This window comes from Phyllopteryx taeniolatus, chromosome 13, assembly GCF_024500385.1.
Source record: "Phyllopteryx taeniolatus isolate TA_2022b chromosome 13, UOR_Ptae_1.2, whole genome shotgun sequence".
Classification (NCBI taxonomy): domain Eukaryota; kingdom Metazoa; phylum Chordata; class Actinopteri; order Syngnathiformes; family Syngnathidae; genus Phyllopteryx; species Phyllopteryx taeniolatus.
In genome coordinates this window covers 20,793,630-21,081,987 of record NC_084514.1, presented here as the reverse complement: position 1 = coordinate 21,081,987, position 288,358 = coordinate 20,793,630, and the positions used below count along the sequence as shown (strand labels likewise).

The 288,358-nt window shown below is 42.5% G+C and overlaps 1 protein-coding gene across 3 annotated transcripts; it reads right to left on the bottom strand.

Annotated features, from left to right (window-relative positions):
* Positions 1-98,633: 98,633 nt before the first annotated feature.
* On the bottom strand, positions 98,634-244,008 carry lrfn5a (leucine rich repeat and fibronectin type III domain containing 5a). 3 transcript variants are annotated; one of them, XM_061795650.1, is made up of 10 exons: positions 243,884-244,008; positions 243,101-243,449; positions 134,188-134,410; positions 127,886-128,014; positions 127,614-127,794; positions 125,831-125,986; positions 125,382-125,641; positions 121,198-121,665; positions 101,044-101,317; positions 98,634-99,854 (listed from the first exon to the last, which is right to left on the bottom strand). In XM_061795650.1, exons 3-10 carry the CDS (start codon positions 134,382-134,384, stop codon positions 98,982-98,984), a joined length of 2,538 nt encoding a protein of 845 aa, XP_061651634.1. In that variant the 5' UTR covers positions 134,385-134,410; positions 243,101-243,449; positions 243,884-244,008; the 3' UTR covers positions 98,634-98,981. The 3 variants fall into 3 exon arrangements, with proteins under 3 accessions (XP_061651634.1, XP_061651633.1, XP_061651636.1); XM_061795649.1 differs by adding an exon at positions 179,437-179,536 and having other exon boundaries at positions 243,101-243,979; XM_061795652.1 differs by adding an exon at positions 179,437-179,536 and having other exon boundaries at positions 134,310-134,410; positions 243,101-243,979.
* Positions 244,009-288,358: the final 44,350 nt, after the last annotated feature.

Sequence of the window (288,358 nt, the reverse complement as noted above, 5' to 3'; positions counted from 1 at the left end):
TGACAGCTGGGATAGGCTCCAGCACGCCCGCGACCCTAGTGAGGAGAAGCGGCTCAGAAAATGGATGGATGGATACTGGTTAGGGCGGCACGGTGGCCGACTGGTTAGAGCGTCAGCCTCACAGTTCTGGGTTCCCGGGTTCAATCCCCGGCCCCGCCTGTGTGGAGTTTGCATCTTCTCCCCGTGCCTGCGTGGGTTTTCTCCGGGCACTCCGGTTTCCTCCCACATCCCAAAAACATGCATGAATTGGAGACTCTAAATTGCCCGTAGGCATGACTGTGAGTGCGAATGGTTGTTTGTTCCTATGTGCCCTGCGTTTGGCTGGCAACCAGTTCAGGGTGTACCCCGCCTCCTGCCCGATGACAGCTGGGATAGGCTCCAGCACGCCCGCGACCCTAGTGAGGAAAAGCGGCTCAGAAAATGGATGGATGGATAATACTGGTTAGCATATTCTCCATGTTTATACACGGGTTTTCTTCTGGTAATCTGGTTTTCCTCCCACATTCCAAAAACTTAATTAATTGAAGACTCAAAATTGTCCTTAGGTGTGAATGTGAGTGTGCATCATTGTTTGTCTATTTGTGCCCTGTGATTGGCTGGGGACCAGTTCAGGGTGTACCCTGCCTCTCCTCCAAAGTCAGCTGGTATAGGCACCAGCACACCTGTGACCCTAATGAGCATAAGCATTACATAGAATTGATGGATGGGTAGAATACCACATCAGTGAAGCTTGTGGTGGTGTGGGCATGTATGGCTGACAATGAAACTGGTTCCTTTGTATTTATTGATGATGTGACTGCTGACAAAACCAGTAGGCTGAATTCTGAAGTGTTTTGGGCAGTGTGATCTGCTCATATTCAGCCAAATGCTTCAGAACTCATTGGACAGCACTTCACAGTTCAACTGGACAATGACTCGAAGCGTACGGTGAAGGCAGCCAAAGGATTTTTTCAAGGCAAAGAAATGGAATGTTATGCAATGGCCAGGTCAATCACATTACCTTAATCCAATTGAGGATGCATTTCAGTTGCTGATGAGAAGGTTTTGTTGTTGTAAAAGCCTGGTAGAGCATAACTACAGATGAAATCCAGCATCTGGTGATGTCGATGGTACCATCTTGTTCATTTCATTTCATGTTTTGCCTCTTCGTTTAGCTTTTCTGACATTTTGCCAGTAACTTCTTATGAAAAATTAGAGGAGTTTCAATATTAAAGAGAAAAAATAATGTCACAATTTAATTTCACTTTCACATTTTGCAGGCTCAGAAAAGTACACCTACCTGAGTTCTTTTTAGAGTAATATATGGGATCTACCGGTATGTCTCTTATTGTACCATCAGAAAATGATGTTTATGTTCAAGAGGAAAGAGGCTTGTATATACATATTTGGGTGTTTGGCGCTTCTGCTCACCCATCAGGTGTGAATTTTATAAAGTAATTTTATATCAGCTGCATTTGCAGTGGTGCTCCTTGAAAAAATAGCTCTTAGGCCCCCATCACTTGTGTTCATCAAACAATACAAACCCTAAAAAATGGAACACTAGGGTGTGCCACAGTAATACCTACATTTCTACAGAAAAAGAAAACTTATTAATAAGAATACTAATCTGATTTAATTGGAAAAACTAATTAGGAGGGGATCTCCAATAACATTTATTTCAAATAAATATATCAATGGATAGAAAGTCATGGGTGAGCATTATACATTGGAAGAAGGGTTTTCCTGATTTTTTATTTTTTTTTGGGAGGTGGGAAAATATCTTTGTAAAGCTGCAGTGTTAAAACTAAACACTAGGGTGTGCCACAGAAATACATACATTTCTAAAGCACAAGAAAATCGTATTAATAATGATTATGATCAGACTTAATTAGAAAAGCTAATTAGGAGGGGATCTCCAATTACATTTATTTAAAAATATATATATCAATGAATAGAAAGTCATGGGTGCGCATTATACATAGGAAGAAGGGTATTCCTGATTTTTGGATTACATTTTGGGGGTGCGCATTATACTGGAGAGCGTATTATACATGAGAAATTACTGTATATGTTGTGGGGTATGTTTACATTTTGAAAGTTAGCTATGAATAATTTGCGTCGCACTGCATATCTCGTGTATGTTACGCTTTCAATTTATGTTTTTAAGGAGAGCTGATAAGCAAAATATTTTTTGGTGATTATTAATTAATGCCAATAACTGTCCATACACATTTTCTAAATCAGGGGCCACTAACATTGCGCCCACGGGCACCAGGTCGTATTAATGTACCACGTGTAGCCTGTGGGCCTGTTCTAAATATAGCTCACTCGTGATGGTACATTGTGATTTCCTAGGAATGGTGTAAAAGTGATCATTTGAAAATGTCAATACTGAGATTTATAGAAATGAAGTGTTACCTGTTTCCTGCCTTGTTAAATCACTGTTGACAATGTATACAGCAAATTACATGGCAAGAGGGATGAATGAACTAATGCGGCGATGTGCGTAACTACAAACTATTTATGAACCTGTATAAGTTCATCCAATACGCATTGGTTCAACACAACAAAATGAGTCTCGCTTCAAAGATGACTTCAATATGATCTTGAGGATTGACATCAAAGCCATTTTAGCGAGAATATGGAGGCTGATGTCAGATTAGCGTAGAGTAGGTGAAGGCAGGCACAGTTCCCGATTATGAAATAGCTCGTATTAAGACGCTTTAGGAAAAGGCTGAATGATTACTTCTATTCATCGTTTTTAATTCAAGACTGACTGGAATGTAGAGAAAATGAACTTTTTGTTGTTTACCAATGTAACCATAGTATAGATACTTATTTTCTTGCAGCATTTGGAATTGAAAATGTGAGAGGAGACAGGCTGTGAAACTCTCAGATCCATCACTATAAATGCCCCATTTTACTCTTCTTTCACTGGATGTGAAAAGGGTTAGAGAGCTTTCTAGAGCTTTGTTTTTCATTTATTGGACACCAATATGAAAGGTAAATAAACACTCGCTTCGATGACAGCTCCATCTCTGGCTGTTTTAGTAAACTGTCGAAACTTGCAAACAATCCAGTTCACATAAGTTTGTTCACACCATATGTTGTAACTTATGTCATGTTTCTTGCAAAAATGCGGGCAAGCACTGTAAGGCGGTGGACGAGCCAAGCACCACAGCGTGTCACCCATCCACACCGGCCTCCTCCAACATACTGTATGCTCCTGGAGGAATGGGCAAAAATTCCCATAAACTCACTCCTAAACCCTGTTGAAAGCCTTCCCACAAGAGTTTATGTAATTGTTGCAAAGGGTAGACGAACATCATATTAAACCATATTGATTTAGAATAGGATATCACTTAAAAACATATGAGAGTCAAGGCAGGTGAGCAGTGTATTTATATATTGTACAGTATGTATATTCCACTCCAAAAGTATTGGAACGTGGAATGTGAATTCCTTCGTTTTTGTTGGATAAGACATTTGAGTTTCAGATCAAAAGATGAATTTGAGAAAAAAAGACTTCAGACTTCAGCAGATGAAAATAACATGAAATAAAAGATGCAGCACTCTTTGCTCACCTCTTTTACTCTGAATCTCTCCTGCCATGCCTGCATGCATCTGGTTTCCGTGTTTCCATTCCTTCACACAGTAAATGACCGATGGCACTATTACGCTTAGTCCATTCCATGTAAATCGCTCACTATCCTATACCGTTTCAACAGAGAGAGAGAGAGAGAGAGAGAGAGAGAGAGAGAAAGAGTTTAAATGCCACCAGCACAATCTAGACCAACTGCCAAACATCTAAATTGACCTTTTCACCCTCATTATCCTGTCTATCTAACTAAAGACACCCCATTTTCTGTGTCACACCCAGAGCAGTTGAATGGCTTCTGCGACACTTAACCTGGAGGTAAATACACTCCACCTTAAGTAGTAGGTGTCTAGTGTCTGCACTATAGTTCAGTTCACCAGTTTAATTCAACTTTATGTCACGATAAACTAGCGACTCTCAGGATATGATACTCTCAAAATATAATCACCAAGGTGTGTTGTTTCTTGATGCAGATTTACAATGTGAAGATGATAACTTAAAAAACGAGTTGACAGAAAGTTGACTAAGAAATTTGTTTGGAAAAGAGGTAGGCAATACCAGTGCTCCGATAAGGACTGAACATAAATGAGCTTAAAGTTTATGGGAAAAGAACAGGCAAAGGTTCAATTACTAATCTATAAAAAGATTAGGAATCACCATATATCATTTCTATTACTCTACATATTCTGTACTGTAGTATTTTGCAGAAAAGGACCAACATCCATCCATCCATCCATTCTCTGTACCGCTTATCCTCACGAGGGTCGCAGGTGTGCTGGAGCCTATCCCAGCTGACTTTGGGCAAGAGGCGGGATACACCCTGAACTGGTCGCCAGCCATTCACAGAAGGACCAATATGTGAAGGCTAAAGGTATATGCTTTTTTTAATTGCAACAATCGTTGTACAATGGCAAACCTTTAATTTAACAAAGCTCTATTGTAGGTATAACTACATATGACAATGAAATTTACAGTCAACTTTTACTGACCAAAATGTTTTACTGTGGCCTAAATGCCACTAACCAAAGTTTATCATGTTAAAAGGCAAATCATCCTGAAAACCTATGTAAGAGTTTAAGTAACAATCTACACAACTCTTTTTCAAACTCCAATGTGACGTTTGGAGATTTTTAAAAGGGTCATAATAATTCATGCCGATGTTTAACTCATAAACATGTTTATAACAAACAAGCACAATGAGAAAAGTCTTGTCTTTTTGGCTGACTTTGAGCGAGAGCAGGAGAAGACCACAGACTGCTTGCCAACTAATCGTACAGCACATAGACAAAGAATCATTCACACCTTTGGGTTATTAAGATTCATTAATCTAATAAACATGCATGTTCTTAGAATGTGGGAGAAAGCCAAAGTTCCCAGAAAAAAAACCCACACAATGATGGGGAGAACATGCAATCTCCAGACAGTAAGGCTATGGCCGAGGTGCTAACCATGACACCACCGTGCTGCCCAGCGTTGGATCAGAAAAAGATGATTAGGTCAAAACTGTGCCTTTCATTTTATATATTTTTTTTAATTTACGACTACAATTAACCAATGGAAAGAAGACATTGTAATTAGCTTTTGTTATGTATTATATCCAGTATACTGGAATTAAGTTTTACATTTTTGGTCAACCTATATACTGTACTGCAGTATACAAACAGCCCTGTACCATCAAATACTTTCTTTAGTTTAAATTGTTCATCCCATACAACTTCTAGACAACCAGAAGCAACAGTAGAAACTTGAAATACATGGACAAAAGAAATACAATTTATGCATTAAAAATTAAATTGTTTTTCTTGTCATTGAAACATTAATTACATGACTATACACAGTTGCATTACATATAGATTTACATCTTTAGCTGTGCTGTCTGCATAACAGCATATTGAGTTCTATGCTTATACTATATTAAAACATCCATCCATCCACCCATTTTCTTCCACTTATCCAAGGTCGAATCGTGGGGGCAGTAGCTTCAGCAGGGAATCCCAGCCTCTGCACAGCCACTCCCTCCAGCTCTTCCGAGGGGATCCCGAGGCGTTCCCAGGCAAGCCGAGAGACGTAGTCTCTCCAGCGTATCCTGGGTCGTCCCCGAGGTTGTCACGTGTGGGAAGTAGCTGGACCCAAGAGCAGGCGGAGGCTGATGTAAAATGATGAGCAGTTTATTGAGCAAAGGTTATGGAGGTGATCCTGGATGTGTTGGCTGGCGGCGGCCTGGACAGGTGGCAGGCAGTGGACAGAACAACCGCAACCCGCGCAATGACGTGGGTCAGGAACACTGGGAACGAGGAGACACAAGAGAACAAGGGACCGAGGAGTTGAGTAGCTTACTTCAGTACAGTGGACCGTGGTACCGCTAGGAGAGGCTACAATACTTTGGCGAGGATTTCCTGGAACAGGCAGGCTTAAATACCGGTGGTGATGAGGCTGATTGAAGAGGCACAGGTGGAGACGGGCTTAAGCAACGAGAGGTCAAATGTGGGAAGAATCTTTAGGGACTGTGGCAGTTTTAACTGGACGGAAGTGAGATTAATGATTTTGGTGATGGGAAAAGGACCAATGAAGCGTGGAGTGAGTTTACGGGACTCTGTTTGCAGGGGAAGGTCATGGAAAGAGAGCCAGACGGACTGACCCACCTTGTATTCGGACGTCGGCGAGCTGCTTGTTGCATGCCGTGGACCGGTTCAGCGCTGCCCAGACGTCCTTCCAAACTGCCTGGGCTCTCTGAAGGTGGTAGGCGTTACGGATGTCCAATTTGGTAAAGATGTGGGCTTCGCAGAGGGGTTCAAAGGACGGGTCGATCAGGGGTAGTGGTGACTTATTTTTAATTGTAATGTCATTGAGTCCTCGGTAGTTGATGCATGGGCGGAGAGGCGTGTCTTTTTTCTCTACGAAAAAAAATCCAGCAGCCAAGGAGTCCCGGATGTAATCCTCCATAGCCTTTTTTTCGGGACGGGAGAGATTGTAGAGTCAGCTGGTGGGAATTGGAGCTCCCGGCAAGAGGTCTATGGCGCAATCATACGGGCGGAGGGGGGATTGAGAGATATCCAAGTCCTTGCTGAATATTGGGGAGAGGTCATGATATTCTTCTGGAATTTGGGAGAGGTCCACTGGGGCGGCAGAGGGTGGTGGGTCTTCTGAGGGTGGAATGGCAGAGAGCAGACAGTGGGAATGGCAATGAGAATTCCATCCAGTGATGGATAAACGAGTCCAGTCTATGACGGCGTTGTGGAGTTGGAGCCAGGTAATACCAAGAACTAAGGGGGTCTCATGGGAAGGAATGACAAAAAGGGAAATGTTTTTGCGGTGATTGCCTGAAATAAGGAGTGTGATGGGCCCTGTTTGATGAGTGACCAGGGAAATTACTCGGCCATCCAGGGCTGTGACTTTTTTCGAGGATGGAAGTGGTTGGAGAGGGATTTGGAGCTGGTGAATTATTTCTTCGTGAATAAAATTATCATCGGCACCGGAATCAATAAGGGCAGCGATGCGGGTGTTATGAGCAGAAATTATATTGCAAGCGGGAACGGTCATGCGCGAGGGAGCACTTGAGGGAGCGGAGGTTTGGCTCCTGGTCTATCTGGTCGGAAGGGGCACGAGAAAATAATGTGACCGGATTGACCGCAGTAGATGCACAGCCTCTGGATGACACGACGCTGACGTTCTTGTGGATCTAAACATTTTTGACCAATTTGTATAGATTCATCGGATGCAACGGGGAGTGACGAAAATGCGGAAGATGGTGCAGAAGGCGGGTGAGAAGCTGACTGCGTGGTGCTCAGACTGGGAGAGTGTCTACGCGAGCATAGCCCTTTCTCACGGGCTCTCTCTCGCAGTCTGTTATCCAGACGGATGGAGAGGCCAATTAGAGCCTCGAGAGAAGAGGGCTCGTCTTTGTTCGGAGGGACCGTTTGAAAAGATTCCCTTTAGGGCTGCGTTATCCCACCCGCATTCACCAGCAAGGATTCGGAAGTTGATGGAATATTTCACGACGGACTTAGCGCCCTGAGTGAGTGTGAGGAGACGACGGGTGGCTTCTTTGCCCTGAACGGGGTGAATGAAAACTTTACAGAGTTCGGTGGACCGGGGAGGAGTTGTGCCATAATGAAGTGGACCATTTTGCTGCTTTGCCGCAGAGGAGGTTAGTGACATATGCTACTTTGGAATGTTCGGTGGGATAACTGTACCGTTGGAGATTGAATACGAGTGAGCAATTAAGAATAAACTGGCTACATGCACCTAGGTCCCGGAGTAGGGCTTGGGCGGACGGAGATGAGGTTCTTTATACGGGCAGCGTGGTGGCTCGGAGGCTGCGGGCTCGGGAGGAGTACTTACAGGGGGTTGAATGGATTGCATCTGTTGGGAAAAGATGGAGACCTGTCGTGAAAGGGAGTGGAGCGTTTCGGTGATTTCTTGCAGTATTTTGTCCTGTCTTCCAATGTGGGTGCCTTGGAGGGTTAGTGGATTCTTCAGTGCCTCCGGAGTTGCTGGTTCCATAGTGGCCAAAGTATTCTGTCACGTGTGGGAACTAGCTGGACCCAAGAGCAGGCGGAGGCTGATGTAAAATGATGAACAGTATATTGAGCAAAGGTTATGGAGGTGGTCCTGGATGTGTTGGCAGGTGGCAGCGTGGACAGGTGGCAGACAGTGGAGAGAACAGGTGGCTGGCAGGAATGACGTGGGTCAGGAACACTAGGAACGAGGAGTTGACCAGCTTACTTGAGTACGGTGGGCCGTGGTACCGCTAGGAGAGGCTGCAATACTTTGGCGAGGATTTCCTGGAACAGGCAGGCTTAAATACTGGTGGTGATGAGGCTGATTGGAGACAGGTGCTGAAAACAGAGAGGGGAGGGGGAGAGAGAGGACACAAAGAGCCCTCCAGGCTACTATAATGGAACTGCAGGGCAGTATATGACAGAGGTCTCCTCCTGGTGGAGGGAGGCGTCCTGGAGGCATCCTAAACAGATGCCCTAGCCACCTCATCTGCCTCCTCTCAATGCGGAGGTGCAGCTGCTCTACTCTGAGCAGCGGCTCTACTCAAAAAATAAGAAAAATAGAATCAGTCTATCCACTTTTCAGAGAGGTAAACAGGAGGGAGGCCTAAATGCTCCCAACTTTAAACACTATTATTTAGCTAACCAATTACAATACCTCATCAAATGGTTGAACCACAGTGAGGAGTGTGATTCTTGGCTAGAATTGGAACAAATAGACTCCAACAACATCAAACTCCCATTTATTTCTACTAGTCTCAAACGCCATAAATGCTTCAAGAATCCAATAATCGCATCCATCTTAACGGCTTGGTGGCAAAGTTTAGAATCGACAGGATCTCAATTAGCTCCCAGTATGCGCTCCCCAATCTGTCAAAATCCAGATTTTGAAAATTAATGATATACCCCTTCATTTTACTACATGGAATTAACCACTTACAACAACTATTTAACAATAATGTTTTCAAGACATGTGATGAACTGTTCCAAGAATTGCAAATAATGGCCGGAAACTTTCTTCAAACTTTCCAATAAATTAAAAGCAGCAATAAAAAAAGAATACCAACACTCCAGAGCACCCTTGAACTGCCCGAGTTTGTCAAGCAAATAGTGACGCTTCTCCCGCAAAGTAAAAATAATCTCTCAAAAGTTTATAAATTAAGTTCATGTACTGAATCAATGTATTTACCAATCACCAAATGGGAAGAAGACCTTTCCATGTCAGCTGACCGTAGCTACTGGATACAGATTTGTAACAATGAGAATGACAAAAAACAGAAATCTACAGTTTATACAACATAAAGTGCTCCATAGAACACACTTTACTCAGTACACTATGCATAAAATGCCTGCCACACTCGGGTAGTGGGGTGCAGGCAGGAATGTGGGAGGTGGGGTCCCGGGGTCGGTGCTGCGGGTCTGGATGGGGTAGCCCTCTTTGTCGGTGGTTGTCCGGCCTAATGGGCCTGACCTGCACGAGGCATGCCTCTTAATCACTCACTTAGCACACACTCACACCACTCACTGTATACATTTTGTATACATTGGGTGTTCCTCCCAATCACGCGGAACGTCACATCGGATCCCGAGCTGGTTTGTGAGGTTGAGAAGTTCCGACTAGATATAGTCGGGCTCGCCTCCACACACGGCTTTGGCTCTGGCACCACTCCTCTTGAGAGGGGTTTTACTTTTTTCCACTCTGGGGTTGCCCATGGTGAGAGGCGCCAAGCAGGTGTGGGTATACTTATTGCCCCCCGGCTCGGTGCCTGTACGTTGGGGTTCACCCTGGTAGACGTGAGGGTAGCCTCCCTCCGCCTTCAGGTGGGGCGACGGGTCTTGACTGTTGTTTGTTCCTATGCACCAAACACCAGTTCAGAGTACCCACTCTTTTTTGAGTCCTTGGAGAGGGTGGTGGAGAGCGCTCCCGCTGGGAACTCCATCATTCTGCTGGGAGACTTCAATGCTCACGGGGGCAATTACAATGAGACCTGGAAGGGCGTGATAGTAAACCATTTAATTTAATTTGTAACTAAAGTATAATGTATGAGTTTCAATTAGTATTTTGTAGTTTATATTCATCCACAATTTTACGCTGGTCTATTTAATATTTTGTGACTGTTACCTCTGTTCCTTTTCTTCTCTAGCAGTCTCCTTTCTGTACCATTGCCTCAGCATATCTCGCTTGGAATGCCACTGTCTCTCTGTAATTGGCTGTCATTGTCAAATCATGGTGGAGCATGACTGTGATTGTAAATGAATTTGTGGGAATATGGTCACTGCAGTTGTACCTGTCACAGTGGGTGCTCCTCATTCAGCAAAATGCAGATACTGGAGCTACATATCCAATTAATTTGGAAGCTATATATATTTATGCAGGGACAACCAATGTTGAATGTTTTATGTAAAATTTTATTGCAATACCATGTGCAAGATCAAAGAGGAATTCCAAGTCACGGCATGTCAAAACGGTTGAAGTCTGATTCAAAATGTGTGTCTTGCATGTTGTTAATAACAGCAAAAGAGCAATTACAAATGTTTAAAATCATGTAATGTGCAAAATCTAGTCTTGCATTCATGGCAGTAGCATACATTTTATTTGGCTTTGGTGAACCGCTTGTCGTTGATCCTTCAAGTCACTGGTTGTTTATTTCTATAGGACATGGGGATTGGCAAAATAATAAATTAAATGATCATTAAGGGATTAGTTGGTTGTGGTGAAATTCGTTGATTAATATTATCAAAGCAATTGAGGCAATACTGAGTGAAGAACTTGGGTGCAGTCAGGAGAGAGCTATTTACTGAGTCTCAACTAGTTTACAGCAGGGGCGAATCTCATATCAGAGGTTTAGGGGTGCTGAGCTCCTGGCCAGGCAAGATTAATGTCACTATTTTGAACATTTTAACTTCTCTTATTCCAGTTCAAACAGAGGACAGTGGTACTGTCTGACTTCCTAAATTGTTTTCCAGCTAGAAAAATAGTCAGGCAGCACCAACCTAAGTACAGAGACAGTGAGCTACGATTAAATGCAGCAAGAATGAGGACTGACAGTTATATTAGTGTGTTGGTATAGAGTGGTTGAATTTAAGAAATGTGCCACATATCCTGGTTTACGTCTGGTACTTACACCATATCACTGAAAGGGAGCTCATTGCTCTGTGCAGACATCCCCCAATCCCATTCATAAAATATAAAAAATACATAATTAATTAATAGATTGCACATTTTTAGCTCTTCTTTGAAACATAGTCACTGTGCAAACTTTGTATGACAACTGCATTTTGGAGTCTCCAAGGGAGACACTGCTGGGAAAAAAAACAAAAAAAACGTGTTTTAATCTGAAAGCTGAAAATGGTACTTGGTGACATAGGAAGACCATGATAAGTGTTCATTCCAGGCAGATGATAGTGTGTCACTCTCAAACCAATGGCCCACCATAGCACAGTTTTTGTGTCCGTGCATATGACGTTTCCCCAGAAAAGTGTAGGTTTGCTGTATTGCTACTGTGACCATAAATTACATACATCCAATTAAAAACTTACTAATATGCAAGTGAAGCAGCCGGTGTGCGCACGTCTCAACTCGTGTCCAGCAAGTGGAAAACTGAAAATAATATTTTGTTGATTATCCAACAAGTCTTCCAAGCTTTGACTAAATTGTTCAACAGGGACTGGAATATATGATGAATTTTATCATAAAAAGATGATTCTATAATGGTACTGAAGAAAATAACAAGGGTCCTTAGTGAGTTTAATATTTAGCTGTGGGCAACACCTACTTTCCATGTCGTGGGCTCGTCCCACATGGAAGTGTAGGGCAAGGTCCTCCGTCCTCATTAAGCCTACACAGCAACTCCGTACACCAGTGACCACTCACATACAGTATATGCGAGGATGTTGATTCAAGCATTTTTCCACATGCCTGTGGGATTTAGTCGCTTGGTTCGGGGGTCACTCTATAACTGCTACACATAGTCCTCATGACCCCTTTATCTTCCTGGACTGTCCTCTCTTTTATTTATTCCACTCAAAGTATTGTATGCAGTTGATTGGCACCTCATAGCCACTCCAACTGCCCACTGTAGCACTGCCTGTCATAGTGTGCCAGTCCTGTCCTATTTTCTACTCAGTACATCCCTTCCTCTTCGGGCAGAGCTGGGCAATTATTTTCAACCGGGGTGTCATGAGCCGCCCTGCAGTACTATGGTTGGAGCCTGGGTGGCCCTCTCTGCCCCCCCCCCCTCTCTCTCTCACTCTTTCCAGCACCTTCCTCGGCCGCGCACCTGTCACCAATCAGCCCACATTACCATCTGCCTGATCCCGGAAACCCTCACCGGAGTATTGAACCTTCCCCAGGGGTACAATGGCTCCCGAGTCTCCACGTAAGCCACACAAATCCTTGTCATTGTTCTGACCTCTGTATTTTTCCTTGTTCTCAGTGTTTCCTCCGTGTCCCTCGCCAAGTGGATTACTGCCCCCATGTCGCCAAGCCAGCCGACTGTCCTCGTCACTGCCTGCCACGCATTCTCTGCCTCAACAACCGCCAGCGCATCTCTAGGACCATCTACATTTCCCTTTTCAATAAACTGTTCATCGCAACCTCTCAGCCTCCACCTGCTCTTTGGTCCAGTCTCTATCCATTCGTGACACGAGGTTCACATGAAAAATATGAACTGTGATGGAGGGCCAGACCAACATTATCTAGGACCTTTTCATTCTTAATATTAATTTAAACAGTAGGGGAGAATGGGGTAAGTTGGGCCACTTTTTCAGGATCACTACAGGAAGGTAGTTAAATTTTTTTGGAGCAAAATAATATATGAATGTATATTTCAGGATGTTGCACTCTCCCTACAAACAAGCAGATTCAATGTGAACATAACAGTTTTGGTGATGTAGCCTGTCCAAAAAAAGGTTCTCTTGTGCATGGGGTAAGTTGGTCACAGGACTGTTGCAAGTTGAGCCATCTCCTTTTTTTCCCTCCCTACTTCAACCAGGCTTCCATCTCTCCTTCTCCCCTTAGAAGACTCACCCATCCACACTCACCTCTACCCTCCTTCCACCTCTCCCTTCCTCCCCTCCCTTCCTGGCTTAAGCTATTCCATACTAATGCATGCCTGTACCAAATTAAATCAGGCATTTCCTCAAATACTTACAGTATGTATTCATTTATTAAACAATTCAAAAGGCCTACAGTATACTACTACCCTCTTCCATCCTTTTTCTTCCTTCCTCGATCCTCCATACTCCTTCCTTTCATCTATTCATCCCTTCTCTCCAACCATTTACCCCTCTCCCCTCACTTACTCTACAATCCATTTGTCCAGGTTACAGGAGAATACAAACTGTTAAGACCTCTTTGCTGTGCCCCCAACTGTGTGAGGTTTGGGAAGTCTGGCAATGACATCAGTTATGGAAAAGAAGGCTTCACCTTTTTCTTTGAAAGTAAAGCCTGGCTGCCTATATCCAGCTTTGTCTTTTCTCAAAGACTTGGCCTCTAGATCGTCACCATCCAGCTTCTGCGGCTGGCCAATGTAATTGTAACTTCTGGATTTGGTCTTGAAGTTCACTAATACAAAGTCCTCCACTGTGGGCTCGGTGAGCTTCAACACTTGACAAAACAGAGCTCTCATGGTCTGTCTCCAGTGGAACCATGGTGTTTTTATCAGAGCTGCTTTCCACAATTAGATTTTTTTCCTCACCTTTCTCCTCCTCTGTCGCTTCTCTTTCGCTTTGTGACTGGCCTCAACAACTTCTTGGTTGTTGCAGTTACGATACGTGTCTTTACATTTTTTTTTCCTTTTAGGCTTTGCTCCCTTTAATTTGGGGAATTGAGCTTGCATCAGTTACGTTGCCAAACACAGAAACTGATCGGGGACTGATCAGTATGATAATGATGCTAATCATTTTTCATTAATTCCAAAGTTAAATTAGAGAATACTGCAAACAAAACATGCCAAGAAAAATAAATTGAGACCCGAGAATGAGCAAACACTGCACAAGTTAAAATAGAATCAGAATCAGAATCATCTTTATTTGTCAAGTATGTCCAAAACACACAAGGAATTTGTCTCCGGTAGTTGGAGCCGCTCTAGTACAACAGACAGTACAACAGATAGTAATGGATAAAAAAATAGAACAGCAAAGAGGCAATTGTAATTGATAGAATTAATGAAATAAATGCTGGAAGCAAAGCAAAATATACAAGCCATGCCGCTAGGAGTGATGTCTGGGTTTTTTGTCATTTGTCAACTAAATTTCGGGTAATGTTGTTTGAGATTTTTGCCATGCATATGTACTTGATCGATACGAAAACTCTGAAGCCTTGGATTCATGCGAGCAGCGATCAGACCGTGAATTTACGCAATTGGCTCGTTGCATATGTACGTACATACAGCACTTACAAGCACTTGTACAGATCGAGGGTAAAAGCGATGAAAAGTGTCCTTTTCATGGTTATTTAGAACATTAGGTTCTAAAGTTGTTCGCATAGTACGCATGTTAAACTATGAAAATATTATATTTTTTATATCATTAAAAATGAATCACAGAATCACATGAAATGTGCATACCCATTCAAGCACAAATTCTGTCTCTCTGTCACAACACCCTTTGGGCGCCTCTCGTCAACATTCCTTCATGATTGATACAATTTGGGGAAAAAAAATACAATTTCTTTCCAAAAATACCAAATCACAACAGTGCTGTTACAACACGCATTGCGTTGCATGACATCTCTCTTCGGTGTGGTCTGAAAATATGCCTATGATTTAATCAACCATGGAATATACACATTATGGCCAACTGAAAGTAAAGACTGTAGGCAGTCTAATAATTAGGGCACACTGTCCATTCATATCCTCCAAAGGCCTGCAGGCCCCATGCTTCTGCGTTTCATGCAGATGGCGTGGATTCAATTCCCAGTCAGTGCCCCAGTACCGGCCATTGCCGATCCTAAACTTGAATTAAAAATAAAAATGGGTGGTTTTCATAAGGAAGGGCTGTTATGTACGGCTAAAGCGTGAATGCACATTCCAAAAAGCAGACTCTGATCAAATGATTAAACAGAGTTTATTAAACAAAAACATCATAGAATGTTTACAAAACAAAAGCACTCCAACCCGTGTGTGTGTGGGTGGGGATGAAGGAGCAAACAGCAACGAGACAAAAGGTCGGTGTTAAATGGTAGCAAGTGCATGAATAAATTAGGATGGGTAGTCGAAGCCACAGCATAAAATCACCGAGACGAAAGGGAAGTACAAAAAGTTAAACAACATGGGACCAAGATTGCTGTTGCACTACTGCTACTTGAGGCACTGAAACACAAAACACCAACTGAAAAAACTGAAATTTGACAAGGGCGTCCGGAGTACAATCTGTGCCGAACAAATCATGCGAGTGCGTTGCTGTGGGGACTTTTAACGGGACAAGCTGAAAGTTTCACCATAAGCAAACAAGTGTATGTACATATTACATGTGGTACAATACACAAAAAAACAGATGAAATGAGCAAAGAGACAGTGAAAGTTAGCAGTATACAATGGGGATGTGAGATTGCAGGCAGAGGAATTATTAATTTAATGAAGGATCGAGCAGGAATAATATTCGACAAGTGAATGGAAGCTCATTTCACTTGACACTTCTCATTAAATTACTAAATATTGCCTATTTAAGTACAGAAAATATCACTTCGCTAAGAAATAATATTGTATCCGGATATGATTGTGTATTTAAAAAGACAAACTTTCCCCAGGTGCATCTCTGTTACCGCAAATGTTTTATTTTCATAACACTTTGTATTTACAGTAAATACAAGTAAATTAAGAACATAAAGTGCAAATTGGCTGCGTTTGGTCTATGTGAATCGACTCAACTCATGAGCACAACTAGTTTTAGCACGCGACACATTCATTCAAATTAATGGCATTTGCAATGATTTTGGGTCTTACTGTTCACAGCATTTCTTTTTAATCTTATTTGACAGACAAGACATGCGAGGTGACTTTCCTTCTAAACAGTAAGCCTCCCTCTTCATTTCACCGACAAGTCGTACCCAACCACAGGCGCAAAGCAACAAGCGCTGATATGCTCCGCAAAGGAATGTCACAGCCAAAAACGCTGACAATAGTCCACAATGGATTTATATGATGCACAATGAACCTTAATTGACAAAATAAGGGTGAAAAAGTACAAAATAATCAGAAAATTAGCGGCGTTGGTTGAACAGAGTAGCACATGCATTTATTGTATTTTATTAACTTTGCTATGGTCTGTTAGATTGACAACACATCTTTGTGTTTTATGCCACTCTGTCAGGGAAACAGAATGAAAAGAAATACAGTAGATATAGCATTGTTTTTGATCGTGATACCAAGCGGTATCCGGCTGTTTTATCAAACTGCAGTTTGATATTTCAATAGAAGATAAACTAATTGTGAGCTAAACATGTGCTGTTAGAATAGTAGTAATACAGAAGGTTTGGAAACTTGTACTTAGTAAGCTATTGCAATTGCAAGAAAATGGCATACTGACAGTGTATTTGATAATTGAATTGTAAACAATGTAGCTATAGCGTATATGTTCCTTAATTATTCCCTTATTTTATGTATGCCTATTATATACAAATTAAGCATTATCTGCAACCACAAAATGACATGCGGTCTCATCCGAGCCACCCCTGAGTATTCTCTGGCTTCGCCACTGGATGGTTCGGTTGTCTGAGCAGAGATGACACCATATGATAGGTTGGTAAAATGAGGAACGCTATAACAGCTGTTGAATGAGAGTGGCTCCTGTATTATTTATCAGCTATAGTTAGAGAAGCAGATTCAGAGTGACAAGTACAATTTTACCACAGACAGAGGACACGCACAGGTTGCACAATGATAAATTATTGATGTGTCACTTCTCTCCTGCATTAGCCTGCAACGTGAGACCATCAATCTCCTTTTGATTATTTATTTATTTTATTTTTTTGCAAACATGCTATTTGTGTACAATCGGACATAAACTGTGTGAATTAAGACCATTTCAAGAGAGACCGAGTAAGCCAATTCACTTTTGAATCACAGATGATATGAAGTCTTGCCTGTTATTACTTGTCATGCTGTGTCCAGGCCACAGAGAGATACGACTGTCAGTCAAAAATGTGGTCAATGTTGAGCTGCACCAAGTGAATGAATAGAATGCACAAATCACAGAATGCATTGGTGTGCTGGCGATCTTGTAATATATGGCAGAACTGGACAAAGAAAATAATTACATGGATTACCTCTTTTATAAATAATGGATGGTCTTACGAATGCTGCATCTCCACCTCTGCATTGTCTTTAGATCTTTACAATAATGTATTTTTCAGGACAATCAAATATCACTTACATTCTGGAAACTACAAGTATTTTGCTATAAAAGGAAGCGACATCAATCAGACTTTGATGTAAAATCCAAAACATTAGTGTGTGATTGCACAAGGAGTGTAGTGTAAATGCGGGTAAACTACTGGAGGATTAGGCTACCCTATTATTTTATTATATTAATCAATATTTATTTGGAAGCCTCTAAGACTAAATGTATTTACCCACGTCATGTCTCTGTGTAAGTTCCCCTGCAGCAGCCCTTCCAATGCACTTTGCAGTTGTAAATATGAACATTGAATCCCCTGGCTTAAAATAGAGCTTGATGATCAGGTTATTACACCAAAATTGAGTTTTTCACAAGTTTGATGAAGTTCAAAATGAATCATTATCGTTATCATCAATTTACAAGATTTTCTCCTGAGTTTTTCTTTTTTGTGCTGTCAGTGTTTCAGGGGGTTATTTTTGTCACAAGCCAATTAAATTCCACTGTAGGTGTTATGAATTTTGCTGCAATGCATCACATTCTACATACTACAAACGACACAGAGGAACATCAACACATCTCAACAATGAATTGTCACAACAGCGTTTCAGTTTAAGACAAAGGCGTTGCACGGCGGCATGGTGACCGACTGGTTAGCATATCTGCCTCACAGTTCTGAGGATCCGTGTTCAAATCTGGCCTCGCCTGTGTGGAGTTTGCATGTTCTCCCTGTACCTGCGTGGGTTTTCTCCGGGTACTCCGATTTCCTCCCACATCCCAAAATCATGCATGGTAGGTTAATTGAAGACTCTAAATTGCCCGTAGGTGTGAATGTGAGTGCGAATGGTTGTTTGTTTATATGATTGACTGGCGACCAGTTCAGGGTGTACCCCGCCCCTTGCCCAGAGTCAGCTTGGATAGGCTCCAGCACGCCCACGACACTAATGAGGATAAACAGTATGGAAAATGAATGAAAAAACATCCACCTTTACGACAATAATGGGACTCAAGTTGACTTACATTACATTTGTCCTCTGTGTGGTTTTAAGTATCATGGGTAGCAGTACAGTAGTTGTATTTTTTATTCAGTCTTTTAGAAAGCTATCATTTGAAGTCTACAGTAGCTCTGACTATAGATTACATCCTCACATACTGTAGGTGATAGGCTTTAAAAAGGAGCCTGCTTCACAACCAAACTCAAGGGCCTGTTAACACTTAGCATACAGTACAACCTCAAAACTTGAACACAATCCTTTCTGCAAAATCAATTTTCTCGCTGAGGTCCAATACATTAGAAATAAACTGTCAGCTGGGACAAGCTCCAGCACACCCCTGACCCTAATGAGGATAAGTAGTAGGCTATAGAAGATGGTTAGATGTACATGAATTTTCAGTGACATTTTTGTCAAGGTTCATAGTGTGAAGGCAGAGGACAGTGGAACTAATGTAGGTGACTAATTAACTTATCTTGAACTCAGAAGTATATTGAGATATCACTTGCCATATAGCTTGTTCTGCTTCTTTTGTTTTTGACTTAATAAAGGACTTATAGAGATTTTTTTTATTTTTACAAGCATTAATTATTCCTTTTGTCAGCCAAGGCGTTTTTATATTCACATTTTTTTTATGTACAGTGAAATTAACGTCTTAGAGAAAGTTATAGGCATAGTCAACAGATGGTTCTCTGCAGATTATACTCCAATCCTGGTGCGCTAGACTGCTGTTGAGGGCATCGATTCTTCTTCGCTTCTTTTTCGTTTTAGTCATATTTCTTATATCGTCTTTTCTTTTTTTAAATCACAGGGATAAAGATTAAAAACAGGTAAGTGGTCAGTGATGTCACAGATAAACAGTCCACTGGTGATTTGATTTCCTGTAGATTCAAGATTGAATAAGCTTTATTGTACTACATGCAGTGTAGTGTAGGTAAAATGGGACAACAATTCTCTGGGACTCAAACAACATTTCAAGACACGCGCACCCACACAACCCCCCATGCCCCATACAAACAACCATTCACACATACCTTCCTGAGATGTGTGTAACAACAAATAGACAATCTAAAAATTAATAAATAATTTCCAACTTGAGGTGTTTGTGCTGCCACAACTCTTTACTGTTTTCCCACAACCATTACAAACCATGTCTTGGCTGTTGGGGGCTGAAATACTGTAGATCCACACATGAACATGACTCCTCCTTATGCTCTGCCATGACACCACTGTATGGAGTAAGAGTGACTAACTGAACAGCACGGTGTGCCGCTACACATAACGCATTACGCACTTACTCAAGCGGAAGAAAAAGAAAGCCACTAACCGCGTATCGTTTAGACACAATCTCAATAGAGATAGAGAGAGAGATAGGTGATAATTTAGCTGAAGTTTTTTTTTAAACCTCCCTACCTTCCTAGTTTACAATACGTGACAACAACAACGAATAGTCCTTCGGTGAACGTGTTGAGTGAACGTGAACCTCAGGGATGAATCATTAACTGAATGAGGAACCACTTGATTGATTTTGTGAAAAACAACTGTAGGATTCAGTGAACGAATCTTTTTAAACAACTGATTCGAATGATTCAGTGCACTCAAAAGGACTGCAGTGCCCATCACTAAATTGCAGACACACAGTTCACTCTCATGTGATTTAACTGCCAGCAACTGTATTCTTCATTTGTTTCGATATAAATGATTGATTGTTTATGTTTGTGAGCATGTCAGTCATTTGCATCTAATGTGGGTGATGGTTTTAAAATGGCTCATGATCTGTCTGTTGCATAAGGTATAAAACATCCATCCATTTTCTATACTGTTTCTCCTCATTAGGGTCTTCATGGCGCCTAACCGTGTGGTCACCTCAGTAACGAACTCTTCTAGTTCTAGTGTTTTTGTGTTTTTCATTCGTCTTTGGAGACATGATGTGACTTAGTTACACAAGAGAAGACGCTAAACATAAGGGAGTCTACTCCGGACTTTCTTTCAGCAACTTTTACAAAAAACATTTCTTGGAGTTACTAACCGTTGGATTGGCTGTGATCTACGTTGCATGGAGGCGACACCAGAGGGGGAAGCGAGCCGGAGTGCAGGAAATGCTCCTGAAGAGAGGCTCCCATCAATTCACCAAGCAAATCTACCCTCTCTATCCAATAAAATGGACGAGCTTCATCTTCTCACAAAGACCAGTAAAGACTTCAGACGTTCCGCCGCCGTGTGCTTCATGGAGACACATCCCCGATGGTGCCATAATGCTTTCAGGCTTCTAACTACACCGATCGGACCGCGTCACTGAGCTATCAGGGAAAACAAAAGGCGGTGGAATATTCCTCTATAATCAACGAAAAATGGTGTACCGACATCTCGGAGCACAACACACACTGTAGCCTGAACTTGAAGTTGCTGTTTTTTAACTATAAGCCATTCTACTCACCATGTGAGTTCGCCCCTTTTATCCTTGAGGGTGTCTATATTCCTTCCCAGGCTGACACGAACGCTGCACTCCTAACACTTGCTGAACAAATAAACGAACTTGAAAAAAAGCACCCAGATTCACCCCTCATTATTCTTGTGGACTTTAAGAAGAAGAAGAAGAATCACCTTTATTGTCATGGACTTGCATTCATGCACACGAAATTTGTTCTCTGCATTTTACCCATCAGAGTGAACTACCACACTTTTTAGTGGAACACACTGGAGTGGGGGGCAGCTGAAGCACCCAGGGAGCAGATTGGGGTATCGGTGTTTTGCTCAAGGACACCATAGCCGTGAGTCCGGGGGATGTTAGTGGATGGTCTGGTCGGGGTCTTGAACCTCAGTCCCCCACGGTGGCAGCACATCGATTGTCCTACCAGGGAAAACAGCATCTGGCGAGGATTAAAATCGCTAACCAACTACAAGCGACCATCCCACCAAGCGGAGAACAAAAGAGGACTAGCTGACGACTTGAACACCTTCTGCTGCAGATTTGAAAAGGACACTTTCAAACCCCACATCCACCCTGCTGCACCACCGACCACCATCACACCTCTGACTTCTGCGTTGACCATTCACGAACAGGATGTGAGACACATCTTCAAACTACAAAAGATCAAGAAAGCGGCGGGCCCAGACCTTGTGTCTCCATCCTGCCTCAAAGTCTACGAGGACGAGCTCGCTCCAGTCTTCACACAGATCTTCAATCGATCTCTGGAACTATGTGAAGTCCCATCCTGTTTTAAATGCTGCACCATCAGCCCAGTCCCGGAGAAACCTGCAATTTTGCGTCTGAATGACTACAGGCCTGTCAGCCTGACATCTGTGGTCATGGAGTCATTTGAATGCATTGTGCTGGACCACCTCAAGAGACTTCAGCTATGCGTTCAACATCATCATCCCCAAATTACTCTCCTCCAAGCTTCTCCAGCTCAGCGTCTCGCCTGCCATCTGCCAATGGATTTACAGCTTCCTGACGGGCAGGACTCAGCAGGTGAGGCATGAGGACACCACCTCATCCACACGCACTATTAGCACCAGGGTGCCCCAAGGATGTGTCCTGCTTTTCTCTCTCTACACGAACGACTGCACCTTAACGCACCTGGCTGACAAACTCCTGAAGTTTGCAGACGACACCACATACATCGGGCTCATCAGAGACGGTGAAGAGTCTGCGTATAGACAGGAAGTGGAGCGGCTAGAGCTTTGGTGCAGCCGACACAACCTGGACCTGAACACGCTCAAGAGAGATGATTATGGATTTCAGGAAACCTTCACCACAGCTGCCCCTCGGGCTGTCCAACTGCCCTGTATCAACCGTCCAGACCTCCAAGTTCCTGGTAATTACAGTCTCTCAGGACCTGAAGTGGGAGACCAACGTCAACTCCATCCTAAAAAACGCCCAGCATAGGATGTACTTCCTGCGGCTTCTGAGGAAGCACGGCCTGCCACAGGAGCTGTTTAAGTCCTCCTTTGCTACCTGTATACCTCCCCATATTTCAACCCCTCCTCTCATTGTAATGTTATCTCATTTTGCTTACTCATTCTCCATCAAACCTCCCTTCTGCTCTTCCTCGCTCCAGCTACATCCTCACACACGAACACTCCCCCACCTTCCGCTTACTGCTTTTTTGCTCCCTCCCCTCATCTCTCTCTGCATTGCAGTATCTGTGTCAGCCATCGGCAAGAATAGCTGTCTGCTCGTGTCTGTGTGTGTGTTTTGTCTGAGTGTGGGTGTGTGCGCGATGCTGCAGTCCCTCCTCAGCAGCTGGACTAGAACTGTTATGTTGTTTTTTCTTTTCAACTTTTTTCTTTCATCTATCTGTTTGCAATTTTCAGCTATTTTTGTCTCATTTGTATTTCCTTTTTATCCCATTTCTAGAAAGACTTTTATTGTGTCTTCATTTATTACACAGTATACAACACTGTTTCTTTCAAGTTGGCTAAAAAAAAAAAAAAAAAAAAAAAAAAGGGCCATCATCATTTTAGACTACCAGATCATTTTGATCATTCACTCAAATGACCAGTACATGTACCAGACCACCCACATTCCACAATGCTGTTTTATTTTTCTACATCCTTAACAGACACAGCTCTCCAGCTGAAAATTGACTTCTGGCACAAACATTCTGCCTCCAGCTCATACTCTTTTGGCCAGCAGTCACCCCCAATAACTAAGCGACTAAGCTGACCTTAATTTTCCTGCTGTGCTCAATATTCTGCCTCAAGGCAGACTAACCTCTTCTTCCTTTGCTTGTAATTCTTTGGTGGTAAAATGTTTATTTATTTTAATTATTTTTTATTATTTTTTATTTTTTTACACAGGCTGAAAAAGCAGCATTTTACAACAGAGCATCACACCTGGGTGGTGAACATTGTTAAAAGGCAAATTGCCAGTGTGCTTACTTTGAGAATGCCACATATTTTGGATTTGCATTGCATGGTTCACTGATAATTGTATTGATAAGCAGAACAGTGCAAAATTGCATACAATCAGATCTGAATAAGGCCCCAATCATATGTTGTTACAAATCTGATTTGAATTGGACATAGTATTCCAGATAACTGCTAACTATCAGGTCCCTCCTTTGTAATTGTATTTTTCTTCTTTGTCAGACTGTAGTAGTATGTCTGCATGTATGTGAGTGTAGAGACAGATATTAGATGTAATGTGACTGTACACACACACACACACACACACACACACACTTTCAAGTCCGTGCCAGGACAACAATACTTGGGAGTGTGAAGGGGGCCCACGCCGCTCTCGCGCGCCGGCCCAGAGTGCCTTCTGCTCAGCCTACGGCTGTATCAATCCTCCCACTGGCACTTCCAGGCTGTAGGTGGGACTTCCAGGCTGGAGCTGGGAATTCCAGGCTGGAGCTAGCTCTTCCAGGCCGGAGCTGGCTCTTCCAGGCTGGAGCTGTGACTTCCCGGCCGGAGCTGGCACTACCAGGCTGGAGCCTGGAAAAATGGGTCATTCTAAAGTATTCACGTTTGTTGAATCTTTTTAGGATTGTTGTTCTAATTTTATAGTATTGAAGGAAGTTACCACCAATAATTCTTGGAATAAGCTTTCACGTGACATGAATGCATTGTTTTTTAATAGGTGATGTAGGCGGTCAATTCCACTTTGTTCCCATGTGCTGCAGTAAAGGGGTATTTTGATAACCTCAAAATCGGAATTGGGCCAGATTGGGGAGGAATGATACGGTGCTAACTGAGATTGCGTGGTTTCTAGACTTTTCCACCAAGCCGATAAAGTGGCAGCAATAATCGGATTCTTAAAACAATTGTGACGTTTGAGACTTGTGCTGATAAATGGGAGGTCTGAAAGTTTGGTGCTATTGCAGCCTATCTGTTCTAGTTCCAGCCAAGATTGTTGTTCAACATTTGGATGTAACCATTTAATGATAGTGTTTGAAGTTGGGCGCGTCAAGTCCCCGTTGTTTTACCTTTCTGAGGGGTAGCTAGGCTGATTCTATTTTTCGTATTTTTAGGAAAAAAATTTAAAATGGCTGGCACGGTGGGGCCAACTGGTTAGAGCGTCTGCCTCGCAGTTCTGAGGACTGGGGTTCAATCCCCGGCCCCGCCTGTGTGGAGTTTGCATGTTCTCCCCGTGCCTACGTGGGTTTTCTCCGGGCACTCCGGTTTCCTCCCACATTCCAAAAACATGCATGAATTGGAGACTCTGAATTGCCCGTAGGTGTGAATGTGAGTGCGTATGGTTGTTTGTTTGTATGTGCCCTGTGATTGACCAAACCAGTGAATCATAATCAATTGTACATTTTCTGCACTGTCAATGTAAGATCATGTCCTGTTTTTTAATATATGGATGGAAATGTAAAAAAATGCTTTTTGAATCCCATTCATTATTAATCAAAAAAAGAATGCAGAGATTATTTGATTGAAATAAGCATTAGTTGCAGCTCAGATATATATACAGCATATCTTCTCACAACTATCTCTAAGGGAGAGCCCAGACACCATGCGAAGGAAACTCATTTCGGTCGACCCACAGCTCGTGACCATAGGTGAGGGTAGGAACGTAGATTGATCGGTAAATTTAGAGTAAATCGAACAACCAGCTCAGCTCCTTCTTCACCACACCAGACCTATACAGAGTCTGCATCACTGCAGATGCTGCACCGATCTGTCTGCCGAGCTCCCGCTCCATTCTTTGCTCACTTGTAAACAAGACCCCGAGATACTTGAGCTCCTCCACTTGGGGGAGGATCTCCTCCTCGAGGGCACTCCACCCTTTTCTGACTGAGGACCATGGTCTCAGATTTGGAGGTGCTGATTTTCATCCCAGCCGCTTCACACTTGGCTGTGAACCGCACCAGCGAGAGTTGAAGATCATGGTTTGCTGAAGCCATCATATGCAAAAAGCAGAGACGTAATACTAACATTACCAAACTGGATCCCCTCAACGCCTTGGCTGCGTCTAGATATTCTGTCCATGAAGGTAATGAACAGAATCGGTGTCAAAGGGCAGCCTTGGTGCAGTCTATCTCCCACTGGAAACATATTCCACTTACTGCCGGAAAAGCGGACCAAACTCTGACACCGATCTACAGGGACTGAATTTCCCTTGTCATGGGGTCCGGTACCCCAACCTTCAGGAGCACTCCCCACAGGACACCTTATGGCCACAGCTCAACAATGGAGACGCGGGCCATGGTCCACTCAGACTCAATATTCTCTACCTCCCCCTGGACGTGCTCGAAATTCTGCCAGAGGTGGGAGTTGAAACTCCTTCTGACAAGGGACTCTGCCAGACTTCTCAACAAACCCTCACAATACGCATGGGTCTGCAAGGTTGGTTGCAAGGTTGTGTGTGTGTTGTTTTGTCACCCATGTTCAAAACCTTTACTGCACCTTTTCCACTTCTGAAATAAATAAAAATTACTAAATACAGTATAATAATAATAATAATAATAATAGGCGGCACGGTGGACGACTGGTTAGCACGTCTGCCTCACAGTTCTGAGGACCCGGGCTCAAATCCGGCCTCTCCTGTGTGGAGTTTGCATGTTCTCCCTGTGCCACGCTGCCTGCACCAACGTCAGGCGAATGCAAAACTGCAACATCAGTGACCTGTCTACATCAAAGCAAAAGAGCTGAATGGTATTGTCGGAGGAATGTTATTTAACAAAATAAAAGGACTCAAAACTTTGAGGAAGAATGGGGCATCGGCGAAGGAATTTATTTTAATTTGGATATGTAGTAGCTATCTCAGTGGAAAGGTAGTGGGTTAAGGAGTTTATCTTCCTTTATTAACATTAAAGGGCCCAACTACATGAGAATTGTAGCACTCAAGATACACAATTTGGTAAATAGTCAATAACAATTTTTTTTTACAGAGGTCTGAGATGTACAACGTAGTAGCCATTCTTGTTTTTGTGGGTGCATTTGACTGTTGTATTCTTACTCCGTGTATTCTTGATCGTCCACTGCAGTGTGTAGATACAGTTTAAATGGAAGTTAAAAGGTAATTAAATATTACTTAAAAGGAAACTTGAAAAGGTGGGTCTTGAGCCTATTCTTAAACACATGAACGTTCTCTGCAGCCCTTAGTGCTCCTGCAGGCTACCCCACAGACTAGGGCCATAAAACTGGAACGATGCCTCACTGTGAGTGTGTATCTTGACTTTGGGCACAACTAAAAGGCCCGAGCTCGAGGATTTCAGGGCACTTACTTGAATGTTCAGTGGAGTTGTTGATCCGGTGGTGGTGGGGTGCTGCAACAGAAGAAGAAGAAGAAGAATCACCTTTATTGTCATGAACATGCATGCATTCACACAAAATTTATTCTCTGCATTTTACCCATCACAGTGAACACATACACATTAGTGGAACACACTGGAGCAGGGGGCAGTTGAAGCGCCCCGGGAGCATTTCGGGGTATCAGTGTCTTGCTCAAGGACACCACAGCTGTGAGTCCGGGGAATGTTAGCGTTTGGGCCAGTCGGGGTCTTGAATCTAGGTCCCTCATGGTGGCAGGCTCTTAACCATTGGGCCACGGCTCAGACAGTGAATGCAGGAGTTGTCACATAATTTTGCATTCTAAAATATTAAGCCTTATTTTTGTCAATATAGGAAAATATACATTTTTAAATGTGGCATCCATCTAGTCCTGAAGGAGAAAAACTGAAGATGATTGCTGCTACATTGAAGGTCAGAGGACAAAGATGTTAAACATTTTCTTAAAAACCCCTTTACAGACCACATCTGCCATTTCGTAGTGATTTTTGAGCAGATATAAAGCTCAAAATATGATTCAGAATGTGCCTTCTGCTTTTTGCATCTAGCGCATTTCGGTCTTCGGCTCTATCCGGCGCTGTGATGTAACACTAGCCAAACAGCCTGTTCATTTGGCATTGTGTGATATTGTTCCATGCTGTCTTGTATATTTGTTTTATGTTTTAGCGATTTCACGATGGTTTATTGTGTGGCATTTGGTTGTACAAATGGTTCAGGGAGTGGCAAGAGTTTCTTTGGCTTTCCAAATGAAAAAGGAATACGTGACCAGTGGCTTGGGAAAGTCAATCGACATGGGAAGAAACGTGGTCATCTATGGGTGCCTAGCAAGGATTCCAAACTCTGTACTGATCACCGGTGTTTTTTGAGAAAGATTTAGCAGAAAGCATTGGATACACATGTGTAGTTACGCAGAGGCTGAAATCAGTTGCGGTGCCAACTATTTTTCCTAAGGCCATCGAGACCTCAACCACCAGCAAGAAAACTAAATCTCGCAGCCGCCATGGTGCTGAAGCGGCCCAGACAAGAGGTGAGGATTTCGTTGTATATACCTACCACTCTATTATGGTTATGACGCCCTGAGCACTGAAACATATATGAATATATAATACGTATAGTCATGCTAAAAATTATTGGCACCCCTGGGGTGCCATTATTTCTAGCCATGACTGTATAAAAAGACATGCTTTTGACCTGTATTGTCACATCGACCCAGTGGCCACTCTCTTTTTCTGTTATACAGCTGCTACTGGGCTGCTTGTCGTCGTCACTGTCAGGTTCCGACCTCCTGATCGGCTCAAACACGTACGGTTTGACAATGCCAAGTTCAGTTGCGTGCTCCTGTACGTCAAAAATCGTCCTCCTCATATTCCAACACCTTGCTCGCCATTGCGTACAGAGTGTAGCGCGCTGTGTTTGGCAATTGCAACGTCATTTCCGGTAACCTTTGCGGTGGAGAGAGTAAAAGCTGTCTTAAGCTTCGGGTATGTTCGGGGATTGCTCAATTTGTGCAATAAAAACCTATTTTTTAGCTGCATGTATTATATAACATATAAACAATGCAAATATGAATTTTAACTGACCCCATAACATCTTTGTCCATTGACCTTTAAGTACTGTACATTGGGCACATTAAGCTGAATCGTGTTTGTATCGATTCCCAAGTATGAAATTGTCCCGCTGGAGGATGAGGGGTCAATAGGCAAGTGACAGGGCTTCACTTTGGAGTCACTTCTTGTATAACAATGGCCTCCAGTCAGCTGTGCATCTTATGCTTTTGTAAAACAGTTTTACAGGAATGCTGACACAAAGAAAATGAGGAGTAAGCAGGAGAGGATGGTTTATACATATGCGAAGCACACAGGAGCAGCTTGTCATCACTTCGAGTTCAAAACAGGTAATCATCTTAATTGTCTTTGTTCCTGCTCCCCTTTCCTGCCTGATTTCTCACACTTTATCTGCTAAGGTTATTGGGGAATAAGAATATGATTTCTTTGTGCGAGTTATTTTTTTGTTTCAATGAAGTTGGGACACTGTGTTAAAAATAAATAAAAACAGAATACAATGATTTGCAAATCATGTTCAACCTAGGCGGCACGGTGAACTACTGGTTAGAGTGTCTGCCTCACAGTTCTGAGGACCGGGGTTCAATCCCCAGCCCTGCCTGTGTCGAGTTTGCATGTTCTCCTCGTGCCTGCGTGGGTTTTCTCCGGGCACTCGGGTTTCCTCCCACCTCCCAAAAACATGCGTTGTAGGGTAATTGACAAATTGTCTGTAGGTGTGAATGTGAGTGCGAATGGTTGTTTGTTTGTACATGCCCTGCGATTGGCTGGCAACCAGTTCAGGGTGTACCCCGCCTCCTGCCCGATGATAGCTGGGATAGGCTCCAGCACGCCCACGACCCTAGTGAGGAGAAGCGGCTCAGAAAATGGATGGATGGATGTTCAACCTAGGTGGAATTTTTTCCCATTATTGCTTGATTTACAGCTTCAGCTGTTCAACAATCCGGAGTCTCCGTTGTTGTATTTTACGCTTCATAATGCGAAATCCAAGGATTTTGCTTGGATGGCAGCATATGTTTCTCCAAAACCTGTATGTACCTTTCAGCATTAATGGTGCCTTCACAGATGTGTAACTTATCCATGCCATTGGCACTAACACAGCCCCATACCATCACAGATGCAGGCTTTTGAACTTTGCCTCCATAACAGTCCGGATGGTTCTTTTCCACTTTGGGCCGGAGGACACGACGTCCACAATTTCCAAAAACAATTTGAAATGTGGACTCGTCGGACCACAGAACCCTTTTGCACTTTGCATCAGTCCATCTTAGATGAGCTTGGGCCCAGAGAAGCCGGTGGCGTTTCTGGGTGTTGTTGATAAATGGCTTTTGCTTTGCATAGTAGAGTTTAAAGTTGCACTTACGGATGTAGCGCCGAACTGTATTTACTGACATTGGTTTTCTGAAGTGTTCCTGAGCCCATGTGGTGATATCCTTTACACATTGATGTCGTTTTTTGATGCAGTGAGGGATCGGGCATTCAATGTTGGTTTTTGGCCTTGCCGCTTACATGCAGTGATTTCTCCAGATTCTCTGAACCTTTTGATTATATTATGGACCGTAGATGATGAAATCCCTAAATTCTTTGCAATTGTACGTTGAGGAACATTGTCCTTAAACTGTTCAACTATTTTCCCACGCACTTGTTCACAAAGAGGTGAACCTCGCCCCATCTCTGCTTGTGAATGACTGAGCAATTCAGGGAAGCTCCTTTTATACCCAATCATGGCACCCACCTGTTCCCTATTACCCTGTTCACCTATGGGATGTTCCAAACATGTCTTTGATGAGCATTCTTCAACTTTCTCAGTCTTTTTTGCCACCTGTCCCAGCTTTTTTGGAACATGTTGTCATAAAATTTTAAGTTAATGATTATTTGTTAAAAACAATAACGTTTATCAGTTTGCACATTAAATATCTTGTCTTTGTAGTGTATTCAATTAAATATAGGTTGAACATGATTTGCAAATCATTGTATTCTGTTTTTATTTATGTTTATCACAACGTCCCAACTAGAAAGCAAGAAGAATAATCCATGTCTGATTTTATTGAGTGAAACACACCATCTCTCTGTCTGATGTTCATTTAACAAGGTTTTTATGCTATGTGAGCCATACAGGTTTGAAGGTTCAGCCCAGTCACATTCCCTCCAACACACTTTGTCTCACTCTGTCACTTCCGTCTACATAATTCAGAGCAGTGGGCCTGTTGCAAGAGAATGAGTGTATGATTGAAAGGGTCACCTGCTCAAATGTGCTGCCTCAAAGAGAAAAGCACCCAAGTGATGAGTGTCAGAGGTTAACACTTACTGCCAAGAGCAGCATACCTAGGATGGGAGTAGTGATGAATAGCAATGTGGTGTAATTCTGTCCAAATTTAAAAGGATGATATCGTCTTGCTCATATACAGCTTCTCTGCAATATTGTGGCCCAAATTATTTTCCATTTTTCATTTTTCAGATGTAATCTTGAATGAGAAATGGCATGTGGTCCAATTATTCACATACAGTATGTGAACATGTCCATCCATCCATCCAGCCATCCATTTTCCGTACCATTTATCCTCACTAGGGTCGCGGGCGTGCTGGTGCCTATCTCAACTATCTGGCCAAGAGGAGAAGTACACGCCGAACTAGTCGTCAGCCAATTGCAGGGCACATGTAGGCAAACAATCATTCACATTCACACTTACTGGCAATTTAGAGTCATCAATTAATTTACCATGCATGTTTTTGGAATGTGGGAGGGGACCGGAGTACCCGGCGAAAACCCACGCAGGCACGGGAAGAACATGCCAACTCCACAAAGGCGAGTAAACAGTAAATGTTTAAACACTATTTGAAGCTTCTCGTTACCTTATTCTTGAAAGATAAGGCTGTCGTAGGACTTTATTCAAATAATTCTAAAGAACTTAATCCCATTCTATAATTAAATCAAGGACTGAACATTTTTTAAACCTTTGGGGCAACCATTCAGCAATTCCTGTTTTCCTCATCACACTAACTTGCATTATTATTTTTTTAACCACTGGTTAACAGGAAAGCTCAGTGATTCACCAATACACACACACTTATAGTATTGTAAAAGAGACTTCTTGAGATCTATCAAATGTATTCAAACTGCCACTGACACAAAGGTTTTTTCATTTTTTTTGTGCAGCAAAACAAGACAATGTGCTTACTCTGTCATGTGTGTGTGTGTTCCGGGTTTTGTCTTCCCCCCTGTTTCACACACACCTGCTCCTGTGAGCATCTTCACCACCTGTGCCTCGTTCACCCTAATTACCTATTGTATTTAACCTCGTGTCTCATTCCCTCTCGTTGCCAGTTCGTTGTACCTTGTCCATTTGTTTTGGAGTCGTGCATTTTTGGGTCCTATCCTCTGTTCCGTTCATGACATACTCAACCCTCTTCCTTGGAAACTCGTTAAAGAGCTGTTTGTAATCTTAGGACATTCAAGCTTAAATGTTATAAATTTATCACTCTGGCACTGTACCTGCAGCTTTCAAGGCAGCCGTTATTCGACCTTCACTCAAAAGACCCAACCTCAATCCTGAGAGTCTTTGCAATTATAGACCCGTGTAAAATCTCCCATTTATTTAGAAAATTCCTGAAAAAATTGTAGCACAACATCTTATTGCTCACATGGCCTCGAGCGCAAATTTTCAGTCCGGATTCAGGGTAGACCACTCTACTGAAACCCTTGCAAAATCTTTTACCAGCTCTCGAATGCGACACCTCATTTTGTTTGTTTATATGTGCCCTGTGATTGGCTGGCAACCAGTTCAGGGTGATAGCTGGGATAGGCTCCAGCACGCCCGCGACCCTAGTGAGGAGAAGCGGCTCAGAAAATGGATGGATGGATGGATTCTGAACAGGAAATACATCGTTTGAAAGAGGAGTCAGGCCATCTCCATGTAAGTGGAAAGACCATCGCTTAATAGAGGAGGGGGCCTACAACATCACGTATCTCCCACTTACAATGCCATCCCATAGATAATTTTGCACTTGAGACTATGTGAGTCCTGTGATGCAAATGTCATGGAAACTGATAACTGAATAATGACTCCCTGCAATTTATTATTACAGTATACAGACACAGTAATCCTCCGCTATATCACGGTTCTTCCTTCGCGGTCCCTCTATATTGCAGATTTTTATAGCAGTTCTTCCTCTCTTCCATACTATTTGTACTACATTTTTGTTATCCATCGGTCTTGCTATCTCTCTGGATATTATTTGTGTTTAGGTCTGCCACGATAGCAGATTTTTTAAAACAATATATTTTCCCAAAAACATTCACGATTATAATAATATATATATATATATATTTTAATGCCACTGATATAATGATATTAAGAGCATAATAAAGAATTGTACACATCTTACAAATTCTGCACTGGTAACCAAACATATGAGCACAACTATGTAATGTTCTCTCATTTACTAAATACAAGTAGGGCTGCATTTCACAATCTATCCATCCATTTTCATTACCGCTTATCGTCACTAGGGTTTCGGCATTTCACAAAAAGAGCAAATCAATAAAAATAAAGCTACACATGTTCATGTGCTTCACTTAAGAAAAATAAAGTTTAAAATAAACTTTTTTACATTTTAATTTAACAAATCTTGACAACTGAACCATCTAGAGGTTATCTTTGTTCAAAACCTTTATTTTGGTTCATAATGGTTTGGTTCACATGTATCACTTTTAATAAATGCTCCCAGTGGGAACTTCCAACTGATCAGTTCAAACAAAAATGACAGGGCTCATTCCATTTTTAATGCAGTTTGTTCCAAATGTTCTCTTGCTTTATCGGTCATTTTCTGATCTTTCTCCATCTTTTACTAAACCTCTTTTTGGGCCATGGTGTGGGTTCATATGGGACTGTTTCTGGGTCAGGACGCGGACGGCAGTCCACCAGGTCGTGTCCTGTTTTAAACGATCTCGCCACGATCGAGCGAGCCAGAACGAGCTGTTTAGCTCTTTAGCTCGCTAGCTAGTTAGCTCCCAGGTTGGTGAACGTAATAAATAACCTAACCTAAAGTGTCCCAGTTGTGTGCATGTATGGATCCAAAGCCGTTTTTCCAGCGGCTTGCTGCTTCGTGAGCAGCGCGCCGTGTGTTACCACAACAATGAAAATTTATCGAGTCTGGAAAAAAGTCTCTGTTGTATTTTTGAAATGATAACCCATCCTCCTCTGGCTCTGATTGGCTAGCACCAAGACATGACACATACTCTTAGTGGATAATTATTCGCTGAAGTACTTCAGCAACACACAGCACTCACACACACACACGCACACACACACACACACACACAGCACTCACATACTCACCTACACTCACACACACGCAGACACACACACACACACACACATACGCACACACCTAGGTAAGCAGTGCTGTGCATCAATGGATGCAAATTGATCATGTTTTATGCGTCCCTGCTCATTTTTGTGCATCTCAGACGTGGGACGCACATCAAAAAATTCCCTGCTATCCTTTCATTCATTCAGAAATAACTCAATAATTCTGCCTCCAACAAATAGCATGACCACCTGACTGTTAAGGCAGCTCCACTACCACTTTACAACTGAATGGATATAATTGAGGGCGTTTCCTCCAAACGACTCTTGTGGACAGACAATGGCCTCTCTGCCAGGTCACTTAATTTTTTATTTCAATCCAAAACAATGATACCATATGTACTTTAGGACTTGCCTCCAACTTGAAACATCTATAGTTATTTTTTCCACACCTATCCAAGCTAGTGAGTTCTAACTACTATAAGTCTTTTTGCATAAACTGATGAGAGGCGAAACATCTTCGAAGATTACCACAACAGTCAGGTTGTGATTGATTCAATGTCCCGAGAATGAAATGACCTTGATGAATGAAAATATTAACAGGCATGTATGTACCTTTCCACCATTACAGACATCTTCACACCAGATGCAGAAAAAAAGGGGTCTCTGGATCATCAAGGACCCAACCCACCCAGCACAGCCTCTTTTTCTCTTCCTCTTCCTCTCCCTCGGGCAGGAGGCTACGGAGCATCCAGTGCAGGACCACCAGACTGAGGCAGCTTCCTTCCAGAAGCTGTTAGACTGTTAAACAGTACTCTGTAGCCCAGACATGAGGCCCCACCATGCCCATTCATCCCTGCACGATGAACACTTTGTCAACCTGGGACTCTGCCTTGTTTTGGCTGGTCACCGAGGCTCGTCCTCCAAGTGCGCGGTGACGCATTCTTCCACCAATCTCCGTCTAGCTCGTGATCCAAAAGCCTTTTGTCGATCTTCACGGCGAGAGTGATGAGAGTGTCCAAGTCGGACGGCAGGTCTAGTAGGACCAAATGATCCTTGACGGCGAGGGATAGCCCTTGAAAAAATGTATCGAGTAGTGCCCTGTTGTTCCACTGACTCTCAGGTGCTAGAATGCGAAACTCAATCGCGTAATCTGACACCATGCGCTTTCCTTGTTGTAAGATGACAAGGGAGCGAGCTGCCTCACGATCTGGTGTGGAATATTGAAAAATTTGCTCAATCTTTGCCCCCTCGGTGGGGAAGGCAGCTGCCTGCAGCTCAAAGTGGAGTTCGCACTGAGTGATAAATGGCTTAATGTTCCCAGAATCTCCAGAGAACCTCTCCGGTCGATAGAGCTGTGGGCAGACAGCAACGGAGGTGGCAGGTGGCTGCATGGAGACACATGGAAACGGTGGTACAGTGACAGCATTGGGTGCTGTGCCAGCCGGTTCTTTCTTCTGAACCATATTTATTAGAACTTCAAACCGTGAGGCCACCTGTCTCATCATAGTGTCCTGATGCTCCGACAGTCCCTTTAGATGAGGTGGAGGGCAGCAAGCTCCTCATCCTGCTTCGAGATGTGTTGACCCTGCGCTTGAAGGACTTTGCGCACCGGGTCTGAGTCTGCTGGGTCCATGTTATGGCCAGTTCGTTCTGTCATGAACGGAACAGAGGACACGACCCAAAATGCACGACTCCAACACAGATGGACAGTATCCAAAAAACGTGAGGCAAAGAGGCAAGGTCAAAAATCAGAACAGCGTCTAGTCTTACTATGAGTCAGTGACGTGGAAGCAAGGAATGCTGGAACGTGACAACAAGGTACAACAAACTTGCGACCAGAAAGAATGAGACAGGAGGTTAAATGCAAGTGGTAATTAGGGTAAACGAGGCACAGGTGGGGAAGATGCTCTCAGGAGCAGGTGTGTACGCGACAGGGGGAAAACAACAACCAAAACACACCCATGACATATACAGTACATAAAAATTTAAATATAAATCTTAAAACTAAATATTATATCTATATCTTAAATCTATATCTATATCTTTAATCTATATCTAAATATAAAAACTAAATTTAAATGTTAAATATAAATCAAAATCTACGTATTACAAATAAATGTTAAATGCTAAATATAAATGTTTTGGGTTCAAATAACTATTTAGATAATATGCAAATCCAAACTGCCAAAGTACCAAAATAAAAGCTGTATGTTTGTATGGTCAAATACCAACATAATTATTTAGGGAAATTGACCCTATATATATATATATTATCACTCCCTGAAATAACAAACCAAGTGATATATTTACACTCCCTGAAATAACTAAGTACTTTGAGTGTTTATAGTCACTTTTATGAAGAAGTGTCACTTGGAAGTTGTGGGGCGGAAGCCGGGGAAGCAGGGGGAAGAAAAGAGAACCAGCCAGAGTCCGGTTCTTCCCACTGGCCTGCCCGCCTCAGAGTGTTTGCTCGCCGGCCACAAGAGAGCGGACATCAGCCCTTGCGGTGGATTTGGAAAAACAAGTGGTAAGGGGGGTGAGGGGAGAAAAAAAGAACTTTTTCTGCTGCTGTGGTTCTTTCGTTTCACCTGGGCATTTCAGCAAGAAGCGCACCGCCCCCTTCCCTCCTTGCGCTCCCGGCTCCCACGACATCTACACGAATGGTTCTGCTTCTGTTGTCCAGCGCTGAAGGTGGATGGCGGCCAATGGCAGAGGCACTGAGGCCGGTGGCTGTGTTAGCTAGCTAGCTTCCTTGGTTGAGAAAGGAGGCTGAGGTCCCAGCCAGTGAGGATTTCCGGAGGGAGAAGCAGCCTCTTCTAGCTCCACCCAGCCATAACCCATTGCAGACCTGTGGAGAAGCGGCACTTCTTAATAAAAGTGACACTAAACACACAAAGTACTTGTCAAATAAAGTTTCCCTAACTGGTTTGTTATTTCAGGTAGTAACCATCTATGTTCAAGGGTCCATGACCCTGCATAAGATGGGTCATGGACACTTGTTTTTTGACACTACAAACACACAGCTTTTATTTTGGTACTTTTGTTTCTTGGCAGTGTGGATTTGCATATTAGCTAAATATTTTGTTCGACTTGAAATCTTTATATTTAACATTTATATTTAATGTTTATATTTAAATGTAACATTTATATTTATTTATAGATTTAAGATTTATATATAGATTTAACATTTAGTTATAGATTTAAGATATAGATATAATATTTAGTTTTAAGAGTTATATTTAAATTTATATGTACAATTATATCCATTTTATATATATTTTGTAACATTTAGTTTTAAGTTTTTATATTCAAGATTAAGATTTTGATATATATTTAACTTAGACATTGAGCATTTAGATTAGACATTTAGGTGTAACATTTAATATTTGGATTTAACTGCAAAGTTGACAAACATTGCTTTAAATGTGCAGAAAAGCACCTTTGGAAGTTTTTTTAAACACTATTTGAAGCTAAATGTAACAAAATGTTGCAGTTATTTTCAGTGTGAGCCACTTTACAAACGGCACCCCATAATCTTTTAGGAAATTGTGTGTGAATGCTGAAATGCTGAATTAAATCATGGAACAATGTTGAATGATGTGGAATGATTTTGAATGATACATAATGATATGGAATAGTATTGAATGCTATGGAATGATGTGAAATGAATTGAACCTTTAGAAGTAGGAATAAATGATAAAAAAAATATTGTAGTACACTTATAGCACTTTTCTCTCAAAGACACTTTACAATTTCATGCAGTCCCACCCTGGTGGTGGACAGCTACTTGTGCAGCAACAGCTGCCCTGGGGCAGTCTGACAGAAGCGTGGCTGCAATTCTGCGCCCACAGCCCCTCCGATCAACATCAAACATCCAACCACATTCATTGTTAGGCAATGTGGGTTAAGTGTCTTGCCCAGAGACATATCGATGATATGTCATCGTACGGGAATTTCATGGGTCAAAAAGGGAGAAAATTGGGTGAAAAAGGTGACATTTTGGGTGTGGGAGTTTGTGGAATGTGAAAACTATTTTATAGTTGGAATGGTTTGAATAATGCGGCACGGTGGGCGACTGGTTAGAGCGTCAGCCTCACAGTTCTGAGGACCCGGGTTCAATCCCCGGTCCCGCCCGTGTGGAGTTTGCATGTTCTCCCCGTTTTCTCCGGGCACTCCGGTTTCCTCCCACATCCCAAAAACATGCATTAAATGGAGACTCTAAATTGCCCGTAGGTGTGAATGTGAGTGTGAATGTTGTTTGTTTGTATGTGCCCTGCGATTGGCTGGCAACCAGTTCAGGGTGTACCCCGCCTCCTGCCCGATGACAGCTGGGAGAGGCTCCAGCACGCCCGCGACCCTAGTGAGGAGAAGTGGCTCAGAAAATGGATGGATGAGGGTTTGAATAATGTAGAATTTGTCTTAATGTGGGGGAAATCTGTGTATTCCAGTCTTGTTCTTTTCCTATCGGCTTGTCCCGTTAGGGTTCACCACAGCGTGTCATACTTTTCCATGTAAGCTTATTTCCTGCATCCTCCTCTCGAACACCAACTGCCCTCATGTCTTCCCTCACAACATCCATCAACCTTCTCTTTGGTCTTCCTCTAGCTCCCTTGCCTGGCAGCTCCATCCTCATCATCCTTCTACCAATATACTCACTATTTCTCCTCTGGACGTGTCCAAACCATCGAAGTCTGCTCTCTCTAACTTAGTCTCCAAAACATCTAACCTTGGCTGTCCCTCTGATGAGCTCATTTCTAATTTTATCCAACCTGGTCACTCCCAGAGAGAACGTCAACATCTTAATTTCTGCCACCTCCAGCTCTGCTACCTGTTGTCTCTTCAGTGGCACTGTCTCTAATCTGTACATCATAAATGGCCTCACCACTGTCTTATAAACTTTGCCCTTCATCCTAGCAGAGACTCTTCTATCACATAACACACCTGAAACCTTCCTCCACCCATTCCAACCTGTTTGGACCCGTTTCTTCACTTCCTGACCACACTCACCATTGCTGTGGACGGTTGACCCCAAGTATTTAAAGTCCTCCACCCGTGCTATCTCTTCTCCCTGTAGCCTCACTCTTCCCCCACCACCCGTCTCATTCATATATTCTGTTTTACTTTGGCTAATCTTCATTCCTCTCCTTTCCAGTGCATGCCTCCATCTTTCTAACTGTTCCTCCACCCGCTCCCTGCCAATCCGGTATGGAATTCTTTAGATGAACGCTCATATTTGTTTGGCAAGGTTTTAAGCTGGATGCCCTTCCTGACGCAACCCTCTGCATTTGAATACATGAGAATCAGAATATGTGGCATTTCCATTACGCTCCCTGTGCTTGCATGTGTTTTAGATTTGTGTGTGTGTGTGTGTGTACATTATATTCTATTGACTCTAACATAAGACTGTAAATTGCATGCTGTGAAAACCGACAAAAAAACAGTGTCCTCAGACTTTATTGTACAGCAGTAGTGTCCTAACACTTTTTTGTACAGTAATGTGTACCTTACCATGTTGATCAACTGTGCCTTGTTATTTAGTGTTGGTCAATTGTATGATCTGTCAGCAACTGGGTTTGGCCCCTATTTATTCCATCAGCTTCCTATGTCATGGCATTATTTCAATTGCAATTTTAGTTTTATTAGTATCAAACTCATGTGTATCTACTGCATAAGATTTTTTTTAAACCCGTGAAATCAATGCAGCACATTGTTGTTCTCACTCGGGTGTCCTCTTGTCACCCATAGTCTCTTACTTCCGTGGTTGCTCCTTGTTAAGATTCCAAGCAGGTGCTGGTAAGTGTCAGGAAATGAGGAGTCACAAAATGAACAGCCAGATTGTTAATGTTCCTCTGGGAGCAGACGGTGCAGGGGTTGAAGTCAAATTCTTTTTTAGTATCACTTGTATTAGTTCCTTGACTACATCAGGCTTTTCTTTCTTTCCATCATTGGATTGTTTCCTTTTAATGTGGTTGTCTTTCTGCTCTAGCAGTGCTGTTTTCGTCTGGGCGAATGAAGCTAAAAATACAAGCAGACACATTGTGAATGAATAATATATTGCCTATTAATAAATTCAGGAGTTTGTTAGAAGCCAGGGAAGTAGCTGATAAAGAGTTTATTGGAGAAAAATAAGTCCTGAAATCTATTCAGATTTTAAGTTTCTGTACGTTTTTCAGTTTGCTTAAAAGGGCAATTGTTTTTCTGTATGGGATACAGTATATACATTACAATTGCAAAAAAATATTCAAAAGCAGTTAATACTCAACTTCAGTAAACAACATTTTGTTGAGTGAAAATGCCTTTTCTTGCAGTAATACACCAACGAAAACTATCCAAATATTTACTTGAGTAAGAGTAAGAAGGTACTCAATGAAAAAACTAATCAAGTAATGAGTAACTTGTGAGTAACTTCACTTTTTACCCCCCCCCCCCCCCATGTCCCTTTAGGGGCTCCGTAAAAAAAATTAAATAAAAATAAAAATAAAAAAATAATGAAATATGGGAGTCACCATGCCACCATTTCAATTTTTAACTGCCCAAAAAACCAACAACACATACATTGGGCCCTACAGAAACACTATTTGCTTTATTCACTTAAATGACTTCATGAAGAAGCTGTTGGATTAACAGATTTATTGATTGTGTGTGCGACACCATAGGGATAGTGCTAATTTTTCCATATCCACTGCCAAAACAACAATAGAAACATATGCAACTTACCGCAAGGTGTTTTCTCAAGTTAGAAGTGGGCTGAAATGTCAAAGTTTGGGCAGTCACAATTTAAGAGCTGCACAATAAAGCTGTTGTTTTTGGGAGTCTGTAAAATAAACACAGTCGCACGGCTGTTCCCCCTCCCCCCACAAAATGAGTCATTTTGATTGGCTCGCGAAGGTTACGTGGTCGGTCATGTGATTGCATTGTGTCATCTGATTGGTGAATTGGAGTCAAATGACATTAGTGAGCCCGTTTGATTGGCGCAACGGGCGCCCTCGTATGCGGAAGTCGAAGATTGAGTAAAAAAAAATAGACACGCACAAGCAAGAATGAATAAATAAAAGTAGCAAACGGCATGTCGATCATCGTAACGGAGTAAAAGTGTCGATCCTTTGTCACATAAATACTCAAGTAAAAGTAAAAAGTACGGTGCATTTAAAGTCCTCTGCCAAGTACAGTTTATGAAAAATGTTAGTAGAGTAAATGTAACGGAGTAAATGTAGCTCGTTACTACCCACCTCTCTTAATTCCATTCATGGAGAAATGGTACTGAAATTTTACTTTTTGGCAATATTAGTGTCAAATAAAGACAGAGCGAAAGATATGGGAAGTGGCTGTACAGGCTTTCTGCTTCAGATCCATGAAGAAGGAGTAAACATCTTGGTGTACTGTAGGTCTGCTTAACGTGATGGGTAACTTTTCCCCGCATTACTTTGTACAGAATCGAATGTCGTCATTGTACCTGGCAAATCTTTGTTCGAAATTTCGAGTTAATTTTTAGTTCCTGGATCTTTGTCTTTAACGAAGCTATTTATCCTTATAATGTTTTCATGCACCGCGATGTCCAGGAAAGCAGCTTCTAGTACAGAGCAATACACATAATCATGAGTGGGTTCAACATCCCCAGAAAATCCATTGTAGTTTTCAACGCAGTTGAATTTGGATGACAATGTGTACATCAGACCATAACAACGTTCATGGTATTGTTTGTGTTATTATTATAATTTTTTTTTTTTGGGGGGGTGTTAAATATATCTTTTTTAAGGCTCATACGTGGCTGTTTACTTGATGATATGAATATTTGGCTATGTTTAGCTAAAACGGAAAAGCGTAAACCGTATTATAAGCAATTGACACAGCGCTATGAGAGTGCAGAGAGCCTATTCCTTTAGTTTTGCTATTGATTGAAAATGGCAGGAGGCGGGGTACACCCTGAACTGGTTGCCAGCCAATCGCAGGGCACATAGAAACAAACACCCATTCGCACTCACAGTCATGCCTACGGGGAATTTAGAGTCTCCAATTAATGCATGTTTTTGGGATGTGGGAGGAAACTGGAGTGCCCGGAGAAAACCCATGCAGGCACGGGGAGAACATGCAAACTCCACACAGGCGGGGACGGGGATTGAACCCCGCACCTCAGAACTGTGAGGCTGATGCTCTAACCAGTCGGCCACCGTGCCGATCTGGTATGGAATTCTTTAGATGAACGCTCATATTTGTTTGGCAAAGTTTTAAGCCAGATGCCCTTCCTGATGCAACCCTTTGCATTTATCCGGGCTTGGTACCGGCCTACAATTTGCACTGGCTTGTGCCCCCCATAGGACTGCATTCTTTTATTTTCATAATAACATTATTAATAATCATAATCATAATAATAATCAGCATCATAATCATTAATAATATTTTTCACTTCTATAGCGCTTCTCAAAACACTCAAAGATGCGTTCCACTAATCAGATGACAATAATAGTAAGGTGAGTGAGCACGAAGCCCGGCTGGCGGGTGCTGGTGTCAGCGCAGTGTCCACCGCGGTGGAATGCAGAAGTCACGCCGGCCGGTGAGAGCCTAGCTGGACGTAAGGGGATGTTCGGTAGCTGAGCTCGTGGCACGCATGTACACAAGTCGCAACCGAAGCGGGTGTTCGAGAGGTTGCTGAGATAGAGATAGGTAGGTGATAATTTTGTTTTGTTAGTTTTTTTTGTTTTTGGGTTTTTCCCAATCTCCCGCCTTTCCTAGTTTACAATATGTGACAACAACAACAACCCTTCGGTGAATGTGTTGAGTGAACGTGAACCTCAGGGATGGGTCGTTAACTGAATGAGGAAGCACTTGAATTATTTTGTGAAAAAGAACTGAACAATTCAGTGGCCAAATCTTTTGAACGAATATTTTTAAAGAACTAATTTGAATGATTCAGTAGACTCAAAAGAACTGCCGTGCCCATCATTACCAAGTACTGATTTGTAGCTGGTGACTTAGAAAACCTGCAGTCCAGCCATTCAGGATTGACTCACTGAAGGACTCACAATACTTATCTTAAATAATATTTACAGAGAAAAGTGAGACGTTTCAACTTCGTCTGTAGTCCGGACTGTAAACTGGTTTAACACACTGCATGGCTGACGTCACGTAAGTGCTCACCCCCCACCCCCCCACCTCCACCCAGAGCTTTGCTCGTTAAACAGTTCGCATCTTTTCTCACTCTATGCATCAAAATTAGGATGGTGGGACAAATGGTTTGTGTGTGTGTGGGGGATGGGGGGGGTGGGGGGGGGGGGGGTTGTATGCCCCCAATATCAAACCAGCACTCGCTTTTTACATTTACATACACGCACACACACACGCACACACATCTACACACATACACACACACATACATTATACGTTTCCATTGTCCATCTCTATGTGTGCCACCAGTGGATTTTTTTTCCTTTTCCCTACTTAAATTAAATCGCCCAGCTCAAGCTTTGGCTGATAGGCCTATTATCAACTGTTAAATCTTGGATTGTCGACCCCCGTGCCCCTCCCAGTTGGATTAGTGAGTCTGTCAATTACTCTTTGGCTCTAATCCAGATCAAAGTCACATGGGCCTCAGACAGTCAGTGACAGAGGTCTACAAGTCTGTTCATAAGCAATAAAAACTCACGTTGCCATCTACACTGGAGCACTAATATTCAACTAGTTTCTCTGCAGCACCCTGCTGGCTGCCTGTTCTGTGTTTATCTATCATCTCTGTACAACACATTAGTCCTCCCTTCTGTTATAAATCAGTTTTACACCGTTTCAATAGATTTTTTTTTAAGATGCAATCGTCAATTATTCCACCAGGAGGTAGACAAATACCAAACGAAAAACTGATGCACAACCGGTATTTGGCTGAATAGATCTAGAGGGCAGATTATAGTGTGAGTAACGCCAGCAATACACTTTTTGCCTTCATAAAACACAATTTGAAATAGACAACAAGGCTTATATCACTCTACTATCTCGATAAATGATGTGACGTTTTCAAACGTCAAATGATATTACGTTGCTTTTCATTAATTTATTCACTTTATTCACCCGAATTTCAAAATCCAGTTAACACGTTTTTGAAGAGATCTAGCCATATGCAGTACATATTCACTCGAAGACAAACTATAATCGAAGTAATCATTGCTATGCAAACATACAAGTCTTAGCCCAACAGTTTCAGAAGGGGGATTGAATCTTAACAAAGCGGCAATTCTTGGTGTCCCTGCAAATTGGTCAAAATCTAATTTATACATTTTATTTGACAGTTTAATTCAGTAGGTGAAGAGTCTATGTCAACACTAACTCGGTACTTAAAGTAAAAATAGTCAGTCAAGACAGAGTGTTGGACATTTAATTACCACCTTGTATTATAATGTTCCCTCCAGATGAATAATGATTATCCCAATTAAGGTTAGGGTTAGGGTTAGGGTTAGGGTTAGGGTTTAGGGTTAGGTTAGGGTTAGGGTTAGGGTTAGGGTTAGTTGAGGTTAGGGTTAGGGTTAGGGTTAGGTTAGGATTTGGATTTAGAACCTGAAGCCATGTGTTGCTGAAGGTTTTGCACTAGCACTGACAGGTATTTGGAACTGCTCATAATTTCCCCTCCCACATTGACTAAGGCCCCATTTGCAGGTGTTAAAAAACAGCCCCAGTGCATGATGTTGCCACCACCATGCTACACTCTTCTTTTGATCATGCACAGTATTGTGTTTGTGCCAAACATACCTTTTGGAATGGACAAAAAATTCAACCTTGGTTTCATCATACACATTGTCTCACATGTGTTTGGGAGATTGTGGGTTTTTTTTCTTTGTAAGATAAGGCTTCCATCTTGCCACCATAACCCATGACACATTGAATCCTAAATGCAGATTACAAAATATGAGCTTCAAATATAGCCACTATGTTTCGATAAAATAAAAACTTTTCTTTTTTATATTCTCTTCTTGCAAGAAATATAATTGTCACATTTTGATAAAACTCCACTTTTTGCTGCATCACAATCATGTACACTGGCTTCCCAGAAGTATTCGCTCACTTGCTTTGACTCACATATGATCTGAAGTGACATCCCCTTCTTAATCAATGGGGTTTTAAATGACATCAGTCCACATTTTACTACTATAACAGCTTTAACACTTCTGAAAAGGCTTTCCACAAGGTTCAGGAGTGTGTGAAGGGAACTTTTGACCATTCTTCCAGAAGCGCATTTGTAAGGTCACACACGCTCTCAGTCTCCACTTTCAGAAGAATTAACGCTATTATAGCTACAAAGGGTGGACTGATGTCATACTGAACCCTTAAGTTGATTTGTGAGTCAAGGCAGGTTAGAGAATACTTTTGGCAATATAGTGTAAGAAAAAGACAGGAGATTGTTGTCACATGAACAAAATAGCCAATCCTTGCCAGAAATTCCTGCAGCCCCTTTAATGTTGCTGTCAGCTTCTTAGTAGCCTCCAAGTCCAGTTTTCTTCTCATCTTTTCAACAATTTTGGAGGGACGTCCAGTTCTTGGCAATGTAACTGGGTGCCATATTTTCTCCACTTGATGATGACTGTCTTCACTATCTGACCCCTATTGGACATGAGTTTGAATGTGATTTGTGCATTTTTGAACACAGCCACATTCCCAGTTATAAGGGGGTGTGCATGGTTGTGCAACCACATTGTTTCTAGTTGTTTATTTTTACTTCCACACTGTCAGAGATTTAAAAAAAATACATAAATAAATTGAGTTGTAAAGGTTATGGTTCACATACAGTAAATGGTGGAAAACATTTTGAAATGATTTATCTTGGTCTCCTTTTTTATATAAAAAATCTTAGCATTTGAACAGGGCTGTGTAGACTTTTTATATCCACCGTATCTGTAAAAATACATATCAGAATCTGTTTTCTTTACAACAGTGACATGAATTCCACTGTGACCAGAAACGTTAAACCAAGCATGTGATTGGAAAATGTTAAGAGAGCCTGTCAAATGTACTTTCCGATGGTACTGACAGAACAGAACATTGACGTTCAAGGAAGAATTTTGGACCATTGCTGTTTACAAAACTGCTTCAATCTCCACAGATAGCATTGTGTGTTCCTGCCAAACAACTCAACTTTCATCTGTACACAGAATACATTGCCAGTAGCGCTGTGAAATATTCAGGTGCTCTTTTGCAAACTTCAACCAGTAGCAATTTTATAATTTTGAAGCATACTGTTTGTTTATTGTCCATGACTTAGATGAAAATCAAATCACACATTGTATGAGCAATTTATTCAGGAATACATACATAAACAATGGCTGAAATAAGTATTTAACACGTCACTATTTTTCTCACTAAATATATTTCCAAATGTCCTATTAACATGAAATGTTCACCAGTTGTTGGGAACAACCCAAGTAACCCATACATACAAAGAAAGTAGAACAAATATGATCAGGAATTAAGTTGTGTGTAATAATGTGAAATGACACAGGGGAAACGTATCGAACACATAAAGAAAGGGAGGTGCAAAAAGGCATGGAAAGCCAAGACAACACCTAAAATCTATCAATAATCAAACAGAAATCCAGCCCCTTATCAGTCCAAATGAATATCAGCTGGCCTCCAAAAAGGTCTCATTGCCAAGGTGTGAGTCAAGACACATCTCATGGTGGGTAAGAGCAAAGAGCTGTCTATAGACAATCGCAAAGTAATTGTTGCAAAACATAATGATGGCATTGGTTACAGGCGCATATCTAAGCTTCTGAATGTTTCAGTGAGCACGGTTGGGGCCATAATACGTAAGTGGAAAGCAAATCATACCACCATAAATTTGCCATGATCAAGTGCTTCTTGCAAGATTTCTGACAGAGGAATGAAAAGAATAATCAGATGACTTGTCCAAGAGCCAAGGACCACCTGTGGAGAGCTTCTAAAAGACCTGGAATTAGCAGGTGCTGTTGTCACAAGGAAAACAGTGAGAAATGTACTCCGCCGCCATGGCCTGTATGCACGCTCATCACGCAAGACACCATTGCTGAAAAAAATAATAATAAAAAATAAAAAAAGCATCTCAAAGCTCGTTTAAAGTTTCCTGAACAACATTTGGACAAGCCAGTTAAATACTGGGAGAATAAACTGTACCTGTAGTCTGGTCTGATGAGAGCAAAAGTGAACTCTTAGATGCAATAATGCACACCACGTTTGGAGGAGAAATGGCACTCCACGTCATCACACCAACAGTGAAGTTCGAATGTGGGAACATGATGGTGTAAGACCGCTTTTCAGCAAATGATACTGGTAAACTTCACATTATTGAGGGAAGGATGAATGGGAAAATGTACCAAGTCATTCTTGACAAAAATCTGCTGCCATCTACGAGGATGATGTAAATGAAACGAGGGTGGACATTTCAGCAGGATAATGATCCAAGACATACTGCCAAGGAAACTCTCATTTGGTTTCAAACAAAAAGAATAAAGCTTCTCGAGTGGCCCAGCCAATCACTTGACTTGAATCCAATCGACAATTTATGGAAAGAACTGAAACTCAAGGTCAATAAAAGAAGCCCACAGAACCTTCAAGATTTGAAGACTGCTTGTGTGGCGAAATTAGCCAAAATCATACCAGAGCAATGCATGTGACTAGTCTCTCCATAGAGGAGGGGTCTTTGGGACTGGTCAGGAGTTTCGGTTGGGCTCGGGACCTCCCTGGGTCCTGGGGGTTCGGTGGCGTCCCCCTGGTGTGGTCCCCTGCTAGACAGGCTCGCTGGCTTGGACCCCCCTTGTGGGTGGAGGGGGCCGGGCCCACCACCCTTCTGCAACTCCGTACACCAGTTGACGAACATGCATGTGATATGGTGTTCATTCACTATTAAGTTTGATAGACACGCTATAGGCTTTAATTGCTTGTGCTGGACCACTAATAACAACACAGGTTATACTAACATATCAACTCACAGGTTCTTACAGGTTTTTCGACACTAAAAAAAGAATCCCACCCCATCACTTGTCAGCGAGCCTAGCTCATTTCCCACATCCTCTCCTGGCCTTTTCTGTCCTCTCTCATCTTGTTCTCTTGGCTAGTTATTGCATGTCCTCACCAAACTTCGCTCTTGCACAGCAAAACTGTTCCAGCACAAAGGCAGACAGAGCCACCATTCTGGAAGGCCATGCAGCTGAACAGGACAGGTTAAACAAAATAATATATATATCCATCCATCCATCCATTTTCTGAGCCGCTTCTCCTCACTAGGGTCGCGGGCTAATATATATATATATATATATTGAAGGGAATATAGAATACTTTATATTCTAATATGTAATTCTAACTAGTTTGGAAGAGAATGAGTATTGGAGTATAGGAGTATATTGCAGGAAGGCCCCCATCGGGGGGTATTTGGCCCCCATCGGGGGGTATTTGGAGACAGATGTCAAGGAAGAAAGGAACTGCGGGGAGCCGCTATAAACATTGAATGCAGGAATCTGCAGGCGACACCTGGAGGAGAAGTCTGGAGCCAGATCAGATGGTCCGCAGAACAACGTCAGATTACGGACCAATCAGACGACAGCGATTCCATACTGGCCATTTGAAACATTGTATAAAGTCTGGGGTAGAGTCAGATAGTTTTAGTTCGACTACTTTATCTGCTAAGGATAAGATGGGGTAGTTACGAACCCAGAGCTCTGCAAATGTATTGACTCCTCTGCCAGGAATAAATTGGTTGCTTTTTATACATTGTTGTGAACGAAGTTCTTTCACGAAAACGAGCACGCTGGGAACCACGGGAGTTAGGAGATTTTAAAACACAGGTTCTGTCATGAACGGAACAGAGGATAGGACCCAAAAATGCACGACTCCAAAACAAATTGACAGTTTCCAAAAAGAGAGGTTTAATAGACGGGCATAGGTCGGTAAACAGGCAGGCAATCCAAGAGAGGCAACAGTATCCAAAAACATGAGGCAAAGAGACAAGGTCGATAATCGGAACAGGGTCAAGTCTTACTGTGAATCTATGACGTGGAAACAAGGAATGCTGGAACGCGACGACAAGGTACAACGAACTGGCAACGAGAGGAAATGAGACACGAGGTTATATACAAGGGGTAATTAGGGTGAACGAGGCACAGGTGATGAAGATGCTCACATGAGCAGGTGTGTGTGAAACAGGGGGGGAAGACAAAACCCGGAACACACACACATATGACAGTACCCCCCCCCTTAACGGCCGGCCCCAGACGGCCCTGGGGCCCCTGGATGCGCAACGTGGAAGTCCCGAATGAGCGAATCATCCACGATAAACGCAGACGGTACCCAGGAACGCTCCTCAGGCCCATAGCCCTCCCAGTCCACCAGATATTGAAACCCCCTGCCCCTCCGACGAGATGACAACAGCCGCTTCACAGAGAAGACAGGGCCCACATCCACAAACCGGGGGGGAGGAGGGGGCCTGGAAGGCGGGACCAGAGGGGACTCCCGGGCTGGCTTGAGTAGGCTGACGTGAAAAGTAGGGTGGACCCGCATAGACCTTGGGAGCCTCAGCTTCACGGTGACAGGGTTGATGATTTTTGTGATGGGGAAGGGCCCAACGAACCTGGGAGCGAGCTTCTTGGACTCCACCCGGAGTGGAATATGTTTGGTCGAAAGCCAAACTCGCTGACCCACTTTGTAGTTCGGGGCCGGTGTCCTCCGACGGTCAGCAGCGGCTTTGTAGGACCGTCCCTGGCGCAGCAGCATCTGGCGGGCTCGCTCCCAGGTCCTCCTGCAGCGTCTCACCAAGGTTAATGCCGCTGGAACTGTGGATTCTGGGGCTATGGCAGGAAACAGAGATGGTTGGTAACCATGCACAACGTGAAAAGGCGATAGACCAGTGGATGCAGAGGGGAGGGAATTGTGGGAGAATTCGACCCAAACCAGTTTCTGAGACCAGGATCGCGGCTCCTGTGAAGCGAGACATCGGAGCCCCGTCTCCAGGTCCTGGTTCAGCCTCTCGGTTTGGCCGTTGGTTTCAGGATGAAACCCGGATGACAGACTGACGGTAGCACCTATGAGTTTACAAAACTCCTTCCAAAATTGCGAAATGAATTGGGGACCCCTATCAGACACCACATTCTTGGGGAAACCATGGAACTTAAAAACCTGATTAATCATTAGCTCGGCAGTGTCTTTAGCTGAGGGGAGTTTTGGAAGTGCAATGAAGTGCGCCATCTTAGAGAACCTGTCAACAACTGTAAGAATGGTGGTATTGCCTTTAGAGGCCGGTAATCCTGTAACAAAGTCTACGGAAATGTCTGACCAAGGACGTTGTGGTATTGGCAGGGGTCGCAACTCCCCAGAAGGACGTTGATGAGAGGCCTTGTTAGCAGCACATACCTGGCAAGCATTGACGTAATCGCTAACATCCCTCCTAACATTAGGCCACCAAAAGCGCTGTTCGACCACCGATAGCGTCTTGGCAATGCCTGGGTGACATACCGTTCGGTTCGTGTGAGCCCAGTGGATGACTTTTCCCCTTAAGGTCGGAACCACATAAAGCCTGTTCTCGGGGCAATCTTCAGGGCTAGGAGTGTCTTTCAGAGCCCCTTCAACCGCAGTCTCAATGTCCCAAACAAAAGCGGAAATGAAGCATGACTTAGGCAAAATAGTCTTAGGGTCGGACAAAGAACTCTCCTCGGAGAAAATGCGTGACAAAGCATCTGGCTTACCATTTTTAGAACCCGGTCGGTATGATAACGTAAAATTAAATCTAGAGAAGAAAAGAGCCCATCTAGCCTGCCTCGCATTTAATCTTTTGGCAGTTTTAATATATTCAAGGTTCTTGTGATCTGTCCATACTAAAAACGGAGTATGTGCCCCCTCTAGCCAGTGCCTCCACTCCAGCCACCTTGACTGCCAACAGTTCACGGTCGCCAATGTCATAATTTTTTTCAGCTGGGGTCAATTTTTTGGAGAGAAACGCACAAGGATGTAACTTCTCATCCTTGAGAGACTTCTGGGAGAGCACTGTTCCTATTCCGGCATCAGACGCATCGACTTCTACCACAAACTGCTGTTTGAGATCTGGCAAAGTAAGGATGGGAGCGGAGGTAAAGCTCGACTTAAGTTTTTGAAAAGCTGCATGACAAAGCGGGTTCCATACAAAAGGTTTGTGTGGCGAGGTAAGATCATGCAAAGGAGAGGCTATAGAACTGAAATTCCTGATGAATTTCCTGTAGAAGTTTGCGAACCCTAAGAACCTTTGTACATCTTTGCGTGACGTGGGAGTAGGCCAATTAATAACGGCATTGACTTTGCAAGGGTCCATCTTGACTTCACCTTGAGCCAGGACGAAACCCAGAAAAGAAACGGACGCCTGGTGGAACTCACATTTCTCAGCCTTGACATAGAGTTGATTCTGCAGTAACTGCTGCAAAACAGAGCGGACATGAATAATGTGAGTCTCCTCATCCGGGGAGAATATCAGAATATCATCTAAATAAACAAAAACATAAACATTCAACATGTCGCGCAGGACATCGTTGACAAGGTTCTGGAAAACAGCTGGAGCGTTAGTAAGCCCAAAAGGCATTAGCAAATATTCATAATGTCCCGTTGGTGTGTTGAATGCTGTTTTCCATTCATCCCCCTCCCTTATCCTGACTAGATGATATGCATTTCTTAAGTCCAGTTTTGTGAAAATCTTGGCTCCCTCCAGGAACTCAAAGGTGGTGGAGATGAGAGGAAGAGGGTACCTGTTTTTTACCGTGATCTCATTGAGACCCCGGTAATCGATACAGGGTCGCAGGGTCTTGTCTTTCTTGTCCACGAAGAAAAATCCTGCTCCCGCAGGGGATGAAGATGGGCGAATGATCCCGGCTGCCAGTGATTCTTCTACGTATTCCTTCATGGCCTTGTGTTCCGGCCCTGAAAGAGAGAACAACCTCCCTCGTGGGGGTGTGGTTCCAGGCAGCAAGTCAATAGCACAGTCATAAGGTCTGTGGGGTGGAAGGTATTTGGCCTTGGACTTGGAAAAAACATCTTTAATATCCTGATAACAGGTGGGCACTTGAGATAAATCAGGATCCGCAGATGGGGTCTGTGGAGTGTCCTTAGAAACATGACCCTGAACATCACGTGGCGGCTTGAAACAGTTCCGGGCGCAATTGCTGCCCCATGACATAACCTGCCCAGAGGACCAGTCAATGTGGGGGTTATGTAATTTCAACCATGGGTTCCCTAAGATAACGTCATGATTTATGGCGTCAAAAACATGAAAACTAATACGTTCCGAGTGAGAATCAGGGAATGTCAATGTGAGTGTTTGGGTGCGGTGAGTGATCTTGCCCATAAAACTGCCGTCTGCAGCGTAGGTGTTGCGGTGGCGTTTTATTCCAAAGGTTCTAAGGTGCATACGTCTAACAAGGATGGAGTTGAGTAAGTTTGCATCAGAACCAGAGTCAATTAAAACAGGTGTATGAATTTCTTAATCAGGAGAGCATAGTGTCACTTTAGGAAGAACCCGTGTAGGGTCTTCCTTAATGAAATTCAGACTCACCTCTCCCGTGCCCTGGCTACCGGCACCGGCAACTTTGACGTGACAGTTGCTCACGGAATGACCCAACTGACCGCAGTAGAAGCACCGCCCTTCCCTCAGCCGGCGTTGACGTTCCTCAGGGGAGAGACGGAACCTGCCCAGTTGCATGGGCTCATCCGTGGTGACGCTAGCCAGTGGATTGAGACTGGCAGCAGGGAATCTGCCTTGGTTTGGCTTGTCACCGAGGCTCGTCCTCCAAGTGCGCGGTGATGCATCCCTCCGCCGATCTCCATCCAGCTCGCGATCCAAAAGCCTTCTGTCGATCTTGAGGGCGAGAGCGATGAGAGTGTCCAAGTCGGTTGGCAGGTCTAGCGGGACTAAATGATCCTTGACGGCGGGGGATAGTCCTTGAAAAAAGGCATCGAGTAGCGCCCGATTATTCCAATGAGTCTCAGCTGCTAGAATGCGAAACTCAATCGCGTAATCTGACACCCTGCGCTTGCCTTGTTGTAAGGTGACAAGGGAGCGAGCTGCCTCACGATCAGGAGTGGAAAATTGAAAAATTTGCTCCATAGTCTTGACGAAAAAAGCCCATGAATGACACGCGGCGGAATTGCGGCTCCATTCAGCAGTAGCCCACGCCTCCGGACGACCAGTCAGGTGGGAAATGACGAATGCGATCTTTGCCCGCTCGGTGGGGAAGGCGGCTGCCTGCAGTTCAAAGTGGAGTTCGCACTGCGTGATGAACGGCTTAATGTTCCCAGATTCTCCAGAGAACCTCTCCGGTCGAGAGAGCTGTGGGCAGACAGCAGCAGCGGAGGTGGCAGGTGGCTGCATGGTGACTACTTCACACGGAAATACCGTGGCAGTACTGGGTGTGGTGCCAACTGGTTCCTTCTCTTGAAAAAATTTCAAAAGAAGTTCAAACTGCAAGGCCACCTGCCTCATCATATTGTCCTGATTCCTTGACAGTCCCTCTAGATGAAGGTGGAGGGCGGCAATCTGCTCATCCTGCTTCACGAGGCGTAGACCCTGCGCTTGAAGGGCTTTGCGCACCGGGTCTGAGTCTGCTGGGTCCATGTTCTGGCCAGTTCGTTCTGTCAAGAACGGAACAGAGGATAGGACCCAAAAATGCACGACTCCAAAACAAATTGACAGTTTCCAAAAAGAGAGGTTTAATAGACGGGCATAGGTCGGTACACAGGCAGGCAATCCAAGAGAGGAAACAGCATCCAAAAACATGAGGCAAAGAGACAAGGTCGATAATCGGAACAGGGTCAAGTCTTACTGTGAATCTATGACGTGGAAACAAGGAATGCTGGAACGTGACGACAAGGTACAACGAACTGGCAACGAGAGGAAATGAGACACGAGGTTATATACAAGGGGTAATTAGGGTGAACGAGGCACAGGTGATGAAGATGCTCACATGAGCAGGTGTGTGTGAAACAGGGGGGGAAGACAAAACCCGGAACACACACACATATGACAGGTTCCTTCAAATGGTGAGCCCGACGTGATCCTGAAAGAACATTAGATAAAAAGACAGAGGAGCGGACAGGAATTCAGTTGGACTGCAAATCTCCCCGGTGCACCGAAATAAAAAAGGTGAGCAGAAGCCTGTTTGATAATATCACGAATTCTGCACATTGGAAATTGCGAAATTTGGGAGACTTGTGGTACAGTTGTTTTGTTGTCAATAGTTAATAAGACATTGTGTTGTTAAAATTGCATAATTAGAAGTCAGGGTAATGGAGGACCTGACGTAGGGTAACAAGGTACCTGACAGACCAGGATCAGAGAAAATCCTGGAAGTAGGGTAACGAGGGACCTACTTGTCCCGTCGTAGACTGACTTGAAATCGGACGCGGTTTCAAATTGTAACGTTTCGGTAGACGTTGGGGATTTTGGGTCCCCCAAAAACTGATTTAGAATAAGATGAGTGTGCCACCAAAACTCGGGGTTGTGAATTGGACAGTCGAGTGTCGAGGTAATGAATGTGATATGTGTCGGATTTGTGGAGTGAAATAGAAAGGCAGAAAAAGAAACAAACAGGATTTAGAAGTGTGTGGGCAAAGTGGAAAAGAAAAAGGAATGTAAGTTGTTTCACGTAACAGAGAGGTTATTCTGAAAGGGAAAAAAAGAGGAAGGAAAAGTTGGATGCTGCAGGGTGGAGAGAGAAAATAGATTTAAATAAGAAAATAGAAGAGAATGAAAAATTGAGTAGAAAAATTTATAAGATTTGTCTGGTGTGCCCTGCCATGGCAGCTGTTACAGCTGTTCAGAAAAAAAGAGCGACAAATTCCCCCGCTAAATACAATTTACGGACCTTTCCGAAAACCGCCCCAGTGAAGTCACTATAACCGGCATTGCCGGTCAAGGGGGCGGCTCAAATGGCAGACCATTTTTAGAGGGGAAATAAAACTCCTATCAATTCCGCACGAGCCCGCATTCAAAAAGGTGGGTAAATATACAAAAATTGTCTTTAAAAAATGTTGAGTTTTACAGAAACGGCTGCCCGGACTGGCTGCTGTTGGTGCTGGAAAAGTTGACGGACAACATGAGCCTGGCGTGTGGTGACATAGTGAGATTGATACGCGCCTGTTGCATTTCGGTTCACCAATCGGATGATATTTTGACACGGTCGGGTCTGAATAATGTCGAACCTGAAATTTTATTTGCCCCTTTTGCTCCTATAGTGTTTGCAGTCATCCGCGATATGTTCCCGTCCTCTTCCCCAACTCTGCCGAAGCTTCCGGACTTCAAACCTCTCATGGATCCCAGTTCTCACTTCGAAAATTGCATAAGTATTTGGACAGATGAGACCAGGTCACATCCCTCCCGTTTAAGGGAGGCAAATGTTATTTATAGAATAGCTGTACTTGACACCTTGCCGGTTGAAGTTAGGACTGAACTTTTTAAAGACCCTGACCTCATTAAAGGGAGAGATAGCTTCTTTAATTGTCATGTGCCACACCATTTGAAACTTTTGTCGACAGAAAACACAAATCATCAGATGAGGTAAAGGACATGCAGGAACAACTTTTGAAGCTACAATTGGCCCAGGCCCGTAAAGTGGGCATTAAAAAAAAAAAAAAAAAAAAAAAATGGAAGCAGAAAAACAGATGTGGATGGCGCAGGGGTCAACGAGGAGACGAGGCGGGAGTCATGACAGAGTACACCAACGAAGGCAGGGGAAGCCCTTGCCGACCTCCAACGGACCAAGCGTGCTTCAATGGTGGTCAGTATGGACACTGACGATCGCCGATGTACTGTTTACCCAATGATTCAACAACGACCTCCAGTGGAACCCGGAGAGGCCACACCTCAAAGAGGAGGCTACAAAGCTTCACGAGGGAGAGGTGGGCATGGCCCGGCAACAGCATCCGCAGCAGGCTCCACAGCAACAAGAGCCATCTCGCCAATACTACTGCGATGAGGACTGGTCCGAATGCCCAATGAGCCCGGAGCCAGGGGATGGAGGAAAGACAGACCCTCTGAACCCCGCTAAGGGAAGACAACCACCTGAATGAGCTGTGTAGGGGTGCCCATGAGGCTGCCGATTACGACACCATTAAAGACTGAAATTGCTGGACAGAGACATGAACATCAGTTTGTCCTCATGAAAAGAGGGGCTCCAGTGAACCTGATGGGCAGAGATCTGCTTATCAAGACCAGGGCTACCATCCTTTGTAGCCCGGATGGACTGACGATACGGTTCCCTGATGGGACCATGATGAACTGTGGACAGAAGTTGGAACATGATACAACATGAACTTCCGGAAGCAACTGCTGACATATATTGGGCCCGACTAAAACCTGAAACAAAGGAGGGAGGCGGAGTTTACTCGGCCTTCCTGCGGTGGAAGTCCTGGATCGACTCTCTTGCCCCCTATCGTCCTCCAATTGATCCTCTCCATCTCACACTGTTTTATGATAAAAATGATGATTTGGTTTATAGGGAAGCTTTTGAGTCGATACAGGAAGAAAATTGGAGGTTAAATAGTACAGGAATTTACATAGGAAAACAAGGGGTGGCGGCTGCGTCCACCTTGGCGCCAGAGCAGAGTGAGAGGTTTATGATGAACTTGACATCTTTTCCACACATATCGCTTGCACTAACATTAGGTCATGAAGCCAGAGAACTGGGACCCATGGTGAGAAAATGCCATTTGGCAAATGATTGGCAACAAGATAAAATACCCAATGTGTTGTACTCTCCCAGTACTGAATGTTTTTGTATTCAAGGTACCATAGTGGACGGAGGGGTGTTGGAGCATGTGACTTTAGCGCGATTCCATGCCAGAGAAATCTTGGACCATGAGGACGCCGCATAGCTGTTGAGCTCGCTGCCAGACTCACTGTGGTCCGAGGGGTCTGTGTACATCCGTGACTCCGGTAAAATTCGAGGTAAACCCAACTGCTTTTGTTAACGTGCCGTAGTATCCTTGTAAACAAGAGGCCATAGAAGATATCGCGGAAACCCAAATTCTGAAATCCCAACGCTTTGGCCCATAAATAATGTTACGAAACCCTCCGCTCAAGCTGCAGAACTGCTGGCCAGGTGCAGGGCACTAGAGTTATCTGAAGGTCAGAGTGTTACTATTTATTAATGGTGCTCAAAAAAGTAGCAGGCTAATAATTGGATGCTGAAGGAAAATATGTTGTTAAACGGGATCAGTTAATTGACTTTCTCCCTGCAGTAGCAGTTGATGTGGTGCGCGACCTCCAGGAGGCGGCGCCGAAGGAAGACAAGCGTAAGTGGCAAGAGACAGATGCTGAGTATGATGACAAGGAGAAGCTGTGGTTTGGCCAGAAAAGAGGACCTAGGAGACTGATGTTACCTGCAGGAAAGTTATGTGTCAATGCTGAACAAGCTGCACTTTTGGTGGCACCCTGATCTGCGTAAGGTAAAAGATTTTTGTGTTTTTTGTGAAATATGTCAGTGTTTGCCCTACAACGAAGAGGGAATTGCAACACACTGAGATGGCCGAGGCCCAAATTTATGTGGTGGTAATGGACCGAACCGACAATGGTGGTCCCAGTCCAAAGCATAAGGTACTTATTAATAATTGTCGGCACTTTTTCTGGATGGCCCAAAGGCTATCCTTGTGCAAAAGAAAACGTGCCATCTGTCGACAAAGCGCTGGTTAACCATTATATTCCGACGTATGAGTTTCCACGAGTAATCAGATCGGACAAGTGATTCTTCTTGTCCCAAACATGTCCTGCGCAGGCCTCTATTGTAAAAAAAAAAACGTGGACTAAGTGTGAATGGTATAAATATTTGGTGTGATACGTTTTATAAATTGTGTACACAATATAAAGTAAACCTTAGAACTTCGATGAATACAATTATATGACTATATATGTAAAAAGTTATAAAGCGCTTCAAAGGGTACCCATTATATTTATTAACTAAATAAATAAGGCATACATATTGTATGTATAAATAGGTATGCATATGATATTCTGGAAGAAAATTTAAATAATAGATAAATTAAGACGGGCGGATGTGATCAAGCAAGAGTGGCATCGTGACTTTCTATTTCCGGGTCAGCAGAGCGGACCAGAGCGGCTCTGTGTGCCTGGAATAAAAGCCGAAAAACAGTACGGGAGGTTTTTGGTGTAAGAAAACGCTTCGGAGTTTGAATAAATGACGTGCAAGTTGCTATCTGAGCTGGTGAATGGGATTTGATATATATTGCTTAGAGAGTGGCGGCACGGTGTATGACTGGTTAGAGCGTCTGCCTCACAGTTCTGAGGACCGGAGTTCAATCACCTGTGTGGAGTTTGCATGTTCTCCCCGTGCCTGCGTGGGTTTTCTCCGGGCACTCCGGTTTCCTCCCACATCCCAATAACATGCATGGTAGATTAATTGGAGACTCTAAATTGCCCGTAAGCGTGAATGTGAGTGTGAATGGTTGTTTGTTTGTATGTGCCCTGCGATTGGCTAGCAACCAGTTCAGGGTGTACCCCGCCTCCTGCCCGATGACAGCTGGGATAGGCTCCAGCACGCCTGCGACCCGCGTGAGGAGAAGCGGCTCAGAAAATGGATGAGTGCTTAAAAGAGCACTTGAAGTGAAGGTGCACCCAATGGTTTATGACAGGACACAGGCGTCCTCAGCTGGGGGGGGCCAGCTTTACGATGGGCGTGTGTGAGTTTTACGAGTTTATGGTATTGCAAGGGCCAGGGAGATTTACAATAGGATCGTTTAATTAATGCAATGGATAGAAGCCTGGTCTGTAGTGGTTTAGGTGTTATGGTTCAACCAATAAGTGTGCTGTGTTCAGTTTTGTCTGTGTGGTGTATGTGAGAGGACATTCACTCCTGGGTCCAGGTTAATGTTATTGTCTGTGAAGTCTTGCTTGTCATGTCATGTTAAATGTTTATGTTTTGTGTTTAATGTTTGTGTTGTCTTAATTAAAAGCAGAAATGGAGCACTACTGAGCTGGCTGACAGGAGTAGTGAAGGATGTGATCATGTGAAAGAGACTATAGACCTTTAGTTACCAAGGACAGTGTGACTGACGAGAGAATACGGTCTACAGACTGTTGAATGACTGATTTGTTGAAATAACATTATTTTCCAGGACACCCAGGAGGATGTAGCTTGATAGTGTATTGCATGATGTTGGTGTGCTGACTTAATGCTGATTTTATGTGATTCTTGGTTTATTGACATTAACACTTTTGTGAGACAAATTAACAATTGGTTGGGGAATAATATCAATGTTGGGTGACAATTGCCGACTTGTCCCTTCTCTGGAGTATGTATACAGGAATTATGTAGTCCATCCCTTTGGCACGGGTATCTTTTGTAGAGTTGTGATTAATTTATATAAGTGTTTGTTTGCAGGTCTGGTCAGGGGCCTCTCCGATGGAAGGAGACGACAATCTATTTTGGAATGCCTTCAATACAAGGAGAAAGAGTAACAAAGAGGGCCGTGAAGCCAACAGGGGCCCTAGAATTGAACTACACATTGGGGGAAAAGACGTTATACCAATTTGAATTGTGTAAGGTGGTAAATTGTGCACGCTGGGGCGACCCGGCGGGATACGATATTTACTTGTGCGCTTTGAGTACAGGACATGGGGGAGCTGGCCGGTATCCGGTGAACCATAGGTTCAAAACGAACCAGCAGGTGGATTTGTGTTACAGTTGCAAGCAGGTGAGTATCCACTCGAAACCGGGATACTGGGAGCCGACGAAGATATGCGTAACTCCGAATAAAAATGTTGATTTCATAAATTACCATCATTACCAAATTCAAAGATTGGTGAATTTCACCTCCCAACTAACGGAGGGCATCCATGAGCAACTATCAGCTACATCTCTCATGGCATTCCAAAATAGGCTGGTCCTTGATAGTATGTTAGCGGAAGAAGGAGGTGCCTGCTCTCGAATAAATGGTCATCGCTGTACAATTATCCCCAATAATACGACGCCGAACGGAAAGATCACCAGAGCCATGAAAGGTTTGCAAGCCATGTCTGTTAAACTTAAATCAATGTCTGGAGTGGAGGACAACCCATTCTATAGCCTGCTTAATAGGATGTTTGGTAAATGGAGAGGTCTCATACTGACTTTGGCAACTACCATCATAATTGTCATGGCTGTGCTTGCTATTTGTGGATGTTGTATTATCCCTTGTCTCAGGAACCTGGTTCTCAGAATTGTCCTCAAGGCCTTTGTGGGTAAGGACCCCTACGGCCAGCTGCTGTCCCTGGACGAGGACAGGGTGGCCATGGAATCGCTCGCTCCATTGAACGATACCGATGTATCCACTCTTTAAATTTTTAAAATTTTAAGTTTTGTTTTGCTGTGCTTAGATTAGGTTTATTGAGTATTGGAGTGAAAAAGGTAGTAGGTATAGGGTTTGTTGATCTTCTGATTATCAGAAGATCAATTTGGGGGATTGAAGGGAATATAGAATACTTTATATTCTAATATGTAATTCTAACTAGTTTGGAAGAGAATGTGTATTGGAGTATAGGAGTATATTGCAGGAAGGCCCCCATCGGGGGGTATTTGGCCCCCATCGGGGGGTATTTGGAGACAGATGTCAAGGAAGAAAGGAACTGCGGGGAGCCACTATAAGCATTGAATGCAGGAATCTGCATGCGACATCTGCAGGCGACACCTGGAGGAGAAGTCTGGAGCCAGATCAGATGGTCCGCAGAACAACGATGACGTCAGATTACGGACCAATCAGACGACAGCGATTCCATACTGGCCGTTTGAAACATTGTATAAAGTCTGGGGTAGAGTCAGATAGTTTTAGTTCGACTACTTTATCTGCTAAGGATAAGAAGGGGTAGTTACGAACCCAGAGCTCTGCAAATCTATAGACTCCTCTGTCAGGAATAAATTGGTTGGTTTTTATACATAGTTGTGAACGAACTTCTTTCACGAAAACGAGCACGCTGGGAACCACGGGAGTTAGGAGATTTTAAAACACAGGTTCCTTCAATATATATATATGAACAATTGTCGAATCGGAAAAAAAGGCGGTGGTATTGCTGTAGTTTTCTCCGGACACTCCGGTTTCCTCCCACATGCCAAAAACTTGCATGGTAGGTTAATTGAAGTCTCTAAATTGCCCCTAGGTGTGAATGTGAGTGCTAATGGTTGTTTGTTTATGTGTGCCCTGTGATTGGCTGGCAACCGGTTCAGGGTGTACCCCGCCTCCTGCCCGATGATCGCTGGGATAGGCTCCAGCACTCCCGCGACCCTTGTGTGGATAAGCAGCTCAGAAAATGGATGGATGGTATTGCTGTATTTTTCAATCATTATTTCAGTGTAAAAACATTATACTGGGTTATTTTAGCCCTTTTGAATAGCTCTGTTTTTGTTTCGTTAAGGTGACCAAAATGTTATTCTTTTAATAATTTTGTAGCGTATATTTGCGTTTGGATAAAACGTAATTTACTTAAGAAATAAATTTGTCGAAGGTGAACGTCTGCGTTCACCTCCGACTTAGTCCGATTTACATTTTAACGTTAAAATCAAACTAATGTTGTGTTGTAAAGGGCACCACGTCACTTTTTATATGCATAAGATTTAGAGAACCGAGAAACCTTTTTATCAGTCTCATAATCTGAAGGTTGCTACATTTTATGAAATACTTCATTATAAACTAAAAAAAAAAAAAAACACAAAACACACATGAAAGAGTGCAATTTTACAGAATATTTAATTAAATCAACAAGGGGTATATGGGGAAACACACAACGGGGTCTAACTACAGAATGAAAATAACACTAATAATGGTGAAAGAAAGAAAAATAGGGGTACGAAAAGGGAAATAGAACATCGTGTGTTGTTGGACTAAAGTTGAAAATGTGAGCTCTCCAAAAGAGAGAGAAAAAAAGCGAGAGCGATAGAGAGAGAGAAAGAGAGCAAAATTGGGATTTTGTGTGAAGCTATTAATTTCCCCAAAATTATTAGGCACTAATATTGTACATTCTAGCAACGTTTGTTGTGCTGTACTCACGACTGCCGATCAGTTGGTCGGTGGGGATGGTCTTTCTACGGACATCGCAGGAGGGAGAAGGAAGCTTCAGATGAGGAAAAAGGGTGGGTAAAAGAAAACCAAAAAGATGCAAAACTAAAAATGTTTGTCCCGCTGGGGTGAGTTCGTAACTTTCCTGCCGGTTGAACTGGTGGCGGGCCAGGCTCTTGAACTCAGCCATGCGTGTGACCGGTACGGGATGCCGGTAGTTGCTTGCTGAGGCTCCGCCGACCAATCGTGTCCAGGAAAAGCAATCGAAGCCGCATGGCCGGCTTCTTTCATCGAAAATGCCGCCGGCTTGGTTGCAGCGGGTGCTTGCGCACGTGGTGACCGGAGGACCCCGGTGGCTGGAGAAATTAGCCAGCAGGAAAAGCAGGACACAAGGGGGCAAGACACAAGAGAGATAAAAGGTTAAATACCCAAAAGGTTAAATACCCAGGAGGCGTATCCAAGAGGACAGAGGAAATCGAAGAAGACCACAACCATCAGCTTGAATCTAGTCTACAATTTTGACCCGTAAAATGGGTTTAAAAATCATATATTAATCTAAAACACTCCCAACTTTGTATTCTTACTCATAGATCAAGCATGTAGAATGATTATTTAACTTTAGTCTTGGCAAATCAACTGCTTATGATTCAATGCAAAACTTGGGCAGCATCTTCATGCTGTTGGGCTTCAAATCAAGACAAACAGTTATCAAAGTCTCGCAGCTGTACCTGTAAAGTTGACACACTGACACAGACATCAAGGCATAGATTTGGAATATTTCTGCAGAGTTTGTAAAATATCAAAATAGACATTTTATCTTCAGTTAAAAAAAAAACCTGAATGGAAGTCCACATTGCCGTCAGTAACTCTCAAACGCCAGTGGGTGGTGCCCGTGTCCCAGCAATTGTTCCTATTAGGAGTTCGGCGGCAGTTTTCATATTAAGCAAATACTTCATTGCTGTATTTGCGTTCCATTGTCGATCTGTCCCAGCTTGGTCTTCTTGGAGAGAGGTTACCCCAATCTTTTGGTTGTGATCTTCAAAAGAAGGGAAGGAGTCTTTTGAAGATGGGAATCAAGATTTGACGGGAAGCTGCTAATTAGGTTAAGGTCCAGCAGGCGTCTTTTTGTGTCTGTCTCGCACAGCAGGGCCGCAGGGAGGAATGCAGTTTCTCAAGTTGTTGGTGGAGGGGGTGGGGGGTTGGCAAATGGGGTCAGAGTCACTGTAATTTATAGACCTCCAAGATACAATGGAACATTTGTAGAGGATTTTTCAGAACTGTTGTCAGTTATTTGTACTGACTACAACTATTTTGTCATAACGGGAGACTTTAACATTCAACATGGAAAAAAAATCGAAAGAACTCTCTGCCATACTGGACAAATTCTCAACCACTCTCAACATATTAAGAGTCCAACCCACACTCAAGGTCACATATTTGACCTGGTCATCTCGAAGGATGTTGAAATTCTATCAGTTGCCATAAAGGATATGGGTATTTCTGACCATTTTTGTGTATTCTTTGAATTCTCCCAAAGGTTCAGACAACGTGGGTAGGACTAAATGGAACAGTCCTTCAATGTTTCAGGTCCTACATGGAGGAAAGGAGTTATTTTGTAACCACTGGAAGTGTTCAACCTCATCAAATGGCAATGACCTATGGGGTCCCTCAAGGATCAGTTCTTGGACCCCTCCTTTTCAGCCTGTATATGCTACCCTTGGGTCAAACTTTCAACAGTCATATCAAATCAATTACTAAAACTGCCTTTTACCATCTGAAGAACATATCCAGAGTGAAGGCTTGCATGTTCCAAGCAGACCAGGAGAAGCTCATCCATGCTTTTATCTAAAGTAGACTTAACTATTGTAATATTCTTCTGACTGGACTCCCCCAAAAGAGCATGAAACAGCTGCAGCTCATTCAGAATGCTGCAGCTTGGGTTCTGACCAGAACAAAGAGATCAGAGCATATTACTCCAATTCTAAAGTCTCTATACTGGCTCACAGTCAGCTTTAGAATATATTTTAAACTTCTGCTACTGGTATATAAATCACTAAATGGTTTAGGTCCTGAATACATGAAAGAAATGCTCATGGAATATAAACCCAGTCGGGCTCTGAGATCTACAGACTCAGGTCAAATAGTGGAGCACAGAGGCCAAAGCAAGCAGCATTTAGCTATTATGCTGCACACAAATGGAATAAGTTGCCAACAGAAGTGACGCCAGCCCAAAGTGTGAATGCTTTTAATGCCAAGTTAAAAATTCTTCTTTTTTTTCTCACGCTTTTTAGAGTATTTCCACTTTTAAATATTTCTTGCATGGTACGCTGTTTTAATTGTACTTTTATTTTTCTCTTTGTTTTAAATGTTTATAAGCTGTTTTTTCTTTGTTTTTAAATGCTTTTAATCATGTAAAGCACATTGTGTATGAAATGCGCTATATAAATAAATTTGGCTTGCCTTTTCTTGCCTAGGATATTCTAATATAATCCATGAATCTTCTCATTTACCCTTTTACACACAAAAAAAACATACTAAAGCGCATTGTTGTTTTTTGATTATTTTTCCCCCCAGTCAAAATAATAAGATGTCAAGAGCTTACTAGAATTGAAAGAGTGAGCCATCACAATTTATGATGTGCATGAATTACTTTTATTCATTAGATGTGATGTGATCACTCATATTGCTCCTACCTTGTGAGAGCAAATACGCCCAGTGTCTAATGTTATTTTAGAAATATGCTGCGGGCCAATAACAATCAAGCTGCCAGCCTGATATGGCCCTCTGGCTTTACTTTAGCCATCCCTGGTCAAATTCTCTGGCGTCCACCATAACCCAAAGAATTAGATCATTAAATGTACTGTCTACACAAAATGTGGAAGTCATCTTTATATTTTCTGCACTTTTGATTGCATACCTTATTTGTTCTCATCCAAGTTTCCACCTGCCATCTCTTTTATCAAGAGTTCTTTGTTAGGTCAAATGATGCAGGACTTGTCAAGTTGTCAAGTTTTCTTTGTAATTTATCAACTCGCCTTATCTTGTCTTTTCACAATTCTTTCTCTTAAATATCTAACATACCTGAATAATTAAATGTCTTCTTTTTACCTCTCCTCTTTTGTACAGTTTCTAAAACTCTTTTTTTCTGTTCTCTCAGGCACATAATGTAATTGTACTAATGACACACACAAAGCATACCCCCTGCAGGTCTTTTTTGTGGGCTCAATATTTGTTTATATTGTAACTTGTTGTAATTTTATGTAACACAGTTAATTTTTGGGGTTGGTTACACTGAAGTCAGGAACAATTGAGATCAATTTAGATCTTCCGAAACACAATCAACACTTACGTATCCTCGTATGCATTAAAAAGTATGAAACATTTAAAAAATAAGTATAATGCTATTTTGAGAAGTGTAAATACAGCCATCAATCTATCTTCTTTCACTCATCTAGGGTCAAGTCACAGAAGCAGAGAGGTCCAGACATTCCTCTCATTTGTCCAGCTCTCCCAGGGGACTCCTGGCCCAAGTAAATTATAGAGAAATCATAGAGACATGGTTACAATCAGTGGCAGCCGGTCAATGGAGGGCATTAAGGTGCACGGTAGTCATCACATTACCTTCCTTAAACACAAAAATGTTAATAAAAATATTAATAATAAAAATATATTGAAAGATAGCCTGGAACCCTTTTTAACGTGTGTGACCCTTACCAGGGTCGTTCTGACACAAAAACCTCCTCTGTTATAGCGTTACCGCTCAAGGAATGGCAATATAATTACGTGTGTTGGAAGGCCACTAGTAATTCATGGGTTCAAATAATCTTTTAACAAGTATTTTATTTTCCATACATTGCAAATGTGACAGAAGACTCTCTGCAAGGATGAAGGTCAAAGGTTACAGGACATTGGTGAGGCCAGCCATAATTTACAGATTAGGGACAATGGCACTAAGACAATAGGATCATGATGTGTCTGATATACTTCTGTTGGTGTTCCAACCCCGCTAAAATAATGTCATGTTCACTGCCCCGTTTCCCCTGAAACCTTTTCTGGAGAACTTTGCGTCACGTGTCAAAGCTGAATAATTTCTTACCTATGAATTTTTAATGTCCGTGAAATTCTTCTCCTGATACAAAATGGCTCTGAGTGACTCTTTCTGGTTGTTGATGTTTTTTTCGTTCAAGGGAATTGGATTATTGCCTGTTGCCATACAAATGGTTAGACTGTAAAATCAGTTGTCGATGGTCTCCCAGCAAAATTTGCAGTGTCTCTTCTTCAGGCTTAGGGACTAATGGTATGCATGTAAGGCGTGATGTAATTAGGATAAAATTGACCATCTACAACAACTATTAAAGATAATGTTTTTGGGACACGTGATGAACTGTTCCAAGAATTCAAAATAACAGGCGGAAACTTTCTTAAATACAATAAATTAAAAGTAGCAATAAAAAAAGAATACCAACACTCCAGAGCACACTCGAACTGCCGGAGTTTGTCAAGCAAATAGTGAAGCTTTTTCCGCAAAGTAAAATAAATCTCTCAAAGGTTTATAAATTAATTTCATTCACTAAATCAATGCACTTACCAATCAGAAGAGGACCTTTTTATGTCCACTGACCGTAACAACTAGATATAAATATGTAACAATACGTTTAGAATGACAAAACTCACACATTTAGATCTTATACAATATAAAGTGCTACATAGAGCACACTTTACTCAGTACACTCTGCAGAAAATGGGCTTCTCTCCATCTAATATATGCGTGCAATCCACCAAAAATACCCCAAACACCTATTTTCCTGCTATATGGGAATGTCCACCAATTCAATGCTTTTGTTCTTCGGTTACACAAAAACTCTCTTATATTTTGAATTTCAGGATTCCACTTTCACCAACTTTCCATAATCGACCTCCCAAATAAATATTCACAATCATTACTCGTCGCCTTAGCTACCGCTAAGAAATCAATTCTATTAAACTGGAAAAACAAACAAACTATTAACATCAATCACTGGCTAAATTTCATCATAGAATATATTGCGTTAGAAAAAATATCAGCAGAACGAAAAAAATCAATGACATATATTCGTAGATAGCTGGTCACCCTTCCTCAACATGCTAAATCTCGACTATTGATTCCTTTGCCTGGGTAGTGTGCCATCTGACAATAACAAGACTATTTTGTAAAAGTAAAATTTTGACTTCTGTAATCCTTGTTGTTGATGTTGTTGTTGTTGTTTTATCCATCCATCCATTTTCTGAGCCGCTTCTCCTCACTAGGGTCGCGGGCGTGCTGGAGTCTAACCCAGCTATCATCAGACAGGAGGCAGGCTACACCCTGAACTGGTTGCCAGCCAATCGGAGTGCACATACAAACAAACAAACATTCACACTCACATTCAAACCTACGGCCAATTTAGAGTTGTCAATTAACCTACCATGCATGTTTTTGGGATGTGGGAGGAAACCGGAGTGCCTGGAGAAAACCTACGCAGGCACGGGGAGAACATGCAAACTCAGAATCAGAATTCCTAGAATCATTTTTATTTGCCAAGTATGTCCAAAAAACACACAAGGAATTTGTCTACGGTAATTGGAGACGCTCGAGTACGACAACAGGCAGTCAATTGACAGAGAACACTTTTGAGACATAAAGACATTGAGAAAAACAGTCAATAAAGGGTTGCTGGTCATCTGGTAATGCCGGCACAAATTATAATTATTATTTTTTTTTTGACAATTGTGCAAAAAGCTGTAGAGTCCTCTAGCACAGTTCGAATGACTAATCTCGCAATAGTCCGGTGCAATGACCATTGTGCAAAGGCTGCCGAGACTTCAAGGAATGTATGCAGTTTAAAGTGACAAGTAGTGCGATAATCTGGGACAATGTTGATTGTGCAAATGTTGCAGATACTCCTCAGTCAGTGTGCAAATGGGGCAGATGCTACTCTGGCATGAGTGGCCAGTATTGGTCAACAACAGATATGCAAATAGTGCAGCGTGGCGAGACGACTACAGTGAGTGCACGAGTATAATCCACACAGGCGGGGCCGGGGATTGAACCCCGGTCCTCAGAACTGTGAGGCAGGCGCTCTAACCAGTCGTGTGGGGTTGGGGGGTCCTGGGGTCGGTGTTGCGGGGCTTGGTGGAGCGGCCCTCTTCGTCGGTGGTTGTCCTGCCTGATGGGCCCGACCTGCAGGAGCCATTGCTCTTAATGACTCACTTAGCACAGATTCACACCACTCACTGTACAACCCCAATTCCAATGAAGTTGGGATGTTGTGTTAAACATGAATAAAAACAGAATACAAGGATTTGCAAATCACGTTCAACCTATATTTAATTGAATACACTACAAAGAGAATATATTTAATGTTCAAACTGATAAACTTTATTGTTTTTTACCAAATAATCATGAACTTAGAATTTTATGGCTGCAACACGTGCACAAAAGCTGGGACAGGTGGCAAAAAAGACTGAGAAAGTTGAGAAATGGTCATCAAACACCTATTTGGAACATCCCACAGGTGAACAGGCTAATTGGGAACAGGTGGGTGCCATGATTGGGTATAAAAGGAGCTTCCCTGAATTGCTCAGTCATTCACAAGCAAAGATGGGGCGAGGTTCACCTCTTTGTGAACAAGTGAGTGAGAAAATAGTCGAACAGTTTAAGGACAATATTCCTCAACGTACAATTGTAAGGAATTTAGGGATTTCATCATCTAGGGTCCATAATATCATCAAAAGGTTCAGAGAATCTAGAGAAATCACTGCATCTCAGGGGCATTTTGTATTCTCCTTGAGCCGTCACCTTGTCGTGGTGGAGGGGTTTGTGTGTCCCAGTGATCCTAGGAGCTAAGTTGTCTGGGGCTTTATGCCCCTGGCAGGGTCACCCATGACAAACAGGTCCTAGGTGAGGGACCAGACAAAGCACGGCTCAAAGACCCCTAATGATGACGACAAACAATGGACTTCGTTTTCCCTTGCCCGGACGCGGGCCACCGGGGCCCCCCACTGGAGCCAGGCCTGGTGGTGGGGCTCGAAGGCGAGCGCCTGGTGGCCGGCCCTGCACCCATGGGGCCCGGCCGGGCACAGCCCGAAAGGGTAACGTGGGTCCCCCTTCCCATGGGCTCACCACCTGTGGGAGGGGCCATAGGGGTCGGGTGCAGTGTGAGCTGGGCGGTGGCCGAAGGCGGGGACCTTGGCGATCCGATCCCCGGCTACAGAAGCTGGCTCTAGGGACGTGGAATGTCACCTCTCTGGCAGGGAAGGAGCCCGAGCTGGTGTGTGAGGTCGAGAAGTTCCGACATCGAGTCCGAGTGGACCATGTTCCGCGCCTCCATTGCTGAGGCGGCCGACCGGAGCTGTGGCCGTAAGCTGGTCGGTGCCTGTCGTGGCGGCAATCCCCGAACCCGTTGGTGGACACCAACGGTGAGGGATGCCGTCAAGCTGAAGAAGGAGTCCTATCGGGCCTTTTTGGCCTGTGGGACTCCTGAGGCAGCTGATGGGTACCGGCTGGCCAAGCGGAATGCAGCTCTGGTGGTCGCTGAAGCAAAAACCCGGGCATGGGAGGAGTTCGGTGAGGCCATGGAGAAAGACTTCCGGACGGCTTCGAGGAAATTCTGGTCCACCATCCGACGTCTCAGGAGAGGAAAGCAGTGCACCACCATCACTGTGTATAGTGGGGATGGGGCGCTGCTGACCTCGACTCAGGACGTTGTGAGTCGGTGGGGAGAATACTTCGAAGACCTCCTCAATTCCACCGACACGCCTTCCCATGGGGAAGCAGAGTGTGGGTTCTCCTATCTCTGGGTTTGAGGTCACCGAGGTAGTTAAAAAGCTCCTCGGTGGCAGGGCCCCAGGGGTGGATGAGGTTCGCCCGGAGTTCCTAAAGGCTCTGGATGTTGTGGGGCTGTCCTGGTTGACACGCCTCTGCAACATCGCGTGGACATCGGGGACAGTGCCTCTGGATTGGCAGACTGGGGTGGTGCTCCCCCTTTTAAGAAGGGGGACCGGAGGGTGTGTTCCAACTACAGGGGGATTACACTGCTCAGCCTCTCTGGTAAGGTCGATTCAGGGGTGCTGGAGAGGAGGGTCCGTCGGGAAGTCGAATCTCAGATTCAGGAGGAGCAGTGTGGTTTTTGTCCTGGCCTTGGAACAGTGGACCAGCTCTACACCCTCGGCAGGGTCCTCGAGGGTGCATGGGAGTTCGCCTAACCAGTCTACATGTGTTTTGTGGACTTGGAGAAGGCATTCGACCGTGTCCCTCGGGGAGTCCTGTGGAGAGTGATTCGGGAGTATGTGAAGCCGAGTGTGAAGCGGCTGGGATGAGAATCAGCACCTCCAAATCTGAGACCATGGTCCTCAGTCGGAAAAGGGTGGCATGCCATCTCCAGGTCGGGGATGAGATCCTGCCCCAAGTGGAGGAATTCAAGTATCTTGGGGTCTGCAGTGATGCGGACTTTGTATCGGTCCGTTGTGGTAAAGAAAGAGCTAAGCCGAAAGGTGAAGCTCTCAATTTACCGGTCGATCTTCGTTCCTACCCTCACCTATGGTCATGAGCTGTGGGTCGTGACTGAAAGAACAAGATTCCGGATACAAGCGGCCGAAATGAGTTTCCTCCGCAGGGGGTCCGGGCTCTCCCTTAGAGATAGGCTGAGAAGCTCGGTCATCCGGGAGGATCTCAGAGTAGAGCCGCTGCTCCTCCGCATTGAGAGGAGCCAGATGAGGTGGCTGGGGCATCTGATTCGGATGCCTCCCAGACGCCTCCCTGGTGAGGTGTTCCGGGCATGTCCCACCGGGAGGAGACCCCGGGGACGACCCAGGACACGCTGGAGAGACTACATCCTTCGGCTGGCCTGGGAACGCCTCGGGATCCCCCCGGAAGAGCTGGATGAAGTGGCGGGGGAGAGGGAAGTCTGGGCGTCCCTGCTGAAGCTACTGCCCCCGCGACCCGACCCGGATAAGCAGTAGAGAATGGATGGATGGATGTATTCTGTTTGTATTCTGATTTAACACAACGTCCCAACTTCATTGGAATTGGCGTTGTATATATTTTTCTCACTAGTCACATCTGGTCACATATACATATCCAGGGGTTCCTGGGGGACTGGTATGGGGTCGGGAGGTGTGGGTGTCAGACTGGGTTGCAGCACGTCTGTGCTGTTTCCCGGTCCGGGCGCCTTGCCTGCCCCCCTGGATTTTAATGCATCACACATACTCGTCCCCATATTTTAATGCACCACATACACCCATCTCTGGGAGAAGGTGAATCTTGGGTGGGGGGGGATTAGGCTGTTAGGCAGCAGTGCCTGGCTGTCATGCCAGTCGGGGACCTGGCAGTCATAGTAACAGGGGGGGAGGTGGGTTCATGGCGGTGCTTCTGAGGCTGGGCCCCCCGGGCTGTATGACTGCTTGGCGTTTACTTTTCTCATCCTGATTACAATTGGTGCTTTGTCTTTTGTCTTCATTCCTCTCTCCCCTCTAGAAATGTTGTTCTGTTCAACTGATTGACTCTGATGCTCAATAAACATCAATTATAATTCTAAGAAACCACAGAGGCATCTTAAAAACTCCACTGTGATACAGTAAAACTGTTCCAGCATAAAAGGGATACAGATCCTCAATTCTTCTTGACCTAACAGCCGAACAGGACAAAATGAAGAAACAAAATATTTTCTCTTTTTTTTCAGTTTATTTATTGTTTGTTTGTTTGTTTGTTTAGATTGCGATTTGGACCCAGAGTCCTTTTGAGACACAAGCCCATTATTCTATTATTTTTTTAAGCCTAGTCATTTAATAAGTGAAACGTAGTTCTTCATCTATTGGAGAATAAACATGGAAAATTTGAAAACAATCATCTGTGTCTGATAACTGTGACCAATACAAAGTATCTCGTGAAGAGAAAGGGGAAATGAAGAAAAAACTTTTAAACAACCAAGCGTGTATTTGCAATAAAGGTTGCAGTATAGTGCGAGTGTTCACATCAACATGGAAACACGGATGGATAATGATACAATCAGCATTAGTTTTTCCGTGTTCTTCGCCATGCAGTCATTCTCAAAGTGGTACGTGGGTTTTTCTTTCTATTGGTATGCACCAGAATCAATGCCTACGTACATTTCAGCTGTATTTAACTTTACATACATTTGCATTTGTTATTTTCCCACTATATTTAAACTTAGTGTTAATGTTCAAACTGTGCATCATGTTACAGTGTCTTATAATGATATTAAATGTACTTTTAAGGAATAAGACCTTTTCCTCATTTGTGATGAACACTTAGGTCGACTACGCTACTTTGTGTATGGTCATGGTGGTGGTACTTGGAGGGCTATAAAGTTTTTTAAGAAGTACTTGGTGTCAAAAGTTTCAGAACCACTGTGCATAGATAAGATATGTAAGGAGAAAGCAAGGAATGCTTAAAGATATACATCTGATTGGACGGAGAATAACTGACAAAAAAGAGGGAACTGAAAAGAGGAGAGGAAACAAATTGCCATCAAGAAGGCCAAAAACAAACTCGCGTGGAGCAATTCCATGTTTGTAATGCACATCTGTTCTATCTAGAGATGGAGAGTTTTGTTCCGCCTCAGTGAACACAGCACATGGAAAGAGAGCTGTGTCCAGAGGTGGGTAGAGTAGTCAAAAATTATACACAGATATGACCACTGTTACTTTAGGATAATACTGCTCAAGTAAAAGTAAAAAGTAGGCCTCCAAATAATTTATTTTGTAAGAGTTAATGAATATTTTGTGAAAAAACTACTTAAGTACTGAGTAACTGAAATATTTTTTTTTTAGATCATGCATGAATATTACATAGAAAAGTTCTGAGCCTCCCAGACAGACAAAGAGAGAGTCGGGGTTGGTCCAGATTGTAATGGACATGTTGGTGAAGGAAACAGGGGTGATGAAGAAGTGATGGATAAGTTTGGCATCCAGGAAAGGAACTTGGAGGGACAGATGGTGGTAGACTTTGCAAAAAGGATGCAAATGGCTGTAGTGAACACTTTCTTCCAGAAGAGGGAGGAATATAGGGTGATCTACAAAGCGTACGTAGAAGTACGAAGGTGGATTAAATATTGTGCAGACGATGAAGGAAGTTGACTGTAAGGTAGAAGTAGGGAAGAATGTGGCTAGACAGCATAGGATGGTGGTGGATAAGAGCTTCCAGAAGACTGGACCACTACAGCCAAGGTGATCAGAGAAACAGGCAGTACTTGGTGTATCTTCTGTTAGGAAAGGGGAGAAGGAGACTTGGTCGTGGAAGAAGAAGTGGGTCACTGAGAGGACTGAGGAGAGGAGAAAGGAATACATGGAGATGCGATGTGGGCGAAAGTAGAGGTGGCAAAGGCTAAACAAGAGGCATATAATGACATGTATGCCAGGTTGGGGTGATTAAGTCAAATGTGTTGACTGGTGCCTGTAGTGTGCTGGATAGATGGAAAGAATACTTTGAGGAGTTGATGAATGAGGAAAATGAGAGAGAAGGAAGAGTAGAAGAGGCAAGTGTGGTGGACCAGGAAGTAGCAATAATTAGTCAGGGGGAAGTTAGAAAGGCACGAAAGAGGATGAAAAATGGAAAGGCAGTTGGTTCTGATGACATACGTGTGGAGGTATGGAAGCATTTAGGAGAGGTGGCTGTGGAGTTTTTGACCAGCTTGTTCAACAGAATTCTAACAAGTGAGAAGATGTCTGAGGAACGGAGAAAAAGTATGCTGGTGCGCATTTTTAAGAACAACACTGATGTGCAGACCTGTGGGAACTATTGAGGAATAAGGTTGATGAGCCACACAATGAAGTTCTGGGAAAGAGTAATGGAGACTAGACTCAAGTATTTGTGAGCTACAGTTTGGTTTATGCATAGAAAGAGTACCAGAGATGCATTATTTCCCTTGAGGATGTTGATGGAGAAGTACAGAGAAGGTCAGAAGCAGCTACAGTGAGTCTTTGTAGATCGAGAGAAGGCCTATGACAGATTACCTAAAGAGGAATTGTGGTACTGCATGCAGAAGTCTGGAGTGGCAGAAGTATGTTAGAATAGTACGGGTGTATGAGGGCAGCAGAACAGTGGTGAGGTGGGCTGTAGGTGTGACAGAGGAGTTTAGTGGTGGTGGAGGTGGGACTGTATCAGGGATCAGCCCTGAGTCCCTTCCTGTTTGCAGTGGTGATGGATAGGCTAACAGGTGAAGTTAGACTGGAACCCAGTGGACCATGATTTTCACAGATGACATTGTGATCTGCAGTGAACGCAGGGAACAGGTGGAGGAACAGTTAGAAAGGTGGAAGATTGAGGCTACAGGGAGAAGATATAGCGAGGATGGAGGACTTTAAATACTTGGGGTCAACAGTCCAGAGCAAGGGTGAGTGTGGTCAGGAAGTGAAGAAACGGGTCCAAGCAGGTTGGAACGGGTGGAGGAAGGTGTCAGGTGTGTTATGTGACAGAAGAGTTTCTGCTAGGCTGAAGGGCAAAGTTTATAAGACAGTGGTTAGGTCAGCCAGGATGTACGGATTAGAGACAGTGGCACTGAAGAGACAACAGGAAGGAGAGCTGGAGGTGGCAGAAATGAAGATGTTGAGGTTCTCTCTCGGGGTGACCAGATTGGATAGGATTAGAAATGAGCGTATCAGAGGGACAGCCAAGGTTCGATGTTTTGGAGACAAAGTTAGAGAGAGCAGACTTCAATGGTTTGGACACGTCCAGATGAGAGAGAGTGAGTATATTGGTACAAGGATGATGAGGATGGAGCTCCTAGGCAAGAGAGCTAGAGGAAGACCAAAGAGAAGATTGATGGATGTAGTGAGGGAAGACATGAGAACAGCTGGTGTTTCAGAGGAGGATATAGGCGATAGGCTTACATGGAAAAGGATGACACGCTGTGGCGACCCTTAACGGGACAAGACGAAGGGGAGAGAAGAATGGTCTTAAATTAACTTTCTTTTTTTAAACGTGAAACAGCATAATAGGCCCCTCCTTGAGCTGTCATTTTATCATGGTGGAGGGGATTTTGTGTCCCAATGATGCTAGGGGCTAAGTTGTGTTGGGCTTTATGCCCCTGGCAGGGTCACCCATGACAAACAGGTCCTACGTAAGGGACCAGACAGACCCTGGCTCAAAGATCCTCTATGATGAGTACAAACAATAGCAGACATTTTCCCTCACCCGGACGCGGGTCAACGGGGCCACACTCTGGAGCCAGGCCCGGGAGATAGGGGTCGATGAGGAGCACCTGGTGGCCGGGCCTGCACCCATGGGGGCCGATCGGGCACAGCCCAACGAGGCAACGTGGTTCCCCTTTCCCGTGCGCTCACTACCTGTCGGAGGGGCCAAGGGGTTCAGATGCAGTCTGAGCTGGGCGGCGGCTGAAGGACAGGACCTTGGCTGTCCAATCCTCTTCTTCAGAAACTGGCTCTAGTCACGCGGAATGTCACCTCTCTGGCAGGGAAAGAGCCTGAGCTGGAGGTCAAGAAATTCTGACTACATATCGTCACGCTCACCTCAACAGACAGCTTGCACTCCGGTACCAGTCTTCTTGAGATGATGACGCTCTTCCACTCTGGAGTTGCTCACGTTGAGAGGCACCAAGCAGGTGTGGACATACTTATTGCCCAACTGCTTGGTGCCTGGATGTTGGGGTTCACCCCAAGAGACGAGAGGTTAGTCATAATTTGCCTTCGGGTGGGGGAAGGGGTCCTGACTGGAGTCCTTGGAGGGTGTGCTGGAGAGCGCCCCTGCTCGCGAGTCCCTCATTCTGCTCGGGGACTTCAATGCTCAATGGTGCTTTGTTATTGGACTTCTGAGCTCGGCACAGACTGTCCATAATGAACACCATTTTCAAACATAAGGATCTCCATAAGCGCACTTGGCACCAGGACACTAGGCTGCAGTTTGATGATCGACTTTGTGGTCGCATGTTTTGTACACTTCGTGAAGAGAGGGGCGTCGCTTTCAACCGATCACCACCTGGTTGTGTGTTGGCTTTGATAGTGAGGGAAGATGCCGGTCCAACATGGCAGACCCAAACGTATTGTGAATCCCATGTCAGAAAGAGCTAAAACTCCCACTTCTGGCAGAACTTTGTGAGGCAGGGGTCATCGATTCTGAGTCGGCCATGTTATGTACCGCCATTGTTGAGGTGGCCGACCGGAGCTGTGGCCATAAGGTGGTAGGTTCCTGTTGTGGCGGTAATCCGCGAACCCGTTGGTGGACACCAGCGCTGAGGGATGTCGTCGAGCTGAAGAAGGAGTCCTATCATGACTTTTTGGCATGTGGGATTCCGGAGGCAGTTGATGGGTACCGATAGGTCATGCAGCTTTGTTGGTCACTGGGGCAAAAACTCAGGCATGGGAGGAGTACAGTGAGGCCATGGAGAATGACTTGGACGGCTTCGCGGAAATTGTAGTCCACTATCCGGCGTCTCAAAAGAAGGAACCATTGCACCATCAACACTTTGTATAGTGGAGACGGGGTGCTGTTGACCTCAACATGGGAAGTTGTTATAAATACTCACTATGACCTCTTCAATTCCACTGACACACCTTCCTATGATGAAGCCAAGTCTAGGGACTCTGAGGCAGGCTCTGCTATTTCTGGGGTTGAGGTCACCAAGGTGGTTAAAAAGTTTTATGTAAGGGCCCCGGGGTGGATGAGGTCCACCCGGAGTTCCTAAAGGCTCTGAATGTTGCTGAGCTGTCCTGGCTGACAAGCTTCTGCAACATCACATGGACATCGGGGACAACACCTCTGGATTGGAAGACCGGGGTAGTGGTCCCCATTTTTAAGAAAGAGAACCGGATGGTGTGTTCAAACTACAGGGGGATCACTCTCCTCAGTCTCCCTGATAAGGTCTATTCAGGGCTTCTGAAGAGGAGGGTCTGTTTTGAAGTTGAATCTCAGATTCAGAGAGAAGAGAGTGGTTTTCATCATGGCCGTGGAACAGTGGACCAGCTCCACACGCTCAGCAGGGTCCTCAAGGGTACAGGGGAGTTCGCCCGACCAATTTACCAATTTGCTCTGTGGACCTGGAGAAGGCTTTTGACCGTGTTCCGCAGGGGGTCCTGTGGAGGGTGATCCACTCCCGGTATGGGGTATCGGACTCCTTAATAAGGGCCTGTACAAACGGTGTCAGAGTTTGGTCTTCATTTTACATTACATTTATGGGTCCGGTTGGGTGACCTCAGCACTGCAGCTCTGCTTTTTGCCGATGATGTGATTCTGCTCATTGGCTTCATCAAGCCGTGATCTTCAGCTCTCACTGGAGCGCTTTACAGCTGAGTGTGAAGGAGTTGGAATAAGAATCAGCACCTCCAAATCTGAGTCCATGGTCCTCATTTGCAAAAGGTTCTAGTGCTCTCTCCAAATCGAGGAATAGATCCTGCCCCAACTGGAGGAGTTGAAGTATTTTGGTGTCTTGTTCACAAGTGAGGGAAGAATGGAGCGGGAGATAACAGACAGATCATTTCAGCATGTGCAGTGATGTGGACTCTGTATCGAGCTATCGTGGGGGAAGAACGAGCTGAACCAAAAGGCAAAGCTCTCGATTTCCCGGTCGATCTATGTTCCTACCTTCACCTATGGTCACGAGCTGTGGATTGTGACTGAAAGAACAAGAGGCTCCCCCTTAGAAATAGGGTGAGAAGCTCAGTCATCCAGGAGGGGGCTTAGAGTCGAGCCGCTGCTCTTCCCCATTGAGAGGATGGGGTGGCTCGGACATCTGGTTAGAATGCCCCCTGGACGCTTCCCTGATGAGGTGTTTCAGGCACATTCCACTGGGATGAGGCGCTGGAGAGACTCTGTCTCCTGGCTGGCCAGGGAATGCCATGGGATCCCACCGGAAAAGCTAGACAAAGTGGCTGGGGAGAGGAAAGGCTGGGCTTCCCTGCTTATGATACCCCCCTAGTGACCGATAAGCAGGAGAGATGGACCAAATATTTTGTTCATTTGTATGTTAGTTTCTAAATTATACTATAAGTTGCTTGCTCTTACTAGCTGAGCTATGCCAGAAAATGTTTGTCAAATAGTTTCAAGGAGATAAGGATTGCAACAGGTGAAGTCGAGGGAATAGAACGTGCAGCATCAGATGAATGAGAAATAGATCAATCTGTCTCAAGTCAAAGAAAAGTCTTAGCTCAACAAAAGATGTTATGTGTGCAACATAACAATCACCCTGACACATTCATACACCCTCGCACTGAAGCTGATTTGTTATTGCCACCTCTCCAGGGTCACTGCTTGTGTTTGATTGGCCGCGGCATTATAATTTTGACAAAGGGGAATGTTGCCATGCCAACACTAGTCAAGGCCAGACTAATAGAGGAGGAAAAAGAGTGATGTATGATTAATATAGATTTTTGTGTGTTTGATATTTGTGCCCTTAAGGTTTCTGATTAAGTTGATGGTGATGAAACATTGAACACAGTTTGAAATAATTAAGAGTAGTTAATGGATCTGCATGAAGAGAAAAACAAGCACCAGACTCTCTACACATTACAATGTGCCAATGCCTCTATTATAGTAAATGGCAACAAAAACATAAACCTGGTTCAAATTGAAAGCAAGAAGGTTTTACATAATCCACTGTAATCCACATAATATTCAGCATTACTATAATCTCTCATTTAAAATCCCATTGTAAATATATTTGTCTTTCTATGATTATTTCTCCTCTACAATGAGGGGGGAAAAAACGTGAGCTGATCCCGAAATATGCAGTGGAATAATTTGGATCAACCATTTTTTCCTCCCACATCTTGTTGTCAAAACATGTACTGTATAGTCATTTAAATGGTGTTCAGAATGCAAATGCATTAAGTTCACTACTTTACTGCACAAATATTAATTGCATGACTTCAGTTGAAATGATCATGATCACTGAGGTGTAATAAGGAAAAGGGTTTTTTAATATTCGTAGTGCTTGTTTTGTGTAATGCACATGTAGACAAAATTGTTGGTACCCTTCAGTTAAAGAAAGTAAACCCCACAATGGTCACTGACATCACTTGAAACAGATGTGACTGGAATATGCCAAAATGCATTTTGACAACCCTCAAAGGTTCTGGGATAATATCCTTTTGACAGATGAGACGAGACAGTATCTTTTTGACAAGTCACATCAGCTCTGTTTATAGTTGTAAAAATGATACAATCAAAGAAAAGAACATTGTACCAATTGCAGGCTCGGTTGTGTCCTGGAGCTGGTTTGCTGTTTGTATGTAAATAAATGTATGGGAAATATTATGTTAATGCTCAAACGTGACATAATTTACTGCCAGTGAGCCAGAATTCAACAAGCTAACTTTCTAAAAAAGCAAACAAGGTTTATTCATTGCAGGCACTTTTTGAAAAAAGAGCCCAACAATATTTTTATCTATGAAAAGTTATTTCCGGCGGCACGGTGGCCGACTGGTTAGAGCTTCAACCTCACAGTTCTGAGGACCCGGGTTCAATCTCCCGCCTGTGTGGAGTTTGCATGTTCTCCCCGTGCCTGCGTGGGTTTTCTCCGGGCACTCCGGTTTCCTCCCACATCCCAAAAACATGCATTAATTGGAGACTCTAAATTTCCCGTAGGCATGACTGTGAGTGAATGGTTGTTTGTTTCTATGTGCCCTACGATTGGCTGGCAACCAGTTCAGGGTGTACCCCGCCTCCTGCCCGATGACAGCTGGGATAGGCTCCAGTACGCCCGCGACCCTAGTGATGAGAAGCGGCTCAGAAAATGGATGGATGAAAAGTTATTTCCAGTTCTGAGGTCCCCTGTTGTGACTGGGCGACGTGTGTGCAACCATACACAGTACAATGTGCAGGCATCCTTGTTATGTTTAATTCCAGTTTTTCGGCGTTGTGCTTTTTACGCCTCGTTTTGTTAACTTTAGCTTTTGAAACAATCTCATTTTTAAAATGTAAGGAGTAGAAAGTTCTGAAACTTGTGTATAAAAAGTAAGGGGTAAAAGTAAGAAGTCGCCAGAAAAATAAATACTTAAATAAAGCACAGATACCTGAAAAATCTACTTAAGTAAAGTAACGAAGTAGAAATACTTATATCCCATCTCTGATACTGTTGAAGCACAATATAAACCAATTCCTGTTTTTCATCCGTTAATGTTCAGTAAATTTGTATGTATTATTAATTCTGTCAGTAATAAGTTATTTCTGTCTTGTAAAACAATCAAGCAAATTCTTGAGATAATTTAACATTCACATTCGGCTAAGATAGAAGGCAGAGAGAGATTGTTTGCCTGTCATAGGGTCATGTAGTTCAATAACCAAACAGAATGCAATTCATCGTTATTGTACCAATGTGTGCATTGCCATTTTAGTAAGGTTACCTCTTCAGTCTGAGCTGAACACCAACCACTTTTAGGTTGTGTGAATGTTACTGACTGTTGAGCCCCTGAGGGAGGATTTTGCCCTCTTCTTTGGTCTTTTTTCTCCTCTTCTCCACCACATCGCTAATGAGAAGTTTTCATCAGGTTAAAAAAAATATACTGTACTTATCTTCCTCTTCTAATGTTTCTCTGCCATTCATGGATCCCACTGTAACTTCTCTACAATAAATAAAATGTTTTCATGCATCTTTTTACCCTTTAATCCCTTTGCCTGTCAATCAAACAACACACGCTCCTTCCTTATGTGCCCTCTTAATTATTGAAACCTCCTTTGTATACTAACCATTCATCCATATGCAGAGTGGGAGCTGTAACCATTCATCCATATGCAGAGTGGGAGCTGTGTCACAAGGGAATTAGGTAGTGTTGTAAAATTTGAGACCGGTCTTGGTCTCGAGAACAGTCTCAAGACCACATTTTAAAGCTCTTTGTCTTGTCTCTGACTCAGCTCCCAAAAGTCTTGGTCTTGTCGCGGACTGACCGAATTTGGGATTTTCCATTGAGACTGGTGGAGACCAGCACTGATCTGCTATTCTTCAACGTCATTAATGTGATAATAAGGAGAAGCACTTGGTAAAACAACAAATACTTTCAATTAGGGTGTTATCAACACCCCACCACTCCGTAATGACTGCAACCTTTGCGGTGCTGTGACTGAGTGAACGGGTCAGCAAGTCAACAATGGAAAAGCAGAGGCTTTTTTATATTAATTCCTTCATCACTGTCAGAATCAGATCAGAATCAGAATCATCTTTATTTGACAAGTATGTCCAAAAAACACACAAGGAATTTGTCTCTGGTAATAGAGCCGCTCTAGTACGACAACAGACAGTCAATTGACAGAGAACACTTTGGAGACATAAAGACATTGACAAAAAACAGTCACTGAGCAATAAAGGGTTGCTAGTTATCTGGTAATGCCGGTACAAATTATTATTATTTTTTGACAATTGTGCAAAAAGATGCTAGAGTCCTCTAGCACTTCGAGCAGTTCGAATGACTAATATTGCAATAGTCCGCTGCAATGCAGCCCTATGGGGGGCAAATGCAGCCCTATGGGGGGCACAAGTCAGTGCAAACTGTAGGCCGGTCCCAAGCCCGGATAAATGCAGAGGGTTGCGTCAGGAAGGGCATCCGGCTTAAAACCTTGCCAAACAAATATGAGCGTTCATCCAAAGAATTCCATACCGGATCAGTCGTGGCCCGGGTTAACAACGTCCGCCACCGGCGCCGTCAACCTGCAGGCCGCTGTTGGAAATTCAGCTACTGTGGGTCGAAGTCGAAGTCAAAGAAGAAGAAGAAGAAGAGGTGGAAAGCGGGTTCTTCGGCAGAAAGAGAAGAGGAAAACACAGAGCCAAGAACTGAATGTGGGAACTTTGAATGTTGGGACTATGACAGGAAAATCTTGGGAGTTGGTTGACATGATGATTAGGAGAAAGGTTGATATATTGTGTGTCCAGGAGACCAGGTGGAAAGGCAGTAAGGCTAGAAGTTTAGGGGCAGGGTTTAAATTATTTTACCATGGTGTAGATTGGAAGAGAAATGGAGTCGGGGTTATTTTAAAAGAAGAGTTGGCTAAGAATGTCTTGGAGGTGAAAAGAGTATCAGATCGAGTGATGAGGCTGAAATTTGAAATTGAGGGTGTTATGTGTAATGTGATTAGTGGCTATGCCCCACAGGTAGGATGTGACCTAGAGGTGAAAGAGAAATTCTGGAAGGAGCTAGATGATGTAGTTCTGAGCATCCCAGACAGAGAGAGAGTCGTAATTGGTGCAGATTGTAATGGACATGTTGGTGAAGGTAATAAGGGTGACGAAGAAGTGATGGGTAAGTACGGTATCCAGGAAAGGAACTTGGAGGGACAGATGGTGGTAGACTTTGCAACAAGGATGCAAATGGCTGTAGTGAACACTTTTTTCCAGAAGAGGCACGAACATAGGGTGACCTACAAGAGCGGAGGTAGAAGCACACAGGTGGATTACATCTTGTGCAGACGATGTAATCTGAAGGAGGTTACCAACTGTAAGGTAGTGGTAGGGGAGAGTGTGGCTAGACAGCATAGGATGGTGGTGTGTAAGATGACTCTGGTGGTGGGGAGGAAAATTAGGAAGACAAAGGCAGAGAAGAGAACCATGTGGTGGAAGCTGAGACAGGACGAGTGTTGTGCAGCTTTTCGGGAAGAGGTGATACAGGCTCTCGGTGGACGGGAAGAGCTTCCAGAAGACTGGACTACTGCAGCCAAGGTGATCAGAGAAGCAGGCAGGAGAGTACTTGGTGTATCTTCTGGCAGGAAAGGAGAGAAGGAGACTTGGTGGTGGAACCTCACAGTACAGGAAATCATACAAGGAAAACGGTTAGCTAAGAAGAAGTGGGACACTGAGAGGACCGAGGAGAGGCGAAAGGGATACATTGAGATGCGACACAGGGCAAAGGTAGAGGTGGCAAAGGCAAAACAAGAGGCATATGATGACATGTATGGCAGGTTGGACACTAAAGAAGGAGAAAAGGATCTATACAGGCTGGCCAAACAGAGGATAGAGATGGGAAGGATGTGCAGCAGGTTAGGGTGATTAAGGATAGAGATGGAAATATGTTGACTGGTGCCAGCAGTGTGCTAGGTAGATGGAAAGAATACTTCGAGGAGTTGATGAATGAGGAAAATGATAGAGAAGGGAGAGTAGAAGAGGCAAGTGTGGTGGACCAGGAAGTGGCAATGATTAGTAAGGGGGAAGTTAGAAAGGCATTAAAGAGAATGAAAAATGGAAAGGCAGTTGGTCCTGATGACATTCCTGTGGAGGTATGGAAGCATCTAGGAGAGGTGCCTGTGGAGTTTTTGACCAGCTTGTTCAATAGAATTCTAGTGCGTGAGAAGATGCCTGAGGAATGGAGGAAAAGTGTACTGGTGCCCATTTTTTAGAACAAAGGTGATGTGCAGAGCTGTGGCAACTATAGAGGAATAAAGTTGATGAGCCACACAATGAAGTTATGGGAAAGAGTAGTGGAGGCTAGACTCAGGACAGAAGTGAGTATTTGCGAGCAACAGTATGGTTTCATGCCTAGAAAGAGTACCACAGATGCATTATTTGCCTTGAGGATGTTGATGGAAAAGTACAGAGAAGGTCAGAAGGAGCTACATTGTGTCTTTGTAGATCTAGAGAAAGCCTATGACAGAGTACCCAGAGAGGAACTGTGGTACTGCATGCGGAAGTCTGGAGTGGCAGAGAAGTATGTTAGAATAATACAGGACATGTACGAGGGCAGCAGAACAGCGGTGAGGTGTGCTGTCGGTGTGACAGAAGAATTTAAGGTGGACGTGGGACTGCATCAGGGATCAGCCCTGAGCCCCTTCCTTTTTGCAGTGGTGATGGATAGGCTGACAGATGAGGTTAGACTGGAATCCCCGTGGACCATGATGTTTGCAGATGACATTGTGATCTGCAGTGAAAGCAGGGAGCAGCTGGAGGAACAGTTAGAAAGATGGAGGCATGCACTGGAAAGAAGAGGAATGAAGATTAGCCGAAGTAAAACAGAATATATGTGCATGAATGAGAGGGGTGGTGGGGGAAGAATGAGGCTGCAGGGAGAAGAGATGGCAAGGGTAGAGGACTTTAAATACTTGGGGTCAACCGTCCAGAGCAATGGTGAGTGTGGTCAGGAAGTGAAGAAACGGGTCCAAGCAGGTTGGAACGGGTGGAGGAAGGTGTCAGGTGTGTTATGTGACAGAAAAGTCTCTGCTAGGATGAAGGGCAAAGTTTATAAAACAGTGGTGAGGCCAGCCATGATGTATGGATTAGAGACAGTGGCACTGAAGAGAAAACAGGAAGCAGAGCTGGAGGTGGCGGAAATGAAGATGTTGAGGTTCGCTCTCGGAGTGACCAGGTTGGATAAAATTAGAAATGAGCTCATCAGAGGGACAGCCAAGGTTCGATGTTTTGGAGACAAAGTTAGAGAGAGCAGACTTCAATGGTTTGGACACGTCCAGAGGAGAGAGAGTGAGTATATTGGTAGAAGGATGATGACGATGGAGCTGCCAGGCAAGAGAGCTAGAGGAAGACCAAAGAGAAGGTTGATGGATGTCGTGAGGGAAGACATTATGGCAGTTGGTGTTCGAGAGGAGGATGCAGGAGATAGGCTCTCATGGGAAAGGATGACGCGCTGTGGCGACCCCTAACGGGACAAGCCGAAAGGAAAAGAAGAAGAATGACCATTGTGCAAGAGGCGCCGAGACTTCAAGCGAATAGTGCGATAATCTGCGACAATGTCAATTGTGCAAATGTTGCAGATACTCCTCAGTCAGTGTGCAAATGGAGCAGATGCTACTCTGGCATGAGTGGCCAGTATTTGTCAACAACAGATACAGTGAGTGCACGAGTAATGTATAATTGGCCCCACAGAAATGTGACAACAAACTCAAGACAAAAAAATTGCCAGCATGTTGCAATGGAATCAGAATCAGAATCAGAATCATCTTTATTTGCCAAGTATGTCCAAAAACACACAAGGAATTTGTCTCCGGTAGTTGGAGCCGCTCTAGTACGACAACAGACAGTCAATTTACAGAACACTTTGGAGACAGAAAAGGGTTGCTATTTATCTGGTAACGCCGGTACATTTATTCATTTATTTATTTTTGACAATTGTGCAAAAAGATGCAGAGTCCTCTAGCACTTAGAGCAGTTCGAATGACTAATATTGCAATAGTCCGGTGCAATGACCATTGTGCAAAGGGCGCCGAGACTTCAAGGAGTGTATGCGGTTTAAAGTGACGAGTAGTGCGATAATCTGGGACAATGTTGGTTGTGCAAATGTTACAGATACTCCTCAATCAGTGTGCAAATGGAGCAGATGCTACTCTGGCATGAGTGGCCAGTATTGGTCAACAACAGATATGCCAATAGTGCAGCATGGCGAGACAAGTAATACATAATTGCACGAGTAATACATAATTGGCCCCACAGAAATGTGACAACGAACTCAAGTCAAAAAATTGCCAGCATGTTGTAATGAAATTGTAGATTAGGTGTTTAAAAAGTTGATCGCAAGAGGGAAGAAGCTGTTGGAATGTCTACTAGTTCTAGTTTGCATTGATCGGTAGCGTCTACCTGAGGGAAGGAGCTGGAAGCGCTGGTGACCGGGGTGCGGAGGGTCTGAGAGGATTTTGCACGCCCTTGTTTTAGTTCTGGCAGCGTGCAAGTCCTCAATGGTGGGTAGGGGAGTACCGACAATCCTTTCAGCAGTTTTGATTGTCCGTTGCAGTCGGAGTTTGTCCTTTTATGTAGCAGCACCAAACCAGACTGTGATGGAAGAACACAGAACTGATTCAATGACCGCTGTGTAGAACTGTCTCAGCAGCTCCGGTGGCAGGTCGTGCTTTCTCAGAAGCCGCAGGAAGTACATCCTCTGCTGGGCCTTTTTGAGGACGGAGTTGATGTTGGTCGCCCACTTCAGGTCCTGAGAGCCTGTAATTCCCAGGAACTTGAAGGTCTTGACGGTTGACACAAGGCAGCTGGACAACGTGAGGGGCAGCTGTCAAGCCATTGTTTTCTCCCCTCTGCCAAGATGTATTGCACTTGGTTCAATTCCTTTATTTTTTCTAACTCATTCTTTATCCATCAACTTCACTTCTCTAGAGATCATGTTGAATGTAAAATGTTAAGAAATGTTCCAATCTTCAATAATTTACCTCATAATTGTCTTGTTTTAGGCCACTCAAAGGAAGAAGTACAGCATCGCCAACAGGAAAGGGAGAGAAAATGCACAGTATCAGTATTCAGTTACAGAAAAACGTCTGCTGCAGTTAAGTTTCCTAACAGCACAGTGGCCTCCATTATCCTTAAATGGAAGACGTTTTATGGACATAATTTCTAGGCGCAGCCGAGGCGTAGAGGGGGTCCGGTTTGGTGGCCTCAGTATTGCATCTCTGCTTTTTGCAGATGATGTGGTTCTGTTGGCTTCATCAAGCCGTGACCTCCAACTCTCATTGGAGCAGTTCACAGCCGAGTGTGAAGCGGCTGGGATGAGAATCAGCACCTCCAAATCTGAGACCATGGTCCTCAGTCGGAAAAGGGTGGCTTGCCCTCTCCAGGTCGGGGATGAGATGCTGCCCCAAGTGGAGGATTTAAAGTATCTTGGGGTCTTGTTCACAAGTGAGGGAAGAATGGAACGGGAGATCGACAGGCGGATCGGTGCAGCGTCTGCAGTGATGCGGACTTTGTATCGATCCGTTGTGGTAAAGAAGGAGCTAAGCCGAAAGGCGAAGCTCTCGATTTACCGGTCGATCTACGTTCCTACCCTCACCTATGGTCACGAGCTGTGGGTCGTGACCGAAAGAACGAGATCCCGGATACAAGCGGCCGAAATGAGTTTCCTCCGCAGGGTGTCCGGGCTCTCCCTTAGAGATAGGGTGAGAAGCTCGGTTATCCGGGAGGATCTCAGAGTAGAGCCGTTGCTCCTTCACATCGAGAGGAGCCAGATGAGGTGGCTGGGGCATCTGATTCGGATGCCTCCCGGACGCCTCCCCGGTGAGGTGTTCCAGGCACGTCCCACCGGGAGGAGACCGCGGGGACGACCCAGGACACGCTGGAGAGACTACGTCTCTCGGCTGGCCTGGGAACGCCTCGGGATCCCCCCGGAAGAGATGGATGAAGTGGCTGGGGAAAGGGAAGATAACAAAAACTAGTGCAATTTCAACGATATTATGAATCAATGTTTTCATTTACACATGCAACTTACAGATCACAGTTGATCTATAAACTGTATTTTATATGTATATATTTTATAAAATAACTTGTTTAGAAGTTATTTTAAATTTACATACCAATTTCACATCCCTCTGGAAATCTTGAAAGGCTCAACTCACACCATACCAACTGAAGTGGGAACTTTTAAGCATGAAAGTGCAGTTATCCCCCTGCCTTGTAAATGTACAAGTATACAGGCAGATTGACAGAGTGAAACTAAATTTTTTTAAAAAGAAGACAGTTAATTTATTTGCTACATATATTAAAGACATACATATCCACAGTAAGTGCAAAATAGAAACTTAAATTAGCTGCTTATTTAATAGTCACCCAGTAGCTCGCCATAAACACTGAAAACACTGAGGTGAGCATTAGTCATAACGACAAACAATTAGTAACCCGTCTCCAACTATTAGCATGCATCAATCTAGCTTGTAGCCTACATCTCACTAAAGAAGTGACTTTCAGCTTTTTCCTGTCAGGGGTCGTCGCCACAGCGAGTCATTCGCATGATTTGTTTGTCCGATTTAACCCAACCATTTTTATCCGGGCTTTAATAAACCCATGTCCCAATGAACGTCACACACTCATTTTTAATTGTACATGTACATATTTACACATGAAATTACTTAAGAAACAATACATGATATGATACATATATAGGGATTGCTTCACACAATCTTCACATATCCAGTCCTCAGACAAAGCTGAAGGCCAGGAACAGTTGAAATAGTGAGTCACGACGTGGCCTGGACAGCACACTCCCCCGGCATGTGGCCCTTCAACCAGAGAGGATGGTGATGACCTTCCCCTCCGCCAGACTTTTTAGTGGGGGGGTGGAGGTGGTGGTACAGAGACTGGTCCTCTGTTGTCTCCTGTTGAACCTGGCGTAGAAGGTGTTCAGCTGCTCCCTAAAAGAGGTAGATTCTAGGTATTAGATCACATCTCCTCTCTGTACTCTGCCCATCATGATCTTGAGTCTCTGCCATATCTCCTTCGCATTTCCAGTGCCATATCTCCTTTGCATTTACAATGCACGCACGCAAGTACGCACGCATACAAGCGCACGCACACACACACATGCACACACACACACACACACACGCATAAACTGATAAAAAAAAGGGGAACTTATTTTTTGAAAAATATATTGCATTATAAACAAATTAGAATACATCAACAGCAAATCATTATTAGAGTTAAGTCACCAAACAGAATAAAAGATGCAAATAAAAATACTTTTGATCATCTTTCCGATACGAGAATTTATAAAGAATAGGGTTAACTAAGATCAAATCCTCTTTCTGTGTATATCTCAAAGGAAACACTCAACAATTTGATTGAAATGCATGTCCCTTTGAGTGATTTAAACAATCAATCAATCAATATGATCAAATTTAAAAAGGAGGGGGAAAACCGGGTGTTGGTTATTCTGCAGACGAGTGCAAGCCAGCGTATTTTAAAGGGGGACGTTTGCGCCGCTGTGGAAGTGAACACCAATTTCCATCATGTCCAAACAAATCGAGTCCTCTCAATCCCTTTAATGTGCAGCAATGGCAGTCTCACATGGAGACATGTTTGTGCGGAAGAGGATGATACATAATTGCAGCAATCCATGCGTAAGTGGAGCATTGTCACTGCTCCTGGCCGGTGTGGCAACGGACAATGTGAGTGAGTTCCCTTATTAAATTAAAGATGCTGATAACCGCTGGCGACTTAAATATGATCGCGGACCTCATGTACAGGTATCTATACCCACCCCCAATCTTTGGTGTCTCCCCCACCCTCCTAGCTGTCGACCCATGTGATTTATAATATATGATAGTAATAACAATAATATAATAATAATAATAATAACGATAATAATAATAATGTTTGCAATGAATTCATTTCTACAATGATTCAGAGGGCTTGATGCCTGTTGTTCGCATATTTATTAATAGAATACATCTGACATACACCACACAGGACCGCGGACCTCAGAATCTGTTTACCTGTGTCCCCTGTGTCCTGTGTCATCAAAATCCCATCATACCAGCTCCGCCAGGACTTAGACGTGGTCTCAACAGGCATACATTTTGACCAATTTTCTGCCACCGAATTTTCACTCCACGGGGCGCATGTCCAAGGAAACACCCTTGCTGCACCGGAATGCCCAGCTTGGCAAAGATGCGTAGCGAGCCTTGCAGTGCACAAACATCAGGATACCTCAGCATTTGAGGCCTGCCGTAGATCCGCCATCAACGAAAATAGAGCCCATAGCATTAAAATATTTTTCAGCATTTCAGTTGTCTGGATTTTTCATTAGTCCACCCACCCCCTACTACATAAGTACTGAGTGCCTTCATTCCATCAGCTATATCGGCTATATGGCGCAATTACAAGTTACTTAGTTTTTGTTACAAGGCCCATTTCTACCACTTAAGCTGGCCCTTAGCTAGCAAACTACGTATGCCTAAATCCCCCCCAAAAAATGCATCTTCCCTGGATGAACAGAATAACAGAACAGCTCAGCATTATGGAATTAACCGTGTTATTTAGTTTGGTTTATTTGGGCTACCATAGTAAGTTGAAACACAAAGCATTGTGGGGTTTGTACTGTAACTAGCAGTCTCTGTCTCTGTTAGGTCGACCCACACACAGCACCAAGCGAGGCGGTAACATATTGGATGATACCGTCGTCAGACCAGAAGCATGTTAGCCTGTGAGGCATAGTGGCTAGCACCGAGTCACTGCAGGGTTTTTTCATACCGCGAAGACATGCCGTGGGATATACTGTATTCCAGGCACTGAAAGCTTTGAGCGGATATATTCACGCAGCTCAAGCATATACAGATGTGTAAGAATATGCAAGCTGAGCTCACCCCGAGGGAACGGAAGCGGGCACAACTCGCCCGTTCCGAATGTCTTGTGACATTCCCCTGCCTGGGAACTTTTTTTTGGCTCCTTTTTTTTCTTCTTTTCCACCAAATCCGCCTGTTCCTGGTGCAGACCAGGCCGGCCGAACACTCGGAAGCTTGACCTGCCTGCCTCAAATGACTTCAAGACACGTAAGTCCAACATTGCGGTCTACTAAAAGTGCAGATTAGTGCATACAGGAAGTCCTCGAGTTACGACGTACTCGACCTACAACGTTTCGACTTTACGACGCCCGTGCCTCATCCGCCATTTTGTCCCAGCACCATAGTGTTTCTGCTTAGCTAGCGCATAGTGCGTGTCTGTGTTTGTGCGCCGGGAGTATCTTTGCCTTTTTTCACACTCTCAGCGACGGCTGTGCACAATGCTGTATATTTTATTTATTTATTTTGTTTTTAGTGCTGCATAATTCTGCATTGTCTTGTTTTACCTAACTCACTTGAATGTACTGTAGGTCAACCCACTGGACTCATGAGTCAGTGAGCACATCACCATGTGACCTTTAATGTCAGAATTGTCTAGTTTCTTTTAACATTTATTTGAAACTATTCTGGATCATGTAGTTAACTCTTGGGTCTGCACTCATCTGTCCTGTCATGTTTTCTCATCTTGTTTGTTCAAGCTCGTCTTAGGATATATTAAAAAAAAAAAATTCTTACCTCAGGTTTCCATTGAATGTGTGCCTTGGCCTAATCCGATGGTTACTTCTAGCGCTCCCTGGAAGGTCCTAATCCCCAGTCATGAATCTTGCAAAGCTCTCAGTCCATGGTAAAATTTTGATAAAACAATCATCAGCTGACATTGCAAAATGTGATCCAGAATGAAAAAATCAGTCTTTCATTAATATGAGCAACTGATTGGTAAAATGTGAGAGATTAAACAAGGCCTGAAAGTGAGAGATGAGGTGCTTCTGCAAAGCCTCTTACCATTGAGCATTTACAGCTAAAGGAAGGCATGGGAAGGTCAGGTATGTGTGTGCGTGCGTGTGTTTATGTGCGCATGCACGTGTCTGTAGTCTTCCTGCTGTGGAGACAGAGAGGATGGCTGTATAGCCCAAGCCATTGAAATGTAACACAAATTAAGGAATGGGAACATCGTCAAGGCAATTTGTTTTCCCTGTCATTTAATGCCACTCTCGAATGACTCAGGTTGCGCTTTCAACATTCTCTTGATGTCTGTTGGCACCATCAACTGATGGAATTTGAAACCTGGGAGAGAAGAAAGGTAATAGGTGATGATATTTAAGGCAATTGTGGTTCTAATCTCAGAGGGGTCTGTATTGTAATGCTGCCTGCACGATTGAACTAAATTTTCTTTGATTGGGATAAAAGAACTCTGAATTGGACCATTGACTGAGTGTTCAACCATTGTGAAATAAGATAGTACTCTGGATTTATACTGCAATTCTCATTCATTGCTTACAATATATTAGATTTTACTCTATTTACACATAACGTTTTGGTCTTGTTCTCAAAGGAGCACCTGAGGTTGTTGCTTGGTGCTCATTTTTCCCAGACTGATCCATCTCATTGGATGAATGACGATTGGCCAGTAGCCCTCACTCCAATAGTCATGAAGTGCTTTGAGAAGCTGATCATGGCACAGATAAAAAAAAACTCCATCGACGTCACTGTGGACCCTCAACAGTACTCATACAGGAAGAACCATTCCACTGATGATGCCGTCTCCTGTTCACACTACTGACCGATGACTGCTCAGCAAGTTTTCCGAGCTGTCATATAGTGACGTTTGTGGACGACACAGCAATAGTGGGACGCATCACCAAAAATGATGAGTCCAATTACAGAGTGGAGGTAGAACATCTGGTGGACTGGTGCAAAGGTAAAAATATTTGCATCAATGTGAAGAAGACCAAGGAGATGGTGGTGGACTTCAGCAGGGACAGACGCAAGTTGTATTAAGATATCAACTCACAGGTTCATACAGGTGTTTAGAGACTATATCAGCATCCCACCGCACCACTCATCGGTAGCACTGTCTTGCTCATCTCCCACATCCTGTCCTACCCTGCCCTTTTCTATCCTCTCTCATCTTGTCCTACTGGTTAGTTGTTGCATGTCCTCACTGGGTGTGATTTGGTACAGTTCTCCAGGGCAGCAGTCCGCAACCTTTTTTGCACCAAGGACCAGTTTGACTTAAGGACATATTTTGACAGACTAGCGTAGAAGAAACAAATAAAAACAAACAATCGTCGCCCCACGAGTTACGCTGTTTAAGGGGTAGTTTGTGTGGCACAGGCTCACGCTGAGCTCCAGTGAACTAAAAAACAAACAAATTCGTTCATGAAGTGCTTCTATTCAGTACATTCACTCAAAAGATGTGTTCGTTTGGATGAGTCATTGGCAAACGACACAACACTATTCAAACCTCATCTCTCGCTCAACTCCATCCATCCATCCATTTTTAACACCGCTTATCCTGGTTAGGGTTGCGGGGTGCTGGAGCCTATCCCAGCCGACTTCGGGCGAAAGGCGGACGACACCCTGAACTGGTCGGCAGTCAGTCGGAGGGCACCTATAGACACGGACAACCATTCGCACTCACATTCACACCGTCACTGAGTGGGAACTGAACCCACGCTGCCCGCACCAAAGTCAGGCGAGTGTACCACTACACCATCAGTGACTCTCGCTCAACTCCCAAAATAAAAAACATTAAAAAACCCTGTCTGGGGTGTGGATGATGCATAGAATATGCACAAGAAAATTCCCAATATCCACGATTTGATGCATTTTTGGGAATGACCCAGTTGCAAACTTCTACATTGACACAAATCATTGCATGCCGTAAACCCCAAGCATCAAACAGTTGCTTGTCTATCCACTATGTCGTGTGCTGTGCAATTCAGCCCGGGATTAATTAACCCAACGAAATATAAAATAAAATATGAGCTCTATTTCCTTGGCTTAAAGCAGGAGAGTGGCACTCTGTGTCACCTCTTACGTATGTGCATCACTATCTGTTTACAATTACCGTGTTACACTGAAGTACCAACCTAAACACGGCAAAACAGTGCCTCCTAATCCGAAGCAAACAACCCATCCAGCCAGACAACCATGGAGGGAGGGGACTGTTGTACCTAGCCCCACACTGTCAAGACACTCCAACACCAACCAGAGTTGCCACCTAACACTCATCCTGGTGCGTGGTAAGCAGATATACACCCAAAGAGGGTGGTGCCGAGTCCCATAGCAGGCCCAGAGGCTAATGGGGAACCCCACATCCACCTGAGGGATGTAGGGTTCCCAATGATTGCAACACAGGAACCGCAACCCCTGGGAGGAGGAATGACCCCACCCCCCAGAGGCCCAAACAGCAAGTTCAGGGTCAAGAAGAGAGGAAGGTTGATCTCCATGAGATACAAGTGACCCTTCAGCATAAACAAGAGTCTAGAATGAGTGATGAATTGTGATGTGATCCTATTAGTGGTACAGTAAAGCGTTGCTTTGGGGCAGTCATATATTTTCATTATTTTGCTTATCCTCATTAAGTGTCGTGGGTGTGCTGAAGCATATCCTAGCTGTCTTCGAGCTAGAGGCATGATGATGCAGACAGTCCTCTTGATGAAGATGTCTGTAGTGGTGGAAAGGCTGTTTCCCACAATCTTCTGGGCACCCTTTACTGTCCTTTGCAGTGCCTTCCTCTCTGCAGCTGAGCAGCTTCTGTACCACACCGTGATGCTGGTACTGAGGACGCTCTTTACCGAACATCTGTAGAAGCTCCTCAAGATACAGCTCCCCAGCACACACGTCACAGCTTCCGGAGGAAGTACAGACGTTGGTGTGCCTTCTTGAGCAGACAGGAAGTGTTTCGGCTCCAGGTGAAGTCCTCAGAAAGATGGACCCCAAAGTACTTATAGCTGGAGATCACTTCCAGTGCTCGTCCTCAGATGTGCAGGGGAGGAAGGGGGCGTCTGTCCCACCACATTGGTGCAAAAATCTTTGCACCAGACCACCAAAATGTTCTACTTACTCTCTGTTTGGACTCATTGTTTGTTCGTGATGTTTTCCACTACTGCAGACGGCAGTCTGTAAACTTTTACTATATGACAGCTCGGGAATCTTGCTGAGCAGTCATGGGCCAGTAGTGTTAACAGGAGGGGGCTCAGCACGCAACGCCAGGGGAACCAGTGCTGAAGGTGATGGAGGAGGATATGGTGTGTGGATCCTGACAGTCTGTGGACCCAGATTCCCAGTGATGGACTCATCCCTAAAATGTTCAGCTTTTGCATCAAGGTCTGTGGGATGAGGGCATTGAAAGCAGAGATGAAATCGAAGAAGAGCAAGGGGACGTGAGAGTTCTTTCTTTCCAGATGGGTGAGAGTTGTGTGGACCACTGAGGAGATGGTATCATCAGTGGAATGTAGGCGTACTGGTGATGGTTCACAGTGACGTCGATGTAGTTTTTAATGTGTGCCATGATCAGCTTCTCAAAGCACTTCATGACTAGGCTATAGTAAATAGGCATTCAGACTTGTCACTGTGGAGCGCTTGGATACGGGGATGGTGGAGGTAGTCTTTAGGCAGGTTGGGAGAGATGTTCGTTGGAGCAGGCACTGTAATTTGTATTCCTGGGGCCAGAGCACCCGACATTGAAGCTAGCCTTAGAGAGCTGAACTGCATTAGGCCTAGACACCAGCGTGGGGCTAACAACACTAGCTACTCTGATACAGTGATACATGTCAGCTCCAATGATACAAAGATGAGGCAAACAGAGATTACAAAGAGGAACATAGCCAGGACTTGCAATCTCGCCAGAAAGATGTGTCAGCATCGAGTTATTGTCTCTGGCCACTTGCGTGAAAGAAGCAATGATGAGAGGTTTAACAGATTATTCTCTTCTCACTTAACCGGTGGCTGGCTAGCTTCTGTAACGAACAGGGACTACAGTTTGTAGATAACTGGCCTTCGTTCTGGATGACGCCCTGGCTTGATGAGGGCGGACTGCCTTCATCCTAATGGGGTAGGCGCCATCACTCTTTCTAGAAACATAGATTACTTTCCATGACAGTTAACACGGTGGAACGGTGGGCGACTGGTTAGAGCAACATGCATGCTAGGTTGATTGAAGACTCTAAATTGCCCGTAGGTGTGAATGTGACTGAATGGTTGTTTGTTTATGTGTGCCCTGCGATTGGCTGGCAACCAGTTCAGGATGTACCCCGCCTCCTGCCCGAAGATACCTGGGATAGGCTCCAGCACGCCCGCGACCCAAGTGAGGATAAACGGCTTAGAAAATGGATGGATGGACTGTTAACACTAGAGCATGCCGGGACACAGGTGATGAGTGAGCCTTTTAGAACGGGTGTGTGGTTTGTAAGGTTAAGGCTTACTAGCGCTATTCTGGACTCTAACAACACACACATTTATGTTTTCTACTGAGGTAGTGTTGTGTGATGAGTTTAAGCACTCTTCCCCGATTCATTCTCCTGATGACATGTCAAGAAATAACTTCTAGATTCCTGCAGTATTAATCTCTCGCCCCGTCCACAGCTACTCAAAACATAATACAGGTTCTAGACGACGCAATCTTATTAATATTACTACAATGAATACTCTCGGGGCAAATAGCACAGGTCTACCCACTTGAATGAAAATCGGTTTTATGAACATTAGATCACTTTCCCCAAAAGCTTTGCTAGGCAACGAACTTATCAGAGACCATAATCTTATTGGTCTTTGCGAGACTTGGTTAAAACCAAATGAGTTCTCACCACCTAATGAGGCGTCTCTCCCAATCTTTTTGAGTTCACGTTACATGTCCTATTAAGAAGGAAGGAGGTGTCGCCCTAATCTCCGAATCCGTTTTCAACCTTAGGACTAGCTTGAACATTTACTTTAAAACATTTAAGGCTCTTGTTATGCGATCTACAACACCATTGCCGTTTATCTTGCGGTTATCTAACACCCACCCTGGCCCTGGCGCTTTTAAGATAAATTCTCAGAAATTATTGCTGACTTGGTGACCCACACAGACAATATATTAATCATGGGTGACTTTAATATTCATATGAATTCCCCGTCGGAACCTCTTAGTACAGCGTTTCAGAAAATAATTGATACTTTTGGTTTTGTCCAATTAATACTGTACATGAACCGACCCAAAATAACTGTAATACTTTAGATTTGGTTTTAACCCGGGGCATTGGGACCTCCAATGTAATGGAACTTTCCTATACCACTGCTATGTCCGACTATTACCTCATCAAATTTTAAGTCTTGGCTCACAAATGGTGGTACAGAAAATGGATGAATGGATGGATCCTGACGGAAGACCTGCACTCAAGCTTCCGGCTTGTTTTATTTCTCTGGTTTCATCTATGAACCAACGAATACATTTCTTAGGACGTGTTTTAGGTCTTAATGGCTCTACAGTGTCTAGAGCCTTATACAGAGCCACATTAAAATCATTTGTGAGATTATCAATAGGACTCACATAAGAAGGAAATGAAGTAATTGCTGAGGGTAATAGCTAAGCAATTTCAGTAGTAGTTAAAGAACTAATATTACGGCTGCTATAGCTTTGGTTGTGGTCAGGTCCTAAGGCAGAACCACCAAAGGCATCTCCCCTGTGGCACCTTTTTCTCTTTAAATGGACTCTTACGCCATCTTTATGAACATTGTACAGCATCTTGCCATCGTAATGAATATTGCACAGTACCAGACAATGTGATAAATGTTGCCCACTAGACATCCATTGCAGCCTGTTCATCCTGGAAGGGGGATCCCCCCAGTCTGTGGTCCCTTCTCAAGGTTTCTTTTTTCCCCAAATGGGGTTTTGAGGTTTTCCTTGCCCAATTGGGGCGTTCAGCTTATAGGATGTCGTCAATCATTGCCAAATGTGGCCCTGTGAAAGCCCTTTGAGACTGTTTTATGATTAAAGGCTATACAAATAAACTTGACACATTGTTTAGTCCCGATGGTCTGTTTAATTCAATATCTGTTGTCTCGGGGTCCGTTTTATCGAGTTTCCACTGTATATGCTCTTAGAAATACAATAATGGTCAGTTTAACAATTTTGGAGCTTCTGAAAGATCTATGGGTTAGCATGGAGCCAGTGACAAGAAGGAGTAGTGCCATATCACCTATGACAAAACTCCTTTCAAGTGGCATTTCCATGCATCTGTGTCATTTCAGCACACTGTTACAAATGGTGCTGACACTTCCCAGAGCAGTTTTCTGGATGTAGTATCTCAAGTTTTAAATACAATGCAACAAAGGGCACATACCCAAAAATGCAATTACCACACACTCAAAGTGAATTACATCAAACCATGGCTTTAATGTGTTTCCGTTTTATCGAAGTTTCACTGTATTTGCTCTTAGAAATACAATAATGGTCAGTTTTACAATTTTGGAGCTTCTGAAAGATCTATGGGTTAGCATGGTACCAGTGACAAGAAGGAGTAGTGCCATATCACCTATGAGAAAACTCCTTTCAAGTTGGCATTTCCCTGCATCTGTGTCATTTCAGCATACTGTGACACATGGCACTGACACTTCCCAGAGCAGTTTTCTGGATGTACTATCTCAAGTTTTAAATACAATGCAACAAAGGGCACATACCCAGAAATGCAATTGCCACACACTAAAAGTGAATTACATCAAACCATGGCTTTAATGTGATTGCTGGCTTCCTCAAAATTATCAGCACAATTGGTTCATTTTCTGTAGCTCAGTAATGTTTGTTTGCCTCTTCCACTAACACTTCCATTTCCATCACTTCAAACACAGAGACGAAGAGCCAGTGCATGCAAGAGCAGGGGTCACCAACATTGTGCCCGTGGGCACCAGGTAGCCCCAAGGACTGCCTGTGGGCCTATTCGGATGTAGCTTGCCAGTAATGGGAGATTGAGTGTGATTTCCTAGGAATGTTGTAGAAGTGATCATTTGAAAATTTAAACACTTGCAGAGAGGTATAGAAATAAATTGCTACATATTGATAATTATCCGTTTACTACCTTACTAAATCGTTGTTGATCATTACCATAATCAGTGTTTTCACATTGATGAATATCATTCATTATTAATAACATATAGTTAAAGGTAATTTGAGTCCATTTGTTATTTCAGAAATGTATATAAAACTGGTAGCCCTTTACGTTAATCAGTACCCAAGAAGTAGCTCTCAGTTTCAAAAAGGTTAATGACAGAGTGAGTGAAAAGGGACTTTAGTGCCCGCTATATGGGATCTTAGTAAAAGATTACAATCTTGATCAATCATGTGCAACACGCCCACCAACACCATGCACGATCTGTCAAGAGGGAACACGCAATTTAGTCCGCACTATTTGGGATCTTAGTAAATCAGCCCCGAAGTGTCAAGAGTGCCCAAACGCAGTACAACTGCTGAGTAGGTGTGTCCTGAAAGTCTTTAGTGGAACAAGAAATAATACTGCATTTTAATTCATGATGACTTTGCTCCAACCATGACACCTGTAGTTTTCAATTCAACCCTTTTTTTATTTTACACAACATAACAACACAGTACATGTTGTTTTTTTCTGTACATAAGCTTTCCAGGAGCATGTGACCAACCCAGGTAGAAGGATTCCAATGTCAGCGAAAAGCCTTTATTTTTTTATATTTTTTTTGTATTCTTCCCTTTAAAAAATATCAATTTCATAAGGGGTCCATGAAGTCTCCATCTGGTATTTAGTCTATTTGCCAAGAAAAAAACAGCTATCCTATTACTCAGTAGATAAGAAAGACTGCGTAAAATCTTCCTCTGTCTGCTCTTTGCTAAGCCCTAGTTAGTGGAGCTTGATGGAGCGCTACTTCCGGTAAGAGTATCTTTGTGCAAAAGAAGGCACCGACCGCTATCTCTTGCCACTGTGTGGTCAAACACCTGCTGTCGGGTAAGACTCTAGAATGGTGGACAGTGAAGTTGGACATTTTTTTGATTCTCTTTTTTTCCCAGTGATAATTCCCTTTTTTTGTTATTTGTAGATTAAGTGAAAACTATGTGGTGAACCCATTGTCTTGTATTATTTTGTGTTTATGAAGTGGAACCAACAGGACAAATCGAGGACGCAACAAGACAAGGCAAGATATCCACTTGCTGAATGACAGATTTTCAAACAGATACAAAACTGTCAAAGTAGAAACAAAAATTATCTGACAACAAAACTCTTTGAAACAGTGACAACAAATAAATGCTTGAAAAATAAGACGTCTTGTCCCTTTGTCACCCAGAAATGCACTCGTCCTTGTCCATGCTCACGCACAAAATTTAACATAAATAGTCACACCCTCAAAAGAAACTGCATTGTTTCATGTCACAGCCTCACTTTACACTTCACTCACACAGACAAACAAAACTCAGACATACAATATAACAATCCCCCCCAAAAAACAACAATAGATAATGTATATTTTGTTGTCTTGTTTAAATTTAAACCGTGCTTTCCAAGATCCAGTCAGAATCACAGCGTCCTCGATCAGAGTCTCCCTCGCTTTCTTTGGAGAAAACCATTCCACTCATTGATTGACTCCTTTTGTCCTGCACTATACGTCCTAATTTTGGTGCTCCTGCGCTCTCTCGATGGGATGAGAGAGTCTTTGAGCCTCCTTCACTGAGGGAGGATCTTCTCCTCGGCCTGCTCTTCCCTCCCTCCTCCACAGGGAGAGTCTGGTACTTGGCAGTGGAGGAGGTGTGGGCGCGAGGAACCCGGCGCAGAATGGGTGTTTCTCGATATCGGATGGAGTGAAGTGGACTAGGGGTGGCAATGGGAGGAGGCTGGGCTTGATTTAGTGAGGTGGAATTGTTGCGGTTGGTGTTGAGGGTATCTAGAGGAGGGAGAGTGGAGGAGGTGGTAGAGGCAGAAGAGGAAGGAAGGTGAGGGAGATTCTCCAGGGCAGCTGAGATGTTAGAGCAAGCCGAGCCAGGTTTACTCGGAGCGGTCTTACGCTTTGGCCTGGAAAGTGAGCTGGTGGCAGCGGGTGAGGAGACACTGGTTCGAGCTCTATCCTGACCGACTTTCTCCTGTTCCTCAGCTCCAACTATTGTCCACTGCTGGCTGAGAACAGAGGTGGCTGTGGAGCAGTCTGGCAGGGATGAGTTGGATGAAAGAGTTGTCACATCATTGCCTCCTCCTGCTCCACTCCTCTTCTTTGAACCTCCTGAGAGGTCCTCTAATCCAATTGAGCCATGCTTGGAGGTGCTGGGAGTCACACTGCACCTTTGCGAGTGCTGCCCGTTTGCCTGAGAGTGAACGTTGGTCAGCGACAGTGACATGCCTTTAACACCGTCTCCTGGGTTACACACCTGTGGAGCATACAACACAGAAATATAGTTGATTATTTTTCATAAATATACGCTCATTGGACAGTTGATTATATACACCTGACATCCTTTCCAAGAGTGACCAAAAATTGTTGGCTTTACAAAAGAATCATTAAATCTTGAGTGACACTTTTGTAGAACTGCATTATACTCCATACAGTCAACTTTCCTCAAATTAAAATTTCATAAGATAACTTTGTTTTAAAATAAATAATCTCAAGCACTTCACAGTACTCCTTCCAAATTTTAACATTTTCAAGTCTAGTAGGCATCCATGGAAAGTCACCAACTGATTTTAATATTTGCGTAGGTAAAAAAGTTAACAAAGAAGAAGCACCTCTCACCACTCAACCACCATACAATATATCTGTATACTGTATACCTGTATATTAAATTATTACCTTCTGACAGTGTCAATAAAACATTATTATTACCTCTGCCAATCATGAAAGGCGAGAAGTTCTGATTTGATCCATTTTGGTTGTTTTTTTTAGCTTGATACTACATACCTTGAAGTAGGGTGGTGCACGTACCAAGGAAGAACCATTAAATTTTGGTGCTGTTCTGACCCCTACCCATTTTCACTATAACAGTCCATCCATCCATTCTGAATTGGTCACCTGCCAATTGCAGGGCAAACAAACAACCATTCACACTCACATTCATACCCACGGACAATTTAGACTCTTCAATTAACCTACCGTGCAAGTTTTTGGCATGTGGGAGGAAAACCGGCGAACCTGGAGAAAACCCACGCAGGCACAGGGAGAACATGTAAACTGCACACAGGCGAGGCCGGATTTCAACCCGGGTCTTCAGAACTGTGAGCCGGATGTGCTAACCAGTCATCCACTGTTCCGTGACAGTCCACACACACATACTAAATTGTTTTTGATCTTATTAGACTCTGAAGTAGTTGTGAGTCAAGGCAGGTGAGCAAATACCTTTGGCAATATAGTGTATTTGTACTTTGGGATTGTATTTTTATCGCGTTGTGAATTTTAAAATCAAGAAAATAAAAAAATTTGAACTTTTTCACCTGATGCCGATCATCTGAAAATTTCATGATCGGCCCTCATTTCTGTTCATGTAAGGAGATCAGGACAACTCTAATTAATGTGAATCTTTTCAAATTCTAGACAAACAGATGGTGACAGACAGATAGACCCACCTTGTACCGTATCATCAAGATAATGATGAAAACGAGCACAGAAGCCACTATAATCCCTCCGATGATGATGATCATAGTCCCACCGAGGAACTGGGACTGCATAAAATGGCACCTCATATACTCTGACTCAGTGGTGAACTGCACACATCCCACCATGCGAGTTGCTGTCAGGGAGGTCATGACGTCATCATAGATGGCGAGCACACACAGATCGTACTGGCTTCCTGCTGCTAGGTTGTTGACAAGGAAGCTCTTGCTTGATGGAGGGATCATTCTGTGTTACAATAGAAAGGAAAGAATCACATACTGTAATCTCAATTGACATCTCCTAAAACAATATCTCTGACCCATATGGTTTTAAAAGGGCACACAGTCCCGATCACTACAATTGTAAAGTATTTAGCTTTGTTTCCTATTCCAGCCTCCTGCCCATAAAGTATGCTGTGTACGGTCATGGGAATCAAACCTGGGGTCATATTAACATTTCATCCAGGCTAGCTTGGAGTCTACCTTTCGAGCATGTATTTGCTGGTTAACAAATGTGCAAATCTCTAATAAAAATACAAATAATGTATTTTCTGGAAATGACAAACAATCAGACGCTCCACCCTTGAGAGGCATACATGAATACGATTCACATTTAACAGCTCAAAAGTCAGCAGTAATCTTTGTTTACTGATGCATTTTTAACTGTACATGTAGGTGTTAAGAAAGTACTGTAGTTAATTGTTGTGTTTCTGAGGAAACACGAGAGAAAGCTTCCACCTTCACATTAATCAGTTCACATACTGTATTGGGTACTTTGCCAGCAATTTAAGTTGACTACTGGAGACTTGTTAATGTGGGAATTTGCCCTTTCGTTCTTCAGTTTCTTGGCTTGTCAGCTTTCCCGGATTTCCTCATTAAAATGCTAATGAAATTCTTCATTAAAACTAGTCAGGGCCAGTTCACAGTTCTTGGCCTTTGATGCACTGAGCAGAGCAAAAAGCTGTATTGGTCAGTTTCAGTATATGCTTTGGAGTTAAAGTGAAAGTTAGATGGGATGTTAAGGTTTAGTGGTTAGTATTAAGGCATAGGGAATGTACCCATAGGTCATGAGAGTGCCCTCTGTGGAATAACACTGCATGGCTATAGGAGTGTGTGTGTGCCTCTCTGTGACCATCTTTGTGAGCGCATGAATACTAAAAGGGCCATGTTAAAACTGAGCTGACCATGGCTGCTCCCCTCTATGCTTCTCTTGATGGTTTCATCTCTCACATGCGCTTGCTGCAGTTAATTTGCAGCAGCGAATGCCCTACGCTCTTACAAACTCACATACACGCAGCTTGCACACAGATACTGTTGATATATTAATTCCCATGTAATTACAGTGGCATCGGCTTTTCTTTGTAAATGAGCTGTTGTGTCTGTCTCACTGGGCTTATGCACTGTCATACCCACCAACAGAGATCTCTATTTACTAATTAATTAACTAACAGTTCATGGCATATGCCTGTGCAAGTAAACACACAAAGTACTCCAGTGAAGAAAACTCTGAAGCCATTGCCTTCTCACTCAGTGATAGTATCGGCTCAATGCCGACAGACAAAAGTTGAGATACTGTACATGCTGTCCATGAAATGAATGCAAGAGATTGTTGGAAATAGATTAATGCAATTTTATGTACGATGTAAATGCAGGTCAGTGCTTTTGATAAGGGTTAGGCCATCTGAGAAGGCTTTGAAGGTCCGCACTGCAAGCTCTATTGTAATTTATTAAGTCCTCACAGTCACAGTCGTCTTTGTGCGTGCTTGTAAATTGGGCATACGCACACACACACATACACACACACACACACATACACACACACACACACACACACACACACACACAAACCATTGCACCCACCATCGTAATTTTGATGCGAAGAGGGAGAAAAGATGACAAGATTACACAACTGTTTAACTAGCAAAACTGTGGGTGACTAATGAGGGGAGAAGCACTCAGCCGTGCAGCGCGTCAAACGTGCTCACAGTCCGGACTACAGACAACTTTGAAAGTTCTCACTTTTCATTGTAAATATTATTTAAGATAGATATTGTAAGTCCTTATTGCATGACAATTTATGACTGTGCATTTCGGTGTGAATAATTAACCCACAATGCATTGCGCGCTTAACACGACAGTATAACTGTATTCTTAATGTTTAAATACAAAAGTAACAACAATCAAATACACTTTTTAAGAAGGAAAATAACAAAAATAGTGTGGCCAAAGTGAAACCGTGGATTTCTTTGCACTTTTATGGCACTGTGCATTGTTGCGTAAACCATCACCTCCCAATTGCTTTTGGAAATTAGCGGTCTCCGTGAATGGCTAAATCCTGTTGAGTAGCTGTATTGCTTTTTGTTCGAATCACCAGCCAACACATTAGTGCTTGGTGAGAGGTATTGAAGACTGAAAAATAACGATTGATGGTTTGAAGAAGTAACTGTAGTCTAATTACTTTCTTGGGAAAAGTAACGTGTTACTTTGCTCGTTACTCAAAATCGCGGCATTTTGGAGTACCGGCATCACTGGTCTTACATACCATGGACCCTTGTCTACAATTGATAGAATGGCAACTTCATCTAAACGGACTGAGTCATTGTGACTAATTTCTTTGTGCCGGAGTTGAATACTGCTGCCAACATTTGACGGTCTGCAGTGGGCAGATGATTGCCTTGGCCAAGGCTATTACACTAATCTCTGCCAAGCCCTGAGACTAGGGTGCCTGTGTGTGAAACATGTTAGTGTGTACTGAGGTTTCATTACATTCAGCATATGAGCGAGAGTTCATGCTGCTATTTGAGAATGCATTTTTCCATGATGCCTATATAAATCTCCAATAAATATGTGTATTTAAATGTGTGGGAGCGCCATTATTAATATAATTTCCGCATCTCATGGCAACAACTCTTTTCCACTGAATGGCCATTTTTTTTTTCAACATTCATCACTGATACACACCTGGACCCTTTCCTGTATGGCTTAGTGTGTGTGTGTGTGTGTGTGTGTGTGTGTGTGCGTGTGTGTGTGTGTGTGTGTGTGTGTGTGTGTGTGTGTGCATGCGTGTTTATCACTTTGCTTCCCTCACTTCAGCCTGGACAAAGCCACGACGGCAGTGTAATCTCCATTAGTCACTTTCATCTTTTGGTCTCAAGACGAATGCCTTCATCCATGCACAGATTGGTGAACTATGATACCAGATTGCTTTGTTTCAGACCATTTCAGATGATTAATTATTGGACACAGCCTTCAGCCCACAGCCATGCAAGATTCTTTTCGCATTCATGACAATGATTCAACAGACGAGACAAGGGGCTCTGGGCTGTGATGAAGGAATAAGGGGCAGAAGCTGTAATTTACTCAGCTGTAGTTTTCACTCAGTAGAGCCAGGCCAGACCATATGTAACACATTGGCTGACATTTCTGGGTTTTTATGTGTAAAATGGACTGCTTTGGGCTAGCTCATTAGTAATTTTATGTGGCTGCAAATTGATTTGTTTCGTCGCATCTCACAAAGGAATAGAACTGAGTTTTGTGAGTGAAAAGAATTTCCAAATGTCTTCATGTTTTTGTCATGGTTTGTGTTTTGGTTTGGGTTGTGTTTAGTTTTGTTCCATGTTTTCCTGTGTTCCATGTTTCTCGTGTGCTCATTTAGTTATTATGTCCACCTGTTGTCGTCAACCTTCTACCTTGTGCCGACCAATCAGCTCCCTCCAGCCACTCGTGTCTTGTCCAGGTGTTCCTCACTGTCTCGTCAATCTGTTGATATTTAGTTCTTTCAGTTCTTGTCGGTTCATTGTCATTGCAGTATGTCATTGTAGTATGTCATTGTCAGGTGTCATTGTCTCTGTCTGTGCCACGTCTTAGTTACCAGTCATGTCTTGTTTCCAGTTTTAGGTTTGTTCAAGTGTTTCTTTGTTACTTTGATTATCAGTTTTGGACTTAGTTTAGTTTGCTTTTTCCATGACCCTTGTTTACGTTTGATTTGGAAATTAAACATTTTTGGGACTTCTACCTTGCCTCCCTGCTTCCCTGCACTTGGGTCCTCCACGTGCCTTCCTCTCCTTCGACAACCAATCGTGACAGTTTTTGTCTTTTGCTAGGAAAAAGGAGCTATATTCTTCTTGTTCTGTGATTTTTATACAGTAAGGGGCAAAGGGAGACCATACAGTACTTAGCTTTCCATCTCTGGTACTGCATCTTAGTTAGCGACACTTTAATATTGCTGCAATTTCAGGACAAAAGTATACAAAATAATAAGTAATTCACACAGATTAGGATAGATTCAGGAGTAAGGAGTAGCATGGGTTTCAGTGTCTTACTAAAGGACTCCTGAGAAAGCACTAAGTGTTTAACCGTCAACTGTGGAACCTGAGGCATGTTCCTTACATCACAGTACCTGAGAACATCTAATCAAGAGTTAGGTCTGGTGTTACTTGGGACAGCCATAACTTGTAAAATAAAATACATTATTCATTTGTAAACACAGATATTAGCGACTCAAAAAGTTTTCATTAAGAAACTCATTAAATAGAAATGTTTAAATTGAATGGATTTCTTTTTAATATTGGGAGGCAAAGCAACGCTGCCTCACTGCAGGAAGGTTATGAGTTTGAATGTTTGCTTCTATGTAGAGTTTGCACTTTATCCCTCAGCTTGCATTGGTCCAGACTCCAGAGTGTACGCTGCCTGTCGCCCAAAGTGGGCTAGGATATGCTTTAGCCCTGTGACCTGGTGACCTGTTGATGGTTTCAATGTTAAATACAAACAAAACCAGCACAATTCCATAACAACCTAGCCAAATACAATGTATTACTACATTAAAAAAGCAGTTTTGAGCTCAATTTGAATATAATTAATGGTAGTTCAATTACGACCACATTCCTGTTGATCTCAAAGCCAATGTGTATTACCTAACAGATGGCACAATGCCACACTAATAGAGTTTAAGTCTCACAGGGAAACGACAAACACCTCCGAGCCTTGCCTCTTATCTCGGTTTCACCATGCATCATGCCCCAAATGACAGAATTAATGTTTAACAAGCACCCACACAGCTTGTAGTCAGAGGTGGAACAAGAATCTTGAGCCTAAGCCAGGTGGGCTTGGTTAATACCCCCCCCCCCCCAATAATTTCTATTCATGTAATGTACCTTATTCAAAAGTCAAACTGAATAGAACATATTTGCACACTGAGTTTTGGCAATATTTATAGCTTATATTAAAGGTCATTTAAGGGTTTAAACATTACTACACTAACAATTGTGTTGGATTCTGATCTGTATATCGGAATCTGTTTTACTGGCCTTATAAACATACACATGGCGGTTGTTATCACTTTTCCACACACCAAATATTAGAAACATTACCAATATGATGCAGCGCATAGACTGGATTCAAGAGAAATTGAGAGAAAAATGTTGGAAACTGTAGAAATTCCTGGGAGCGATGATCACCCAAGACGGAGCAAAACATCCAGTGTGAGTATGGGTACCGTACGCTACAGTGCAGTCTTGTCATTTATACATTTATTATGAAAGCTGCATCTGGGGCTGTTGATAAACTATAAGACTTTAGCAACAACAAAAAAAGACAGCAGCAGGAAAAAAACTAAATCTGCACTAAAGATAAGGTTTTTGGTTGCTGACAGGCACACTTCCCATCAAGTTCCTTTCTGTGTTGTGTGGTGACACAGTCTACCTGCACAAGGGTAAATGATGCCCCCCAGCACTCAGCTGCTAGTTGTGAATATTTCATAATGTTAGACTTGTGGACAGCGTGCATTTTTCATCAATGGCGAGCTCACTGAGGAAATCTTGGTTTTGGCTGACCACAATGGGATAACCTTCCCAAGTTATGAGGTTTTGAGGCAGCTTGGAATGTCCTTGCCTAAGAAAGTTTTGCAAGCACAGACTCTCGAGCTTTCTCCAGGTTCATCAGCTCTGAAAAAGCTTTGGAGTGATATATCTCAAACTTGCTTTATTGTTTCAAACTTCATGAAAATATGTTGTCAACAGGAAGAAAAGAGGGTCTAGCGGTCACATCTTTTGACTCAAAGTGCCAATGGGTGCAAGTCTAAAAATGCAGACTAGGGTTACCTTGCTGTTTATCTCGATACAAACAAGCACAATAGAGTGCAACAAAGTGTAATGTAATAAAAGCTGTGCCACTTGAAGGGATGGTGTTTCAGTTCTATACTGCACGGTAGATCTGCTAAGATCAGCTTCATTCTTCAAGTTAAGCTGAGTCATCCGCATCCCTCTTTAATGCTGTGGTTTGCTCAGAACATAATTCCCTTCTCTGCATTGCGCTTTCATGGATGTCAGTCCTTTGCATATCAATTCTGCTCAGTCCTTATTCTTCTAACCTTTTGCTACTGACTTGATTCTTCTGGGTCGGTTTGGTTACATTTCTGATAATTTGGTGTAGAATGGATGAAAATATTTGAGTGAATTGTCTGGTTGTCTGGTGTGAATTATAAGTATACATAATGCTTTGGTGTTTAATATAACCATACACACAGTTCATGTGCGTGCAAGCACACACAAAAGCCCAATTAATTTTTTCTTGAACAGTTTTCATGTTTGATTCAACATTATTTTTAAATGACCTTTTGGATTAGACTAGTTACCACTACACTACATTATCACACGTATGTACAGAAGTTATTAAGGTTTTTTTCATTAGTTCATTTACAACCCCAATTCCAATGAAGTTGGGACGTTGTGTTAAACATAAAAAAAAAAAAAACAGAATACAATGATTTGCAAATTTTGTTCAACCCATATTTAATTGAATGCACAGATTTTAAGGTTTGTATTTATTTCTCCTACTCGGCCCGTCACAGTACCAATGTGAAGGTGTTTGTATCTAATAGTTATGGAAAATAATCTCAACTGTTGTTAGCTATATTTACTAACTGAATTAAACTGACTTGTATGTATATACATCATACATACTCAGCCAACTGAATTCCGACACATAAATAATGGTAACAGATGATACATGCGTCTTAACATGAAGATCCTTGGTGCAGTCTTACTGGTAAAGAAAGCATGGTGTTGCCATTTAGAGTGGCATAGGTAATACAATGTAATGTAACATAATACATTTATGGGAAGCATCATGCCAACATTTCTAGCAGGATTCAGACGCAAATTACAATTTTAAATCTGATGGTGATGTGCAGTCAGAAACACTGGGTCAACACGATTCTATAGGTTCCTCTAAACAGACTAGGCTAATACCATTTAACCTTTTTTTGTGGGGGTAGTATATTGTGTTTGCATACATATTTCATATAAGGCTGTGTACTGTAATATAAGGCTGTGGCAAAGACACAATCATATCAAGTAAAGGGATATTGCGCTCTAAATAATGCATGGTGCTTGAGAAAGGTTCTGCATATCATTGGAACAAGAGTCCCGATATTGAAATCACAATTATCACCAGTATTGCAAAGAGCTACATAAAGCCAAAATGCATAACGTGTTACCTGATCAAAGCTAGTTAGCATTTTGCTGCTTGGAGTCTGGATGGATGGATGGATGGAGATTGGATTTGATATAGTCCATATACTTTATGCACAGGTTTATCCCCATATGTTTTAGTTTTTCACCAAACAAGCAAACTATTGAGTCAGATGTATTGAAATGTCTAAAAATATTCCTGAAAAGCAAATAAGTCTGTTTGTAATAGGCTTTGCTGCAGTAATCAACTGTTAATTTTGTATGCCCATCTCTAATTGCTACTTTTAATTGCCCACAGTACACTTTTAGTAACATACCTGCACTGTGATTCTTTCCCACCTTCCTGTCTTCAATTCAGCAGAATCACCAATACCCCTGTGCACTCAGCACAATTTACATATTAAAAGAACAATTTACTATGGATAGTCAAACCCCTGTTTTGTTAGGATAACAATAACAGTGCTATAATTTATATAATTTTGTCCTTGTGTGGACTGAAGTTAATGTGTATTTGTGCCTTCAGCTGAGCTGGGTATTACACTGCAGGAGCGACTGATTAAGATTAAGTACCTCTACAGGGGAAAGTGGGGATGAGGTAGGGACACAATGTCTTTTAACAACATCCATACACCTCACCCCTCATTGTGTTTATCTGAAAAAGCTTGCTGTATAATTGGAATGGCTGAGAGGTAATAATGTTCTTGAGGTACTTACATGCGTTTCTATCCTTAATTATGTTCATTTATATGTTTTATATGACAGTCTTGTATTGTCTACTACTTGCATTGTATTTTCTCCTCAGTTATCAGGGCCCTTAATCCTTGGACCTCAGCCCTGACTTCAGCAACTTTGTAGAGATGAATGTTCTTTACTACCCATTCATTCTTGTCATTTAAGTGGTCTATCGCCCTACCACCTCAGAATCTCTACCCACAATATGTGAGCCAATTGTGTTCGATGCAGTCTTTCAAATAAAATTGTTAGATCAATGATTACAGCACTGTAATAGTTTGCTGTCTTACTTGTTACCCCAATTTTAATGAACATGGATAAAATTGTGATGACTGGTGATTCTATTAAGTATAAACTGGACCCTTGACAGTGGATGCCTTTGAAGTTAAAATAATTGGAATGCAACCAAACATTTGATGTAAAATATGTTGCACAAAACTGTCATTCCTGATGCCAGGCGTATTACTAGATGTTAGACCTCAGAACTCACCTGATAATGACAAGTGCATGTTTTTTCTTTTTCTTTGGCCATTTGTGGCTTTTTTGTATCACTTTTTTTCAAAGATGGCTACTGTTTTGCATATTGTTCTTATGTGTCACCGTGGTTACTTTTTTATGTGACAAGTGCCCCTCCACCCACAAGGGGGGAGCCAAGCCACCAGCCGCCACCAGCCACCACCAGAAATATTATACATATAATGGGAACTTTCTTATTGTGTAGTTGGTAATATGAAGTTCTGTTTAGAGGTATTACGTATTGAGGTATTGAACATATCGTATATGAGTTCAGCATAGCCAAAACATGTAAATGGAAGACAAGGAAATATATCACGTGAGTTATACATACAAACACAAATAGCATGCAAATACATATGTGTACGGTGGGGGCGGGGAGAGGCGATTGAGTATTCGGTAAGTGAGGAGGGGCGGGGGGTGGGGGGGGGGGGGGGGTTCTTAAAGAAGGGAAAAGGAAGTACCAAAGAGAAAGATAAGTAAAAAGAAAACAAGGGCAATGATCCATGTCACTGAGTGGAGGTTGCAATAGATCGTGCGTGATTCCTTTTTTGTTTTCCCCAAACACATTATTACACGGTTTTGTACACAAAATACCAAAAATTAGAGCAAACGTAGAAGGAACACTCATCTATTAAAAGAGCCAAGGCGTGACTTTGGGATCGTGAAACAGTTGACCGTCAATGTATAATTTGTCAATAACCAGTGAGGCGTGTTTCCAGTAGTTATTAGAGGGTAAAGGACTTCGCTGTGTTGCTCGTTTATTTTGCATGGAAACTGGTCATTCATCCCAAACTGTGTTCCCTTCAGCTCCTGTCTTTTCGACCTAAAGAAGAAGACTTTCTGCTGGAAACTTTTGAGTTTTGTGATGATTGGACGGGGATGATTCCCTGCTCGCGGTCCTCCTAGTCTGTGAACTCGGTGGAAGGTAATCTTGGTGAGTGTCTCCTTTGGGATTTTCAGCGCTGTTGACATGAAGTTTTTTACTTGAGCCTCTGGATTATCAGGTTTTTGTTTTCTTTCTTGAGAACTTCTACCTCAGTTGTCATCGCTTTCATGGCTGAATGAAGTTCGGCATTGTCTTCCTTTCGCTCTTTGACTTGGAGGTGCGTGAACTCCAAGCTGGTTTTGAGCTCCTTTATCTCTTGGTGGAATAGATAGAGAAGTGATAGCTTCTTGTCAGTGCAGGAGAGGGCTGAGCTGGGTAGTAGATCTTCAGAGCTAGCGGACAAGTACGACTTCCGTGTTTTCAGAGGGTTGCAACAGTCGTCATGGTGGAATCTGCTAGTTTGCATGACAAAGCGATCGAAGGTTCCGTAAACTAAATCTTCAAGTGGCTCCACGATGGTATTTTGCCGTCAGCGGGGATTGGAACAAAGTAATCAATAATAATCACCTCTGCCAAAAGAGGAAAAAAGTGGATACCCCGAGTGGATAGTCTCGGGGTTGCTAATCTGATCTCGCAGTGTTGCCGCCAAATTTCGTCTGGGAAATCTCGCAGTCTTTTGCGGTGTCATAGCATGTCGGACCCCTGCTTCTGACCCATTTTACTCTTAAATCCTCTCTTACCACCTTTACCATTTTTTTCCACGTAAATGACTCAAAATGTAGCCACATAAAGGTCAGATGGTTGCACACTGGCCATATGTCACATAGCGCCTGATCAAAACCGACAAGCACCCTGTGTGAAGTAACATTATGGTTGCTATGGTTGCGTTATACTGTACTTTGAAGTTATCACCATCGTAATAAACAAGCCAGAAATTTGACGTTAGTCATACTTAACAGAGACTAGCCCTCAGCAGGGCTAATGTTATGATTGTAAGGTACATTAACATTAATCTCACTGATTTGTGCAACGTTTAATTGACCTTATTTTGGCTCGTGCGTGGCTTCACCACTGGGCATGTTTGGCATAATGCGCATTTTCTTCCCCCCAAAATTGTCAAAAGTCAATAGTGCACATTATACATGTGTATGGGGGGAAATGAAAGACTTTCCCATTTTATAAATGTATGCCGCCATCTAGAGGTAATGAAAAAGCAGTATACTTTCATTACAATATGCCACCTATAGGTTATGAAAAGTTGTACACTTTCATCCTGGTGTGACACCGCCACCTAGAGGTTATGCAAAAGGTGTAGCTTACACTTTCATACCAATATGACAGGTGTACATATGACTGCATATATGTACAATAGTGCTCATAAGTTTACATACCCAGGCAGAATTTGTGAAATATTGTTTTATATATATATAAAAATATGACTGATGTCTCAAAAACAACCATCATTAATTTATTTATGGCTATGTTTTGTTTAATAATGCTTTTCTGAAATGCTAAATTTGAATCCCATTAAAATAAAATTAAATGTGTTTCGCCTGGGCGGCACGGTGAGCGACTGGTTAGAGCGTCAGCCTCACAGTTCTGAGGACCGGGGTTCAATCCCCGGCCCCGCCTGTGTGGAGTTTGCATGTTCTCCCCGTGCCTGCGTGAGTTTTCTCCGGGCACTCCGGTTTTCTCCCACATCCCAAAAACATGCATGAATTGGAGACTCTAAATTGCCCGTAGGTGTGAATGTGAGTGTGAATGGTTGTTTGTTTGTATGTGCCCTGGGATTGGCTGGCAACCAGTTTGGGGTGTACCCCGCCTCCTGCCCGATGATAGCTGGGATAGGCTCCAGCACGCCCGCGACCCTAGTGAGGAGAAGTGGCTCAGGAAATGGATGGATGTATGGTGTTTCGCCTGGTCCTTCATGTTTTCTTTAAAGAATTGTATACGTCTTACAAATTCTGCCTGGGTAATCAAACATCTGAGCACAACTGTGTGTTTTCTCAATTAGTAAATGAAAGTAGGGCTGTGAATTTCAAAATAAGAGCAAGTAAATAAAAAGAAAGTATTATGTGTGCTTAACTTCAGAAAAATTAGTGCTTAACTTCAGAAAAATTAGTTTAAAAAAATAACAAAATTCAGATAATACTTTGTGTTTTGATCATATGGGTAGGAGCAAAATCATGCATTGTAAAATGCATTATACATACGTTGCAGGGTTTGCTGGAATTTTGAATTCAACTTTGGGGGTGCGTATTATACATGGGTGCGCATTGTACATGAGAAATCGCGATAAATGTGGAAGACAAAGTCAACACCGCCAATGGACCAAACATATGCACAAATCCCTTCCCATGACAATGTCTTTGGTTTCCTCTACTTGGCTCAAATGTTTCAATCAATCCTCAGGCTTTGATATCAGTGTTTTCCTTTTTTTTCCTCTGTTCTCCCTCACAGCCTGCTACACAACTATGGGAAACACAATATATACTTGAACTCACCATGGTTGAGTGGCAAGTAGCAGATAGAAATCATGTTGAGATGAAGAGGAGTTGCATCTATCCCGATCGGCCTAAGCTATTTCATGTTCCCAGAAATAGGCTACGACTCAATTCTTGGTCACATTTGGTTTGTGCTGTGATGTGTTTTACCTGAGATGACACATGACTTTGCTCTTTATCAAATAATCATTTGAGATTTGTTAATCAAATCTGCCATTGTATCATCTGTTGCATTTATGGTTTATTCAATATCATTTTTTTTCACAAATCCCATACCACACTTAATGATCTCACAATGGAAATCATCTGGCTATGTAGCATTGCGTCATGCAAGCTATTCAGTAACTCTTATACAGCTGATCAACAGATAAGATCCTCCTGTGCAAGATCCAGTTTTTATGCAATCTATCATCATCTATCATCACTTGGCTCACAACACAGGCCTTTTTCACTTCTTTTCAGTGGCATTCAGGTTATTTGCATACACACTTTCCATCCCATCCAATGTATCTAAAGGATGTAAAAAAACAACAACTTTGAATTGCATCTTTCCTTGCTCTTGTGTTTGTGTAACAATCATCCTTCCTAAAAAAATAAAATAATCACAAAGTTCTATAAATGTGACTTTTAGGGGTGCTCCTGTCTTATCCAAGCATTTTTTTCTCTTTATTTATGGGCCTGCAATAAGAGGTTAACAGCAAAAGCTTGGGTACAGGCTATTTGATTCAAATCCAATATGGGACAAATAAATCAGAATGAAATTTTGTTCAAACAAGCGGCTCGGCAACGGTGAGCCTTGGGGATGGAGGCTCCCTGGCCTCCGTGGATCCCAGCTGCTAAACTGAGCTACCAGATATGCTCCTAGCCAAACATGGCTTCTCTGAACTTGCGAGCGGATCCTGGAAACAGGCTGGGCGAGAAACGGTCATATTCTCCCAATGAGGCGTGACTAACAACATTTTTTCTTCTTCTGCCTCTTTTGTTTTTGTTTTATGTTTCTGCCTCTTTTTTTTTCTTTTTCAACCAAACCTGGTTCATTTTCCTCCTGAGATGTCCAGAGAACGACCACCCCCACCGACCAGCTGCTCTACGGTCGTGAGTACCACAACAAGCGTTGCTAGGATGTACAATATTAGGGCCTATTAATTTTGGGGGAAATTACTAGCTTCACACAAAATCCCAATTTTGCCCTCCTTTTGACTCAACGCATTAAACGCTCACAATTTTCAACTTTAGCCCCACAACACACGATGTTTGATTTCCCTTTTTGTGCGCTTATCTCTTTCTTTCACTCGTATTGTTATTTTCTTCCTGTAGTTAGCCTCTTTGTGTTTCCCTATAGATCCCTCATAGATTAAATTAAATATTCTATAAAATGCCAGTCTTTGTTGTGTTTTGTGTGTGTTTTGAGTTTATTCAGGAGAAATCTGTCAGGAAGGACTCATATTTCATAAAATGTAGCAACCTTTTGATTATGAGACTGTTAACAGGTTTGTTGTCGCTTTTCGTTTTACACATACAAAAAGTCACGTGGTGCCCTATACAAGACAAAAGTAGCTTGATTTATAACGTTAAGCGTCAAAACACGCTAAACTGGAAGCAACGGAGGCATCGCTGCTTTGACAAATGTATTTCTCAAATAAATTACGTTTTATCCAAACGCCAATATACTCTACACACACAAACACATTCAGATAGATAGTTATATAGATTGATAGATAGATATGTAGTGCCCCCCGGGAGAAAACTCCACCAGCTGCCACTGCTGTTACTTCATTTCCTTTCTAGACAATCCTCCCTATCTCTTCAGTTGTTTTCCTGCATCTTAACCCCTCTTTTCTCTTTCCAATCTTTTCCCTCCATGCTCTGTGTTTAATGAAAATGCAGAATCGATGCCATTGACTCTTGGTTTTGCCAAGCGAGGTGTGAAAATCAATCTGCTTTCTGAAGAAAAGAGAGTAAAATAACAGAGATACACAAATAACTTCAGTGTTTCATGTTGAGAAGGGCCATCAGAGAGAAAAGGGGGTGTAAAAGACAGTCATTCACTGACATGCCTCTACAGGAAGGAACTAAGAAGGTCATGCTCATCAGATTTTTCACGTCAGAAATGTGGTTTGCCGCAATGGTCTTGCACAGTAGAAGCAGAGTTAAAACGCTTAACACCTAAACTTCTTCCTTCATTGTGTATGCTCAAAGTGGATATCTACTGTACATCCCAGCGATGCACCAGTACCACTTTTTTTTTCGATCAAGTACAAGTAATTACATTTCACAACTCGCCGATACAGAGTACGGACACATTATAATTCATTCATTGGCATAGAATTGTAAAGCGTAACCATAATAAAATTTATTGGAATATTAATAGACAATACATTATGCTGGAAACCACACATCAATCATATCAAAGTAAACATATCCACTACAAAAAAAAAAAAAAAAAAACGAGAGAAATTCTTAATCCTAGTTTCCCTTACACATTGTACTGATCCTTCATACTTCCATGTATGATCTACTGTGTGGAGCTATGTGGGTAAACATATAAAACAAATACTCATCCTATTATCATCCTACAGAAAAGAGCAATAAGAATTATACACAAGACTATATTTAAAAGACTCAACAAATAGAGTAATAGTCAAAACAAAAGCTCTAAAATGTCAAGACTTGGTTGACTATAAAAGTATCTAAATTATCGTTTTCGAGCAGCCTTATACATTCCTTCCAGTACCCTGAATGTTTTTCAATTGAGAGGACCTAACTATACACTGAGAGGAACCATAATACTGAAAAATAAATAAATAAAACATCAATAAGAACCAATGCTAAACTCCACTACATTTACATTTAAAGGTGTTAGTCTGGACTAATGGTTCGAAAGAACTAAAAATGTGTCAGCCTTTAGTGAACAAATTTAAACTTAAACTTAAATTCCAAATACTGAACGGCTAAAAGAAAAAAAACATGATCCTCTGCTTTATTGCTCTATTCTTGTTTACTGACATATGGATATATTTTCTGTGTTTTGTAAGATTAGCTTTCTTTCTTGGATATATAGACGCCCTGAAACAGCTAGCATGTATAGGCTTTTGATGCTGCATAAACACTACGTTGGACTTTATCACGTTTATTAAATCGGAATAAATGAATACTTAAGGAAATAGCGGGTTGCTAAAGTGAGAGGATTTGTGTGAGAATAGTGAATAGAATAGTGTGAATATTTTAAAAGAGGCCCACTCGCTCCCATTCACTTCAATGTAGCCGTGGTACATACTGCTCGCATCCTGTACCTTTTGGCAACAAGCTTTGCTATTTCATCAACAGGAACATTATATATTTTTATTGGCTAAATTTTGTGACGTTGTGACGCTGTGGAAAGATGATAATTTTTTTTATTGCGTCAAAACCAGTGGCCGACTGATGGGTTGCTTATGAAAGTTGTTGCGGAACCCTGCATACTGCGCAAAGAGTTGAGTCGGGTCGGCCACATCGCTCCGTGCGCATTTTAGTATCCCCACATGACTGACATGGCTCCTACCCAGAAGCCATATATCAGGTTGGTGAATTACTAGTATAGGAGCATTTTTTTTACTACTACCGATACTAAAAAAAACACCCAGATTCCCCCCTCATTATGCTTGGGAACTTTAACAAAGCTAAACTCAACCACAAACGCCCTAAATACAAGCAGTACATTGACTGTCCCACCAGGGAAAACAACATTCTACACTACAGGTGTCAAACTCAAGGCCCAGGGGCCAGATCCGGCACGCCACATAATTCTATGTGGCCCGCCAAAGCAAATCACGTGTCACCTTCCATGATTCTTGCTAAAATCTGCATCCACATTTCTAAATTGTCATATGGTATGAATGTTGAGCTACTGCGAAAGCATTTTTTTTTTTGTTACCAAACTCCTTTTTACAGTAACTCGAATAGCTGAATGAATGACTGAATTATCAATGACTTCTGATTTCAAAAAGTTTTCTATGTACATATAATAATATGATGGGCCCATCAAGCTTTCATATGGTTTCAGTCATAACGGTCCTCTGAGGGAAATCATAACTACAATGTGGCCCGTGACAAAAATGAGCTTGACACCCCTGCTCAACACCATTGGTATAACATGCTAAATTACACATGGCGTGCTATCCCCCGTGCAGCTCTGGCTCGTCTGATCACTGCTTAATTCACTTAATACCAACAAACAGGCAAACATTTTGATGTGCAAAGCCTGTGGTGAAAAAGTGAAGAAGTGGACCAATGAAGCAAAATTGGACTGGAGTGTCTTTGAAACTTCAACAGGCAGCCTATATGAATAGAGCCCTGTATAATTGCACTAGAAACGAGCTGACTAAAAAATAAATTATCAAAAAGAGAAACTTTGCCCAAAAGTTCCAGCATAGTAAACAGTTTACTGCTAACGACTCTAAGTCAGTCTGGCGTGGATTACAATTGCTAACTAACTACAAGCGACCATCCCCACAAGCAAAGAACAATAAAGTACTTGAACACCATCTACTGCAGATTTGAAAAGGATAGTTCAGAATCAGAATCAGAATCATCTTTATTTGCCAAGTATGTCCAAAACACACAAGGAATTTGTCTCCGGTAGTTGGAGCCGCTCTACTACAACAGACAGTCAATTTACAGAACACTTTGGAGACATAAAGACATTGACAAAAAACAACAACAAACAACAATTGTGCAAAAAGATGCAGAGTCCACTTAGAGCAGTTCGAATGGTTAATATCGCAATAGTCCGGTGCAATGACCATTGTGCAAAGGGCACTGAGACTTCAAGGAGTGTATGCAGTTTAAAGTGACGAGTAGTGCGATAATCTGGGACAATGGTTGTGCAAATGTTACAGATACTCCTCAATCAGTGTGCAAATGGAGCAGATGCTACTCTGGCATGAGTGGCCACTATATGCAAATAGTGCAGCACGGCGAGACAACTACAGTGAGTGCACGAGTAATACATAATTGGCCCCACAGAAATGTGACAACGAACTCAAGTCAAAAAATTGCCAGGTTGTTTCACACCTCAGACCCACCCAGCCGCACCACTGACCACCATCACACCTCTGACTCCCCCTTCTGCGTTGACCTTCTACGAACAGGATGTGAGGCGTATCTTCAAGCAACAAAAGATCAACAAAGCGGTGGGCCCAGACCTCATGTCCCCACCCTGCCTCAAAGTCTGTGCGGACCACTTCGCTCTAGTCTTCACAGATCAATCTTCAATAGATCTCTGGAGCTGTGTGAAGTACCATCCTCTTTCAAATGCTCCACCATCATCCCAGTCCCCAAGAAACCTGCAATCTCGACTGCTCCTCAACGCACCCGGCTCTCAAAGTCCTGAAGTTTGCAGACTACACCACAGTCATCAGCCTGATCAAAGACGGTGACGAATCTGCGTATCGACAGGAAGGGGAGCAGCTGGAGCTTTGGTGCGGCCGACTCAACCTGGAGCTGAACACGCTCAAGACTCGAGAGATGATCGTGGATTTCGGGAAAAATCCTTCACCAAAGCTGCCCCTCATGCTGTCCAACTGCCCTGTGTCAACCGTCGAACCTTCAAGTTCCTGGGAATTACAGTCTCAGCAGCTGAAGTGGGAGACCAACATCAACTCCACCCTCAAAAAGGCCCAGCAGAGGATGTACTTCCTGCGGCTTCTGAGGAAGCACAGCCTGCCACAGGAGCTGTTGAGGCAGTTCTACACAGCAGTCATCGAATCAGTCCTGTGTTCATCCATCACAGTCTGGTTTGGTGCCAGAACTAAGACAAGAACATGCAAAAGCCTCTTGAACCCACCACATCCTGGTCACCACCTCTTCCAGCAGCTTCCCTCAGGACACGCTATTGAACAATGCAAATTAAAACTCGCAGACATTCCAACAGCTTTTCTTGCCATTAACCTCTTAAACAGTTAACTTACAATTTAATTGTAACATGCTGCTAATCTTGTCTTGAAATTGTTGTCACATTTCTGTCGGGCCGATTATACATTATTCGTGCACTCACTGTAGTAGTCTCTTCAGTCTGCACTACTGTTGTTGACCAATACTGGCCACTCATGTGCTTGAGAAGTATCTGCACCATTTTCGTAGTATCGGCATTACCACATTACCGGTAACTTTTCATTGCTTAGTGACTATCCGTACAGTGTTTTTTCTGTCATGATCTGTGTTTTAGTTTAGATTATGTTTAGTTTTGTTTAATGTTTTCCTCTGTCCCATGTTGTTCATGTCTTGTGCTCATTAAGTTATTGTGTCCACCTGTTCTCGTCAACCCTCTACCTTGTGTCAGCCAATCAGCTCCCTCCAGCCACTCATGTCTTGCCCAGGTGTTCCTCATTGTCTCGTTAATTTATTTTGTATTTAGTTTCCTGGTTTCTTTCAGTCCTGGTGGGTCAGTTTTCATATGTTGTATGTCAGATGTCAGCAGTTGGCATAGCCCATGCTTCCTTATCCCATCATGTTTCTTAGTGGTCAGTAGTTTCTTTGTTACCTTTTATTTAGATGTTTGGACTTTTGTTAATTTAGCGTAACCCCTTTAATCCTTGTTTGCCTTTTTTGGAAATTGAAATATTTTTTTGATTTTCCTGCACTCCTGCCTTGCCTCCCTGCTTCCCTGCACTTGGGTCCTCCACATTTTGCCTTGCCTCCAACACCAAGAAAACCCGAACATCATTTATATTTTTATGTTTTATATTTCTGTCAAATGGTTGTCTGTTGTCGTACTAGAGCGGTTCCAACTACCGGAGACAAATTCCTTGAGTGTTTTTGACATACTTGGCAAATGAAGATGATTCTGATACAGATACGCTATATGTTAGGAATTGTGTAATGCTTATTTGCACTGGTGCCTTTTTTGATAGTTTTGGGCACAGTTCAAGTCACAAATAGCATTGTTTTATCGTTAGCATTTCAAACCCCACAGACTGCAGGAACATCTTGATTTGTTTTGACATTTGTCAAGAGTTTGAAACACACGCTACTAACAAATTTAGGACTTAAATGGAATAGCACTGACCTGAACATACATTATAACCATTCCATGAGTCAGACGAATCTTATCAATTTTTATATTTAACTTTCCGTCAAATATATACCTGCCATAATAGACTCAGCATACGGTACATACAAAAATACACACATATATTGCTGTTATTGTGAAAATACTTACGCTATATAAATAACATTGAAATTCTCACTGATATCAGTAGACCCTTAACATTCACTCTCAATGCTCTCCTATTTCATGGTGATGATAATGTGCACAGATTGAGTAAGTATTGGGATTAGTGTTGATATAAAAGGCAGATAATACTGGCCCAACGCCCAACAAACATTTCTGTACAATAATTTAATCATAACATTTCACAAGAGTAAACATTTAGCTCAAATAACAATAATTCCCGGCAGGCTTGATTTAATGTCTGTACTCTGAAAAAACAACAACACATGCCATAAAAGAGCAGCTTCCTTGTCAAAGGTTATCTCAGGGTGTTCATATTGAGGTCACTGACTGGGTGAGTTTGTGGATGTTTGTCAAAACCAAAACTCTGACTGTCGACTGAAAAGTTAGATGAGGTTGATATAGTATTTGCATGGCCATTTTGACAATGGAGAGCAAGAAAAATAGTTCTGAACACACCAGTTCAGTTTTTGTAACATTCTTATGAACCTTCCTACAGTACTGTATATTGTATCGATTTGCCTGCCAACAGTACTTACCTACCTATCCTGATTATTGTAATTCTTAAAGTGTTCATAATTGCAGCATATTTCATTGTTTCCGATGTTTGTTGTTACCCTTTTCATTATTAGTTAGGTATCCACCATATAACTGTGATGCCCTTGTAAACCTCTTCTAGCAAAGTTATCAGTTCTTGTATTGCCATATTCCAAATCAGATCCAATATCATCCTTTTCCCCCATGGTCATTAAACTTTCATGTAATTCAATGTAATGCAATCTATATCATTAGCCAGTATTCAGTTGCCATTGTATAATCTGTCTAACGTCATTGTGTTGTATTCAGAATTAGTGATTCTGGCAGACTTACCGATACACAAGTGAGTCATCCTGGCTCCCATTATACTGTATCTGGAACATCCGAATGCCTGGAATATTCCTCTGGAAGTTAAACTTGATCAATGCGGTTGATGATGTAGCTTCAGCAGTCACCACCCTCTTTTCTACCCCACCCTTTACATCGCCAGTCACATTGCTTCCATTGTTTCCACTTCGGGTGGATGTGGAAATGTCAGAGGATCCTGGGTCAGGCTCTTGGATGTTGTTGGTGTTGTTGGAGATATGTGGGAGTTTAATGACAACCAAGTCTACAGTCTGGTGGGCTTCACCAGCAGGGTTGGAGGAGATGCAGGTGAAGGAGCCTGTGTCTTTTACAGTACTAATGAGGATGTCCAGACTTCCATTGGTGTAGACCAGTGTTCTTGATGAGTTTGAAACTAGTTTGCCATCAGGAGATATCCAGTGTATTGCTGGCTCTGGATCACCTCTGGCCTTACATCTATTGAGGAGTGGAAATGTCATCAGTCAGAACACAAAATGCACTCGTCTGATTGTTGATAGTTGAAAGTAAATAAGCTGTTTACTACTAAAGAGATATTTAAACAAAATCCCTGGACAGACCTTATGAGTATAGAAGTAGTATCAGTGTATGAGTATGTTATTTGTCACCACGTCAATTAAACAATGTTCACTAAAACTGTATGTGTACTTTTGATCAATTAATATTGTTCATATATGTATAATAATTGGCAATGAATATAAATATGCACTTTGTCTTGGGTATATAGGATTTTTCCATTAAAATAAAATGAAAAATAAAATTAATTATAGATTGATTGTATAATATTGATACATTTGATTGAATTTTTAAAGTAAAAATAAAAAGTAAAATGATTAGAACAAATGACATTTTCATTTATGAAAGAAATGCACAGACTTTAAGGTTTGTCACAGTACCAATGTGAAGGTGTTTGTACAACCCCAATTCCAATGAAGTTGGGATATTGTCCATCCATCCATCCATCCATCCATCCATTTTCTGAGCCACTTCTCCTCATTAGGGTTGCGGGCGTGCTGGAGCCTATCCCAGCTAACATCAGGCAGGAGGCAGGGTACACCCTGAACTGGTTGCCAGCCAATCGCAGGGCACATACAAACAAACAACCAATCGCACTCACATTCACACCTACGGGCAATTTAGAGTCTTCAATTCATGCATGTTTTTGGGATGTGGGAGGAAACCGGAGTGCCCGGAGAAAACCCACGCAGGCACGGGGAGAACATGCAAACTCCACACAGGCGGGGCCGTGGATTGAAACCCGCTCCTCAGAACTGTGAGGCTGACGCTCTAACCAGTCGTCCACCGTGCCGCCGTTGGGATATTGTGTTCAACATAAATAAAAACAGCATACAATGATTTTCAAATCATGTTCAACCTATATTTAATTGAATATACTACAAAGACAAGCTATTTAATGTTCAAACTGATTAACTTGATTTTTTTTTAGCAAATAATCATAATTAACTTTTATGGCTGCAACACGTTCCAAAAAAGCTGGGACAGGGTCATGTTTACCACTGTGATACATAACCTTTGCTCCTAATTAAGCTATTGTTGATACGATCAAGCTGCAATAACCATGAATGCCATCTGACAAATTAAAGAAAAAGGCACATGTAAGAGTCTTTTCTACTTATGTTAATTTTGTGCTATGGGCTATGAAAATTACCTCGTAAAAATTGTTACATAAATCATCAGTGGGATATAATTTCACAGGCGACTAGGATCTCAACACAAATTATATCTATTTTGCATGTAGAAAAATCAATCAATCGCAATATATTTTTTTAAAAGGAAAGACATTTATTGTAGAACCCAAACCTCTCTCAGAAGTACTTAGTAAAGCAGAAGCTAATCACTAACAAATAGATGAAACGTGACAACAATATGGATTTTATGACTTGTGTGTCCACTAATAATGAACAAACCCCAATTCAAGTTGGGACATTGTGTAAAATGTAAATAAAAACAGAATACAATGATTTGCAAATCATTTTCAACCAATATTCAATTGAATATATGATGAAGACAGGCTATTTAATGTTCAAACTGATAAACTTTGCTTTTGTTTCAAATATTCAGTCATTTTGAATTTGATGCCTGCAACACGTTCCCAAAAAGCTGCCACAGGGGCATGTTTACCATTATGTTGCATCACCCTTCCTTTTAACAACATTCAATAAGTGTTCGGCAACTGAGCACACTAATTGCTGAAGCTTTGTAGATGGAACTCTTTCCCTTTCTTACTTGATGTGAAACTTAATTTGCTCAACAGTCCGGGGTCACCGTTGCCATCCATGTTGTTTGGATGGCAGAGTATGTTGTTCCAAAACCTGTATGTACCTTTCAGCATTAATGGTGCCTTCACAGATTTTCAAATTACCAATGTCATGGACACTAACACACACATCATTGATGGTGGCTTTTGAACTTTGCGCTGATAACAATCTGATGGTCCTTTTCCGCTTTGGCCTGAAGGAAACGACATTCATGATTTCCAAAAACAATTTGAAATATGGAGTTGTAGGACCACAGCACACTTTTCCACTTTGCCTCAGTCCATCTCAGATGATCGCGGGCCCAGAGAACCCGGCAGCATTTCTGGGTGTTGTTGATATACTGTATGGCTTTTGCTTTGGATGGTAGAGTTTTAACTTGCATTTGAATATGTATCGACATACTGACAATCCCATTGACTTAACTGACAATGGTTTTCTTCAGTGTTCGGGAGCCCACGTGGCAATATCTTTTACACAATGAAGCCGGTTTTTAATGCAGTACCACCTGAGGGATCGAAAGTCACGGGCACTCAATGTTGGTTTTCATCTTTGCTGCTTGCGTGCAGAGATTTCTCCATATTATCTGAATCTTTTGATGATATTATGGACGGTAGATGATGAAATCCATAAATTAGGTACAGTATATTGTTCTTAAACTGTTAGTTTATTTGCTCACGCAGTTGTTCACAAAGTGGTGAACGTCCCCCCATCCTTGCTTGTGAACAACTGAGTCTTGCGGGGATGCTCCTTTTAAACCCAATCGTGACACTCATCTGTTTCCAATTAACCCAAACGTGTTTTTTGAGCATTCCTCAACATTCCCAGTCTTTTGTTGCCCCAGTCCCAGCTTTTTTGGAACATGTTGTAGGCATCAAATTAAAAATGAATGAATATTTGCAAAAAAACAAACAAACAAACAAAACAAAACAACAATAACGTTCATCAGTTTGAAGATTAAATATCTTGTCTTTGTATTATATTCTATTGAATGTAGTCGGAAAGGGATTTGCAAATTATTGTATTCTGTTTTTATTTACGTTTTACACAACATCCAAACTCCACTGGGATTAGGGTTTGTACATAGAATAAGTCCAGGTCAAGACTTAATGAAGGTGTAAAAATATTAGAACAATGTTAATGTCCTTTTACTCTCAGTCTTATCATGTTTTCACATTACTACAAAACACATCTATCATGACTGGAACTGTGTGACCAATATTCACAACTGACACAAATTTAAGAGTATTTTGCTTTTGGTGAAATTTCATGATGAACCTAAAATGCATTTTAACCTTCACAAGTTAACTTAAATTGACCTTCTCTTAACTCTTGAAAGGAAATGTTCAACCACCGTTCAATCTTTTAGTACTCTTTGGAAAATGTGTTGTTCTTTAACAAGGTAACAAGAAGTCAACAGGGAGCTGCAAGGTGACATTCACAACAGGTGTTTGAGCCATGTATCCACCAATACATTTCCAAGGATGTGTACTTCTATGCCTTTCTGTGATTCTTCCTGTCTCTCCATATCTCTATTGCAACCTCTTGATGATACTGTTTAAATCTTTATTCAAATCGAACTAGGAAATGTATTGGTCGATTCATGGTCAATTCAAACACCTGTTGTGAATATTGCCATTCAGCTCCCTGTGAGAGAACAGCATATTGTGTAAAAGTACTGAAACAGCTAGATGTGTCCATTCAAAAGTTTAGATGAGGTAAAATGAAGTTCATCTGAAAAGGCCCAAAGCTAAAAAGCCCTAACTTTTTTTGAGTAGCGTGTATACAAATTAGGTAATCATCGCTAGCATCTTGATTTAGAGTCACCGATAGGACAATGAGGATTGTGTTTTTAACTCTTTTCATGTACATAGATACCTGAGTGACATTCTCTGCCCTTCGAGGACCCTCATCTCTTGGGAGTATCTGGTTATGAGCGGGGGTTCACACAGGAACTCTTCCTCAGGAATGGACCAAAAGTATCGTCCAGAGAGGTGCTGAGGTGAGGCACATGTCTCTAAGTCATCCTCTCGGTTAAGCCTTCGCAGCCAAAGTAGCTCACAGTTGCAATGCAGCGGGTTTCCGCCAAATGACAGTGCAAAGGTTGAGGAGCTCAGCATCCCAGACGTGGCCAGAACCTACAATGGAGTTTGAAAATGTTTTTAAGCTTCTAAAAAACAATATCGCAATCAAGCAACACTTCCATTTGGGACTCAATGTGTTTCATTTAAATTGTGTTACATATGAGTAAACATGTTTGAAGTGATACATTTGTGTTTTTTCTATGTTTCTGATTATATTAATGCAGAAGACATTTATTAACTTACTTGTGCTCGCTGAAAGAGAGGGTCCGGAGGGAGCTTTTGGAGTTTATTTGAGGTGACATCGAGCCGGTTGAGTTTCTGTAGCAATGAAAATGTTCCCTCTGGAATATAGTCTAACATGTTGTGGTCCAAACTCAATGTATGGAGGCTTGTCATTTTCTGTTGGAGGGACAAATGCAAACTTTAAAAAAATAATACTTTTAAAATTGTATTTAGTTCTTGAAAAAATATATATTGAGGACCTTCTCTCTTTTTTACGAAGAGTATACATTGAAAAAAAGCAAGAGGAAAACGGGTTATTGAAGTACATTATAAATAACTACAGAGTAAAACACATTAACATTACATACCATAATTTCTCGTGTATAATGCGCACCCATGATTGATACGAACCCCCAAAGTTGACTTCAAAATTCTGGAAAACCCTTCTACCTATGTATAATGCATTTTTACAATGTATGATTTTGCTTCTACCCATATGATCAAAACATGAAGTAGTATCTGTATTGTGTTAGTTTTTTTTCAAATAATTATTCTGAAGTTAAGCACTTTATTTGAACATTTAATATTTTCTTATGGCGACACGGTGGGGACTGGTTCGCACATCTGCCTCATAGTTCTGAAGACCGGGGTTCAAATCCCGGCCCTGTCTGTGTGGGGTTTGCATGTTCTCACCGTGCCTGCGTGGGTTTTCTCCGGGTACTCCGGTTTCCTCCCATATCCCAAAAACATCCATGGTAGGTTAATTGAAGACTCTAAATTGCCCATCGGTGTGAATGTGCGAATGGCTGTTTGTTTATATGTGCCCTGCGATTGGCTGGCGACCAGTTCAGGGTGTACCTCACCTCTTGCCCGATGATAGCTGGGATAGGCTCCAGCACGCCCGCGACCCTCGTGAGGATAAGTAGTACAGAAAATGGATGGATGGATACTTTCTTTTTATTTACTTGCTCTTATTTTGAAATCCACAGCCCTACTTTTATTTACTAAATGAGAAAACACAGTTGTGCTCATATGTTTGATTACCCAGTCAGAATTTGTAAGAACAGTACAATTCTTAAAAGAAACCATGAAGGACCAGGTGAAACACATTTAATTTTATTTTAATGGAATAAATATATATTATATAATAAAATTAAACTGTCAAGCATTTCAGAAAAGCATTATCATTAAACAAAACATAACCATAAAGAAATTAATGATAGTTGTTGTTCAGTCATCAGTCGTATTAAAAAATTTTTTTTTTTAAATCACAAATTCTGCCTGGGTATGTAAAGTTATGAGCACAGCTGTACATATATGCAGTCATATGTACTCCGATCATATTTGAATGAAAGGGTTGGCTACACCTTTTTCATAACCTCTAGGTGGCGTTGGTATACGAGAACGAAAGTGTACACCTTTTTCATAAGCTTTAGGGGGCGGTGGCATATTGGAATGAAAGTGTACAGCTTTTTCATAACCTCGACATGGCGGCATACATTTATAAAATGTGAAAGTTTTTTTAAAATTTATTTTCCCCTATAGCTATGTATAATGTGCACTATTGACTTTTGAGGGGGGAAATGCGCATTATACACAAGAAATGACGGTACCAAAAAATGTGACTTGTTTTTTTGCTGCACTACTAAAAGCCAAAACATTCAGGTACAGTATAAGCGTATTTTGCATATTTCAAATGTTAAGATAGTAATTCAGGTTTTCAGAATGTTCGGCATTTCTCATTTCACATACAGTATTCAACAAAAATCTTTCAATGGAAATTGTACTTAGCTAAGACTCTTACCTGGATGGCCTCCCAAGGAATGGAATCTAGGTTATTATAACTGAGATCCAGTTCTTCCAGTGCCAGCAGGTCATTGAATGCTCCCTGGTGGATCAGTACCAGCTGGTTGTTGTTCAGAATTAGGTGGTGGAGCTTGGACATCCCACTGAACGTGTCATTGCCTATCCTTGTCAGCCGATTACTGTAATATATTCACAGGGAGCCAACCGTTAGCAACTTTCCAGCCTGCAGCTTCCAGGTAACAATATAATTGGTATAATTCTAGGCTTTACCTGTTGAGATGCAGGGCTCTGAGGTTCTCAAGATCGGTAAAGGCATGAGGTGTGATGAAGGAGATGGTATTTCTGGATAACGTTAGGTCCACAAGCCGTGTCATGTTTGCAAAGTCTTTCCTCTTCACACTAAGACAGAAATATGCAGTGTTAAATGACATCACAACTACAACATTATTTATGGCAAGATTTTTGCCCCACTTTTCCAAGCTTATTGGCAAAATGGAAGCCTTAACTTCAAATATTTGGAAGTGAATCTATATTATTATTAAAGAAACAGTGTACATATGTTGTAGCCATTCTACTTGTAGACTTCAATAATAAGGATCTTCTGTTTATTTATTTTACCGTGTATGTTTTATTTAGTCTGTATGACCATTAATGGCTCTGCAAAATCTAAAAAGGTCTGGATTAAACTATGGTGTCAAAACAAAATAACAGATCTTCTGTAATGTATACATAAATATATTTACACTGGGGTTGTAAGCATTTTGCTTGAACAGACTTAAAACAGATGCTGAAACGATGATGCCCTGTCTGTAAAAATAGTGTAAGTTTGGCTGGATGTATACTGCAGATGTGCATTTTCGACTATATGTACTTTCAAGGAACAAATTATCCAGTATCCAGTGTGTTTATATTTAGTGAATTCCTGTAACAACGTGCATGCATGACCAAAATGCACACACACAAATACATGAGTATCATCATTGGGCAGTGAGAACAAGTATAATTCCTAAATATTTTTTTTATTTTAGCTTGTGTGGACTATCTTTGGGCTTGTCTATTAATTTGTTTCATAGAAGTAGGATACAGGATATTTTCTTACTATAACAGTTCAGTCTAGACTTGTTTTTTTTTCCAAGGAATTAAATGTGGTTCATCATTAGATTTTATCTTTGCTTTGCCTTGCTTTTACTCTAAAGACTCCTATTTTTCAAAAATTTTCCTCCTCATCTTTTGCAAGATTAATTATTTCACCTGCTCTAATTAGCCTTATGTTTAGGTCCACTTGTCCCCAGAATACTGTGACAGTGACTTAAATACTACGTTAGGTAAAAAACATATAAAATACATATTAAAATCAAAATCAAAAACTGAATAGCCTGTGGATGCGTACGTACAAGCCCAATTCCAATGAAGTTGGGATGTTGTGTTAAACATAATTAAAAACAGAATACAATGATTTGCAAATCATCTTCAACCTATATTTAATTGAATACACTACGAAGACAAGCTATTTAATGCTCAAACTGATAAACTTTATTGTTTTTAGCAAATAATCATTAACTTAAATTTTATGGCTGCAACTTCTTCTTCTTCTTCTTCTTTTCCTTTCGGCTTGTCCCGTTAGGGGTCGCCACAGCGCGTCATCCTTTTCCATGAGAGCCTATCTCCTGCATCCTCCTCTCGAACTGCCATCATGTCTTCCCTCACGACATCCATCAACCTTCTCTTTGGTCTTCCTCTAGCTCTCTTGCCTGGCAGCTCCATCCTCATCATCCTTCTACCAATATACTCACTCTCTCTCCTCTGGACGTGTCCAAACCATTGAAGTCTGCTCTCTCTAACTTTGTCTCCAAAACATCGAACCTTGGCTGTCCCTCTGATGAGCTCATTTCTAATTTTATCCAACCTGGTCACTCCGAGAGCGAACCTCAACATCTTCATTTCCGCCACCTCCAGCTCTGCTTCCTGTTTTCTCTTCAGTGCCACTGTCTCTAATCCATACATCATGGCTGGCCTCACCACTGTTTTATAAACTTTGCCCTTCATCCTAGCAGAAACACTTCTGTCACATAACACACCTGACACCTTCCTCCACCCGTTCCAACCTGCTTGGACCCGTTTCTTCACTTCCTGACCACACTCACCATTGCTCTGGACGGTTGACCTCAAGTATTTAAAGTCCTCTACCCTTGCCATCTCTTCTCCCTGTAGCTTCATTCTTCCCCCACCACCCCTCTCATTCATGCACATATATTCTGTTTTACTTCGGCTAATCTTCATTCCTCTTCTTTCCAGTGCATGCCTCCATCTTTCTAACTGTTCCTCCAGCTGCTCCCTGCTTTCACTGCAGATCACAATGTCATCTGCAAACATCATGGTCCACGGGGATTCCAGTCTAACCTCATCTGTCAGCCTATCCATCACCACTGTAAAAAGGAAGGGGCTCAGGGCTGATCCCTGATGCAGTCCCACGTCCACCTTAAATTCTTCTGTCACACCGACAGCACACCTCACCGCTGTTCTGCTGCCCTCGTACATGTCCTGTATTATTCTAACATACTTCTCTGCCACTCCAGACTTCTGCATGCAGTACCACAGTTCCTCTCTGGGTACTCTGTCATAGGCTTTCTCTAGATCTACAAAGACACAATGTAGCTCCTTCTGACCTTCTCTGTACTTTTCCATCAACATCCTCAAGGCAAATAATGCATCTGTGGTACTCTTTCTAGGCATGAAACCATACTGTTGCTCGCAAATACTCACTTCTGTCCTGAGTCTAGCCTCCACTACTCTTTCCCATAACTTCATTGTGTGGCTCATCAACTTTATTCCTCTATAGTTGCCACAGCTCTGCACATCACCTTTGTTCTTAAAAATGGGCACCAGTACACTTTTCCTCCATTCCTCAGGCATCTTCTCACGCACTAGAATTCTATTGAACAAGCTGGTCAAAAACTCCACAGCCACCTCTCCTAGATGCTTCCATACCTCCACAGGAATGTCATCAGGACCAACTGCCTTTCCATTTTTCATTCTCTTTAATGCCTTTCTAACTTCCCCCTTACTAATCATTGCCACTTCCTGGTCCACCACACTTGCCTCTTCTACTCTCCCTTCTCTATCATTTTCCTCATTCATCAACTCCTCGAAGTATTCTTTCCATCTACCTAGCACACTGCTGGCACCAGTCAACATATTTACATCTCTATCCTTAATCACCCTAACCTGCTCCACATCCTTCCCATCTCTATCCCTCTGTCTGGCCAGCCTGTATAGATCATTTTCTCCTTCTTTAGTGTCCAACCTGCCATACATGTCATCATATGCCTCTTGTTTTGCCTTTGCCACCTCTACCTTTGCCCTGTGTCGCATCTCAATGTATTCCTTTTGCCTCTCCTCGGTCCTCTCAGTGTCCCACTTCTTCTTAGCTAACCGTTTTCCTTGTATGATTTCCTGTACTGTGAGGTTCCACCACCAAGTCTCCTTCTCTCCTTTCCTGCCAGAAGATACACCAAGTACTCTCCTGCCTGCTTCTCTGATCACCTTGGCTGCAGTGGTCCAGTCTTCTGGAAGCTCTTCCCGTCCACCGAGAGCCTATATCACCTCTTCCACAACACTCGTCCTGTCTCAGCTTCCACCACATGGTTCTCTTCTCTGCCTTTGTCTTCCTAATTTTCCTCCCCACCACCAGAGTCATCTTACACACCACCATCCTATGCTGTCTAGCCACACTCTCCCCTACCACTACCTTACAGTTGGTAACCTCCTTCAGATTACATCGTCTGCACAAGATGTAATCCACCTGTGTGCTTCTACCTCCGCTCTTGTAGGTCACCCTATGTTCGTGCCTCTTCTGGAAAAAAGTGTTCACTACAGCCATTTGCATCCTTGTTGCAAAGTCTACCACCATCTGTCCCTCCAAGTTCCTTTCCTGGATACCGTACTTACCCATCACTTCTTCATCACCCTTATTACCTTCACCAACATGTCCATTACAATCTGCACCAATTACGACTCTCTCTCTGTCTGGGATGCTCAGAACTACATCATCTAGCTCCTTCCAGAATTTCTCTTTCACCTCTAGGTCACATCCTACCTGTGGGGCATAGCCACTAATCACATTACACATAACACCCTCAATTTCAAATTTCAGCCTCATCACTCGATCTGATACTCTTTTCACCTCCAAGACATTCTTAGCCAACTCTTCTTTTAAAATAACCCCGACTCCATTTCTCTTCCCATCTACACCATGGTAAAATAATTTAAACCCTCCCCCTAAACTTCTAGCCTTACTGCCTTTCCACCTGGTCTCCTGGACACACAATATATCAACCTTTCTCCTAATCATCATGTCAACCAACTCCCGAGATTTTCCTGTCATAGTCCCAACATTCAAAGTCCCCACATTCAGTTCTAGGCTCTGTGTTTTCCTCTTCTCTTTCTGCCGAAGAACCCGCTTTCCACCTCTTCTTCTTCTTCTTCTTCTTTGACTTCGACTTCGACCCACAGTAGCTGAATTTCCAACAGCGCCCTGCAGGTTGACGGCGCCGGTGGCGGACGTTGTTAACCCGGGCCACGACCGATCCGGTATGGAATTCTTTGGATGAACGCTCATATTTGTTTGGCAAGGTTTTAAGCCGGATGCCCTTCCTGACGCAACCCTCTGCATTTATCCGGGCTTGGGACCGGCCTACAGTTTGACTGACTTGTGCCCCCCATAGGGCTGCATTAAATTTTATGGCTGCAACACATTCCACAAAAGCAGGGACAGGGTCATGTTTACCACTGTGTTACATCACCTTTTCTTTTAACAACATTCAATAAACGTTTGGGAACTGAGGACACAAAATGTTGAAGCCTTGTAGGTGGAATTCTTTCCCATTCTTGGTTGATGTAGAGCTTCAGCTGTTCAACAGTCCGGGGTATACGTTGTCGTATTTTACGCTTAATAATGCGCCACACATTTTCAATGGGAGACAGGTATGGACTGAAGGCAGGGCAGTCTAGTACCTGCACTCTTTTACTACGAAGCCACGCTGTTGTAACACGTGCAGAATGTGGTTTGGCATTGTCTTGCTGAAATAAGCAGGGGCGTCCATGAAAAAGACGTTGCTTGGATGGCAGCATATTTTTCTCCAAAACCTGTATGTACTTTTCAGCATTAATGGTGCCCTCACAGATGTGTAAGTTACCCATGCCATTGGCACGAACACAGCCCCATTCCATCACAGATGCTGGCTTTTGAACTTTGCGTCCATAACAGTCCGGATGGTTCTTTTCCTCTTTGGCCCGGAGGACACGACGTCCACAATTTCCAACAACAATTTGAAATGTGGACTCGTCGGACCACAGAACACTTTTCCACTTTGCATCAGTCCATCTTAGATGAGCTCAGGCCCAGAGAAGCCGGTGGTGTTTCTGGGTATTGTTGATAAATGGCTTTTGCTTTGCATAGTAGAGTTTCAGGTTGCACTTACGGATGTAGCGCCGAACTGTATTTACTGACATTGGTTTTCTGAAGCGTTCCTGAGCCCATGTGGTGATATCCTTTACACATTGATATTGGTTTTTGATGCAGTGTCGCCTGAGGGATCGAAGGTCACGGGCATTCAATGTTGGTTTTCGGGCCTTGGCGCTTACATGCAGTGATTTCTCCAGATTATCTGAAACTTTTGATGATAATATGGACCAGAGATGATGAAATCCCTAAATTCCTTGCAATTGTACATTGAGGAACATTGTCCTTAAACTGTTCGACTATTTTCTCACGAACTTGTACACAAAGAGGTGAACCTCGCCCCATCTTTAATAATAAAGTTTGTCAGTTTGAACATTTAATATCTTATCCTTGTAGTGTATTCAATTAAATATAGGTTGAACATGATTTTCAAATAATTGTATTCTGTTTTTATTTATGTTTAACACAGCGTCCCAACTTCATTGGAATTGGGGTTGTATACAGATGCTTTGCTAAGACACTTCACATTTAACTTCTATATATTTTCCTTGATCATTTGAACATATTGTTTCAAGTCTAAATATAAATGCAAAATATTTTATTTTGCTCCCATTTTTCACGAGCTAAACTCAAAGATCTAAAACTTTTTCTGGATACAAAAGGCCCATTTCTCTCAAGTATTGTTTACCAATCTGTCTAAATCTGTGTTAGTGAACATTTGCTGAGATAATCTATCCACCTCACAGGTGTGGCTAATCAAGATGCCAATTAAACTGTACGAATTTTGCACAGGTGTAAAAAACAAAAGGCCACTCTAAAATGAACAGTTTGACTGTATGGGGGTTCAGAAAACCAGTCAGGATCTGGTGTGACCACAGTTTTCCTAATGCAGTGCAACTCTAATATAATGTGTACTTTTTTGTGCTTTGGATCTGAAATAAATAAATATGATCAAGGAAGTAAAAGTAACAAATGTTAATTGATGGTCTGAGATCACTGCTTTTGTTTATCATGTATTGCTGCCAGCAAATCATAATGCAACCTTTTTGGTGTCAATATCTACAGACATAGTGGTCAGGTTCAAAGGAATTCAATGTCCTGTGACATTTACCTCGTGACAAAGTTGTCAGCCAGCCTCAGTTCTACTGTATGCCTGTCAATGTTTGGTGGAACAAATAGTAGACCTTTCTTGGCACAGAGTGTTGCCAGGTTGGGTGAGAGGATCTGACATACGCAGCGCTTTGGGCAGATCTGTGCGCGAACTGCCATGGCAACTGCCACCATCACACACAGCAACAGTCTCTCCATGGTTACCGCCCGTCTGAACTGGTCACCTAAAGAGTAAAATGGACAGAGAGAGAGACATTTATGATCTGTGGCTTATCTCTGATAATTAAATAAACATTCAAATACAACCCCAATTTCAATGAAGTTGGGATGTTGTGTTAAACATCAATAAAAACAGAACACAACGATTTGCAAATCATGTTCAACCTATATTTAATTGAATACACTACAAAGACAAGATATTTAATGTTCAAACTGATAAACGTTATTGTTTTTAATAAATAATCATAAACTGAGAATTTTATGGCTGCAACACGTTCCAAAAAAGCTGGGACAGGTGGCAAAAAAGACTGAGAAAGTTGAGGAATGCTCATCAAACACCTGTTTAGAACATCCCACAGGTAAACAGGCTAATTGGAAACAGGTGGGTGCCATGATTGGGTATTAAAGGAGCTTCCCTGAATTGCTCAGTCATTCACAAGCACATATGGGGAGAGGTTAACCTCTTTGTGAACAAGTGCGTGAGAAAACAGTTTAAGGACAATGTTCCTCAACATAGAATTGCAAGGAATTTAGGGATTTTATCATCTACGGTCTATAATATCATCAAAAGGTTCAGAGAATCTGGAGAAATCACTGCATGTAAGCGGCAAGGCTGAAAACCAACATTGAACGCCTGTGACCTACAATCCCTCAGGCGGCACTGCATCAAAAACCGACATCAATGTGTAAAGGATATCACCACATGGGCTCAGGAACACTTCAGAAAACCAATGTCAGTAAACACAGTTCAGCGCTACATCCGTGAGTGCAACTTGAAACTCGACTATGCAAAGCAAAAGCCATTTATCAACAACACCCAGTAATGCCGCCGGCTTCTCTGGGCCCGAGCTCATCCAAGATGGACTGATGCAAAGTGGAAAAGTCTTCTGTGGTCCGACGAGTCCACATTTCAAATTGTTTTTGGAAATTGTGGACGTCGTGTCCTCCGGGCCAAAGAGGAAAAGAACCATCCGGACTGTTTTGGATGCAAAGTTCAAAAGCCAGCATCTGTGATGGTATGGGGCTGTGTTAGTGCCAATGGCATGGGTAACTTACATCTGTGAAGGCACCATTAATGCTGAAAGGTACATACAGGTTTTGGAGAAACATATGCTGCCATCCAAGCAACGTTTTTTTCATGAACACGCCTCCTTATTTCAGCAAGACAATGCCAAACCACATTCTGCACGTGTTACAACAGTGTGGCTTGGTAGTAAAAGAGTGCGAGTACTAGACTGGCCTGCCTGCAGTCCAGACCTGTCTCCCATTGAAAAAAAGCGTAAAATACGACAACGGAGACCCCGTACTGTTGAACAGCTGAAGCTGTACATCAAGCAAGAATGGGAAAGAATTCCACCTACAAAGCTTCAACAATTAGTGTCCTCAGTTCCCAAACGTTTATTGAATGTTGTTAAAAGAAAAGGTGATCTAACACAGTGGTAAACATGAACCTGTCCAAGCTTTTTTGGAACGTGTTGCAGCCATAAAATTCAAAGTTAATGATTATTTGCTAAAAACAATAAAGTTTATCAGTTTGAACATTAAATATCTTGTCTTTGTAGTGTATTCAATTAAATATAGGTTGAACAGGATTTGCAAATCATTGTATTCTGTTTTTATTTATGTTTAACACAACTTCCCAACTTGATTGGAATTGGGGTTGTATAACTACTGCCACACAAGGTATTTTCGTCAGTTATCAGAAAGATACTTGATGTAAATTTGTGTCTTGCAGCAATATGACTGCTTCTACAACTAAATGAGATCCAATACGAGGGCTGTGTAAAAAAAGGCCTTGACAGAGATAATAATGCTCAGTTTTAGTATGCTAAAAAGTTATGGTCATGGGTCATTTTGTAAAAATTTGGGCTTTTGATCGAGAGGGTGCAGACAAAAAAAAAAAAAAAAAACGAAGACAACTAGATCTTGAGGAGACCTCGCCTTCTTCTCTGTTTGGTGTGCAACAAAACGTGCAGCAGAGTGTAAATAAAATTTCCCTCCAGAGATCATAATTAGCATAAAATTTTGATGTTGGTCTCCCACTTCAGGTCCTGAGAGACTGTAATTCCCAGGAGCTTGAAGGTCTCTACGGTTGACATGGGGCAGTTGGACAGTCTGAGGGGCAGCTGTGGCGAAGGATGCCTCCTGAAGTCCACGATCATCTCTACAGTCCTGAGCGTGTTCAGCTCCATGTTGTGTTGGCCGCACCAAAGCTCCAGCTGCTCCACTTCCTGTCGTCCTTCCTTCTCGTCACCATCTTTGATGAGGCCAATGACTGTGGTGTTGTCTGCAAACTTCAGGAGTTTGACTGCCTGGTGCATTGCGGTGCAGTCGTTCATGTAGAGAGAGAGAGAAGAGCAGTGCAGAGAGGACACATCCTTGGGGCGCTCTGGTGCTGATGGTGTGTGTGGATGATGTGCTGTCTCCCAGCCTCAACTGCTCTATACTGCCCATCAGGAAGCTGTAAATCCACCGGCAGATGGCAGGCGAGACACTGAGCTGGTGAAGCCTGGAGGAGAGGAGTTTGGGCATGATGGTGTTGAACGTAGCGCTGAAGTCCACAAACAGGGTCCCTGTGTATGTCCCCGCGCCGTCGAGGTGCTCTACGATGAAGTGCAGTCCCATGTTGACTGCGTCATCCACAGACCTGTTTGCTCAGTAGGCAAACTAATTAAATTAAGCTTTTGATACTATTCTAATTTATTGAAATGTACTGACAGTATATATTGTATCCACAGCAAATACACAGTCACAGGCTAGCTATAGTGTTACTGTTACTGTTTTGTGTGCGAGAATACAAGAGCATCAATGAGGGCTGGCTGAAGGTGATGGTATTTCCAACCTGAAACAAAGTCCTCTTGCTCAGTGTCAGGGACATAGCAACAGATTCAAGATTCAACTGTACACAGTCACCGCTAGAAATAAATTAATTTTTTTACAATTTTTATAGCAGCTTATAAGCATATTCGAACAACCCAGATCAAAAATAAATACCTCATCAAATGATTGCACCACAATGAGGAGTGTGATTATTGGCTAGAATTGGAACAAACAGACTGCAACATCAGAATCATCTTTATTTGCCAAGTATGTCGAATAAACAGTGAAAGGCTAAGATTGCGCATACCTGTGTGGTTGCCTCGGTTACGCGCTCTCTAGTATTGTTTTTGTGTTTGTGTTTTTCGTTCGTCTTTGGAGACATTACACGACTCACTTAGACAAGCGGAGAATTGATAACCATCAAGGAGTCTACTCCGGACTTTCTTTCACCAACTTTCGCAAATCCGCTCAGTTTTTTCCCTGAGTTACTCATCGGAGCAGCGACTGCGGTCTTTGGCGCATGGAGGCGGAGGCGGCGCCGCCACAGAGGGAAGCGAGCCGGCATCCAGGTGAAACACCGCAAGAGAGGATACAGACTGGCGTTTCCGTCCATCCACCTCACAAATCTACGCTCCCTACCCAACAAAATGGAAGAGCTTCATCTCCTGATAAATGACCAGTAAAGACTTCGGACTTTCCGCCGCCATGTGCTTTACGGAGACTTGGCCTTGTGACGCTGTACCCGATGGCACCGTCATGCTTCCCGGCTTCCATCTTCACCGGGCAGACCGCGACATGGAATCATCGGGGAAAACAAAAGGCGGGGGGATATGCTTCTATATTAACGAAAACTGTTGTACGGACGTCACGGAGCTCAGCACACACTGCAGCCCGCATTTGGAGTCGCTGTTTTTGAACTGTAAGCCATTCTACTCGCCGCGTGAGTTTGCATCATTCATTCTCGCTGGTGTATACATTCCGCCTCAAGCTAACACGAACACCGCACTGCTAATGCTCGCAGGACAAGTCAACGAAATTGAAAAAAAAAACACCCAGACTCATCCCTCATTATTCTTGGGGACTTTAACAAAGCTAAACTCAACCACAAACTCCCTTAATACAAGCAGCACATCAACTGTCCTACCAGGGAAAATAAAATTTTGGACCACTGCTATACTACGCTAAACAACACACACCGTGCCAAACCTCGTGCAACATTGGGCTCGTCTGATCAATGCTTAATTCACTTAATAACGACATACAGGCAAGAACTTAAATGCCTGAAGCCTACAGTGAAAACAGTGAAAAAGTGGACCAATGAAGCAAAGATGGAACTTCAAAGCTGTTTAGACTGCACAGACTGGAGTGTCTTTGATAATTTAGCTGGCAGCCTGGATGAATATTCGTACACTGTCACATCCTATATCATTTTCCGTGAAGAGGTTTGTGTACCAACAAAGTCATTTCGCACTTTCAACCACAACAAGCCATGGTTCACTGCCAAACATAAGCAACTTCGCCAAGATAAGGAGGACGCATATCAAAGCGGGGACAGGGCCCTGTATAATCGAGCTAGAAACCAGCTTACGAACCGGGCTGGATGACTGCTTGGTGTTGGGGCTGACCTCTCATGGCCCGCGGCTGCTCCTTGGGTTCCTCCCCTTATCGTTCCCTTGTCGGGTGCCCCTATCCGCCCTCCTTTCCAACAAACAAGGGACACTCTCCCGCCCTCGGGCTTGGCGGGGACTGGCTGCGTTGCGGGCCCTGCGGGTTGGGGGGGGCGTCTCAGTGTGGGACGTGTCCCATCCACCGGGCTGCTCTCGGCTGGAACCCTGGGCCCGATGCCGCCCCTCGATTGATTGGGTGGGGTCCTCAGCCGCCGCGGTGCACCCATAGCAATTACAGGACACTTCTGTCAGTCTTTGTGGATGTAAAATGGTATCAATTCACTTGCATGTATCCGCAGGCACACACCCCTAGGACTCTTTCACTGGTTGTGGGCTCACGCACTTACTGCGACAAATAACTCAGGAATATGCAAATCGCTTGTGTATCCCCTCACTTATACTCTCGTCCTGTAGACTTTTATAATTCACATAATTAATGCCACCACACTTCAATTGGACAGTCGGGTTCACGACCCTTGTCCTTCATGCTTCTTCTCCTGTCCTTGTCCTGTTCTATCTTGTACTTCCCTCACAGGGTGGAGCACTACAGCCCCATGCAACACTCATATTTAATGTTTTATTGTTGTAGATAATGTAATGACTTACTTCTCTCATCCTGTTTACAATTAGTGCTTTGTCTTTTTTCCTCTCTCCCTTCTAGAAACTTTGTTCTGTTCGACTGATCAAGTCTGATTCTCAATAAACCTCAATTATAATACCACAGCGGAAGCTTAAAAACTGTGACACAGTAAAAGTGTTCCTGCATAAAAGGGATACAGATTTTACATTCTGGTTGACCTAACAGCCAAACAGAACAAAAAAAAAAAAAAAAAAAAAAGGGACATAGCACCAGAATCTGGGCCCCCCAACATACAGTGGGTACGGAAAATATTCAGAACCCCTTGAATTTTTCATTCTTTGTTATACTGCAGCAATTTGCAAGTTCTTCCCCCCCTCCTCATTAACGTACACACAGCACCCCATATTGACAGAAAAAAAACAGAATTGAAATTTTTGCAGATTTATTAAAAAAGAAAAACTGAAATATCACACAGCCATAAGTATTCAGACCCTTTGCTGTGACACTTTTTTTTACTCAGGTGCTGTCCATTTCATCTGATCATCCTTGAGATGGTTTTACACCTTCATTGGAGTCCAGCTGTGTGTGATTATACTGATTGGACTTGATTAGGAAAGCCACACACCTGTCTATATAAGACCTTACAGCTCATAGTGCATGTCAGAGCAAATGAGAATCATGAGGTCAAAGGAACTGCCAGAAGAGCTCAGAGACAGAATTGTGGCAAGGCAAAGATCTGGCCAAGGTTACAAAAAAATTCTGCTGCACTTAAGGTTCCTAAGAGCACAGTGGCCTCCATAATCTTTAAATGGAAGACGTTTGGGATGACCAGAAGCCTTCTTAGAGCTGGCCGTCTGGCCAAACTGAGCAATTGGGGGAGAAAAGCCTTGGTGAGAGAGGTAAAGTAGAACCCAAAGATCACTGTGGCTGAGCTCCAGAAATGCAATCAGGAGATGGGAGAAAGTTCTAGAAAGTCAACCATCACTGCAGCTTTATGGCAGAGTGGCCCGACGGAAGTCTCTCCTCAGTGAAAGACACATGAAGGCCCGCATTGAGTTGGCTAAAAAACACCTGAAGGACTCGGTGAGAAATAAGATTTTCTGGTCCGATGAGACCGAGCCAGAACTTTTTGGCCTTAATTCTACGCGGTATGTGTGGAGAAAACCAGGCACCGCTCATCACCTCTCCAATACAGTCCCAACAGTGAAGCATGGTGGTGGCAGCTTCATGCTGTGGGTGTGTTTTTCAGCTGCAGGGACAGGACGGCTTTGTTGCAATCGAAGGAAAGATGAATGCAGCCAAGTAGAGGGATATTCTGGACGAAAACCTTCTCCAGAGTTCTCAGGACCTCAGACTGGGCCGAAGGTTCACCTTCCAACAAGACAATCAGAATCAGAATCATCTTTATTTGCCAAGTATGTCCAAAAAACACACAAGGAATTTGTGGGACCCTAAGCACATAGCTAAAAAGTGGCTTCAGAACAACTCTGTGACTGTTCTTGAATGGCCCAGCCAGAGCCCTGACTTAAACCCGATTGAGAGAGACCTGAAAATAGCTGTCCACCAACCTTGACCATCCAACCTGACAGAACTAGAGAGGATCTGCAAGGAGGAATGGCAGAGGATCCCCAAATCCAGGTGTGTAAAACTTGTGTCATTCCCAAAAAGACTCATGGCTGTATAAGCTCACAAGGATGTCTCTACTAAATACTGAGCAAAGGGTCTGAATACTTATGGCTGTGTGATATGTCAGTTTTTCTTTTTTTAATAAATCTGCAAAAATTTCAACAATTCCGTTTTTTTCTGTCAAAAATTAACTTAAATGATTTTAGCAAATGGGTGCAATATAACAAAGAGTGAAAAATTTAAGGGGGTCTAAATACTTTCAGTACCCACTGTAAACCTTGTGAAGGGTTGGGGGTTGGACCTGGTGGTCCCTGTTTCCTAAGTCTCTTCCCAAATGTTCCCCCATTTCGACGCCCATGCCCAGTGTGCTTGTCACTGGGGTAGCCACGTAACATTTGTACAACTTGGCCAAACGGGGTAACCTGTTATTTTTCTGGGCTTTGCACTGCACCGGGTTCTGCTTGGTGGAAATTTGTAAATAATAAGGCACCTCTTCGTGTCCTTTTACTGGTTCTCCCTTCCTCCCTCCACAAAGCTGCATGTTCAGTAATACAAGACAATCAATTTAAACTAATTAAGGTTACCATGTTGTTAATGTCAAAAACGTGATTAGCCACTAATCGACGTTAAACTGTAATTATGGAGTAAAGTCGACAAATCGTCTGGTAGACTAGTCTTTACAACCTGAAGTCTAGTTCTTTCTATGTGGTTCACGGGTCAAAATACATATGTCAGTGTGACAAAATGCAGTTCTTCACCAATTTAAAGTAAAACCACAATAATAAACCTATTCTGATACCCGTCAATCAAATTTGAACTTATCATCTTTTTAAAGGTGTATTGTCAGTGTTGTATAAATGTAGCTCTCATACCATCCACCAAGTTGTCATAATGTAGCAGCTGGTGTGTGTGTGTGTGTATCTGTGTGTGTGAGAGCAACAGAGACAGAGACAGAGAACGAACTGAAGCCACGATGCAATATGTTTGTTATGAATAACATTTATGCGTCCACATCCATGTACATAAATATAATTCCATCCCTACATCTTCGATTTACATCTGCCATTGGGAGTAAGCAAGTTTGTCGTTCATCAGCAAAGGCTAACAGAGAGAGAGAGAGAGAGAGAGGGAGAGGGAGAGCGGGGCTAGCGAGAGCCAATGAAAAACAATTTATTAATGACAACCTTGATCGGGGTTTGAAGGACGTGGCAGAACTAGGATTAAAGGGATCACAGTCCAAAGGCACATGTCAGAATAAAGCCTCACATAGGCATTCAATTATGTCTGAATCTGACAACAAGGCCACATCATCAGTTGAACTCTTTTAAGTATGGACTTTTTTTTTTTTTTTAGTGTCTGTATTCATTTATTCAGGTATTACATTCGGCCTTTAGATTATCAATTCACTTGCAGCTTATCAGATTCCATAAAGTGTCAAGAAATAAAAGTTTAAAGAAAAGATGAGATGGTAAATTAGCTGTGGACCTGGTGAATGCCATACTCACATAAGCCAACTGCTTAACTAAGTGACTGTTAGTGTTAGATAAAAAGAGGATGATAAGAGTACATTTGTACAGAAACGAACCTTCTAAATTTCTCGTCATGTGTGTCAAAGAGCGATTGTATATTGGAGCAGAAAATTTATTTTTGAATGGGAGCTTGAATAGACATAGACAGCTGTAATATGAGCAAACATCTGAAATGGTAAAAGCGGAAACGTTAGGAGCGATCCCTGATTTTTTTAAAAAATTTCTCTTTCTACTTGAAAGAGAAAAAGGGGCCAAATTGAGTGCCTTCAAACTCACATGGCCTACACAGAGAATGAGAGGAGGCTCATGACCCTTATGACACAAAAGCAGATATGAGCTCATTAATTACCCTGAGCAACGGCTTTAATGAGAGCGAACAAGTAAGTGAGAAAGAGAAATGGAAAGTAAACTAGGGAGAATTAGCAGCAAGAGGAAAAAGAGAGATCAGACAGCCCGCTAATTAAAATGAGCGCTGAGGTGTGTATAGAGAGGGAAGAATTACATGAAGAGGAAACCAGGTAGCGTTAGTGATGCGCCTATTGCACAGTTCTGCTAACTTGTAAGGCACAAACTATAATACATAGGACAGGCAGCATAGGTGAAATATCATTAAAACAAATGGCTCATGAGAAGAGCTCAGTTTCACTCTGTGACACATCACCCAAAATACACTTTACTGTCTTCAGCAAGTGGTGACATGCAGCGTGACTCGAATTCAAACAGAATTGTGAATTAACCGAAGGGATTATTTATATGGAAGAAAATTTATGGGATGTTTGTAGTGGTGTAGTGTCACATATGTACCCGGCAGCCTTAGCCACTTCTTTGAAACCCTTTCAGTGACAGCCCTGTTCTCTGGGGGTCTACCATCGAGCCACTTTTACTCATGGCTTGTCTACTGATGGCAGCACAAATGGATTCTCCACACACTTCATGGACTGAAACTGATCTTAGTCTACATTCAAATCTCATTGGGGGAAAAAAATAAAAAAATCTCATTGCGATAACCAGCAGAGAGACTTGGCAGCTAGAAATGGCAGTTTGGAAGTACCCGTGCAATCCAAATCTTTTGAAGCTCTCTTTAAACCGGTAACCAGAGATTTCTGTAGACTTTATAAGATCCGTGCAGCTTTTCCACACTTAATGCTTATCTCGTCTTTCATAGTGGCAACAATTGCAATGGATTGCATTTGAAATCCTGCGTCAAACACCAAACTCTAAACAAACCACATTACAAGTAAATGCTGGTTGTTTGAAATCAGAACAAATGTTCATGTTTAGTACTTTACCTATTACAGCTCAGCAGTGTTTGAACGGAGTAATCATAATGGCAATTCCCCATTTGTTTGTCATCCTCCATGAACATGCACTGTATGAATGCTCCAAACTAATGGACATATGTACAAAAAAACATAAATACCATGTGTCATGAACTATTTTCCCTTTTGCTTATTTGCTAATATATAGGCATGATACCGTTGCTACAACAATTAATCACTTAGATTTGACTTCTGCACAGTACAGTTGCACAGTTGATTTCAAGCATTTTTTTTTTCATTCAGTCATTCAAATTACACAACCGTTAAATGAGGTTTACTCTCAGTGAAACGAAATTTGAGCGGATAGGTTTGTGTGATTTACTTTCTATAGTAACAGTAACTATGAAATTGAAAATCCTATTCAAAATGTTGGGCACTAAAGTGATACAGCACTGTAAAACACATAGCCCAACTTGTTTAAAAAGCAATGTGTATAAATGGTACATTTTTCAATCATGCTATTTAAGTATTTCAAATTAGAAAGAGGTTGTTTGAGGCGTTGAGGACACAACAAAAAAGAAGAAATTCGGTCATTTAAAATTAAATGTATTAATGATTAAATTGTGTGATAATGTTTAGTTTGTTTGAATTAAATCAATTACTGCAATTAGGTCATGTTAAAGATGTATCGTGGGGAAATGAAGGTGACTGCATTTCAAGTTGGCAACATCAAGTTTGATCCAACAGCTTCCCGAACACTGTATGCAATGCCAGCTACTTGTGCGAAAGTGGATCGAGAGATGTCAGAGTTGGGAAAACACTTAATATATCAAAGTGTTCTCAAACAGGAGCAGAGTGCCATGCTTGCTTTGGAGGCTAGCATTGTGCATTTAACGTTTTAGTTACGTAAACCACTTGCATCAACAACGTCAACTGATCTGAACTCAAAATAAGCATTACATGCATGAATATTGTGTCAACTGACAAAGACGGTTACTTAACAGGAAATATGCTAGTCAACAAAACTTGTCCATGTTGTAATATAAACCGAGGAAGTTAGTGCAAATAGTATCATTAACACAACATGAGAGGTTCCCATGCTGGCCTACTATTATATTAACGTAGTAGGTGAGATACAGTTGTGGAGCTGTGATCTTTAGGTAATTTTACTACAAATGAGTTCTTGACATAGCATATTGACACAGGTCACTTAACCAACACCCTTCCTTCCTGTGCTCCCTCCCCCCCCCCACAACCACTCACTGGCTTTGTTTTCTTGTGTCTGCTAGAATACACCTTATGGTGACGCTAATGGCTTTACCCATTTGAACCGCAGGGGTCAGCAGCTGCTTAAATGCATCACAATTACTCTTTATTTAATTACTGTGCTTGCATGAGCAAGCCTACCACACAAACACACAATCAGCTACCAGTGCCCAAACACATGAAAAAAAATACCAAGACATTGAATACATTCTAGTTTGTCATTCTTCTGTGACATTCTCCTTGTACATCAATGTTAAGTTAAACAATGTAGCTGTTATTACATATACTGTCATGAGAGGCATCAGTTTCAATGTTTCACGCCTTGATTATTTAAGATTATTTCATTATTGCAGAATGTATTTCGTTATTACAATATTCACACATCCATTTTTTTGTACATAACTGACTACCATGTTGTTTTCAGAAAATATTATCTGTATTTTTTGATTAATTAGGATTTTTTATTTTTTTTTACTAGTGCGTAAACTGAGATGTACTGTATGAGATGATATCTATCACGGACAATCGGAAAGAAATGTAATGAGAAAAAATGGATATTCTTGTGCTTCTCCAGTCAAATGCAAATTCATATAATATAGTAGAAGGACATTGGATACCAACGTATAAGGACTGCTCAAATATTGATTTTCAATCCCCCCTCAACACACTTAAAAGTATGCATTTTATTTAAATGGATTAGAAATCGACCCAATAAAACAGGAAACAGGAAAAATGCTTGTAATTGTATACTGTACTTACTGTATATTGGCTGGGATGTGATACTTTAAGTGGTGGAGTTGTGTAATATCTGGCTTTCAATGTGGTTTTCACACCATGACATCCAAACTTTTTTTTGTTTGTTTTAATTAAATCTCGCTGGAGTGTAAAACTTATTTTTAATTATGTGTTCAAGACATTCAATGCAAAATATTCTAACTACCCGTTTTTCTAAACGCATGTGACAGTGTAACAACGATGAAGAGGACCTTGTGATGAATGGTGTTGCACTGATTATATGGACAAATGTTACTGTCTTAGCTGCCGTGAAGGCAAAAGGGAGACGGTGGACTTGGTGCATCAGCCCCGTGTGGCGCTTTTCGATCTGCAAGTTAATATCCGGTTAGCTTCCTGCTCCGTTCCCAATAGCTGGAGTATAGACTAACACACGCACACACACAAACACACAACAACAAGCTAAGTAAACTACCAAAAAAGTTGGTAAATTTAATATGAGGGATACTTTTAAGTTCCAGAATACAGTGGGTGGCTTGAATGATTATTGCTGTGTATAGTGAAATCCACTCTTTGCACATAACGCCGCGAGGCCCTATAAAATGACAGCCATGAAATCAATTGGAGCCTCGCAGTGTAAACAGCTGACTATGAACCTTAAAAAACTGTTTTGTTTTCCCAAAGAAACTTCCCCCCCCCCCCCCCCCCCCCAAATGCAACACAAATAATACCATGATCATTGTTATGTTCCAATATACACATTGTCATCCATATTCTGACTAGTGATTATTTGTTCTAATAAGTTCGGTGTCACCACACATGCTGAGGAATAGAAACTTCAGTTGGACTCAAACAGAAAGCACAATGTGCATACATTGTGGCCATAACGGTAAAAGGTTTTGTCAGTAATAATCATTTCATCCTTTTCGGAAAGAATTCTGTTGCACAGTGCCCAAAAATGTGAACACAAGAGCATCGAAACAATGTCATGAGTCGTAAAATGATGTCATATTGTAAAAATGTTCATGATTAAATCAGACAAACATTTCTTATTCTTCATAAAAAATAAATCAATAAATAAACAAATGGACTCATCATCTCATTGAGAGATATTTTGGCATGTAAATCCTAAAGTAGAAATGATCGCACCTCTGCCTTATTAATTCCCCTGAATATCTTTGAGCGGAGTCTCTGAACAAAGAAATCCTCCTCTGGTCAAACAAAGAAGTGGCATCATACATATTACTGGGCAATCCATGGTAGCTTAGAATGCTATTGAATTTCAAAAACAATAAATACATGAATAGGTAAAAAGCTGCATTAAAGCCTAACCGTATTACCCACAAAGGATAGGACCTCTTGGCGTTAGGTGCAAAGAGCCGATTTCACTATTATAGTGACTCAATCCAGTGCAAAGTGTCACATAGCAATGCTCATTTGAATGACCCACCGTTTTCTCAAACTTAAAAGTATCACTAAGATTACACAGTATTTACTCATTTTTCTGGCAGCTGAAGAACTCATATTTATTTTACAAAGAGGCATGTACAGGTCGAGTGAACACACTCGCCTCGAGGAAAAAAAAAACTGTTCAGGGTGTGCCCTACCTCTTACCTGGCGTCGGAAAAAAGAGTTACTTTTTCTCAAATCATTCTCCACATTTGCAAAATAGTATTCATTTTCTATTGAAAGAAAATGGATGGATGGATGGATAGATATACCATTCTTATGATAAATGCTGGTTTGGAAGTTGAATTCACTTAAAAGCACCCTTTATGGTCACAGCTACACACTCACCAGAAGTAACTGCAGACTTTGAGGCTTATACAATGAAATAAATTGTAAAATGCACGTATGGGCAAAATGATATTTAGTGGATTGGAAACTTAGGTGTTTCAAGCACCATGCCTATAATTCTTTCTGTGTGTGTGTGTGTGTGTGGTTTTCTAAGAGAAAAAGAAAATGAAACCACTGACTGGGAAGTAAACCCAGACATAGGATAAAAAACAATTTCAAATGAATGCACTTACAAATGATAACAAGCACTGTTAAGTGAGCAGCCCTTACACAGTTAACATAGCACATTCTGTAGCTTCCAGTAGTGGAGGTAGCTAACTTAGTGATCAATACATGGTAATTAACATCACATGAAACACTAACAATGCTCAATGCTGGTGCAACAAGTAATGGCTATTGCGAACGAGGCACTTACAGTATACATGTGTGTCGCCACGTAATTTGCCATGGAGACATACAGCTGAACTAAATCTCTATTTTGGTACACACGTTACCGACTGAGTCGCAAGACTTTCAGCCAGTCACCGTGACGTCACTGCCCGTCTGGTGCCCTTGTTTAACAAATATACTAATGAACAAAAGTAATATAAGCTGAAGGCACCTAAATGTTAGAGATGAACATATTTTCCAGAACAATGAAAACTTGGGGTTCTTCTGTGTTTGGGTATATCTGTGTATTGTTTGCATGGAGACGAGTGTACTGTACGTCATAAAAACAAACATCTGCGCCATTACAGGAGCATGCTAATTGGCACTTGGTGCCACTGCGGTGTTCAAACAGAGATGAGATGAAATCAGAATTTTAAATCAAACATTTGAATGTCTTTTATACAAGTAGCCGTTTTTCTAGCTGCAGCCCACCCATCGTGTGAAATTAAACAACCAAATCAATCTGCCGATTACTGAAACAGCTGTTCTGCACCTCAGCTCCACTGTTACATATCAGTTGGTCTAATTACCTTAATAACCACTCCCACACTGTGTTTCTCAGCCAATGACTTGGCAGCCAGGCTGGATGGCGTTCCAGAGTGAAAGAGCAACTTTGAAGCGGCACCTAAAGCACAATCACGTGAAAGCCAAGAGGTGCTGCATTGTTGGTACAAATTTGCGTTACACAGTTTTCCGAGCAATAACTTGTGAAAATAATGTTACAATATTTTGAAGATGTGGGAGTGGGGGTATTTGTGTATGTAGCGGACATGCCAAAAGATGCCACCCGGCACCCCAGCCTCGCACTACCGCCACTCCCCACCGAGGTAGACGAGAGAGGATGGCGAAACGCAACGTCACACGCAGACTTTAAACGAATCAACGCCATAAACCATCAAAAACAGGACACAGACATTTGCTTTGCCATGCCGACGCTATGTGAATCACGGCTCCCTGGCGCTTCAAAGTGGAGACCCAAGGATGCCAAGTTCGCCCCTGGATGCTTAGTTAATTAACTCCCCGCCAGTCGAAGGAGCGCACCAACAAAGGCGCCTCCACTCTGTTGAGTACCACCACTTGGAAGTTGGAACAGGCAACAGCGACACCCACGGGCGACGAAACCACACTACAGACATGGGTTCATAAGACAGTGGGACTCGACTGGGAGTTAATATTTTAAGAACTTTACATGAACGCCATTAGTGACAGTATTGCTGCAAACTTGAATGTCTAACGTCGTATATGTTGTTAACTGAACCAGATGTAATGTTCTCCACACCACGCAACATTTGAAACATTCATTATGAAAGAGGATGAGTGTGGAACAATGCAGGGTGAGGAAATGGTCTCGTTATCTTAAATCCAATAATGAATATTTTAGTCCACTGGTTTTAAACCACAAAATAATCCTAAAATAACGCCAAAAGGCAGTCAAGCCCTCGGTGTTCGTGAAGGTGGTAGAAAAGGAGGGGGTAAACCCCCCCTTTTTGTCCCGCTCCAGCCCTAAAAGGGGCCAGAGCTGGGACCAGTTGAGAAGTTTTTGGGAGTTTTGGTGCACAGGTTTTTCCTTTGGTCTCACCCCGACCAACTCGCCGACGACTGGGCACGTACTGTACAATCTGACAAAACTGAAAATTATATATATATATATATATATATATATATGTGTGTCTGTGTGTGTGTGTGTGTGCGTGTGTGTGTGTATGCGAAATGCTTGAACTTAAAAACAAGAAAATGACATGCAGAATGTTGATTTTCATAATGGGGTGAAAAGAGAAACTCATGTGAATTGGGCGGGTGCTATGAATATTTAATTTAAGTCTTCGGAATTGGGTCACAGATTTCTATGTTAAAATACATAAAACAGTGAGTGGCAATAATGGACTGCATCACCGTAGTAGAAAAGCAAGCCCTCGTAAGACTGACAAATGCAAGCAAGTCAAATTAGAACACATTTAAGTTGGGGCGACAGTAGCTCAGGCTGTAAAGGGCCTATCTCATTGGCCGAGACTGATCAGTCACGGTGACTCCGGGACCCGGGAGGTCGCTGATACAGTATATATATTACACTGCGACTGCCTGGCGACCCGACTAGTCACAAGGAGAATCCCAGAGACATTGCGGAGACTCCATTCGCCATCAGGTCGCCAACTAGTCTCCAGGCCACTGAGACAGGGGTCTTAGGCCGCCTGTTTGATCAAAGGGTTAAATAGCAGCGCTATTTTCACCACACATGGTCAAGTCTAATACAGTGTACATTAAGATGTGTTCTCATTTAAAGATTTGTCTCTCCCCTATCAAACTTTGTTCTGTCCAATTGCAATGTTTCAATAATTATCCATCATAATACAAAGGCAGTATATAAAACTCCTCAGTTTAACAGAAAAACTGCTCCGGCATAAAAAGGTTAACAGATCCTCCATTCTGCATAACCAAGCAGCCGAGCAGGAAAGAAAATAAAAAATACAAATAATTAAATCAATAAATAAAAATAAAAAGCGGCACGGGGGGAGACTGGTTAGAGCATCAGCCTCACAGTTCTGAGGAACCGTGTTCAATCCCCGGCCCGGCCTGTGTGGAGTTTGCATGTTCTCCCCGTGCCTGCGTGGGTTTTCTCCGGGCACTCCGGTTTCCTCCCACATCCCAAAAACATGCATTAATTGAAGACTCTAAATTGTCCGTAGGTGTGACTGTGTGTGCGAATGTTTGTTTGTTTGTATGTGCCCTGCGATTGACTGGCAACCAGTTCAGGGTGTACCCCGCCTCCTGCCCGATGATAGCTGGGATAGGCTCCAGCACGCCCGCGACCCGAGCGAGGAGAAGCGGCTCAGAAAATGGATGGATGGATAAAAATAAAAATGAAAAAATAAATGTATATTTTTTTATTTCTCAACATTGGTAATCCAAAAATTTTATTTCTTGAGCTGTTCGGCTTGTACTTAGTCCAAATTAATATATAGTATTTCTTGGGAAAGTGCTCTATGAGTAAGGGCCACTATACAGGTGTATATGTATATGTGTATAGGCTTTGTGAGCATATATGCAATTAGAGCTCAAACACAGCATGCTGTACGAAGATGTATGTTTGCATGTATGTAAAGGATCACACTTACACAATCCCACTTATTTACATATAAACTTGCTCTCCTCCACTTATTCTCAGAATGTCTATCAGTCGTTGCAGAGAGACTGCTAACTCTCTTTTTTTGCCATGCTATCGCTGTTGGCGGGTTTAACATGCTGAAGGTTGTGACAATGCTGCAGAAGCATATGTAGGGTGCCCACCAGTTTTAGACAGAATTTGCCTTTTGTACAGTTAAATGGTGGAAAGAGAGGAGGAGAAGGACATGGAGAGGTGGGAGTATGACAAACTGTTTCCATCATCCACCTCGAGGCATGAGGCCACATGCCTACATAAGAACGCACGCACAAAGCCCAGTGCACGCACGCGCACGCGCACACACACACACACACACACACATACACAAAGACTTTGATTGCTGCAGAGCGGTAAATTGAATTGACCTATGCAAGTTTATGGAAAAACATATTATGACATTATCTTGTAATTACACATTCCTTACACGTGTTTGAGAATTCGGTCAGGATGTATTTTGTTTGAAGATGCAATAGGAAGCGTGGGAGCATTCATCTCTGCTTCTAAAGTCTATCCACAATCTCATTTTCTACTGTACTGCACGGATGCCTCTGACAGCCGACAGTGAAAGTGTGTGAGAAGGAAACAGATTGGTATCGTTCCTCTTCTCAACAATTAAACAGACAGACAAGTGAAAAAAATACTGTATTTCCAACAGGAGGAAGATTTAGGCATATTTCCTCATCCCAATGCTCGCCACTCAAATCCTGTACCATTATGTCTTTCTTGGAGAAGCAGTAACTAGACAGCCTTTGCGTTCTTTTCCAAGGCAATTACACTTAAAATAATTTCAGGGAATGTGGCAGTTGTTTTGCAATGCCCCTGAAGAATGAATGGTTGTTTCTCAATATCAGAGCACACACTGAAGGAATTATGTTTTTCCAAACTGTCACAGATGATTCCATTTAGCCAGTTATGGTCCCTGATGTTTTGTCTTTATCACTTATCCTTCTCCCCGAAAGACACACACAGTGCAAGCAGCAAAACAAAAACAAAAAAAAGAAAGAGAGAAAAGAAAAAAGGCAGTGGGTGGCAGGAAAATTCATTGAAAGTACAATGATCTTTCAAATCATTCTGTAATTCCAGTTGATAGGGGACAATCTGGGACTGGTATTCATATGGTGTCTTCATTCTACGACAGGTAGACCTCATGTCTTACTTCTTAAGTGGCAGTTCAAAATGGTCAACACATGCCTACTATGAGGCACCAGAACAGTGTGGTTTGAATTACTCAACTGCAAATCAGGTAACTTAGGTTATGAGAAAATATGTTGTTATAATTTTTTATAATTGTAATTAAATACCATGCAAATACTACAGAAAGTCAAAAATGTTGCATTGTCTTGAAATGAGTGTTGTCATGGTCTGTGTTTTGGTTTGGGTTGTGTTTAGTTTTGTTCCATGTTTTCCTGTGTTCCATGTTTGTCGTGTGCTCATTAGGTTGTTGTGTCCACCTGTTCTCGTCTATTTTGTGTCGACCAATCAGCTCTCTCCAGCCACTCGTGTCTTGTCCAGGTGTTCCTCATTGTCTCGTCAATTTGTTTGTATTTAGTTCCCTGGGTTCTTTCAGTCCTTGTCGGTTCATTGTCGTTGTCACATGTCTTGCCATGTCATAATCGCCAGTTGTTTTTGTCATAGTCGCCAGTTGTTTTATCATTGTGATTAAATATTATTATTTTGAGTTTCCCGCACTCCTGCCTTGCCTCCCTGCTTCCCTGCAATTGGGTCCACCATGTTCTTGCCTTGCGTTCCTCGCCGTCGCCCTAACCATGTTCATGACAGAATGAACCGACCAGAACAGGACCCAGCGGGAAGAACATGGCGTCACCCTGGACGCCACCAAACTGCCTCCCACCGTCCTCAGCCTGCCATCCATACCTACCCTCCTCCAGTAAGCCCTATCATTCAGTCTTTTCTGTCCTTTTCCTCGGGTCCCCCCACTTGTCCTAGTTATTCACCATGCCCTACTATTGTACATCCACGTTTCTTTAGATTCAGATTTTTCTGATTGTGAAGATGGCCCTGATTTAGTTAACCTCCTGTCGGATTCTGACTCTGACACAGATTTAGATTTTTCTGGTTCCTTCCCTAGTTTATCCCGTCCTCGTCAGTTTTTGTCACGTTTCCACGTTTCCAACCCCAGTGAGTCCAAATCCTTTCCCTCGGACCTTTTCTTGGGCACCCGTTTGGCCATCTACCCGGGACCGCCGCGTGGTGGCCAACGGAGGCGCCCAAGTAAAGGTCAAATTTTGCCCCCTCGTTTTTTCCCCCCTGTTCACAAATCACTTGATTTTTCACCTGTTCCCACACGTTGTTCCACGGCTCCAATTAAGTCACGTCTAGTCAAACCTGCCCCCAAGCCATGTTCAGTACCAGCCATTTTTCCTAGTTCACCTTCCCGAGACCTTGTGCACTCTTCCACCCCCGTACCCTCTACTCCCACACCTCAATGGCGGCAGGCTGAGGAAGCGACTGCAGCTCCCGTTCCGGCTAATCGGCAGCTGCGCCAGGCTCCCGTTCCGGCTCCTCGGCAGCTGCGCCAGGCTCCCGCACCGGCGGCGCTCGTCCAGCGGCCGCCACCCATCCTTGCTCCGGCGGCGCTCGTCCAGCGGCCGCCACCCGTCCTTGCTCCGGCGGCGCTCGTCCAGCGGCCGCCACCCGTCCTTGCTCCGGCGGCGCTCGTCCAGCGGCCGCCACCCGACCACGCTGCGGCGGCGCTCGTCCAGCGGCCGCCACCCAAACCTATTGCCTGGCCCCTGCATTACCATTGGGTTCGGCACCGTGGCCGTCCGCCTGAATGGCCCTGTAAAGACCCTGGTGCTTGGCGTCCTGGACGACCTCCTGAACCGCTCAGCCAAGCACCTCACCTCGGGTGGCCTGGATGGCCACCAGACTGACCTGAGGGGCGGACTCTGTATACATTCATTATACATATTTTAAAGGTATATTAACCTCCCCAGACAGTTATTTATCCTCCTAGCACTCGTATTAACCATTATCATAGTCTTCTAAACATTTTCTATTGTCTCAAACACCTATTAAACATATAGTAGTGCTGTGCACTATGTACATTTTATTCCTTGTCATAAGTGTTTTAATGAATTTTTCTTGCTATTTCTTTTTATACAGTTTTAATATTTTTTTAAAACTCTTTCAGTCTCTTTGGATCTCTGTTACAACCTGCTGATGACACTAAGTACCCACTTCCCTTTGAGAAAATGTAGTTTTAAACACCACAATAATATGGTACTGCTGATCAATTGTTTAGTGTCATCTTGGTCTCAGGATGACAAAATCTGTTTAAATACCAATTCTAACTGAACCACAAAATGCAGTGGTGGAGTCTTGGATCAAACATCTGTGGGGCATTTTTCTGTTTAGCTCAATTAAAGAACAGCTTGCATAACAGTTTGTGTTATTTAACTGAAAACCTGTGATATGACAACCTCGAGCAACAGAGGACAAGACTATCTTAAAATATAGATGAACATTTTGAGGGACCTAGAGAGCTTCCTCCATTGCATGTGCTTTTTGTGCATTCTGCCCTGTTGTTATCAATGTATAAATAAAGAGCTTTCTTATTCTCCCCTATGAGCTCAGCTGCAGGGTGTACTTCAGCTACAGTCATCTTTTGAAACAGATGATGCCAAGTGTTGGTCCAGAGGCAGCTGAGGGAGATGTCAACTGCCTCAAAAAAAAAATTTTAACCTTGTAATATTTATTGCAAAAAAAACTCAATAAAAAATGAGATGCAGAGTATAACAGAAGCTGAAAGACCAAAAGAAACCGACAGGTAAAATTGTAGCACGCAAACAGTGTGTCATGGGGAGAGTGGATATGTGAGTGTGGTCTTGTTTGAATAATATAGAATAACACACGAGCTAACACATGCCAAATTTTGTGGTGTCTGTAGTCAGAAAAAGTTAATCAGAATCCAATCGACCAAATTTCTGTGACTTATCATGTTCAAAGTCACCTTTATGCCAGCTGATTCAAGGCAAAAGCTGAACTACACTTTGTTTTGGTCGCCGAACAATCACAGTGCAATTGTGAACAGTGTATTGAGAGGGAATCGATCCCCCAGCTTGACAAAAACTAAACGAAGTCCACGAATAAGATATCCCTCAATGTTTTTTGATGATGATGCGATATACATCAAAATATATAGTATTTTTTAAAAAGGTTGTCAACTTCTCTATATATATAAAACATGGGGCGGAAATTTAGAACCGCCTGCTAACAGACACATTTTCAGAAATAGGCAGGCCACAAAATATTTACTTGGTTGATTAATTTGAAACTTGATGATTGGACAGGTACTTGAGGGAACTTCAAACTATCCATCCATCGATCCATCCATTTCCTGTACCGCTTTAGCCTCACAAGGGTCGCGGGCGTGCTGGAGCCTATCCCAGCTGACTCCGGGCGAGAGGCGGGGTACACCCTGAACTGGTCGCCAGCCAATCGCAGGGCACATAAACAAACAACCATTCACGCAAACATTCACACCTAAGGGCAATTTAGAGTCTTCAAGTCAACCTACCATGCCTGTTTTTGGGATGTGGGAGGAAACTGGAGTGCCCGGAGAAAACCCACGCAGGGACGGTGAGAACATGCAAACTCCACACAGGTGGGGCTGGGATTTGAACCCCAGTCCTCAGAACTTTGAGGCAGATGTGCTATCGCCCACCGTGCCGCCACCTCCAAACTAATGTATAGTAATTATCGTGACAGGCCTAGTTACTGTATGAATAAATAAATAAAATAAATAAATATTTACTGTGATAGTCAAAAATATTATAGGACTCCCAAAAACATAGTGTGATGAATATAGCATTACAGCATCATCCTGGCAGTATTAAAGTGACACTAAGCAGGCCCAAACAATGTCATGTAAATTCGACCGATCACAGAGAAGAGTAATGTTAACAAGCCTGCCAAATTTGAATGAATAGAAAAACATTGCAAGTATATTAAATCAGGTTTCAAAACTTGAATAATAAGGGACACTTCTCAGCTCTCAGACGCTGTGGGCGTGTCGAATGGATGCGTCAAAAGGAATCATACTGAGGGGGTGATAGCTTATACGATGTAAAGTCACGTTAGGAGGCTCAACTTCAAAATTGAATAGTTATTTTGGACTATAATCATAAAAATAAGCACACAAGTCAACTTAGCCTCATTGTTGGTGACATAATGTCACAGCCGAACACGGCACCAGACGACAACAGGACAGTAGGAGGAAGCCCAGTTAGTTAGACAGTCGGCACTGCCCCATTCACTAGTATCGCCCATGAAGCCATGGTGTCTCTGGTGAAAGTTTCCAAAACTACCCATCGTAAAATGCATGCTGCAGAGTCGCATTGATGTTCAGCTTGTCATCCACATGTCTTCAAAAAGTCAATCCATCGCTTTTTTTATTCACTATTACAAGTTACCCACAAAGCCATGTTTTCTCTGGTGAAAGTTTACAAAACTATCCATCGTAAAATGAGCACTGCTGTGTCGTGTTGATGTTCAGCTCGCCATCCGCGTGTCTTTAAAATGTCAATCCATTGCTTTTTTTATTTCCTCATTTTTTGGGAGTTAAAAAAACGTGACCGCGCTGTTCTGTAAATTGAGGCATCCAGCGAAGACGCATTTTCGGGGTGTAGCCATTGTTAGCTTGCTAACTGCCCACTGGAGTGGTAAATGGGGCTTGTGTCACGATACGATTGTATCAATTTTGACTGGACCCAGAAACAGGCGGAGGCAAGTTTGTGGAGAATGGTTTATTGAGAAGGGATTCAGAGTTGGACCTCTGACGCATAATGGCGGACCGTCGAGACAGGAGACGTGTTGGGGGCGGTGGTGTGATCAGGTGGAAGGGCTTGACGCCGTGGTTGGAGGGATCAGCAAGGTGGGGAGCAACGAAGGCGCACTGAGGACGAGGAAGAACCTGGAGGTCAGAATAATTGCGAGAACTGGTGTAGCTTATGTGCGAGTTGAGAGCCGGTGTACCACAGGTGGACATTAATACTCTGGCAGTGGAGTCCTGGATCTGGCAGGCTTAAATGCAGGTGATGATAAAGGCTGACAGATGCGCGGCCGAGGTGGTGCTGATTACTGGGAAGAGAGAGAGAGAGAGAGAGAGAGAGAGAGAGAGAGAGAGAGAGAGAGAGAGAGAGAGAGAGGGTGAGAGGGGCGCAAAGCGCCACCCAAGCTCCAACAAAGGAACTGCAGGGCATAGCTCATGAAAGTACCCTCCTCTCAACGTACGCCTCGTGTCGTCCTGCCCGGCTTCCCAGGGTGAGCCGTGTGGAAGTCCCTAATCAGGGAGTCATGAAGAATAAGCTTACAGGAGATCCAGGAGCGTTCCTCCGGACCATACCCCTCCCAGTCCACCAGGAACTGGTAACCCCTGCCCCTGGGCCTCACATCTAGGATGTGCGAAACTGTGAAGGCCGGATGGTTGTCGATAACGCAGAGGGTGGAGGGGGTACGGCCGGAGGATTAAGAGTGCAGGTGGAGACAGTCTTGAGGAGTGACACATGGAACGTCGGATGAATCTTGAGGGATAGTGCAAATTTTAGTTGAACTGATGTGGGATTGATGATTTTAGTGATCAATAAAGCGCGGAGTGAGTTTACAGGATTCAGTCTGGAGTGGGAGGTCATGGGGGGAAAGCCAAACCGTCTGACTCGCCTTGTAATCAGGCGTCGGGGAGCGACGAAGGTCCGCGAGCAATTTATTCCTCTCAGGAGACTGAGTTAAACCCACCCTGACGTCCTTCCAAATGGATTGGGCCCTTCGCAGGTCATCCCTCACCACAGGAAACGCCACTGTATGCTCCTGTTCCCTAAACAATGGAGGTTATAAACTGTAACAGGCCATGAAAGGAGACATAGCAGTGGCAGCTCTGGTGAGGGAGTTGTGGGCATATTCAATCCAGAAGAGGAATGTGCTCGAGGAGGTGGGGTTGCGTGCGGCAACACTGAGAAGGGCCGATTCCAGGGACTGATTTGCCCGCTCTGTCTGGCCGTTGGACTGTGGATGGTATCTGCAAGACAGGCTGGCTGCTGCGCCCACCACTTTACAGAACTCCTTCCATACTGAGGACCTCGGTCCGAGATGATGTTGGGATTCCGTGGAGTTTGAAGACATGATTTGACAAGGAGGTTAGCGGTTTGAAAGGCAGAGGATAGCTTGGGGAGGGGTATGTAATGGACATATTTGGAGAACTGATCAATAATAGTAAGAATAATAGAGTTACCTTCAGAGGGAGGGAGCCCGGTGTCCGAATAAGTCCAGAAGCCAGGAAGTCACGGATACAGTCCTCCATAGCCTTTTTTTCAGGGTGGGAAAGGTTGAAGAGACGGCTGGAGGGGAGAGGGGCTCCTGGCAGAAGATCGATCCACCAGTCATAAGGGCGGTCGAGGGGTAGTGAAATGGCAAGATCCTTACTTAAAACAAGGGGGAGATCAGGATATTCTTCCGGCACCCGGGAGAGGTCGACTGGTGTGGCAGGTGGTTGAGGTTTTCTGGAGGGCGGCATTGTCATGGCCTTGTGTTTCAAGTTGTTTTTCTTTGTGTTGCAGTGTCTGGGTGGGCGTGGACATCGGTGACACACCTGCCATGCATTGTAATCATCAGCCTTTTTAGGGGGCACCGTGACAGTGTGTGGGTGTCGGAATATTCACTAGTTTTTGCCGCCGTTCTGACCGCTGTCCAAATTTATACTCACTACGATTATACCACACGGACCGTTTGTCGTGTCCCCCTGCGTTATCTGTTTTTGATTCTCTCTGGTTGTGAGTTCCTTTAGTTTTGTATGTTTCGCCATCACCTGCTCTGCCATTTAATTAAAATTGTTCGGACCTCTGACCTGAAGTCTATGTTTTGGGATCTGCCCTTACGGCATTGCCGTTCATGACAGAATATTCCGACCAGAAATGGATACCACAAACTCAGACTCTTTTCGCCAAGCGTTGGCAAGTCAGGGACATTTGGTTGGAAGACACGAGCTCAGGGAGGCAATTACGGCGTTAACGACCCATCTCAGTACGCTGAGTTCTCGGGTTGATCAGATGTGTGCACTTGGATTACCTCCGGTTCTGGCAAAAGCATCCGCCACCAACACGGTGGCCGCGGTGCCACCCGCCAGGGAAGCTTGTCTCCCAAATCCACCTCGTTATGCTGGGGAGCTCGGCGGCTGCGGTCAATTTATTTATCAATGTACCCTAGTATTTGACCAACAACCGGTCACGTATGCCCAGGATAAGACAAAGGTGGCTTTTATAATGAGTCTACTTACGGGTCAGGCGGCATCCTGGGCGATGGCGGTCAGCAGTGCCAACCCAGCGTTACATTCCTCCTTCCCGGCATTCGAATCTGAACTGAGGAGAGTTTTTGATCACCCCGTCAAGGGCAAGGAAGCCGGCAGCCGGTTGTTGGACCATTCCCAGGGGGACTTGTCAGTAGCCGAATACTCCATTTCGTTCCGCATCCTGGCAGCAGAGAGTGGATTCGGCGATGTGGCGTTAAGCGGCATTTTTCGTCGGGGACTCTGTCCTGCCGTCAAAGATGAGTTGGCGGCCCGGGACGAGACCACTAATTTGGAGGAGTTGATCGGACTAGCCATTAGACTGGACAATCGATTGAGGGAACGGCAGCGCGAGCGGGCGGCGGAACGGGGCATTTTTTTTGAGTCCGCTTCCCCGGGACATTCTTCATCCGCCATGGAAGACGCCACCTGTGTTCCCCCATCCACCTCGGCGTCGACGAGGGAGCCGGCCCTGGCCATGGAGGAGCCGATGCAACTCGGCGGGGGGCAACTGACGGAGACGGAACGTCGGAGACGCATGAGAGCGGGGGCGTGTCTGTACTGCGGCCGACCAGGACACAAGGTATCCACCTGCATGGCGAGACCTTCACGGGGAAGTGATGCTACGCGTTCCAAGCAGAGCGGCCAGGTGGTGGTGACAGCGCCTTCTGCCTCCGGAAAGAACGTCTCATCGTGTGAGTATTTTGATGAAGACTTGGTACCCGGTGAATTGAGAACTGGATCGAACAACAGGAGACTGCAATTGCCGGGGGAAGTATCGGGATTTGGCGGCAGTGTGAAGGTTTCCGCGTTGATTGACTCCGGAGCTGATGAGTGTTTTGTGGACTCCTGTGTGATAGAGACTCTAAATTGTCCACTGTACAGACTTAGCAAACCGAGAAAGGTTCTTGATTTGGATGGGCGTCTCCTGGCGGTTACAACACATATTACGGCTCCTCTGTGTTTAAAGCTCTCTGGTAACCACATCGAATCGCGGCGATTTTTTGTAATGCCCTGTCAATCTGCTCCAATTGTGCTGGGATTAACATGGTTAAAACTTCATAATCCATATATTAATTGGGATCAACTACAGATTGTGAATTGGAGCCTATTTTGTCATTCTCATTGTCTGCAGTCTGCCATGTTGACTACCACCCCCCGTGTTCAAGACGAGCACATCGAAATGGCTAAAGTACCGGTTGAGTATCATGATTTGCAACTAGTGTTCAGTAAGGATCGCGCCCAGTCTTTGCCTCTGCATCGTCCATACGACTGTTCCGTAGAGTTGATTCCCGAGGCTCCACTACCATGTGCGAGGCTGTACCAGATTTACAAGCCTGAGCAAGAGAAATTAAAGAATTATATTTCGACTTCGCTAGCTGCTGGGTTGATTCGTCCCTCATCTTCGCCACTGGGCGCCGGATTTTTTTTTATCGATAAAAAGGACGGGACCCTGCGACCCTGTGTCGATTTCCGGGGTCTTAACGACATCACAATAAAAAATAAGTATCCTCTCCCGCTGTTGGACTCGGCGTTTGCAGTCTGCAAAGGTGTTCACAAAATTAGATCTGCGAAATGCCTATCACCTGGTGAGGATGAAGGAGAGAGATGAGTGGAAGACGGCGTTTAATACTCCATTAGGTCATTTTGAGTACTTAGTCATGCCTTTTGGACTCACGAATGCACCCGCTGACCAACGGCCAGGCTGAGAGGGCGAATCAAGATGTGGAGGCTGCTCTTCGCTGTGTTTTGCCATCAACACCCCCTCCTCAGGTCTTCTCACCTGCCTTGGGTGAAATATGCGCATAACACCCTCATTTGCTCTGCCACTGGACGGTCGCCATTCATGACTGCATACGGTTACCAGCCGCCGTTGTTCCCTTCTCAGGAGAGGGAGGTGGTCGTCCCGTCTGTACAGGTCCATCTCCGAAGGGCTCATCAGGTGTGGCGGGATGCAAGGGCAGCCTTGTCCCGTACTGAGGCTCGCAACAGGCAGTTAGCTGATAGTCATCGGATCTCAGCTCCTCCCTACCGTCCTGGTGAGAAGGTCTGGTTGTCCACACGAGATTTGCATTTGGCCGGGGGTTCTAAAAAACTGGGTCCTCGGTATATTGGTCCTTTCGATATTGACTCTGTTGTTAACCCGGTGGCAGTTAAACTTCGGCTCCCTCCCACCATGAAAGTTCACCCTGTATTCCATGTCTCCTTGCTCAAACCGGTTTCCTCCAGCCCTCTGTGTCCTCCAGCGGTGCCTCCTCCTCCTCCGCGGGTGGTTGATGGGGAGCCAGTGTACACGGTGGGTGAACTATTGGATTCCAGAAGAAGGGGCAGGGATGTGCAGTATTTGGTCGACTGGGAGGGTTACGGCCCTGAGGAGCGTTCTTGGGTTCCCCGCTCTTGGATCCTAGATCCATCCCTTCTCCGGGCCTTCCACTCTCTTCACCCGCAGAAGCCGGGTGGTCCACCAGGGGGCGTCCTTTGAGGGGGGGATACTGTCATGGCCTTGTGTTTCAAGTTGTTTTTCTTTGTGTTGCAGTGTCTGGGTGGGCGTGGACATCGGTGACACACCTGTCATGCATTGTAATCATCGGCCTTTTTAGGGGGCACCGTGACAGTGTGTGGGTGTCGGAATATTCATATAGTTTTTGCCGCCGTTCTGACCGCTGTCCAAATTTAGGCTCACTACGATTATACCACATGGACCGTTTGTCATGTCCCCCTGCGTTATCTGTTTTGATTCTCTCTGGTTGTGAGTTCCTTTAGTTTTGTATGTTTCGCCATCACCTGCTCTGCCATTTAATTAAAATTGTTCGGACCTCTGACCTGGAGTCTATGTTTTGGGATCTGCCCTTACGGCATTGCCGTTCATGACAGGCATGGCAGAAAGCAGACAGTACGAATGGCAGTTAGGACTCTATAGGTGGATGCAGTCTATGGCGGGGTTGAATTCTGAGGATTAACACAGTCTCAGGGGAAGGGATAATGAACAGTTGGATGTCCTCAGGGTGATTTCCTGAGATAAGTAAATGGAACAGTTTGGTGGGTGACAGGGGAGATGAATCGCCCATCCAGGGCTATGACTTTTTCGGTGACTGGAGGGGTTTGAGAGGGAGTTGGAGCTGACGTGCCAATTCCTCATGAATGAAACTATCATCTGCCCCAGAGTCAATAAGGGCAATTATAGGTGTGTTGTGAACGGAACCAAGAATACACGCGGGAACGGTCATACGGGAGGGAGAGCTTGGGGAGGTGTTATTTTGGCGAACCACGGCGCTCTGGTGGTGAGCCTGGTCTTTTGGTCTCAAGGGGCATGTGGAAATTAAGTGGCCTGATTTACCGCAATAAATACACAATACCCCTCCTGGAAGCCGTCACCTCTTCGTGGTGGAGGGGTTTGTGTGTCCCAATGATCCTAGGTTGTCTGGGGCTTCACTTCCCTGGTAGGGTCACCCATGGCAAACAGGTCCTAGATGAGGGACCAGACAAAGCACGGCTAAAAGAACCCTATGATGAAAACTATTAAAGGATCTAGGTTTCCCTTGCCCGGACGCGGGTCACCGGGGCCCCACTCTGGAGCCAGGCCTGGAGGTGGGGCTCAAAGGCGAGCGCCTGGTGGCCGGGCCTGCACCCATGGGGCAAGGCCAGGCACAGCCCGAAAGGGTAATGTGAGTCCCCCTTCCCATGGGCTCACCACCTGTGGGAGGGGCCATAGGGGACGGGTGCTGGGCGGTGGCCGAAGGCAGGGACCTTGGCGATCCAAACCCCTAGAAGCTGGCTCGAGGGACGTGCACTGTCACCTCTCTGGCAGGGAAGGAGCCCGAGCTGGTGTATGAGGTCGAGAAGTTCCGACTAGATATAGTCGGACTCGCCTCCACACACAGCTTGGGCTCTGGTACCAGTTGGACTCTCTTCCACTCTGGAGTTGCCCATGGTGAGAGGCGCCGAGCAGGTGTGGGTATACTTATTACCCCCTGGCTCGGCGCTTGTACATTGGGGTTCAGCCCGGTGGACGGGAGGGTAGCCTCCCTCCGCCTTCGGGTGGGGGGACGGGTCCTGACTGTTGTTTGTTCCTATGCACCAAACAGCAGTTCAGAGTATGCGCCCTTTTTGGAGTCCTTGGAGGGGGTGCTGGAGAGCGCTCCCGCTGGGGACTCCATCGTTCTGCTGGGGGACTTCAATGCTCACGTGGGCAATTACAGTGAGACCTGGAAGGGTGTGATTGGGAGGAACGCCCCCCCCAATCAGAACCCGAGCGGTGCTCTGTTATTCGACCGCGGATAAGCGGTAGAAAATGGATAGATGGATGGATGAATACACAATCGCTGGGTGAAACGGCGCTGACGTTCCTGAGGGTCTAATCTTGTGTTGCCAAGTTGCATGGGCTCATCTGGTGCAGTGGGGGGTGATGAGGAGGCAGTCGGGGGTTCAGAAAGCAGGTGAGGTGCTCACAGCGCAGCGCCCGCGGAGGATATGATTCTATGCGCTCTGTAAATGGTTCTCCAGGTGGATGGATAATGAAATTAGATCCTCGAGTGAGGAGGGATCTTCCTTGAGCTTCTCTGAAAGCCCGTTTAAAAAGATGCCCCTTAGTAAGGCATCATCCCACCCGCATTCACCCGCAAGAATCCTGAATTCCACCGAGTAAGAAGCCACGAAACTAGAGCCCTGAGTGAGCGTAAGGAGGTGTCGAGTGGCTTCCCTTCCCTGAACGGGGTGATCAAATACTTTTTTAAGTTCGGCGTAAAAGGAGTTAAATGACGCGAGTAACGGGGAAGAGTTGTGCCATAATGCGGTTGGCCATTTAGCTGCTTTTCCGCGTAGGAGGGCGGTGACGAATGCTACCTTGGATTGTTCGGAGGGGTATCTTAACAGTTGCATATTGAAAACTAGGGAGCAATTTAAGTGGAGTTGGCTGCATGCACCTAAGTCCCTGGAGTAGGGCTCGGGCAGAGGGACATGAGGCTTTGAACGGGAGGCGGAATGGCTCGGAGGCTGCGGGCTCGGAAGGAGTACTCACGGGAGGGTGGTCGGACTGCATTTGGGAAGAAAAGAGGAATACTTGTTGAGTGAGAGTGTTCAATGAGTCCATGAGCTCACAGAGAACTTTGTCCTGTCTTCCAATGTGGGCACCTTGGAGGGTAAGGGCTTCTCTTTGCGCCTCCGGGGTTGCTGGGTCCATGATGGCCAGAATATTCTGTCACGACTGTATCAATTTTGACTGGACCCAGAAGTAGGCGGAGGCTGAAGAGGTTTGTGGAGAATGGTTTATTGAGAAGGGATTCAGAGTTAGACCTCTGAGCCGTAGTGGCGCACCGCTGATACAGGTGGCGTGAGCAGGTGGAAGGGCTTGAGGGCGTGGTTGGAAGGATCAGCAACGCGGGGAGCACGGGAGGAAGACTGAGGACGAGGAAGAACCTGGAGGTCGGAATAATTACGAGAACTGGCGTAGCTTACGTGCGAGCTGTGATCCGGTGTACCACGTGTGGACGTTAATACTCTGGCAGTGGAGTCCTGGAGCTGGCGGGCTTAAATGCAGGTGATGATGAAGGCTGATTGGCAACAGGTGCGTGGCCGAGCTGGTGCTGATTACTGGTGCAAAGCGCCACCCAAGCTCCAACAAGGGAACTGGAGGGCATAGCTCATGACAGCTTGTTATGGAAGCTAAGTACAGCTAACACTCAATGCAGCAGCCGAATGAAATGACGTCACTTTGCCCTTATATAGTGGGGGAGGGTACTTGCGGTAGAAAGTATATGCCCCAGCCCCGTGATGTCAAGGGGTTCTGTTTTCTCACAAAATCAGAAAAATTCAAACGATGAAAAAGATGATTAAGCTATAGCTCAACAATTCAGCATTATATTGTTATAAGTCTGCATATGTTTTTAGCACTTCAAGCATATTTAATGTATTTAGAAACAAAACATGGATATCTGCTTACAGCCCCTATAAAAAGTCTTCATAATTGAAGTGTTTGTAACCAACAGCTCCACCACGTATCTGTGGCAAGTAGTATTAATCCATAAAAATACAGGTAGTGATTAAAGCTGTGAAAAGACAATTTTAAAAAAAGGGCAAGAACTACCATATAGTACTTATTTATTTATTTGTTTCTTTGTTCATCATTATATTCTTTGTTCCTGTGAATGTCCGGAAAAATGCCATCCTGGCACGGTGGACGACTGGTTAGAGTGTCTGCCTCACAGTTCTGAGGACTGGGGTTCAATCCCCGGCCCCGCCTGTGTGGAGTTTGCATGTTCTCCCTGAGCCTGCGTGGGTTTTCTCCGGGCACTCCGGTTTCCTCCCACATCCCAAAAACATGCGTGGTAGGTTGATTGAAGACTCTAAATTGCCCGTAGGTGTGAATGTGAGTGCGAATGGTTGTTTGTTTATGTGTGCCCTGCGATTGGCTGGCAACCAGTTCAGGGTGTACCCCGCCCCCTGCCCGAAGATAGCTGGGATAGGCTCCAGCACTCCTGCGACCCTAGTGAGGAGAAGCGGCTCAGAAAATGGATGGATGGATGGATAAACTGCCATCCTTGAGGTTTGTTACCTTGATGTGTGAGACTTCCAACAGCCACAGGCTGAATACCTGAGTATGTAGGTTAAACACAGATCACTACTTTGTGCGTATGTGTGTGTGTGTGGCTAAATGCAGCTTGTGTTTTTGTGTATCAAGTGTGATGTGTGCATGGTTAGTGTGCATTTATGTGTATTGACCTTTGCTCCAAAATACCTGCATGCCATGTTGTGTGATAACTTCCTAATGCCTCATCTGTGACAATCAAAAGTTACTTACCACATCATAATCAAAAAGTGACATATGCAGCAAAACATAGCAATGAAGTTAAATCACATTTGTAGCTTGCAAACCACAACTATCATGTATCTTGAAATTTTGTTTTAACATACCAAACAATACTTAACATAGCATCCCACCTAAAATAATAAAAGCTCAAGCAGATCTAAGTCTTTGTTTTAACTCTACATATTAAAAGTAACTACAGAAGTTTAGTGGCGCCTTGTTTTTAACTTAAAAAAATAGTGCAAAATACTGAACGAAAGTGCTACAGAAATCCACTCCAACACACACATATCTGTCTTCCTTTCAATAAAAGGCAGTGGATTTTTTTGGGTTTTGTAACGCCAACAATTTGGAAAAAAATAAAAGCAACTGTTCTTAGTTTATATCCAACTGCCATTTCTGGATATGATCAAGAATGTTTTTTTTTTTTTAGGGTGGCGGGGGTGTGTGTATTGACATGTCCACGCATCTATTATTTTTGGAACCAACAGCATATTGTCCAACAGGCTCAATAAGTCATAGGCCGTTGAGAATGTTTAAATCTAAAAATTTAAAACTAGCTATCATGGTAGTGGTATGGAGTGACAGTGACTGAGACAGGAGATATTAAAATATTTGCGAGGGCTTGTGGCTGCATATAGGCATTAAACCAACTTATTTAGCAAGGATATCATGCCTGTTTATCCATCGAGTGGTATAGAAAGAAATGGAAAGGTATAAAGTCTTACAATGAAACTCTAGCCATGAGAGTGAAAACAGAGATAGACTGATGAAACCCTATAATGTTAGAACAAGCTGCTCAATAAGAGAAGAGGCAGAGAGAAAAGAAGGATAGTGATTGGTAACTGATCATAGGATGACAGGCAATGATAGCATCGGGAGGAAAAGAGATATCTGAGAGGAGCGATGAGTGTGCAGTGCAAGGCATGTTGTAACAGAGACAGTTAGCGTTGGTCCAGGAAGGGTACCATCTCTCAGGTGTCTGACTGATGTTAGCATTGAAAATGAAATGGGGGCATTTCAGCGCAACAGTTGCTAAATTAAAAAGCACATCAGGAAATGTCTGTAAAACAAAGAATGAATCCAATGTCAACTAACGTTGGTGATGATGGAAATCAGCCCTTTTAGAAGGGATAAAACACTCAACAAACAACTAAAACCATAGCGCTTAAATATAAGTTTTCATCTCCACACCCATATTTTCAATATGACTTCTCCCACATTTACTAAAAGTACTCATGATGTATCCCCAATCATATTCTTCTGCAAAATTTGGGCTGATTTCTTCATTATTCTCATTTTTTGAATTCCTGATTTTGTGGGATTTATGAGCTGGAAGCACAAATTATGTAAAAATAAACAAATACTTGAAATTGTTTAAATTGTGGGCCCTGAATCTATGATCTATGACAGTTTAACTTTTTGAATGGAATTATGGAAATAAATAAACTTTTCCATGATATTACATTTTTTTGGAAAGGGTCTGTGTATGACATTACTGGTTGCAAATCGGGGAAAAAAACAAAAAAAAGAAAACCTGCCTCTTCCCAACCTCACTGTCCTTTTCCATTTCAGAATCAGAATCATCTTTATTTGCCAAGTATGTCCAAAAAACACACAAGGAATTTGTCTCCGGTAGTTGGAGCCGCTCTAGTACGACAACAGACAGTCAATTCTGTCATTCTGTCTGTCATTCATACATGATTTGCATTCAAGCAGTGGGGCATTAAGTGTAAAGCAAACCAGTATGGCCATCCTCACATCCTGTTTCATACGCTTCATTTGCCACAATGCCTAGAGTGTGAAAACCAACACAGAGAGATGGAGGGGACGGTCAAAAACCTTTTAGTCAGGAATGATAAGACTGTGCACAATGGTAAGTTTGTGATACAGACATGCACACCCTATAAAAAAGACAATAGCACCCTAAGGGGCATGCTTTGTTAAATCAGTTCAAAAGGAATAAATTACAGCACTATATCAGAACAAACTGCAAGGTCTAGCAGTGTCCCCAGTTATATAGAATTCTATGCAGATTTGCTTAAATTACTTGTAAAAGCAGTATAAAGGGAACCACGAGTAGTTGTGGAAATTCAAACAATTGAATATCCAATACCCATAATTTACAGAGAATTGAGTACACATCTTCCTTAAGAAAATCGATCATCATCGTTCCACCAACTCCTTTTCACCCATTACAATGACCATTTGTAAGCAATAAAGAGGTAGCCTCAACTCACAAACATCACAGTCCACCTGTCTGACCACACCCAGCTATCATTAAGATGGGTTGATGAAGCTCATTGCAATTGATTATTTTTTTATGATTAGGGTTTGGTGCATTGATCTGTGTTTCTTTTGGAAAACCCACAACTTACTGCATAATCACGATTGTTGTTGAAAAGGCAGTCGTGTCAATAAATTAAGCCCTCGTTATTTGTTCATGTTTTAGAGTTTTTTCCTACATATTATTGTTCTTGTAAAATGTGGCACCCACATTATCTGTAAGATTTTGGGGTACATGTACATAATACGAGTAGAAGCTGAAGTAGTGAAAATGATCCATTCCAACTCTTTTTCAGTTCACTCTAGTGGGAGTTTATTGCACCACCTGGAGCCAAAACAGCTTTTTCCAATATTTCACCACATAGAAAGAAGTAATTGACTTGTTTAAATCAGATCATTTGTCTGGAGAAAAAAAAAAAAAAAGAAATAAAATAAAGTTTAAGGGCAGCGTATCAAAAGGATCCACTGTTTGTCTAATGTCTGTAAATGTTTTGTTTATCCTTCATCTGTCCAGACAACTAAACATTGTTGAATTAACCAAGCTGTAGGACAAAGGTCCTCAATAGATGGACACAGTCTGGATGCATTACTATTATATTATTTTGACAAATGCTTGTTTTGGATGTTTTATTATAGCTCGCAAAATCTTTTTTGGTAGTTTTCATGCTCTTTTTGGTAGTACATATATGTAGAGAATACACAATCCGATCATGCGAAAACCAGCTCAGCTTGACAAGAATCAGCTCATCAAATAATTTATTCAGGGCTTAGTGAGTTGAGTGAGTGGTGTGTGAGAGGGAAAAGCAGTGAGGATTAAGAATAAGCTAGTTCAGGGTTTTCCAAGAAGAAAATGGCAAAAATAGGAATTAAAACAGGAGTTGTTTGTAATGTTTATATCTTAAATTTTGTTTCACAAATGTAGTTTTTGACCCACCAACCCCCATTCTCCCACTTGACTATAATTATATCTATTATGCTATGACGCAGTTAAAATTCCGCTATGGTGACAGTGCACTGCAATCACTAGGTCACCTTATTATTCTACAGCAAGCCTGGCCAACCCACCACTTGAGAGCCGTATGTGACTCTTTGAGCGGTTGAGACTTTTAAATTCACACCGCATTCTTCTGTCTGTCGCCAGGCAACCCAAAAACACTCGGAATTGATTATACAATTTTCCAAATTGAAAACGCTCCATAAATACACCTCAATTGGAATAAACAAGTCAAATTTGAATGGAATTTCATTTGGTGTCACAGGGATGGAATATATCTTTTTCCAAACCGATCAGAAGTACATTTTCGTCATGTTTACCGTGAATCCGAATGTGTCAGGCTGTACTGTGTCTGCGCGTGCTCTGTCTTGACGTAAATATGCGGTTCCGTACATAGATATGGTGGCTTCTAACCAGTGTGTATTTGGCGGAAATCTTGTTTTTAACTCGTTTTTATCAAGCGGTTGTTTTATCCATCCATCCATTATCCTCACTCGGGTCGCGGGTGTGCTGGAGCCTATCCCAGCTATCTTCGGGCGAGAGGCGGGGTACACCCTGAAGTGGTCGCCAGCCAATCGCAGAGCACATAGAAACAAACAAGCATTCACACTCACATTCACACCTACGGGCAATTTAGAGTCTTCAATCAAGTAATTTTTTTTGTCACCATTATTTTAATGTGTGACATTCACAGTAAATCTGGCAGAGCAGTGGTCTATGTGTGTAAAAGAAAGTGAGAGAGTGAGTGGAAGAGATGGGGGGTAATTCATGTGTGCCCAGGGGTGTCGAACAGGGGGGAAAACTGGCACAATTGTCCTGGGGCCCTGGCTACCCAAAAAAAAGAAGGAAATCTCCTATTGTATGTGGCTCTTTGCAGTAACACAGTGAAAAGTTGTGGCTCTTTGCCTCTGACTGGTTGGCCAACACTGTTCTACAGGGTGAGGTAGAAACGACAGATGTTTTTGAATAACTCACAAAATAATAAATGGCACCCGCAAAGAAATTTTATTTACATCAATATCTTCGTATTGAAATAGCATTTGACACAATCAAGTGTGGAAAACAACATCCATCATGTGGTGTCTGTTTTCAGTGATGGATTTTTGAAGGCGTTGATGGTTCGTTGGCTTCCACTCTCTCCAACATTGCTCTGTTGATTTGTTCTTGTTTGATCAGTGTTACTGTGACCTCCGCGCATTAGATTGAGATGATGAATAACTTCTTTGTGCCTGAATTGTAATGAAGATACATGCTGATCTGATGCATGTGGTTTCAGCAGGACGAGGCAACGGCCCACACAGCCAGAGCGTCGATGGCCGTCTTCATGTCGGTGACCACCTCATGACACTCCTTGGCTCTCTCGGTCCCCTGATTTGTTCATATGTGATTATCTTTTGAACACAGTGATGTCAATAAAATTTCTTTGCAGCTACCATTTATTATTTTGTGTTTTTCAAAAACATCTGTCCTTTCTGTTCTACCCTTGTATTTATATATTTTTTACGCACCTAGTCATTGTCACTATTTTAATTCATTAGATACTTTGAGCTAAAGTATCAACATTTTGTTTCATAAGTGCACTGAATGTTTGTGTGTGTTTATTGAATGACAATAAAGCAAGTCAAAGTCTAAGTGTATGAACAAAGACAGCAACAATGGAAACTGCTCACATGAAAATATACTCTGTTAGTATATTAGTTAGTACTTTTCAAGTTTTTTATTATGTGTTGTTGTTAAAAAACACATCCAAGAAATATATTGTCCTTCCAGTTCAGTGAGAAAATCCGCAATAAATAATTGGTTTGTTCATTTATTGTGACTAATACAATAACTAACAATATCTAATACAATTTAAGAAAGAATGAATATTTTTAATTACCATTTTACATAGACTTTACATATATACACTTAAATTTTTTTTTTAATTCATCAATGAATGACCAGGCCATCTATCCATTTCAGAAAAATCTAATGTGGCCCCCCTAATGTGGAGGACTGAAGTTTACCCACGCTGCTGTAGAGCATAGCCACACCATAGCTATATTAATTACATTAATTCATATATGAATGTACTGTAGTGTATGTAACTTTTTTCCTCATCTGTTGCCTTACCCTTCAATTCATCTGTGGTCCCACTGCACCAGAGGCAAAGAAGTGGGAAAAGGTTAGCTTAGTGACCCAAGACTGCCTAACCTTCTGCTGGTCTCGACAGCCAAACTGCCTCAAGAGATCCAGACAGTGTGTCAACTGTGTGGGAAACTGTGTATGTGTGTGTGTGTGTGTGTGTGTGTGTGTGTGTGTGTGCAGACAAAAACACATTCACACGTAAACTCAAGCAAGTGAGAGGCAAAAGGTAGGTGAAGAAAAAGGAAAAATGGCATCCAATTGGAGATGAGAAAATTGAGTATAGGATATGAGTGAGATGAGTGAAAAGGAATACCACCATTTACCGGTAGTAACGGTCGAAGCAATAACAGATGCAAAAGAAAGAGATGTGGGAAAAAAAGAGGAAGTAGATGAAGTTTAAAACTAACTATTCTGCTTTTAGTGGAATTTGTGTCACGAGGGTGATGGCAAGGTCAGACACACCATTACTTCCACATCACATATTTTACCCGACCATTAATGATCATGGGATTGCAGGCGTTCCTTCATCTCTGTTTTTCATCTGTCCATCCAGACCACCCTTCATCAAAGCAAGAAGGGTATAAAAGGGATGTTTTATTTCGATCTAAATTTTCCACATACTCTCTGCCATCACAGTAGGTGGTAGTAAGATTAATGAACGCCACAACATGAACGCCTCATGATTATGATTGTGGTGGTGATGCTCACTGGAGTTTCTTTCAACTAATGACTAACTTTATGCAAACATTGGCATGTTTTTTATGGTAATAATATGCAATTGTATATCCATCCATTTTCTGTACCGTTTTACCCTCACTAGGGTCTAGGGCGTGCTGGAGCCTATCCCAGCTATCTTCGGGCGAGAGGCTGGGTACACCCTGAACTGGTCGCCAGACAATCGCAGGGCACATATAAACAAACAACCATTCACGCACACATTCACACCTAAGAAGAATTTAGAGTCTTCAATCAACCTACAATGCATGTTTTTGGGATGTGGGGGGAAACCAAAGTGCTCGGAGAAAATGCACGCAGGCACGGGGAGAACATGCAAACTCCACACAGGCGGGGCCAGGATTTGAACCCCGTTCCTCAAAACTATGAGGCAGATGTGCTAACCAGTCCTTCACCAGTCCGTCATGTAATTGTATATTTATTTCTTATTCCATCTTTTTCCCTATTCTGGGTCGTCATTTGGGATAAGGGTTTTGCCGTAGGTTTTATGGACCGATGCCCTTTCTCCAACCGACCCAATTTATCCAGGCTTGGAACTAACACTTAGTTGGCCTGGCTTGCCCCACAAGAGGCTAGGTAAGCTTAGGGCACCTGTTATTCCCAGTTGAGATCCCATCCAAGTACTAACCAGACCTAACACTGTTTCCGAGTTCAGACGAGATCGGGCATTCTCAGAGTAGTATGGCTGCATTTTTATAATAGTATCTTTTAATAACATAAAAATCTCCATAGGAAATTTCTATTTTCACTCCTGCAGAATATTTAGTTTTTATATGTAGCATGTGATCCATTTGGTGGGGGTTTTTTTCAAGCGTAAGGGGGCTGTCATCTTTTCAGTAACAAGTCAAACTTCTATATTTTTATTTGCATTGGCTATCACACCTGCTAACTTCCATTCCCCATCAGTGTCCTTAAGGCCTAATGAACTGTTACCCCAAATGTTAATCACAAAAACCTCTCCCAGCTAGGAAATCGAATCCCAGTCTCCCACATGGCAGGTGGAGATACCATTCACTGTACTAATAGGACTAAGGTCCGTTGTATCATTATAGTAGCAGAAGCCACTTCACATGGCAATGATAAGGATGGAGGATGCGAAAAAAAATCCTGCACACAACAAAACATAATAAATAATGCCATAGACAGAGAGGGAATTAAATTATTATCATGCAAACATAGTATGCTTTATTTTATGCACTTATCGTTTATTTGTTCAGCAATTTAACATAAACGTCTCACAGTATCACAAACACTAACCTTGTGCCTCATCGGTGGGTAGGTAAAGGAATCAACGTTTTATAGCATTTGGATCAATTCATTACTCTTTTTCTTGCCGTCTAGGTTTACTATCGTTTTCAAAATTCACCGGTGTCGTCTGAAGTTACTTTTCGTGCCAAAATGCTGAGTGCTGGTGCATACCCTTCAAAATAAATGACTACAAGCTTAAAACAGGAAGTTAAGTTAAAACTTGCACATATAAACAATTTGATGTGATAAAACTGTCCCAAATAACTATTTTATAACTATATTTAACTTTTCGCTGAAGCAGTAATTTATTGATATTAAGCCAATTGGGTTAGTTCCACAGACATTGCCTTTTAGTTCAATGGTTAGATATTGATACTGGTTATAAAGAACCTCGAGTCAAACGTTCATTTTAGTCTATGTTGCAGGCTGCTAAGAAAATGGATGTTCATAATTTGGACACCCTTTATTTAAGCTATGCAAACTTTTTTTGACCCAGCACCCTAATAGAATCGGTATCGGGAATCGTTGGAAACCAGAATCCAAATGAGGAACCAGAATCAGGACCGGAAGGAACCTCTAATTCAAACGACGCCAAACCCTAGTCATGAAACTGAAGCCTATCCCAGCTGACTTTGGTTGAGAGGCGTGGTAAACTAATTATCATTAGATCCAATTATCTACAAACAGGCGTGCGCATAACATTTTTGGATTGTTGTTTCCATGTTGTTAGTTGTCATTTTCTTGATTTTTTTTTTCTCTAACAGAGCCCAATGGTTGGACAAAAGAGAGTAATATTTTCCAACTACTCCCAAAGTACTGAAATTTAAATGTACAAACTAATGCTCATAAACATTGGAACAAAATAATCCTTGGCCCATGATTGAGCCACACTGGTGGTTAGGGATTCCTTGTCTTAAATCAGGTCCTTCACTGTAATGCGAGCACCCTAAAAAGCTGTTCTAACTGTAATGCAAGCACACTAAAAGGCTGTTCTAACAAGCAACAGTTGCAGGTGCACTGCTTTATGCTGTCTATCTACGTGTACTGTATGTTCCCATCTTCAGTTGGTAAACCAATGACCACAAAGCAACTATAAATACCCATTTTATGTTGAAGGTTTATAGGTTGAGTTTCCTCATCAGCTGTGTCAGCCTCTGAATGAACTCCAGAGCTCTAACAACTGTGCCACTTTTTATTTTCAATAAAAAGATAAAACACGGTCTGTTGTTTGATCTCTCCTTATTTGTGTCAGAATCTCTCTTGCAGTTCCCCTGAAGCAAGAAGATTACCTTGAAGAAAAAAAAAGCAAGAGTAAACATGCAATGCCTTCCACTTGGGCTTGTATTGTCAGCTCGTTCACAAGACAGTTTGACTGGCAGGCAGTGCAGGATGAACCAAGTGAACCAAAACGTCTTACACACATTGACACAGTACCAACACTTCTAAGCCTATTTTGTTGTGCAAATTGTTGGACCTAATCAGATTCTGCAATTGTACCCAAGTCGGCTATAATAATAATGCATGGTATTTAATGATCATAGCCAAATAATTGTTGTTCACGCTTTATGTTTGGCGCCACACGTAGCAAAAACAGAATGTTAGCATATGCTGAAATGCAGATCTGAGATAAAGGCATGCTGATATTGTACATATCAAAAAAAATTAAAGGACTGATAAAGATAAAGCACAAAGTTGATGTTAAATTGATTGCTCAGACCTAGGCTGTAGTGAAAGCTTAATGCATGTGCTTGATAATGCATATACAGGGATCTAATAAATATAGAGAGATCTGTATAGGTTTTTGCTGCAGGTTTCAGAGCAAGTGTATTATTAACCTACCCAATTAAATAACGCAAATATGATGATAGGGAATGTTTACACACCATTCCAATGACACATTTGGCAAAATGGTGGATGCTAACAAAGACTGATAAACATATCCCGTTTTGCTGATGCCAGTTTATTAGGTCTGTCATCATTTCCGAGTCTCACTGCCACTGAGGCTGATGCTACCTTAGGAAGAGTTGCCAGAGAGGAAGAGAAGCGTCTTGGATAATGTGCTACATTCCCATTATCAAAACCAGCAGCTTAATTTGCAAAGGTTGAACCAAGGCAACTGGACAGTTCTTGTTTGTTGACAACATTTCAACTTTAATCCAAAAGACTTCTTCAGTTTAATATCTTAGGTGTGGAGTCTCCCTATTTATGCCATTGTGGGTGTGTTCCTTGGGGGTAGTCAACAATAGGTTGTTGTTGTTGCCCCGGTGTGGTTAGTGAAACAGCCGTCAAGCATACTAATCTGTCGTTCATCTGTCGTTCTTGGTGCAAAACAGATGGTTAGGGCCACACTTCCCGTTGAATGAGGTGATCTTTGGAGGGAGAGATGTCAGGATGTTGTTATATATGCAGATGATAGGTGATATCTCAATACCTCCTCTGTTTAGAAACGGCTTATCTAGTTTGACATGGATGGCTTCTCTTACAACTCTTTCAAACCAGTGGTGCTCCCTTTCCAGAATTTGGACGTTGTAGTTCTTGAAGGAATGTCCGTTCTTTTTGAGACGCAAAGAGTTTAATTCTGGACCCAAAGAAGCCGGCCGTCGATACTGCGCCATGTGTCTGTTAAGCCGTTGCTTCGTCTCTCCAATGTAGAGGTCGTTGGACTCCTCACTGCATTGCACTGCATAAACAACAGTTTGCTTCTCTGGATTTTGTCCTTGGCGTGACCAGCACATCTTATCTTCTGTTTCTGACTTCAGGCTTGGGTTTAGTGGCGCGTCTACGTTTGGCGGTTTTGACAAAGGCCCACTTTTGATACCCACAGTTAGTAAGAGCCTCCCTGATATGAGTGCTCCTTCTGTCTTGCCTTGTCAGTGGTGGGAATGTTCTCTGCTCTGTCCTTGAGGGTTCTGATAACTCCTAGCTTGTGTTCCAGTGGGTGATGGGACTCAAACAGAAGGTACTGGTCTGTGTTGGTAGTTTTTCTATAGACCCGTAGACCAAATAGGGAGACTCCACCCCTAAAGGTTTAGAACCTAAGAAGCCTTTTGAATTCTAGGTGAAATGTCGTCAACAAACAAGAACAGACCAGTTGCCTTAATTCCACTTTTGTGGATTACATTGACCCGGATGACTGAGACTCTACACAGACAACCCTCCATCCATCCATCCATCCATTTTCTGTGCCGCTTCTCCTCACTCGGGTCGCGGGCATGCTGGAGTCTATCCTAGCTATCATCAGGCAGGAGGCGGGGTACACCCTGAACTGGTTGCCTGCCAATCGCAGGGCACATACAAACAAACAACCATTCGCTCTCACATTCACACCTACGGGCAAATTAAGGTCTCCAATTCATGCATGTTTTTGGGATGTGGGAGGAAACCGAAGTGCCCGGAGAAAACCCAGGCACGGGGAGAACATGCAAACTCCACAAAGGCGGGGCCGGGGATTGAACCCCGGTCCTCAGAACTGTGAGGCTGATGCTCTAACCAGTAGGCCCCACCGTGCCGCCTACACAGACAACCAGCATCTTAAAAACAACAGTCTACCGTCAATGCAGTAGTATATCACTTGCAAAGTTGTAGGAAAGTAATCTTTAGTTAACTTTCTCTGGTCCAAATCAATTCATGGTTTTAAACACTTTGAAAAAAATGGAATACTGTACACCAAATTTTGTCACAACAAACCACGTGAGCCAGCCATACTTGCTTCTCTTAATTGGTTGCAATACTACCACTAATCAATGTAGTAAAACAATTATTACTTTGGAAAACTCAGCTTGCACTGTTCTGTAAACGCAAAGTAGATGATGCTGTTGATGAACAAATTTTTTCTAACTATATTGTGTTATGGCAAAAATAGATTCAGATCCAATCATACACCATGATAATAAAATATGTTGTGCAGCTATAACAGTTGTAGAATGAGAGGGCTATAGAAGTGTGTGTGTGTGTGTGTGTGTGTGTGTGTGTGTGTGTGTGTGTGTGTGTGTGTGTGTGTGTGTGTGTGTGTCTGCCTGCTGTACTGTGTCATCTGCTCGAGGCTCTTCCCAACAATGTGTTGCAAACATATATGAGTAATACTATTGGAGATTTGTTGATAGGTTAGGGAGATTGCGATGAGGAGGGCATTATGTTATTATTGTTACAGACAGACAGGATTTTATTTCGCTTTAAACTGGTTCCCTATTTCTTCGTGGTAAAAATGCTTCATATATTACAGATTGAATGTGTATCACATGTAATATTGATTGCTAGACTTCTTTTTTCTTTATACACAGTCCAGGTCCCGTATCTCTTCCTCACCGTTTTCTCCTTTCCTCTTTCAAGTTTAGGAGCGTTCAGTATTCAACAATATCCGTGAGGGATGTATTGATGTTAGATCTAACAACCAGCTGAAGAAAGGAAGAGTAAAGCAGAATTTGGAAAGGAAAGAACAGCCAAATAAGCAACATACCTGTACAATGATAATTTCAGCTTGGAAAATATAGTAGAAGTATAAGATTTTATGGAATATGATCTGTGTCTAAGAAATGAGAAGGGGGTTCACGTTAAATAGTTGATTTGTTAACTGAACTAAAATACTATGTAAACTAACCATGAGTTCTATTGAATCTGGAATTGACAAAGTGGGCCAGCTCAAAGTGGGACAGCTCAATTTCCATAGCCAAGGCTAATTAAATAGCCGGGTTTCACTGTCAAATCCAAATTAGGCCACCTCTGTTACAATGGTGGATCCCCACTAAGGTATGACTGCCAAATGGGTTCATTCTCATTTCCATGGTAACTTCTAACTTTTCTCCATTCTTCACACAACTAGACTATAATATAGTTTTTAAGATTGCTTTTTCCCATTTATTTCTCTTAATGGTTGCATGCTGGTGATACGTTTAGTTTTTTTTTTTTCAAATAAGGATTACTTTTGAAAATGTCATATCGCCATTGATTGCTCAAGTTTCTTTTCCGCTGGCAAATGTGGTGGTTTGTTTGCAGTATCTTTGCCATGGTCATGAGAGTCTGAACCTTTTGTTCTAATATTGTAACGTCAAGGTGTTGGGGTAGATGGTCTAATTTCTTATGTAGTCCCTGAAGCTGGGTGGCACGATAGCCGACTGGTTAGCATATCTGCCTCACAGTTTTGAGGACTGGGTTCAAATCCCGGCCCCACCTGTGTGGAGTTTGTATGTTCTCCCCGTGCCTGCGTGGGTTTTCTCCGGGTACTCCGGTTTCCTCCCACATCCCAAAAACATGCATTGTAGGTTGATTGAAGACTCTAAATTGTGCGTAGGTGTGCATGTGAGTCTGAATGGTTGTTTATATAGGTTGTTTATATATACCCTGTGATTGACTGCCGACCAGTTCAGGGTGTCTCGCCCGAAGATAGCTGGGATAGGCTCCAGCACGCCCGTGAACCCAGTGAGGATAAGTGGAACAGAAAATGGATGGATGGATGCGTCCCTGAAGCTGAAGAATCACAAACCTCCAAGGACACCAACCTAAATAAGTTAAGTGAGTGTTGACAATTACTTAGCCAAAATACTTTCTCAGCTATGCCTACGGTGGCTTTGACTGCATACGTAAACCTTTGCATTCCTTTTCTTTAGGCAACATGACAAAGTTGACAAATAGTACTGAATTGTTTCTCAAGCAGGAGCAAAGAGAGAAAACATCCTTACCTTGACAGATGTGAAAGTCGACAATCTGCTTCAGGATTCACGTTACCGTAGATTGTCATTGAAAAGGCTTCTGATTAAAAAAAACTTACGTTTTTCTTCACTAGAAAATAGAGAGAAAAAAATAGGCAACTTAGAAGTCTGTAGCGCATCTAAAAGTTTTCTAGTGTTGTCAGCATCTTGATTGATTAGTTGGCTTTTGCATTGAATGGTTTTCTGGTGTTGTCAGCAGCTTGGTTGACTTTTAACTGAAAACTAAAGAGCAACCACTGTGCATCAATGAGCAAGTGAAAGTTGAGAGCAAATGTCTTGAAACCTGGCCCACCCACACAAAACATGGTGCAGCTGCTGGATTTCAATAACTGGAACACTGTTGGCCATTGATCTGAAGCTATCCTTCCTTCCATTTTTCTATCCACCATTTGACCTTTCAGTTACCCCAGCATCTCCATCCTCTGCTTCTTTATATCCCATTTTCCGACTTGGCTTTCCTCTCCCTGTTTGCCCTCTCTATACCTCAAATTGGTCACTACGTATCCCCTCTTCCCTTTCAGCTTTCCTCTTTCAAAGCACAGAGGAGACAGTTGAAACAAAGAACGCTTCTATGCTAGCTGAGTCAGCAGGGTGAAGGGAAGGATGGGTCAAAAATGAGGAAAAAGAAAAGAATGAGGGCAAAGCATAAGGAGGCTGAGCAAGATGGGACTTAAAGGGGTCAAAAGGGGAGCAAAGGAACAAGGAGCATCAGGATTACAACGGTGATAGGGACAGTCAGCGGAATTGGAAACAGAAGTTTTTTGTTTTTTAGATAAGAGGACAGCTGGATTTAACAGGACAAAGATTGCTCACAAGGTCTAGAATGTTCATTTTGTGTTCTTCCTCCCTTCCTTATAAGCCCTTTTAAAGGATGCTGCCTCTGTATGTGTGAACATGGATGGTATTCACCACAGACTGTACAGTACATATACAGCAGGCATGGGAAACTGGTGCCCCCTGCCCTCACTTATAAGGAAGCCAGCTCCTAATATCTACAAGATCTATTGACAGATAATTTGAAGTGCATGATGACTTATTGAAATTGGCGTCTTCAATACCCCACTAATATTGTTGAAAGAAAAATGATGTGGTATTATCTGTTCATTCAAGTTTACTAATGAATACAGGCATTGTGTACTTGTAAATGCAGATTGATGCGGTGGAGACTTGGCATTGAGTTGGAACTTCGCCGTGGTGGCTTTGCGTCGTAGTGGGTTGGGACGGGGTTCGCATGTGCGTTGTCTCACGGTGCCTCGGGCACTGGCCCTGTGTCTCGTCGACGGGGGTTGGGGGGGATTGGCGTTTCATGGCATTTGGTTTCATCCATTGAAGGGGAAGGGTGGAAGGTCACCGGTGCCGTGTTGAGGTTGCTTTTCGTATCAGGGTGCCGTGTTCCGGTGCGTGCCCTTCGGGGTAAGGGGGCTCTGGGCTTGGAGCAGGGCGTCGGGTTGGGCTTCTGCGTATGGACCATTTGGCATGGTGGGCTAGTCCCGGGTGGCTGCATTGACATTGCTGTATTTGGGCTTGTGGCCTTTTGTTTGTTTTTTGTTTTTTGGGGGGGTGCCGGGGCTAGGCACTTTGGCGCAGGGGGTGGCTTCGCACAGGCGCCGGTGATTTTTATTTTTTTTTAAATGTAATGAATGAATTAATGTATTTATTTAATTTTAATATAATTATTATTTTATTTTATTTTATTTTTGTTTGGATGGAGCCGGGTGCTGTGGGGCGCTGCCTCCTTTCCCTATTTTCACCGTTGGGGCGCGGGGTTGGAATTTGGGGTGCTGTGGGACATCGTCTGTGTGGGCTTTGTCCCGGTTCATTATGGTGTGGGGTTGTTGCGGTGGGGTTTTGGATCTGTGTTGAGTTTTCTCTTTCTGTCGTCGGTGCTTGCGTTGGTTTGGGGACTGGAGTGGGCGCTGGGGACCGTCTGTGCGGGGGTGCGTCCGGCCGTTTGCCCTGTAGGCTGTCTTGGTGTGGCATGGACGTGTTCTGTGGTTTTGCTTGCCTGGTTAGCTGGATGTTGGCTCCATGCGGTGTGGGCTGGGGCTCAGGGCACGTTGTGTGCGCCTCCTTTGCGCGGTATGGTTTTGTTCTGGGTGTTGTACTGGGGTGAGTGGTCATTGATTTTGGCAGGGTTGGGGTGCGGGTTTGTTTGCCTCCGCCGCTGCGCTTAGCTATGACCGTTTTTTTTTCTGGGTGGTGGCTGGCTCCTGTTGGTGTCTGGGGTCCCCATGCTGTCTGGAGAGGTGGGGGCGGCGGTGGTCCGGTGCCCTTGCCCATCCCCCTTGGGAGTGGTCGGTCCTCTTGAATCGCTGGCTCCCTGGTGGTCAGTGGCGTCTCTTCGGTTGGGTCCCCTGGTGGACGGGCTCGCTGACTCGGCTCCTCCTCCCCCTTGTGGGGGTTATGGGGAATTCCGCAGGCTCACCCTCCCTCGATGCGCCGGCACAGCAACTCCGTACACGAATTAACTAAGATGCATGTGATATATTGTTCATGCACTAAAACATTTGACAGAAACTATAGACTTTAGCAAACATGGTGAAGCAGCATTTAGCTATTATGCTGCACACAAATGGAATAAGTTGCCAACAGAAGTGACGTCAGCCCCAAGTGTGCATGTGTCATGAACGGAACAAAGGACAGGACCAAAAATGCACAACTCCAATTCAAATGGACAGTTTCAAAAAGAGAGGTTTAATAAACGGGCAGAGGTCGGTACACAGGCAGGCAATCCGCGAAGGCAACAGTATCCAAAAATCATTGTGTGGCTCTTCATACTGTCGCTGTGGTCTCTAAGGACCGAAGGTGCACATTTACCTCATGCGGTTATAAGTTTTTGTGGTTGTGCTCCAGAATTTTCCTGAAAAACATCTGTTGGATGTCAGGCACAATTTACTGTAGAACTGAACAGAATCGAGTAAATCAAGCACTATTTTGCATAATACATGCACGTCAAGTGGTGGCCTCAACTGAGGACTTTGTAAGTATTTCTGCAACAAAAAAACTAACTAACGAATCAACTAATACGCTGTGCCATTTAGAGATTTACCCAAAAAATAAACTCGTCTTGTCCATGCAGCACTACTTACTTACTAATCCTCACTAAATAGGAGGCCAATGAACCAGCTTGATAGATTAAATCTGCACAGATGTTCCCAGGTATGCAACATTATTTGAATTATTCATTAATTAGACTGATATCGTAACAATGATTATGTAACATAAACACATACTATACTATACATATATATATATATATACACACACACACACACACACACACACACACACACACATACATATAAAGGGGTGGCACAGTGGGCGACTGGTTAGTATATCTGCCTCACCGTTCTGAGGGCCCGAGTTCAAATCCGACCTCGCCTGTGTGGAGTTTGCATGTTCTCCCCCGTGCCTGCGTGGGTTTTCTCTGGGTATGCCTGTTTCCTCCCAATTTCCCAAAACATGCATGGTAGGTTGATTGATGACTCTCAGTCAGAGTCAGTTGAGATAGGCACCAGTACACATGCGACCCTCGTGAAGATAAGTGGTATGGAGAATGGATATATTATATAGGTAATGTTACCCATTGAACTGAACAGAAATGCAACTAATCTGTTGCAGCCCCAAAATTTTATTATACCTACCTCTTTTACAGTGTGTGGTTAAAAATAAATAGTTTGTTTTCACTTATTTCTATATTACACTATATTTTAAAGATATAAAACTCTAAATACATATGATAACAGTTAATTGCTCATTAACTTTAACCAAGTACTCCAGCTCCTCATTGAAGCTCCTCAATTTCAGTTATTCTTTCATAATAACTGAAATTGTGATTCAGTTGGTTTTTCTTTTGTCTGTTTCTTTTCGAGTTCATTGGTAGATTTTGGCACAACAAAATTATCCAGAGAAACTGTTCTTTTCTTTGTTCAGAAAAAAAAAATCATAAAGTGGAACATTACATATTCATTTAAAAGATTTATTGCTCTGTTGGCCAATTTCCTTCACATTTCTTTTGATCATTTTTTTAATTGCCTCGCTCACGCTATCATCAATTTCAGTCACTCAGTCAGTCTCATTAAGAGCAAAACAACAACAAAGATGCATTGTTTGATACAGTCAATGACGGTTGCACATCACACAGATCATGTGCTCATCTCTGAGAAGTGCTTCTCTGAGAAGTGCTTCCTAACACTATCTTTAGAAGTTTCCCTTTTATCTTGGGCGATATTCTGACTGTGAAGCCCTTTGTTTGTTAATTCTTTTGAGAAAAAGTTCCACGTGCCTATATCACACCTTCTTCAGTCTTCATTCATAGTGTGGCAGCTGCAGGTCAAATTTGATTGGCTCAATGTCCATATACAGTAGTACACACCCAGAACTGGTCGCCAGCCAATCGCAGGGCACATATATACAAACAACCATTTGCACTCACATTCACACCTACGGCAATTTAGAGTCTTCAATAAACCGACCCTGCATGTTTTGGGGATGTTGGAGGAAACCGGAGTACCCAGAGAAAACCCACGCAGGCACGGGGAGAACATGCAAACTTCACACAGGCGGGGCCGGGGATTGATGGTCGTCATCGCTATGTGCGGATGTGCAGGAGTCAAATTGCGAAGGTTGTGACAATCTTTTTCTTTTCATTTTGGCTTGTCCCTCTAGGGGTCGCCACAGCGTGTCATCCTTTTCCATGTAAGCCTATCTCCTGCATCCTCCTCTCGAACACCAACTGCCCTCACGTCTTCCCTCACGACATCCATCAACTTTCTCTTTGGTCTTCCTCTAGCTCTCTTGCCTGGCAGCTCCATCCTCATCATCCTTCTACCAATATACTCACTATTTCTACTCTGGACATGTCCAAACCATCGAAGTCTGCTCTCTCTAACTTTGTCTCCAAAACATCGAACCTTGGCTGTCCCTCTGATGAGCTCATTTCTAATTTTATCCAACCTGGTCACTCCGAGAGGGAACCTCAACATCTTCATTTCTGTCACCTCCAGCTCTGCTTCCTGTTGTCTCTTCAGTGCCACTGTCTCTAATCCGTAAATCATGGCTTGCCTCACCACTGTTTTTTAAACTTTGCCCTCCATCCTAGCAGAGACTCTTCTGTCACATAACACACCTGATACCTTCCTCCACCCATTCCAACCTGCTTGGACCCGTTTCTTCACTTCCTGATCACACTCCCCATTGCTCTGGACGGTTGTCCCCACGTATTTAAAGTCCTACACCCTTGCTATCTCTTCTCCCTGTAGCCTCACTCTTCCCCCACCATCCCTCTCATTCATGCACATATATTCTGTCTTACTTCGTCTAATCTTCATTTCTCTGCTTTCCAGTGCATGCCTCCATCTTTCGAACTGTTCCTCCACCTGCTCCCTGCTTTGACTGCAGATCACAATGTCAACTGCAAACATCATGGTCCACGGGAATTCCAGTTTAACCTCATCTATCAGCCTATCCATCACCACTGCAAACAGGAAGTGGCTCAGGGCTGATCCTTGATGCAGTCCCACCTCCACCTTAAATTCGTCTGTCACACCCACAGCACACCAAACCGCTGTTCTGCTGCCCTCGTACATGTCCTGTATTATTCTAACATACTTCTCTGTCACCCCAGACCTCCGCATGCAGTACCACAGTTCCTCTCTGGGTACTCTGTCATAGGCTTTCTCTAGTTACACAAAGACACAATGTAGCTCCTTCTGACCTTTTCTGTACTTTTCCATCAACATCCTCAAGGCAAATAATGCCTGTGGTACGTTTTCTAGGCATGCAACCATACTGTTGCTCGCAAATACTCACTTCTGTCCTGAGTCTAGCCTCCACTACTCTTTCCCATAACTTCATTGTGTAGCTCATCAACTTTATTCCTCTATAGTTCCCACAGCTCTGCACATCACCCTTGTTCTTAAAAATGGGCACCAGCACACTTTTCCTCCAGTCCTCAGGCATCTTTTCACGTGCTATGGAACAAGCTGTCAAAAACTCCACAGCCACCTCTCCTCGGTGCTTCCATACCTCTACAGGAATCTCATCAGAACCCACTGCCTTTCCATTTTTCATCCTCTTTAATGCCTTTCTAACATCCCCCTTACTAATCATTGCCACTTCCTGGTCCACCACACTTGCCTCTTCTACTCTCCCTTCTGTCTCATTTTCCTCATCCATCAACTCCTCAAAGTATTCTTTCCATCTAGCTAGCACACAACTGGCACCAGTCAACATATTTCCATCTCTATCCTTAATCACCCTAACCTGCTGCACATCCTTCCCATCTCTATCCTTCTGTCTGGCCAACCTGTATAGATCATTTTCTCCTTCTTTAGTGTCCAACCTGGCATACATGTCATTATAGGCCTCTTGTTTGGCCTTTTCCACCTCTACCTTTGCCCTATGTCGCATCTCAATGTATTCCTATCGCCTCTCCTCGGTCCTCTCAGTGTCCCACTTCTTCTTAGCTAACCTTTTTCCTTGTATGATTTCCTGTACTGTGAGGTTCCACCACCAAGTCTCTTTCTCTCCTTTCTTGTCAGAAGATACCCCAAGTACTCTCCTGCCTGACTCTCTGATCACCTTGGCTGTAGTGGTTCAGTCTTCTGGAAGCTCCTCCTGTCTACCGAGAGCCTGTCTCACCTCTTCACGAAACAAATAATTGAACAACGCATACCCGCTAAACGCAGTGCTGCAATAACGTGATTAGAAAAGCTATACATGCTAATAAGATTAGCACCAATGCTATGGTAAATTATAACCCTTCAAACAACACACGGAGCAACCCAGACATGTGGTGTCGTCCCGGGTGCTTTGGTGGACGTTGTCGTTATCCATTCTTCAAGGAGATCTTTAGGTAAAGTTCTCTTACTTTTTCTACAGCTTACAAGCAGGCAACATATAGTTACCTGCTATTTCGTGTGAGCACTAACGTTTGTTCGTAAACATGCTGGCATTCTGTTGATTTATGCTCTAAAGTTTCGGTAAACATTGGTTTGTGCGTGCAAAGAAATATTGACAAGCAAGGCAGGTGACGTCAGGTGATATGTCAAAGGGTTTTTCGTGTGTCACACTACATGGAAGAAAGAAAAATATCCAGATCCAGCCACAAGGTGCACACAGCAGTGTGTGTTATTTACTTTTATCCATGCATCCATTTTCCGAGCCACTTGTCCTCACTAGGGTCGCGGGCGTGCTGGAGCCTATCCCAGCTGTCATCGGGCAGGAGGCGGGGTACACCCTGAACTGGTTGCCAGCCAATCGCAGAGCACATAGAAACAAACAACCATACACACTCACATTCACACCTACGGGCAATTTAGAGTCTCCAATTAATGCATGTTTTTTAGAGTCTCCAATTAATGCATGTTTTTGATGAAACCGTAGTGCCCGGAGAAAACCCACGCAGGCACGGGGAGAACATGCAAACTCCACACAGGCGGGACCGGGGATTGAACCCGGGTCCTCAGAACTGTGAGGCTGATGCTCTAACCAGTCGGTCACCGTGCCGCTATTTACTTTTAAATGCACTCAAATATAGAACTACTAATGCATAAACAGATATGTAAAATTACAGATTGATTAAAAACAAATGAAAAATGCTATACGTACTGCATTATAACTGGGAAAGAAAAATTATTTTAACTTCATATCTGGCTGGACACGTACATGCTCAATACTACAGTGCATTTGAAATAGAGGTACAGGTCGACTTCACCCAAATGTGCAAAGCTTATTTTCTACCAAAGCTATTATAAACAGTCCCTAAAATACAAAGAGGGAAAAATAAAAATATGTGCTGGTTTTCACGTCACAAGTATCTTATCCTGTATTTTTTCACATCGCAATATACAATGGGTACGGAAACTATTCAGAACCCCTTCAATGTTTCTTTCTTTGTTATATTGCAGCCATTTGCTAAAATCATTTAAGTTCATTTTTCACTCAATGTACACACAGCACCCCATATTGACAGAAAAAATTTAATTGTTGAATTTTTTTGCAGATTTATTAAAAAAGAAAAACTGAAATATCACACAGCCATAAGTATTCAGACCCTTTGCTCGGTATTTCGTAGAAGCAACCTTTTGAGCTAATACACCCATGAGTCTTTTTCACAGGTTATGCCACCAAATATTAAATGTTGTTCATTTTACATTAATTTAATCACGTTTGTTCCAATACTTTTGCTCACTTGAAAAGTGGGTGGCTTCCAACAAAAGGTTCTCTCTCTTGCATTGCTTAACACAGGTAGATGTAAATACCATGAAATTAAAGCTGAAATTATGAACTTTTGTCTCATATTCATCTTTTAACCTGAAACCCAAATGTGTTCAGGATACAACAAAAACAAAGGAATTGACCTTGCCGTTCCAATACCTTTGGAGGTGACGGTATATCCACATAGACACCTCAATTGTAATAAACAGTCCGAATCAGAATGGAATTTATTTCAGTTTCACAGGGATCAAATATTCCTTTTACCAAACGAATCAGAAGTAAATGCATGGCATCGTCATCGTTTACCCACGTAAGCATGGTGGCTTCCAACCAGAGCTCGTAAGCCACCGAGATGTTGTTTTTATCAACACTACTTGCAACTTGTTTTTATCAAGTGGTTGTTTTGATGGAAACAATCACAACTACTGTGTTAAACAGACAAAACTCACTTTGACACACACCCCCCTCCACCACACACAGACAAAACACACCGTATTTTCTCAAAACAAATCCAAAAGGTATTTGAATCTCAGAAGGATGTCAAACTGTAAAGCACAGCAAAGACTACTGTATCTACAATATGTTTATGAGTGTGTATGATGTTTGACTGAGTCCATTGATTGAAACCACTGCCAGGCAGGGACTAAGTCAGTCTTCTGAATAATTAAAACATGTCAGTAACCAAGGGAATATGTGTTTATCTTTGCATGCATGTTTTAAATTCTTTATGGACATAAAAGCACGTATCCATTGTATAACTGTACAATTGATAGGCTGTCCAAACTGAATATATAAATAGACATTTTGCAGAAAGGCTGTCCTAATCTACTCTGTTTGGGACATAGACGGAACCTTCACCAACAAGTGAAAATTAAAAGATTCAGCCTGCCATTATGCCTGTCAGTACATCGCATGAGCCCTCACCTATTTTTATAAGCTTTGGGTAGTAGTTAAATGTCAGAATAATCAAATTCTAGAATGAGTTTCTTTTAAAGGTGGTCAGTGTTTGAGTTCATAATAATAATACTAATAATAAATAATAATAAGAAGAATAAGAATGCATTACACTTATATAGGGCTTTTCTAGGCACTCAAAGACACTTTACAATTGCATGCATTATTCAGTCACACCCTGGTGGTAAGCTACATGTGTAGCCACAGTTGCGCTGGGGCAGTCTGACGGAAGCATGGCTGCCATTCTGCGCCTACAGCCCCTCCGACCACCACCAAACCTCCAACCACATTCATTCACAGGCAATGTGGATTAAGTTCTTAGAGATTATAAGGAGCTCAGACATCAAAAAGGAGTTTTGGATAGAGACTTGAGAAAGGTAAACCCACAGGAGACGCGTATTGGAGAGATTTAGATACAGTAGCATATCCATTTCCAGATAAGCAAGTAACCAATGGATGGGTGATGTAGAGTATTCTGTTCCTCTATATTGGTGTCACACTCAGTTAGTTTAGTGTCAACAGCTGTAGGACCTACAGTGAATGCAAATTACTACAAAAAACAGCGCAATCAAGTAAAATGTAACCGAGAATAGGGCTGGGCCATGAATTGGCAAAATTACTTACAGTATATAGCCTTTCTAAATTTTATATAACCTTTGCATGCTTTTATTGTTCCATACGTGTTATAAAGCAATGTGTGTCCTTGCAAATGTGCTCAAAACCGTTTTGATTCCTCTTCCTTTCTCATCCTATGCATGCACTCATTCCCAGTTTATGTGCAGCTCAATGGAAAAGTACAGAGAGCGACTGTTGTATGAATGAGGGTGAATGTTTTGTGAATCAGGGGGTTGAGATTTTTTGCTGTTGTTCTGTGTCTCTCACACTTCTGTATAATCAAAATGTTTTTTCCTCTCTCTTCAGTGAAATGGTGACAACTCGTGAGGACTTGCTACCATTTTCTCTCTTTGCAAAGATTTCTTCCTTGTAATAAAAAAAACCAAAAATAAAAGATTGCTTCATTCATTTATTAAATATATTGCTCTGTAAGAAAAAGAAGAATTTCCAATTCAACAATTATGGAAAGAAATAGGATTCAGGATTATTTTTGACATTGAAGTCACGATTAATAAACATGATTATTAATTATTTGAAAACTACCATAAACTCAACTGTAAATATAACTTAAAAGACTAATTAAAAAATAAATTAGTAACAAGTACAATAATCTTAGATAAAAATAACAGCAATAAAAAAACAAATTGAAATAAATAGTTGATGTTCCTCCTGTGCGTGCCTTGGCCTCTTAGGGGCAGTGTGGTATGCATGCATGTCGATGCACACATTAACATAAAAAGAGTAGAATAAGAAAGTCACGATAGAACTATATTAATTTAACTTGCTTTTCACAGATTAACAAGAATATACTCCTTGTGTATTGTCATATTACCTGTCTGTATATATTACTCCAGAATTTGTCTGTGAATATTCGTTATTTGAAGGTAAATACCTCCCGTGATCTCATGCTAATTTTTGCTAGCTCGCGTTGGCAAGATTACTTTGGAAATGTAGTTGGGTACAATAACAAGTTACCCTGTTGGAAATGCATTAGTAGTGTAACTAGTTCAATTACTTTCACAAAATAATATATCTAATTACATTGACGATAATTTTGATGACTTTTCTTAATTTTGTTCTTTATCCAAATAATTAACTAATAACAAAACATGATGAAATGTAAATACATAAAAATGTTTGTTGCATTATATGTGAATAGCATACCATACAATGTTGACCTAATGACAAATGTGCACAATTTAGACAATATTGGTTCACATGACAACCCAGATAAGTTTTATTTATTTTTTATTTATTTTTTTTAATGAAATTGTCCAAAAGTAAAAGGTCCTTTTATCTGTTCAAAAGTGTAACTGAGTCTAACTTTTTCAAAATCTCAGACAAACTCGTAGATTGCACCACAAGGTGAGGCTTTGAGATCACATTTGGAAAAATATGTCACGTTTGAGACTATTGCAGAATGTCACATGACCAGACAAAGCCAATCACAGATGTCGGCTTTAAAAGGAAGTGTTAGTTTTTCAAATGGGACTCAAATTGTAATCATGAACATTTCCAAAAGCAACTGAAATTTAAATACACAGTTTTTAACAGTAATGTAATGATTACAACTCCATAAATTTTGCAATTAAATTACGTAATCTTCTGTAATGTAATTAGTTACTCCCTAACACTGCCTGTAAATACTGTTTTCCATTGAGTTATATAGCATTACGTTGGCAATGTTTCTAAAATGAAGTAGCCTATATCTTGTATTTAAATATACAATGTGTCTAATTCTTTTTGTTGTGTGTTTAATTTTACACTTCACTCCAAATGAGGTGCTTCAACCACGCTCAGGAAGGGGAGAATGACATACGTCACAGGCTTGCTACAATCAACACAGCTGAGTTCAAGGTGCTTTCACAACGCATGAACTTGAACACACACAATGCGCCGTATATTAATCGTTTTTCTTCGATTGTAACGTTTTTATGATCATGAGAAGTCCATCCATCCATCCATTGTCTGTACCGCTTTATCCACACAAGGGTCGCGTGCGTGCTGGAGCCTATCCCAGCTATCATAGGGCGAGAGGTGGGGTACACCCTGAACTGGTCGCCAGCCAACCGCAGGGCACATACAAACAAACAACCATCCGCACTCACATTCACAACTACGGGCAATTTAGAGTCTCCAATTAATGCATGTTTTTGGGATGTGGGAGGAAACCGGAGTGCCCGGAGAAAACCCACGCAGGCACGGGGAGAACATGCAAACTCCACACAGGTGGGGCCGGGATTTGAACCCCGGTCCTCAGAACTGTGAGGCATATGTGCTAACCAGTCGGTCACCAGCCGCTAATATTATTTTAATGGGATTCAAATTAAACGGTCAAGCATTTCAGAAACGCATCATTAAAAAAAACATCACCGTAAAGAAATTAATGATGGTTGTTGTTCAGTCATCAGTCATATTAAAAAAAAACTATATTTCACAAATTCTGCCAGGGTATGTAAACTTATGAGCACAACTGTACATATATGCATTCATATATACCCCTGTCATATTGGAATGAAAGTGTAGGCTACACCTTTTTTATAACCACTAGGTGGCGGTGGCATATGAGAATGAAGATCGTACACCTTTCTCATAACTTCTTGGGGGCGGTGGCATTTTGGAATGAAAGTGTACAGCTTTTTCATAACCACTCGATGGCGGCATAGATTTATAAAATGTGATTTATAAAACGTTTTTTCCGTTTGCCCCTATAGCTATGTATAATGCGCACTATTGATTTTTGAAAATTTTTTTGGGGGGGGGAATGCGCATTATACATGAGAAATTACGGTAACACAATGCTGATTCCCAAACATTAATTTATATTTAATCTACGACCAATTTACAAAACTGAGAATCAGAGGTGTGGTCTGTTGTGTATGCCTTTTTCATACACTTTTGCATAAACATTAGGGATTTTCAGGAAGAAAAAGCACATTATGGTTCACCACTGTGAAGTTCCAACATTGAGCAGCTATAAAACAGAATTGCAAATCAGCCCTGTGGCTGCTGAATGAACACATGTACTGTACATAAAGAATAATAACATCTCTGTGGGAAGCAGAGTAAACACCAGCTGCAGCCACACTTAAAAAAAAAAAAAAAGCAACAATGAAAAGTTAAAGGAGCACAAATGTTCAAACAAAAGTGTTGATGAAAATTATTGTGAAATTATAGGTTATGCCTTACTGAATTGCTGGAAAAAAATTCCCACATTGCAGAATTCACTTCACCTTACTGTTTTCTGTGAGTTACAGCTCACTTTTTCTCCACACAAAGATTCTCTGTTAGACAGATGCCGCATAAAAAAAGAAAAGAAAAAAAACAATTTGATTAATTGAAAAATATTTGTACCATTATCAAGTTAACACTGCTAGCATGGAGTACAAAGCCAGGTAGACCCTGAAAAACATGTAAAGACATTTAGACATTGAAAGAACATTCAACATTACTTTTCTACCACTTGCACTTTTCAGGATCACAGGAAACCTGAAGCCTATCCCAACTTCGGGTAAGAGGACGAATCATTAGTCAAACAAAAGGAACTTACAGTATTTTTCAATTGCTAAGACACAAAACCCTTAACTAAATCCTCAGTGGCCTTGACGCAGTTATTGAATTGGTCACTCTTTTGGTAGAACCCTAACCACTTTTCACCTATCTAGACACAACTTGCAAACATATTTTCACCCACTAAAACACATTTTGCACTTTGATGCACTTGTGTTGCATAATGGTAAGTAGAGGTAGCGTAAGGGAAACTCAACTGAAGCATCGGTGTCTCAACATAAACACAGCAACTCAAAACTGATCACACTTGTGGCTAATGATGTGAAGAGAACAATACAGTATAAGATAGTTCAGTGAGCACTGGTTGTTGAGGATAGATGGCGCCTACCAGTGTGGTCGCCTCGGTAACGCGCTCTCTAGTATTGTCTTTGTTTTTGTGTTTTTCGTCCGTCTTTGGAGACCTTACACGACTCACTTACACAAGGGGAGACCTGCTAACCATCAAGGAGTCTACTCCGGACTTTCTGTCACCAACTTTCGAATATCCGCTCAGTTTTTTCCCCGAGTTACTCAACGTATACATGGTATACGTATATATATATATATATATATATACATATACATACATACACATTCCAGGGCTTTCCATTGAAACCAGCGGGAAAAAGAAGGCTTCTACGTGTTTGGTAGCTTAGCAACCATTGTCACCATCAACCTTGCACTGTCCTGTGGTAAGAAACGCAAAAATTAAGAGCTGTGTAAAAACAGTTTTACGCTTTGTAAAGTATACCTTTTTTCCCCAATAAGTTACAGGTAAGATTTTAAATTTGTGCAACTCTAACTCCAGAATGTCTCTTCACAGGGTGACAAGTTTTCCCAGACCGCTCTCTGATACTGTGTGTATGTGTGTGTGTGTGTGTGTATGTGTTTAGTCAGTCACCAATTGTGCAAGTTCGCCCACTTAAAAAGATGAGGTCTGTAATTTTCATCATATACCTCACCTATAAGAGACAAAATGAGGGGGGGGGGGGGGGGGGGGGGGGGAAATCCAGAAAATCACATTGTCTGATTTCTAAAGAATTTATTAGCAAATTATGGTGGAAAATAAGTATTTGGTCAATAACAAAAGTTCATCTCAATACTTTGTTATATACCTTTTGTTGGCAATGACAGAGGTCAAACGTTTTCTGTAAGTCTTCACAAGGTTTTCATACACTGTTGCTGGTATTTTGGCCCATTCCTCCATGCAGAGCTCCTCTAGAGCAGTGATGTTTGGGGGCTGTCGCTGGGGAACACAGACTTTCAACTCCCTCCAAAAATTTTCTACGGGGTTGAGATCTGGAGACTGGGTAGGCCACTCCAGGACCTTAAAATGCTTCTTCCAAAGCCACTCCTTCGTTGCCCGGGAGGGGTGTTTGGGATCATTGTCATGCTGAAAGACCCAGCCATGTTTCATCTTCAATGCCCTTGTTGATGGACGGAGGTTTTCACTCAAAATCTCACGATACATGGCCCCATTCATTCTTTCCTTTACAAGGATCAGTCATCCTAGTCCCTTTGCAGAGAAAAAGCCCCATAGCATGATGTTTCTACTCCCATGCTTCACCGAAGGTATGGTGTTCTTTGGATGCAACTCCGCATTCTTTCTCCTCCAAACACGACAAGTTGAGCTTTCACCACAAAGTTCCATTTTGGTTTTATCTGACCATATGACATTCTCCCAGTCGTCTTCTGGATAATCCAAATGCTCTCTAGCAAACTTCTTACGGGCCTGGACATGTACTGGCTTAAGCAGGGCGACACGTCTGGCACTGCAGGATTTGAGTCCCTGGCGGCGTAGTGTGTTACTGATGGTAGCCTTTGTTACTTCGGTCCCAGCTCTCTGCAGGTCATTCACTCGGTCCCTCCGTGTGGTTCTGGGATTTTTGCTCACCGTTCTTGTAATCATTTTGACCCCACGGGGGGAGATCTTGCATGGAGCCCCAGATTATCAGTGGTCTTTCTAATAATTGCTCCCACAGTTGATTTCTTCACACCAAGCTGCTTACCTTTTGCAGATTCAGTCTTCCCAGCCTGGTGCAGGTCTACAGTTTTGTTTCTGGTGTCCTTTGACAGCTCTTTGGTCTTGGTCATAGCGGAGTTTGGAGTGTGACTGTTTGAGGTTGTGCACAGGTGTCTTTATACTGATAATGAGTTCAAACAGGTGCCACTAATACAGGTAACGAGTGGAAGACAGAGAAACCCTTGAAGGTGACCAAATCCTTATTTTCCACCATAATAATTTGCTAATAAATTCTTTAAAAATCAGACATTGTGATTTTCTGGAATTCTTTTTTCTCATTTTGTAGCTCATAGGTGAGGTATACCTATGATGAAAATTACAGGCCTCTCTCATCTTTTTTAAGAACTTTCACAATAGGGGGCGGACAATACTTTTTTTCCCCATTGTATATCGATATCTACATCCATCCATCCATCCATCCATCCATCCATCCATCCATCCATTTTCTACCGCTTATCTGGGTCGGGTCGTGGGGGCAGTAGCTTTAGCAGGGATGCCCAGACTTCCCTCTCCCCAGCCACTTCATCCAGCTCTTCCGGGGGTATCCCGAGGCGTTCCCAGGCCAGCCGAAGGACGTAGTCTCCCGGTGGGACATGCCTGGAACACCTCACCAGGGAGGTGTCAGGGAGGCATCCGAATCAGATGCCCCAGCCACCTCATCTGGCTCTTCTCGATGTGGAGGAGCAGTGACTCTACTCTGAGATCCTCCCGGATGACCGAGCTTCTCACCCTATCTGTAAGGGAGAGCCCGGACACCCTGCGGAAGAAACTCATTTCGGCCGTTTGTATCCTGGATCTTGTTCTTTGGGTCACGACCCACAGCTCGTGACCATAGGTGAAGGTAGGAACGTAGATTGACCGGTAAATCGAGAGCTTCGCCTTTCGGCTTAGCTCCTTCTTTACCACAACGGACCAATACAAAGTCCGCATAACTGCAGACGCTGCACGATCCGCCTGTCAATCTCCCGTTCCATTCTTCCCTCACTCATGAACAAGACCCCAAGATACTTGAACTCCTCCACTTGGGGCAGTATCTCATCCCTGACCTGGAGAGGGCACGCCACCCTTTTCCGACTGAGGTCTCAGATTTGGAGGTGCTTATTCTCATCCCAGCCACTTCATACTCGGCTGCGAACTGCTCCATTGAGAGTTGGAGGTCACGGCTTGATGAAGCCAACAGAACCACATCATCAGCAAAAAGCAGAGCTGCAATACTGAGGCCACCAAACCGGACCCCCTCTACGCCTCAGCTGCGCCTTGTAATTCTGTCCATAAAAGTTATGAACAGAATCGGTGACAAAGGGCAGCCTTGGCGGAGTCCAACCCTCACCGGGAACGAGTCCGACTTACTGCCGGATATGCGGACCAAACTCTGACTCCAGTCGTACAGGGACCGAACAGCCCATATCAGGGGGTTCGGTACGCTATACTCCCGAAGCATCGCCCACAGGACTACCCGAGGGACACGGTCGAACGCCTTCTCCAAGTCAACAAAACACATGTAGAGTGGTTGGGCGAACTCCCATGCACCCTCGAGGACCCTGCCGAGGGTTTAGAGCTGGTCCGCTGTTCCACGGCCAGGACGAAAACCACACTGCTCCTCCTGAATCTGAGATTCGACTGGTACCAGAGCCCAAGCTGTGTGTGGAGGCGAGTCCGACTATATCTAGTCGGAACTTCTCGACCTCACACACCAGCTCGGGCTCCTTCCCTGCCAGAGAGGTGACATTCCACGTTCCTAGAACCAGCTTCTGTAGCTGGGGCTCGGATCGCCTTCGCCTACCGCCCAGCTCACACTTTTCCCGACCCCAATGGCCCCTCCCACAGTTGGTGAGCCCATGGGAAGGGGGACCCATGTTACCCTTTTGGGCTGTGCCCGGCCGGGCCCCATGGGTGCAGCCCGGCCACCAGGCGCTCGCCTTCGAGCCCCACCACCAGGCCTGGCTCCAATGGAGGTTCCCCAGTGACACGCGTCAGGGCAAGGGAAAACCAAGTCCATCGTTTGTCGTCATCATAAGGGGTCTTTGAGCCGTGTTTGTCTGGTCCCTCACCTAGGACCTGTTTGTCATGGGTGACCCTGCCAGGGGCATAAAGCCCCAGAAAACTTAGTTCCTAGGATCATTGGGACACACAAACCCCTCAACCACGATTAGGTGACGGCTCAAGGAAGGGCAATATCTACATATATATATATATATATATATATATATACACACACACACACACACACACACACACACATTTCCATCCATTTTCTGAGCCGCTTCTCCTCACTAGGGTCGCGAGCGTGCTGGAGCCTATCCCAGCTATCATCGGGCAGGAGGCGGGGTACACCCTGAACTGGTTGCCAGCCAATCGCAGGGCACATACAAACAAACAACCATCAGCACTCACATTCACACTTACGGGCAATTTAGAGCCTTCAATTAATCTACCATGCATGTTTTGGGGATGTGGGAGGAAACTGGAGTGCCCGAAGAAAACCCACGCAGGCACGGGGAGAACATGCAAACTCCACACAGGCGGGGCTGTGGATTGAACCCAGGTTCTCAGAACTGTGAGGCAGATGCTCTAACCAGTCTAACATGACTCAAATTATCAGACCTTTTCTCTCTTCTGTTAATGGTCAGCGCTGGTCTCGGACATAAACAGGAAGAAGGGCTTGCTGGACAAACAAGTGAGTATGAACATACTGTATGAACTACAAAATGAAATAAACTGAGCTCGTTTATAAAGTATCCTGAACAAAACATGGTGAGGCAAAATGTGTGTGCGTTCCAGTGTGTGAGCCTATGTGTGTGCGCGCAAGTTCTGTACAGAAATCTTTGAATATACCAGGTTGGCTAAAGTGTTCGTCGTGATTGTATAGTGGTTAGTACTCTGCGTTGTGGCTGCACCAACCCCGGTTCATGTCCGTGTCACGGCCCTGCAATTGCTTGTATGGGCAGCCGTGGCCCAATGGTTAAGATCATTGCCTCCCACCGTGGGGGACCAAGGTTTAAGACCCCGACTGGACCATCCACCAACATCCCCCGGACTCATGGCTGCGGTGTCCTTGAGCAAGACACTGATACCCAAAAATGCTCCCCGGGTGCTTCAGCTACCCCCTGCTCTAGTGTGTTCCACTAACATGTATATGTGTTCACTGTGATGGGTAAAATGCAGAGAACAAATTTCATGTGCATGCATGCATGCATGTTCATGACAATAAAAGGTGATTCTTCGTCTTCTTCTAGATACCTATATGTGTGATTTTACCATTTTTAACAATAGATATTAAAAGCAACATATGGCATAGCCAGACAAGCCTCTCCTCCTCCTTATTATCTTATCTTATGATCATCTGTGTTCATGCATGTGTTTTGGAGTTGGTGGTATCCAGCTGGTACATTTTTCATCTCTGCATCTGTCATTATTTTCATTCTCATACACTTGTCCATCCTTCCACTATCTTTGAAGTCATTCTCCTGTTCCTCAGTTCATCTGGCTTTCTTGTTGTTATGCAAAAATACGTATTAATGTTTTCTCTATTGGTCAGTAAGCGTAGCCAATGTATCATCTCATTGCACAGTAGGACATGCAAGTGCCACAGTAGACATCGAAAGAAAATAATGCACAAAGCTGAACAACTAAAGCAGTTTTGCTCCTTGCTCAAGAGAACCTTAACACTAGCATCTCTCTAACAACTATAGTTGCAATTTCCTTTGTCCATAGCGGGACTCAGACCGTGACCCTCAGGCATTTATTTCAGACCAGTCTACTGGAAAAGGAATAAAAACTTTTCTCCCAGTGTACACTTAAGCTCATAATACTAGTCCAATAATATGATACAAGATGAGAGACACACTGGAGAGTTGGAGAATCCTCATAGGCCTGTTCAAGTGTGCTTGACTGGAGAAACTGCCAAACCCTGATCTGAGGATCGCAAAAGCATGCATTTACACTTAAAAGTGTCTTCAAACAAACCTTTTTCCCCGTAATGTTTCAATTAAAGTACTAGATAAGAGGCTGAGTACAATGGCCCTCCAAATTCACACACACCAAAGGAAACTGAAAAAAATGCTTCAAATGTTTTGTAAAAAGTTGGAGGTCGAGCTGTCATCATGCACTACGTCTCAAGAGACGTTATTCTTTTTATCTTAGTGGTTCTGAGTATCCGTTTCCGGGCCGTGTTTGCGTGGGTTTTCTCCTGGTCCTCCAGCGGCAAAAAATACAGTAAGGTTGGTGAATTGAAGACTTTGAACTGTCCCTAGATGTGGATGTGAGTATCAATGGGTGTTTATCCATATGTGCTCTGTGACTGACTAGCGACCAGTCTAGGATGTGCTCCCCCCCACCCCCCACACTCGTCTAAAGTCAGCTGTTATAGTGTCTGTTACATGCAACCCTAATGAGGACAAGTGATATAGAAAATGGATGGACGGATGGATGGATGGATAAACGGATAGATGGATGCATGTTACCTATGGAATAGAGGTTGTTAGAGAAATTCAAATAAATGTGAGGTTGGCCAGCACCCCGGAAGTGACTGTGTTCAATATTTGCGGTTCCACTGAACATGACATTAAAAAACAGAAGCAAGATACCTAATCTTATGATGACTTCCAGTGGAAGTGAGGCTGCCGCTACAATCCCATTGCTGGCAACTATGCTCCACTTAAGATCTTTTAACACCAAGAGAGCAGCAATTTGCAGCAGAAAATACACACTGCAATACTGCTAAAGTGGGTCTTGAGCCATTTGCAGTGTTTAAAGCACAAAAAACTAATGCTGGGAAACATTTTTATTTAAAAATCAGTGACAAATGTATTACCGATTGCTAATTTCCCTTCAATATAGTCATCCAATGAAACAACATCCCCTGAGGTTAATTGTCTTAATCTGCATTTCCTTTGCACTGTTAAAGTGTTCTGACCGGGAGGGTATTGGCTGAAAGGGAAATGCAATAAAAACTACCAGTATCCGTATGAGTGCCGTCTGTACTGTCCTCGTACCTCGTAAAAAAAAAAAAAATGCTTCGAGACTACATGGATAACACTTTAACAACTTACAGGAAAATGGAGCAGGAGCCATGTCATCAGTGTAGAGATGTACATGTAAACACAGATTACAACACTTTGTTAGCCGACTGCTATGCTATGCAGAATGGACGATGAACTTCACACACCGCCACAGACCGTACAAAAAAGCCTTTAACTTCTTCAATGAGCTGAGTGAACCCGTGTACAGTGCTGTGAAAAGTATTGGCCCCCTTGTCAACCTGTAATTATGACTGAGACTATTTTGAGGTTTTTAAGTCCAGAACTATGGAATAAGTGACAAGGTTTGCAGTATTAAATAGGTCCTTTAATCACAATTGCAAGAGATAATGCCACTCGTACTTGGTCTGAAAAATATCGCAACACAAGACTGTGAGCAGAATGATGATCAATATAAGTGATTCAAATATCTCTTGGCTAAGCAATAACACATCTGGTTTGATGGATTCAGGCTCCCATTTGCAATGTCTGCTTTACCAGCTGTTTAGTTTTATAACACTTACAAATGTACTTGCACATGTGGAGTTCTTGCTTGTGTGCTGATTCCATACTGACTGTAAATGTCCACATTACAGTATATGCTGCTCAGATAACTCTACAGCTCACATTAAATGACAATGTACCAAAGATGCTGATCCATTAAAATGTGCAAACAATGAGTCAGATGGTGTTACTGTCAACTGCTGGTGTTGGCACAAAAGGAGAGAGATGAGATATATTTTATCAGAGAGTGAACTGTAGCATAACAGGTTTAAAGCTGTGGATGAATATTCATCATTTGCTGATTTGGTCATTAGAAAAATATACATCTCTATGGCTGAAAAATGGTACATAGTGAATGTCAATTCAATAAAGTGAGGAAATCCTGTCAATTGATGAGTGTAGTGTTTAAGAGTTATTTTCACTACATTAAATGACACCAATTTGAGAATTAAGTGGGATTATCCTAGAGGCTGCTGTTCAAAATGCATTTTATTTCGCCTAACACACTTTGAATTCCAGCTTGAAGCTAAAAAGAGTTTGTATTGCTATCGTTCACAGCACACAAGCAAAGTGTGAAGCACTTGGCACTCTGAGAAGATGAACTTCATTCATCATTTATGACAGTTACAAGCTGTGGATGGAAAAAGTCAATTCTGATACCCTCTCTACTTGCCCAGCATGGCTAAGAGGTAAAGTGGGTTTGTCCAGTTATTGGACAGAGCCCCCTGAGGCCATGTCAATTTCTACTGATGAGAAAGATTGCTCCATGCTGCTGAGCTGTCTTTTCTATTAACTGTATGAAGGTAAATGAGATGCAAAAGGCAGAGTTGAGTAGCTGTATATTGTATCAATGCAGTCCTTTTAACAGTTTTCCTCTAGAACACAGTGCAGCCCTCAAACAAGGCTTGAACATTTGTAACCCAAAGAAATAAAAGAGGGAAAAGCTATAATATAGGACCTTGACAGCTAAAAGGAGCAAAAATAAATAAAAAATCACCAATATACTGTATTTATGGGCTCCAGCACGCCCGCGACCCTAGTGAGGAGAAGCGGTACGGAAAATGAATGGATGGGTGGATAGATAGACAGTCAGGGCTTTACGTTAGCACCGGCCAGCTAGCCAAGGCCGATGGATTTCAGCAGTGGCTAGTAACATTGCCTCTCCCGGTTGCCACTTCAGCAGGTTGAGTTTTATGTGAACTATGGCATGTGTCACACAGGCGACCTCGAGGCACTGTGACTGATGATGATATTCTTTGCTTCAAAGGGCAATGACATGCATGACCCACTAGACTGCACAAGTCAGCAACGAGGCAGGTCATTAATCACAAAACAAATCTCACCATGCTTGAATACATAAACCAACAGCAGGTGAATAATAATAAAATAAATGGGGTGAATGAACACATAATATCTACTACTATTGCTAGGGAATAATTAATATCTAACATGACCAATAAAGACAACGTCACTATTTACACAAAGCCGACACTAGAATATATTTCATTTTCATTCATTCAATCATTCATTTTCTCAAACGGCATCTGACATAATAAACCAGGCCGATTTAAATAGTGGCCATTTGAAATTTTATTTGAGATGGTCTGCCAGACTTTCCGATATTATTTTGATGTAACGTGTTGTAACGTGTGTGTTTTTGCAGTGATCAATAAAATCATGACAATACAAAAACCCATGGTGATGACAAGTTCGTCCAAGTGGGTTTGCTTCAATAGCTGCTCGCGCATGTGCACAAAGGATCTACTGGCTCGCACCAAAATAGAAACATCAAAAATTGCACCAAACAAGATGAGACGACATCGTTATGCTGCAGGTGACCGTAGGTGTGAATGTGAGTGCGAATGGTTGTTTGTTTCTATGTGCCCTGCGATTGGCTGGCGACCGGTTCAGGGTGTACCCCGCCTCCCGGTTTACTGTCGTCATGGTAATGGCCGGATATAAAATAGCAAAACTCTTATCCTGATGCGAGTGCAGATTACGTGAGGATTTCAATCATGCTGCTATTTCAGACAATTCACACAGTGAAAATCTTTGAAACAGCAATGCCAGTCAGTTAGCACGAAGAACAGTTTAGTATTTCCAGTGACAATTTCCTCTTAATGAGTCAAGTATTCTCACGTGGTAAAATTGCATTTTTAATTATTTGTATTTTCGTATTAATTTTGAGATTAATGCCAACTTTGATTTCATGAAACAGGTAGGCTGAACATGCGGAAAGGTAATCCACTCAACATCATACTGTTATTTGTTCCAGACTGTTAAATGCATTCAGCTGCAGTTTGGTGATACTGTATGCCAAGCTGAAGGCATTTCACAGGTTCACAGATGAGTTTTAACACCTCAAAAAAAAAAAAAAAAAAACAGGAATACCAGAAAGCTGAAAAACAGTGTTAAGCACATATGTGGAGCATTTTTCCCCAAAAGGTTAACAGATGTTTTCACAAGGCAGACAGATGATTTCAAACTGGAGCCCCCATCTCTCTATTGAGACACACTTTAAGATGGTTAAGCTTTTTAAGGCTAAATGAAAGTACCGTATTTTCACGACCATAAGGTGCACTTAAAAGTCTAAAATTTTCGCCAAAATGGACGGGGCGCCTTATAAGGCGGCGAGCCTTATGTGTGCATCAAGTTCCAAAATCTGTGAATGTTGTTGTGTAATGAGCGCTCCACTTGACTGACTGTGAGTATTTCCTGCCGACACACTGCTTTTATAGAGGAAAGGCGGACGTGACTGAGGACAGCATGCGAACGTTAAAGGAGGAAGAGTGCGTGTGAAAGAGGACGCTAAAGGCATGCCCCCAGTAGGTATATAGCGCCGGTATGTGCATTGTGCAAAACAACATCGGTTTGGCTAAGGACCCCCGAAAATGGCACCTATGAAGAGACGCGCTTTTACGAAGCACAGTTTAAACTGCAAGCTATCAGTTACGTGGAGGAACATGGGAATCGAGCAGCCGCGAGAGAATTCAAGATCAACGAGTACATTGTTTGCAAGTGGAGGAAGCAGGAAAACACCTGCATCATTGCTGAACATCCCCCCGGCAATGAGACTGACTCCGACAATGACGAGAGGGAACCCAGCATGTTTGATGGAGAACTTGCCCAGCTGTTCATTTCGGATACAGAAGATGAGGACTTTGATGGATTTGTGGATGAGGATTGATCAAAAAATAAGGTGAGTACATTGTTAAATACTTCAATAAAGTACAACCGAACATACGCGAACATGCACGCTCGCGTATGTTTTAGCGTGCATGCATGCTACCGTATATTTTAAGCTAGCGTATGTTTTACCATGCCTACGCCCAATAATATGTATGTGTTAAATACAGAAATAGACCCCGTAACTGAGACTGCGCCTTTTAATACAGTGCACCAAGCCAGTGCAAACTGTGGGCTGGTCCCAAGCCCGGATAAATGCAGAGGGTTGCATCAGGGAGGGCATCCGGCTTAAAACCTTGCCAAACAAATATGAGCGTTCATCCAAAGAATTCCATACTGGATCGGTTGTAGCCCGGGTTAACAACGTCCGCCAGTGGCGCAGTCAACCTGCAGGGCGCCGGTGGAAATTCAGCTACTGTGGGTCGAAGTTGAAGAAAAAGAAGAGGTGGAAAGCGGGTTCTTTGGCAGAAAGAAAAGAGGAAAGCACAGAGCCTGGAACTGAATGTGGGGACTTTGAATATTGGGACTATGACAGGCAAATCTCGGGAGTTGGTTGACATGATGATTAGGAGAAAGGTTGATATATTGTGTGTCCAGGAGACCAGGTGGAAAGGCAGTAAGGCTAGAAGTTTAGGGGCAGGGTTTAAATTATTTTACCATGGTGTAGATGGGAAGAGAAATGGAGTTGGGGTTATTTTAAAAGAAGAGTTGGCTATGAATGTCTTGGAGGTGAAAAGAGTATCAGATCGAGTGATGAGGCTAAAACTTAAAATTGAGGGTGTTATGTATAATGTGATTATTGGCACCTCTAGGATGTGACCTAGAGGTGAAAGAGAAATTCTGGAAGGAGCTAGGCGAAGTAGTTCTGAGCATCCCAGACAGAGAGAGAGTCATGATTGGTGCAGATTGTAATGGACATGTTGGTGAATTTAATAGGGGTGATGAAGAAGTGATGGGCAAGTACGGCATCCAGGAAAGGAACTTGGAGGGACACATGGTGGTAGACTGCAAAAAGGATGCAAATGGCTGTAGTGAACGCTTTTTTCCCAGAAGAGGCAGGAACATAGGGTGACCTACAAGAGCAGAGGTAGAAGCATGCACGTGGATTACATCATGTGCAGACAATGTAATCTGAAGGAGGTTACCGACTGTAAGGTAGTGGTAGGGGAGAGTGTGGCTAGACAGCATAGGGTGGTGTGTAAGATGATTCTTGTGGTGGGAAGGAAGATTAGGAAGACAAAGGTAGAGCAGAGAACCATGTGGTGGGAGCTGAGACAGGACAAGTGTTGTGCAGCTTTTGCAGCATGTATGCCAGGTTGGACACTAAAGAAGGAGAAAGGGATCTATACAGGTTGGCCAGCCAGAGGGATAGAGATGGGAAGGATGTGCAGCAGGTTAGGATGATTAAGGATGGAGATGGAAATATGTTGACTGGTGCCAGTAGTGTGCTAGATAGATGGAAAGAATACTTCGAGGAGTTGATGAATGAAGAAAACGAGAGAGAAGGGAGAGTAGAAGTGGCAAGTGTGGTGGACCAGGAAGTGGCAATGATTAGTAAGGGGGAAGTTAGAAAGGCATTAAAGAGGATAAAAAATGGGAAGGCAGTTGGTCCTGATGACATTCCTGTGGAGGTATGGAACCACCTCGGAGAGGTGGCTGTGGAGGTTTAAGAACAAGGGTGATGTGCAGAGCTGTGGGAACTGTAGAGGAATAAAGTTGATGAATGAAGTTATGGGAAAAGAGGAGTGGAGGCTAGACTCAGGACAGAAGTGAGGATTTGCGAGCAGCAGTATGGTTTCATGCCTCAGAAAGAGGACCACAGATGCATTATTTGCCTTGAGGATGTTGATGGAAAAGTACAGAGAATGTCAGAAGGAGCTTTGTAGATCGAGAGAAAGCCTATGACAGAGTACCCAGAGAGGAACTGTGGTACTGCATGCGGAAGTCTGGAGTGGCAGAGAAGTATGTTAGAATAATACAGGAAATGTACGAGGGCAGCAGTGGTGAGGTGTGCTGTAGGTGTGACAGACGAATTTAAGGTGGCGGTGGGACTGCATCAGGGATCAGCCCTGAGCCCCTCTCTGTTTGCAGTGGTGATGGATAGGCTGACAGATGAGGTTAGACTGGAATCCCCGTGGACCTTGATGTTTGCAGATGACATTGTGATCTGCAGTGAAAGCAGGGAGCAGGTGGAGGAACAGTTAGAAAGATGGAGGCATGCACTGGAAAGCAGAGGAATGAAGATTAGCCGAAGTAAGACAGAATATATGTGCATGAATGAGAGGGGTGGTGGGGGAAGAGTGAGGCTACAGGGAGAAGAGATAGCAAGGGTGTAGGACTTTAAATACGTGGGGAAAACCATCCAGAGCAATGGTGGGTGTGGTCAGGAAGTGACGAAACGGGTCCAAGCAGGTTGGAACGGGTGGAGGAAGGTGTCAGGTGTGTTATGTGACAGAAGAGTCGCTGCTAGGATGAAGGGCAAAGTTTATAAAACAGTGGTGAGGCCAGCCATGGTGTACGGATTAGAGACAGTGGCACTGAAGAGACAACAGGAAGCAGAGCTGGAGGTGGCGGAAATGAAGATGTTGAGGTTCGCTCTCGGCGTGACCAGGTTGGATAAAATTAGAAATTAGCTCATCAAAGGGAGCCAAGGTTCGATGTTTTGGAGACAAAGTTAGAGAGAGCAGACTTCGATGGTTTGGACACGTCCAGAGGAGAGGGAGTCAGTATATTGACAGAAGGATGATGAGGATGGAGCTGCAAGGCAAGAGAGCTACAGGAAGACCAAAGAGAAGGTTGATGGATGTCGTGAGGGAAGACATGAGGGCAGTTGGTGTTCGAGAGGATGCAAGAGATAGGCTTACATGGAAAAGGATGATGCGTTGTGGCGACCCCTGAGGGGACAAGCCGAAAGGAAAAGAAGAAGATTGATGAATGAAGGGAAAAAAATGGGCTGAAGCAAAAAGTGCACTTTTTTTCATCCAGGGAAAAAGGGTAGTTGCTTGAGCTCCACTTGGAGTTTGTGTGTGCATGTGCCTGCTGGTAGAGTTTTGCTGTGCAACAGAATAGTCTGATATACTCTCCCTTTTGTAATTTGAGAGTGAAATATACAGAGCAGAAAAAAATTAACAAAAAGAATAACAGCATAACAACAGTATCATTACATAGTATTTGAATTTTATCTATCCAGTATAATTGAACTGGCAAGTTAGTGTTAGACCCTTTGGGGAAGGGACGGGATGGGACAGTGCAGGACAGCACAGGACAGGCCTATTGAGCCAGGCAGTGTCACCCGTGTAAAGAATTTGAGTGAGTATGAGAGGAGAATCAAGGAAGATAAAGGGGTAAATGTAATTATCCAATTTTTGTCAGTATTTTATCACTATTGAATTAAGGTACCGTGTTCTTCACCCAACATATGTGGTTTTAATTTAGCCAATTAAACTGGGTGCAAAGTGTTACCCTACATTTACTGGGTAAATTCTCTGTTTTTTTTCGTGTTGGCCTATATTTTAGCGTAAGAATAATCTATAAAACAAAAACATTTATTAGATCTATTGCTTATTGTAATGCAGATTCATTTATTTATGAGAAGAGGACCTTGAAAAATAATTGGTGTACTGTCACCAGATGTCGACAGACAGTGAACAATAAAGCAACAATTTTGCCCCATATTGTGTGTCATAGCGCTGTCCAACAATATGTAACAGGTAAAGTTCATACAGTTTTCATTCTTCTGACCTGGAGGAAAGAGGAAAGCAGAACAATTTCACATGGTTTGTTATGACTTATTTTGTGTTACTTCATTTTTTCTTTTACAGTCTAAAAGCCCTCAACTGATTGGGATTATACAAAGCGAACTGTAAGTGTGAAAGCACAAAGTTTTGTGTGCAGACTGGGGTTCCATAGAAAACCAAAGAAAATGGTCAGAGTCCACCCCTCAGGTCAGTCTGGTGGCTGTCCAGGCCACCCGAGGTGGGGTGCCGAACCCAAAGGTAATGCAGGGGCCAGGGAATAGGGTCTGGTGGCGGCCGCTGGACGAGGGCCGCCGGAGCGGGGTTGGGAGGCGGCCGCTGGACGAGCGGCGCCGGAGCGGGGTCGGGTGGCGGAACGGGAGCCTGGCGCAGCTGCAGAGGAGCCGGTACGGGAGCCTGGCGCGGCTGCAGAGGATCCGGAAAGGGGCCTGCAGTCGCTTCCTCAGCCTGCCGCCATTGCGGTTTGGGAGTAGAGGGTACGAGAGGGGCAGAGTGCACAGGGACTTGGGAAGGTGAACTCGGAATAACGGGTGGTACTGAACGTGGTGGAAGGTTTGAATAGATGTGACTTAATTCGAGCCGTGGAACGTGTGGGAACTTGTGAAAAATTAAGTGACTTGGGAACAGGGGGAAAAAACGAGAGGGCAAAATTTGACCTTTACTTGGGCGCCTCTGTTGGCCACCACGCGGCGGTCCCGGGTCGATGGCCAAACGGGTGCCCAAGAAAAGGTCCGAAGGAAAGGACTTGGACTCACTGGGGTTGGAAACGGGGAGACATGACAAAAATTGACTAGGACGGGATAAACTAGGGAAGGAACCAGAAAAATCGAAATCTGTGTCAGAGTCAGAATCAGACAGGACGTTAACTAAATCAGGGCCATCTTCACAATCAGAAAAATCTGAATCTAAAAAAACATGATGTAAAATGGTAGGGCATGGTGAATAACTCGGACAGAAAAGACGGTACGATAGGGAGGGTAGGTATGGTTGGCAGGGTGCTAGGAGGCAGAGTGGTGGCATGCAGGGTGACGCCGTATTCTTCCCGCTTGGTCCTGTTCTGGTCGGTTCATTCTGTCACATTTTGGGTTTGGTCGAAGGCGAGGAAGGCAAGGCAAAAACATGGAGGACCCAAGTACAGGGAAGCAGGGAGGCAACACAGTAGTGCAGGAGTATATGAAAAATTATATTTAATTCCAAAAACAAAAGGAAAAACAAGGATTATGGAAAAGTCTAAATGCTAAATTAACAAAGTCCAAAATCTAAACACAAAGTAACAAAGAAACACTTGAATAAACCCAAAACAAGAAACAAGACATGACTGGTGAAATAACTGAACGACACAACTGGCAACTATGACATGACACAGACAGAGGCAATGACACCTGACAATGACATACTGCAAAGACTCCTGACAACAACAATGAACTGACGAACACCAGGGAACTAAATACAAACAGATTGACGAGACAACGAGGAACACCTGGACAAGACACGAGTGGCCGGAGAAAGCTGATTGGTCGACAAGGTAGAAGGTTGACGAGAACAGGTGGACACAACAACCAAATGAGCACACGACAAACATGGAACAAAACTAAACACAACTCAAACCAAAACACAGACCATGACAATTTTGAAGAATAACTTGGCTGACAATATTTTTTAATCACTGGCTTTTACATTTCAACAATAGAAAGTATTGCTCTTCTAGTCCCTTGCATTGACACATTTTTTCTCTTGTTCAAAAAATTAAGTTTTTAATTGTTTAGGAACTGCTTCAATATATTTTATTTTTAGAATAAATATTCCATTATTATGATTATTATTATTATTATTAGTAGTTTCCTTAATATTATATTAAAAAAGTATTCATATTTTACATAAAGGATACCACAAGTTCTACATGTCCTGCCACATCTTTGTCTGTAGTCAAAATGTAATGTAGTTTATTATTACTATTATTACAGTTAACCAGTTAGAACAAAACAATTGAGAGACATTGAAGGAATTGTGGTCTAACTGGTTTTATGTGTATTTTTTTAATTTTGTCTGTCATTGTGTATTCTTCCTACTTCATATATAAAACAAATCTATATATAATTGACTTGTGGTAATTGATGTGACCCCAAGACTGGGCAACGTTGTCTTTTTTACAGACTCATCATATACATTCAAATTGAATTCTGAAGCGCACAAGGAGTCAACCAGATTTAAATGTTAAAGTAAAAATCCCCTGGAAATATTGATGCTTTGTGTCAATATGAACAAAGCTCATTAGCAGTTAAACTGTCAAACTACTTTCCCCACATTCATTTGCATCTTGTCTGATAAACTGAGTATGGATTCAGATGATGTTTTTTTTTTTTTTTAAAGAAAAACACAAACATTTTTGGCAATGTTTGATTGAGTGGGATTAGCTCACAGTAATGATTTCTGTAAAACATTTATTTGGCCTGAGCCTCTAGCTGTTTACAGGACATTGATTCTTTCACTCAATGTTTACAGAATAACCACAGACATAGGCACATGAGTCCGTTCCACAGCTACTTTGAACTGTGTGTTTATGTACAGTATTTATACAACACAACGAACACAGGTCGCACACGCTCACACACCACATAACATACGGTAGCCTTTCCAATGTATGCAGTAATTTCATTCACGTGTGACTAAAATGTGGACAAGCTGAAATTGCAAATGCCAATGACCTGTTTGCCTGCGCTCAACAACATACAGTATGTGTCCCCTCTGCACAGTACAAAGTGTTCCATCACAAAGTTTGGAAATGTCAGCTGTATCTCACAAGTGTGTGGGAGCTGTCTGTGTTGTCTCTACTGTGAATATTACCATAGTAAGGAGCTTTTGTAACTGATTGTGTGCAAAGCAGTCAATATCATCCGTCTAATCTGCCATCGCTCATGTTGAACGTGGACCCACCTTTAAGCCCGCATTGGCATAACCTTTACAAAGAGCAGTATGACACATTCTAATATGTTCTAATATGCGTCTTGGCTCAATAAAGGTTGGGAAACACTGCTCAGGTGATTATTCTTTTATCCTTTTGCAAATATTGGATAATGATGTTTTACTTACTATGTATTACATAGGACATACATCCACCATCTGTTTGTCAGGACATGACCCTCTTAATGCCTATCTCTAGTGGTTGCTCATTCCCTAAAGAACATTTATAGGGTTGTTTCGTCTTTATACAATTTGTTTTATCAAATGGGGCATCTTATGATGCTTACACTGTTAGAATTGCTAATGTGTTTAGTTGTAGCAAAGTGAATTATTGCTACACAGCAAGCATGTTTTGGATTAAAATTTTCGTGTGGAGTTTACATGCGTGCTCTTGTGGGTTTTCTCTTTTTTTGTACACAGACCTGCAAGAATGACTCAAAACACATGGAGTTGGCACTTGATAGCTGCTTATCCTCCCGGGGGTAAATGTCTTTTAAATACCCTGTTCAATTTTTGGCATTTAAATGGAAATTAGTGTATTTTCAAAACCTTACTCTTTGAGATCCATTTTCGAATGTAGGCTGTTACGTACGGAGTGAAGTTTGTAAAGCAAGAAATGTTACGAAATGCTGCTGTTATTTGGAACATAAGCCCATTTCCATTTTCAACACCGCTTATCCTGGTTAGGGTTGCGGGACGCTGGAGCCTATCCCAGCTGACCGGGCGAAAGGCGGACTACACCCTGAACTGGTCGCCAGTCAGTCGCAGGGCACATATAGACACGGACAACGATTCACACTCACATTCACACCGTCACTGAGTGGGAACTGAACCCACGCTGCCCACACCAAAGTCAGTGACCGGAACATAAGCTATTTTACAAAATGGTACCCAGTAGTAAAAGGCTGCAAATCACAGTCATGTCGTGTAGACAAAAACATATTTTAACTACCGTATTTACACGACCATAAGGCGCACTTAAAAGTCTTAGATTTTCCCCAAAATGGACGGGGCGCCTTATAATGCGGCGCGCTTTATCTGTGCACCGAGTTCCAACATCTATAAATGTTTTTTTTTTTTTTTTTTTTTTTTTTTTTTAGCATTTCCTGCCGACACACTGCTTACACAGAGGAAAAGCGGACGTGGCTGAGGACAGGGGAAGGGTGCGTGAAGTAGGATGCTAAAGCCACGCCCCCAGTAGGTATATAGCGCCGGGGTGTTTTTGTAAAATGTTTTTATTTATTTTTTATTTATTTAAATTTCTTTATTTACCGCTTGACTGACTGGGAGCATTTCCAGGGTGTGCATTGTGCAAAACAACATCGGTTTGGCTAAGGACCCCCGAAAATGTCACCTACGAAGAGACACGCTTACGAAGCACAGGTTAAACTGAAAGCTATCAGTTACGCGGAGGAACATGGGAATCGAGCAGCCGCGAAAGAATTCAAGATCAACAAATCCATGGTTCGCAAGTGGAGGAAGCAGGAAAACGAACTTCGCCAAGTCAAGAAGATGTAGCTGAGTTTCCGTGGGAAAAAAAAGAAAAACAAAACTCGGAAACAAGGCGAGGTGGCCCGAGTTGGAAGACCAACTCGAGCAATGGATTAATGAGCAAAGAACAGCTGGGAGAAGCGTCTCTACAGTCACCATTCGACTGAGTGCAATAACTCGGGGCTTGCCATCGTTCCGGGAGGCTTGACGAACCGCTGGACATCCGTGTAAACAGGGCGTTCAATGTGAAGTTGCGAGCGGCGTGGGAGCCATGGATGACAGAGGTCGAACACAGCTTTACTAAGAGGCAACGCCGGGCGAGTTACGCCACCATATGTGAATGGATTGTGGATGCTTGGGCTGCTTTGATTGTTGTCCGAGCTTTGGCAAAAAGCAAGCATCATTGCTGAACAACCCCCCGGCAACGAGACTGACTCCGACAATGACGAGAGGGAACCCGGCGTGTTTGTTGGAGAACTTGCCCAGCTGTTCATTTCGGATACAGAAGATGAGGACTTCGATGGATTACATTGTTAAATACAATAAAGTACAACCGAACTCAGTTTTGCTCCTGCTGCCTTTAGCGTGCATGCATGCTACCGTATGTTTTAAGATAGCATATGTTTTAGCATGCCTGCACCCAATAATGTGGTGCGCCTTATGTATGTCTTAAATGCAGACATAGACCCCATAACTGAGACTGCGGCTTTTAATGCGGTGCGCTCTATGGTCATGAAAATATGGTAGTTTTCCGTTAAAACGGTCTCGTGTAAATGACCTCTTTTAGCATTCAGTTAGCCCAAGATAGATCTTTCTGGACTAGTGGGTGTACTGCTGTAGTACCAAGTGAAGGGAAAAAAGGCTGACTCTCCACAAATTTACCACAACCAGGTTCTTACTTTCTTGTCGTTAGGTGGCAATGCTAACAACAAATGCCGCTTTGTTATTTCACTGGAAGTAAACACTAGTTTATACACTGTATTCACGACAATTCTTGCAATTAATTTTCTGCACTAAATTATTTATTTTAGGTTTTATTTGAAATATTTTTCCTTTCTAAAATATTTTTTTTAAATTATGAATTTAGAAGAACTGCATCAAACAGGTCATCCTCTGTTAAAAAAGAAATGTGAGTATTGGACTGGGATGTCCATTGTGTCTGCTCTGCCTTTCTCCTTAAGGACTACTCAGCAAGCAGGTTGCATTGCAGGTATACTGGGTAAAGCTGTGTTGCTGCCATAAATAATATAATTACACTGTTAACGGTCCTTCTGTCAAACACCTGGAGCTAAGACGCAGGTCATAGCTTTCACCTCGTTCCCTTTGGATTCAATTACATTCAGTCCACCACTTGCATGCTCTCGGTAGGACACTGTTTCTCTTTGATGTTGGACTCTAAGCTTTCGAGGATCACAATCACAGCCACATGTATATTTTACAATTGGCCTTGGCATCTCTTCATCCTGCTAGTATAAGATGTCATACTGCAATATGTCTCAGCCATTCAGAATGTTTCTTTTGATTCAACACTTTATCCAATTTAAAACATTCATTCATTTTAAGATCTTGTTTTATTTCCCGTGAGTAGTAAAGCTGCCTTTGTTCGGTGAATTAGCAACTGTACGTTGAGTGCAGCACATCAAACTCTAAGTACCACATTGTCAAATCACCTGAAAATGATGGCTGCAATAAAACTACTTTGAAAATCTTGTTGGAAAACCTATTCACACTTTGCAAAGACCCACTGCACCATAACACTCCATTTCAAGTTGTGTTTCTAGTCAGAAGGCGATGGAAAGAAAAATGTTCATTCATACTTAAGCTTTCAGTGGAACTCTACTACTGCCATGTAAAAAAAAAATTCTCGTCTGGTATCCATAAAAAAAAAAAAAAAAACATTCAAGGCGAATAGTGAAGAGGCGACTCTAAAGCAGAGGATTTTGAGGCATTGGAACATATTCTGATCGACAGATGAACACAGACATTGGACTAGTCAGGCCTCAAAGAAATTATTCTAAATAGACATCTCAAAGATGGCAGTGTGTTTGACCACATAAACAGCCATCTTGGTGCCTGCGGGCACTTTGTCACCAGCAGGGGGGCTGTTGAGTCACCCGCAGAGGTATTTTTCTTATGCACAAAAACACACACGGTTTTTCATATTCTATTCACCCTATATTTAGGTTGAGAATATGAGTGTCTCTCTGTGTGAATATGTGTCTCTGTTGGTCACAATAAATGTACAATTCGGTGGAGAAGCTTAATCACTGTTACTATGTTGAGCAGGGCACACACGCAGCAACAGTCCTGTCATTCATTAATGGATGTGACGTACTTGCACATGTGCACTTTCTCCATTTGAGCAATGCATCTTTCAGTGTGTAGACTGTAAGATAACGCCAGTGATTTACTTTTCAGTTCCCCATATTTGCAGCCGTTTTAGAACATTTTGACTAATCTTTTGTGACCCACAGAATATCGTGTTGTGTGACAATATAAACACCAAACCTACCCAAAGAAAGAGTAGATTATTTTCTTTCACCGGTATGTTTTTTTTTCTAGCTTTTATAGCTCTTTAGTAATCCGCAGTACAACATGGGTTGGTGTAATGTCCCTAAACTTGTCCAACTTCCAAAGTGTTGGCATTTCTCTCCCTCATAATCGATGTGACAAGCCGAGAATTCATTCTCTAATCTTTATCTTCAACTCAAAACCTGTGCGGATCTCAAATTCAAAGCCCTCCAATGACGCTATCTACAGGGATCTGGTAGTAATTACAGTTGTTTACAAACCTGTCTTTCAGAGACAAGCTGGGTGAGACCCTCTTTCATGCCTACTTGTTGAAAAAGAATATACTCCTTGGTGGCTGTAAATGGTTGGATTCTTGTTGATGAATATAAATGACAGTAAATGAGTTAATACTCGAGAGCAATATCCGGTCTCATATGTTGTTGTAAAATGCTCATGATTACGATTATGACTGATAATCATAATCTTGATGAATACATTAAACACAATGGCTCCAACAAGCCATAGATGCTGTTCAAATGTTCAAAAGGTTTGTTGTCTGAAGAAGTCGATGTAGCATGTAGACCACAGGTGTCAAGCTAATTTTCGTCATATTTTTATTATTTTCAACAAATGGGCCATTATGACTATGAAAATGATATACTGTAAATGTATAATCACCTTATCATTATATTACATATTCACTCCTGTATTTTGATTGTTGTGTTTTAAAAAAATAAATTGAACCACAAATAATGTAAAATAGTGGCAAGCTAATATTTTATTCAGCTGTTGTCCACTTTATGTTAAGTAGGAATTTGGTGAAAATAAATGCTTATACAACATGTTAAAGTGGAGAAAAATTAAAATTTCGGTATAGATTTGTTTGCCAAAAAGATATTAATAAATCCATATTGCAAAAAAGTAGAAACACTTGATTTGCTTTAGTGGGCCACATATTGTAAAATGATTCTGCAGGCCGCATCTGGCCCTCGGACCTTCAGTTCAACCCTTGTTATGGAGACCTTCGCTAACTCAAACCCTGTGCAATTTAAAATGTAACTTTGAGGCTGATGCCAATTTAAAATGTTTATAAATGTAGTTATATATTTATTCAGTTAATGGCTTAGTCTTTCCTTTAATTCCCATTTATATGATGTATATTATTATTTATTATATGTATTTATATCATCCTTTTTCTGACTAGAGCCTTATTTTATGTTTGCTCTCCTCTCTTTAAGCCTGTATGAGTCGCTAGATGAGTTACCGCAGATGAAATATACTGTTATATATTTTTGAAATATATTTGTTCTGTCCACATACTTGTACTGCATTCTTAAAACCAGGTTTAAAGAAAAGATTTTGTTGGATCAGAGAAGATTCCCAAGTGTGTCGTGTTGTTTCTTTCCTGTCTTTTCGCAGTCTCAAGGAAAGGGGATTTGCGGAGAACTGCTAAAAGCTCCTAATGCATTGCTGACAGGTTGTTCAGCATGTATTTGTATTTGTGGGTACATTCATGCGTGTGGGTGTGGGTGCGTGCGTGTGCGCGCGCGCTCCAGTTCCACCATTGTCACGTTGCTACACACTAAGCATGTCACATGTCACAACCACTTCCGTCAACGCCTCTCATGCAGTCAGGGATGCCATCATGCAAAGAAACATGTCCTCATTCACACACACACAATGATGAAAATGAAAACTAACAATTTCTACTAATCGCTGATAAAATGTTCATAGTTAGTAAATAATCTAATTCATACTGATTTATAGTTGCAATGTCATAAAGAGCAATTAAGAGAAGCGTAAGAACTCAATACAAGAGAGAAATATGAGTGTTTTGGTTCCCATCACTTCCACTGTGCCATGAAAGCATGATTGTGGTGGTAATGACCCTGCAATTTACACACCTGTTCCCATTGCATACACATTATATCACTGCTCGGCGTTTCCTACATTTCTCAATTTTTAGGGCCCGAGCAGCAATCCCTGGAAGGGACCTCTTGTAGTCTTGTTGTACGATTATATATATATATTTTTTTAAATCTCCACTCAGTTAAACAGCATGACAAGAAATAATGGCGGTAATCCAGCAAAATCAGATGTTTTTCCTCTTCAACTCCATCCATCCATTTTCTGAGCCGCTTATCCTCACAAGGGTCGCGGGAGTGCTGGAGCCTATCCCATCTATCATCGGGTAGGAGGCGGGGTACACCCTGAACTGGTTGCCAGCCAATCACAGGGCACACATATAAACAAACAACCATTCGCACTCACTTTCACACCTACGGGCAATTTAGAGTCTTCAATTATCCTACCATGCATGTTTTTGGGATGTGGGACGAAACCGGAGTACCTGGAGAAAACCCACGCAGGCACGGGGAGAACATCCAAACTCCACACAGGCGGGGCCGGGGATTGAACCCCGGTCCTCAGAACTGTGAGGCAGATGCTCTAACCAGTCGTCCACCGTGCCGCCCGTACAGTATATAAAGTATGTGATATGTCACCATGTAAAGATTCACACGTGGAGGAACGATTTTGCTCCCACTGGTGCTTTTTCAGCCAATGTTTGTGTTAAAGGATGTTGTGAGCCAGTTATGTGGGATCCATTAGTGCACTGGTTCGTCAGAAACACAGATGAGTGCAGTGCTAGCTGCCAGGACTGTAGACTGTTACATAAGTGTAATGGGATGTTATCCATTTACTTTCGTAGAAATGTTGAAAGCTTTTGGTTGGCATTTTGTTTTATAAAGGGGGGTCCCAGTCAATCATTTAGGCTCTTGCGTCGTACCAAATGACAATACTGTATTACAATATAGCATTTGGTAAACAAATTAAAAATACAATTACATCCGGAGCTATTTAAAATGCCTTTAAACTCTAACTCTGAACTTTAAACTGCCAGTTTCTTGTTTGACTGTCAGAATGGGATCATTCTATCCATCCATCCATCCATTTTCTGAGCCGCTTCTCCTCACTAGGGTCGCGGGGGTGCTGGAGCCTATCCCAGCTGTCATCGGGCAGGAGGCGGGGTACACCCTGAACTGGTTGCCAGCCAATCGCAGGGCACATACAAACAAACAACGATTCGCACTCAAATTCACACCTACGGGCAATTTAGAGTGTTTAGAGTGCATGTTTTTGGGATGTGGGAGGAAACCGGAATGCCTGGAGAAAACCCACGCAGGCACGGGGAGAACATGCAAACTCCACACAGGCGGGACCGGGGATTGAACCCGGGTCCTCAGAACTGTGAGGCTGACGCTCTAACCAGTCGGCCACCATGCCGGGATCATTCTATTGCTTAAAAAACAATAACCAAAGAACATCAAATTCATATTTGGGCATCAATGGTGTGATTGTTATGTACAGTCCAATGTCATCCTCGATGGGTTGATGTAAATGCACAGACAAGAGATGCATAAAACGATTCATCCATACAAGATATGTAAATTGTTGTTTTCTCACCAATAACAATTTATGAAGTGGTAAATTGAAAGTAATTGGTTATTTGTTTTGAATTGATTTTAGCCTTGGACATTCACAAATTTCATTAACAATCATTCTCCCCACACCCCACCCCCACCCCTTTCTAATGGCATTGTACACATTTTCTGCAAGATTATTTGAGCCAATGACTTGCTGAATGCTGAAATCAGTTTGGTTGCATCTTTTTTTAAATTGGCAGCTTTAAAGATGAGATAAGATCCACCCGGAGCTCCTAAAAGGCTCTGGATTTTGTGGGGCTGTTCATGTTGACACGCCTCTGCAACCTCACGTGGACATCCGAGACAGTGCCTCTGGATTGGCAAATCGGGGTGGTGGTCCCCCTTTTTAAGAAAGGGGACCAGTGGGTGTGTTACAACTACAAAGGGATCACACTCCTCAGCCTCCCTGGTGAGGTCTATTCAGGGATTCTGGAGAGGAGGATCCATCTGGAAGTTGAATCTCGGATTGAGGAGGAGCAGTGTGGTTTTCATCCTGGCCATGGAACAATGTACCAACTCTACACCTTCAGCAGGATCCTTGAGGGTGCATGGGAGTTCCCCCAACCAGTCTACATGTGCTTTGTAGACGTGGAGAAGGCATTCAACCGTGTCCTCCGAGTGGTCCTGTGGAGGGTGCTCCGGGAATATGGGGTACCGTACACCCTGATACAGGCTGTTCGGTCCCTGTACGACCGGTGTCAGAGTTTGCTACGCATTGTCGGCAGTAAGTCAGATTTGTTTCCAGTGAGGGTTGGACTCTGCCAAGGCTGCCCTTTGTTATTGATTCTGTTCATTACTTTTATGAACAGAATTTCTATGTGCAGCCGAGGCGTTGAGGGGGTCCAGTTTGGTGACCTCAGTATTGTGTCTTTGCTTTTTGCAGATGATGTTGTTCTGTTGGCTTCATCAAGCTGCGATCTTCCACTCTTGATGGAGCGGTTCACAGCCAAGTGTGAAGCGACTGGGATGACAATCAGCACCTCCAAATCTGAGGCCAAGGTCCTCAATCGAAAAGTGCCCTCTCAGGGTCAAGGAAGTGATCTTGCCCCGAGTGGAGGAGTTCAAGTACCTCGGGGTCTTGTTCACCCGTGGTAACGGACATTCCAAAAGCTATTCACAGAAGCCTCATTGAGTCTGAGTGTGAGTCTCCTGATGGATAGCATGCGACTCATCGAGGGAGGTGGCGGAGTTGAGGCCGATGATGGAGTGTCCCTGATGGGGGTTTTAAGTATGGGTTTCGGGGTAACTTTTTCCCGACTCATCCTTGCGTGGTGGAGAAAAAGTAAAATAGCGTCATTCTCTTTTTAGCCTCCTCCAACCAGCAGATTTATTGTGCATTGACATCAACACTGTGCGTTCCGTTCTCTGGTTTAGCGAGGTGACATCATCACATCACTTAGAGAGCTTCAATAGGACATTTAATACCATAATACATGGACTAAGGGACTTGAAAAAAAAATGTAACATTTGTTGTTTTTTTTTAATTATCTGTGCAACTCGGTACCACATGCCCCGCGGACCCGTAACCCACGTGGCTGGCCAAGGAACGGGATCCCCCCCAGAAGAGCTGGACCAAGTGGCTGGGGAGAGGGAAGTCTGGGCTTCCCTGCTCACGCTGCTGCCCCCACAACTCGACCCCGGGTCAACGGAAGGAGATGGATGGATGGATGGATGGGCAGACAAAATTGTTCTGTCGACTTCTGAGGTCATTTTGCTGCTGCCAACATGTTGTGAAGAAGCCTTACAAACCCAAGCCACTTCCTCCACGGAGTTTCACATATGAGATTGTATGTTGGTGATCATGAGTAGATCCTTTCCTATTTGTAAGACTCATCTCTTCTACTTTTTGGAAACCTTTACCCAGGCCTTTCCATTCGTACACTATTGTAATTAATGGTTGTATACTGCAGATGTACTGCATCTTCTACTCTAGCATCTGTATTTTTGTTCATGTTAATGACTCCTGTACTCCAGAGGCTGTTGCTGATCGCTGATCACTAACAGTTGTTTTTGGCTGTTTTTTTTTACAGCTCTCAATGTTTCTTTGGTCAACAGCTGTTGTTTTCCTTGATCTACTCTTCATCATGCAGGGCTCCTTTTCATTAACTTCAACGTGACATTTTATGCAATTATCCCAGATAAACTGTTATCTAAATTAAACCACCCGTTTCCCATATTTCACCTATGCTCGGATCTCGGACTGTCTATAAGGACAAGGTGGAAAAACAATCATCATGGTGCAGAAACAATAACCTGGTCCTCAACCCCACCAAAACAAAATAAATAATTCAGGTATAATTGATGACCTTCAGCCTATATACAAAAACGGGTATTGTGTGGAGAGGGTCCCAGACTTGCAATTTCTGGGCCTGCACTTGAATGAGAACCAACACCAGCATGCTGATTCAGCAGGCACAAAACAACAAAGCCCTCACCAAGGATCTGCTGATGTCCTTCTATAGGTCCTCTGTGGAAAGTACTCTGATTTATTGCATTTATGTGTGGGTGAGCAGCTGCACTGCACAGGAAAAGTATCACTCTTACTTTTATCAACCAGTGAAAAATATAAATATGTTTATAAATAATGTGTTGTTTTTCAGTTTTACAGGGTGTCCCAAAAGTCACTCTACACTTTCTTGTTTCCATCTAGTTCCAGGTATCATTTGGACAGACGTGAAGCAATACAAATTTGGCAGCTTAGGCTTTGCATTATTTTTTTAGGCATACCATTCCCCTGTCCATGGCTTGCTAATTGGCATTGGAGTAGTGCTCTAAATCTGCCACCTGGCCAGAGGTTTTTCTGTCAACCCCTCCAGTTCAGCGCAAGTTTGAGAAGCTTTTTGACTGTCACACTGCTCCAATGCCTAGTACAATATACAGTATAACATAGTAAACAATTCTGGACTTCCATTGAAGCTACTGTATGTTTCGACTAAGGTCTCACAACTAAGTTGCCAAGAAATCCATCTTTGAATCCTGCTTTCGTTATCATTCAAAGTATTTTCTTATACTGAGCTTTTTGTTTCTTTACCTATAATTTATTGGTGCCACTCAAGAAGATGGCCCTGTGACCAGAGCTGGAAGGAAGGGTTTTGTGAAATAGTTTTGGTCAACATTATTGGACACTTTATAATGGAAACATATCAAAATACATACAGTATCCTACACTGCACTAAAATATTCCGTAACAGTTTTAAGTAAATTGACTATAAACTCGGCTGTCATGTATTGATTATTTGTTATTCCTAAGGCTACAGTAACACTATGTTCCCAGCAACCATGACACCCCCGTTTGCCCTAAAAGTAGGGAGGAGGGGTACTTAACCCCCTCACTTTCCTAGTCTGCCCCCTCTATCCACCTTCACACCTTTACAGCCAAGAGAACATATCAATTGCTTTTTAAAATGTCCTTGAACGCATCATGAACAGTCACCATCAATCACACAGACAACAGATAAGACACACATATGCTGAAAAAAATGTTTAGGCTAGCCTGCATGTGGTTAAAAAAAAATTTTTTCCAAAGAAGCCATGTAATTTGATTAAAACTGTTACATGTTCGTAATGTAGCCATTTTGCAAAATATGTCATCATAATTTGCATATATTTGCAAAATAATTGCTAATGTAAACATTAAGGGATAATGTGAAGTAAGTATGTTATTATTGTTAAAAGCTAGCCTACAGGCCAGGAAAATCTGATATCCAGCATAGAACGAGAGATGTCCCAATCCCATCACGTGATCAGAAATCACGTAATTTTTAGATCATTGGTATTAGGTGAGAAAGATTAATGAATTTTTAAACATCACAGAGCGAGAAAAAAATCCAGAGGAACAAAGATTTCGCCAAACTGAATAGCAATAGTTTATTTTATATTACACAATGTAAAATTTCAGGTCAGCGTGGTGACGTGGAAAGCACAAGAGACAGAAAACATACATTTGATACATTTGTCTAATTTGTTTGCTTTCATAGAGGACGAAGGAAATAAAGTATTCACATGTAAGAGGCTAAAATCAGAGCTTTTGTACTTTAAAAAAAATTTATATTAAAACAGCTCGATTGGCTGGGAACCAGTTCAGGGTGTACCCTGCCTCTCGCCCCAAGATAGCTGGGATAGGCTCCAGCACACCCGCGACCCTAGTGAGGATAAGCGGAACGGAAGAATGAATGAATGAATATTAAAACTGTTCAAAATCTTACAATTTTGTGTCCAATAAGCTTGCTGACAAGAATGATGTTTTGCTTAATTTTTGTTCATTGTTGCCAATGGACATTTAATTATTTAGCTACATATGCTTTAAGGCTTCTTTATGCTCGCGCGGACGGCAACCGCGCTGACGTCACTGTGGCTGTACCGCGCGTAGTTTGCCTTTATACTTGAGCTATAACCCATGCACGCAGTTTTGAAAATGCAGTTCACCTCCAAGTTGGGGGTGTCGCTACAGCTGGTATTGGATTCGAACCGCAGTCCCCAGAACTGTGAGTCAGATGTGCTAACCAGTCATTCACCCTGGCGCCAGAATTTGTTGTCAATTCCTTGTAAAAGACAATTTGTGGTATCAGAGGACAGTTGTTTGATGAGGTTGAGGTTAGGGCAAAATAGCTGGACAAGTAAACCGTGTTTTGTCATTTCAAATGAGAAGATTCTGATTCGCAAATACATAAAATTCACTTTAACTGCATGTGTGATTAAAGTGTGAGGCAATCCAACATTCGTTAATCTCTCTCAGAAATTCTACTGTAAATGCCTCAATCAAACTTTACGGCTAAGACAATCTAATAACTGTCCTCGTCTGTCCATCTGTCTGCCTCTTACTTTGTGTCACCCAGACTGCATCACCTCTGTCTCTCCATTCTGCCTGTATGTCTCATTTCCTCTCTCTACTCTTATCTGATGAAGTGAATTATTCATGTCTGCTCTTCAAGGAGGCTCTTTGTTCTCCTCCCAAGTGTTTTCTTCTTAAGCACTCGTGATGGTGTGTGCATTACAGTGCAGTGTTGGTGAGGTTGAATGGCAGTGAAGTCATTCCTGTCTTTGGGTTTCATATTGTTCATACATGTACACACGCAGACTAGTCACGCAATAGTTCTGGGGGTGGGGGAGGAAATACCATAAATGTGCCATTTGTACAAAGAAAAGAGAAAATAAAGAGAGCAAATGAAACAAATGTTTGCGTGTGCATGTATGTTTTTTTTGCACCTTGGCCTAAGTATCAATAATGTAAAGTGTATATTTAAGAGATGGTGTAGTGTATGCCTACACAGGTCCCAAATTAACTATTATACCTGTAAAGGTCACACACATCTGTATTCTATATAGATGTGTGTGCATGTAGTCTATGTTGTTAAGGGTAATCATTTTAATTTCCATCCCGCCTACATAGTGCATATTCTCTCTTCTCTGCGATGTACTGTACACTCCTCTTCAAAAGTATTGGAACAACTTCATACCAAAAATATTTGGGTTTGACAAAAGATGAATGTCCAATGAACAAGGTACTACATTCATACTAGTTAATAATAATAATAATAATAATAATCATCATAATAATAATAATAATAATAATACAGTGGTGCACTTAGATAAAAGTTTAATTTATTCCGTGACTGGTCTTCTCCAATAAACATATTTCTCCATTAATCCATACCAGTCGCCCCAAAAACACCACATTGTTTTTTTTTGTTTTTTTTTTACGTTTGCAGTAGATTGTAAAATATAGTCATAGAACATGAGAATGTAAGGATATTAAATGAGTTTATTAATGTATGTAATAAAGCCAAAAGTCTCACACTCGCTCTCCCCCCGCTCCCCCCCATGTGCTACTTGCAGCAATCTGTCTGTCTGTGTCTCTCATTAGCAGTAAAGTTCCACAAACGTTTGTTTTTTGCTTTATTATGCCTTTTAATTAGAAAGCTCACACTCAGCAGTACGGTATTGTGTACAAACACACAGTAACAACATTTGCAGTTCTTCTTGAATAAACTTATATGATTACAGTAAAGGCTGTCTGCTGTTGTGTAAACCTCCACATTCCATTAGCGTGAATGGCTCACATCTTCTGCACAATACTCTTCGTCACTGTTTCTCTGTAACTTCTGTAGCATAATGGATTTCTTGTCCACAGGTAAAAAAAAATTAAACACCCTTGGCTAGTGTAATTTGTGTGTGTGTGTGTTTATTCGCGTATGTGTGTGTTATGTTAATTTTTCGCCCATGTAGCTGTGATGTTTTCCATTGTATGCTTGATGGAGGCTATGTGGTTGTTTAAAATAAATGTATAATTTTCTTTCTTTTATGGTTAGTTTGATTGTAAACTTCAGCTGATAGTGTCAATGTACAGCTTGATGCCTCTTTTTTTGAAGAATATTTACTAATTATATCAGTCCAACCGGTGTTTGTTTTGAAGTGAGCGAAGCCACCGGCCGCCATAGAGCACTCGTATCTCAAGTGTGGGCTCACATGTCAAAGAAAAAACTAAATAATAAATCGCATTTGTACAGCGCTTTTGATTAACAAAAACAGTAACAGTTGATGACAGGCCTATTGTGAGCGCTGCGAAGAAGGCCCATCATCAGCAACAACCTCACGCGGACAGGAGCGAGGGTATCGCAAACTACTGGTACAAAAGTACAGATGCTCCACAAGAAGATGCAACTCACTCATTAGCAACAACAATAGTAGGCTCCAATTTGCCCAAAAATATAGAAATGAAATACCCTTAAAATGTGGGTGAGTATTTGGAAAAGGTGAATTCATTTGTTTTTTTACCTGTTTCTGTCAGTAAAGCATCAAATGACCCCCCTTTGATTGCGGCCTGTGTTCGACTGAGTGACTTCCTAGTAATATGTGGCCAGTACAGCATTGCTAATTTAAGAAATCTAATGGTGACCTAATGCTCTGGATTGTGATCGCTGCGTCAGACATGTATATAATGTGACATGAAAATAACAATTCTCTGTCGACCAATCAAGAGACTGCAGAATGTCCATCTTCACCCCTTAGGTAACATACAAATGAGGTACACAACAACAGAGTGCTGAAAAGTGATACAGATCAGTTACATCGGTCCCCTGCACAACCTGTGACAATTATCATTTGCAATTGCATATATTACCTAACAGTGCCCAGGCCAAACATACCACTCAGCTGTTATGATTGATATGTTAAATGATAGCTAATTCTATGACATTGAATCAACATCGTCACTGTCAATTGCTGATCCAACTTAATTTGTGAGTTGGCTGTCTCCATCTGCCTTTTTCTGACACACTCTGTCATCTAAAATACCATACACTGACATCTCATGTAGGTGTAGCAATCCACAAACACTACATATGGAGTTCACCGAGCAAACCGCGGGGCCGACAGTAATCATCAAGTGTTCTCAACCGACACACCAAAGGTTCAGCACATCTCTGTTCTGCTGATTGAAATACCAGCCTTTCTGCCAGTCGATGTCCTACAGGCAAAATGAATATTCATACTAGTTTAGACCTTCGTCATGAATATTCATGATGGTTAACGCCAAATTAGCTAGCCAGCCCAGATGGCCCTGCAATCACAACATAATGGTCACATATACACACACATTCAAGCACATTCTTTGAGGTCTTTCTTTTTTTCTAATGACAAGGCATGCAGCATCAGAAAGACAATTCAGTGGTATCAGTGCAAGGACATGTCCTTCACACTTCTAGATTATACTTTCAAAATACATCCAAGGTGTATCACCAAAGAATGCCCCTCTGATTCTTTTAACAAATGAATACTGTAAATAACATTTCTATAAAATACAAGATTTACCAATGCAACATTGACAATAACATAAAATTATCATAACTGCTGTTGTCATAGCAACACACATCGTTATTTCCACCGGTGGCAGCTTGTCTCAGCAGCAGCAGAACTCGGTTTAGACCCTAAGAACCCGTCCGCTTCAGCCCTCCAGCAACAAGCTGAATTCGCCACCCACCTGCTTTGGATGTTAATCAACAGAATGCCAAAAAGCAAAGACGTGTATTTGAAGAAGATATCATTCAAAAATGAAAAGATGTAACTTAATAATAACAACAATAAAACACGAGTTCATTACATTCAATTTCAAGAGTAGCTTTTTTAGGTAGTTGTTGGTCCATAATGTCATTCCTGGCAGGTTGCTACACATAGTGAAATCCAAAATACTTTATATTCCTAATGATCAACTAAGAAAAAAATAGGCTTTACACGATCAGGATTTTTGAGGCCGATCACCAATCACCGATCAGCAAGTTTAAAAAAACAATGACTTGTTCATTTATTGTATATACTTGTGTACTGTATACGGAGTACTATATCCATCCACCCATCCAATTTCTGGACTGCTTATCCTCACTCGGGTCGTGGGCGTGCTGGAGCCCATCCCAGCTCAAAATTTTTCTTTTGCATTTTAGACCAAAGTTAAAACTTCAATGACCTCTATGGGGCATTCAAGGATTGGCCACTGACATAAGTTTAGGTCAGATCAACATTACAACATGACAGAAATAATGGGCGCTAACTTACTGTAATTAAATTACTTTATTGCTATTAAATTCATCCATCCATTTTCTGAGCCGCTTCTCCTCACTAGGGTCGCGGGCGTGCTGGAGCCTATCCCAGCTGTCATCGGGCAGGAGGCGGGGTACACCCTGAACTGGTTGCCAGCCAATCGCAGGGCACACCGAAACAAACAACCAGTCGCACTTACAGTCATGCCTACGGGCAATTTAGAGTCTCCAATTAATGCATGTTTTTGGGATGTGGGAGGAAACCGGAGTGCCCGGAGAAAACCCACGCAGGCACGGGGAGAACATGCAAACTCCACACAGGCGGGGACGGGGATTGAACCCCGCACCTCAGAACTGTGAGGCTGACGCTCTAACCAGTCGGCCACCGTGCCGCCTGCTATTAAATTATTTTAATAAATACTGTTAATGACATGCTGACTCTAACTTTCTCGCTGTCCCGGCTATATGGACGGGTGTTGTCCAGAGTTTGTGTCCGTTTGACTTTTCCTTTTTTTGTTTTGTTTTTGTTTTTTTCCCCACGCTACGTCGCTTGAACGCGGCATGCTCCTCCTTGTGTAAATTCTTCAGGTGCCCGATCAAATTTGTTGTGTAGAAACATTTAGATGACCTTCCCCGCGACATACTTAAGTTGTGCATAGGCTGCAAATAACTTACGTGTTGTTTGTCTGAGACACCGCAAAATAGTCCCACACCAACGACGTGTTTTTTCAACGACAGGATTGAAAAAACTTTATTGCCCGTCAGATAGTTACAATACTGCGCCACAAGACATGTGACAAGGCTAAAAATAAACTAGCTTTTGGATTCATACACGACGAAGATGTGGAGTTAAATGTCTTGTGCGGCGCCGATCGATGACGTCATTGATCGGATCAGTGAATTATGACATGAAAGCCGATCTGTATAAAATGCTAATTATCGGCCGATACCGATCACACAGATCAGATTGGCGTAGTCTAGAAAAAATATATGAATAAATTGCTTAAAATGATGAGTCATGACCAAGATAATATAAAAATTAAAACTGTCAGCTGCATTCAGCAGTATACAATCTTTACGAAAGTACCTCCCTGAACCCTAATTGTACTTTTTACAAAGAGAAGGAAAACAAAACAAAACAAAACATTTTTTTTTCAGTATAACCACTCATGTATTAAACCTTTTTTTTCCTGTTAGAGGTCATGCTCACGGCTACTCTTAGCCCCATTTGCACACTGTCTCCCTGAACACCCACTACCCTCCTACACACATAGCAAAGTGCTGCCTTGATATTGTCAGCACAATCAGATACTTCCTCTGAGCCAAAGCCTTGCTAACAAGCTTACAGTCTCTCAACACGTACTGTGTGTGGTTTTGCGAGAGCTTTTGTGCTACATATGACACATCCATTATGACCACACACACACCTACTCTCTCACACGCACAATGACACATCTGCACTTGTGTTCTGATACAGGATTAAGGCCGACTTGCTTTTTGTCTCTAAGCTCGATCACCTGAGATCACATGCATACTCATAGGTGGCTGAAGAAAACAGCTGCAGGAGCATTAGATTTGTTTTACTGCGCAGTCATAATGGGGTCATGTGAGCAGCAAAGCTCAAATGGGTCACAAGCTGTGACTCATTGCATGGTACGATATACCTGCACACAATAAACGAACTACCTGTCAAAGAGCCATCAATTTAAAGCCCCTGGGATGCTTTTAAAATGGTAAAACACACACTATCCGGCTCAATTTAAAAAAAAACCTGTACAGTGTTGCTGTTTTTATCATCTCATATTTCTATCGAGAACATTAGTCCAACATTTTAAATTATCTAACGATACTTATGAGGATATTGGCATGAATTGTTTTACTGGTCACAGATATCAGAAGCCAACAGCATAAATTTAAATCAACATAACTCAGAAAAGAGGGATTGCAGCATTATCTGGCATATGCGAAACCTACTTCCAAAACAGGTCTGAGGACTTCCTCCCGGTTCGGGTGAATCGCGAAGGGGGCCATGACAAAACAAACGAAAGAACTTTAAACATGTACGTCTTTTTTTAATGCAAGATGTTACGACAGAATTACCAAAGATTACAATCTTCGATTTTTAAGCTTTTTTGTGTGTGTTTACACACATATATCACATCATATTTATTTAAATAAATGATATACAGTACATGTAATTAACTTTTGTTACACCACCCATAAAGAAAACAAAATTGTGGCTAGTTTTGCTTCAAACAATCCTATAATCAAACTGTAGTCATCCTCGTACTTGTAGCATACACACGAAGTCAGCGAACCTGTCATGTGACGTTCCACATATTAAAACAGAATATTTTGGTTGTATAAATTTAGATTTTACTATACGGTATGATGTGAGCGGCACAGTGGACGACTGGTGGGCACATCTGCCTCACAGTTCTGAGGACCGGGGTTTAAATCCCGGCTCCGCCTGTGTGGAGTTAGCCTGTTCTCCCCGTACCTGTGTGGGTCTTTTCCGGGTACTCCGGTTTCCTCCCACATCCCAAAAACACGCATGGTAGGTTGATTGAGGACTCTAAATTGCCATTAGGTGTGAATGTGAGTTCGAATGGTTGTTTGTTTATATGTACCTTGCGATTGGCTGGCAACCAGTTCAGTGTGTACCCCGCCTCTCGCCCGAAGGATAAGCGGTACAGAAAATGGATGGATGGATGGAATGATGTGGGTTTTTTTGCTGTTGCATTGCATAGAACTCCCAAAATTAGCTACAATAAAGAAATGTTGGCAACTTGGATTCCTGAAATTCAGATGTCCCATCTTGTCCACATTAAAGCAGTTTTGCTTTTCAACGCCTCTTTTGACCATCTTTTCAAATGGAAGGGTTTCCTTTGCATCTTGACTTATTGTACACAAAATTTAACGCTAAACTCTAAATCCTTTAGTACACCAATGCAGTTAGGTTAGAAGATTAAATCCCTAATAAGATTAAGCTGGTGTAAGGTTTGACTTTAAAGAGTAAGTACGCCGAGGTGAATATTCTTGGTTGCACACAAGAATGCTGCAATACATGGTCTATCTTCACCCACTACACCATCATTTTAAAGTGAAGGAACAGTATATCATTTTTAAAATAGGGTTAGGTGGTAAGGTGATCTTAGATGTGAAAGCAGGTTCAACAAAAAGGTTGGTAAAACAATGCTTCTTTAACAAGAATAATAGTCTGTGGTTCTTAGTTGCTTGTTACATTCATAGAACTTTACTGAAAAGGGTCCAAGTATAGCACGAAAAACAAATGCATGCACCAGGGTGATATTTGATTCTGACTACAATGTTTGACCGGATTTTCAGTCACTGGTTTTGCAAATATTGGATGGCCAATTAGTGCATTTTTCAAACAGCAACACTCAATCACTTGATAACACTCAGAGTTTGTACACTTTTTTCATTCGGTAGCTATCATAACCTGATTTAACTACATTGTTACTGAAGAAAGGTTAAAAAGCCAGTTCCTCATGCTGTGTTCATTTCATGTTCAACAATATGGTGTTCCTTGTCAGAAATGACCGTTCCACTAAGTCTCATCATAAAAAACTGCATCGATCCACATTATCACTACTTGTTTAGTTAGATGTCTTACATTGGGCATGTTTAGTCATTTAATTAATCATTTGTAAAGAAATCAACTCTACATTCTCTTTCGATTTGTAACACACAATGACCTTTTATTTGCATTTCTGTCATGGAAGATACAATAGCTTCATAGATCTTAATCACAACCTCATCTTCAATGACAATTATTATTTTTTTTTCTCCCAGTGCCAACTTCATAGACCACAACATCACATAGAATTCCTAAAGAGGAGCAGCTGGTCCAAATGTTTACTCACCAAAAGTTAGACTTGCCCTTCACATATGGGTTGGACATGTACTGTATTTGTTCATCAATGGACTTCGGTTTCTCAGAAAAGACATCCAGGCATTGTCTCGGAAACATATCAACCCACTGATGGATCTCCCAACACTTCGTCAGTGTTGTTAGTGAAATATAAAGATGTCAGCAGTGTTTTGAAAATAGTTGCTTGACGTGTTATCTGCCATCATAGGACACAGTGTGTAATTTCCCCATTCTGCATTATTTCCCAACATTTTACAAAGACCCATATGCAGGTAGAGACCTGTCAGTTTTTTCAGTTCTTTAACTTTGGTGCTAACCTTAAAAAAAAAAAAAAAGTTTTATCTGGTACCAAAAACGGTTTCTTTGGAGAGATGCCAGGAAGAACCTTTTTTTGTTCTATTTAGCAAATGTTAAATGCAGCTTCTTGCCTGAGGTTCACATTTGGTTATGGTATATCATCATCAAAATAATTTTACTTATTTTAACTGTTCTTCATATTTATTGCTTTTAACTTCACATCCTATTGTTAACATTTTTATTTAGGTTGATTTTGTTTTAGCTTTTACGTTCTCAGTCACTGATGGTGTAGTGGTACCGTTGCCTAACCTTGGTGTGGGCAGCGTGGGTTCAGTTCCCACTCAGTGATGGTGTGAAAGTGAATGTGAGTGTGAATGGTTGTCCGTGTCTATATGTGCCCTGCAACTGACTGGTGACCAGTTCAGGGTGTAGTCTTCCTTTTGCCTGAAGTCAGCTGCGATAGGCTCCAGCGACCCTGTACTGGATAAGCGGTACTGACAATGGATGGATTTAGGAAGCTGTTGGGTGGGGGTTTTCTTATTGCAACTAGTTAAGACATAAACCACCCTTTTAAATAATTAAAATGTCTTTGAATTTTGTTTTTACAGAATGTATAACACCAAATAATAAAAAAAAAACAAAGCCCAAAAGGACGCAAAATCCACTGTAGAAGGTGAACCTGTCTGTACCAGACGCTGATGGCCCACTCAGAGATGACTCAGATGTTTAAAAAAATATTATTGGCTGATCAAGTTGTTAAAGTGATTATAGCAATATTTTGGCAGTTTCAATGGTCAAACCTTGATTTAAATTAATGGCTTTTTAAAAGAAAGGTCAAGAATAGGGAGAGTAACCCTTACCTGAAACTGCACATTTTTAGTGGCAGCATTTTGTAATGCTATCTTCAAATTATCACTGTGTATGGGACTGACCGGCTGGGAGATTGATTTTAAAATATTTCAATAAAACAGCAATTATCATTTAAAAAAAAAATCTTCTTCCACTGTACACAGTCATGTAATTTCAAATAGGTTTCTAATTGTTACCTGCAGAAACTTTGCCACTTGATTGTAGATTTTGGAATTAAATTCTTTAAAATGAATAGACAATTTGGTGTCGTGGTGGACGACTGGTTAGAGCGTCTGCCTCACAGTTCTGAGGACTGAGGTTCAATCCCCGGCCCCGCCTGTGTGGAGTTTGCATGTTCTCCCCATGAGAAGCGGCGTAGAAAATGGATGTATGGAGCGATGAATTGACAATTTATGTAACTGTTTGTTATTAAAAAACAACAAAAATAAATAGTGACAAATTAACTGGAGGTAACAAAAACATAAAGAACAGAAATAGGCTAAATTCAGTAAAATACTGAAATATAAACAAAATATTTTCAATCTAACAACAGAGTAACTAACTAAAATGACATAAAATACTCTTGATTTATGCTTTAATAAAAATCCATCGATCCATCCATTTTCTGTACCACTTATCCTCACTAGGGTCGCGGGCATGTTGCAGCCTATACCCACTGACTCTGGGCGAGAGGTGGGCTACACGCTAAACTGGTCACCATCCAATCGCAGGGCACACATAAACAAACCACTATTCAAACTCACGGGCAATTTAGAGTCTTCAATCAACCTACAATGCATAGTTTTTGGGATGTTGGAGGAAACCATAGTGCCCGGAGAAAACCCAGACAGGAACGGGAAGAACATGCAAACGCCACACAGGCGGGGCCGGGGTTAGAACCCTGGTCCTCAGAACTGTTAGGTGGATGTGCTCACCAGTGGGCCACCGTTCCGCCTTCAATAGTAATAGTAAACTCTATTTGTATATTATATATGTTGTCCCTGATTTTGCATTGGTTTTATGCCGTAATTACTTTTTTATTCTTATTTCAAACGATGGTCAACATGGTGTCATGAGTGATATTTAGAATATACAGGGTATATACTGGTGCTTGAAATCCTTTAAAAATATACCAAGCACTTAACCTAAAATTAAAGCACTTTTAGACCTTGAAAACACAACATTGTCACGTTTCAAGGTCTGAAAAGTGTTTGAATTTTAGCTTAAGTGCTTGAAAGTTCTTGGTATTATACAGTAACTCTTTCATCAGACTGAGCTGTTTTCTTACTACACAGAGAAAAAAAAAATCGTTCAAAGAAGTTTGTGAAGACTTTTTGGCTTGGGCTCCACTGAACCTCTCTACGACCTGCAGTTCATGACATGTCCAAATTGAACATTGTTTCTTAAGCGTTGGAACAGTGGAACCTCATGTATCACATTGCTACATTTAATGTGATTGTTAAGTTTACCCACAGTCCTCCTGAATTTCCTCATGTATGTTGAACCATAGAGCAATTACAAGGGAAATTGTGTAATACCACGATTTAAAGAGTTCTTAATATGGTCGTTGTAACTGCTGTTACATTATGACAACGGTAATTAAGGGCTTCTTATGTTTTTTTACAATTTACATCACGAACTGTATCACAATGGAAGGATGGACACCGGTAGAGAAAAGTAAGCTAAATTTTCCTCTGGGATAACATAGCTTGCACTTGCTTTTGGGGCTCAATATGTGTGAACAGATGGCATGTGCTAACAAGCTATGCTAAATGTAGCTTCTTTTGGCAGAGACCACCACTGATCTCTGATTTCCTGAATCCAGGCGTCTTAATTAAGTGTAACATTTAATCTTCTCAGTATGCAGTCCCTCATCCACCGAAAAAACATCAACACTGATTATCTTCTTGTCCTTGTAATTAGTCTTAGACTGACATAAGCAGTTACATTTACAGGAAGAGTCCTGACTTAACCTGCACACCTGTCTCCAACCAATTCATCCCAGTTAACCCACTGGCCTTTCATCAACTACTCACCAGCAATATGCAAAAAAGGCGTGAAAAAATTCTACTTCTTGTTGTACTTGACACAGACAGATCATTTCAAGGAAATATCGGTGCCCCCATGATCGAGGATATCCAGTCGCATAAAAAAAAAAATTCAAACTTATTTTGACATTTCCAGAGAGATGACGCAAAGTCTACAATGTGACCATCTCGGGATTCCGAAACACACTTCTTTATTGTTATTTCATCACAATAACCAAATCCCACAGAATTGCGTATACATTTTACAGGAGTCGTTATTTAAATTGGAAACAACAAGGCAATGATGTTTCTGCACAGTTTACATTTACTGCATTTTATGGAGTACCTTTATTTGCAGGGTTCCGACCCATGTCAACAAAAAGAAGCTGTGATTGTCACAGCCAACCTATTAGATGTTTTCCGTTAGTTTTTGACCAATGTCGCCTTCTAAGAAATCACAATCAGTCATTTGCAGTGTGACCACAAAACTAACCAAAATTTGGAATTTGGAACCTTTGCAGGAGTGGTGGGCCAACCAAAAGTACTCCAAGAGTGAAACAACGACTCATCCAGGAGGCCACAAACCAACCCAAAGATGCTATCCACAGACCTTCAGGCCTCACTGGTCTCACTTAAGGTCAGTTCATGACTCTACAATAAGGAAGAGACGTGGCAAAAATGGCATCCGTGGGAAAGTTCCCAGACAAAAACCACCACTGAAGAAAAAAGAACACATAGGCTTCTCTTACATTTGCCAAAAAAACATCATACGAGCGTGAAATGTTTGCCGCCTCTGCGTCAAGACTGCAGCCCGATCACGCTTGCATGAAGCTACAGCTGAATAGCTTGATTGGTGCCACATTCTAAGTCTAACTATGTGTGTGCAAGTTGGACCTATAAGTAAAACAAAAATAAAATGGGGAGAAAATCACAATTGTAATCTGTGTCCCCTCATTTTTGCAGGGAAGCGGAATCGGGGATTTAGCCTTAGAGTGCAGATACTGTATCCCTCATTTCTCAGCCCTCGAGTAGCACACAGAGCTCAGTCTGGAGCATCAAGCAGGAATGACAGTGTTTATAGCATCAAGATAAAAGTGCCTGATTTGAAAAAAAGTCCTTTAAAAGCTTCAATACAGCCATCTCGAATTTAGGAGTTTGGAACCTTGGAAACATTGTCAGCTCAAAATGCAGCTTGAAGTCTTATTCCTGTAATTGCACTTTGCCGGAAATGGCACCAATTTATGTAAAGCATGAAGTAGTCAGAAGGAAAATAAAAACGTCATTGAATTTGTGTATGAGGTGTGTCAGGAAATTTTCAGGTATTTCAAAATCCAAACGACAAGATTTTCCTTTTGAAGTAATCCCCCTTAGAGTTTAACGTGCTTTCCCAAACTTCTCTGCTACATCTTAATCCACTCCTGGAAGGATTCTTCCAGGATCCTCTGCAGCTCCATGGTCACGGCCATCTGGATGACCCCTTGAGTTTGGGAAAGAGGAAAAAAAAAAATCGTCGTCTGGCCTACATTAAAAGGGGAAAACCTCGTAGTTTGGATTTGAAATATCTTTTGTGACACCGGTACTGAAACTTTTCAGACACACCTCATATGTCTATGCTTATTCTCATCATTGACCAAAATTGTTTTGACTTGAAATACATTATATATATAGGCGGCACGGTGGCCGACTGGTTAGAGCGTCTGCCTCACAGTTCTGAGGACCCGTAGGATTTCCCGTAGATGGGAATGTGAGTGCGAATGGTTGTTTGTTTGTATGTGCCCTTCGATTGGCTGGCAACCAGTTCAGGGTGTACCCCGCCTCCTGCCCGATGATAGCTGGGATTGGCACCAGCACGCCCGCGAACCTAGTGAGAAGAAGCGGCTCAGAAAATGGTTGGATGGATATATATATATATACAGGGTGATTGAAAAATAACTCCCTATTTTTAAGTACTTGTAATTTATTTCTGAACAATAATTCTTACAAGAAATGAACATGAGAAGAAAATGTATTGCATGGAGTTTTATGTCAAATTATTACGACATGAATAAATTATTAAATAAATAAAGTATTTTAAAATAGGGAGTTACTCTTCAATCACCCTGTATATCACTCTCTTCTTACTCATTTAAGTAAATGTGGTGTCAAGCATGCTTAAGATTTTGATGTGTTGTTGGTGTTTACAATTTCTAATGCCTAAAAGTACATATTGTTTGTTGTGCTATACTGATTTTATATATTTTGTATTTAAAATAAAACACATTTTTACCTGTGATTTTTGTTATTTTGAAATGATGAAACTTTCATCTCACATATACAGTGTTGTGTTAAAATCTCAAAGTCACCACTACCTGCTTTTGTAATGATCCTTTTTCACAGCCGTCAGTATGACTGAAAAGATGAACGAACACAGCTAAGCCTGACACAGCAGGTTTACACAAATGAATACAAAATTCATGTCCACAAAACTTTGCAGAGGAATGATGCATGAAGGAATAACCAATTACATTTCAACAACCAATTATATTTCAATCAATTTTGGTGATGAGGTGGATAAGTGGGCATTATTATTATTATTGTTTTTATTTTATTTTTTACTATCTGAGTCAATATTATACCATCGAACTGTCCAACCGGCAGAATCTTATTGGCACACCCTATCTGTTCTTCATCCTCCATTAATCAGGAAGTAGCATGCTATCTCACAAACAAATGTACAAACAAGACCAATTACAAAGCTTTATGAATTGTCTCAACTTTTATTAAATGTTCAGACTTGTTGGAAGTCTGTTCTGTACTTCATAGCTTTCTACTTACTGCATACAGTGTATTCGCAATATTCTCACTTCTTCAACTTTTTCACATTTTTGTTATGATACAGCCTTATTACAAAATTTATTTTTATTTTTTATTTTTTGCTCAAATGTCGACACCTAACATACCATAATGGCAATGGGGAAATTAGTTTTTTGTCATATATAGCAAAGGAGTGCCTTCAGGACAACTCTGTGAATTTCCTACAGTGGCCCAGGCAAAGCCCAGACTTGCATCCAACAGAACATGTCTGGAGACATCTGAAAATGATGACTTTGTTCATGTTAGCGTATTTTTTCGTCGAAATTTGAGTCAAAAAAATAAATGTATTCCATTTTGGAACATAACGTGGAAACAGCAAGGCTTGCTGCGCGTGTTTGCTAATTTGCTATACCATTCTGAAATAAGCTAGCTGTACCGGCGCAGCGGGGTGCCCTTCCAATTTGGTGGCAGAGAGTCAGTCTAAACTTACACCTGCTGGGACCACATCTAAGTCAGTTGCAGTAGGTAGACCACTAGTTGAACGCAAGTTTGGTGAATTTGACCAGGGCACAGGCAGACAGAGTCTGAGCTTGACCGCCATGTGTGGTGGAAGTTAGTTGTAAATTGATCCATAAATATGTGAACAGCGGGCATCAAAACCTCTGAATCAACATAGAAATCAATTAATTAAACATGTTATAATTATTATTAGGCGGCACGGTGGCCGACTGGTTAGAGCGTCAGCCTCACAGTGCTGAGGTGCGGGGTTCAATCCCCGTCCCCGCCTGTGTGGAGTTTACATGTTCTCCCCGTGCCTGCGTGGGTTTTCTCCGGGCACTCCGGTTTCCTCCCACATCCCAAAAACATGCATTAATTGGAGACTCTAAATTGCCCGTAGGCATGACTGTGAGTGCGAATGGTTGTTTGTTTCGATGTGCCCTGCGATTGGCTGGCAACCAGTTCAGGGTGTACCCCGCCTCCTGCCCGATGACAGCTGGGATAGGCTCCAGCACGCCCGCGACCCTAGTGAGGAGAAGCGGCTCAGAAAATGGATGGATGGATAATTATTATTATTAATAGTAGTAGTAGTAGTAGTAGTCGTAGTAATATGTTTTTTAAGTCATCCCGCTGACCGGCATGCAGCTATGGGCGGGGTGTGGGGGCACACAAGCATTAAATCGCCAACGATTGTCACCAGCTCATTCTGTATATAATAAGGGTACACGCTCACGTTGCCTCAAAGATCACTCTTCTGCACATATCCCTTGTGTAATGGTAATAATATGATTTGGTGATAAAACATTTCACTCTTCTAACCGCCCTCTGAGGGAAATCATAACTACAATGCGGCCCGAGACAAAAATGAGTTTGACAGCCCTGATCTTGATTAATCCTGCCTGAGTAGAGACAGGCTATTTATTTACTACTGTGATACTGTGATTAAACAACAGACCATTACTTGAAGGGAAAATACTGTTTAGGCATTTCTGTGCATATAGCCTTTAGGTGTCCAAACTTTTTCCTTCAAGGGCCGCGTAAAGAAAAATCGAAGGATTCAAGGATCACTTTGAAATTCTTTGCAATTCATTTATCAAACAATCAAACCAATCTCCTAAACAATTATATATTGTTTATAAATTGTAGTTATTTTGAAAAAAACTGCTATGTACATAACATATTACTGTCAACGGTGATAAGGCAAATTATGGTTTGGCCCACAGCCCTGTAACACACTACAATACATTAGATCCTCCCCTGCATTGTATTGATCTCCGCATTTAGAATCAAAACATTTTCGCAGTCTGGAGAAGGGTGACATTTTTTACGATCATGGACCTTGACGAGGAGAGCAGTATGTAGAGGAAGCAATTTTTACTTCTTATTTTAATCCACCATAATAAGGGGAAATTTTGTTACCATTTTAATTGTAAATAGTTTCTTTCCAGGCGGCACGGTAGCCGACTGGTTAGCACATCTGCCTCATAGATCTGAGGACCCTGGTTCAAATCCGGCCTCACTTGTGTGCTTGTGTGGAGTTTGCATGTTCTCCCCGTGACTGCGTGGGTTTTCTCCAGGTACTCCGGTTTCTTCCCACATCCCAAAAACATGCATGGTAGGTTAATTGAATACTCTAAATTGCTTGTAGGTGTGACTGCGAGTGTGAATGGTTGTTTGTTTATATGTGCCCTACAATTGGCTGGCATCCAGCACTCCCGCGACCCTTGTGAGGATAAGCGGCTCAGAAAATGGATGGATGTAATAATATGAGGCAATTATACATTCATAGGGGTTTGCAGCCATAACGGCCCTCCGAGTGGAACCATAACTGTGATGTGGGCCACGACAAAAATGAGTTAGACACCCCTGATCTAGAGCATTCCTGAAGGTTTGTTCTGTTTATCACAAACGTGGGACCACTTCAACGTTTCGGGGGTTATGGCTCCAGATGAGGTTTCCTGTGTCTTGGCAAAAACAATCATGCTGGTTGAGGTTCAGGAGGCAGGAATGCAACAGTTTATCAGTTCTTGGGTTGCCATGACAACCGGGCCATCAGGCGTCATCACTTCAATAGGTTCTTTGCATCTTGCATATTTTTAGCTGAATAGCATTATAGCCTGAGTCGTTTTTAACTTACGGTTGCAATGTCAATTAAAAAACACCCAATGTGTGTGCTAAATATTGTGTTTTTTCATTTATGTAAGTGTAGATTTTCAGTCAGCCAGGTCACGATAATCAACAAATGTTGAATCAAGGCAAATGGACTCTAGCTGTTTGTTGAATTTGTTGTGTTTTTTATTATTTTCCGAAAAATTAAAAAATGCCTCGGCCTTATGTTCTTAAGCTGATGATATTTAGAAAAGCTCTCTATTGTATTGAATTGGGGATGTCAGTGTCGCACCCGCACACGTTTTCGAGACTCACACTTTTCACATGGGCCCTACCCTTCAGAAAGAAATAGTGAAAGGTGGCCCGCAAATGGCCCCCAGGCCGTAGTTTGGACACCAATACCCTGTAGTGTTAACGTAAGTGTAAGTGTAACACTGATTGTCTCAATATGTTAAACTAGTCAAACTTGTTCTGATTACTGCATGTCAACCTTTCTACTGTACTTTTTAATTGAGAGAGCTGCCCCACATTTGACCTAAACTATAAGAAAAAACAAAAACAAAGAACTTAAAAACTAAAAATCTGACTTCACACAAAAACTAGAAACTGAAACTGATTGTGTTTAAGTTTTGAAGACATTGCATCGCTATACTTCATAACATCATTAATTGTGAATTGTAAATGTTCTCATATATACAGTATATCCATGTATGTATGCGTGTATGTATAATACCATCCACAAAATCAATTGAGATGTCACAATGACAGTCAAGCTCTCATATAAGGCTTGTCACTCCTTTGCAAATGTAAGCTAACATCCATGGTCACCAGCTTTCTTGCTCCCTTCTATACGCTCTCTTTTCTCTGGTTCTGTTTATCCAGCTCGCTGTCTCTCAGCAGCGGAATAAATTGAATTAGAGCTCCACCATCCACTCTGCAGGATCCTGCAGCCCTCTGTCAGATAGTTAAAGAGAGAGTGAAGGGAAGCTGCTGCTGAAAGCTGAGATAAACAGAGGGCAAGAAGAAAGACGCTGTCATAAAAATCCTCCTGTCCCTAGAAAGAACAGTCTTCATAGCCTCTACTCCCTTGTACTATAGGCCAGATAACAGTCAACACGTTTGTCTTTCCTGAGGTAGGGCAGGGGTAAACTACAGACAAAAGGGAGTTGCTGTACAATAAACCGGGACTGAGGTTTGTTGCAAATCGAGAAAAAACATGAGGGATTGATTACACCCCTATACTGAGATTTGAAACCATATTTACACCACAAACTCATCTTACAACTCTTTAACGTCCGCTACCAACCATGGCTAAACTTCGCTTCTCCTCCACACAAAAATGTCTCAGTCAAGATGTATCACTTGAACATACTTTCTTGACACCAATTACTATCTTCCTGTTTGCCAGGGCTTTGGTGCCATCTTGTGGAATATGAGGTTGTTACAGATGGACCGCAAAAATAGCAAATAGGTGACTTTTTCAGCATTTGGCTGAGGATAGGTTCCACCCCCCGAAAAAATGTGAAAAGGTAAATTTGTTGGCAAAAACTGCAAATAAGCGGGGGTTCAGTGTGAATGAGCTCAAGAGAGAGCTGAATAAGCTCTGCCTTCCCTACCATTTTTGAAGCTGTGTTCATCACGGAGATAGACATAGGCTATTGGATCAACACCCAAACAGTGGTAGACCCTCAGCTAATTCCACAAACATTTATGAAAGTGGGCGAAACTTTAAAATAAGCTTTCATCTTTCATCATTCAGTTAAAAACTCCAATCCAATGGAATAGCAAACCACACCTTTTACATGTAAATACAACACTTAAGCAAAAGTAGAATGGAGTGAAAATCACCAGTTGTTCACATGCTGAGCCACACTCTCTTTCTAGTACCAGAGAGCATTACATAATGCTTACATATCCATGGGCTATCATCTTTATTTGCCAAGTATGTCCAAAAAACACACAAGGAATTTGTCTCCGGTAGTTGGAGCCGCTCTAGTACGACAACAGACAGTCAATTGACCAAGAAGGGTGCAATGTTCCAATCGAAACCATTTTGTGTGTAAATTTAATAACTTCACTTTTAGTTTGTTATAGTTGATTGGTTACTTTTTCACATCCAACACATTAGCGTTCAACTTCGCAAAGCAGGAATTTGTGTAATTTTCTCACATTGTCTTACTTAAAAGTGCCTCAAATTAAGCTCGTGGTGCACGAATGACACAGAGCAACACAGCATCATATATTTATAATCAGTTTAAAAGGAGAAGAGCGGCACGGTGGACGACTGGTTAGAGCGTCAGCCTCACAGTTCTGAGGACCTGGGTTCAATCCCCGGCCCCGCCTGTGTGGAGTTTGCATGTTCTCCCCGTGCCTGTGTGGGTTTTCTCCGGGCACTCTGGTTTCCTCCCACATCCCAAAAACATGCATTAATTGGAGACTCTAAATTGCCCGTTGGCATGACTGTGAGTGTGAATGGTTGTTTGTTTCTCTGTGCCCTGCGATTGGCTGGCAACCAGTTCAGTGTGTACCCTGCCTCCTGCCCGATGACAGCTGGGATAGGCTCCAGCACGCCTGCGACCCTAGTGAGGAGAAGCGGCTCAGAAAATGGATGGATGGATGGATAAAAGGAGAAGAAACAAAATCATTGTCAGGGTATGTGGAATTAAAACTAACTTTAAGGTAAGGGATTTTTAGCTTACAAGTCCCAATTTTGATCGGTACCAAATTATACTCTTTCAGAAATGCGTGTGATTTATTTAAGATCCTTGAATTTTTCTGGATCCACACCTACATTTAGCTGAGGCCCCACCCCTCTATAAAATGTTTGGAAATGTGTGCAGTTTCTGCAAAATTCTCCCAATAATGAAAAAAAAAGTGGCGATTAAAAACAAGTCTGATAGTTTAATGGTAAACTTGCCACATACATACTGAGAATTGGGCCAAATTTGAGAATTTTCCCTCCCTAATGTCAAAGTCAGCCAAGGCCCAAATCCTGCTGTCTGGGGTATATTAGGACAAATAAATAATAAACCTGTTCATTATTTCAGCTCACAAATCCCTCTGTGTGTGGTTAACGTCAAGTTATAACCGCCATAGTATCTAAAAATATCTCTAATAGTATCTATTTTTTCTTCCTGTTACTACCAATGGTATGGGCAATATTGCTACATACTGTAAAATGAATGGCTTGCTCTATGTGAATATAACCTCCTATTGGCGGCAGTCAATGCATTTATATTTATTCAATTTTTTAAAAAAGACAGCTCAGTTATGCTGCATAGCAGTGCACAGAAAGCAGTGCTGATTATGACGGATCAATGAAATCAATGCTCATGTATTGCTGTTTCAAAACACAAACATTTATAATTAACAAATCCAAAATCTGTTACGCCTTCAAATTTGGAAATGTTTTAGTAGTTCGTTATAAGTCTTAATTATTGCTTTGAAACCCTTTGAAGAAGCCTGGAAAGCCTGTTTTTTGTTTGTTTTTCAAATATAATTATAAAATGCATTAGGGTGAGGAATACTCATCTAACAGACTAGTGCGGTCTGAGGTAAGAGGTGCACTTCACTTAACATGCACACAGGTAGACCAAATCACACTCCCATAAAACGTCGAAAAGGAATGGCTCACTTAAAATACATGAATCTTTAATGCGCATATTTTGCTCTCGGTGCTGTATGTGCGTTCATATTTTTGGATCCACTGGAACGTCAACCTTGTCTTTTTTTTTCCACACCGCGCACGACATGCACTCCGACACACGCAAACATAGTCTGGCCCGCCCCTCTCTGGTTGCAGGTGCAAAAATGTGACGCACAAAATAAGTTGCTGCCACTGTGGGTTTGGGCTTATTTTCGGAACAATTGCCTTCGCCGACATGGACACCAAGTATCATCCGTGCACACGGGAACGCATTGGAGTCCCACTACTCTTCCAGGCGAGGGTAGTTTGCTCACCCCAGGCAGCTGGCGAAATTTAGCCCGAGCGCACTGACATCCGGCCAAGGATTACGCGCGCACGCACGCAAGGGCGCGCGCGCACACGTCACTGCGCGCGCACACGCACCCTGCACCTGTATAACTTGCACTGGACTCCTACTGTGACCTTGGAATGTACTCATCTCCTCCAGTAAGCCATGCACCCCACCCACCCAGCTATATAATAACAACACCGCCCCCCTACCTCGTCCCATGCTGCACACCGAACACCCCAAGCCCCAATGAGCTACCACCATTCCATCACTCAAACTCAAACCAATACAGGATAAGGGAGGATGGCGTCTTTGTACGGATGTGTGGAAGTAAAACTACACGTTCAAATAATATTTGACAAAATAAATAAATAAATAAATAACTTTACCTCTTTTCCTGGACGTGCAGCCTTTATTGGCTTCCTTCGATCACCAAACGTCAGGGCTCAGTTATCTCACCAAATCCCCATCCTTAGAATTCAGTTCCAGTCGTAACTCCACAATAATTGGTTCCAAATGAAAAGAAGACCCATGAATGTATGTGCATAGGTGATATCCCTTGAGGTGAATGTAAATCCCGTATCGGTTTAAGATCTCAGTCTTCCAGAGGGGTGCGTCCGTTCTGCATTCACGTCGACCGCGTCCTGCTTCTCGCCCTCGTCTCTCTTGCTCTCTCTTTTTTCTCCGCGTTTCATCCCTCCATCCGCTCGGTCCGTCAAGAATCCCATCCGAGAGAAGCTGAAACGGAGTGACGACAGCCGTTTACCTTTGCCACTTGCACTCCGTCCCACCACCAGCGCGCTCCTCGCGCAGGTGACCCGCGAACAATTCCTCTACAAGAACTCAATATCCAAAGCAAGACGCATTCCAAAACCAGCTCGACTTAAGAACGGAATTAACACAGGTCCAACCTTGGGTGGACCATAGGTGCGACCTTTACAACGAAACATTTGAATTCACTTTCCAGTCGCAAGGCGCTCTCTCCCTTTCTCTCTCTCTCTCTCTCTCTCTCTATCTCGCTCTGTCTCTCTCTCTCTCGCTTTCTCTCTCTCTCTTCGCATATGTGAATCTGTGTCAAGTCAATTTCGTCCGCGGGAGAAAAACAAATAATAATAAAAAATAATAATAATTAAAATAGCATTAAAATAATAATAAAAAAATTTTTTTTGTACCGATAAAGGTTTCAAAGAAGTTCGGTGAAGAGTTTCCAATTTAATTACAGTAGCTCGGCTGATCCTCGGTCCACGGTGACCGCTTGCTTCTCTTGCACAGTAATCCGAACGGCGCATCGGGTAACAGCAGTCAGAGTGCGGCATTCGGGGGAAGTCCACTTCCTCTTGTTTAGTCTTCAAAATAAAATCACTGTTGGACCGCGCATTCATTTATAGAATGATATCTAGTGATAGTGATTTAAAAATACAAAAATAAAAAATGCGATCATCATCTACCCAAACAATTAGGTCACGGGAGATCTGGAGCCTATCACAGCTGATTTGAGGTGAGAGGCAGGCTTAACCTGGACTGATCGCCAGCCAATTGCAAGGTACAAATAGACAACATTCATTCGCACTCACGTTCGTGCCTATGGACAATTTAGTCTTCCGTTCTCCTAACATACAGGTTTTGGGAATGTGGCATAGGAAAAGCCACACAAACACATGGGGTCGAACCGCCAACCTCGGACCCGTGAGGCAGATGTGACGAACACTAGGGCACTATGCTGCCACTCCGAATTCAATGACAACTAAATTCATCACAATGTCCGCATCGTTGCCAAATCTAAGATTTAGCATTAAGCCTAATGAGTCAGTAAGGTAAAATTTTCAGAGGCTCCGTAATGTTGAGAAAAGTGATGAGAATCCTATGACTGGTCCCTAATGTTTGACTAGAAAATAGTTAATAGTCAAACATTTGGCATTTTTATGGCTTGAAGTGGTGTGGCCCAAAGTACTATTGTTTTTTTTTTCAAAGGACCCCAGTTCCCATGCTGTACCCATGCAATTTTGTCATTGTTTGCATATTTAAACAAAAGCTTTCATTAAAATGACATACCTTTGATGAGCTTGTCAGAATTGTCTTAAACGGTCTGTGAATTTATTGAAATATCCAGATGATTGGGAAACTGAGCTAATATTGCAAAAACATTTGAGGACAGGGTGGTCACACATCAAGTACAGAACAAGGATCTCATTCCAAATGGCTTTTTTTAAAATGTATTTTTATTTTTTAAGTAAGAACTCCCTTCTTTTCCGAATATGCTGTGATGATAACATTTAACTTGGCAAAGTTTAAAATCGGTTCTTGGAAGTTTTTGTCTTGCCTGTAAAACTATTGCCAACACAATGCCTTGCGTCTCCACATCCCTGTCCTCCCTTACTTGTCAATCACTGTAAAGAAGACATTTGAAACAATACTAAGAACCAAAGCAGATGAAGACACATATCTGTCTTGTCATTTATATTTTCAATGAGGGTAATATGTTTTGCTAATGAACAACATGGGTCGCATCACGTTCAATAGAACATCAAAATGTATTCTATACCAGTTCTCCTTTTTCTACATGAGCATTAGCATATTTGCAGATGGGTTACGTGGAAATTGGTTGTTGATGAAGTGTGTTTACACAGCTGACACCCCATGGTTATGTTGTAACGAGTGCACCGTAAAAGACAGATTTGGAGATACCGTACATGCTTGCTGCAATACACTGATAAGACTGAATGTTCAACAGTTCCAGGGTCCATGCACAGGAGCATGCATAGAAAGTGGGAAGAGCAATGCCAAAAATGCAACCTTGACCACATTGAGACAAGCCACTCATGACTTTGATGGCAAGAATGTCCACCAAAGAGATAGAATATTTGTCTCTTTGTGATGTGTGAAAAAATATATACAATTATTAACTGGTTGTACAGGCTAATTTGCTAAGGAGGTTGGCTGTTCACAGAGTGCTGTATACAAGCATCCATCCATCCATTTTCTGAGCCACTTCTCCTCACTAGGGTCGCGTGCATGCTGGAGCCTATCCCAGCTATCATCGGGCAGTAGGCGGGGTACACCCTGAACTGGTTGCCAGACAATCGCAGGGCACATACAAACAAACAACCAGTCGCACTCACTTTCACACCTACGGGCAATTTAGTCTTCAATTAACCTACCATGCATGTTTTTGGGATGTGGGAGGAAACCGGAGTGCCCGGAAAAAACCCACGCAGGCACGGGGAGAAGATGTAAACTCCACACAGGCGGGGCCGGGGATTGAACCCCGGACCTCAGAACTGTGAGGCTGACGCTCTAACCAGTCACCACCGTGCCGCCTGATGAAGTTAATGTGACACTAATTTATTTTTCTTTTTGTTTTACAAAAACTGAGAAGTAAATGGTGATTTCTTCACAGTATTCAATTGTTTTTAAATTCCTGATTTTGTGGGTTTTTTGAGCTGGAATCCCAAATTATGTAAAAATAAAATAAATACTTATACTTAAACGAATAAAATCTTGAAATTGTTTAATTGTGGGCCCTGAATCTATAAAGTTTAACTTTTTGAATGTAATTATATAAACCTTTCCATGATTTTTTTGGGGAAAGTGTGTGTGTTGTGCCTCCTTTACACGATTAAATCAATCTTGAAATTTCACTTCATTAAGACTGAGGGATTTTACGGGAGCCATAATTACAATTTTGACTGTCCAGCTACGGAGTGGGGCTTGAACCCCGGTCCTCAGAACTGTGAGGCAGACGCTCTAACCAGTCAGTCACCATGCCGCCTGGTTGCAAACATCTCAATGATATTCTACCAGAACAGCAATTTTTTTTTTTTTGAGGGCCACATAAAATTATGTGGCGGGCCAGATCTGGCCCTCGGGCCACCAGTTTGATAGCAGTCGAGCTGTTTCAGAGCATAACTGCCTGGCAATGAACTATACAGGTATATCTCTATGAGCTTTGAAGCATTGTTGTCCACCGGTGACTCACCACTTATTTGATTTTGGAAATGGACTTGATTCTTTCAGAGTTAAATTTAATAGATTTTCAGTTTAAGTGCAAACTGCTCAACATAACAACACTTTGCATGGGACTAAACACATGTTCGGAAATTTAGGCTGTAATGTAATGCACAAATATTGTCGTCCTGGCCAGATGTTGTGTGGGTATAAAAGACAATACATAGCTCTTGGTCAATGACACAACTTTAACTTTTCACAACTTCTGTTGGTGACATTACTAATTTGCTCTGAGAACAGTTGGACAGACTGGACATAAACCATCCTACCAAGACCTATTCAGCTGTCAGGACAAATAAATTACTGAGGCTTATTCTGTTGTCAGAGCCAAGAAATGCACTGCACCATCTAAATGGATTTTTAATGTAGCCCGGCAGGCTCAAAGAAATAGCAATAACACTCGTATGTTAACTGTTAAACCATTTGTTTTAATCCAACACCTTTTCTGCATAGGCACAATATTTATATACATACATCCATTTTCTACCGCTTATCCAAGGTCAGGTCGCGGGGGCAGTAGCTTTAGCAGGGACGCCCAGACTCCCCTCTCCCCAGCCACTTCATCCAGCTCTTCCGGGGGGTTCACGAGGCGTTCCCAGGCCAGCCGAGAGATGTAGTCTCTTCAGCGTGTCCTGGGTCGTCCCCGGGGTCGTGCCCGGAACATCTTGTCAGGGAGGCATCCGAATCAGATTCCCCAGCCACCTCATCTGGCTCCTCTCAATGTGGAGGAGCAGCGGCTCTACTCTGAGCCCCTCCCGGATGACCGAGCTTTTCACCCTCTCTCTAAGAGAGAGCCCGGACACCCTGCGGAGGAAACTCATTTTGGCCGCTTGTATCCTGGATCTTGTGCTTTCGGTCACGACCCACAGCTCGTGACCATAGGTGAGGTAGGAAAGTAGATCGACCCGTCAATTGAGAGCTTCACCTTTCGGCTTCGCTCCTTCTCAACCACAACGGACCGATACAAAGTCCGCATCACTGCAGACTCTGCACTGATCCGCCTGTCGATCTCCCATTCCATTCTTCCCTCACTCGTGAGCAAGACCCCAAGATACTTGAACTCCTCCACTTGGGGCAGGATATCATCCCCGACCTGGAGAGAGCACGGCACCCTTTTTCCGACTGAGGACCGTGGTCTCAGATTTGGGTGTTTTATTGCCTACAGACCTAAAATCGTTATGAGGTCCAGATTGTGAAATGTATAGTAAGATCTTGCTCTAAATAGGCTCAATGTCAAAAGCAAATACTTGACCAGTGCACTTAACATGCAAAGCCAATAAGACTGTGTGCTTCCCGCAGTCCCGATCAGTGCACTGATCATTTAATCACCCTGGGACAATGTTGTAACCAGCGTTAGGTCTGAATTTTTTTTTTAATTGATAGACACAATTAGATTAAATACTAAACAACTACAATAAAATAAATGAATACATTTGAATAGGGTGAGAAGCTCTGTCATCCGGGAGGGCCTCAGAATCAAGACGCTGCTCCTCTGCATCGAGAGGAGTCAGATGAGGTGGCTCGGGCATCTGGTTAGGATGCCTCCTGGACGCCTCCCTGGTGAGGTGTTCTGGGCATGTCCTACCGGGATGAGGCCCCAGGGACCAATAATTTTGTTACTTTACTGATTACTTGATTTAAAAAGTAACTATGTTAGATTACAAGTAACTTTTTGGGTACTTTCAGCAGCTGCCAAGTGGGAGGAATATCAGTTATCCACAGTACAAAAAGATCTTAACCATTTTTAAGCAGTGTTAACCATATTTAAATGTTGTGTAGCGTATATGGGTTAAATAAAAATGTAATTAATTTAGGAGAAAAGAATGAGCTGGAAGCGACGCCTGCGTTACTTATAGTTACGCAGTTATAAATTAAGCTATTTCATCTAGTAAAAAGGGGCACCGCATCACTTTTTTTTTGCGGATAAAATTTAGGGAAAGTGACGAGAAACCTTTTTATCAGTTTTATAATCTGAAGGTTGTAGTGGTACACTCGCCTGACTTTGGTGCGGGCAGCGTGGGTTCAGTTCCCACTCAGTGATGGTGTGAATGTGAGTGCGAATGGTTGTCCGTGTCTATATGTGCCCTGCGACTGACTGGCGACCAGTTCAGGGTGTAGTCCGCCTTTCGCCCGAAGTCAGCTGGGATAGGCTCCAGCGTCCCGCGACCCTAACCAGGATAAGCGGTGTTGAAATGGATGGATGGATGGATGGATAATCTGAAGGTTGCTACCACTTTCAGAAATTTTGATTGGAGTAGGCCAGAGGTTTCTTTCCACGAACGCAAACACACACAACAATGCACGTAGTGAATTTTATGAAAATTTTTTATGAGATCTAACATGGGGAATCTAGAGGGAAAAAACATGAAATGCTTGCCACGGGGTCGGGGAGAACTCACACGGCAATTACTTCCCAACGGAGCCTCGTGCGTAATCTGCCCCACACCCAAAAGGGTAGCGTTGGGGAGTTGGCAGGTGTCTTCTGCGGTCCACGCTCGGCAGCGCACCAGGGAAGATCGGCGTCTCCCAACTTCCGCCACCTCATGGTGAGAGGTTGGGGGCTCCCCGGGCTGGGCCAGGCCTTCGGCAGGTGGAACAACGAGAGTGAGCGAGCGAGAGACAAATTTGCTTCAGAGAGCGAGGGCGAGGCCGGCCGGCCCCTTTTGACCAAATGGAAGGCAGTGCTACATTCATCTTCATGAGTTCTACCTTTTAATAAATTACTGACGTTTACATTTTTTTTATGACCTATCATATATGACTAATTTATCACATATTCAACTAAATAACTCAATGCAAAGTTTGTTTTGATTTTATTAGGTACTATATATAGGGGCAAAGCTCTCACAGTGACAGTATAAGCAGAGAGTATGATGGTTCTTTGTTAAATTTTTCATCTTAAAAAAAATAAGTGCATGTCTTTTTATGCGTGTGTGTACACTTTAATTTGATAGGAAATGGTGCCTTCCAGAAGAAAGCCGAATGGAGCAGAGCTGTCAGAACTGTTGCGCTAATGAACCTCATGCCTTATTTGTAGACGCTTCATACACACGAGATGATTCAACTGTAAAAAGGGGCAACTTTAAAGTGCTAAGAAAACTGACATGCTTTTGTATTTCTATTGTTGCGGATCAACATTTTTGTTTCTCTAAATCCCTTCCGTTTAAATATGGATGACCTGACATGATAACCTCAGTTTGTTGTTCTGATGGACGGTATTACGTTTTGCCTCTGTGGCTGGCTGCTGTTCAGCGATCTGTAGACACACAATCTACCCAGCTAAATTGTGTTTATTTTATCATTATTCTTTTTTTATATGCAGTCAATACTAAGTGTCTGTCTACTACTACTATTACTACTACTCTTAAGAAGTGAGAAAGATATAGATCTCACGAAATCATTTATTGGACTGTGTTCAAACAGTATAAAAATGCCCAGTTATAAGATACCCCCCAAAAAACTGGATTAATATGATTAGTTTTCCTCCTAAACCGAAATGATGCAACGCTGTCCATGGTCCTGATGTTCACCTCACTGTATAGCTTCAGTCCACATTTGCAATTTGCATGTGTTCTTGTTCACAATCCACTTTTTTGCTGGACTGTGTGTGCGTGTGCATTGTGTCTGTGTGTGTGTGTGTGTGTTTTGTCACGCGACCTCTGATTTGGTCAGAATTCAAATCAAAATGATTTACATATTCATATAGATTTGGCACCTCCTGCATACAATCGTTTAACATTTACTGTCTCACAATAATTCAATGAAATTAATCTCTTATGTAATGTAATACTTTAACCCTAAAATATAAAACACAATACCTTTGAACAGGCAAGGCTGCATTTGAACCCGGGTCCTCAGAAATATCAGGAAGTTGTGCTAACCAGTCGTTCACCGTGCAGCCACCATTAAACCAATATATAGAAATGGACTCATAACTGATTAAATGTCAATCAAAATGGTGATAGCATGACTTGTGGATGACCACATTCAGATTAATGACTGGTTAGTTGTTGATAAAACTAAAAAAATTATGTTTTTGATGTCTTCATCCCATTAACACTATTTGCAGTTAACTCATTCACTGCCAGTTGTTTTTAAAGCAGTTCCATTATATTGCAAGCCATTTATACCTACAAAATATTGTATTCTGTGACAATGCAAGCACAAAACCTAACCAAAGAAAGAGTAGTCTCTTTTTTCAACAGAAAAACATTTTTGTTTCTAGATTTTGCCTTTCATTATTAAGCGATGAAAAACAAGCTTTTGGGAAAAAAATAAATTTCAAGCAGATCAGTAACATTGACTCGAATGTTTTTTTTTTTTTGCTTTTGTGAAACCTCAGACTATAAAAACAGCAAAAATAAGAGTGAGAAATGGCTTTTTGAAGATTGAAATGTATTTACAGATATATAAGTAAGAAACACACAGTGAGTGACGTTAACTCCCCGCATGGCTCGAGGTGACCGTCAGTGGCTTTTTTATTCATTCATTCATTCATCTTTCATTCCGCTTATCCTCACTAGGGTCGCAGGCATCCTGGAGCCTATCCCGGCGGGGTACACCCTGAACTGGTCGCCAGCCAATCGCAGGGCACATATAAAAAAACAACAACCATTCGCACGCACATTTAGAGTCTTCAATTAACCTACGCTGCATGTTTTGGGATGTGGGAGGAAACCGGAGTGTAGCCTATCCCAGCTAAGATGAGAGGTAGAGTACACCTTGTTCTGGTCACCACTTAATTGCACAAATAGTCAAAAAAATAAAAGTCACTCTCACATTCACAGTTCTGTGCAATTTCGAGTCTGCAATTAAAGGGGAGTTTACAATGCTGAAAAAATACATTTTCATCATTTTTTTTTTAACTGTCTTATAACCTGACAGTAGTATATTAGTATAGAAAAACTGAAAAACGTCCTGGCCTCACCTTCTACCTCTAATTAGATTTTTCATTTTTTTCAGCCACCAGGCCCAAGGAAAAACAACTAATCAGAGACAGAAGGTGTGACTCACCAGGTGGAAATCATTCTCGTGCACTCGCGGGCACACTTAAAGTGGGCTCGCGCTGCTACGCTGTTGCCTGCTACATTGGGCTTCAGGGCACTTTGGTGAAAGTATGTCATTGTGGTTAGCAACAAAAGCTAAAAAGAAGGAATTGGACAAGATAGCAGTGGTCACAGGCAGATGAGAGGATCCAGAACCAATGCAGAATTAGCAACTTTTCTACTATACAGGCAAGTTTATCACTTCTTTTTGATTTTTAGCTGATTTTACATTCCAAAAAAAAAAAAAAAACTGAAACCATTTTGTGTTACAGTAACATTCCCTTATGAATAATTCATGCCACCAACCCAGCAGCCGTGGCTAGCGTCGGCTTGTTTACAGTGCACAAATTGTGCATGGCAGTGAGTCACGTGGACTTGGTCGGAGATTTGAGGGGGACATCCAAATCTTGCTCGCAGTTTCAAGCTTCAAACTCCTCTTTAACCAAACATGAATGTTTTTGCCTGTGGGAGGAAGCCCACAGCTGAGCTGAGTTTCAAACCCAGAGCCTCAGATTTGTGTACTAACTACAAGTACTAACCACTAGTCCGTCATTCTTCCCTGTACTTGATGTATTGAAATTCTTTTGACTTTTATTTTTTTAAAACAGCTGATGACAGGGCTGTATGGTAACTTGCATAAGGGCACCTCGACGGGCCCATGTTCATTGTAGCATGTTGCAAGTCGCACACCATTTTTGTCTGCAGCGAGATTCCAAATGGTCCCCACGGACAAGTTATTGCTGTCCTTTCGAGCCGCGTAGGTATTAGAAAAGGCTCGGAAGCAACGCTTTGCATTCAGATGCTGCATTTGGATTTTTGTATCACTTTAGAACAGGATTTTTCTCATAAATAATGTTGAATCCTGAGTTGTTTGAACATAAAACCATTCCACTTAATAGAATTGAAAGAACTGCCAGTTTGTTAGACAAACTGTACTCTTCTGTTGGTGTGTTACCCCTCGCGCCCCACCCCACAAAAAAACTGTTGCCTTCATCAGGGAGCTCTGCCATATGTCTTTTTTTTTTTTTGTTCATGCATGCCGCCAGACACACTGTGCTGTTACTACCAAATACTTTGTCTGCTTCAAGTCATTGCATCTGCTCTGTAACCTAGGGAACTGTGCATCTGTGACTTGTCCCCTGAGCAAGATACATGTTCCATTCATGTTAATATTTGCTCCTGGCTTTGCGGCTTGCAATCTTATCTACCTCAACTCAGATAAGCATTCTGCGTGCACGCGAATTTGTGTCTGAATGTGAGAATGTGTGTATACCTATGAACAGTATGGCCAAAAAGATAAGCCTTCTCTGCTATACCTCTTATTCGCACAGTGCCTAACAAGACAAGCCAGTCCACAATCACTCATCTTGTTTATGCTTCAGTGTGACCAAACAAAGCTTGTGTGCGCATATGTTTATGAGTGTATTTCCACTCCCTCTCAAAATGTGTGATACTATCTGGAATTACACATGTGCACAAAGCATTGTGTGTGTGTGTATTTATAGACAGATTCAATTCTGTAATGATTCTGTTATTTTATATTGTGTACAATTGTACAGTTCAATCGAAGGAAAGATGAATGTGACCAGGTGCAGGGATATCCTGGACGAAAACCTTCTCCAGAGTGCTCAGAACCTCAGATTGGGCCGAAGGTTCACCTTCCAACAAGAGAGTGACTCTAAGCACACAGGTAAAATAACGAAGGAATGGCTTCATAACAACTCCGTGACTGTTCTTGAATGGCCCAGCAAGAGCCCTGACTTAAACCCAATTGAGCATCTCTGGAGAGACCTGAAAATGGCTGTCCACCAACGTTCACCATCTGACCTGACAGAACTGGAGAGGAGCAAGGAGGAATGGCAGAGGATTCCCAAATCCAGGTGTGAAAAACTTGTTGCATCATTTCCAAAAAGACTCATGGCTGTATTAGCTCAAAAGGGTGCTTCTACTAAATACTGAGCAAAGGGTCTGAATACTTATGGCTGTGTGATATTTCAGTTTTTCTTTTTTAATAAATCTGCAAAAACTTCAACGTTTTTTTTCTGTCAATATGGGGTGCTGTGTGTACATTGATGTGGAAAAAGATGAACTGAAAGGATTTTAGCAAATGGCTGCAATATAACAAAGAGTGAAACATTTAAAAGGAGTCTGAATACTTTCTGTACCCACTGTATATCTAATCAATCTATATTATCCTAAAAAAAATATATATATATATATATATATATTGATAAGGCCTCTGAAGCCTCACAACAGTCCCACTGCCAGAAAGAAACAAAGGTGTAAGTAAATAAATGTCCCCTTGCCCCTCCCTTGTGGGCCCGTCGGGTCGCATTGGTTGGGCTGGGGAACCACCCTGATTAGGGACTCCTCACAGTGGAGACATTTTTTCTGAGGGCCCCCTCATAATTCTACCACCAATTAAACATCTGTTTTCAAGGGAAAAAAAATTGGCCCAACAAGTAAAACCATTCCTGAAATAATATAAATAACAATACATTGCTGTTTTCCCCTTTGTTTTATTGCAAAGCAATAGTACATCAGGACAATTTTTATATTTAATGAACATAATTAATTTTACCTGATACCCTTTCAACAAACAACAGGAAGCTCAGAAATTTCCCCTGTATTGTCCATTATGCAGGTATTTATTTCAGTCACACGAAGTGAATTTTTGGCTAAGAAGATACCAAATCAATTTCCAGCCACTGAGTCATTATGAAACAAATTAAATCGTTGCTTAAACATTGTTACATCCCTAATACGTATATTACCGAGATAACCAACAGCGTTCATTGAATGCATCATGATTATTATAATAATTTTAGGGGGGCTGGAGTCTTTTAAAATAGGCCTCACGACGCCACTGCTATGTACGTATTTGTTTCCATCCCCCAGAGTTCAGCAGTCTCACGGCTGTGGGGAACAAACTATTCCTCAGCTCTGGATGCTCCGCAGTCACCTTCCTGATGGAAGCGGGGCAAATAGTGTGTGGGATGGATGTGTGGAGTCCTTACTGATCCAAGTGGCTCTCTTCCTGCATTTAAAAGCGAAGATGTCAGTCGTGGAAGGAAGGCTGCTTCCAACAAACCTTTGTGCAGCCTTTTTTATTTTTGTGCTTGTATCCAAGACACCAAAAATGGTAGACGAGACAGAAGCCACATACTTTTACTCAAATGCTTTCTGTTACCCTGCCATCAGCCCTTTTCACTTTTTCAACCACTTTTAGGATGTACACACCAATGCTTGCACAGCGGGAATCTGAGAGTGAAGATAAATGTTTAATGGGAAAGAGGAGAAATGGTGCACATTGGCTGCATCACATGGCGTGGAACCCCTTTTCTGGATACCACACCTCAGCAGGTCCCCTTCCATTTCTCTCCATCACTCCTATTTTCTGGTCACTGCTTTGTGTTTTGGTTCCAGGAATTTTCCTCGAAACACGTCTAAATTATACAGTCTAATGAGACATTATTTTTTGTAATTGTTTCTGAAGACCGACTGTATTACTTCAATACATTTCCTGCCACGTGGCTCAGTCAAGGTTTTTAACTCTTTGAATGGAGCTCTTCAGAGTATGTCTGCAGAAATGGAAGTGTGTATAATTAAAGGGATCTTTTGCCTTGCTTACTACTGCCCTACAAATGCCCCCCCCCCCCCCCCCCCCAGCCCCAAATCTGCGCCGCTCACTGACTTGTATGAAATGCTCTCAAACATGGCAATTCATAATGGTAAGCATTATGAATATCAAAATAGCGGCACTAGCATTACAAAGGCAGTATTAGCACTGTCAATGTTAGCCACAGCTACTTACAGTATGTTGGTAGCATGACTTATTCGTAGTTGTCTTTTTTTTTAATAACACTAAATGTATTGGTTTGAAATGTAATTTTTTTGGGGGAATGTACAATCAATAAAAATCAAAAACAGGAAATAAACATACCTGTCTAGCAGAAATGTTGGTAATCATGCGTCGCTTCTGAATCCTCTCAGCTGCCTGACTTGCCTTCGCACTTCTTCTGTTTGATAGTCTTGCCCAGTTGTTAGCAAACGAGGGATGGGCTTTTATTCCAGAGTTGGATGTTCGCAAAATAGTTATCAAAGCTATTGAGGCTCAAGCGAACAGGTCAGCACGAGGCTGTGGGTGTGTGCCGGTGATCGGAGTGTGCCCGAGAGTGCACGGCAAATGATTGGCACTTTGTTGGTCACACCTTAGCCCTCTAATCAGAATCATCAGAATCATCTTTATTTGCCAAGTATGTCCAAAACACACAAGGAATTTGTCTCCGGTAGTTGGAGCCGCTCTAGTACAACAGACAGTCAATTTACAGAACACTTTGGAGACATAAAGACATTGACAAAAAACAACAACAAACAACAATTGTGCAAAAAGATGCAGAGTCCTCAGTTCGAATGGCTAATATCGCAATAGTCCGGTGCAATGACCATTGTGCAAAGGGCACTGAGACTTCAAGGAGTGTATGCGGTTTAAAGTGACGAGTAGTGCGATAATCTGGGACAATGGTTGTGCAAATGTTACAGATACTCCTCAATCAGTGTGCAAATGGAGCAGATGCTACTCTGGCATGAGTGGCCACTATATGCAAATAGTGCAGCACGGCGAGACAACTGCAGTGAGTGCACGAGTAATACATAATTGGCCCCACAGAAATGTGACAACGAACTCAAGTCAAAAAATAGGTTAATCTTCCTCAGGTGCGGTGGTTTCATGTGCAAACCACACTGTGAAGTAAAAACTTATATTTAGTATAAGAGCGCTTCGCTTGATTTGGTTTGGAGCTCTTCAGGTAAACCAATACGCGGTCAGCTTAAGTAATGATGTTATGTGAACTGAAAACACAATAATTGAAACTAGGACAACTTCTCTCGTAATCTTTGTTCCATTTGCAAGTTATTCTCTGATGATTTTCTTTGTTTTTATGGAAGTGGAAACATACTTCCACCTATAGTTTTACCTTTTTTATGTTTCTGTCAAACAGAAGTAAATACTTGGCAGGGCTGTCTGGTTGCTTGTTCAAAAAATGATGCTAACGTTTAAAATTATATTTTAAGACAGACCAAGGCTGAAGGGAAGAACAAGTGTTCTTTTTTATTATCATTTCCTATTTATTTATTTTTAGTTATTGTGCAAGAAACTGACAATTACTGCCACATGGTTCTCCCAAGGTTGAAGATCTTCGCTTCACTTTTTAAAAATTCTTATTTGATTCAGCTTAGTCACTGTTCATTCACTTTCATATTCACAATTCTGACGTCACTTGTTCCAAACCTACTCATCATCGTGTGTTCTTTAAATACCACAGTGTCTCCCACCGATGCATGGCACCAATCATCTGCTAGATCTTAGAGACATCATCATCCCCTGCACCTCCTCTCCACCAATCCATTTATCTGGATGATCCCGGTGACTCAGCCAAGCGGTTACATCTTTCACGACTGGCTGTCGTCTATGTCTGGACCCTGCGGGATTTCACCGTCCGCTTATTCCTGCTGGTCTATGCTAATGATGTCACGTCACTGAACTAGGTGATGCAATTTTCAGTCATTAAAGAAAAATATGTTCCATCTCCAGCATCTTATGTAGCAGAAAAGTGCATGCTCTAAACGTTTTCTCTTGTGTTCAAACAAGTGCTGACTTCCTGTAATAAAGGTGCTATTTAATTCTTTTGTAAAGAACAACTGAATGTAAAACATATATTGCGCATTATTTTTCTCCTTACAATGTTTTTAAGATCTGCATTTAGCTGGAAACCAGTCCAGGCTGTACCCTGCCTCTCTCCCAAAGTCAGCTGGGATAGGCTCCAGCATCCCTGCTACCCTAGTGAGGATGTACAATACAAGAACTGTATATTAAAAAAATATATTTACAAAGATAATAGTGATTAGTACTGTGAAAGGACTTCATTTAAATCTACAAAAGATCATATTATTGTGGGTGTGGTTTGCAATGATGTTGAGCTACATCACATTTACATGCACATTTTAATCGATATAGTTACAGATATAGTTTGTTCCATTTTTCCCCATAGTCGACATTTACATGGGATGGGTACAATCCGATTTTTGGCCAAAATGTGTTTGCCTCCACAATGCTAGAAGGCAATCTTGCTTCTTTCAGCTTCTTTGCATCCAATAAGGAAGTAGTGATTTGCTAGTGGCTAAGCAACACAAGTAATAATAATAATAATAATAATAATAATCCTTTCATCCATCCATCTACCGCTTCTCCTCACTAGGGTCGCAGGCGTGCTGGAGCCTATCCCAGCCATCTTCGGGCGAGAAGCGGTGTATGAATTGAAATGGTCGCCAGCCAATCGCAGGGCACATAGAAACAAACAACCATTCGCACTCACATTCACACCTACGGGCAATTTAGAGTCTTCAGTCAACCTACCATGCATGTTTTTGGGATGTGGGAGGAAACCGGAGTGCCCGGAGAAAACCCACGCAGGCACGGGGAGAACATGCAAACTCCACACAGACGAGGCCGGGATTTGAACCCCGGTCCTCAAAACTGTGAGACAGACGTGCTAACCAGTCGTCCACCGTGCCGCCAATAATAATAATAATAATAATAATAATAATAATGCATTCCACTTATGTTGCGCTTTTCTCGGCACTGAAAGACATTTCACAATTGCATACATTATTAATTCACTCCACATTTACACCTGGGGATGGTGAGCTTCTTGTATAGCCACAGCTGCCCTCGGGCAATCTGACAGAAGTATGGCTGCTATTCTGCACCTATGACCCCTTTGACCCCTTTCACCACCACCAAACATCCAACCATTCATTCATGGCCAATGTGGGTTAAGTGACTTGCCCAGGGACACACCGACAACATGCGCTTGGGCGGCGATATGTACCAGCAACCCTCCGCTTGCAAGGCGTACTCTTACACTCTGTGCTGTTGTTCAAACAGATAAACTATTTTGGGGAGCACATATTCATTTATTTGGAATTTGATGCCTGGAGCATGTTCCAAAAAAGTTGTAAAGAGCATGTTTACCACTGTGTTACATCATCTTTCCTTTTAACAACACTCAATAACTATATGGAAACTGAAGACACAATTCTTTTAAAGATTTGTAGGTGGAATTCGTTCCCATTCTTGTTTGATGTACAACTTCAGTTGCTCAACAGTGCGCTGGTCTCTGTTGTCATATTTTGCGTTTCATAATGCGCCACACATTTTCAATGACAGGTCTGGACTGTTGGGAGGTCAGTCTAATACTCGCACTATTTTACTATGAAGCCGCGCTGTTGTAACACGTGGAGAATGTGGCTTGGCATTGTCTTACTGAAATCAGCAGGGGTGTCCATGAAAAAGACATTGCTTGGATGGCAGCATATGTTTCTCCAAGACCTGTATGTACCGTTCAGCATTAATGGTGGCTTCACAGATGTGTAAGTTACCCATGCCATTGGCACTAACACACCCCCATACCATCACAGATGCTGGCTTTTGAACTTTGCGTCCATAACAGTCCGGATGGTTCTTTTCCTCTTTGGCCCGGAGGACACAAAGTCCACGATTTCCAAATACAATTTGAAATGTGGACTTGTAAGACTTTGCGTCAGGGCATCTCAAATGAAAGGTCCAGAGAAGCTTCTGGGTGTTGTTGATATATGGCTTTCACTTTGCATGGTGGCATTAACTTCCATTTGTAGTGTATCGCGACTAACTGTGTTAACTGAGAATGGTTTTCTGAAGTGTTCCGGAGCCCACGTAGCAATATTCTTTAAATAATGATGCTGGTTTTTAATCCAGTGCCACCTGAGGAATTGAAGGTCATGGGCATTCAATGTTGGTTTTCGGCCTTGCCGCTTACGTGCAGATTTCTCCAGATTCTACGAATCTTTTGATGATATAATGGACTGTAGATGATGAAATCCCTAACTTCCATGCAATTGTACCTTGAGAAATCTTGTTCTTAACCTGTTAGACCATTTTCTCATGCAGTTGTTCACAAAGTGATGAACCACCCCCATCCTTGCTTGTGAACAACTGAGCCTTTCGGGGATGCCTCATTTTTTCCCCCCCCCAATCATGACAATGAGCATTTTTCCAATTCACCTGTGGAATGTTCCAAACAAGTTTTTTTTTTTTTCCCCCTCAACTTTCCCAGTGTTTTTTGCCCCTGTCCCAACTTTTTTGGAATGTGTTGTAGGCATTAAATTCAAAATGAGTGAATATTTGCAAAAAACAATAACGTTCTTCAGTTTGAACAATAAATATCTGATTGATGAAAGAGATTACAGCTACAGTTTTAGAAGGTTTATTCTTGTTTTTTTCTACTCCTGCTTTGAAGAAACAACAGCCTGGATTATTTGTCAAACTGTGTCATACTCATTATTTGTGTCTGACTTTTGTCAAGGTAGTATTGTGTATGTTTCTATATTTTGTTTTTACTCTTTTTTTTTTTTTTTACTGTCTGTGTGTATGGATGTGCCATTTTGTTAAATGACATCCAAAGTCTTTGCTGCCCTCCAATTGTCTGTGGTATTCTTGTGTAACAGTCTCTGACCTTTTAAAAGGGCATTGGTACGGTATAATGGTGTCCATGAACATCATGTAAACAGGAAACGTGGGGCGGTGTGCAGGGGGGGTGGTTGGCCGGTGTGGCGGCGGTGGGTCCATGCATTCTTTTCTTGGTGCCCGGTTTTGGGGTTCTTCGCTGGGGCTGGTGGACTGCTGGTGGACCCTAGATCGGTGTGGGTAGTGTCCTGTCAGCCAGGCTGTGTCATGTGTGTGTGTTCCGGGGTTTGTCTTCCCCCCTGTTTCCCACACACCTGCTCCTGTGAGCATCTTCACCACCTGTGCCTCGTTCACCCTAATTACCTATTGTATTTAACCTCGTGTCTCATTCCCTCTCGTTGCCAGTTCGTTGTACCTTGTCGTCGCGTTCCAGCATTCCTTGTTTCCACGTCACAGACTCACAGTAAGACTTGACCCTGTTCCGATTATAGACCTTGCCTCTTTGCCTCATATTTTTGGATACTGTTGCCTTTCTTGGATTGCCTGCCTGTGTACCGACCTATGCCCGTCAATTAAACCTCTCTTTTTGGAAACTGTCCATTTGTTTTGGAGTTGTGCATTTTTGGGTCCTATCCTCTGTTCCGTTCATGACAGAACGAACTGGCCATAACATGGACCCAGCAGACTCAGACCCGGTGCGCAATGCCCTTCAAGCGCAGGGTCAACGCCTCTCAAAGCAGGATGAGCAGATTGCTGCCCTCCACCTTCATCTAGAGGGACTGTCAAGGCATCAGGACAATATGATGAGACAGGTGGCCTCGCAGTTTGAACTTCTTATGAAAATTATTCAAGAGAAGGAACCAGTTGGCACCACACCCAATACCGCCACGGTATTTCCATGTGAACCAGTCACCATGCAGCCACCTGCCACCTCCGCTGCTGTCTGCCCACAGCTCTCTCAACCGGAGAGGTTCTCTAGAAATTCTGGGAACATTAAGCCGTTCATCATGCAGTGCGAACTCCACTTTGAGCTGCAGGCAGCTGCCTTCCCAACCGAGCGGGCAAAAATCGCTTTCGTCATTTCCCACCTGACTGGTCGTGCGGAGGCATGGGCTACTGCTGAATGGAGCCGCAATTCCGCCGCGTGTCATTCATGGGCTTTGTTCGTAAAGACTATGGAGCAAATTTTTCAATTTTCCATTCCAGATCGTGAGGCAGCTCGCTCCCTTGTCACCTTACAACAAGGCAAGCGCAGGGTGTCAGATTACGCGATTGAGTTTCGCATTCTAGCAGCTGAGAGTCATTGGAATAATCGGGCGCTACTCGATGCCTTTTTTCAAGGACTATACCCCGCCTTCAAGGATCATTTAGTCCCGCTAGACCTGCCGACCGACTTGGACACTCTCATCGGTCTCACCGTAAAAATCGACAAGAGGCTTTTGGATCGCGAGCTGGATGGCGATCGGCGGAGGCCTGCGTCCCCGCGCACTTACACGGGTTCTTCCTAAAGTAACACCATGCTCTCCTGATCAAGAAATTCATACACCTGTATTAATTGACTCTGGTTCTGACGCAAACTTACTCAACTCCATCCTCGTTAGACGTATGCACCTTAGAACCTTTGAAATAAAACGCCACCGCAACACCTATGCTGCAGACGGCAGTTTTATGGGCAACCCAAACACTCACATTGACATTTCCTGATTCTCACTCGGAACGCATTAGTTTTCATGTTTTTGACGCCATGAATCATGACCTTATTTTAGGGAACCCATGGCTGAAATTACATAACCCCCACATTGACTGGTCCTCTGGGCAGGTTATGTCATGGGGCAGCAATTGCGCCCGGAACTGTTTCAAGCCGCCATGTGATGTTCAGGGCTATGTTTCTAAGGACAATCCACGGACCCCATCTGGGGATCCTGATTTATCTCAAGTGCCCACCTGTTACCAGGATATTAAAGATGTTTTAATCCAAGGCCAAATCCCTTCCACCCCACTGTTGACCTGTGCTGTTGACCTGCTGCCTGGAACCACACCCCCACGAGGGAGGTTGTTCTCTCTTTCAGGGCCGGAACACAAGGCCATGAAGGAGTACGTGGAAGAATCACTGGCAGCCGGGATCATTCGCCCATCTTCATCCCCTGCGGGAGCAGGATTTTTCTTTGTGGACAAGAAAGACAAGACCCTGCGACCCTGTATCGATTACCGGGGTCTCAACGAGATCACGGTAAAAAACAGGTACCCTCTTCCTCTCATCTCCACCACCTTTGAGTTCCTGGAGGGAGCCAAGATTTTCACCAAACTGGACTTAAGAAATGCATATCATCTAGTCAGGATAAGGGAGGGGGATGAATGGAAAACAGCATTCAACACACCAGTGGGACATTATGAATATTTGGTAATGCCTTTTGGGCTTACTAACGCTCCAGCTGTTTTCCAAAACCTTGTCAATGATGTCCTGCGTGACATGTTGAATGTTTATGTTTCTGTTTATTTGGATGACATTTTGATATTCTCCCCGGATGAGGAGACACACATTATTCATGTCCGCTCTGTTTTGCAGCAGTTACTGCAGAATCAACTATATGTCAAGGCTGAGAAATGTGAGTTCCACAAGGCGTCCGTTTCTTTTCTGGGTTTTGTCCTGGCTCAAGGTGAAGTCAAAATGGACCCTTGCAAAGTCGATGCAGTTATTAATTGGCCTACTCCCATGTCACGCAAAGATGTACAAAGGTTCTTAGGGTTCGCAAACTTCTACAGAAAATTCATCAGAAATTTCAGTTATGTAGCCTCTCCTTTGCATGATCTTACCTCGCCACACAAACCTTTTGTATGGAACCCGCTTTGTCAGGCAGCTTTTCAAAAACTTAAGTCGAGCTTTACCTCCGCTCCCATCCTTACTTTGCCAGATCTCAAACAGCAGTTTGTGGAAGAAGTCGATGCGTCTGATGCCGGAATAGGAGCAGTGCTCTCCCAGAAATCTCTCAAGGATGATAAATTACATCCTTGTGCTTTTCTCTCAAAAAAACTGACCCCAGCTGAGAAAAATTATGACATTGGTGACCGTGAATTGCTGGCAGTCAAGGTGGCTTTGTTGGAGTGGAGGCACTGGCTCGAGGGGCAAAGACTCCGTTTTTAGTATGGACAGATCACAAGAACCTTGAGTATATTAAAACTGCTAAAAGATTAAATGCGAGGCAGGCTAGATGGGCTCTGTTCTTCACTAGATTTAATTTCACGTTATCCTACCGACCTGGTTCTAAAAATGGGCAGATGCTTTGTCACGTATTTTCTCCGAAGAGAATTCTTTGTCCGACCCCAAGACTATTTTGCCCAAGTCATGTTTCATTTCCGCTTTTGTTTGGGGCATTGAAACTGCGGTTAAAGGGGCTCTGAAAAACACTCCTAGCCCTGAAGATTGCCCTGAAAATAGGCTTTATGTGGTTCCGACCTTAAGGGGAAGAGTCATCCACTGGGCTCCCACAAACCGAACTGTATGTCACCCAGGCATTGCCAAGACGCAATCAGTGGTCGAGCAGCGCTTTTGGTGGCCTAATGTTAGGAGGGATGTTATCGATTACGTCAATGCTTGCCAGGTATGTGCTGCTAACAAGCCCTCTCATCAACGTCCTTCTGGGGAGTTGCGACCCCTGCCAATACCACAACGTCCTTGGTCAGACATTTCCGTAGACTTTGTGATAGGATTACTGGCCTATAAAGGCAATACCACCATTCTTACAGTTGTTGACAGGTTCACTTCATTGCACTTCCAAAACTCCCCTCAGCTAAAGACACTGCCGAGCTGATGATAAATCAGGTTTTCAAGTTCCATGGTTTCCCCAAGAATGTGGTGTCTGATAGGGGTCCCCAATTCATTTCGCAATTTTGGAAGGAGTTTTGCAATCTCATAGGTGCTACCGTCAGTCTGTCATCTGGGTTTCATCCTGAAACCAACGGCCAAACCGAGAGGCTGAACCAGGACCTGGAGACTGGGGTCCGATGTCTCGCTTCACAGGATCCGCGATCCTGGTCTCAGAAACTGGTTTGGGTCGAATTCTCCCACAATTCCCTCCCCTCTGCATCCACTGGTCTATCGCCTTTTCACGTTGTGCATGGTTACGAACCATCTCTGTTTCCTGCCATAGCCCCAGAGTCGACAGTTCCAGCGGCATTAACCTTGGTGAGACGCTGCAGGAGGACCTGGGAGTGAGCCCGCCAGATGCTGCTGCGGCAGGGACGGTCCTACAAAGCCGCTGCTGACCGTCGGAGGACACCGGCCCCGAACTACAAAGTGGGTCAGTGAGTTTGGCTCTCGACCAAACATATTCCACTCCGGGTGGAGTCCAAGAAGCTCGCTCCCAGGTTTGTTGGGCCCTTCCCCATCACAAAGATCATCAACCCTGTCACCGTGAAGCTGAGGCTCCCAAGGTCGATGCGGGTCCACCCTGCTTTTCACATCAGCCTACTCAAGCCAGCCCGGGAGTCCCCTCTGGTCCCGCCTTCCAGGCACCCTCCTCCCCCCCAGTTTGTGGATGGGGGCCCTGTCTTCTTTGTGAAGCGGCTGTTGTCGTCTCGTCAGAGGGGGAGGGGGTTTCAATATCTGGTGGACTGAGAGGGCTATGGGCCTGAGGAACGTTCATGGGTACCGTCTGCGTTTATCATGGATGATTCGCTCATTCGGGACTTCCATGTTGCGCATCCAGGGCCCCGGGGCCGTCTGGGGCCGGCCGTTAAGGGGGGGGGGGGGGGGGTACTGTCATGTGTGTGTGTTCCGGGGTTTGTCTTCCCCCCTGTTTCCCACACACCTGCTCCTGTGAGCATCTTCACCACCTGTGCCTCGTTCACCCTAATTACCTATTGTATTTAACCTCGTGTCTCATTCCCTCTCGTTGCCAGTTCGTTGTACCTTGTCGTCGCGTTCCAGCATTCCTTGTTTCCACGTCACAGACTCACAGTAAGACTTGACCCTGTTCCGATTATCGACCTTGCCTCTTTGCCTCATGTTTTTGGATACTGTTGCCTTTCTTGGATTGCCTTCCTGTGTACCGACCTATGCCCGTCTATTAAACCTCTCTTTTTGGAAACTGTCCATTTGTTTTGGAGTTGTGCATTTTTGGGTCCTATCCTCTGTTCCGTTCATGACAGGCTGGTCTCGGGTGGGCCCCCTCCCCTCCCGTCTAGCCTCGATGGGGTTTGGTTCTGCTTTCCCACAGCAATTCTAGGACACCTCTGACATTTATTATGCAGGCGTGACAGTGTCAATTGACTTGCCGTGTCCATAGACGCACTCAGTTGCTTGGTGTGGGGCCACTCCCTTTTTGGGAACTATGACCTTGCATAGTTTTTGGGATGTCCCCTCACTTACACTCCACTTCTACAGATGTTTAGAATTTACAAAGCCACCCCCACCACATTCCAGTTGCACAGCCGGGTCCATTACCGTTGTCCTGCTCTCTTCCCTTCCTATCCCTGTCCTGTCCTATCCTACATTGTCCCGTACCTCCCTCATAGGGTGTAGCACTACTCTCCTGTACAAAACTTGAATCTAATGTGATTGTCGTATTCATATCATGCTTTGTTTTGTTTGTTTTTCTTACAGCTTGTGTCCTCTTTTTCTTGTTATTTATTCTCTCTCTCCTTTCCACTGTTTCACAGAAAAACTTTTCCAGCAAAAAAGGGATACAGATCCACTATTCTGCATGACATAGCAGCTGAACAGGACAGGTTTTAAAAATAAATAAATAAATCATCTGATGGTTACATGGCCATCGTCCCCTTTCCATCCGATATAATCTTGAAATTTCCCAAGATTCAAAGTGTGATTGCGCAGAGTCAAACATAATTTCAGGGTGTATACCCAGCTACTATATATTGGTGACATTATTTAAAAATGAAAATCACAGTTTCAACACCCTCCTAATTTGGATTGTGTTCAAGTTCCAAGTATCCCTTGCACTTTATATATAAAAAAATGTTATCGCCACATGTAAGAGTCTAAACATGACAGAGATAACATGTTTTTGGGAAATGTAATGAAAAATGTATGATTCTCATGACAGAAACACATACAGAAGCCACAGTATATGTAGGCTTCCACAACAATCGACGTTGTGGAGACGTAGTGATTGACGACACAGGAGTGGAATACTGTTTGAGTCAACAATTTACGCTCCACTTCACAAAAACAACAGTTACCAATGGCTCGATAGGTCAACTATATTTGTTATCCTCGTAACAGCCCCTTTGTGAATGTTTCTTACTATTGTCGGTCACTACAATATCATTTATGATTGCTACAAATTTACTGCTGATGCGATATGTTGACAAATAGAACCTTGTGAAATTAGTCTTCAACCTATTCTTTTTAGGTCGGTTTCTTTTGTCACACTGCACAACAGCCCTCCACTGATTGATCTAATGTAGAATTGCATGATATATTGTGTTTGTCTGGTTTTTGTGGGTGTTTCTCCGTTAACAGAGAAAAACAAAAATGGTGTTTACTCCCATTTTTACTCCCCCGTACACTGCATGACTATCACTACAGTGGACATCACTATTTGGAACTCTACATGTTCTGACAAAGGATCAGCCAATTGCCGCTGGCTCACTCGTGCGATCCACTGCGCATCTGTGTCTTTTTTGAAGGCACCCTTTTGAAGTCAAGCAATGCTCCCCGCTTGGCTGCAACTGTTGGCTGTAGTTCAGTGATTTCTGCCTCAAATAAGTACGGCTTTATTCTCCCTCTGGCGGAAGGTTTCCAGGGATGTGATGCATTTTCATTTTAGAGTTGCCTCCTGAGCAATCTTTCTGCACTTGTCTGTGTTGGCGTGGTAGCTTGTACAAAGCAGGTATGTCTCGAGTGTGTTGATATGTGGGTGCCACTCTTGATTTAACACTGTGGGTATGCAGTGGGAAGAACACACTTTGCAGAGGATCTTTGGAGGATGCAGAGATGCAACTGGTGAGATACATGAATTATACTCTGTATGGCACAGATTCTGCAAGAACAGAACATTACACATTTGGATCAGCACTATAATTCAGATCCAGATCATGATTAAAAGTTAATCACTTTGACCTTCCTGTTTTTAAGTTAAAGGGAGAGTTTGCAGTTTTCAAACACATAAAAACACTTTTTGTCATATGTTAAAACTGACCTAACAGTAGAATATTATTAAAATGTTTTTTTTTTAAAGTCATACCTCTCTGGCCCCATCTAATGCCTCTAATTTAATTTGAATTATTATTTTACAACCGGGCATGGCACAACAAGAATAGCAAATCAAAGACTGTAGAGACAGGACGTGTGAAGGAATAGTCTTCATCATTCATTATAGGCCATTGTCTATGTGTGTGTGTGTGTGTGTGGTGTAGGGAATTTAAGCAGGAGGGGGTAGGAAAGATGAAAAGAAATATGATGTTAAAAATTTAAAGTTTGGGTTATGTCATTCAGAAATGTTATCAGACTAGTGCATGCCCTCTTTTATGATCACTGGGCTTTATCTTGTCAAATCAAACACTGTCAGAGAGGCGGAACCAGAAAAAGTGTGACTGGTCAACATGACCGGACACACTAATTACCATGGCGATAACAACAAGAATGTGCTGCGCCAATCTATTGTGTCGGGTGAAAAAAGAAGAAAATGAGGAAAAACGTGTGGTGGTCATCACCAGTACTTGGGAGAGGATTCAATGATTACTTGAGGTATGTTCACATACCTTTAATACAATACAGCTTGCAAGCAGGCAACGAAACGTTATGTAGCCTACCAAGCTAATGCTAGCACTAACGGTTATACATACACATGCTGGTGTTCTGTCAAATCATCCTCTAAAACGGCGGTGAACATTGGTTTGCGCACGTGAATTAATGTTAACGGCGTGCAAGTATGTTGACACTGCCAAGCACGGGAGGCGATGCGCCAGTCACAATACGCAATCCTATTGGTCGACGTTAAGGTGCGCTGTCGGACATTTGTCGTTTATATGTCACACTACATGAAGATATCCAAAAAAATCAAACATGCAAGACTTTTCTTTTTGGCGCCGTTGGGCTATCGCAGGGCCAAATCATTGGTTGTGGACAATGTTACACTAAAAGAAATTTAGTCGTTCCCAACAAAATATGTCAGGCCCAATCTAGGAAATCGGCTGCGATAGTCAATAAAGAGAAATAAAATCCTGTATACTGATCTAGGCATTAGTCCTTCCCTTTGTCTTCCCCCTTCCCCCTAGCACTCTGTCTGGAGGGCCAAGATGAAGGGGTAAGATAATGCCCCTAAGGAATTGGGACAATACTTGAATACCACCATGTCATCACCCCTCGTCCCCTTCTGGTTGTGTTGTAGGCAGACGTGACAACCGTACACATTTCCAAGATGCCACCTTATATCACATGAATGTTACTATTATAAATTGTTGTTTTTTTGTTTTGTTTGAATTTTTATGACAGTTTATGCAATTTGTAAAGGTGACTGGTATTTTGAAATAGTTTCCAACACTGGGTTATAAATAAATTATTTTGTAAGTTGTCTGTTTTTTAAACTGTTTTCTGACAATTTTGAATTGCTGAATCCAAAAATGACATTCGTTTCTCTCGTTCAGCTAAGGTTTTTATGCCAAGTTGTTACAAATGTAACAATCTTTGCTTAGAAATTGAATAGAACACATTGATAAAAGTAAATAATGCAGCTCTATGGGGGGCACAAGCCAGTGCAAACTGTAGGGCGGTCCCAAGCTCGGATAAATGTAAAGGGTTGCGTCAGGAGGGGCATCCTGCTTAAAAGGTTGCCAAACAAATATGAGCATTCATCTAAAGAATTACATACTGGATCGGTCGTGGCTCAGGTTAACAACGTCTGCCCCCAGCACCGTTAACCTGCAGGGTGCCGGTGGAAATTCAGCTACTGTGGGCCAAAGACAAAGGAGAGGTGGAACGCGGGTTCTTAGGCAGAAAGAGAAGAGGAAAGCACAGAACCTAGGAATATGGGGACTTTGAATGTTGGGACTACATTGGGAGTCGGTTGACGTGATGATTAGGAGAAATGTTGATATATTGTGTGTCCAGGAGACGAGGTGGAAAGGCAGTAAGGCTAGAAGTTTAGGGGCAGGGTTTAAATTATTTTATCATGGTGCAGATGGGAAGAGAAATGGAGTAGGGGTTATTTTAAAAGAAGAGTTAACTTAGAATGTCTTGGAGGTGAAAAGAGTAACAGATCGAGTGACGAGGCTGAGACTTGAAATTGCGGGTGTTTCGTATAATGTGATTAGTGGCTATGCCCCACAGGTAGGATGTGACCTAGAGGTGAAAGAGAAATTCTGGAAGGAGCTAGACGAAGTAGCTCTGAGCATCCCAGACAGAGAAACAGTCGTGGCTGTGGAGTTTTTGACCAGCTTCTTCGACATAATTCTAGCGGGTGAGAAGATGCCTGAGGAATGGAGGAAAAGTTTGCTTTTTTTACTTTCTACAGGGATACAACAGCCAATCATAGCGCAGCGTCGCATATCCTGGAGCCAGTAATATCTGAGCAGGGTGTGTCCTACCTACAAACTATGTGGGAGTCATAACAACGCATCTCAGAAGCTGTGTAACATGTCTTCACTTTTTTTGAATTTTTTTTTTTTTTTTTACTTTTCACGACTGGAGTACACTCATTTGCTTAAGTGACATTAATAAGGAGATAACATTGGGGGAGAATAATGCATTCTAAATTTACACTTTCAAATGAAGGACTACTTTTACCTAATTCAGCCTTGTGAGGTGTTATGTGTTTGATCGTGTTATTATGTGTTATATTAGCGGAAGAGAAAAAGCATAAAAGACGTTTTAAAAATGACAGCTAAATGTGAATAAATTCAGAGCTGCAATTAGATTAAATGTGCTCATATTAAAAAGCCTTAAAGACTCTTGACTGGAGCTGCTACAGACTGCGTAATGGAGCGATAGGGCAAGTTACATTCACTTTTATCAATCTTCCTGACTCATTTTCTTTTAAGCCTTTCTATTTATTTCCTATAACTTTCAATTATCATCCCTGTCTTTCTGTCTTTGTTAACTTCACCTTAAAAATCGTACAATTGAAAAAGAAAAGGAATGAGAAATCGAAGTGATTTACATATCTGGTGATGTGGCTTGGACTTGAAACCAGAGTGAATGTAAAGAAAAGCCATTTAAGAACACTAGCACTCACTTGCGTGAGAATTATCATGTAGGGCAACTCAGTTTGTTTGCAACTGCACGTAAATTAGTTTGAGAAACAGACACAACATGAAACACAAAAGACAAGTGAGGGTTTACAACCAGGTTATCCTTCCCAAATCTTCCTAGGGAGGCATTAAATCCTTGGGAATTTGCAAGTGGTTAATCTGTCTGTAAATATCTCAACAAATAACAAGAGAGACAATCTTCACAATGCATTGTGGTTGGTTTTCTTTACCACCAAATGAGTATGTCATACTTACAGAAGTGGGACCTCTAAAGTTGAATATTCCTCTAGCTAAAGTTGAACATTCCTCTAGCTTCTCAAGGTGAGTACGCCAATTAATTTTCCTATGGGAAAAGAAAGAAAAAGAAACCTGAACAATCATGAAGGACCACAGGACAACTACGTACAATACTTGTACAAATTTGCATCTTTATATAGACCATCCATCCATCCATTTTCTTTATCGCTTATCCTCACCAGGGTCACGTGCTGCTGAAGCCTATCCCAGCTATCTTCAGGCGGGAGGAGGGTACACCCTGAACTGGTCGCCAGCCAATCGCAGGGCACATATAAACAAATAACCATTCGCACTCACATTCACACCTATGGGCAATTTAGAGTCTTCAATCAACCGACCATGCGTGTTTTTGGGATTTGGGAGGAAACCCACGCAGGTACGGGGCGAACATGGAAACGCCACAAAGGCAGGGCCGGGATTTAAACCCCGGTCCCCAGAACTGTGAGGCAGATGTGCTACCCAGTCTCCATCATGCCGCCCTTTATATATAGACCAGAATATCGTATTGTTTTATTATACTACATTTGTGGTATAAGCAAGGACACAACAAACTCCAATATTTACATTTTGGTATAAAATATAGTAACATTTTGGTGTATAGACCTTTACAGAAATATAAAAAGAGGATTTGTAGTGATTATCAATGCTGTTAATGTAGGGTATCAACTTAACTTTGTGTGGTTATCTATTAGATATGTTCAGCCTTTGGTCTACTCGAATGTCCCAGTTATAGCACGACCTCACGAAAGGCCTCAGCAAATATCATGATACATGGTTACCCTGTTAAGTCACGGTTAGTTCATGCCCCCACTATATTGGAGATTTTTGTGTGGAATGTATCCCCGCTATCGCCAAAAACCTGTGGTTTATAGCAATCGTTTTTTTAATGGGGTTTTGAAGTATACTTACTGATTGTAATGCCCTCCTCACATGTGGGAAAGTAGAGCCACAGTTACCGATTTTCAGCCATTTATTGAACAATAGAAAAACACAATGCCACAGCCACAGCTCATTCCTAGCAGACTTGCCAACAAAAGCAATTATCTAACACACAGAAACTGTAATATGTTGTATTTTCTTAACATTTTGTGCTTGCAATGTCTTTTTGTGTGTGTTTTCAGATAAGTTAGCACTGTATTTAAAGAGTCTATTTTAATAAATTTAAATATGCTGAAAGTGTGTGGGAGGGGTAAAACTCATTTACAATATTTTCTATAGGGTCTCTCTTTATGCTGGAAACTCATACAGGCATATTCTTCGAGCAGCTCTGCGCTTCCCTGGCTGCGCAGATTTTCTCTTCCATTTAAGTAGGCCATACAGGTACACCTCAATAAATTGGAATATATTTATTGCAATTTATTTAGATAACATACCTAAATAATTGTGTAACAGAAGCCTCCAGGTGACTATAGATGAGAGTTATTGTTCTTAAATTTGTAGTGGAACTGTGTGAGGCTTCAAGCTATGTCACGAATAATGTATCCAATTAATATCTGATATTTTGTCCTCTTATAATTGAGGCCTAATTCATCAGACAATATCTTATTCCATGTTTTTGTTGTTGTTGTTTTTCACCCTTGCATTGGCGTGACATAAAAGAGAACAGAATTGGAGAAGCAGAATTGGGACACTTGTACCATGTAGCATGAATCTGGCCTAAAAGTACATACAGAAACCGTTGTTATGGATATTTTTGCATATTATATGAGATTAAAATGTTGCCTGTGAAGAAGGTCATATCTGCCCCAATATCAAAAATGTATTTGCTCTGGTGACAATGTTGAGTTGAAACATGCAACCTGGGTACAGTGAGATATTTTACATTCAGCAATTACAAGCACTTGGAACTAATAGTTAGTTAACATTGTCCCCTGCTTGATTTAGCTTTTTATTGATTTTTCTTAGCTTTTTACTGATGACTTTATTATTCATTTATTTATCTACTCATTTGCTTATTCAATTATCTATTGATTTATTTCTTATTTTACTCATTTATCTAATTATTAATTTTATATTTAATTGTATCTCTTATTGTCCTTTTGTTTTTATCCTGTCTTGTTGTCTTTTAGTCTTTTTAAGTTTTACTCCAGTGTCTCCTCATGGGAGCCCCCACAGTAGAAAGTGACCCCCAGGTCGACCCCATTCATAGTGGTTTCTGTAGTGGAATCCTTTGTGGCTGTGAGCTGGTGCACCTCTCAGTGTGCATGGCTCCCGCAGGTTGCCTTTCCTCGCCCAGGATCCTCAGTGCCTTGCCATGTCTCTATACTATTAGTCGGGTATGTCTGTTGGTATGGGTGTGTTTTCATTTACAGTATATGTGGGGATGGGAAGGATGGGTTTCTGTATTCTTCCTGCTATTTTGTCTGTTTTTACCTCTGTGAGGCACCTTGGGTTGCATTCCTTTTGTAAAAAAAATAAATAAATAATTGCTATATTAATAACATTTAATTGATGGTTGATTGAATTTTTCTTTGTTTCCCCTTAGGGTGAACCTAGATTGTTATTTGCCTGTATTTACTCCTGAATTTATTAGTCTTACTTTTATTTATTTATTTTTTAAAGATAATCATGACAAATTATCTAGGCCTTTGGGCACATTTTATAGTCTCACATATGAGTATTGTCATGAGGCATTTTGGCTAGAACCATCGATAAAATGTTGCATGGAGGTTTCTTTGCCCCATCAGTCTTCACTCTAAATAATAGCAGCAATGCAGAGAGGGTGAACATGAGTGTCTTTTTTATAGATGTTAAGGTGTGAATTGCTGCATAGCAACTACTGTATCTAAAAGCTGCCAAGTGGATATTTACATCTCCCTTTGGAGAACGTAACAGCTGCACACCAGTAATCCACACTGTCATTTGGCCGGCAGAGATACAGTGTGGTTCTTGTTCTGCCCCTCGGGAACTACTGTTATCTTTATAAGACACAGATAAAAGCTTTACCCAAAAGACTGGATCTCAGCCTTGGAGCTGAGCTACATATATTATCATCTTGGAAGAAAATATGATCTCGTTTTGTTCCCTTCCCATCGCTGCCCTACCTGCAATCACCATACTTGCACAGGAAAACCTTTTGATAACCATTTCATTGGATGATCAAATTCCTTTTTGAAGGTCATTAAAGGTTATATATATGCAAAATAATTTCATCCACAATAATTCCTGAAGGTCTACAAATCAAATGTAAGCAGCCTGATGCATTTGTAGGTGACGTAATCTGTGAGTAGTACATTTTCCTGTGTTAATATGATACTACAATTTAGAAGAGAAATAAAACAATTTGAATTAATTTTAATGTTAAAGTATTTGTTCACCTTTTTGCTTGTCTAAAGCAGAAGTAGGAAGCTTCAGGCTTGCAGGCCATTTCGTCAAGCCTGCCGTGAAAATATGAAAACAAATGTAGACAAAACCAACAACAAATGGACATTATGGCAGCCCAGTGGTGGTCTGCGATTTACTGGTGACCACCAAGGCTAAATATACCACCCCTGGTCCAACGTCAAAAGGGATAACCCATGACCCTGAACAGGATAAGCGGAAGAAAAAGGCTGGCTGAATGACTGGGTGGATGGATGGATGGATGGATGGATGCATATAACATGCACGTAAGCGTCATCTCCTATACCAGCTGATATCAGACTTCTTACCAATGACAAACACCAACAGCCATCACATTTGGCGAGCAATGCAGCACTACAGCCTAGCTAGTAAGGTGAAACACACCTTGAATGTAATGTTACAATATACAGTAACTGCTTAAGTGAAGATACAAAAATCCAAAAAGTTTCATCCATCCATTTTCTGAGCCGCTTCTCCACACTATGGTCGCGGGCGTGCTGGAGCCTATCCCAGCTATCTTCGGGCGAGAGGCGGGGTACAGCCTGAACTGGTCGCTAGCCAATCGCAGGGCACATCCAAACAAACAACCATTCGCACTCACTTTCACACCTACGGGCAATTTAGAGATGTCAATTAACCTATCATGCATGTTTTTGGGATGTGGGAGGAAACCGAAGGACCCGGAACATGCAAACGCCACTCAGGCAGGGCCGGGATTTGAACCCCGGTCCTTAGAACTGTGAGGCAGATGTGCTATCAGTCAGTTGTCTACCGTGCCTTTATAAATAATGGTGTTCACAAATTTAGTATGACCCTTAATACTGGACATAATGAAAAGGTCCCTTTTAGGAAAAGGTCCTCCAACAGAGCTCAAAACTGTTATTGTTTCAGCTTTTTGCAGACTGGATTTTTCACTTTGTTCCCAAGTTCCCAGCCGCCTCCTTGCTAGTAAGGAGGCGGCTGGTCCCGGCCAGCAATAATATACGGCGCGACACGTGAGTTCGACCTATGGCCACGTTACAACAGGGATCCTGGTTAAAGTAAGCCATTTTGAACTTAAAAAAAAAAAAAAGAGAGCGAGAGAGAGAGAGATAGAAAGAGGCAGGATGTGGGAAGTGAGCAAGGCCGTGCTACTGATGAGTGGTGCGATGGGATGCTTTTATATCCATCCATCCATCCATTTTCTGAGCCGCTTCTCCTCACTAGGGTCACGGGCGTGCTGGAGCCTATCCCAGCTGTCATCGGGCAGGAGGCGGGGTACACCCTGAACTGGTTCCCAGCCAATCGCAGGGCACATAGAAACAAACAACCACTCGCACTCACAGTCATGCCTACGGGCAATTTAGAGTCTCCAATTAATGCATGTTTTTGGGATGTGGGAGGAAACCGGAGTGCCCGGAGAATACCCACGCAGGCACGGGGAGAACATGCAAACTCCACACAGGCGGGGCCGGGGATTGAAACCGGGTCCTCAGAACTGTGAGGCTGACGCTCTAACCAGTCGTCCACCGTGCCGCCCGAATCTAACTTCATTCTGATATTTTGTACTTTGTTGTGACTTCATAACTATCTTGAATTTTGTATTGAGATGTATGTCAAGCTTAATAATTCCCTCCCACCAGGACACAGCCTGTACTTTATGGCAGGGGACTAGCTATGGAAATCAGTCTTGTGTATCAGTCTTGTGTCTGGAATAGTAGTGCATTTACATTTTTCTGTCACAATTGAAATTTTCATTTATGTACGCTGTCCCCTATTGAACAAACACAAGTTAATCAAATAAATCAATCAAATTAGGTACCTTCATCGCACTTACAAGCACCTCACTGAGAACTTGACTGGTATTTTTAAACCATGGTGAAACACAAGAACGGCCAATATAATTCATGGATGTTAATAGGTGTCTGACTTCTTAACTTTCTTGCTCGAAATACGGAGCCTATCCCAGCTGACTTGGGACGAGAAGCCCGGTACACCCTAAACTGGTCGCCAGCCAACCACAGAGGCCAGCGCCCTCTTTTTTCTTGCGACAATTTTGAAGGTTGCATTTTCATATTTTATTACCAGTCGAGATCAGGAATCTTCTTTATGAGACCCAACTTAAAATGCCTCATGACATCGATTAACAGTTAAGTATATATCAATTTGAAAAAAATAAGAACCAAAATGTTTTCATTTTTATTTGTGTGACTGAATAGCCAGGAGTAGAATTGTTTTCTAATGTGGATAAACATTTTGTGTTTTGTCACATTACAATCGTCATCACCAACTAATTTTCTGGCAAAGATTAAACATCAGAGCTAGAGTGAGAATGGTAATAGTCATTTATTTATTTGGTTTGGTATGAACATTTAATTCCCAATGAACTGGGAGTGGTGCTGTTGGGGTCAAAAAAAGCAATCTGACCTTTATGTGTTTTAAACTAACGATTCAGGCTTGACCTTAAACTGTGTAATAAAGATGTAACTAAAGTACGTAAACAAAGACCACTGTAGAAATGTTTTACCACATCTGGGGTTACCATGTCCTCATGCGATGAAGGAAAATAGTTTGCTTGTGACATCCCATCACGTTAAAGAAAACTCGGCTATTTGATGGTGTACTGTAAAATGGCCTCGCACCCGTAGGGTAGGTGGATATTTCAAAACACACACTTTTACTAATGAGAGGATTAAACAGCCACACTCTTCCCACTTGGGCAAACAGCTTATGTTCACCCCCCCCCCCCCCCCCCCCCCCCCCCCCGACCCACACACACACACCAGGACCACTTTTTTCAAGCGGTCAGCAGTCCCCTACACTTTTGCAGAGCTACTTTTGCCTCTGCTTCCAATTTATTAGCACTCTTCCACTCACTAATTCCACACATTCAACTTTTTTCTTGCTCACATTTTTGGACCCGCCGCTCGCCATTAAAAGAAGAGAGCAACGTCAAGTGGTTTGTTAGGACATTTATTTTTTTACTTGGAATTGACGTGAAAAGATTGGAGGCAAATAAAATGTTCACCAATTCAGTCCCAGATTTAAACCAGGGAAAGTGAACAAAAAACATGAAAAAAGAAAGACCTAGGTATGATATGACAGATATGTCCTTCCTCAACAATCTGTTGAAAAGTGATGAATTGCTATTAGAAAGGAGACACAGACTGTCTAAATACTCCCCTTAAAATGATACAGAGACAAGTATTTTTAGGCTTTAATCTGTTCACCTTGGCAAATCGGCACGATGGAAATCTATGCACTATTTCTTCAAGCCATTGTTTTGTAAGGTCAAATTCAGCAATTTTATTCGGCAAGTTTAATAGGTAATATTACATTAGTGTCATATCAAATAGAAAATGCGACTTTTAGACAAGACTGAATTTGAAGCAGACATAACTCACCAAACGCCAAAAAATGCTCTTTATATGGCATGACAGTGTTTTTTTTCCAACCACAAGCCCTGTCTTTATCATGTTCATACCAATATATTCCTGTTCCTGTAAATGTCACCAGTGTCATATGGTCTTTGGAATTTTACAGCTGAAAGCAAAAACGGTTTGTGTGTTGGAAAGTAATCAGATTTATGTAGAGTCCAGGTGTGTCCGAGTAATTTTTGTTCCGGGCCACATTGTTGCTTCGGTTTCCCTCAGAGGGCCATTATAACTGTGAAACCATATAAATGTTTCATTGCTTCATCATAATAATACATATGCACAACATATTGATGGATAACTAGTTTTGAAATCAAGTCAAGGATAACTGTTCAACTGTTGTTCAAGTTACTGTAAAATGGGTTTGGTAAAAAAAAAAAAAATGCTTGCAATATCTCAGTGTTACTTTTGATTACATATGACAATTTAAACGGCAGCACAGAGACCGACTGGTTAGCACATCTGCCTCACAGTCCTGAGGATCCGGGTTCCAATCTGGCCTCCCCTGTGTGGAGTTTGCATGTTTTCCCCGTGCCTGCGTGGGTTTTCTCCGGGTACTGCGGTTTCCTCCCACATCCCAAGGACATGCATGGTAAGTTTATTGAAGACTCTCCATTGCCCGTAGGTGTGAATGTGAGTGGTTGTTTGTTTCTATGTGCCTTGCGATTGGCTGGCGACCAGTTCAGGGTGTACACCGCCTCCCGCCCGAAGATAGCTGGGATAGGCTCCAGCATGCCCGTGACCCTTGTGAGGATAAGCGGTACAGAAAATGGCTGGATGGAGTTAATTATGCCCGCAGTACAACGCTCCTTTACTCAATGAGCTCACTGACAAGGAACTCTGTATTGAACATTACTGGAAACATTTGATGGATAAACACTACGCTGTTTTGCATCATGCCGCTTAGTGCAGAGTTAGGATAGAGGAAGGTAGTTGTTTGGGAAGTGTGGCTCTGAGAAGGCAATTAAACGCACCCAGAGTCTGATGGGTTTCTAATTGGAAGCTGATCACATCGGAGGTGTGCTGGATTATAGTGTCGGTAATGACTGAGGGAGACCATGTGTGGCAGATTAGTGCTGTTACGCCTCTCCTTGAACTGAACTGTGAGGGTAGAACAGCAAATGGTAGTCTGTGTATGTGTGTCCAATATAGTATTTCAGTGTGCGTGTGTGTGTTTGTGTGTGCGTTGACTTGCAAGGAGAATGGCACAGAGGGAAAATGAAAAGGTAACGGAGCATGTGCATGACAGTGTATGTCTTATGATTATCGACCATGTTCGACCCTAATGAGGATAAGCGGTACAGAAAATGGATGGATGAATGGATGTTTCAGTTTATATTCTGTATGCTTTGGCGTGGCATTGATATGTACAAAACAACAGTGTGGAATGAGTAAAAGGAGTGGTGGGAATAGAAAATAACCTAAGGCAGGGAGACTAAAAAGAAAAGAAAATGTGAGACAGTGTGGACTCGTCAAAGGACTATGCAGAAAAGATTTACATTCAAGAAAAGCGGGATTAAATAATTAAATAACGGTACTACATTTAAGTCATTCTTAAGTGCACCACTTTGAAGTGGCATTATACGTAGTGAAGATTCACACATTTAGAAAAAAAGAAATCCTCACAACAAATGAGGTTCCGTGTACACTTCCGTGGCGCCAAGTTGACTGCATTATATGCCACAGTTCTCGGCTTTCACAAAGCATTTGTTTTCCAGGAGTCTTTGAAGTACCTGGCGCACAGGTTGCTGATGCACAGAGGATGACTGGGAAACAATGGGAATGTCATCCAGGTAAATGAAGACGAACCTGAAAATCATGTCCTGCAGGACATCATTATCAAGGGGCCAGAAAACAGCTTGCGCATTTATTAGTCCAAATGGCATGACCTGATACTTATTGTTAGCCCGGTATGTGTTGAAAGCTGTGCTCCAATAGTGTCCTTCACGAATGCTGACCAGATGGGAGGCATTGCACAGGACCAGTTTTGTAAACACAGCGGCTCCAGTGAGTGGAGTGAAGGCAGAGTCAACCAGAGGCAAGAGGTACTTATTTTTTATAGTGATGTTTATTTAGGCCTCAGTAATATATACACGAATGGAGCATTTTTTTTTTTTTTTTTTTGCCCGCAAAAAATAGCTGGTGAAGACAAAAGTCATATGATGCCTGCAGCCAGGGTCAATGGCACAATCAAGTGGTGGTCTGTATGGAGGCAAAAACATGGCATGTAAGAGGGAGAAGACTGTGGCGATGATCGTGGACTTCAGGAGGCATCCTTCGCCACAGCTGCCCCTCATGCTCTCCAACTGCTTTGTGTCAACTGTCGAGACCTTCAAGTTCCTGGGAATTACAGTCTCTCAGGACCTGAAGTGGGCGATCAACATCAACTCCGTCCTCAAAAAGGCCCAGCAGAGGATTTACTTCCTGCGGCTTCAGCGGAAGCACGGCCTGCCACAGGAGCTGTTGAGGCAGTTCTACACAGCGGTCATCGAATCAGTCCTCTGTTCTTCCATCACAGTCTGGTTTGGTTCTGCTACAAAAAAGGACAAACTCTGATTGCAACGGAAAATCAAAACTGCTGAAAACCTTGTCAGTAACCCCCTACCCACCCTTGAGGACTTGCACGCTGCCAGAACTAAGACAAGCGCGTGCAAAATCCTCTTGGACCCTCCACATCCTGATCACCAGCTCATCCAGCTCCTTCCCTCAGGTAGGCGCTACCGAGCAATGCAAACTAGAACTAGCAGACATTCCAACAGCTTCTTCCCTCTTGCCATCAACTTCTTAAACAGCTAACTTACAATTCCATTGCAACATGCCGCCAATTCTTTGTCTTGAGTTTGTTGTCACATTTCTGTCGGGGCAAATATACTTCACTCGTGTGCTCACCACGCTGCACTGTTTGCATATCTGTTGTTGTTGACCAATACTGGCCACTCATGCCAGAGTAGCACCTGCACCACTTGCACACTGACTGAGGAGTATCTGCAACATTTGCACAATCGACATTGTCCCAGATTATTGCACTACTAGTCACTATAAACTGCATACATTCCTTGAAGTCTCGGTGCCCTTTGCACAATGGTCTTTGCACCGGATATTTCTATATTAGTCATTCAAACTGCTCTAATTGCTAGAGGACTATGCATCTTTTTGCACAATTGTCAAAAAATAAAAAATAATAATAATGTACCGGCATTACCAGATTACTGGCAAGCTTTTATTGCTCAGTGTTTTTCTCAATGTCTTTATGTCTTAAAAGTGTTCTCTGTCAATTGACTGTCTGTTGTTGTACTAGAACTACCAGAGACAAATTCCTTGTGTGTTTTTTGGACATACTTGGCAAAATAAAGCTGATTCTGATTCTTATTCTGATGATCATGGACTTCAAGAAACATCCTTCACCACAGCTACCACTCACACTGTCCAACTGTCCTATGTCAACCGTTGAGACCTTCCAGTTCCTGGGGATTACAGTCTCTCAGGACCTGAAGTGAGAAGCCAACATCAACTCCATCGTCAAAAAGGTCCAGCAGAGGATGTACAGTACTTCCTGTGGCTGCTGAGGAAGCATGGCCTGCCACAGGATCTGTTGAGGCAGTTCTGTATAGCAGCCATTAATCAGTACCATCTTTACCCATCAGTCTGGTTTGGTGCTGCTACGAAGAAAGACAAAAGTTGACTGTAACGGACAGTCAGAACTGCTGAGAGGATAACTGAATTTGAACTGAATGAGCAATCAAGTTTGTGCCTATTTTTGCATGCGCAAACCTTTAGTAAATCAGTCCCAAAATATGCCTTTTCTCAATCAGTGGTTTAACGTCCCTGTTCTTTGGTAAAATTATTAGGTTAAATATTATACAGTATATGGGTTAAACCAGGGGTGCCCAAACTTTTTTGCCCCAAGATCTACTTTTCAAGCAGCCAACCTCCCGCGATCTACCTTTTTTTTGGGGCGTGGGGGCTGCGACCATGTCTCCGGTTTGTGAGCGCAGAGCGCTACCAGTGAGGTAAAATTCTGGGCCCCCGACACAGCTCAGCACCATTGTGTGTTGATGTACCTTGCATCACCGCATGAGCCAATCTTGCACAACACAACATAATTAACAATGTACATTCTTTTTGTCATTACCTGAGTTTACTCCGATGACTTGCACTGAAGTGAATCAGCCAGGGATGCGTAGTCAGGGTCGTATTTTCCATGCACAGTCCTAAAATGCCGCTCCACATTTCCGTTCTTTGGTAATGCGATGGCAGACTGGCAAATGAGGCATACGCATTTCGAAAATGTCATCGTGAAAAAAAATACTCCTCGTCCCATTCCGTATGAAAGTGTTAAGTTTTTGTCTTCTTACTTGTCCAGTTTCCCCACTCATTTTTATACCCTTTCGTAAGTTTAAGAGAAAACACAGAGGGATACAAATTGGAGGTAACTCACTGACTAGCTTGTTAGTTTTGACACACTTGGCGCTGTTGTTTGCGCATCTGCAGTTACCTTTTAGCAGCATTGTTTGCGCATGTGCGTGACCTAAGTGTCAGAAAAATTCAGATATCATCGATTATATATGTATATCAATCAAGCAACGGGATGGATGATAGGCTGATGTGTTTTTTTTTTTAATGTCACACAATGTCATGCAATCTAACAATACTACCTTCGCGGTAGTTTAGTCGATCGTGATCGACGCATTGAGCACCCCTGGGTTAAACAGTGGTTAAAAAGAAATCAGACCTGCTCTCATGGCTAAATTTTTCTTCTTTTCTGTTTTCTGTATGAATTGTAAACTTTTATGTGAACTGTAACCTATTTTTATGCAACATTTCTACATGTTCTGTCCATTTGTCATGGTGTATTGTCTTTTTACTGTATGCTACTTTCAACATTTAGTCACTGTACTATTCATTTGGGCAGGATCCTGGACCAGATTCCATGTGATCCGTGCAGCTCATCGGAGAGCTAGGCTAAACATAAGCCTCCTTCAGCGGAGAGCTAGGTTTTGTTTTTTTTATACAAACTTTATGGAGCCAAAATCTGTACATGCCAAAACGTGTACATGCACAAAAGTGATGCATACTATGTCCAAATGGAGGCGCCTGTGGGAACCATTGCAGTGCATGCTAGAATAAAGTAAGAAGTATTTTATTCTTTGACTCGTTTTGATTGAAATGCGAAAATTCTCATTTGTTTTGTCATTGGGATTTTTGAGTAAATCCGAATCACCACTAATTTGTGCGTAACACGAGTATGTATGTATGTAAATATGTATGTAGCCACTTATCTTTGGCTGGATGGATAGAGATCATTTAGCTTGTTGCAGTTTGTAATTTCTTATGTGCAAAAAGTGCATAGATGAATTTTATTGCCTTTGGGTAATGTATATTTACTTTTCTTATTCACATTTCTTTAGCAACAATCTGAAAATGCTGAGGATTTGGGTCAATGCAGTTGTGATATTAAAATTTCATACAGTTTCATCTCATTAAAGTCACCCAATGAAGTGTCACCTCGCTGATATTGAAATAATTGAAGACATCAAACTAGCAAAGCCCAAGAGGAAGTCGGAGGGAGGTGTGGAAAATGTGCACTAGCAATATAGAACAAAACAAGAGAGGTGTCAGCTCTGCTGGTTGGGAACAATCTAAGGGAAGGTCGTAGAGGAAGTATGGAATGATGTGAGCTGAATGAGAAAACATTGCGGGGGGGGGGGAGGTCGGGGGGGACAGTTACCGTTAGTAAAATGGAGAGGCCATTATTAAAGAAAATATGTAGAAATTTTTATGGCCCTGTTCTCTTGGTCAGCACACTGCGACACCTTCAATCAATTATTAACCAGGAACACAAGACAAAGTAAGAGGAAGAGGGAAGTTCAGTGGAGAGGTGATGGAGGATGAGAGCAGTGGTGGGGAAGGAAGAACAAGGAGCTTTTAAAGATTAATAACAAATGGGGTAAAAGCAGCCAATGTTTTTTTTTGGGTGAAAAAACTGTGGAATAAATAAAGAGCAACAACATTTGAGTGTTGGTGTCAAGGGTTTAGTTGTTCATACCAGCATCCTATGCTCATACAGAAACCAAACTCTTTTTGGTTAGGGAGTTGCACTGAAAAAGCAGATTTCTGCAACATTGCCTGTCTTTTGAATACAGTTTGGTTGTTGTTAATTAGTAAAGTGTTTTAAATGTCGTATTTTCGCGACCATAAGGCGCACCGTATTAAAAGGCGCAGTCTCAGTTACGGGGTCTATTTCTGTATTTAACACATACAAAAGGCGCACTGTATTATTGGGCGCAGGCATGGTAAAACATACGGTATCATGCATGCTAGCGTATGTTTTTAAAAAGGCAGCAGGCGCAAAACTGAGTTCAGTTGTACTTTATTGAAGTATTTAACATTGTAAACAGTGAGTTCGGTTGTACTTATTTAAAGTATTTAACAATGTACTTACGTTATTTATTTTTTTTATCAATCCTCATCCACAAATCCATCCAAGTCCTCATCTTCTGTATCCGAAATGAACAGCTGGGCAATTTCGCCATCAAACACGCTGGGTTCCCTCTCGTCATTGTCGGAGTCAATCTCGTTGCCGGGGGGCTGTTCTGCAATAATGCCTGCTTTCGCGAAAGCTCGGACAACAGTCAAAGCAGATACCTTAGCCCAGGCATCCACTTGCGAACCATGGATTTGTTGAGCTTGAATTCTCGTGATTCCCATGTTCCTCCACGTAACTGATAGCTTGCAGTTTAAACTGTGCTTCGTAAGCGCGTCTCTTCGTAGGTGCCTTTTTCGGGGGTCCTTAGCCAAACAGATGTTGTCTTGCACAATGCACATACCGGCGCTATATACCTACTGGGGGCATGCCTTTAGCGTCCTCTATCACGTGCACCCTTCCTCCTTTAACGTCCGCATGCTGTCCTGAGTCACGTCCGCCTTTCCTCTATATAAGCAGCGTGTCGGCAGGAAATGCTCCCAGTCAGTCAAGCGGAGCGCTCATGAAAGTCACACAACAACATTTACAGATTTTGGAACTCAGTGCACACATAAGGCGGGCCACATTATAAGGCGCCCGTCCGTTTTGGAGAAAATTTAAGACTTTTAAGTGCGCCTTATTGTCGTGAAAAGAGGTGGGGTATACCCTGAACTGGTTGCCAGCCAATCGCAGGTTAACTAGAAACAAACAACCAGTTACACTCACATTCACACCTACGGGCAATTTAAAGTTGTCAATTAACCTACCATTAGTCACCGACTGTAATTTATTCGCGATTGTCCAGTGCATTCGCATTTGGCCATGTCGCTTGGTGTGGGCAAGGCTTTACATGATCTCGTTATGTTGCCATCATCCATAAATGTGTTATGGAACGGTTCCTTGCTGTGGATCTAAAATAGGCAGTATGTGTGTGTGTGTATCTGTGTGTGCTTGTGCGTCTGTGTGTATGAGTGTGTGTGTGTGTGTTTATGCATCTGTGCGAATCTGTGCAAATCTGTGTGTGTGTGTGTGTGTGTGTGTGTGTGTGTGTGTGCGTGTGTTGTGCCATAAAAAATTTTGTTTGAGTTGTATCAAAAAGGGAGCACAGCTCGATAATGAGTAAGCTGTATTTGTATTTTCAAATCCTCTGCTTAGGGATCCCAGCATTTGTTCATGCACAAACTATGCACACAGAGAACTTAAAAAAGATGACACAATTATTTATTGCTGGTTGGCTCAGTGTCCGTTTTAAAACAGGCCAGACTCCACATGAAATTACACTCCACATGAATTATTGAAATTATTCCAAAGAAGAGGGTCTGTGAAAAAAACAGAAACTAATAATTTTTTGGGTTGTTTGTTTAGCAGCACGGTGAGGAGTGGTTAGCACATTCACCTCACAGTTCTGAAGTTTGGTGTTTGAATCTGGGATCTGTCCTTCCTTCCTGGAGTTTGCATGTTCACTCTCTGCTTGCGTGACTATGATCTGCCCACATTGTATGATGTCAAAGAAAAAAGCTATGCAATTTAGTGTCACGAATCTTTTAATGTGCTGTTGTGTTATTTGGGCAGAGTGGGTGTGTATACATAATTAGTGTATTTTGATGATATTGAGTTTGCATTGACGCACTATGTCCAGACTGTCAGTCACGCTGGCAGATATCTGATACAAATTATCCACAATTGAAAGAAGTGATTCAGATTTGAGGATATCTGCTTTCATACATTTTATCTCAATGCTGCCATGACCCATATCCGAATCGTGCCAATGAGAGTAAATCATAAAAACAATCACTTAAACCATCTAGTACAGTATACTGTAAATTCAGCCTGAGTGAGACTATAGTTTATTAGCTACAAAGTAAATGGAGCACACTCATAATTACACATAATAAAATTACATTTCTCGTTTTATTGAAATGTCATGTGAAGTCGTGCATGTTTTAATAGACAAGCCTAGCTTTTTTGTGACCTTTTGTGTGCTTCAGGGAGCTATTTAATTTCAGTTAATTCTCTGGCTTCAGTTGGTAAACATGGAAAATGTTCATCACTACCACCATCTGTGTTGAACAGACAGTTCAGACTGGAATAAAACTTGCAATGTGAAATTTTCTGCATCTGGCAGATCCCTTTTGTACCATTTGTATCGCATAGGTGGGAAGTAATTGCAGTACTTCGGTAGATTTTTCAGGTATCTGTACTTTACTTGAGTATTTATTTTCTGGTAACTTTTTACTTTTACGACTTACTTTTTAAGCACAAGTATCTGTACATTCTACTCCTTACATTTAAAAATGAGCTTGTTACTTTTAAAACCTTATAAAATTATCGACGCAACATAAAAAAGCAGTATGCCAGAAAAAAACGCATCATATGCATCAGAGATATGACACTCCCCTATGAGCCACATGTCCAGGGCGACACTAAGCTAGTAGGGGCAAAGTGTCAGCACATTCCATGTTTGTGGACGGATGACAGTCGGAAACCAAAATAACAAGGATGCCCGCACATTGTGCTGCATACAGTTGCACACACGTCGTACAATCACAACAAAGGAACTCCAAACGGGGACTAACCGTTCCTAGGTAAGAATATTTTTTGGGCTCTTTTTTCAAAAGTGCCTGCAATGAATGAACCATATTTTGTTTTTTAGAAAGCTAGTTTGTTGAAGTCTGGCTCGTTGGCGGTAAATTACATCATGTTTGCGCATTGACATAATATTTCCAACACATTTATTTGCCAGCTGCCAAAATAGCCATCCTTTGCAAATGTTTTGACAAGTTTCAGTCAGTCAGATCCCACCCCCGTCCCACAAATATAGCTTATTTTTCAATGAAGTTATGTTGTTCTGTGTACAACTTTATTTCAATAGTGTAAATAAATACTAGTCTTTACATTTGAGCCTACCTGTTTTAATTTTTTTTGTTTTTTCCATTGTTGCTCCCAGAGATAGCATGCCCATCATCTGGAGAGATACAAACATCTCACTATATGTATTTTAATATTGGGCTGAAAAATGTCAATTGACTTTTACTTAAGTACATTCACAAGTGTGTACTTTTGGACTTTTACTTAAGTAAGGGAGTGGCTTCAGTACTTTTATTCTTACCAAACTTGTTTTTTTTTTGCACAAGTATCAGTACTTTTGCCATCTGTGTTGTATAGTCTAACTCAAGCAGAATTTGAATTGGGGTGCCCCTCGCACCCATGTGGCGTCACACCGTCACCTGTGCTTGACTACTATTAACCACGTGACAAGATTTCCTAACAATGAGAATCTGTCCAAATGAAGAGTGGTTGAAATGACCACTTCAACCTGAGTACAACGCAGCAAGAATTTTAAAAATCAGATGAGGGGTCCCAGAGAAATTTAGTTTTTTGTGTGGGGAAAAAACAGCCTTTTTGGGGAACGCTTTTATGTGCTATCGTAGGGATGCGCGATATTGCTGGAAAATGTATCACAATATAAGTATTTCATACCAGTTGATATCAATAATTATTGATTTTTGTTTTTACCTATTAAAAATAAAGACCTTAAAAAAAAAGTCAGAATTTAGACAATTTTAATTTAAAATGTAATTGTTAACCTTTAAAAAGAGGTAAACACAACTCCAATCCCAGATTATCCATCCATCCATTTTTCCTTTTTCCTCACTAGGGTCTCAGCTGACTCTTACCGAGAAGTGGGGTACACTCTGAAATGGTCGCCAGCCAATCGCAGGGCACACATAAACAAACAACCATTCGCACTCACATTCACATCTACGGGCAATTTAGAGTCTTCAATTAACCTACCATGCCCGTTTTTGGGATGTGGGAGGAAACCGGAGTGCCTGGAGAAAACCCATGCAGGCACGGGGAGAACATGCAAAGTCCACGCAGGCGGGCTGGATTTGAACCCAGGTCCTCAGAACAGTGAGGCAGATGTGCTAACTAGGAGGTGTGCAGTGGAGGTCCTAGCTATGGTCCCCTTTGGCTCTGTTATATTATTTGTGCAGAATATTTTATCTACAAAAATAAATTATCTTTAAATAATCATCCATTTTATTTATTATAGTGCCATAAAGTCATAAGCTCAGGGATAAGTGGTCATTTACATGTTTGAAAATACTGTAAGATTATCATTTTACAGATCTGGGTTCTTTATGATTAACATCAACAAATGTCATGCATATGCACATTACTGTAGACCCCAAATGGTGCTCCGCCACCTGGCCTTTTGCCCTGAATTAATAAAGTGCCCTTTTTGCTGCAGCCAATTTTTTTCGTCATTCATATATTAAAAATTAATAAAAATGCCCTCTCTGCCATCAATTCTACTAAAGGTGTTTTGATATTTGAGGGGAATTTATTTGGGTCCTGGGGATATT

What these genes read in the sequence shown, in the direction of transcription:
- lrfn5a (XM_061795650.1), bottom strand. Translation starts at nt 134,384, where the DNA reads ATGGAGAGACTGTTGCTGTGTGTGATGGTGGCAGTTGCCATGGCAGTT. An exon ending in CTCTCTTTCAGCGAGCACAA is followed by an intron (nt 125,642 to 125,830) that starts GTAAGTTAATAA and finishes ACTCCATTGTAG; the next exon opens with GTTCTGGCCACGTCTGGGAT. An exon ending in TCTTGATGATACGGTACAAG is followed by an intron (nt 99,855 to 101,043) that starts GTGGGTCTATCT and finishes TATGCTCCACAG; the next exon opens with GTGTGTAACCCAGGAGACGG.